Source organism: Colius striatus, chromosome 3 (genome assembly GCF_028858725.1).
Source record: "Colius striatus isolate bColStr4 chromosome 3, bColStr4.1.hap1, whole genome shotgun sequence".
In the NCBI taxonomy this organism is placed as follows: domain Eukaryota; kingdom Metazoa; phylum Chordata; class Aves; order Coliiformes; family Coliidae; genus Colius; species Colius striatus.
This window is the reverse complement of record NC_084761.1, coordinates 83,491,674-83,769,970: the sequence shown is the minus strand read 5'-3', so window position 1 is coordinate 83,769,970 and position 278,297 is coordinate 83,491,674. Positions and strand designations below refer to the sequence as shown.

Sequence of the window (278,297 nt, the reverse complement as noted above, 5' to 3'; positions counted from 1 at the left end):
ACCATCTCCAGGCTCCAGATCGAACACCTCATTTTCTACTTTATTTCCACTGAAAAGTTTCATCCTGCTATGTTCAACTTGCCAGCAATGATGGGAGATGCAAAATACAGATCATCTGGAATATTGTTTACGTTCTGAGGAGATTCTATGTTGTGGTGGCAATGCTTTAGCAGGAGCAGAGTGCCACACTGTCAAAGGAAGCCGCTTTATCCATGGCCCGGTGAAGGTGTGAGGCTGTACACCAGATGTGAGGATGTGCCCCAGCAAACTGACTGGTTACCCCTGGGTTGGAAAATACGTCAATACATCACTTTGAAAATGTATGGAGATGTTAAGGTTTAAGCAGGGAAAATGCACATCATCTGCTGTGATCAACAAAGTGCAGCCGTAGGTAAGTCACGTGTGACACGTGGCCTGACGTGCGGGGTGGTACGTGGGAGCGATGGCAATGAGCACCATCCATCTCATGCAGCAGGATCCCGCAGACCCCGCAGAGGCTGTTTCCTGTGCAGGGCTTACAGCAGCTGCAATGAGTGTGTGGGCCATCCCATCAGAAGGCAATTTTCACCCTTTAAAGTTAAATCTGGGTTAGCATGACCTTGTCTCTAACATACCCATTGGAACATGAGTTCACGTCTGCTGATGTTTTGGGCTCTGTGTAGAGAGACCCGTGAGAAAAAAGTGACTCTGGGAACTATGGCCGTTTTGTACCAAGTTCTTTAAAGCACACGCATAGTACTTACCTGAAATGTCACTTCCTCATACAAGACAAGAATTTCTTCAAGCAGAATTCAAAATCAAACAGTATTGCAATAAAACTTTCAGGCCACTTCATGTCTATAAATGTATCCCAGTAAAAACTGGAGTCTATGTGAATACCAACAGACAAAGACTGATAAATAGGCTGTCATTCACAATTTTTAAATATTTAACATGCAGTGACAAGAATAATCAGGCAAAATAAGGCCGAAAGTCTGAAAATTCAGAGATAATGTCCAGTGGTAGACTGAGTCATCTCCATTTCTAGTCACAGGTAGATCATGTCCACAATAACAGTTTCATTAAACTCCAGCCTCACCATCCATCCTGCCCTCTGCCTAGCAGAGCTTTGCCATAGCTCCTCTTCCAGTCTGCTCTGGGAACTGAATGCACCCCAGCCTGGGCAGGGACGGGAGTTTTTTGGTAAATCTGGTTGCACTGCCTGCTAACATGGGGCTCACAATCACAGCATCCTGGAAATGAATCAATTGACCTTGAAGACCAACTGGTCTTCCGGTCCCCTGTGTGGGTAAGACCATACAGAACAAGTTGCTCTGGTTCTGCTGTTTTGCTTTGTGGGTGGGACAGGGCCTGGGTCTGGGAGCTGGGTGTAGAGGGCAGAAGGGGAAAGGTTTGGCAGTCTCTTGACTACTGGAACAAATTGAGAAAGACATATTTTTCTTGTGTATACAGTTATAAATTCTGATTTATTCTATGAGTTTATTTCTACAACCATCGGTATAAATGAAAACTTCCCTGTTGTGTTTAAAAGGTGAGTCATATCTACATCCCTGGAAGGCAAATCCCAGTGCCAGCACGATAACATACAGACAAGTTGAACCAGTTTGGTGCAGCTGAACTTCTGAACTGAAGCTGGATCGCATCCGACCACTTTGAAGCACAGAAAGAGGTAGCCACATGACTTTCCCCACTATACCACATAAAAACACCCTCAAAGACACTGTCTGGAGCCTGCTCAGGCCTGAGGGGCTGATTATGACAGAGGAGCTGTTTCCAGAAGAAGCAGATCAGTGACAAGGCAGAGAGGAAAGCCTACAGCCATGGTACATCCATGAGATCACAGCTGGGACGGCCGGAAGCCAGGGAAGTTTGAAGGATCTTTAGGTGCTGGTATCCAGAAGGTCCTCGACAACTGTATCTGGACAGAGAAGAGAGAGACAATGACCATGGCCTTGATACATGGTGTTGATCCCTCCTGGCAAATCTCAGTAAGCCAACAAGAGTGCTTTGTGTGTACTTGCCTAAGAGTGCAAGTGGTGGAGAAGAGGCTGTCTCCAGGAGCCGGTGTGCTTTCTCACCATGTTCCAGCCCCGTCACAGCTGAGGTTTGCATTGCTGTAGCCATAACTAAGAAGAGTATTTGTGACTGCTACCATACAGGCTTGCCCCATTGCCTCTGGTTGGCCAGGGACAGACACAGATGGAGCAATTTACACCATCCTCCCTCTTTGGATAGGACAGAAAGGCCTCTGGCTGGAGAGACACTCGAAGGTCTCGCTTTGAGCCCTCTGTAAAGGCCTTTTTGCAGAATGGTATTTAATGTCTGCTTTCTAGAACAGAAAGCTTCAAAGGCCTCTCCAGCTTCCCATAGTGAAGATGTTGTTTAGGCTGTTTAGTGGCAAAGATTAGATTTGGGATGTTCTCTGATAACCTACTGCATCATCATTTAGTCTCATTACTAATACTCCAGCAGATTTCGATGACCTTTGCAAAAATAAAATCCAACTAGATTGACATATTTGCTTCAGAAGATGCTAATCAATATCTATTTTGTTAGCCAATATGGTTATGTCTCCTGTTATTGTGATTTATTTCATTTTTGTTGACCAAAGGTAGCTGAATGGGTGATAACAGTACTGAAAGTGCCAAGGGTTAATAAATTCAGATGAGGTTGTCATCTTATTACCAGAGTGCAGGAAGTGAAGCACAGCCATTTAATTAACCTAGTCGCAATGAATTTCATGCAACATGCAGTTAACACTTCATCTATTAAAACTGGGAAGCAGATGGTAGCGAGCAGTCTTGTCTGCCGTAAATAGGGTACCAATTTAAATTACTTCCTACATAGGATTTTATAGGATGAAATTATCTAAATATTAAATGGTGAGATATCTAATAATCTCTTTCTTGTAAGCCATGCATATATCAAACTCCTGGTCCAATAGTAGGAAACTCCCTGAAATGAAGAGCTCAAAGAAAAAAAAGACAAAACTTTGATGACTTGGCATTTCTTCAAACTGCAGGGCCTTTAGTCATCGTCTCTGCTGGAGGATATATACCCCATTATCAAGTTTTTCACACAAATGGATAATCCTAGTTGGCTGTTCAAAGGCCACACTTCTCAATAGACTGGTAGCTTTTCTCTTGCTCTTGAAAAAGGATTGTGATAAATATTGCCAAATTTAACGTTTTCCTTTCTGTTTCCCACACGTGACTGCACATGCTGGCAAGACGGCTGTATATCAAAGGCGCTGAGGGCAGCTCAGTGCGGGAAGCTGAGCAGCCACTTTGCTTCCCTGTCTCTTACCCTAGGGAGGGGAATGTAAACTTTATACAAGAAAGAAACCGCTAGAGCATGATATGGTTTCACATATGCACAGAGTGATTTAGACACTTCTGGAACTTGCAGGCTTTCGAAATTATTTCATCTGCAAAATTGCTGCCTTCATATATAATACAAGGCAGAGACGCCAGGGAGAAGCAAAGAGGCTCTCCTAAAAACCCGATTGCCTCAGGACTGCATAAAACCAATTTTTCAGCAGAGAAGCAAATGTTTGTTTGAAATCAGAGCAGAATGCCAGAAAGAAAAGGAGAGCCTGAGCCAGTAGAGCAAGTAGGACACTGCACCCCCAGGAGTGCATGGCTCCCACAGTCCCAGGCAAGGGCAGAAAATTCTCTTTCCACTCCCTCAGAGAAAACAAATCTGATGGACCAACCTCCTTCAGCATTCTCTTTCTCGCTCCAAAGACAGAGGGTTGACAACAAGGGTCTGCTTCTGGTGAATAAGGTTCATTAAGCCCACAGAAAGCTAGAGGGTGTGCATTCATTTATTTGAATGACTCTCGGAGACTCCTTTATTTGAATGACTTTTCCTTTAGAGAGGCAGAAGGCAAGTGTGTCCTTTGTCACCTCCTCTGATTGCTCTGTCCACTGAACCACTAGCAATTGCTATCAGAAAGTCTCCAGAGATTTGAGGCATCACAATCCATGACAAAGGACATAAATTGCTCTTTTCACAGATGACATCCCGCTTTATCTCAGTAAAACACAAATCTCGGCTCAGTGCCTGAAGAAGTCCTGCAGCATTACTTCACTGGAGCAAGGCTTCATGTAGATACGACTAAATCAGAGGTGATCCTTACACACAATAATCCAGTGAGATTCCTGTTGTTATTGTTCTCTATGCATTTGACTCCTGGGTGAATCCAACTCTTTCAACAGAACTAGCCCCACCCTACTCAAGCAAACTGCCACAATCCTTTTTTAGCCCTACATATCAAGAAGGGCTTTATTTGTCACTGTACCTACTAGCACAGGTTTGATTTGGCTGTATCAAAAATGAGTCATATATACTTTCCCAAGCAATAAGGACCATGCAAAAGAGATACAGAATCAACTTTCTGAGTCTTGGAAAAAATAAGAGCAAAATGAAGGCTTCCCCTCAGCAGGGAAATTTTGTTAGCAGGCAGTTTTACCTCCTCTCTTGGGAAGGCTGTGCAGAGCTCCCAGCAGCAGACCCCTTGCCTGAGGAGCTGTGGGAGCACCTGGCTACACCTTGTCCTCCATGGGTGGTTTGTGACAAAGTCTTATGGAATTCTTGAGGAGTACATGCAGATCTAGAGATCACCCCATTGCTTCTGGGAAAAGGCCAAGCACGTTATCTTTGTGCAGCCACTCTCACCTCCAGGCTTCCACAGATTGCCATGGCAGCAACGCTGCAGCAACGATTGCCACGCTGTTGGAAGGAGAGAACTGAGGAGCAGAACATAAGCTGTGTTCAAGACCATAAGCAAATAAACTTTGAACAGTTCAAAACCAAATTTTATTCCATTTCCTTTCAAATATACTATGAGCTATTTCCTTCCTAACCATTGCTGCTGAGGACAAACGAACAGCCAGCCAGGTAGAGGAGACAGTGTCCTAAGCCACAGGAGATACCACTGCTGCAAATGGGATCTCTGCCCTTCTTATTCACTCAGAAGGAAAAAAAAACACTAAACAGGCATGTTAATAGCACAAGTTTGATTTACTGTCACTCCATGGATATCAAAGCATACCAATATCCACATCCTGACAATTTCTCCCTTTCAGCATCATTAAAAGGATTTCCTATGAAAATAAACACTTGGAAACCTGGAAGACACTACTGAAAGACTGTGGAACAGATTCAGATATTGCTAGAATATTGATGGATAGTGGTTGATATTGATAGGATGTTTATATTGACCGTAACTGGATATTGATGGATTTGTTAAGATGGGTCAATATTATTGGTCAGTCTGAGATGCTGAGGCATTTCAAGGCAAAGCAATCAGCCTGAGCCAACTCAAGAGGTCAAAGGCCTAGAAACAAACGCTCTCTCCTGACTGCCAAGTAAGTGCTTTAACAACAAAGTGCATTGCTCTTTAGTATATTCATTTATAATGCAGATTGGGTGGATGAGAGGGAAACTTAATCATTTAGAATGACTAATAACTATGCTAATGTGTTCAGATAAAATAAGCATTCACATATGCTGAAAGCCTTTATAGTGTAATAAACTTCTGTTATCTTTTGAGGCGTGCAGTACTTTGATTTTCAAATACCAACTCCTCTTAATTTCAAGTGCAATAAAAACATATTTTTTAAAAGGATTGCAAAGCTCAAGACTGCTGAACCTCCTGTCGCTAGTGCTTGTGTGAAGTGCTGACAAACTACCCCAAATAGTGGGCTGAGGCACTTGGGGTGTCTCTGGTCATTTGGGGTTTTTTTTTTACTCTCTGCTGATCTGTCTCAAATCAATTTAAGGACTGGAACTTCAGAGATGGCAAAGAGCTTTGAGGATATTGATTTTGATAGGTCTGAGACCTTGTGTGTACGGCAACACTCATCGCCTTGGAAGTTATTTTGCCTGCCCGTGGCCAAGCACTTGCTTTGATCACTAGTCTAAATTCCTATTGTTCCTCACAACACAGACACATTTACGCAATTTTTTAACAGTTCTTTTCATCTGCTGTTGCCCACACCATTGCTAATCACACGTCAGTGACCTCTGCCATCCTATGTGACTCTTGCAGCCTTACCTCTGGCTGCACTTCCTTTGCTATATCTTTCCCACTACAGCCACAGACCTCAAAGTCACGGCTGCAGATCAGGCTGAATGCTGTGGGAAGTGGGTCGCTTTTGGCTGAGCACATCTCCAAGTGCCAGTGCCACTGGCGTGTGAGGCCCTGGAGCCCAGCAGCCTGCTCCGTTGTGGCAGAGCCTTGCCCTCTGCGCTGAAGGGCATGATGCTGTTCTTTGCTCTTGTGCTCTCGTTGCTGCACCGTGTGGTGGTTCTCCTGCATGGAACACAGAAAAGTAAGTGAGAAGTCAAGGGAGCAAATAGTCTCAGAGAGATATATAAAAAAAAGAGGCTGGCATTTGCTATTGATTTTAACCCGTGCTGACAAAGATCCAAGTCAGTTTTCAGAATAGCAACTCTTTAGAAAAAATGAGGAAGTATTACAAATGCAGTAAGATTACTTACTTAATCCTCTTCCTTGAAGAAGAATGAAATACCAAAATTACCCAGGCTGTGAAAGGAAAGAATCACCTGACAGGTGGCAATAAATGACCAGATATTAAAAACATAACCAACAGCAATATAAAGTCTGGGACTTGGTTTTCCCTTTCAATAAGACAACAAAGGATAACTAACATAAAAAACCAGAAAGCAATGGTGTCTCATTCTGGATGAAAGCACGAGCCTCACCAAAAGCATTACACCAGGAACATGTCTTAAAATAGGAAATGGGGCCTCTCTACCCAGTCAACTCTTGTGAATGAGCACAGAGAGCTCTATAAAGGGAAGGCTGCCAGCACAGGAAAGGCACAGATACTGTGGAGGACATCTTCAGGGAAAAATTAGAAGACGAGTCTACTGAAGCTGAGGTAGAAAATAGGAGGCTGACTGGAAAGGTGCAGATCTTAGGCAGTTTGTCAGGCAAAATTGCCTACCTGTTCCCATCTCCGTGGTGATGCACGGGTTATATTTGGTGCTTGCAATTTTGTCATTCACACTCCACTAAGTATTTGCCTGTGAGAACCTGTATTTAAATTGCAAGGTTAATCAGTCATGCTGGAAAATGGTGCTACAGAACAGCAATGAAGTGACTGACATGTTCAAACCCTCCTTTAAATACTCACTGTTGACATTTTCTACGCTAACCTTAAAATCCAGACTCCAGTGGCTGTATTCTTTACAGAGAAGAGCTATGAAAAATAAAGGGCAATGGGAGGGTTTTCGATTCTTAACGTTTTCCTGCAATCATGAGAGCAGACAGGAGAGAAGGCAGTACTCCCAGGCAGAGCTGGGGCTGCTGCAGCCTGGCCCAGGACACCACACTGGATGCCCTGGGAGTGGTTTACCTTTACAGCGGACAACTGGGTCACATTCCTCATCCTGGCAGAGGCTCACTGGACCAGCGTAGATAACAACCCTCACATACTTTTCTCAGCACCTTAGCAAAAATATCATAAATAAGTGCAAGGTGTGAGTACTTAGGAGGAACATTTCCTTATCTTTTAATTAGAAATGTTACAAAAGTGGGTTATTTTTTTCTTTTTGCAGGGTAGGTAGAGGAGTAGATTTTTCCAGTCTAACCTTTTATAGGCCAGCCATGTGATGTGTGGTGAGAGCCATGAGAGGCATTTAAATTATCTCTTTTGGGGCCTTTTTATGCTTATTTTAGTTTCAATAGAGTAGAGTCTGTTCCATATGTCCTGATTCACTACAGGATGCTTTTCTTGTTGGAGGAGTGGCTCTGTTTGATCAAGATGGTACTGACCTCATTTGTGAAATCACGGTATCAACTCAGTGTATGGGGAAGTGTCTGCCTAGCACGGCTTCTAAAATAAAAAACACAAACCCTTAAAAAGAACAGTTCTATACAGATTCTTTTAACAATAAGCCAGCAAAAAAAAAACAAAACAAAACCCAAACCTTATGTAATGTCCTATCACATAGACTTTTACTCTTCCATGCACTTGATTAAAATTTTAATCAGAAAAAAACCCACCCTAATCTGAAATAAGATCTCTACCATATTTTTAACAGTCTTAGGCTTCTGTTGGTGTGAGAATAGAAGGTTCTGAAATGGTAATAGTAAGACTGGGTAGCTGTTGTTTTTATCTCTGTGAGCAATGGGGGGGAAAAAAGGATGTTTCTATTATCTGTGTGCTACTATTCCCTGTCACAGACAGGAAAACAGAAGGAGGTTTGTTCCATCATAAGTGACTAGGCATTTTCAAGATGCCTATGCTCTGTGAACAACTCAGCCCTTCTTTATTCTAACAGCTGTGATGTTTGCAAAGCTATGGTAATATTTTTACCTACGATAAGAAGGGGAAAAAAAAAAGGTGAAAGATATATCTGAGGTATCCTGAATAAAGAGCTGTAAAACTGTTGTTTGGACTACAGTTGATGACTCTATTTAGATATATGTCTCCCTGAAGAATGCAGTCACCAGGGTAAAATATTACCACTTGGTTTATGGTGTTGGTATTTCCCTTTTACTTCCTCATTCATGTGCATGCAGCATAAAGGAACAAAGCACCTGAGAAAGGAGGGTTGGGGACAGGCTGAGGAGGGGACTAAGTGTCCAAGTAGGGACCGGGGTGGAGGCTCAGTGAGGGGCTGTAACACACCCTCCCTGCTCAAGGAAATGGTGGGGGAAGTCACTCAGCCCCTTTGGCCCAAGGTCAGCCTGCACCAGTGGTACAGAGACACACAGATTAAACTAGGTCTTCAGTAGGAGGGTGGGACTGGATGACTTCTAGAGGTCCCTTTCAAGCCCTACCATTCTATGGGACTTTTTCACCTGGAGAAATTGCAGTGGAAGCCAACTGGTACTTGCCTGAGAAAGCTCTTTGGAGGGATGCACAGATTTATCTGTATCTCTGCCCAGACCTGATGGGCAAACAATGCCTGCATCTCCACTGCCTGAAATAAAATCAACCTCCAAAGAATCACCAGAGCTTCAGCCAAAGCACAGCCATCAGCAAAGCACGCCAGAGTAGATGCACTTGAGCAAGGCAGCAGCCTGGGCAGCTGTGGGCCACGGGCTGCTGCCCGCAGCTCCTGCCAGCGCCTGGTCCCAGTGCCGCCGAACAGACATGTGCCCGGGGCGCACGGCATTGCAGCAGCTGTGATCCAGCAAAAAGTCCAAGGGAAAATCTTTCTGGCACAGGCAGGCAAACTGTCTAGCCTGCAGCAATGAACATGGGAGTTAGCTGGTAGGAAAAAGTGAGCAGCAGTGTTTTTTTGGATGAGCAGCTGGAAACAGAGAAGCCGTGTGGGCAACCTCGCAGACTGAGCATCCTATCCGGACTCTGCCTTGAAACAAGGAAAATACAAAGCATGCCTATAATCTGACAAATGGTGCAGAAGACTTCCCAAAAAGAGTACACAGGGAGGAGATACTCACAGAGTCATCCATTTTCATGCTTTGGGAGGCTGTGTGCTTGCTGAGTGGGACTAGGAAGGATTTTTCATGGTGCAGCATGGCATATACACTAAAGATCAAGGAGGCATTTACATTGGCATGCAAAGCATCCGGGTTTGACCATTGTAAAGAGGCAATATAATACCCTACTATGGCTGGATCCATGGCACACTCTGCTGTGGTAATTTCTGCTATGATGAATTTCCAGGAGTATGGGGAGATGTGTTAATTTTGTAGCTATAGCAGTAATAGCCATAGCAATAGCTCCTCTGAGTTTCTTGTCCCAGCTGTTAAAGAGAGGAACTACAGATACTTTCTGCTATGTTTTCTGTTGCTGCTTTTAAGTGTAGGAGATGCACATAAGTGTCTAGATCTAGAGATCATATTTTAACCTCCAGGAGCGTGTGTGAGAGACAGAGGGGCCAAATGGATCCATTTCTGAATTAGTGCTTGTAACAGTTCTGTAAACACTTGGACAAATTCATGGTCAAAATGATAGCCTCAACGTGTTATTTACAAGCCTCTTTAAGGAGTATCATTGCTGTATGTTGAAAATCTAGTCCTTAAAAGAGACAACATCTAAAAGCTTGGCTTACATCTCAAATGTGTCAACTGGTATTTTCCTTCATTTGACCTATTTATCTTAAAACATTTATGATCTGTTAGGGGGACATCCATAGCTAAATGTCCAATTTGGTTTGTTTGTTTTTTAAATCTGTGGTTCTGCTGCCAAGAAATTAAACAAACAGATGCCACTCTTTTTGAGGGGCTCCATTAAATACAATGTCTTACAGACCATCTGCTGGATCTGCAGCAGCAATTAACAGCTACACACTATTCCCAGAGCAGAGCTGACAGCAACTGATGGTGCCGGCATACTGGCAATTTCTCCTTCCCACTCCACACCCTCTTTCTTCCAAATACCTATAGCACAATATTCTTGCATAAAGGACTAGATCTGCTGAGAAATAAAAAAACAAACCACCAAACCAGGAACGAGGTATTCCTTATTCTTCAGATGGTGATGGATGAAAGTCCTTTCTAGGTGTGACACTTTTTAAACAAAGAGCACGCTCAAGGATAGTGGCTGTGCTGATGGCTGCAAAGGCAGCGTGAGCAAAGGTTGTCCTGGCTCTCGTGGGACTGGTCTCTCCCATTGCAGCATGCAACTGCTCTGAGGATCTGGGGGCAGGGGCTGCACACAGGCTCTTCCCTTCTGCATTGCTGGTTTGAACCCATTTGGGTGGGAAGCCACAGAAAATTGCTACCTCTGTTTGATACTGAGCTGGAAATGTGTGGGGGGGCTCAGCTTAGTGAGCAATCATGAGTCACGGGCACTGGGCGTGATTCATGACTGTGGTCTGACAGCCAGGTAAGTGGCCTCCCACCTGCCAGAACTCTAGCAGATTTGAGTCTTTAGTTGGCAAGTGGCTCTCTTCTTCACTGGATAACACGGAGAGCACGAGTTCACTTTATTGACTGGAGCGTCAGCCTTCAGCCTACAAGCCAGCCCTCTGTTAGCTGAACAGATTGATCACTTATCCTGGCAAACAAGAGCTTGCCCAGCCTTTCTTACAGTGTTTTTGTGGTGATGACTTCTCCTGAACAATTGGGCCTGGCTGTTAGTCATGCTGTGCCTGGCAGAAGTGGGGTCTTCAGGGGTTTCTCAGGACACCAGAGCACTCTGTAATGCACTAAAATGTTATTTTAATAAATTGTGTACCTGAAGCTTAAGGTTTCCTTGCTAACTGACACAGCAAGTCTGCTTGCAAATACACTAGCCTGCCTCCTCCCACACCTTGTGACAACCCTCCACACATCTTCATGGTTCCCCAGCCTCAAGGCCCTCCTTTAGAGACGTGAGCTTCCTCCCAAGGGGTTATTTATACAGCACTATCTGAAAAAAATGCTTGATGTTTCAACAGTGTATCGGTTTATTTTTCAATGAATTGTTTGCATTGCTGCATGGGCAGAAGGAATTCTTTGCCTCAGTTTGGCAGGCTCATCATAGCCTGTCCTCAGTATAACTGATTTCTTCTCTGAGGTGTGTAAGAAATAAAGGCATCTGAGGGTTCAGTGTTTCAGATGACCAGCCTGGCCACAGTGTCAGGATGGACAGGTGTACGTTATGTTGGAAATGAAAATTTCCATCCTGACAATAAATCTGTATAGCAGTTATCCCTATTGCCCTGTACGGTGACCATCTGTAAAGGCAATCTGAACTTTAACAGGGTGGCTCATAAATCAGTTGCAATTTAAAATCTTCCAATAGTTTGCAAATCTGCCCAGGATTTAGGGATTAATTGAAGAGCAGACAGCTTAATACATTAACCTTTCACCCCTGTGGGCCTAGGTTCAAAAGCTGACTTAGGTCACGAAGTAAAAAATTAGATTGGTGAGTCTGTCTTAGTCCTTAGGGGTTCAGGAGAGCCTGGTTAGTATTGCTTGCAGTGCCCAGTTCTCTGAGTGAGGGTTTGCTTTGAGAGCTGCACGTGTCTTTTCTGCTGCTGATACTCTATTAGAGGTTACTAATTTAAGAATAAAGTCAGGTGTCTGAGGAGACCTGTTAGTATGATGTGGTGGCTGTAAGAGGTCAGGAAGCATCACAGCTAGTCCTAAGTAGTTTCTCTCCTAAAACTGAGCAGATGCATTGAAGGGATTGCAGAGATGCTGGCACAAATGAGGAGGGGAGGGAACATCCCTGTTAGGCTTTCTGGAGCCCTGCTCAGTCTGGTGGATGGCCTCACTCTTTGTCGCCCTCCATGCTCTCACCCCACCACTCACTGAGCCCTCTTCCCAGGGCTTGCCAAGAAAGCAGAGGAGGCCAGTACGAGAAGCTGGGATTAGCAGTCGTTCTTTAATTTCTTTGTCTGTATCTGAACACAATAAAATGCAGCAGCATGCAGCAGCATGGACCGTCCCTCTCCTGGTTTCCTTTGGCTTGTGGAAGATGGGGATTCTGCAGAGGTCCTTGCCGAACCCTCAGCTTCGTGATGCAGGGTATTTTGTCACTTGGCAGTGACCCTGGGCAGCCTCAGCTGACAGGGAGCCAAAGTCTAATCGACAGGGATGCTCCATTGCTGAAGATGACAATGTAGCCATCATCCGTAAAGGTGGTGGAGTGGCCCCTTTGTGCCTGGCAGGGGGCGGTTGCCCCTTACCCACGGCTATGGCTCATCAACAGCTCATTTATGGTTGCAAAACGCAGGGTAATCTGCACTCACATTGAGACTGGGGAAAGGGATCCAACAATGCAAATGTCAGCAGCAGGTATCTCTCCAGGGAGCTAAACACACTCTGCCTGCCTGTTACATAGCACTGCATTGGGAAGTCACTTGATGGGACCTTCCCTCTCCATCAGTACACAAATATCCCCCCACAGATTTATGTTCCTCACACCCTTCAGACCACCCTTGAGAAATACCCATGCAAAAATAAAATTACCCGTGACCCTCGTCTTTGACATTTTGACCTCTCTCTTTCCCCTGCACATGCCCTGTCTGCTCGGGATTTGCCAGCTGACTAACGAGATGGGGTGTAATCTCTGCTCTGAATGCACATTTGAAAATAATGGGATTTTCTGGAACCCACAAACACGCACACAAAATCTACATTTCCCATGTTGGGTTGGTCTGCTGGGAACAAATGTCATCCTGGGGGTTTTTAACCTTACAAAAATGCATTCATTACTGATGCAGGTCAGAGGTGAGATGAAAAACACACTGTGAAATCCAGTGATAGAAAGCTTAATCATTTATTTTCTTGCCTGGGATCTTTTCACTTGTTCCAGCTGGTTCAAAAGTACTTGAAACATATCAACAAGGATTACACGACTGAAAACAAACCTTTGCCAGCAGCAGAACCAGACCAACAGAAACAGGACAATAGTCTTTTTCATGCCACAAAAATGCTACTAAGCAGCATATAGTTTCATATGTGCTTCCATTCCCCCCCCCCCCCCCGATTAAATGTTGAAATACTATTTACTAGCAAACATTATAGTCTGCTTTTTAAGGGAATTAATATGATTAAAGGGTTGGTTGTGAAGTGATAATTGAAGTTCCAACTATTAAAATGCACATCAGTGTGCAGGGAAAATAAAAAGGCACTGAAATTCTTTTCAAACGCAAGCACCAGGTGCATTAATTACATTTCATTGCATGTTGGTTTATTACTGCGGTCACTTGTGCCTTATGATCTGCATTAACACCTGCGTTCTATGGATATCTTGGTATTTCACTAAACAAGATGAATATTGGCCAGATGGTGACTCCAGTAGGAAGCATTTCACATAGATTTTCCTGCTCCACACAGTTGCCTGTAAAGGAATCCTGAATGTCATACTACACCAAAGCAGACCCAAAAGGCACAGCACTAAATTTGAGATCAAGTGCCACGACAGTGTATTCACAAAGGACCAGATGATGGACAGATCCAGGCCCTGTAATGTGGCTCTTGCTAATCAATCTCCCACACGCAGCATAACGGCTTCATCCGTACCCACGTTTCACCCCGTGGGGTGACCCTGCCCAGTGCAGAAACACAATTCCACAGAAAACTAGGTCAGCTCAGGTCTGAAACATGTAGCACAGATGAGTCAGTGTTTTTTTGGTGGTGGTGTGGTTTTTTTTTCCCTCCAGGTTGCATACATGACCTTTCTTCCATAGTACAGGTTAGTTAATGTACAACAAGCATCCAGCCCTGGGGAACAGCCATGGCGAGTCAGGACCTAAGCACAGCCACACCTGGCACCATACCCTTTGACCAAGGCATGGGGCACTTCAGGAGAGGTGGGGTCAGATGGGATGGGACACAGCCCTCTCCGTCCTCTTACTGGCACTGACTGGCCCTTCTCTAACACATCACAAGTTACTTGCTGTTCTGCACAAGAGCAACCAATCTCAACCTTCATGCTGACAGGTTATTACACTGTTACAAACTCAGACAAACCTTCTAATCATGCAATTAACAACTATCTCAAACCCATATCAACTAGAAAACACAGCATCATTCCAGGGCACTTCTCAGTGACACCCATGAGCTGTGCTGCCCTTATATGCTCTTGTTGCAGGTCAAGGAGAAGGTTTTGCCCACGTGAGTGAGATTTTTATTGGGTACATCCATGTTCAGGGCTTTTTTTTTTGTAGTCTTCCATTTGCAAATGTGTGTCAAGCACAATGTGGCCATTCAAGTGTCAATACAAATTGTCATGCCATCAGAAGCATAGAGTTTTTACAGTCTTCATGGGTTTACTATGTTCTTACCTCTCGCTCAATGTGCTGGGAGGTGCAGCCAGTGCCTGCCAGCTCTCTCCTCTGCCTGCTCTGCCAGGACTAAGCCATGCCATCTGCCAGCACCAACAGCTCTGTCTTCCTTTGCGGGGCTGGCAAACACCTTTTCCCACCTCAGGGTAGGTAAAGGTGGGGTGCTCTAAGCATACTTCTCGCAGAGCTTGGTCCCTGGGCTGTTCCTGCCACATCTCTGAGAGAGGCCAAGCTGGCAACAGGAGACTAAGAGGAAACAATGCAGGAGGATGTCTGTAGGATGTAGGATGGCTGACAGACTGGGACATGGAGCAGGCACATCATTTTGGAAATCAGGGGCTTGCCCTGAAGGCAGAACATCATCAGCTCCCCACAGTTGGCTTTCTGAGCACTGCCCTTGATGAAGTGAGTACAGGCTCAGAAAAAAACCCCAAACCCAAAGCAGACACAGTCTCCAAGTCAACTCACTGCATACAAGCAGAGACAGAGAGGGGAGCAGGGGGTTGGTCATTCCCATAGCTCATGCCAGTCACGGGCCAACATCTCCTCACCGCAGGGCATGCAGGGATGGCCCTGGGGCCAGCGGCTGACATCGTCTCTGACAGTCAAACTCCTCAGGTCGATGACCCCAGCCCCATTGCTCCCCACAGAGGCACAGAGTATCAGATGCAATCTGTGAAAACAAGAAGTCAAAAATAACATGAATTAACTCTCTCACCTTTCCCCCAGGCATGCTTTCCCCCAAGAAGCTGTTTTCGAGAAGACCAATATCTCACTCTTGGAGGAGTGTAGGAAAATCCTATTACAAGATGAGATTAACCATCAGTCAGATAACTCGCCAGTACAGAGATCAAATATAAAAGATGCATGTTCTGTGTCATCTGTTTAGCAACCTTAAATTAGCTCACACGGGTGGATGGTGCTGGCCAAATGGCAGAACATGTGCTGCAAATGGAAATCAGAGTCAAAGCAGAATCCTGTGGGAGACCCCCAGCAATTCCAAAGCAGCTATCTTATTACCTAAGCAATTTCCAGGGACAAGCAGAATTCAGACCCAGCTGACAATGGTCTCCAGTCCCACCTTGGTGAAACTACTTCATTATTATTTCAGTAGTGCCTGGAGAGCTCTATCCACTGCTCCAGTTTCCCTGCAAAACCCCTCCTAACAACCTACAATAAAAGACATCTGCGAGGACAGGCTTACAGTTTAATTTAAGACCAGGCACAGCAAGTGGAAGTAACAAACAACCAGAGGGACTAGAAGGGAGAAGGTTGATGGAAATGGTGGAAAGCAGTTCTCCCTGGAGTCCCTGTATGTTGTACACATACATACTACATACAGGTTAACGTGTGCACAGAGATTCCAGAAGCCCCTTAACCCGAATGCAAGACAGCCAAAAATAATGGATAAAAGAAAGGCACTAATGGGCTGGAGGATGGAAGAGACCTGCCTTGATCTCTGCTGAGAAAGCAACATCCACAGGAGGATTTGACTCAGTTATTTTTCATATCATAAGCAGCTTCAGGTCTGTAGGCAATTCTCTTACCAAGTCACATACCTGATTGAAATCTCTCTTGATTCTCATTATGCGTAGTATAGACATTTGACCACACAGCCTTGGCTGGGGAGCAGGAGTGGCCTTGAAGGGGGCCTTGAAGGTGAGCAGCACACAAAAGCCAGAGACTGCACTGACTGCGATGCCACCAAGCGCATCATCCTGCCCTGCCAGCCACACAGCAGGTCCTCATGCCCTTGGCAAACCCTCATGGGTAGAGTCTGGTGAGGAGAGCCTTTGGGAGGAGAGGCAAGCCATTAAGGAGATACATGGGCTTCCAGCTGGAACCCGACAGGAGGAGATTGTCTCACAGCCATGTGCTCTTGGGGGCATGACTGCAACCAAGCTAGGAAGCAAACAGGATGACAGCAAAATTCACCCTAAAGGAATGTGTTTATATGTTATTAAAAGAGTTAATGTGTCTCTCAAGTCTTGCAGAGCAACTACTGTATGGCCTCATTTCTTATTGAGCCCCCAGCCAGTTCCTGGCTCCTGCAAGCCTTACCCTTGGGTATACACAAGGATGTTCAGCCTGGCAAACCCACAGGGCAATCAGCACCTCCCAGATCTCTCCTGGAGATGGAAGGAAGTGTGTGTGGCGTGGTTTAAAGCCCATTTTTTCCCTCTTCCTAAGGGAAACTAGGTGTGCTGAGCCTATCTCTCATCTTTCTGCCGCCTGGCATCCCAGTTGCAGTAGGAAACAGATTGTTCAGTCACACGTAACTCACGAAGAATGTTCTAAAAACGAAAAACAATTTGCAGAGGAACTGACGGCAGCAGGATGCTTTCAACATTCCCAGGTTTGTGTTTGCTTAGGGCTTGGGGATTCTCAGAGGAGACACAGTAATGCCATTGAAGTGCAAACCGCTATGAAGGTGACTGCTGTAATCAAAACCCAGTGCTTGTTTGGAAGCAACATCTTTAGAAGCAAGGGAATAGTTTTCAAGAGGTCACTTCCAAAAAGAATAATAAAAATTTGTCTGGATCAACAGAAGCATGTGCATTGCGCTCAGATGAGGAGATCCTTCCTTATCCTCCAGCCCCTAGGAGCACAATATGTGAGAGTTTCTCCTGCAACCCTGACAATGTGTAATAAAAATTCACTTTGAAAAAACAGCATCTCCGGTGATGTCTACAGGCTTTTTGACTTTGCTCTTTCCTTCAAACACCACTCGTGATGCTGAGCACTCATTCTCTTGGCCTATTTGTTTCTGGCAAACAAAGAGCAAATTCCCCTGGGTACAGCAATCCATTTTTAACATTCTCTAATTATTTAGAAGAAAAAAAAATGTTTTGATGGGAGTAATGAAAAACTGGGGCATTTCATGTGTCCCTGAGAAAGTTCTTGGAGCACTATGTGCAATGGGGACAGTATTTGTCTCTGTATTTGTGGCACAGCCTGAAAAAAGAAAAAAAATAAAGAAAAAGTCCATGTTTTCAGCTGTGGCATTTGAATCTCTTTGCAATTCATCAAACAACCCCATCTGCCCATCATCTCCAAGTGCGGAAGGCATGAAACTCCTGAGGGTTCACTCCAAATCGGAGAGGGAAGGGAGAACAAAGATTGCTCCACAAGCTCTGCCAACAGGGCAGGTTCAGAAACCTGTCCCTTCCTGAGCTACTGTGTCCTTCCGTCCTCCAAAAATGTGTGGGACTTTGTATGTTAATGTACCCTTTTGGGAAGCCTCTGATGGAAGACACTGTGGCAGGAAATGTCAAGAGTCCTTAGCAGGAGACACACAGCGCTATGAGTTATACGGCCTAAAGGCACAGGAGCTTGATAAAGACACGGAGATGTGTCTCCTGCCATCCTCTGGCCAGCCGAGAACATCAAGGATGAAATCTAGAAGCTAAATGTCAGCTCAATTTTGCCACAAGGGCGTATTTTCCTTTGAAGCAAGCAATAGCAAAAAACTGACCCAGATCATCGCTGTGTGCTCAGTGCAGCAGCCTGCACACACGCTGCCCGACAGCTCCAAAACGCCTCACTCCCCTCTTCTTTTCCGTCCCCAAGTATAGTTGCTGAGTGTCTGTGGTGCTGCTTTGTGCCTGCCTGCCCGAATGAGCCTCTGGCGTTGGCGAGGTAAGTGGTAGATGTCGGGTGCAGGGGGCACGGTGCTGAGGAAGGAGGTGTGGGAAGGATGGAAATGCCAGCAACGGAAAAAAGACAATTAATCGGAACTGAAAGCAGTGTAGCTCAGTTGTCCTCAAAGGACCCCCTATCTTTCAGGAAGTACGTGGAAGAGAAATAATGAGGGGGGGAAGAAACCAAACCCATACTCAGCATATTCACTGCCATCTCCTGGTGGACAGAGAAATAGCCCTTCCCGCCCTGCCCCGCCGGCTGCCTCTGTCTTCGTACAGCATTCCTGTTCCTCCAGTCACTGTAGAAACACAGACTCCTACGGCAAAAGGCATCATGTATATTTTGGAAGCGGACTGTATGCCAGAAATAGAAGAGCATCAGGCCAGCTGGGGTTTGCTGAAATCAAGGACAAGGTCCCTCATCCTGTAGTGGGAACAGGGTCCATCCCGGTGTTGGCCATCTGCATTTATTACACCTCTGCTGCAGCTTCTCTGTGGCAGGAGTGATATATCAGCCAGTCAGTAAGTTTTTTCAGCCTTTACACATAATTTGTTGCTTAGAAAAATCCTCAAGTGCAATCAAAGCCTGAGGAAGTGTTATAACAGAAAATGAAATGGGACAAGACGGATAAATTGTGGTACCTGCGAATTGACCATTGTGCCACCATTCCCAGGAAAACAGCTGGATCTGTGGGTTCCTATTTATCCAGATTAATCATTCTTTTTCACATTACAATTCATGTCAGAAGAAAAAAGATTTTATAGAAGCAGAAAGCAACGTATGCAGGAAAGCAGTGCAGGGCTGCAGGGCAGCAGCCCAGGAGAAGGGCCCAATTGTCCCAGTACTCCCCTCTAACTTTGCTTCTGCTTCCCAGTTAATGCTCCACAAATGCAGTGTCAGGAGCTGAGATCAAAGACAGGGAGGGAAGATTTTACTTTGCCCTCAAGAAAGGGATTAAAATAAGGAAAAGTGTTTGAAAATAGAGCTCGACCAAGACACTGGTGATTTGACACAGTTTTTGAAAGAGGAGCTTTTGGCCTCTTCCCTTGCCCTGTGGAGGAGGCAGGCTGCAGGCAGCATTCTCTGCTTGGCTCCTGAAAGCATCACTCAGCAGTTCTAAGTATGTCAGCACCAGGATCAGTCTCTGCTTTGAAAAGTGAGCCTTTGAAGGGACACCTCTTCAGCGCCGCAGCATGGCAGAGCAGGCCCGTGGCACTCAGAGTCACGTTAAAGCTGCCGCCTTCGCCTGCATCTGAAGGAGCTGATGTTTTGTACACCTGTCAGGAGCTGCATCTTAACACACCCTGGCACTTGGAGAGGAAATATTGTGACAGCTTTTATTTCTGGTGAAATAACACCAAAGAGAGACTGAGTAAGGAGACCAAGTGCTGAAGCAAAAGGGCAGGGAGGAAAAAAAACAAAGCAAATTTGAGCTGAGGAAAAGCTCTTGTAGCACTTTTCTGGAATTGCCTTTTCTCTCTCTTACTGTTTTCAATGTTTCCCTCCTGCCTACTTTAGCCCCCGGATAAAAATAGAGAGACCTTTTAAAGGAGAAGATAAATCCTTTCTTTAGTGAGATGTAGGTTACTGATATCTGCCTGGTTATAAAACCAAACCGACATCTCTAGCTTAGGAAAATTCCAGTACAGAGAGAAGCAGATTTCCTTTGGTTTGCTGCTGTAGGTTGGGTTGCACCTCCATATCTGGTCAGGACAGTATCATCCATCAGGAATCCTGGTATTTTGGCCTCTCCTTTTTGGAGCAGAAGGGTCATCCCTAGTGCTGGGCAGTGACAGCCCACCGCCTCCCAAGGATGTTTTTGGCAGGCAGGGCTGGCAGGGTCCTACCACCCAGCAGCTGGGGAGCAGCTGTGCCTCCAGAGCTGGGGCATAGGGCACAGGCTGGAGCCTAGGCTGACTGGGGGGATGGCTGCTCATCCTCTCATGTTCCAGCCCACTGAGCTGCTCCCAGCAAGAGGATGTGAGTGGGTGACCTTTAGCACTGCAGCTTTTCTAATGCATGTCATTTTGAGATCAGGCTGGCATGTGTGATTGTGTGGGCAGGCCAGAGAAGATGATGAATTTTAGGAAGGAGAAACGAAAGAAAGAGAAGAGCCAGGAATCAGAACTGCAGTGGCATCACTGGACTCTAAAGAGACTTTGGTTCAGCCCTGCAGCTACAGCTCTGTTGCTCTGCAGTTCTAACCTGCTTTGTGTTATCCATCTCTTTTGCTTATTTTACACAATTACAATGGCTTTTGTAAGCACTGGGCAGAGATTAAGATATCAGAGATCTTAAAAGAACAAATGATGTATTGCTACTTTCTGAGCATTAAAAGAGAGAGGACACATCTGAATTATGAGGTTAATTCCTGAGCCCTCTGTTCATATCATAAAGCTACTTCAATTAATTTAGCTACAACACAAGTACGGGCACTACAAATATACTAACTGGCATAGTTCATCATGTAATTCATCTTACAGTTCCTGGGTTACTTACCCTTGCAAAGAAAATACTTTCTGGCACTCATTTGTTTAGCTATTCATAAATATTTCAGAAGTCTAGGCTCATTTCTGTGGTCTGTGCTGTAGTTTGTTGCTCCTTCTGTTTTACAGAAGGCTTTCATCTTGAGTTCAGCCAGAGACAGACATCTTGTAGGTGATTGAGAGAAAGACGTCTCAGGGTTATGTTACAGATATGCCAGAGCAGTCAATCTATTGAAGAAATATGGATTTTTCAACCAAGTTTTCCTCTGAAGACTGGAATGGGGTCAGAACAAGAAAGTATCATGCCAGTGCAGCACGAGTGCTCAGGCATCTTGTTTAGACAAGCAGCCAAGATGAGGTGCCCCAGAAGGCAACACCAGCTATTTCATTGCGGGAAGAATGGTATTTGTTGCATACAGAGCGAATATTTTTTTCTCTCCAGTCAGCTAACAGGATGCATATGCACAACTAAGAATGTCAGTAGTCTCAGTCCTTACTCCTATAGTGATGCATCCATGCCTATAATTTCTGTCTATGTTAATGTGGGTTCAGTAAACTCTGGTTTCCCAAGCTTTTGTCCTCGGTGATATCTTGTGATCATAAACTCCGCAGGAAAGTGTTATTAGAGCTCCCTCTCTCTGGTTATGGTGGCTGAGTAAAATGAAAGAGCTACTTTACATGGTCCATTATTTTGTGTATACCAGCTCTTCTGTTTGTTGCCATTTTTTCCCCTCAGTGGTTGCTGTTTCATAATTTTCAACAGGGGCAGAAGTGAAGCTGTTAAACTGGGCAGGAAAGAACACTCCTTGCTTTACATTTCAGGAGATGCTCTATAAACCCAGGGGGATGGAGAGTTGGGGAAAGACAGGAGGAAAATTTGGGAGTCCAGGTGTATGGAAAATAGTGATGAACGACCTGGGAGGGTGATGGTGTGAGGAACCCCTGTCCCAGCAGCTACAGATGATGGTCTCTCTCCTTGAGGACTTTGGATGAAGGTGAAGGCTCCATATCAGCACACAGACCCAGAATCGGGGTGCAACCGAGCACAACACTGCCTCATCGATCACTCACACATTCAAGTGCAGGTCCAGGACATTCTGCCTCCAGGCAGTTTTACAGGACAGTATAAGTAGGAGTCCTTCACTTGGAGATAAATCAGGCAAATCTGCCCCTCTAGAGCAGCAGGAAAGGCCTCAGAGGGCCCTTGCTTCCCTTGCAGTGAAGCGAGCCCCAGGCATTCGGGCAATGCCCTCCTGCCAGTGCTGCGCACAGCCATTGGTCCTGCAGCGCTGCTCACTTTCCTTACTGTTTGTTAACTTTTCTCTCTCAAACACCTTCTTATGTTCTCCTGGCAGCTTCTCCTATTCAGGAAGGAAAGCAGGAACAGCTCCCTGTCATAACTGAGCAGCTGATCCTTTGCTTTCTCCACAAAACCTTGATGCTGCTGCAGTGATACCTGAGAAGTGCCAGGTGTCCAGATACAAGCCAAGAGTCTTGCTTCCTGCAGAGAGCCCTTACTTTAGTGTTATTCTGTGCTATACACAGACACACACTTTCCCCAATAGATTTTTTTAATCTACAGATTACAGCCACTCTGACTTACTGCTGAGCATGCTGTTGCCTGGTCCTTCCCTTGTTCGAGCTGCAGACAGGCCAGTTTTTGGCACAAGGAGAGCTCCAGCCATGCCTGCAACTCTGGAAGGCACCCGTTGAGCCATGCACACAGAGCATCAGCTTTCCACTCTAGAGGATATTACTCTCTATTTTTTTGCAGGGCAGCTAGCTCAAAGACAACTCAATCACCAATCTGAACTCCTAGACATTGGTACAATACTGCTGCTGAACAAAGGCAGGCTTTGATTTATGCCATGAAAACAGAGTGGGTGGAAATGTCTCAGGATTCAACAGCCTGTCTCTTTTAAAGCTCATCTTCAGTCTCCATAAATTATGTTCATATTAAAACCCAGCTTGGAGCAGCAAGAATAAATAGGGGTATTTTGTGTGTGTGTCCCCCATCCCCATGCCATCTTCCAGTCCGACACTGTGCTCCATCTTTCAGTGGGATGCAGCATTTCCAAGCCTTTATGTTAAGAATATATCGTGCTTCCATTTTGGGTTTCAGAGACAATGTTTTTTGTGCTCCCATTTTGGGTTTGTGAGAAAGCAACAGAAACCTCTGCAGTTCCTGTTTTTGCAGAATGAATTTGCTTTAACCCGATTGTTTGTTTCATTTACTGGAGCTTTAGCTGTAACACCTGCAAGGCACATCCTCATATCATTTTCCAAGAAGTGGGAAAGAATCCAGTAGGGAAATTAGTTTCCTTTTTTGGCTCTTTTTTTTTTTTTTTTGTGTAGCAAAGCTGATTTTCAATAAAGATGCCAAAAATTTCTGTTCCCAAACATTGAGTTTAGTGTGTTTAGCTTTGGGTTGTGAATATTTTTACACAGCTTCTAATCTGCTGTTAAATAGTAACAGTTTTTGTAGGGTTATTTTCTTGCACAACTTGGAAAATGCAGACGATTTGCAAAGGGTTTTAGCAACTTTTTGACTGGCCTATTCTTAACCATGTGCATTTCTGCTTGAAAATCCGAGGACAAAGTGGGCTGGGGGATAGAGAGCTTTTAACTTCTGGCTGCACAGAAAAGCTTGAAAATATGGGTTAATTTCATCCAAAGGAAAATCAAGACTCCTATATGTACTGTATTTAACATATTATCATTTGGGGTTAGGAATAGATGAATTAATGAATTTTGAATGTTTGGAAATGCTCTCGTTCTAATCATAGCCTAAATCAAATGCAAGTAGCAATAGTCAGATCAGGTTTGGGGGGCTTGTAGACAAGGGGAAAAAAAATCCTTAAATTACTTGTAAATGTGCAAATGAAAGCTTTCCAAATGACCACATGAGTGAGAGAGACAAAAGAGTGATGCAAAATGCATTTAAACTGGGACTGCAAACGGTTTGATCACATATTCTGGGCATGTCTGACCAAAGCAGTTGCTATAAACCCTCGACACAAAAAGGAAACGTTCAGTGCAGGATTGCACATCCACTGCAGAAAAACAGACACCCTTTTTTGACAAATGTCTGCCTTTTTGCTGGAGTAATGTTCACTTTGAAGGCTAAACAAAGGAATGATTCACAACAAAAACAACATCTTTACATTTTCTGAGGCTCAGAGCTGTGTTTAGCTCTGCAGATGCAGGGTGTCTGCAATCATGACACTCAGCTCGAGCTACTGTTGGAGAATCTGAGCTCTCTCTGCTGCACAACACTTATAGTTTTGGTTTACTTATTTTGAACATAAAATAGCCTGTCAGATGCAGAAATTAAAGATATTGGAACACTGATTTCGTGATAATTAAAACATCCTTCAGGGATACATACAGAATATGTTTGGAGTGTATTTTTAATATCTTCTAACTGAACGTGCAGATTAATTCCACCACTATTTCAGTCTGAATGCAAAAATAGCTATGTTTTCACCCATTTTACATCTTTCACCATTGTCTCAAATAAAAACCATACAATAGTTCCTTCCACAACTAATGTATTTTTCACACATTGTGCTAGCATGAACCTGCCAAATCCACCAGAAAACTGTCTCCACTGCTTTCTCTAGGGTATCCTCAAGGACTTGTGACCTCCAGCTCTTCATCTGGCTTGGAAGTGATAAGCCATGACTGAGACTCTAATGAACCAGTCTCTAATGAACAACAGGGAGTGCTTTGGAAAGCCACATTGCCAGGACAAAGTAAAGCAAGGAAGAAACTGGTGTAAACCTGTACCATCATGGCCAAGAAGGCCAATGGCATCCTGGGATGAATCAAGAAGAGTGTGGCTGGCAGGTCAAGGGGTGTTTTTCTCACTCTCTACTCTGCCCTAGTGAGGCCTCATCTGGAGTCTTGTGTCCAGTTCTGGGCTCCCCAGCTCAAGAGGGACAGGGAACTCCTGGAGACAGTCCAGCACAGGGCCACCAAGATTATCGAGGTACTAGAGAGTCTCTCTGATGAGGAAAGGCTGCAGGATCTGGGAAAGGAAAGGATCTGGAGCTGGTTAGGCTGGAGAAGACTGAGAAGGGACCTCATCAACACTTCTAAATACCTAAATGTTGAGTGTCAAGCAGACAGGATGAGTTTTTTCTTGTCTGCCCAGTGACAGACAAGGAGTAAGAGGCACAAGCTGGAACACTGGAAGTTCCACTTGAACTTGGAGAAAAACTTCTTTCCTGTTCAGGTGAGGGAGCCCTGACACAGGCTGCCCAGGGCGGGTGTGGAGGCTCCTTCTCTGGAGATTTTCAAAACCCACCTGAATGAGTTTAATTTGCTTTAGCAGGGACTTGCAGCAAATGATCTTTAGAGGTCCCGTCCAACCCCAACCATTCTGATTCTGTGATTCTGCAGATATAATGCCAGCTCAGGCCAAGTGCTGAGAGATTCATGCCGCTCCTTGGTGGTCCTAGAGGTCTCCCAGTGCCTCAACACCTCAGAAGAATCATAGTCCTACTAAATACCAAAATGTTGGCTGTTAGTAGGCTGCTGTGCACACCAGGTCATGTGCTCAGCCCCCTTCATCTCAGACCTGCAGCCAAGGGGCTGTGGGGGGGAGGGATGGGGAGCAGCTGGCTCTGCAGGTAGAACCTTCTTCAGCTGCTGGTTTGTAAGATAAGAGTCAGTGCTGGGTCCCCACAGGAGATGTCCTGAGGAAAAACAGATTCGTGGCCTTTCAGTGTTTGGCTGCTGCAATGGGCACGTCAGCACCCAATTACCAGCCTGCTCATGGCTGCTTTAATCCCACACGCCAGTAAAACTCTTTTGCATCTGCTGCCTGTCTCCTTCTTCTGCAGCTCAACCCTGGCTTCACTCCCCAAGCCTTTGTGTCGTCTCTCCCCGTGCCTGCCCATGAGCTATTTCTAAATAGAAATAACCTCAGCAGCACCTGATTTACTCCATTTATAGCATGAGGAAAGTGCTACCTAGTGTTTACAACAGTGGCATTTTGTAACTTAAAAATGGTTTTTCAGTTATTGCAAATGGGCAGTAAACTGATAGGCACGTTGCCTCTTCTGTCTTACTGCTTTCATCCCAAAACACAGATAACATTCTTATTCTGCATTTAAAGAGGTTTTTTTTTTTTTTCAAATTATGTATCTTTAGGTCAAATTGCTGGGGTTTTTTCAGTTATTAGTAATAATAGTAACCTGAAATTCCACATCCACAAATAAGTTTATTATTGAATTTTCTGTGTTATGTTTTTAATTCAAATTTTTTGTAAAAAGAAACTGAAATAGGGTGCTGGGAGCTTGAAATTGCTGATGTAAAATGTGTATTTGATCCCACTCCGGAGACTTTCAGGTGCTGGCAGGGAGCTGGAACAGGTACTGAATTCACATAACCATATATTCAAAAATAAAGAGAAAACTGTGTGATACACTAAGACCATTCTTGGAGTGAAGTGACAAACCAAATTTCATTTTAGCCTTCATCAGCAGGAGAGAGGTGTGTCAAACAGCTGCTATTGAAAATACCAGGAGGGATTAACACCTCAGATCTCCAAAAAATAAATTGGAGGTGTTAACAAAAGGAGAGAAGAATGTACTCCTTTGAGCAGGAGGGCTTTGAAATCAGGCAGAAGACCCTGTCTTTCCCCTTTGCCTTGTCTTTCTGAAAAAGAAAGGCATCTTCTAGATGACGCTGTATAAAATTTCCGAGTTCCAAACTTTGAACCCAGTCCTATGGTTCATCAGATAAAACTGCCATCAAAGCCTCAGGCAGATGCCCAAAGGCTCAAGCCCTTGTTGTCGTACCTGCCTGCAAGGCACGGTGAGACAGGGCAATGCGCATCCTGCAGCACCTCAGCTCTGTCCTTCAGCTGCCGCACTCTCCCTAAGAACAATTCTTTATCCCTATTAGTTAAAGCTCATTCTGTTGGTGTATTCATCACCATAACGAGGAATTAATTTCCCAGACAAGTTTGCAATGTTAAGGACTATGGATGAATATACTTTCTGGCTTCTTACTGCAGCAGAGGATTCAGCCTCTGGGTTAAGCTTTACTGCATTCTCTGCACATTAAATCCCTTTTAAGGTCTCGCTTTTCCTTCCTGTGCCATTTCACTTTGCTTCCTTCTCCCAGCCCAGCCTCTTTCTCCTTGCAGGCATTTGTGAGCTCATAAAATCCTGTCCACTGGGATATGCTACTTAGAGAATCCTATAAATTGTGTGCAAAATCAAGCAAGGCAGATCCAGAGATGGTACAATTTGATGTAACCATCAGTACCAAAATCCCTACTGATGCAGAAGGAGCCTTTCGATGAGCTTGGTAAGCACACAATTATGTTTTAGCATCACCAGTCTGAGGTTGCTCAAATTGTCGATGCAGTCAAACACATCAGAGGCAAACTGTAGAAGAATAATGTAAAGAATAAAAGCAATGGGGGATAAATGTCAGTCCCAGTAATAAAATAATGATGGTATGTTCAAAAGTGCCACCAGAGGGCAATAATAGGCAGAAAACGAGTTAACCTTGGGCTTCCTGGGACTGGATGCTTCGTGCATTTCAGCTCCAGGTGATATAAAGGTCTTTGACTTGTCCTGGGGAAGAAAAAAAATCCCTCTGATTTGTCTGGCTCACCCTGAATGAGAATGCAAGAGGACTTTATATGTCAAATATTTGTAAAGACTTGTTTGTATCTGGACAGCAAACTGAGCATATTCTTTCCCAAGGCTTTCAAAGCTCCCCTCTAAACCTGTGGCCAGGCCTGGCTGGATCTGGCCACCCTGGGCTCGGCAGCCAGCACTGTTTCATTAGGGATGGATCCCAGGCATGTTCCTAAACCCTTCTCCTCTGGGACAGCAAACAAGCTGCTACAAGCACAAGCCAGTTTTCTGCTGTGGGTTTGTTTAGTGGGGTTTTTTTTTCTTCTAATGGTGTTGGCTTTAATTCACTCGAAGGAAAATTTAGTTGGATGACTGTTGTGGAGACTGGAGCTGCAAAGGGAGCTGGACTCTTCCTCAGACACACAGGGCAGATGTGTCTGTGGAGTTGTGGGGACTTCTCAACTCACATCCCTGCATCTCTACATCTGCAGATCTCTGCAGCCCTACTTCTCCCTACTCCTGCATTCCTTCTTCTCCACATCCCACGAACCCCACATCCCTTCTTCCTCACATACCCACAGCCTTGTATCCCCACAGCCCCCCTTGCCCTGAGCATGGCAGCCCAGATCTTCCTACTCTGGTGCAACACATCCATGGAAGGAGGGACTTTCCTTCATTGCTCAGCAACGCACTCCCCTCAGTGAGTCTTGAGAGTGCTTATCCCATCATTCTTGCCCATGGAATTCAACTCTGATGATAGTAAATGTTTTTATGTCACTTTTTTTTCCCCTAAAGTATTAAAAGTAGCCGTTAAGCTGAGAGACAGATTATCTGGAATACAGAGCATTCTGTTCCATTTACCTTTTCTTTGGGGAGGGGCCAGGGACAAAAATAACTTTTGAAATCAAGTAATTTTAAAGCAGCAGATGAGAATTTGTGAGCTCATGCTGAGATTTTGGTTTGAATCACAGGCAGAGTAACTGGGACTCCTCCATCACTGGGGAGTGCCCTACCCTCTCAATGATAAAATAATCTTCTCTTGAGTGTGGAAAACATTTACCTATCCTGTGTAAAGCCAAACTTATGTCAGCAAAACTCAGAGGACCCACCCAGCCATACTCTTACAGCTGGATGTAGGATATTTTCCTGGAGTAGAGGATGGATTCAGATCCCCTGAAGCAGATGAAGGACTTGCTTCCTACACTTCAAGACAGTAAATTGTTGTTTCATTGTCTTTAATATCAGTGTTCAAAAAATTCAGTAGTTCTTTCCAACTCACAGCAGCTCTTCCATCTTCCTCCATTGTTTTGGGGTTCTTTTTTCATGAAAAAAAAAAAAAACAAAGGAAGAAAAGAAAAGCAAATGAAGTCTTTCAAAGCAGCTTAGCCCAGTTGTTCTCCCAATGGGCAGCTGAATCAAAGAACCCACGAGCTGCAAAACCACTATCTAGTTTTCTTAACCTAGTACTGAAAGGTGTCAAATGTGGATATTTGAAAAGAGCAGGTTCCTTGTTTGTGGGTAAAAACCGTACACACACACACACACAAAGAAACTGTAATATAAAGAGGGAAAGAGTAGTTTAGCTCATGTGGAAAATAGACAGAAGAGCTCAGATAGAGAGTTATCGCCTTGTGTACATGCCAATACACACAGGTCATGACACACTCCCTTTCTTGGTGAGACTAGCAAAGTGTATGGAGTTCCTTTGTGCATTAAGCTGTAATCATGGTCCTGTGTCATGTTGGAGGGAAAAATACTAATTTCAAAAAAAAAGAAGTTATGAGAAAGAAAAAAACCCTCTCTTTCTTAGCAAGTGATGTTCAAATTGCTTTGACACCTCATCTCATCTAAAAGTTGCCATTTCTCCTTGCACGTGATGCTGACATCAGGAGGGGACTTGGAGTGGGGCCTGTGCCCCAGAGTGATGGTCTTTGGTTTTGGGAAGGTGGTGCCAAGTGCCACAGTCTGAAGTGCTGGCTCTGGAGCACTGAACAAGTCTGGGAGAGGGCAGAGCTGTGCACAGACAGATGCCCTTCTCCCCTCATCCCAGCTCACAGCTCCTAATGTTCCTGCTGGCATCAGTGGTGGCTGGACACAGGCAGGGAGATGCTGCTTCTGCTCACAGAATCACAGAATGGTTGGTGTTGGAAGGGACCTGTAGAGATCATTCAGTCCAACCTCCTGCTAAAGCAGGTTAACTTCATTCAGCTCACACAGGAATGTGTCCCACCAGGTTGTGAAAGCCTCCTGAAAACGAGACTCCACACCCTCCCTGGGCAGCCTGTGCCAGGCCTCCCTTAACTGAACAGGAAAGTTTTTCATCATGTTCAAATGGAACTTGCAGTGTTCCAGCTTGTGCCTCTTACTCCTTGTCTGTCACTGGGCACTACAGAAAAAAAGACTCATTTATAAGAATTAAGGTATTCATTCATTGATCAGATTAATTAATTGATTAATTGATCAGATCACCCCCTCAGTCTTCTCCTGGCTAAACAGCCCCAGGTCCTGCAGCCTTTCCTCATTGGAAAGGTGCTCCAGTCCCCTGATCATCTTGGTGGCCCTCCACTGGACTCTCTCCAGAAGTTCTCTGTCACTCTGAGCTGAGGAGCCCAGAACTGGACACAGGACTCCAGATGAGGCCTCACCAGGGCAGAGTAGAGGGGAAGAAGGACCTCGACCTACTGACCACACTGCTCCTTCCCTGGTTCTTGTTTTCACACCAAGGACTCTGCAGGGAAAAAGCAACTCCAACAAATGTGGATCTCTCCTGCTTCCCTCAGATAATTTGGATGTCTCTCTACAGTCCTGTGAGTTTTGCGAGACCGTGTGTCTCATTCACAGTATCTGAGAGGCTGGCAGGGATAGCTTTTGGTGATCAGGAGGGGAGTTTCCCTAAAATCCCAAAAGTGTCACACCTCTCGAGGTTTAGCCCACAGATGAGAAACGCATTTTACCCTCACTTCTTGGGAAATGTGATTTTTTAAAGGCTCTTCAAAAGAGATTTAGACAGCAGAGAGAAATATCTGCTTAAAAATCACAAAAATACCCTATAAGAATGGTTCCCATTTTTCAGTTGCTCCATCCTCATTCTAAGGACAGGCTTTTGGCAGCAGAGAGGGTATCAAAGTATGGTAATTAAAGCCATGGTTGAGCTCTCTGCATTTGAGGCCACTTGATAATCAAAGTACTTCTGTCTCTCAAAGATGAGCCTCATATGTGTGAGTCCACTCAAGTACTTCTGCCCTGGCAGAGCAACTCCTAATGAGCCCTTTTAAGTGCCACAAAAAGGTGCAAAGAGACTAGATGATCACTAAAGGTCCCTTCCAACCCTACCATTCTATGATTCGCACTATGATTAGTGCAAGAGGACACTGAGTCCATGATTTCTCAGCTATCCCTAATGATGTAATTCTTTTGCCTTGCAGTGCGATTACTCCTGGGTTGTTTGTCTGGAGTCACTTGGGAAGCTTCAAGAAACTTTGGAAAACAGCACTGCAGAAATCAGAGGTCTCTCTTGTATCTGCAAGAATACATACATTCACAGCATAATTAGTTACTGTGGAGTTAAAATGCTGTCCAGGAAATACAAGGGTGGAGAATAGGGATGAGTTTTGGAACAAGAAAAGAAAGATATTTGGAAATATTTTAAATAGAAACCCTATAGAAGTGAGGTCACATGGGACAGAGAAAGGATATCCTCATTTTTCTTCATTAAAAAGAAACAACACTGTAATTATAAGCAGATTCCAGAATACTCATCTGTTTATTTACTATAGACAGATCGAATTATCAATTGGTTAGGAAACACATGCACACACAGGAGAGAAAAATAAGGGTATGTGAGACTATATTTTTCCTTTTAGACTTTCATATCCTAATACAGACACATTTTTTTCACGTAGGGCTGCACTCTGTCTTTGCTGTGGTGAGCTACTAAACCAGCCCTGCCTGCACCGGGGCGGGGCATGGCCCCGATGGCCTTTGCAGCTCTCTGGGCTGTTACCTTTCCACTGCTGCCGCTGTGCACAATTGTCCAAATTCCTTCCTACTCTTCTTACTGCATTTGTACCTTGACTATAAGGAGTGCAGGCTGAGCCAGGGGCTGGGTGAGGATGGAGCAGGTCCCAGCCTCTGGCAGGGCTGCCTCCTGTCCCCAGGCACGGGAGCTGCAGAGGCCCTTGTTGCTGGCAGCAGTGAGGAAAGCATTAGCACTCTTCCCCTTCCCACTCCTTTTTCCACTAACACCACTTGGCCAAGTGTGTGGGCTGTCATCCCCATGGCCTGGCCCAAACCACACTGTCTGACCAGGCAGTTCTGGGCTGCTGCTTCAGCACTTTTTCCCCATCTGCACATACCACCACCCTTTGCTGTGTGTTTGCCAACCTGAAAAGAGGAGGGTTGTGATGCCAGTGAAGAAGATGATAATGCAGGGAGTCCCACCATCTCTGCTCTCTGCTGTGGTCCTTTGCACCATCTTGGATGTAGTCTAGGTCCTCCAGTGACTCTTTCATCTTGTTAATTTGGCAGAAGAAAGATGGAAATTCTTGCTGTGCGAGTTTCTGCCAGGTAAATGAGCTGAATCTGCCCACGGAGATCTCCAGTGAGTAGGAGGACAAGGAGCTTATCAGGGAAGGGTGCTAAGGGGCAGTACACCCCACTTTGGATACAGCAAACTGCTAGAGAAGCTCAGCCTGTCTTGTGGATTTCACCCTGCAATAACTGGCTCCTCAATACCTTTATATTTGAAAACCAAGTACTCATGGGCCCTGATGATCTATCTCCACTCCTCTGTTAGTAGCAGTACTCAGTTGCACAAAGGTAGCTGTAGCTCTCCACCATGCCAGCATACTTTGGAGATTTAGGATGAACATTAAAACCTTCAGCTGTACCTGCTGAAGCCTCTAACTTAAACTTTTGGCCTTTCCAATACATCTCTGAATGCATGAAAGAAAGGCTTTTCTGCTAATGAAAATAAATGTTCCGGCTTTTTCAGACAAATTGCTCGTTCCAGTCAGTGCTGTTATACTACCTCAGCAGGTTTAAGTTGTCAAGCTAATTGTGACAGCAGTGATTTGTTTGTTCTGAATCAGATGTGTGATTTCAGAAAGTTAACAGTGATATTTTGTTACCATTAGTGTCTGAGAATTTGTACAGGTCAGGAAATGTCTATAGCCAGCAGCCTACTCACTTGGAAATGCATCCATAAACAATAAAGTTTTATGAAGAGAAATGCAATGCCATGGATCTTTACAGACTTTCCAAAAAGGCTGAGCCTGAGTGATTATTTTTTATGCCGAGTCCTTGTAGCTAGGTATTTTTGGGTAAGACAGGCCTTATCTTGACCCACTGCCGTACAATTATGGTGTCACCTGTAATGAACTGAACCTTAACCTCCCTGCACTAGTTTTGTCTTAGCTTTGGAGAATGATGTCAATTAACAGCTAAAAGAATCCTCTTTCCATTAAATTAAAGAGCATTTAAAAAGAGAAATTCTACCCTTTGGCAGCAGTTTAGCAGCTGGAAGGACAGTCTATCAGACAGCCAGAGAAGGAACAGCAAGAAACGAATATACATGCCTATCCATATGTAATGTTGGGTTTTCTTGAGAAACTACCATTTTCTGGAGTGCGAGGCTGGTGTTTGCTGGATTCTGAAGATAGCTCTAAAGACTGTCTGACTGACCCCTGAGCTGCATTTGGCAGCTGCCCTCACTGCCAGAGAGATGCATGGATGAAGGCACACAGTGGGTAGGTTGGAAGGTGAGATGTTTTCTGAATTATGTAGCAAAACCATTCCCTTTCAGGTACAGGACTTTTCCAGTTTCTCCATTCATATAAACCACTCTCATCAAATACATCAATTTTGTAATTTTTTAAATGTTTTTGTCTTCCTTTGGTTATGCTTTGCAAGAATTCAGTACAACTCCCATCCTTATTGGAGGTCTTCAGCCTATTCTTATCCAATTCTCTTTTTCTATAACTAACTGCAAGAACTTAGTCATGAGTTTTGAGACTGAGTAATTAGGCTCATCCAAACATCATATTTCTGTCTGGACAGGACCACCAAAATTTCAACAGAAGTTGTTGTGTGTGTGTACAACTAAAAAAACCACCTTTTTGATGTTTGAATCTTTTACAGTGAGTTCTTTCACCTATGCTCAAGGCCAATAGTGAAACACTTCCATAAATCCCACTTTTGATGTTCTCTGCATCTCTTATTTTGAAGAACTCTCTCCTTGTAAAATATGATCAGAATAGATGCAACCCTCCATACTCAAGGGCTCAATAGCTGTTTATAAATAACATTTGTCTAGAGGAGTTTTACATGTAGATTGAGAGATATCCTCAGGGAGTTCGAGATCTGGAGGCTGCCCCAACCTCCAGGCCATGGACTCCTTTGCCCAAAGGACAACTTTTACCCCCTGTTGAAGCTATGCCATGCTGCAGAGGAGAAGTTGTGAATCCAAGGTCATAGAGCAAATGTAAGCTTTATTTGCTCTTTAACTCTGTGATAAGGATACTTTATTTGGAAAGGGTAGACTTTATTTCCCACCTGTGTTTCTAGGGCTGCCTTGGTACCCATTTCTACCACTAGCAATGTGATGGTGATAGGAAAGGCTGCGGGACCTGTGACTGTTCAGCCTAGAGGAGAGAAGACTGAGGAGGGATTTCATTAACACTTACAGCATTTAAAAGGTGTATGTCAAGAGGATGGGGTGGCACCTTTTTCCGTAGTGCCCAGTGATAGGACAAGGGATAATAGGCACAAGCTGGAACACAACAAGTCTCACTTGAATATAAAGAAAAACTCTTTACTGTGAGGGTGAGGGAGCCCTGGCACAGGCTGCCCAGGGAGAGTGTAGTCTCCTTCTCTGGAGGTTTTTAACACCTGCCTGGACATTTTCCTGTGTGACCTGTTCTAGGTGGACTTGCTTTAGCAGGGGGGTTGGACTAGGTGGTCTCTAGAGATCCTTTCAACCCCTACCATTCTGTGATTCTGTGAATGTCAGTGTTAAAATGAACATATCATTCCCTCTTATGTTTGTTCAGGAGTTGGGACTGGAAATGCAGCACATCCTGAACAGTCATGGTGAAGAGCATTTCATGGGAGGCGGGCAGAGAGATGATTTTTTTAATTTACTTAGTAGGAAGGCAAATCTGACTGTGTTCCTGGGCACAGAACACTTGGGAGAACCTTGCCTGAAAGCTGAACCCATAACTCTGTATAAGCTCATTAGTGTCTATCTCTTTTTTTCCCTCTTCACATTCCTGGGCAAAAGGATGGAATAGTCAAAAATAACAGGTTACAGGGAACTGGAAAAGGAAAATACGAAGTTGTGGTTTAGCTAGGTTGTCAAGATAGTCAGAAAGAAACTGGAGAGACTAACAGTAGATATTAACTGCTTTGTACTGAGGTGATGAGATCAAATAAAATTATTATTTTTCATGAAAAGATTTATAAAAATACTGTAATATAGTCACAGTTCATTAGCAGTTGTGAAGTCCAGGCACATCAGGCAACTTTTCAAATTCTGCATAACCTTCAATGTCTATGGGAAATACAATGGCCTGAATTGATTCCTTTTGCACAACATTTTTCACACAGTCTTGGCTGGTAGCCTTTCTTTGCTAAAGGAGGGTTTCAACAAATGTAGAAGATGGATGGCCAAACGAATCAAGTACAGAATATGCAAAAGGTCAAAGCACTCAGCTAGAACATTGCGGACTGCTTCCAGATAAACCAAGTGTAATGAATGGGATAGCATTCCCTTTGAACAAACAAAATAAGGAAACTAGAAAGTAGTTCAAGCTGCTAATGTTTCCTCTGTCACTTGAAGTAACACACACACATCCCTGTGGTATATGAAACAGGATAAAAGTCCTTTTCTGCCCTATCCTGTTGAAATAGAAGAGAGCAAAAATAAGTAGTTTGCATCTGTGATATTGAACAGATTTCACAAAATCACAGAAGGGTAGGAGTTGTAAGGGACCTCTAGGGATCATCTAGTCCAACCTCATGCTAAAGCAGGTTCACCTTGATCAGGTTGCAAAGGAATGTGTTCAGGAGGGTTTTGAAAACCTCCAGAGAAGGAGACTCCACACCCTCCCTGGGCAGCCTGTTGAAGTGCTCAATTTGTGTCAACATCTAGAGTGAATTAAGATTGATGTGTGCAAGCAGAAAAATGTTGTTAAGCTTTGTGCATGGCTACAACTTTCTTCTTCAAAAGGGTTTTGAAGGAGGCTTGTAGATACATGACCTCTCTAATTTACGCTTTAGTCGTAGGCGATGGAGATAGCAAAGCTGAATGAGTGCAAGAGTGCTCATGTACTGCTACTGCCATGATTCCTCTTCATGGTCTCCAATGACAACATCTACAGTGTAGTAACTGAATTAAAGCCTGGGATTTAATGTTTGGATGGGTAGTGTTGGGGGGTTGCTGCCCATGGCATGGCAGTAACAGTAGGATTGTCAGAAAATCAGCAGAGCACCAGTGAGGAAAGTGTGCACTGTGAGAGTAAAGGCAGAAGTGCCTGGCACGGGCAGCCCAGGACCTTCTCACCTGGGAAAGCTCCAAGTACCAGGGAGGCAAAACTGCTCAGAGTGCCCTGAGGAAGGATTTGGTTTCCCAGTCCTCCCAAATCAGTATGAGTGCCAATCATAAATGGGTCTCTCTTACTTTCAGACTTATCTTTAGTTGCTGCTTGAATGTGCTTGGCAGAAGAGAAATAAATACAAGCCATTATTATTATGCTATCTTGAATACCAGGCATGTTTTCATTCCATCTAGCTAATATGAGTAGAGATAAACTGTCAGCTTATTTCCTCTTTCTTTTCCAAAATAAAGCAGAGTGATAAGCTGAGACCTCATGCAGAGAAAGCTGTACTGTCTCTGGAGGGTACCTCTGCACAGCCACCTACAAGATGAAGACAATAATCCTGCTCTGAAAGGGATGTGAACTGACAAGTACGGATATTATTTCTATTTCCATCACAGACCATTTGAGTGGATTTGGAAGAAATGAAAACCTGGGCATATAGTGAAAAGTCTCTGTAACCTGTGAAGGGGCTTCACTTCAGCCCATGTGAGGTCCTAACTCCTACTCAAGGTAATGAGGAGGTAGACCTTTTTTTGTTAACTTTGAGGAAGGATCTGTCTGATTATATTAACTTGACACTTTCTGAGAAACACAATGTCCAGCTTTTGAAGAACAGATACTTTGGTATGCATTTGATACAATGGTCACTCTCTCTGCTTTATGAAAACAGACTAACCAAGAGAAAATGAGATAGAAGATTTAGACAGAGTGCTGCTTTTTGCAGACATTGTCAGCTTACAATATCCCTCACTCATTTCAGAAGCCCTGTAAATCTCACTAAGTTCCCAGTGGTGGTCTGAGGCATTAAAACATCTTTGCAATCTGGGGCCTGTTGTTTGAGACTCCTGCTGGAAAAGTGTGCTACTGAAAAAGGAAAAAGGGGGAAATAAAACATCAGGAAAGAAGCACCTCTCATCAGGTGGAGGCCTGGGCAGATGAAGTGGAACTCCAACTAAAATTTTAATTGCAGATGAACAGTGGAGGCAAGGGAGCTGCAATGTTCTGTCCCATTAAGACTCCAAGCCCTAACACTGTGATGATCTGATTCATTGGAGAATGAGAAATGTTAAGTGTTGTGCTATTTGCCCCAAATAGTATTCAATTTCAAAACAGTAAACATAGCAGAGTTGTTCCAAGCTATTCCAAGCAGATAGGATCTAAACCCTGCATACTAGTTTTACATCAACTAATAATTGAATGGAAATGTGGAACAGAGGTGACTTTAGCTAGGTAATCTCATTGGGTAAATGAGATTTGGACTCATTTTCTAGCAAATTCAGTCTTAGAATAAATAGTATGGATTTGAAAAGTCACAGACCCTGTTGGAATAACACTTTGCATCTCAAGTGGATAAAAAAATGCATATGGAGTTCATTGGTACCCAGAGGCCTCCCTGAGATGTGTGTCCCTAGCATCTGCACAGTCACCTGGACACAAGCTGTTCATCATTGATATGTCCCCATCCTGCAGCAACTCACTTGAACATCTCCAGATGAGTGCACCAACTGGGTGGGAATTGTGAAAGCAGCATCCCTTAACAGCAGATTGCCCATCTCCCCCTCTTCTGTTTCCTTCATAGCAAAACCTGAGCTTACTGAAGTTTTCACATTAGTCTCTTTTTCAGCAATTTCTGTGTTATCTTCCAGGGAAGATCTTATGAGCTCTCTCCTATGGACCAAGCTATAAATACCAAGGCCTAGCTATTAAAAAAAACAAATAAACCCACAATAAAAAACCAAACCAAACCAAATCAAACCAAACCAAACCAAACTATCAAGCTAAGCAAAAACTTCCATTTGTTTTGACATAATTTTTCCATATAACAAGTGATTTTTTTTTCTCATTCAGGGCCATTGGACAACAACGTTTGTTTATCTGGATGAAGCCAGCCTTCATTCGCACCACTCTGCATGAGGGGACAATTAGGCTTCTGGCTTTTAGCAGCTTGGTGACCTCCTAGAGTACACTGTGCCATATAAACCTGGTCATTCTCTCAGTACTGAAGCAAGATGAATCTAGAGCAGTAATGGTCATATCTTGGCAACTGAACTGAGTGTTAGCTGGATGCAAATGCATTCAGTCACAACATACGAAAATCCCAAATCCCAGTATCAAAGGATACTTCTCTTTTTAATGCCACAAAGTCACAATTCCTTCCTGACAGTAAATCAACTTCTTAGTGGTTCACTGCAGATGAAAGATTTTGTTTGATTCCTGGTTCAGGTACTTGTGTCAGAAACATCCCTGATAATTATTAGAACATGCTAAATCTCAAAACATTTTGGTCAGAGAAAAGACTTAAAGATGCCACCAGGAGAAAGTCTCGATTGCTTGCCAGATTAGAGGATTAAAGATCACAATTTGTTAAGGGTGTGACAATTACGTTCTTTAGAGCACATTTCTGCATCTATTATACGGATTCATGTTTTTTGTCTTTAAGATGCAACAATCTGCTATACTACAAATGTAGACAAATATGGGACCATAGGACTGCACTCACAGGTGAGGCAAGAGGCATTTGGTTCCTCTTTGAAATTTCTCAGAGATGGATGATTCCTTTTTTTTTTCTGTTAACTCTGATGTTAGTTGCTGTGTTGTGCCTGTGATGACATGAATGCCAAACAGCAGTTAACAGTTCAGCTGCTGTGGCTAGCAGCTCAATCCTACCACACCTGTGTCTAGACAAAGCCAAAAGCAAGAAAATCAATGTTCTGGTGAAGTGCTAAAATGTGAAAGAGTTGCCTAGAATTTTGACTTTACAGAGATTAGAAATGAGCCTGTCACAGGTATCAGTAAACAACTCGGTAACAATATTATTTTTCTCCCAAAAAACCTGAAACTGTGTTTTCTGTGGTTCACTTAAACCTCCAAGGCTTGCAAAATGCTTTGCAGTTTCTCCTCCACCTTTACTCCTCTTTCCCACCTCTGACCTGGAGAGCCCAGTAAGCAAATTAAATCGGTTCAATGCCTTCTTTTAAGACTCATGTTATGTTAGTACTCACATCCCTTTCAAAGGGACAAAGATTTAACTGCATCTTCCTCCTCAAGTCTCTTTCCCTAAAACATAAGAACCAAGTTGCCAGAAGGTGTTAACAGCTTAGAAGAAATATTAGGTTTTAATTATTGCTGCTGTAAGATAACTGTGATTAATACTATTTACTACTTCCCCAATGGCTATTCAGGCTTTAATCTCATGTCTATGAGGCAGTTAAGTAAACAGAAGTGTGGAAAACTCAGTCCAGAGCCAGGTAGGAATCAGAGGCAGAGACTACGTTCATAATTCCTGATAGTCTTCTCCACAGACCATTAGAAAACACCTTTTTTTCCCCCCCATGTGATAGAGCAACATCGCTGGCTTCTCTAAGAATGACTGATCCAGAAGAGGAAGCATCATCTCATGCTTCCCAAAAGAGGAGCAGAAGGAGAACAACTGAGAGAATAAGGACAACACTCTCTGGATGATCTTTAAAAGTTCTTAATTCCTACAAGCATGCAGATACAGGTTTCCAGAGGTGCTAGTGTGTAAAAGGATATGCCTAATATCTGATCACTGAGTGACAATTAAGACACAAAAATCATTTAGGTACATTTAAGTGCCATGATAGGATGCTATTTGTACTTTCACTGTTACCCACCAAGTTCAACCAAGTTAGCAGATCCACAGAACTGATCACGGATCTGATAGCTACACCTTGGGGAAAAGTTGCAACATGTAAAATCATGTACTGAAATTTCACAATACCATATGATTTTGTAAGAGAGTGTTCTATATCCTCGTTATCACCATTTGGTACTGGAATGAAACTGCATTAGGACAAATAAAACAGTAAAATATTTCCTTTAAACCCTTTCTCCCATCATTGGCAGCAGCATTTTATCTATATTTATTGAATGCACAGGATTCTGGTTTTTAACTCACAATTTAAAGTATTAATTACTTAGTATTTCAGTGTCACGTGAATTAGAACATTCAAATGAACAAGATCTTTTGTAGCCACTTCGTAAGTGGGATTTCGACATTGACTTGTTTTGCCACAGGAGATGCATTTCCTCTTTTAGAGGCATCAAACACCTTTGAAAACTTCAGACTAATGGTTCCACCTTCATTTGCGTTAGTTTTGCAAGAAAATATGCGTGACAAAATCCAAGTCACTTAATAACCACCATAATAACCCTAATGTCACCTCAGCATCAGCAGGTCAGTTGGATGCATTTCTGAAAGTGATGACTTATTTGGTGTCTAGTCTGAGGCAGACTCTTCAGAACCCTCATTTTTGAACAAGATTTTGTTACAGTACTCATGTGGAAGCTCAGAGACTGAAATTTCCCACATCACAATGGTGTTTGGTTTTTTTGCTTTTAGCTACCCTGCAGAGGAAACTCGTATGTGCAAAAGGGAACCTTTCCTGCCTATTCATAAGTGAACATCACAAGTGTCAACCATAACTGCTTGAAACAAATTCCTTGCAAAAAGGAGGAATTTATTGTTCTCCTGTGTGAACAACATTTCACATGCTTCACTATCTTAATTTGAGCAAAGCAGAACAGAGCCATCCCAAGTGGATGAAGTCTTTGAAAACCATGCCTCTGCTGTTTGGAATCATAGAATTATTTTAGTTGGTAAAGACCTTTAAGGTTATGGAGTCCAACCAATTACCTCACACTACCAAGCCCACCACTAAACCACGTCTCTCAGCACCTCATCTATGTGCCTTTTAAATATCTCCAGGGATGGCGACTCCACCACCTCCCTGGGCAGCCTGTGCCAATGTCTAACAACTCTCAGCAAAAAAGTTCTCCCTAATCTCCAATCTAAAACTCCCCTGTCACAACTCGAGGCCATTTCCTCTTGTGCTATTTAAAGCTTGACAGTATCTCAGAAGATAGGATTGTTGCCATGAATGTCTTTTGAAACTCTCCAAAATCAAGAAGTTTGGGGTTGCACCCAGCCATAAACCACAGCTTGGTTGTCCCAGCCACTCCATGAGAGGGATACCTCACATTACATTAATGGAAGAAGCCCAGGCAAAAGCTCCTGGATCAGTCCCCAGAGCCTTAGATCAAGGCCTAACACCTCTAAAAATACAGGCAGCCTTTTGGGAATCAGGCTCCTTTGAGAACTTTGAGTATTTTATGTATTTGAGGCTGTTGCTTCTTCCTTCACTTTGAGGCAGATGCTGCTCCTCCCAAATCCCACGCTGAGGGAACTACATGCCAGAAGAAGAATGTTTTTTTCCTCTTCTCTGTATCTTTACCAAGAAGGAGACAACTTAGCCTGTCATGCTTTCCAGAGATGATATAACATTACCTCAGGGAGGCTATGTCCCACGTCCCATTAGGACTCTGTCATACTGCTTCAGTCTGGAGCACATGCTTGCTCCTTGCTCCGTAATATACATCGAGCTCCTTCCAGCCGGAGTTTTACAGCAAGCTCGCAGTTGCTTTAAATTAGAAAAGTTGGCAAGTGGCCGAGGAAAGGAGTGGGAGCTTATTTAGCTGAGACAGTTCCAAAACTCGATACAAGAGCATTGAGCTTCAAATAACTTTTCACGAAGTACGTTATTTGTCATCTCTGCATTCAAATTTGTTTTAAAGGATTTTGCATCACCAGCAATTGATGCTGATTCTTGTTGGCTTGAATTTACAACTCTTACATTACCCAAACAGGACATGTTGCTTTTCCTGAAGAACCTGATGTCATCTACTCAAGGATGAAGGTAAGTTGTAACTGAATCTATTTTCCTGTTCTGCCTTCTCTAAAATGTATTTCAAGAAGGGAATGTAACAGAGACACTTTCTCAGAAAAATGCAGACTTTTGCTGGGATGCATGTGATTCCGTCAGAATCTAGTACCTTAGATCTGTAGTAGGGCTTCAGTGAAATCTGTGTATGTATCCTGTTTCGTAAAAGAAGAGCAACAAACTTGGATGTTTATGCACATATTCCTATCAGAAAGCTCCCAGAAAGACATTTTAATTTTTTAATCAAGGAAACAATTTTCTGGGGAAAAAAAATAGTTTTAAATGTCTACCTTTAACAGCAATTTAGGGTGATTAAATTCCCTAAAGTCTTTCAAAGTATTTCTCCTATTTAGCTTTAATCTTGCATTCCATCAACCAGAAACAGAGACTATTGTTTTTTTCCCTCGTGAATGATTCCAACATCATTCCAAATCTCTGCTTTAGCCTTTGTTGCTATGGTTTCATAGAAACTTGTTTTGCAAAAAAAAATCTGTAAATACCAAATAAATCATTTTGCATCAGGGTTGTGCCCCTGCAAACTAGAAGTTCCTGCATTTAACTTATTAAATTCTTACAAATAGATTCAAATGTGGTTTTGTTGGAGTGTTTTTTTCTGTTTGGTTGTGTTTTTTCAAGCTTATTTAACTCTTTGTGTTTCTGCTGCTACCAGCAGTGTGCTTTGTGCCTGTGGGGAGAGAACGTGTGTTTTTAGAGATAAAATGCTGAGTATAAGTGATTAAACACAACTTTGATCTGCATAGGTGATATTGTAAATGGATTAGTGGTTTCTTGCTCTCTTTTTTCCCCCTGGGTCTCTGGTTCCCATTAGCCAGGCGAGGCTGAGGCAAGGCTTGCCTGCATGCCAGCTGCCCAAAACCTGATACTCACATGGTGGCTAATTTCTCTAACACACTCACTTTCAAGGAAATGATGAAGCTTTTCAGGCTGAAGTTTTAGGAAAATATGGGTGTGAGCACAGCATTACCCATAGCTCTTGGAGCTGTGCAAGCTATGGAAATTGGCTAACAGCAACCTGCTTCAGAAATCACACAACTATCATGTTATAAAGCACACTGCATTAAAGGGGTGAAAAATCTCCTCTTCCTCTAGTGCCTGCTCCTTGTTTTCTTTGGCTTGGGACAATTTCAGCTCTGCTACTGGAGCAGACTTTTTCTGGTGGGAACACAGGGCTGTCGGCCCCCTTGATGCTGTGTCTCAGTGGACCATGCTCTGCCTAAGAAATTCATTCAAGTGTTGAGAATTACAGAGCAGAAAGGGCAGGGCAAAGGGTGTGGAAAAGGAAAACTGGAAGTGGAGGAGCTGATATGCCTGCTCACTGCCATGGAGGAAAGCCTGAAAGTCTGGTTCCCTTTGAGACTGCACCTGGGTTAAGATTTATGTCAAGTATGAAGCCCACCATCACCAACCTCACTGAGCTCTGGAAAGGCAGTTAAGGATACCTCCATCAGGTGTCACCAGGGTAAGGATAACATAGTGTGGGAATTGGGAAGTGTATTATCCTCTCTTAGTGGTTGCCTGTTCCTTGTCCTTCCTCCACAATACCCCACTCATCTGACAGGGAGGTGAGAGTGAAGGTGATGAGGACACAGGTTTCTGAAATTGTCTCAACCACAGGGACTGCTTCTGACTCAGCAGCAATTATGGGGAGTGATGCAGACAAAGAAGGTAATGTTTCTAATATTTCATGCCCTCTGTCATCTTCACACTTCACTGTTGCGCTTATTTAGAATTCAGTCACAGTGGCAGGGTGAGAAGGTAGATGGAAATGCACATATGATCAGTGTCCTGAGGACTGGATTTGAGTGACTGCAGATGATCCTCTGTCCCATTCACTGTGATGGAGCTGACATAGCCTCAGTTGTTCATTGACAAGTTTGTCCCATGCACTGGTAATTTCCAGGGTCCTTAAACAGATGTTACAGCAACATCATGCATACTGTCCCTCTGTCACCAAATAACATCCATGTTACCAAAGAGACACATTGCAGATGATAAAATGACAATTTAGATTGACCAGAAAAGCTTAACCTCACAGAGGAATGAAAACCTTAAGACTGCAACCTTTTATACAAATAAGGGGCTTTAAAAAAATACAGTATTTCTGACTCCTAGAGGGTTGCTTGTCACAGATACAAGACAGCTCAAACTCCATTTTATCTGCTTAAGTGGATTCTTTGTTAGCTGAAAAGACAGCAAAGCAATTATGTGATTGCCTTGACCAAGAAATCTAGAGGCTTAGTAGGCTTGTTTACCTGGAAAATAAAGGCTGCAAGTGAGAAAATTACTAGCCACCTTTACATTTTAGTTACAGGCATTGGGCTGAAACTGTCAGCAAACGCATTCATTTTTGCACACAATGTCTCTAAGGAGGTGCAGATGAGCAGAGTCTTTTCTCTGTTGGGTTGAAGAAGAAATTGAGATTACTCAATTACTGATTTTCCAATGCTGAAATAAATTGTTTGGGTTCTTCATAAATTAGATTTCAGTTTTCATTTGGGAAAAGCAGCTTGTATCTATTCCTAAAGCTTCACCTGATGTAAAATGCAGATGGGATAGCTCAAAGCATTGAAGTCAGAACTGCAAAGGACCTGACTCAAGTCCTTCAGAGATAGGACTAAACCCTACACATTTCTGTGAGGAATATGCATTGCAGAGTGCAGAACTTTTTTGATATAAAACCAATCACAGAGGATAATGGAGACTGTTTTTTTAGGGGAAGAATAGTCTGTGCATAGCGGTGAAAAAGATCCTGGTGATGAGAGGTGTATGGTTATAAAATAATCCAGAGGGAAAGAGGGGAAAAGTCTCCCTGGCTGGGATTTGCATTTGGTCTGGGTAAACCTAGAATAAATCTGTAGGGACCAATCTTTCCTAGGCTGAGAGATGTGAGAGTCCATATGTCATGCTGGCTTAAATGTATTGGCTCGTCTTCAGTCTATCTATTGGATTTGTCTTCCTCATCTGTGTATCGTGTCTCTCAGACCCAAATGGGGTGCAGGCTACAGAAGTGGAGGCCAAATCTCAAACAATATTTAATGGAGATAGTTGACTGCGTTTGGACACCATCAGGCCACCCATCCTGTTCTCATCTTGCGGCTACCCTTCCCCCTTTGGAGAGACCCCAAACCCAAAATCAGATACCCTGCAACAAACAGGAACATCTGTCAAGAGCCTGAGATTAAAGCTGGGAAAGGAGAGGAACTGTTCTGTAAGGGGATGGGTTTTTTGCATGTACTGTTAATTCACATGATCTGTTTTATTTCTCTCAGTCTTTGCTGTGTTTTTTCAAGAAGATTTTTTTCTTTCAGGAAAAAACAAGAGTGGAGAAGGTATGAATAACTGAGGAGGGGCCTGAAATGTAGTTTAAAAAATGTGCAATAAAAACAGGGAGTGAGAATGCTGCAAAAACAAGGAAGGCTCAAAGGACTGAACTGTATCAGCATGTCCTGCTTGCCCCTCCTCTTTCCAGTGGTCTGATGGGCCTCATGGCTGAGTCTAGGCCAGCCTGGGAGCCCCATCACTGCAGCACAGGGGGATCTGATCTGTGAGCTGCTGAGAGAGTAACGTCTCTTTTTTTCTTTTGGTTTTTTTTTTTACCCTTTGGTAGAAAAGAAATCTGAAGTTTTTCTGGATTTGTGCAGAAAAACTCTCCCTTTTCTTGGAGGGAGATGCTCCCCACACTGGAACACGCGTCTGCTATTCTCACTAGCAGTTACAACTCAGGATCAAAAAGTCTTTTCCCTTTTCAGCAGTCTATAAAAACTTGATGTTACGCCAGCCTTGCTAGCCCTGCACTGATGTTCCTGCAGAGCACCGGGCTGTTGTGTTGCAATGTACCTGGGGGACTCAGCCTATCCCCCCAACACATCCCAGACCACTGTTCCCACTCCTTTTTCACAGTCACTAAATGGTGGAAGTGACTCTTTTGGGACAGAGCAGAGAAACACCTAGGCTTTCATTACTTGTTCTAGACACTATGCCGGCATTTATTTTAGGAACAATTGGCTCCTTTTAGTCTTTATGAGCTCCAGCTTTTCACAGATGTGCTCTGAATGTTGTCTTCCAGAGCCTGTTCCTTTTTGGTCCCCAAACCTGAGAACAGTCTTTGATCACAGCCCAGCATTAGTAACCCTCCCAGTCCCACACATCTCTACTTGTCTCCAACTGCTCTTCAGTTCCTCTACCCATCTTCTCCTGTAAATAACCGATCTAGTATTCTCCTTCTCATAGCCTTTCCATTCTCCTGTTGTCTGTGTGTTTACCCAAGGTCTCCACCTTTCTGACTTCTTCATTGGAGGTTTCTAGGGGGCCCTTGCTGGCACTCATTCCCCTTTGAAGTGGCAGTGGTCAATGAGCCATCCTGTAACCCCTGAAATTATGTGGGAAGTCATTCTCCAGCTTCCTGAGAGCTGATTTCCCAGTAGCTGATGGAAGACCAAGGCTGCTTCATCCTCTCTTGAATTACTGTTTCTGTTATTCAGTACAGACATCCCTGCTGGGAAGTGGTGATACACGTCTGCAGATGACCTTTGAGCACTAGCTTTGAGGTAGGGCAGTGAGAAATTATTCCAGGGAGAAGTGGTGATTTTGAGTGTGTGAACAGAATGATCTACTCTCCAGCAAAGCAGTTTGTGTGAAGGTCTGATGTCCAGGACACAGCTCCTGCTCCTCTCCTAGAAGTAAAATAAAACCAAAAAAGTTCCTTTTCCTGATTCAGCTTCATCATCATCAGCTTCATCATGTAGCTGAACGTCCCTCATAGGAATGCAAAGATCAAGTAACCTGGGCAGTCAGGCGGAAGGAAACAGCTTAGGCAGGACAAGCAGGATCAGTGGTCGTGGCTAACTGCAATAGGATGTCCTGCTACCTCTCCTCTCCCCCACTACACCCCCAGAGAAAGCAGGTCGTCTCTGTCAAGGGCTGGCCCCTGGGTCTTGAGGTGGGGCTCTGCTGTACACTCAGGGTGTGCAGTGGGTATTTTTTGGTTTCTCTAGAGGAGAGGCTCCATTTCACTGTATTTTAAGGTTTACAATTGGATTATGCTGCATTACATTGGAAGGGAGTTTTGGAGGATGCATTGGAGATTACCTTCAGCTTTTTATGTACAGAGAATCGAGTTTCCTCTGCAGGACTGACTAGGATGGTTCCCTGCAAGCTGACAGGCCATTCACCTCAGTCCTGATTTTGTAGCCTGCATCAGGCAGAACTACAATACAACATTTCTGTGCCTGGAATTTCTCCGACAGAAATTCATGTACTTTGCACTGCATCACACGAGAACAGTATTTCCTGTGCTGACAGGAGATGTCCAACTTGTAGGACCTGTACTGTACAGCCAGTCTCAGAGCGTGCACTAAACCTGACTGGGGTTTCTTTCTTTGACAGGTCTAATATATTATTGAAAAATCTTGCTTAAATGCACATAAATCCTCAACCTCACTTGGAGGAAACATCCAGGCAGATAAAGAGTGCATCTTCGGAACAGGAGCTGTTAGAAACCACCCAGCATCTTGGTTCCTCGCCTTCTGCCAGCATGCTCTGTCCTTGCAGACCAGGGTTGCTGTCTAAGAGTTTCAATTGCTAAAGCTTAAAAAAATAATAATAATCTGACTGGTGTGTGTAAAACATCTGTTTCTGTAGCCCAAGAGGGCATGTATTAAAACCCTGCAGTGAAATCCAAGCCACATCAAAGCCAAAACAGCCCTCGTGGTGGTTCCCTGTAAAGAATCATAGAATGGTAGGGGTTGGAAGGGACCTTTAGAGATCATCTAGTCCAATCACCATAGAGGGTGCCATAAGGGATGCACAGACCAGGGCTGTTGTGGGTGCAGCTCTATAGATGCTCAGGGTCTATTTGCATTGCTGCCTCTGCCAGGGTTTAGCCTCAGCTTTCCACTCCTGCAGATAACAGCTTGTAGCCAGGATTGTTTTCATACCTCCTGAATGAGGTGAAAGCCCGTGTGAAGTGTTTTGATGTGGTGTGCCTCTTGGCCCTTTCCAACCTGCCTCAGCATTCAGGAAGTTGTATCAGCTCTGCAGGGAAATGCCAAGGTTGTAAAACCTCTCCATTCCCTCAGTTAGCATCATTGTTTTCATCAGAAGAGCTGGCTGGGATACTTACTGCCATCATTGCTCACACTCGAGCCACCTCTGCAGTGACTCTGGCACAAGGTTTGGATTCCTTGACATTGAGACTTGATGATTCCATAGCAGAAACAGACTTACTTGCACATAACTGCCAAGAGACCCTTAAAAGGAAAGCTTCCCTAAAAGGCAGGCTCTGCCAAGTGCACGCTGCTGGAGATGCTCACCACTGCTCTGGCCTCCGCTGAAACCATCCCAAGCAAGCCCAGGAACAGCCATACACCCCCCCTGCCCTGCTGAGGCCTAGTGCAGAGGGGAGAGGACCTGATCCTTTCAGACCCTCTGGCCAGAGGTCAGCAGAACTGTGCCCTGGTACCAGTCCTTCCCAGCACTGTAGCAGCCCAGCCAGCCGCTTTGCTGTGTGTGCCTCCTCTTCGGCATGTCAGCGGAAGCAGATGTTTCTAATTTATCACTAAAAACAGACAACTTAATCCACCAAATATGCAGCAGTGGGGGGTGAGGAGGGGCTCTTCAACTTAAAGCTGATTTATAAATTGGATAATTAAGGTTAATTTGCCCATGGGTGAAGCAAATATGTGTCAGATATCATTACCAGTGTGTCCTCCCTTGATTTTTTTCAAACTCTAAGCATCTAAAGCCTTTTCAACCTGAGGCAACAGGACATGTTCCTGTTCCACTGGCCAAAATCAGCTGGCACTGCTTCCTTTCGTCAACAACTCTAACATTTATACTTTTAGACCTCAGAACATTATTTCTATGTAATAGATGCAGCTCTCCATGGCACAGGTGCCAAAGGAGGCCTCGGCTGCAGCTCCAGTGCACCCATTCTTGCTTTTGCAAATGTTATTTCAGAATGTTTTTTCAGCATGGGTTTTGTCTATGTTGTGTCATGGCTGGAGGCTGCAGCTAACCTCAGAACATCTGTATTTCAGCACATGCACATATATCGAGCCATCCAGCCTACAAACAATAAATGTATCCCTCTTTTCCTGACACCTACTTCAGATCACCAGACCCTACTGCTTACAATTTGTGTTACTGTTCATGAAAAAGGTTCTTCTCCAGGCAGTTTGGCACCCAGCCACAGCACGTATGCCATGCACAGACAACACTGAAGTAACAGCAGTGCAGTAGCCTTAAAAAGATCTTAATAGCTCCTGGAGACATAGCAATGTTGGCTCATTTCTGCAGAAGGGCAGAGTTTGGAGGCTGCAGATGGTCTCTGAGCTCCGGATGTCTGTAAAAAGGTATGGGAAAAGGCAAGCCCTACCAAGCAGTAGAATGGTTGATACGTTTGGACATCCACAAAGCAGAAAGTATCCGGCGTGGGAATGGGAAAAAGTCCTTGTGCAGGGCCTCGGCAGCCTGCAGACACCTGCCCATGTGGGTGAGGGGACTGGGCTCAGTCCTGCTGCCATGGGATGCTGTTCTGTCAGGAATAGGGAGTTTGAGGAGGCAGGAAGAGGGAGGTGAGGGTCATTACCTGAACCCCAGGGCTCTACAGGCTTATTAACCAAGAGGTAAACCAGGAAGAATATGGAGCTCAATCTACAAATCGGTGTGCTAAACCTGGCCCTGTTTCGTAGGACACAGATTGCTGTACCCATTTCTTCAATTAGGCGTCTTCTCCTAGCAGATGCTTCGATGCTCCCTACTCCTCACATGCTGGTGCCCCTACAGCAGAAGGGGACCCAACAACAGAGGCTATGCTTCCCTGGGGTTCCCATACACAAAAATAAGCCCCTGCAATCCCAGGTGTGTGGGTGTACGTACTGCAGCCAAGGCATAGCATGCTGCTTTCGGAAGTTTGTGCTTCAGGTTTAATTGCAGGAGCTGAGAGGTTTGTAAGAAAATGTAAAATAGCCTTGCATGCAGCTTTTTGGTAGGAACATGGGGAAATACATCTTACACAGGAGTGGCAGTAAGGCTGTGGGGTGCTGCAGCGATGACCAGCACTCCTCACCTCAGCAGTCTCTTCTGCTGTCAGCAGCATCTCCTGGGGCTAGAGCAGTTCAGAAACCCTTCTCTGTTATTTCTATTAAATTGTAGGATTAGTCAATGTACCAGGATTGCAAATAACTTCTTGCTAAGCTTGACTATCAAGTAGGCTGAAGCAAAGAGTGAGAAGGAGGATGGAAGAATAGAAGGAAAGTAGAGTTAGAGTCAACAGCAGGACTAAGAGCAGGAATCAGAGCTCTCAGAGCTCTGCTTCAGCTACTGCACTCTAGTCCCTCCCACAGACAATATCCATTAAACTATCTGGGTAAACACTGGGTTTGAGAAGACTACTGAAGACAAGTGGAACAACAGTGAGCTTGAACAGAGGTGAACTTATTCCATTTCTGGACTAAAGAAAAAAAACTCCAAAATTCAATCCAGACAAGCCTGTATTGCTTAAGCAGCTTTAAGCTAAATGCATTGAAAACACAAGTTTATTCTGCAAAGTTGCAATCTGCTTTTCAGTTTTGAAGAATTTAAAAATATACACTGTAATTGGCTTCTCCTCTACCTAGTTAAAGAGGTGCTTTCCCTCATTCTGTACTCATGAGTGATGGTCAGGGCTACCCTTGTGTCAGAAAGCCTTATGCTTGTAGGAAGGAGAATAGTTGCAGCTCAGTGCAAGAAAGGAACATTTCTCTTTGATGTTTTTGATAGCTTCATCTGAAATAGCCTCAACATCGCTCCAGACCTGATGAAAAAAGATTGATTAATTTGAAGGAGGAAAGCTATCTCAAATTTCCATGTTTGTCTTGAACGTGCTATTTGGGGGCACTGTTTTTTTGTTTCTGACTATTTTTTCCAAGACTATGAAGAAGAAAGAGCTACAGATGTAAGTTTGGGGTGCTGCAATCTGTTGCAAAAAGGACAATTTTCCTAAACTGACCAAAAAAAAATGTTTACCATAAATGTTTTATCATCACATTGAAGGAAAGAAGGCAGAGAGTTGTGATCAATGAGGCAGGGTGTAGTTGGAGGCTTGTATCTCGTGGAGTCCCTCAGGGGTTGGTGCTGGGACCGATACTGTTCCATATATTCATTAATGACCTTGATGAGGGAACAGAGGCACTGTCAGCAAGTTTGCTAAACTGAGAGAAGTGGCTGACACACCAGAAGACCATTCAGTACCATTCAGTGAGACCTGGACAGGCTGGAGGACTGGATGGGGAGAAATCTAATGAAATTCAACTAGGGTAAGTGTAGAGTCTTGCATCTGGGAAAGGATAACCCCGTGTACCAGTACAGGCTGGGGAATGAACTCTTAAGAGAATAGTGTAGGGGAAAGGGACCTGGGGGTGCTGGTGGACAGCAGGATGAGCATGAGCCAGCAATGTGCCTTCGTGGCCAAGAAGGCCAATGGCATCCTGGGGTGTATGAGAAGGGCTGTGGGCAGTAGGTCAAGAGAGGTTCTCCTCCCCCTCTGCTCTGCCTTCGTGAGACCACATCTGGAATATTGTGTCCAGTTCTGGGCCCCTCAGTTCAAGAAGGACAGGGAGCTGCTGGAGAGAGTTCAGCGCAGGGCCACAAAGATGATGGAGTGGAGCATCTCCCTTCTGATGAAAGGCTGAGGGAGCTGGGACTCTTTAGCTTGGAGGAAACTGAGGGGTGATCTCGTTAATGTTTACAAATACATAAAGGGCTGATGTCAGGAGGATGGAGCCAGGCTCTTCTCAATGATGTCCAATGATAGGACAAGGGGCAATGGATACAAGCAGGAACATAAGAGGTTCCAAAGAAAAAATTCTTCCCTGTGAGGGTGACAGAGCACTGGAACAGGCTGCCCAGATGGACTGTGGAGTCTCCTTCTCTGGAGACATTCAAAACCCACCTGGATCAGTTCCTGTGTGACCTACTCTAGGTGGTCCTGCTCTGGCAGGGGTATTGGACTAGATAATCTTTAGAGGTCCCTTTGAACCCTTAAGATTCTGTGATGTTGAAAGTAGATGAGCATCAGATTTTTGATGGGAAGTGACACAAGCTACTGAGAGAAAGCATGCTTTCTATTTCCGAGGGAGTTTATTTTGCCTTCTTATCTCTGATGAAGTAGCAGTAGTTGAACCGAGTTTTGCTTTTGGCTGAAGATACACACCACAATGGAAGACAGAATGTTCTGCCTTAAAGCATTTCCAGGCTTCATCTATGCTGTCTGACCTCTAAGAGGCAAGGCAGTTTATTAAAAAATCCTTCCTGACCCTTAAATGAAAGATCCTGCAGCTCCTCAAGTGCAGGTTCAGGACACTTTTCTCTGAGCTTGAGATTTGCTTTTGATGGGTTTTAATGGTATGTGTTGTTGCTGTTCCTAAATTATATAACTCAGTGAAGCATTCAAAAGCAAATGTTCAGCCCCAGCAAGTTATGGTAAAAGGCCTAAGGACAAGCTTTGATGTGGATATAAAGCCATGGTAGCTGTCAGGTCCTGAGTTATCTTCCAGTGTCACTTACATGACCAGAAAGGGAATGTATATGTTCTGCACATTTTTGAGACAGAACTTCAGCTGGTGTAAATTAATTATGTTGCCTTTGCAATGAATGCAGCAGTACCAATTTATACCAGCTCAAGATCTGGTCACTCAGATTTCAGTTCTGAGAGTTATATGGACGAGATATTGCACACTATGGATTTAAAAAGGAGATTTGCTCTTTACATATTAATGACATATTAAAATTAAAATAAATTAGACAGTAAAAAGCCAGGATTCTTCAATGTGAAATTTGAAGCATCAACATGAATTTGCAGCTCTCAAGTTCTTCCTCATTAATCACTAGCTCATATACTAGCTGAAACCACATGAACAAGTGCCATTAGCATCTCACCTTCAGTGAGATGTTGCTGCAATCCTGCTTTTGCTGGCTTGGCATGCCCGAGCATGTATGAAGCACAATGTCCAGGATGGGGGCTGGCAGTATGGGATATCCACATACAGATTGCAAAGAAGCTTAACTGGCTTACTCTAGGAAGAAGAACAAGTCTAGCATAGATCTGTGACTCGTACTATTTTCTTTTTGTTTTTCCCAGAATTAACACAGTGTTTCCTAGCTACTTGTCTTTTATATTTCTATTAGTGGGACCATGCATAAAACAACATTACTCACCAAAAGACAAATGTGAGTTCCAAGTGTGAGGACCATGCATAAAAGGCACCTATCTAACCATTTTCATTTTCATTCTCATTCTTGTTTTCAAGACAAGGTTATCTTGTCTTTAAATTCTCCCCAAGCACTGATCATGAACTGAATTTCAAGACAAAAATGTATTCCAGATGTCTCTAGTATATTTTTTCAGAGTTGTAATTTAAACAAGTTACAGCAACACTCACCTTCATGAAGGTTTTGATCACTATAATATGAATTATCACTGACAGCAGTGGGGATCATGAGGACCTTCCCTTGTTTCCAAAATCAGCTTTTATTAATTTGGATCCCATTCCAAATTGTCAGAAGAGTTGTGTTTTAAGGAGAGTCTTTCATTTGATGATCCCTGGTACAGCTGCCTGCCATATGTGCAGCAGCAGCATTGGCACTTTTTAACTTTTTCCCCCACTCTCATATTCAACACTGGAACCTATCACATAGCTGATGTCTTATAACTGCTGTATTATTTTGCCCCTTGTCTCAAAAAATCATCTGTAATAGCAGGGTGGCTTTTAATAACTAATAACTAACTAATAGCAGGAATGCACAAAGGGGTGACAGCAGGTAGAATGCCAGCCCTGAGAGAGGGCCACTCAACTTCTTACTCTGAAAAGCCTAGGCAAACTCTGACAAATAATGTCATCCTTGTGTCCTAGGTCCACATTTGTAAAATGAGCTATTACGTTTTGTCTTCCATGCCAAATAAATATAACAAAATGATTGGGTGATCAGGTATTGCGGTAACCAACAGTTTGTAATTAGTTGGGATTAGGGATACAAAATCCCTCAGGATCATAATCATTGAGTTAACTCCTTGCTCTTGGGGTAATGGAGGTCAGGTCTACTGTACGGGATAAACCTGAATAACTGAGTCATTGTGGTACATACTGCAGACAGCTGCCAGATGATTAGATCTGCTTTGAGCAGTCATTGAACAAAATGAACTCCAAAGGTCCCTTCCAACACAAATCACTCCTGCTATTCTCTTCTAATGTTGCACCTCCACAAATACTTCCTCTTGGAGCACCGGAGACCGTGGTGCACACCCTCAAGGCAGCACAGCGGGAGACAGCTTGCCTCCATCAAGGACAGAGCAACTAAGTCAATGATGGATTGAACTGGTTTGAGGCAGCTCGATGCCTACAGGGCCTACAACTCTATCAGGGAAAAAAAATAAAGGAAAAAGTATTTTAAAGGTTTTTATGTGGTAGATAGTGATATAGACTTCACCTGACAAGTCTCATACATTTCTGTTTGTGTTACAGCTTCTGGGGGCTCAGCCAAGTTCCTAGTTTCAGATACACAACTGCCATTGTAACTGTGACCCTTAGTTTGTGAACTGTTTTCTTAACTCATGGAAAGTCAGATCCCCAAGGCAGAAATAGAAGCAGCCTGTGGGTAATTAGCTGGTGCTCAAATTAGTGGCATGTTTCAAATGTCCCTACTGGAAACAAGAAGATTGGGTTTTCAGAAGTAAAGCCTGCATTCTACTTGCCTCAAAACACTTCACAAAGAAGCAAGTAATTGGTTCCAAGCAGTTTTTGAGGTTTAGTCTCTTGTAATTATGGAGAGCAAGCTAGATAGGATCCCAATACGCCTCACTCACAAAACTGCTGTCTGAAACCTGGGCATGTGCCAGCAGTCTTGTGTGCCAAGCCTTGCTCCTACAAACCAGGTCACAAGACCTCTGCATCATAAAGCAAGATTAAAATCAAAAAAATCCCAGCTATTTTCCAAAAATAGAAAAGTTGAACTGGGATAGAGGGAGAAAACATGTGCCTGCTGATGGCTTAGCAGAGAGGAGAAGGGCTGACAGGGCAGGTAACAAGAGGCTCACCCCAGAGCAGGACACGGTGCTGGGGAGTTCTGCACCCACCTACATAAATAAGCCCTGGGTATGAGACCTGAGCCCACTGGGGAGAAAGGTTTTTCAGTATCTGAAGAAAAATACTTGCATCCACACTATTTTTAAAACAGTAGATTTCAAATATGAACTTTAATTTTAATGGGAAAAAAACCCAGTGACAATACCTTGAAATTCAAGATACATATATATATGGTTTGATAGTGCCTCATACTTTGAAAATGTTAGTAGAGAAAGGAAAGGGAAAGACAGTATGACGAGATGAAAAGAGTCAAAATTACTTTATTGTAGTTAAAGTTTCAGTATTTGACAAAGGAAGTGGATCTAAATGGAATCTAAATCGAAACCGAGACTTCTCTCATTCAACACAGTGTTTCACTGTTACCAGTCAGCTACAACTGGGAGACACAATTGAATTACCAATACACAATTGTGAGGTCTTACATGTGTTTTATTGTCTTAATAAAATTGAAAATTAAAAAAAAAAGCATCAACAAAAGCTGAGCCAAAGTCTGAGGTTCAAGAAAAAGCTTGATAACACACATATAAAATGTGCAGGGGATTTTTGAAGTCCACTGTCACACAAGGGGAATAACACATTAGATATGAGATTATTTGATCATTCTTCACTAAAAAATATTATTTCCTTAAGCTAGAAATGCTTGTTAAAAGTTTTAAGGGCTTTTTTGTAAATGTTTCATAAAGCCAGGAATATTGCATTTACATTATTTACAAGATTTTAAAGTTTAATTTTATACTATAAGTTTGAGTCTCTTCTCTTTTGCAACTGAATATAAAGGAATGAATGAGGACTTTGATTTCTTTTCTTATCTCTTTGCTACTCCTTTTATTATGCTTAGAATATGGTATTTTTTTCATCCTTTCCATAAGATCTCTGTCCTCATTGTCTGGGAATCAAATAACTATATTTAAATTACTTTATTCTTGTAAACAGAATTTTATAGTGGAGGAGACAGCTGCTTTTTTTTTTTTTGGCTAAAACCTTCTATTTACCTATTTTATGATATCTCATTATCTTGCTTTTTCTATTTGTCACACTCTTTGTTCTGAGTGCTTGTTCCAAATGCTATGCTTCTTTTTCTGAAGTTTAGTAAGAAAGGAAAGAAAGAGAGCAAAAAAAAAGTAAACACAAAGATCTTTTGAAGGAAAAGCAAAAAAAAAAAAAAGGAATATCTGAAATCTATTTATTCTGCTTGCAGGCAATTCATTGCATTTCTGATATCCGAGATTCTAAACTTCAGTCTGGGTTACATTTCCTGGCTGAGATTCTCAGAAAACTGAGGTTTGAAATAGAAAGTCAGCAGTAACCTCATCTGGAACGCGAGGAACCTCAGCAGAGGGGACAGAGCTCAGAGTGCTGCCACTCGGGAGCTGTGAACTGAACTAGAGAAGCCCGACATCTTGTTTTATTTTTAAAGCACAAGAGCAAAATCAAAGCTGCGAACACCCATTGTGTTCCCACGTTGCTGTGCCTGTGCTAGAAGCACTGCTCGTGTACCCCACTGGTGTGGAGCAAGACATGCCACAGTTTCTGCGCTCCGATCGCTTACTCTTATGTTACTGCTCAAGTATGCATTCAGGAAAGAGCCAGCAGATATTGCAGATTTATTCTGGTTGTCGAGGTCAAGGTCTCCTTTTTTTTTTTTCTTTTTGATTCAGCTGAAAGAGAACTCTCCCCTCATAACAGCAGACAGGCTTTCTGCTTTGTAGTCTACTGTCAGTGAGCACCACTGACAAAAACACATGTGAGAGTGTTTTTAAAGGAAATCAATCTAGAGCACCGGTGAGCTATGTGCTGTCTCCAGTGCCAAAGTTAGGGAGCTTTCAGTAAAGCACAATATCTGCGTGCACTGTAATTCAGAGACTCCAGCTGCTGGAAGCTCTTGCAGGACATGTAAGTAAAGGGTTTATTTCATTGAAGCAAACTCTGTATATTCTCTTGCCTCATAAAAACTCTGAGATTATCTAAACTTGAGAATAACTTCCTAATACTAGTAAGATTGTTATCTTGTTGTTGCTTTCAATAATACATGTGTGTGTCAGTACAATAAATAAATAACTTACCTTTCTAGAGATGTTTTTTGGTCGTGAGCAGTGTAAGGAGCAGAAGCTATACACAGCTTGGGCAGGCTCCATTCACTTTTCCAATCACTGACTACTTCTGTTCTCCCTCTGTGATCAGCACAGAGGACTCTTTCATGTCTTCAGTTTCTTGTTACTCTGATTTCAAGCACAATGGGAAGCTGGCAGGAAAGTGCAAAACCTGTGCAAAGGAAATCCAAGAGCAAAAGGATAGTTTATAAAGCGGTGTCAGCAAACCCAAAAGCGGTGTGTTGCTCTGCGTTGAACTTGTGGTCTTGTAGGATTTTATACGCTTCATAGTGAGGTTTAAGAGCTCACAGATTATATAACTAAGAGCAACATTAAATGAAAGAATAAGTATTTAGATTACTTTATAAAATGCATCTTGATATTCATGCCCAGGTTAAGTTAATTACACTCTATATGGTTATTTAGAGTTTATTGCAGGGGAATCAGAGAATCGACTTTCTCTGAGCTTCACAATGTAATATAAGGTCATGAAATATTTCCGTGTTCTTTATGCAGTTCATGTATGTATTGGCATCAACAGCCCTAGCAAACAGACATTGAAATCACAAATTTGTCTTCTTTTCTGTGAGATGTTACCTGTGTTTTTGATAGCTGCCTATATGTAGATAGAGTGATACACAAACGGAAACTGGCTGTTGTGCCAGTAAGGTTGATTAGTACCACTGAATGAGTACCACAAGTGACATTAATCTGAGTTAGAAATTTCACGTTCTCAAGGTTTCCAGTATCTTCCTGCTCAGGGAGTCTCTAGCCCCCTTGCATTCCTTGCAGTTTTTCTGAAAGCATTTAATCTCTCTGACTTTGCATCTTCTACTTTTCTCACACTTTTTCCCAGTTCCAAATAACTTTTAGCAGGTCCTTCTCTCCAGATCCACATGTCTGAGAGGTGCAAACTCTGCCCTCTAAACTTCAGTGCCAGTAGAAATCTGGCATGACATACCCACAGGGCAATATCAACTTTGTTTATTACAGATACATCTCCACGTCTGATAACTGCCCCAAGGAGCTTACTACTTTTCCTAGTTCTCCTGTCGACCTTCATTTCAGTGACAAAGCAAGATCCACATGGGGAAAAGGGCATTGTGCACTAAGGGAGATGCCCACAGTTCACCTGTGTCCAGGGGATAGCCCTCAGGCTGTCAGACCCGGGTGCCAAAATACTCAGGAAGTTAATAGATATGTGGGGCTGTGGACCTGCAGCATGCTGTTCCCAGTGAAGCTGGGGTGTCACTTTCCTGAGTGAGAATGAGGAAAGGTTTTGTAGAAAGAAATTTGTAAAGTGGTAACAAGCATATTTTTAAATTGCATTGGAAGGAGCAAGTCAGAAATGTAGGGAATTGGTGCGAAAGTCAGATTCCTCTGCTGACGGAGGAAGGTGATGTTGCTTTTCAAGGGTGCTTGGAGAACGACAAAACATTTAGTTTTTCGGTACTGAAATGGGTAAGAGCTGAGGTAACTCTGCTTTTTCTCATTGCAACTCAACTTTCACATACCTAGCTGTTGTAACTGCACTCCAGGGAGAAAACAACAGTTTGTTATGTTTTTGGAATTTATGTATATTCATGTGTTCCATTAGTGTCTTGGCAATTGCTCTTCTGAGCTCTAAAGCTTTCTAAACCTTTCACATAGTCCTTCACTTTGAAGCAACAGATGTCTGTGATAAGCAGATGGTTATGGCTTTGAATTTGAACATCTTTAAATACTTTGTTGTGTATATTTCAAGGGGAGGAATGTACTCTGTCTTACTAGGAAGAGCTGATGCATTAAATGAAGAGTATCAATGTCTGGATGCTTGATGTCACTTCCTACTTTGCAAAGCAACAAAGCACACGTTTTTCAGGATTATTTGTTGTGGGATATTTTCACCCCATTACTCAATTTGTGTTTCCAAGTTAAAAACTACGAAATACACTAGCCTGGTGTGAGTTCAGTGAAAGCGAACAAGCAACAAAAAGAGTCAAAGGAGGTACTTGGTCTGTGAGTTGTGTTCTCACTCTAATATACACTGTGAGCAGGCAGAAATCTTCTTGCAGAATTTCCCAGAGGAAATAATGCAGTGCTGATGGAAATAACTGAGAAAAAAACCCACCCTTTTGATCTTTCTTATTCTAAAATTTATTTTTTTCAGGAGGTACAGCTATGAAATTCTATGAGCAAGGAATCTGAGAACATAAGATCTTAGAGCAGGAATAAATTTGGGAACACAAATGGAGAGAATAAATCTCAAAGAAGAAGATAACTCTCATTTTCTTCCAAGGAAAAGAAACCAGATAAACAGATTTCATATCGATGTTTTGCTATTTTATATTCATTTACTGTGCTGAAAACTATAGTTCTTTTCTCCCCCTCCACCTGACTTTCAGATTTGAAGAGTTTGCTTTTTTAAAAAAACATCTCTCAGCACAGCCTGTGACATGTCTGAACTGTTTAAGCTTGAATTAGTTAATCTTAAGAATGAATTATTGCACAAATTGTGAAAGGCTTTGTTAATTATAATGATATAAGATGTGTTATTGTGTGGACTCGGTGCTTACACAAGGCATTGGCCTGACTAGAAAGAAGAGAAACATTTCACTTCAAACAAGCTTTGGAGTTTTGCCTCCACCTTTGCAAGGAACTGGGCTGTTGAAGGATTTGTGATGCTGGAAAATTGCTAGAAGAGTACAGTGGTGATGCCAGAGATGCTCATTCCCTCGCTATTTCCCTCTCTCTCCATTCCCTATGGGAGCCTTTTCCTTTCACATTTCTTCAAGACAGAGAAACTCCTAATGTTAGCCTGTCCCAGAATACAGGTTTCCCTCTTTTTTTCCCTTCTAATCAGCCTCCCTGGTGTTCAGCCTTTCTGGAGAAGATGCAGCTTAGGGAAAGATCTTGATGGGGCTCGCACATCCCAGCATACTTGGTGGGCCAAACTACCTGCTCTTTTGACTTCAGTGGCTAATTACCATCTCTGTAGGTACCAGCAAAGTTGCCCACCTGTAAGCAAAGCAGGCAGGATGCTGACCCCTGTAGTCTGTTGCCCAAGGCTAATGACTGTTTTAATTACTTCCTATACATTTCATAGTGGCTTTCTGTCCCAGATGTCTTCTGGGAATAGTCATTATTCAAGACTACAACGGACTAAAAGAACAATTAGTTTGAACAAAGAGAGCAGATTCTTCAATTCCACTTTGAAATTCTGAAGATCTCTTATGTATCCAGTACTGTAGGGTTTAAAAGAAAAAGGGGAAAAAAAAGAAAAAAGGAAAATACCAAAAATTGTTGAAGGCTTCTATTTAATAATCTATTATTTGACAATATCAGATTTAGAAATCTACATACAAATGAGAAAGAGTTGTGAAAACTTATGATTGATGGGCTGTCTTTCTGACAATTCTAATTGTTTAAAAGCTGCAAACGTTCAAATACTTTGAAAACTACAGGTGGTACTCTGCTACCTGACAGTGAAGTAACTGAGAGAGGCACTCCTAAACAAATCTTTCAATGATATGAAGAGATTATATTCTGATGCATGCCAGACTTCACTTATATATATCTCAAGATCTGCCTCTCTCTGTGGAGCCCTACTGTCCATTACTGGTTATATATATATATATATATATTTCCTTGAATACCATTTCTTGGGCTCACAGATGTGAGGACTGAAGCAAGATTTGATGACTGCTGAACTGAGACCACATTATAAGTCTGAGAAGACACAGAAAACTGAAGGCTTTCTTTCAGAAAACTGAATTCTGGAAATATATGTTCATCCATGACTACCTGTGAATAAATGTGGGGTTTTTTTATCTGTAGGAAAATGAGCCTGCTGGAACAGGTATTGTTACCCTTAGTTATCAATAGGTGCTAGGTAATGCAACCCATCTTTTAATGACTGCCCATTTCTGAAGTTCAGTGAAGTAACTAACACATTTGATATCTCAAATGTAGTAGCAGGGCAGGAGGGGAGGGGGAAGAATGCAGTGTGGGAGTGGGTGTGGAATCTGCATATGTTCATATTCCAGAGGGAAATACTTCTGTTATACTTTTAAGGTTTCCTCTGTGGCTTTTAAGACGTTTCCTGAAATCTACAATTACATTTCTGTGACATCTGCATCCAGCTTTTTCTAAAATAACAGCAAAGCGGGTTTTGTGGTAATTAAAACAATTATTTCTTTGAACTTCATCTCCCACTTGCTGTAGCAAGTAGTTTCTGCCTTCAGAGGCTGTTGATTGATAGTTCACTGAGATGGCTCAGTATCTCAGCTATCTTGTCCCTTCGAGATCCTTGATAACAATGAGTAAAAATTCAATGCTCACCACAAACTGACTTTGGCAGTTTTGGCTAGTTCACATCCTTGGCAGCACTGAAAGCCTTTGGTGGAGCATGTGGGAAAAGGTGACAGGGCAGGGAGTCACATGAAAGCATTGGGAGAGATTGGGGGGGTTTTGTGGAAATGAGGAACCAAGTTCAGCATCATACAGTTGAAATAGCAAGGGCTCTGTCAGCACACCCTGATCACTGCCTCAGTGCATGAACAACTTCTCCCCTACCTGCACAGTGTTCCTTGCATCTACTCCCTCATGAGAAAAAGTCCAGACTAGGGAATCGTAGAGGATTACAAAAAGACTTCAAGGTTCAAGAGAGCAATAACACAAGTGTCTGAGCATTCCAAATGGGCGGGATGATTCACAGCTAGAAAGCTGAAGATTTGGACACTATGTGACCACGTTGGGTTGACCATATCATGGCTACTGTGTTCTACTCCCCAAAGAAAGTTCATGGCCATTCCTTGTTCAGGTAGGAAAATGTTCAGATTCCCTAGTCAGATTAAGCACTAATGGTCATAGAACAAGAGAGTCCATATACACTGGAAATTAAGGTATTATATCATTACAAATATTGACAGACACCACATTCTCATAGATTTTTGTTATCTCCAAATGAAGAGTCATTCTTATTTTATCTATACCTGCTTTTGAACATTATTTAAACTCCTATAGCTCAGAAGTCAGAGAGTCAGAGAAAAAACTTTTGGAGTTGCTGCTTGAATCAAAGTAGCAAGGAGACATAAAAGAACACAGTACCTGTAGGGTTTGACAGATGGCTTAAATACTCTGGGTTTTAAGAATAGGCATAGACTTAGCACCTGAGGGAAAGAGTCTTCCTCACGTTGGTCTCCCTGGCTGAAGAGAATGATAGCTTCAGGCAGACAGCATGCAGAGATGCTTGGATGAAGGTGTTGCCAAAGACCATCCAAGTAGTGAATCTATGCTGTGAATATCACACTTGAAATTAGTTGGCAACAGCTATGTCATCTTGATTTGCACGCTAATACAGATGATGCAATAAGGCTCTGGGGAGATGAATCCACAGATAGCTGGCAATAAAGTTTTTGGCTTTTATGAATCACTGAAATGTCAAAATTCTCAGGGGTATATTTCTCTAACTTTGCACCTTGCCTCTTAAATGACGAAACATCTCGCTGTGGCTGCATCTGTGATATCATCTCTTCAAGGAGAAAAGAATGTCACATTATTTCTTTCTGAAAACAGCAGGTGCAGAAACAGAGTTTGGGCCATTTTTCATACACATGAGCTACAACAAAAGTTTGCTCATTAACAGCCTTCTTTTTGAGAATAAGCCTGTGCCGTGGTTGAGAACAAGCTGTTTCAGGGCTTACTGGACCATTCCAGAAGAAAACAGTTCAAGGAGAAATGTGAAATGCTTTCTCATGAGATGAATGTTTTTTACAAGACAATCTCATGATAGAAGGTCTTAGAGCTCTGTGGCTGTTGCCAAGTGTGAAAGGACCCTGGGTTCTTGTAGACAAGGAATGAACACGAAGACGCAGAGGGTGGTGGTCACTGGTGGTCTCCCACCCTATAGCAGATAGTGCCATGTAGGTCTTTTGACATCTTTGTCCTTCTCAGTGCAGCCCTTTCTCACTCTGGTTTCTTCTCACAGAAGGAGATAAAAAATTTCATCCAGCATCTCCTCACTAACAGAATGCTTCAATGTAGGATTATATAAATTGTGTTGTGCTAACATTTATGGAAGTTATGACCACAATTCTGTGGTCAGGGTTGTGTGTATTTTGCACATATTGCTTTCACTGCAATGCTAACTTGTTGGACCTTCTTGTAATGGGATCTAAAGTTTTGTCTTTTTGGCCTGTGGTATTTTCCACATTATGAGTGCATTTCCCCTAAACTGACATGTGTGTTACATGTTGTTGCACTCCATCACTTTGCTAAGTCTTTGAGGGCTAAGTTTTCGTGCAGGTGCCTAATGTTCTTGAAGTTCATGCTCTAATGCAGACGGGATGGCTGGCTAATTTCTGCTTCAGATTACTTCTACCATCTTTTTTTCATCGCTGCCAGTGTTTTCTCTTACTTCCCTGGGGACACCAGATGCATCTAATGAGTCAGTTCCAGCTTCCAAGCTGAAACAGATCATGGACAGCAGCCATGTGTTGTTCAGATGCTTGCATGGGAGGGAGAGATCTTTTTCCGTTTTCTCTTGATGAACCAATTCGCTCAATAGGAACTTGGTTTAGATAAAATTGGCATTGCTTCCAGCCTTTGCTAACTTTCTTCGTAACTACAAGCTTTTACTACATTGTAAAAGTCGAGAGTTGCCTCAAAAGAAAATTGCTGCCTGGGACAGTGTATCTTGCTCCCAGCTTAAAAGATAGGACAGGAAAAGTGTTTAAACCTAGAATTCACTGGCTGTAGTTGGTGAAAAATAAGACAACAGCCAGAAACGTGCTTCTCTCCAATGTTGCATAAGTAGATATAATGTATAATGTACTGCAACATCACAGCAGGTCTCCCAAATTGAAAACAAAGAGGAATAAAAACTACCCTACCTTGGCTCTTAAATCCCTGAATGTGTTGTCTGTGTTGATTAGTTACTTTGATTTGTGCTTCCCTGCACAGCTCGTTTTTCGCTTTAATAAGAGTTCAGCTTGTAAATTGTCACTTGGATAGATAGTATTTGCACCAAACATTGTAATTAGGCTGGAGTGACGGAATATATTACATTGTTTGTTTTCCATTATGTTTATTCCAGATGGTTTTTGTCACTGACTCTTTTTCTGAGCCAGGCTGTTAATAAACATAGGATAAATCTAATGAATAAATTTGTTGCGCTCAGTATAGATGTGTGGTGGTAGCTGAGATGGGGTTATGGCACTAAGTAATAGGGTCTCATTAGAACTACAAAAATGTCAGTTCTTGCTCACATGAGAGGGAAACAGAGCTCATGCTATCCATGAGGGATTGAAGAAGGCATTTATGTGGAGGTTTTTCCTTTGAGACTTCCACACCAAAATTAAACAGAGGTTATGATGAGTTCACAGTTGTGGTGCTTTATTGCTTCTCTGGACAGGGGAAGTGTTTTACAATGAAGCTACAGAGTGAGTACCTGGGTCCAAGCTTTTCATCGCTGGAAAGCTCCTCTGTGCCCTTGAACAATCTGTTTTGGTCTTTGTCTCGGTTCCTGAATGAACACTTCTTTTCTTCTACATTATAACTGTGTTGTCTCTTCAAATAAAAGTTGGTCAAAGTCCCTGCCTAGGATGGAGATGAAAAAAAATATTTTGGAAAGAGAGCTGGAACATTTTGGAGAAAAGCATCCTATAGGGGATGGAGACACAAATTGTCCATCTGGCTCACATGGGTCCCCTAACAGCAGGTTGAGAAGCCCAGTGGGTGCTGTGAGCTGGGCAGCAGTGGGCCTCAGTCATGGTAGATTTGAGCATCTTTTCCTCTGCCAGCTTGGCTGCAATCCCCTCCTGCCCTCACCTGTTGCACTGGTGTCATCAGTTTGGAGGGGAGAAGGGAAGAGCTTTTCCCCTTATGAAATGGCAGAGCATTTTCTTCTATGTGTTGTTTCTAGCCAAGTCCTGAAACTGGTAGCGAAGGATCTTCCTCTTCAGCATGGCGTTACTTTCAAACCAGCAAGCTGGGCTGACAAAGAAGGCACAATGACTGGTATTAGCAATCATGACACATATTACCAACCATGTACCTCTTATGTGCTCCTTTCAGAGATATACCACCTAAGCTGCAGCTCGAGAAGTAAGATGAAACACTTCTGTTGGCTGGCATTTGTAAAGCTTTCTTGAAACAGAAGTGGAAAAGGAAGGGAGAGGACAAGTAAGAGATGTGAAAGCAATCATTCAAGAAGGCCCCAAAGGAATGATGAGCTGAGAAGGGCAGAGAGGGCACAGCTGTTTTGGTGACTGAGGTATATGACAATGAGCGTGCAGGCAGTACCCATAGCCCTGGCTATTGTGCCTGGCCAGGCTGTGAGCATGAAAGTGTTAACCCTTCTGGAACTGGTACAGGACATTCCAGTGCTTGGATTCATGCAGTAAAAATAAACCTCGTGCAAGGCACATTGCCTATGGGGTTTATGCTCTGCTTTTTTGATTCAATCATTTAGGAATGCAAAGCCCTTCTATCAGGTCTGGGCTGAACTGTCACTGAAGGTGGAGCAGATCTGTGGTAATGAAGTTACACAGGTCCATGTCTGCCTGCAGCTATTGTTATAGGGCCTGATTCACCTCTGGACTGTGCTGTAGCATCATTTTTGGAAGACTGAGGACAAAATGCTTACCCTCCTGGGAGTCTTAGCCACCATACTCCTCCTAGGCAACATCACGTGTCCACTCGCATGGCAGGGCAATGATGAGTCTCTCCCACAGAGGCTGAGTGTTTGCTGGGAAACAATATAAGTGAACAGCATGTACATCAAATTCCTGTGTGCTTATTTTGGAGGGTAGAGGAAGAGTTTAGTCATTCCCAGCCAGTTCACTCTGTAAAGTGCAGCAAGGTGCAAGCTGGACAAAGCACTCCCAAGAAGGAAGCTGCTCTGGGTTTTTATCCTGTAGTGGCCAGGATAGCACTTGGTCTTTGTATTTTTGAACCATAGTTCCTGCCTCTGCCACTTTAATCTTTTTTTACCCCAGCTGCCCACACCTGTGGGCCTCTAGTGGGAGTTTTCAGTCATTTCACATCTTTATCATCCTCTTTACTTTCCAGCAGCCAGTGATCAGATACTCTTATGTCATATTCCTCATCCTCAGGTGTTCCTTTGGGTGATAAGTGGTTCCTGACTTCACAGTTTTGCCTGCTCTGCTTCCCAGACCCCTGAGCTTGACTTTTCTTGGAACACGGGATCCTCTGGCTGGCAGTACTTTGCAATTCTCTTAGGCAGAGGGAAAAACCATTGTGGTGTTATTTTTCCTCCTATTAACAAGTGGAGAACATGTGGTCAGCATGATTGATTTATTTATCAGTAGTTCCTAAACAAGGGAATGGAAGAGAGAGTCAAGGAACATTGGACCAATTTCTATTTGGTTACTCACTGGAAAACTGGAAATGACCATAGTGTAGTCTGATCACTTACTCTGGATTTACTTAAGTGCAAAAAAGAACATAATTTAGTTCCCTGATTTGATATCACACTCCAATGGACATGGACAATACATGCAGTGCATTAAAACCTATCTGAGCTTATTAGACTCTCTTATTGACACTCTCTTATTGAGAGTCTGATAATAATGATATTTACTGGGGATTACTTAAAAAGGCATTTTCTTTCTTCCCTTCTTACTTCCACCCTCCATCTTTTGGTCTTCTGCTATTGTCACTATAGTCACTGAGCACTTCAGCTATAAAAATTAGCAGCAATTACAGTCTTTGGTGAACTTTGTGAAGTACTTGTCACTTCTCATTGTATGTGTCATAATATTTAGTTGTCAGCCTAGATTTTCTTAGTCTTGTCTTTTTAACTCCAGAATTCACTACTATGTTTGAAAATATTTCATGCAGTCTTTTGAAGGAAAAATATATAACACCCAATAATTATGTTGTGAACCAAAATTTGGTTTATCTTCCGTATCCAAAAAATTCTGGCCTGTTATAAGATATCTTGACAATAATTATTTGTTCTCTGCATTGGCTTTGTTAACACCATTCAGGGTGATAGTTAACAATTGCTAATGAACTGTTTTATGTAAAGATCAGTTGCATAGTAACTTTTGCAGCAAACTCAAATAGAAAAAATGTTCTAGTTCTATTATTAGGCTTTACCCAATTCTACTCATGCCATTAAAGATGCTTCTGAAAATAACGCACGTCTGATCCAAGTCAGCTTCTCTGCTTATAGCTTGTGTAATCCTATAAAGCCAGTGCACAGGCCTGACTTGATTCATGCCACTGCTCCCACAAACGATGCGCTCCAACACAGGCAACATACTTGAAGCTGACAACCCTTTCACAAAAACACAAATTAGAAGGAGAGGAAAAATGCCTGTGCATTCAGTCAGAAGTAGAAAGCAGAAGAATGACACTAGAGCAGGAGTCCACAGAACTAAAGGTAACAGGAGCTGTACCTTGCACTGATAATTTCTTGAGCCTTCTCCATTTATCTTCATCTCTGTGGCATGCTAATGTGTTAGCCTTACAGGGTAGCACACTGCCAGAGCATTGCAATGTTACACTCAATGCCAGATGCTAAAAAAGCTTCTTGAAATACTACTAAATAAGGTATTGTGCATGTTCTACATGGGGAAAAATAAGTAAATTCCCTGAGCAGTAAGAATAAGGGAATCTCTTAAATCTATTGGCCATTTGTTAAATGCTTGTACTTCTTTATGGTGTTTTTCTTCCCTTTCATTTAATTCTCCAACTTTCAATCTCAGTCTGATCCTTTTTGTAAAAACTGAAATAATCTTTAATTTGCTATTGCTTTATTATGGTTCAAGATTCATGTCAATCCATCTAAAGGAGTAACAGTATACCAAGCTGTTGTTACAAAAAAGATACTAGGTGCTAAAAGTTAGGACTCTTACTGGGCATATTATTATATTGCCTACATAAGGGGTTTATTTTCAGGATCATAAAACACTTTCTGCAGGTTGCCATGATGATTCTGCCTTACACAGTCTCTGGCCAGGACAACAGTACTGTACTCAGTGATGTGGGTAAGCCCTGGCTGTGTGGGAGGACTCATCATGAGTCCCAAAGGATTATGATCACAACACTAGCGTTCAAAGCTGAAACACAAGTGACTTTTTTCCATAGCAGCATATTCAACACTAGGGATAACTATATGGCTGCACGCCCATATCACATCATCTCACAGCCCATGCCTGAGGTGACAGTGCAATAGCCCTCAGAGTAGCATCAGTCTGCTCTTCACAGAATCACAGAATGGTGGGAATTAAAAGCGACATCTAGAGATCATCTAGTCCAATCCCCTGCTAAGGCAGGTTAACCTCATTCAGGTCACACAGGAACTTGTCCAGGTGGGTTTTGAAAACCTCCAGAGAAGATTCCAAACACCTCCCTGGGCAGCCTGTGCCAGGGCTCCCTCACCCTCACAGGAAAGATTTTCCTTTTATTCAAGAGTTCAATTCATAACTGCCTGTGTTCCAGCTTGTGCCCATTACTCCTTGTCTGTCACTGGGCACTACAGAAAAAAGACTGGTCCCATCATCTCGACATCTGGTCTTTAAGTATTTATAAGCATTGATAAGGTGCCCCCTCCATCTTCTCTTATTGAGGCTAAACAGCCCCAGGTCTCACAGTCTTCCCTTGTAAACCTTTCCTTTCTGCCTTCCGTCCATCTCCTCCATCACAGCAGTCTCCAAGAGAAGAGCCAAGGGCCTTCTCACCACTCACATGGTGTATGAATGCAGTAGAGCTGGCCCTGCTGGGATTTACAGGTTCTACAGCACATGCTGGGACTACTCATCCTGCACGTACACAGCAGGTACATGGCTATGTGGGACAGGCACTGTCACACAGCCTCTCCCCTGTGAGGGTGATGCATCACAGCAGTGATGCCCAAGCACAGGGACGGCACAGCCACAGCAGAATGAGGAATCAAGCCCATCAAACATCTCAGTGAGTTTCTGGTCCATGTGAAGGACTCCTGGGCACTGCCGAGTTTGTGCAATGCTTGCTGCCACCTGGAAGCAGCAAGACTTCCGAGAGAGTAGTTGAACCTGAACTCAACCTTTGTACAAACCATTTTCTACGCATCTTCTATCTACTACATTAGCTCTCCCATAGGCTGCCAAGATCACTTTATTTTCTGTTTAAAATCTTAAATGGAAACTGAAAACTGTCCAACATCATCACTGAAATGTGAAGTGGAGACAAGCGGAAAACCTAAATTTATTGCTGGAAAAACAAAGCTGATACTCTTGTGAGTGGCTGGAAATCAGTTTGGCACTGCATTTACAGTACTTCAGTGTCTTATTTTTGTGATAAAAATTGTTTTTCTCAACTTTCTTCAAGGCCAATCAGTGATCATTTGTTTTGTTGGGTGTGTTTTGGTCTGACAGTTTTCATGTCTCTCTCATTCAGAGTCTGATCCCTCGATTTGCTAAAAGACAGCTGATAATACTCAGTTTCAGATAAACCAAAAATTATGTTTATGCCATAAATACCCTCTGTGATTATGGGAAGACATACAGTCAGTCTCTTTTTATTGGCAGTGAAAACAGAGCATAAAGCACGCTTGAATATCATTGTTCATTGTTGCAATATTGTTTTCTCAGAGACATCATGCCAAATTTTTTCAGCACTGTCCTTATCTGAACCTTTAAACTCTTTCCTCCTAAATGATGAAACATAGTTCCCGATATACCCTGTAAAATCCTCTGTCTCTCCTTGGGGTATTCATATCTGCCATGCTCCATAAAGAGTAAAAAGAAATGCGTCATCTCGTGACCACAGTAGTCATACCAATTGCTGTGATGAGACTTTCCTAGTCACTAATAGTTCACCATGGTTTCCTTATCCATTTCACTTAGCAGCTAACAACGATTAGAAAAATCTTCTTTTATGGTCTGGCAATATCAGAAGCCATTATAATCAGGTTGCATATTTCAGTGGTAAAATCACCAAAGATCTTGATCCTGAGGATGGACAGAGACGTCACTCTGCACAGCAGCTGCAAAGCACTCCAAGGAACTTGGAGGTTTAATTACAAATAAGTGATTGAACCAAAGACTGTACCAAAGCATCAGATTTGAACTGAAAGTTGTCCTCAGCCGAGGGAAGCTGGACTGCGGGTGGGGGTCAGGCCACACAAGCCACCATCCATCAGGCTGTTTCTGTAATTCAGAAGGGTTTTGCAGAGCAGCAGGCAGGCTGTTTTCACTCACCATGAAATTTCCATAACGAATTACACTGCAAATGGAACAAAAAAAATGTTACTACATTTTTTCCAGTGGTTTTATTATTTTTTTTTCAGCACCATTCAGCAACATTTCCTTCAGTATGGTCTGAATTTATCCACACTCCATCATCTTATTCTAACCACCACAGTGGCAAGCAACAGATGGATAGTGCAGGATGGACAGAGCAGAAGAGCTCTTCCTTACAAGTAGCTTTTGTGAGTCATTACTATTTTTCTTCTCACATTTGTGTTTTGTATTAATTAACTCCTCTGACACCACTACAAGGCAGGAAATCGGCCTTCATGTGGAAACAGAGGAATGAAGCAGATTATGGAATTTGCCCAAAGCTGCAAGAGACCAAGGATCATTATCAGAAACAAGATGAGAGTTGATGACTTGTCTTAGCTCCTGGTCCTGCAACACAATTAGTAGGGCATCCTCCCTTCCCCTCATCTGCTGTGCTATCCTCCACCTGAGAATGGCACTGACTTCCACAGTGCTTGCTCTTGGAAGCTGAATTTTGCTGCTAAGGTTAATTTCCACTCAATAAGATGACTCCTGCTGATACATTTTTTCATCTAAGACAAACATTAAAATATGCCTTTGCTTAAAAGCGACGTATGAATCCCTTTTAACTGCATCACCATCCCGACACTTTCCCGGGAACAAGCTGGTGCCTGCAACAGCATTTTTTGTGCCATCTAGTGGTCATAGAAAATGGAATGCCAAGCTCAAACCCAGCGTGCCACCCAGCAAAACTGCCACAGCAAATCTCTCTCCTACTCTGATTAGAGCTGGCTGTGTCTCTTTTTGTTTTGCTGCTCCTCTTGCCAGTCTTTCTCTTGGATGACTGAGCCATGCTGCTAAAACTCTGGAAAGCTGCAGTGAGAAGTGGCCCGAAACCAGAGTCAAGTAAATGGACATTGTCAGGAGCACCCTCAGCTTACATAAATGCTGTGTTTCTGTGGAATAGGGAACACAGTTTCTTCCCTGCTTGGAGAGCATGGAGGAAACTGTGGGGAATGATGGAACAACTGATAAATAATAATAGCTTATATACACAAAAGATGAGTCATTTGTTTCCTGAGGAGATGGACACACTGGACACACTCGGGTGCCATGTGGAATGGAGCTGGCTGCTCTGCTGGGCTGACCACCTGGACAAGGAATGCATGGGCAGGACCTTGGGCATGGAGCTTGAACCTGGGGTTATTTGCAACCACAGTTCTAATTTACTTCTCAAAAAATACAGATGGGAACTATCCTCTGCTTGTAACCGTGATCGTTAGAAGTGCAATCAAAAGGAAAGGGCAGGAAGAAAGGACTGCCTTAGGTATGCTTAATTAAAAACTGGCTTGGAGAGCTAAGAAAAGCCAGATAGCACCATCAGCAACAGTGGCATTCTTCCTGCTCTTCAGTGGAAATAGCATGGTTTGCCTTCTTTATTAATAAGCAACTGTTGAACAATGGGAAGAAATCATAAATTTAGCATGCTTGAAAAAATGTCAGTACAATAGCTAAGCTCATGGCTACATAGATGTTTTTGTAAAGCATTTAAAGTGCTTTTAAGCTAAGACATTTTAACTGGGAATGTTCCTAAGAATGAATATGAGAGTTCCTAGTACAAGCAGAGTTTAAAATACAAAAGACATGTTAATTTTTCACAGTTGACCTTAATGTTACATAGAGAGTTTAATACTGTCTGCTGAGAAAGTTTTGGCCAAGTGAAGCTAGCAGGTCACCAGACTTGGTCAACATTGTGTCACACTTTGTCTGTACACACACTAACACATTTGGTTAAAATATAATAGCTTGACAAGAAAAGCTTCTTTGTTTGGACTGGACTGCCTTTGATAATTCTTTGCCAGCCCCTGTGGCTCTAGCTCAAGCTGATGCCAGGGCCTTGGTAAATGAGCAGCCCAAAGAGGTTGAGTCCCTCACCACTCTCCAGCTCCATGCCCAGATGTCACCCCTCATGGTTTCAGCATCAGGACAGGTTTCAGCTCTCACTCCAGAACAGGAGAGCTGCAAACTATTGTGTTTGCAGGATAACTGGCCTCCTTCAGATCCAGTCGTCCCAATCCAAGCTTGTTCCCAGTTCTCCCACTGCCCCTTGGGCAATTAGGGCCCCCATTCCTCTTCAGACACAAGACAGAGCAAACAAGAGCCCTCTTATTCTCACTGTATAGTCTAACTTCATTTATTTTTAATGAAAGGAGCCAGGAGACACACTTTGGAGCACTCACCAGAGCTGATGCTGTGCCAGGCTGGCCAGAGTGGACATACAGGCGGTGACCTCTGTCACCACCTGAGATGCATGTCTGCCCCCTGTTTAAGCTAACGAGGATCTGGGATGACTGTGCCAGCAGAGCTGTGAGGGCAAAAACCTCCAGCGGTGTGTCTTGTAATCTTCATCTGGCACAGCTCTCTACAAAATGAACATCTGTCCGCAGCCTAAAGATATGTTTCAAAATGGATTTAATTAGCATAGTGCAAGCACCCATCTGGACACTTTTAGTGCTTTGGCTCCCATTCACCTAGCAAACAACAGCAGTGGAGAAAGAATGTTTTCACCTGCCTCAAGTGCAAAGTGGTCAGAAGGAAAGGAGTATGTATCAACCACGTTTACATCTTAAACCCTCAATATATATAGCTGGTGAATTCTGATGAAGTGCATTACAAATCTGCCACTCACTGAGATCTTCTGTTCAAGGCGACTACAGCCACAAACAGACAACAGAAGGAATATGTGCCTGCAGACATGCAAAGCTCAGAGTTACAGCTGAAATGGCTGATTTCAGTGGGTCTGGAGTGTAGAAACAGTTTACACTGCACTGTGCCTCGGTCAGCCATTTACTATATGGGAACCTTTCCCTTTTGGCTCGTTATGTTCCCTTACACCATGGTATGGGACAGCAAGTATGTAGATGCTCCCCATATGATTTAATGCGGTGTTGGATGGGTTAAACAGCCTATGGAAGTGGCTAATCAGTGGAGAAAGGGAGCCACAGCAAAAGAGCAGTAATAAACTGCAGAGGGATAGTCACATTTTAAATTGGTGCACGCATTTCTGCAGCAAGAGCATGACTATATCCTTAGTTTATATAAGTCCTTCTTGCAGCTTGGGCCAAATAAAAATAAAATGGTTGATTCTAGATCAATTAAGGCATCCACTGAGGATCTGGCATTTATTTAACTGAATTATTTGAAGATAAACCAATGCAGGTTTGAGCATGAATGTCAGTATATAATACAGCTTAAAAGAAAAAAAATCACCTATGACAACTGCAAGCATCATCACTTTTTCAGCACCATTTGGAGGCTGCAGATAAGCCAGATCTCTAATAGATTTTTTTCTAAATTCTTAATAAAAACCTACAATTTAAATTACTTTTAATCTACCTTGTGCTTACTATCTATTGTTAAAGTCCTTTTTAAGAAAAGCAATTGGAATTTTAACTAGTTACAGATGGTAGAGATAAAATTGGTCTTTACAAACCTGTGTTCAAAATAGGACTTTCAGGGAAAGTACTGTTTATGTTTGCTAATGCTATCCAGGCTGCTTATTTGTAAACAGAAGTCAAAGGTTTATAAGCTCTAGCCTGCAGTAAAAGTAAATCAGAATGAGAGAAGATGATGAGTGTTACAATCCTCCAATACGCTGGAGCTGCTTTATCCTACAGAGACAGGCCACAGCAAGGGGCAAGCAATGAGCAGAAGGGAACAGATGCTCTTCACAAAATCTCTGTTGTCATTATGGAGAGAATAGTATTGGTAACTCATCATTCAGATTGGACTTCACATTCCCTTGGCCTTTTTCTGGCATTCAGAGTAATCAGGATGGTAAACAAGAATGTACATGGGCAGACAGGGAGAGACCTTAGGGCTCCTCCGACATCTGCTGTTTCTGGGAGGTGTTACAAGTTCATGGGAGAGACATCCAACAAAGCCTCCATCTGCCTTCTCCTGCTGTGGGTTTTAGCTGCTGTTGTAGGTGAGAAGGTTGAGGAGCCTTGGCCACACCCTGCTGCTCCTTGAACAAACCTGTCCTTTACCTGCTCTTGGAACGCAGATGTTCTTCCAGATGAGAGCACAAACCATTTTGCTTATCACAGAGAGACTCACACAACTTCCTGCTTTATTCGCTGCCTAGATTCCTTTTCCTTCAGAGATGGGAAAACGAAGCCGCACAAAACCCAAGAGCTACCGACCATTTGTCATTTGGAAAAGGCAGCAGCATTTCCATGTGATTGCTACACACAGCAGGTCTCAGCTGCCTGTCTGCCTCCAGGTCTCTGTGCTTTTGGGCTCAGAAAGAGTTGCAGAAGGCCTGTCTCTCCCTGGGCGTCCCTGTGGCACCTGCTGACAAGGCAGAATTAAGAAAACTTTAAAAAAAAGCATAAAAAAAAGAGAAATCCCACAGCTTAGAGACGAAACTCCAAAACAGAACAATCTCTTCACTTAATGGGATCCTTTTTTTTGCCAAAGCCACAATGTGTGCTGGTAGACAATGACTCATAGGGGGGTTGGACTAGATGATCTTTAAAGGTCTCTTCCAACCCCTACCATTCTATGATTCTATTATTCTATGATTATTGTCCTTTCTCCACAGCTGAGAGAGGAGGCTGTTTTGGCTGTGATTACTTCTGCACAGTGGCACCACCTGCACAGCATCTCTGTTTCTGGGGTTTGAAAGAGAGGACTTGTCTTTGGACACCTCCAAATGAGGTGGGCAGCAGCAGTTCATGGGGGCTTAGGGCTATATCCTACACTCCTTGACCTTCCAACAGGTCTTTCTTCTGCAACTAGGCATAGTGCATCTTTGTCGTGGTTTCAAGATAGGCCTCAAACAGAGAGAAGTGCCTCTGATATTCAGGCTCACCACAGCTTGACCATTAACTTCTGATAGGAAAAACAAGTTCCACATCTGAGATTTCAATTTAAGGACTTTTCTCACTCATCTTTCAACTCAACTAGCTGCAGCATCATGCAGGGGAGACAAGCCTTGGCACTGCCACCTCCCTGCCATCACGCTGCTCTCCGGACAGACGCTCCTTTCTCTCTGTCCTATACAGACACAGTAGTAATCTGTAGGGATGTACAGAGGTACACCAGGATGGCCCTGGCTGCCCCCAGGCTTCACATGCTGCTGCATCTCTCCTTCCCCCTCATCTCCAGCCTCAGTGTCTGGCAGCTAAGGGAAAACACAAAGGAATCCATATCCCAATAGACAGGGAACAAAGGGGGAAAGGGTCTTTTCCCCATATGCCTGTTGGGAGCAGGACAGATTTTGACCTTTGAGCTCCCAGTGCTGGGAGGAGAGTTCAGTGCTGTCAGGAGCACAGCAAGGAGAGAGGAGCTCTGTGATGGCAGGCACAGGAGGAGGAGGAGGAGAAGGAGGAAGAAAAGGGGAAGGAGGAGGAAGAGCAGAGCCACTTGAACAAGGAATGGCAAATGTCATCACTCCACAACCCAGTCAGCATTGTGGCCATGAGGACATGCAGTGGCAGTGACTCTGCTGTGTTCAGCTGGCTACTCATGGAGAGCAAAGCAAGAGTCTGTATAATCTGACATTCTGTGGTTAGGTAAATAAACAGACTTGATTTTGAATAATAATGAGACACATCTGTATTAAGGAACCATGATTGTTTTGTTAAAAGTGTGCCAACAAAAGCAGTATTTCATAGAGTATCTGGAAGACTGTCAGCTGTTTGTAGCAAATACATGAGAATTTATGCAGCTCTGAGAAATTCAAACTGTTTGGGGTTTTTTCTATAAAAGCCACTGATGTCTCCTGGAAAATATTATATTAACTTTTTACTACCATTCCTGGCTTTCAAGTCTAGCAGGATAATGACTGCTACAGTGTCCCATGTTGTACACCTTTCACAGAGGTGAGATAACACAATCTCAGGCAATTGCATTTCTGTTAGAGATTATAGGATTGTGCTGATTTGAGAACAAAACATAAAAACTACTTGTGTGTCATTCAGAATCTTGCTTACTAATGTTAACACACCAAAGGAAAAGGGTAGATGGTGCTTACAATTTGGTGGACCACACAACCACTAAAATATTTAATTGAAAATTAAAAATATTCAACAAAGAAATATTTGTGGCAATCACAAGAAGTCCAAAGTTACTGCTTTTCTGAGAAAGATAGCATACTAAGGAGTAGATTAATCACTCTCTCTTATAATGCAAGAAAGAGGAGGAATCAAATGAAATTATTTGAGGTTTAAGAGAGGCAAATGTTTTTTGGGCATAATTAATCCCATAAATGTACCAATGTAGAAAGTTGTGGAAAGACTGAGTTTAAGCTCTTTCCAAGTTTGTAAGTAAGGAGTCCAACAAGGCTGACAACAAAGCATAGACTCCTATTTCCAGTTCAGAAGACCTCAGTTTCAGAGCACAGGAAGAAGGAAGATAACCTCCTAATGACTATTGCTGCACACTTCTCACATCTTCAGGAAAACAGCAAGAGCCTGATACAGGACACAGCCAGGGAGTGAGAGTACAGGGCTAGAAGGGCTTTGGATCATGTTTACCACAGTCATTCATCTCAAAACAAAGACATAATGAAATGAATGTTATGGATGATTTCATAATTGCCCCAAGAGAACAGACTGGGACACCAATTAATTTTGTGGAGAAGGAACAGCAGTGGTTTATGAACTTCCACAGTTTCTTGCATTAACAAAATAAGCAGAATAGATAAAAAATATGAGAGAAGCTGTGATAATAAAATTGTCTCCAAATGAAGTGTTTTGATAGTCTCTCCCATGAGCTGTTAAATTTAGAAAACTTTTAACTTTGCATTGTGTTTACATATCTAATGCACATACAAGACATTTAAACTTTCCCAAAGAGTGAGGGAAAACAGAAGTCTCATAAGAAAACACAGCAACTGACAAACAGAAAAGGAGAATTCTAAGCAGGAAAGATGTGACATTTGAACATAGGAGAGTTTTCAATTGCAATTATCTTGTTCAAGACATAATGTGTATTTTCAGCAATATCAAACATCAAAATAGAACTTTCTTCACTGCCTCATGAATATACTTATCACAATGACAAAAACAACACCACAGCTTATTACATGCCAGCTTACTGTTTATCAACTAGAAGCAAATCTAAGTACATCGTTAATTCAGGTCATCAGAGAATAAATCTGTATTAAAGAAAATTAACTCCATCGGTCAATGTCAAATAGAGCAAAACTCTTTAATAGTATCTTTCACATAAAATGCATCCACCACTGTGAAGAAGAAAAGCTAAGTGAGGATAAGATCCCTTTGACTGGTAAAGGTACAGATGTATATGGATATCCATGCACATGCATATGCAAACAAAGAATTCTTGTCTGCAATAAAATTATGCCCTGGCTGGGGGAAAAGCAACTACCTGACCTGATCTGAGAGACTTGAAATGATAAGAAACTTTTTCAGTTTTATATCTTGATTCCATGACATAAATAGCTTTATCCCTGAAAGTAAAAGTCATAGAATCATCGAATCATAGAATCATAGAATCATAGAATGGTAGGGGTTGGAAGGGACTTTTAAAGATCATCTAGTCCAACTCCCCTGTCAAAGCAGGTCCACCTAGATCAGGTCGCACAGGAACATGTCCAGGAGGGTCAAGACCTCCAAGGAAGGAGACTCCACAATCCGCTGGGAAGTCTGTTCCAGTGTCCCCCTTGAGCTGGAGAGCCCAGAACTGGACACAGGTTTCCAGATGAGGCTTCACCACCGCAGAGTAGAGGGGGAGCAGAACCTCCCTTAACCTACTGGTCACACTCTTCTTGATACATCCCAGGATGCCATTGGCCTTCTTGGCCACAAGGGCACACTGCTGGCTCATGATCGGTTTGTTATCAACCAGGGCTCCCAGGTCTCTCTCCACAGAGCTGCTCTCCAGCAGGTCAGTCCCCAGCCTGTACTGGTGCATGAGGTTGTTCTTCCCCAAGCGCAGGACTCTGCACTTGTGCTTGTTGAACCTCATGAGGTTCCTCTTTGTCCACCTCTCAAGCCAGTCAAGATCCTACTGAATGGCAGCACAGCCTTCTAGTAAATCAGTCAGTCCTCCCAGTTCAGTGTCATCAGCCAACTTGCTGAGGGTACACTCTGTCCCCTCATCCACGTCTTTGATGAAGATAAGAGAAAACTTCTCCATGTGTTATATAGTTTCAACTTCATTTGCAAGTCAAAATAGTCTAAATCTCTGTAGGTTTCCATGAAAGTGGAAATCACAAGACCCTTTACTCTGATGGAAACTTAAAGTTAATATTTTCTAAGCCTTGTATGACTCCTCTTTTTTCATATATTTTATTTGAATTAACAATTACATAAGGAAATTTCTAGGGGACAGATCATTAAAAGTGATTCTGGCAAACTATTTGTCTTAGACTAGCCATAATTTATTAGAAATAAATTTAAATCAAGGTTACTGTTTAAAATGCAAAAGGTCATGGCAGACAGCTGCCATGGAGTCGCAACAGTAGAATAACACTGAGTTCATTGTCGTCATCGTAAATTATATCAGTAGGTACTTGAACGAGAAATCTGAGCAAAACTTCACATACTACAATGAGGTAAATTCATATTCACTGATTATGGAATTGAAAAGAGAGCTGTCTATAATTCCTTTTCTTTTTAAGAAATATGCATGCTTTGATATAACCCTACATTGGGCTGTGTTTGCACTGAGGATGCACCCCAAGACTGTGTCATCTGTGGATATGACTCTGTGCTACTTACGTGTCCTGTTTATGCTTTTCCCAAAGGAACCCCTCTGGTGCTGTGTCTGGGCAACCCAACCAGTAGCCTGAGGGTACAGTGCACCATATAGTTTAAAGTGCATCCAAAGGTACATTTACTGACTATGTGAACTGACCTCAGCATGTTGCATTTGGGTCAATCATCTCCATCTATGCTATTTGCTACACAGTGGTGTCTTAATGGGGGGAAGACCAGCTGGACTGCGGGCCTCCTAGGGTGACTCTAACACCCCATGATTCTACATTTGGTGAGATTTGTTGGCAGACTGAGATCAGGGCAAATTCAAATGAAAATGAAATTAAATCAGTTGATAAACACTCTGTGACCTTCAAACCATCCAGGAATGCCCATTTATGTCCCATGGAGATGTTACTGAGATCACCCTGAAGAACACATGCAGAACAAAGTCCTAAGGTAAAGCCCACTCCTTACAAAGACTCTCCTACTGAAGAGTGGCAAGTTGATGGACAGTTGCTCCTTCCCTGGAAGAACCCAAAGCAAAAACGCTACCCAGATAGGATGGATTTTAAAAAACAGTCAAATCATTGTTGCAAGTACTTTAACAAGAAAACACTTTCAAGGCCAGATATAAATACGAAGGATGTGGTTTCAATAGAGCTATGCTCAACTACATGAGGCTCAAATTTTGTTCTTAATGATAAACAGGAGTATGGCTGATGCTCTGGTACAAAGTCCCAAATGACCAGTTATCAGATATTAGATCTCATTTGCACTGTATTGAAAAAAATGCAGGGATTATGCTGACTTCATCCATTTTAATCTCCCATGAGAGAACTGATTTAAAGTACGAAATGGCAGATCACAATTACTTAAGAAATGCAGAATTTGAAAATAAGCAGGTTCTCAAAATAACCTGCTTTTACATCAGCAGAGTAGTATTATCCCTGATATTGATGTTGTTTTGATGATGAAGAAATGGAAGCATGTATGATTAAAAAATTGCCATGGAATAGACATTTCTGGTCAAAGAACAGAAATCAGATCTCTGGAAAGAAAACTCTGTGCTCTGTTTTCTCTCTTCCTCTCTCTGAATCTGATCAAACACTTCTAGTAAGAGAGATTTGGATTCGATTTTGGTATGTACAGAATCAGGCTGACAAATTATTATGTCTATCAAATTGAAGTTATCACATCACAGGAAAACTGTGATACATCTAACTAAATGTGTGTCAGAGAAATTCAGTCAAACAAAAGAAGACAAAGCTCTTGCTAAACTCTTTTTGAAAAACTTGTTAGGAAATATTGCAATTAGTATATACAGCTGGCTATAGTAGCTACCAAAATACTTTGATAGACTCTTCAAGCCTCCATACAACAGCAGGAGTATTTCACTTTCAAGGTTTGTACAAGTTAGAAACAAACAAGATGATAATACTTTTCCTTTTTTTAATCTTCATAAGCTTTTTTCCTTGCAGGCTTAGATCTACCTGTCTGAAATGTTCAAGTCAGAAGTACAGAGGAAAAAAGATTAGTGTCAATGTTCCATCAATAAGAAAAAGCTCTTATAATAGATTTTAGATTTTTCAATGTGTTGTAAGGACAATGCAAATATTTCTTCTAGTAAGCAAGGCTGGCACTTAAATCTTCACAATACATAATGGTTTAGGTCTTAGAAAGCCCCAAAGAACTCAGACTGAGCCTGCAAATCCAAACAGTCCACGATAGACATGGTTCTCATCAGGACACTGATGAAAGCAAGAGCAAATCCTGAAGGACATAAGTGGATAATGCAGCTCAGCGAATGCTGCAGTGGAGAGAGGAGTAAGGATCCATGTGGAATTAAACAGACTGTTGAATGCTTTGTGCTGAAAAGTGTTATTTCTGCATGCACAGAGTGGGCTCATGCTGCCTCACTGGGGTCACAACGGTTTTTCCCTCTCTACATAAGTACAAACTGTGAGAGTCATGAGGGCACTGGCATTTCTGACTGTCTCTGCCATCGTTTCATTGGGCATCCCACCACCTTGCCCATGACCCATGACCCCATTTCAGTCCAGATGACCACCACCCACAGGCTGACATTCTGGTCTGACCTCAGATTCTGGGGGTGTCCAGAGCTGCCTCCAGGTTGCCCTGGTCCCTACTCAGGTGATGGCACAGGCCCTGTCTGTGAGAATCTGTCCTGACATCCTATGGGGATCTCCATTGCTCCCAAGGCCAGGAAGCAGTCAGACTTTGCTCAACACAAACACCTCCACAAGATGTGAAATTGTAGAATGTCAGGCCCATCAACTAGTCCTGTGTCAGTGCTTGCTGGGTACCAATGGGGCTGCCAGAAGGTTGGCCTGGATGGAGCTGTTGTTCCTGTGAAGCCTAATGGGAGGCAGGATGCATTGCCCTTTCTGCTCTTCTATGGAAACATAAGTCTTGGTTTTAATAATCAAATAGCATATTACACAGAATTTAAATGGAGTTTTATTTTACAGCTCTAAAGTGGTTAAAGCTGTCTTTCTAATGTGCATGTCCGTAAGTCTCACAAAGAACTCAATCTCACTGAAAATTAAGTTGTTACTTAAAGGTTTGGTTTAATTAGGAATAATCATATTTAAAAAAAAAAACCATGTTATAACCCAAAATCAGACATTACATAAATTTTGTTGTATTTTTATATCCTCCTGGCTCCAACATCCTGAATCCGACATTAACCATCACAATCATACATGTGGCTAAACCAGGCCAAATTCTCCTTTTTCTATTCCCGTATAAATATAGAAGTAATATTGTTGAAGTAATAGCTTTGTAGACTCGCTCCAGAAGAACTGGATTTTTCAGAAAACAGCCAGGAAAACATGCAGATTTTGAGGCCACATTTTCATCTCCTGCACTGACAAGTTAGAGCACCAGCATGGAGGAGATCACTGGGGCTGACATGACAGCCTGGCAGTCCCAGAAGATGGGGACATATGTTGACATGGGTTGCATTTTGAAAGGCACATAAGGCTTCAAAGCTCCCATGCCATTTTGAAAATGGCTTAGGTTTTCAGAAGTTCAAGCCCCACTGATTTACAGGAAGGCTTAAACTACCAAAATGCATTTATCGTTCGTGCTGATGAGACAAGGCTACCTAAGATTCACACCTCTGTGAGATTCAGCTTCACAGCCACCATCTCTCCCTTGACTCTTCAGTTCCATGTTGAGGCCAGCAGAGTGCCAAGGGTCAGAAAATTGAGATCTTGCAGCTAACTCTGGGCAGTGGATAGTGCAGTGCCCTGCGGATATAATCCTGTGGGAAAGCTGGTAGTATTTACATGGCTACAAGTTGCTTGGCCACCGAGCCATGCCATGTGTGCACAGTCTGGGTCTCACATTGCTGTCCTGAGTATGTGTTGCACATCTCTGCTCCTGCAGATGTGCCTGAAGAGATCCTCTTCAGAAACTCTAGGCTAAGGCAGCCAATCATGCTCCAGTTGGTACGTCACAGGTTTTATTGTTCATTCATTTGGACTTCAGTACACAATTCCCCCCACGATGCATTTTCTATGTCTGAACGCCATATATAAAAGTTGGAACTTATAGGATCTTTTGTACATTCAGCCCACAGATTTTGGTACCACAAAGTTATTTCTTAACCAGGAATATTTAATTCCAGAATGTTGATTTTCTGTTTTCAAATGCATCATTGTGCAGTTCTCTTTTGAAGGTTCTCAAGCAGGAATCTGGGAGCTGTAGCAAGTGTTTTTTTGGGACTGGTGTTATCTGAGATTTGTTGTGCAGTTCTGCCATTCCTGGAAGCACAGCTTGTCTAGCACAGGGCACTTCAGAAATTCTTGCATTTATGCTGCAATATATAAACTCTCAGTAATAAAATGGAGTAGTTTAAGATGATTAAATTCATACTACAGGGCTTTTACAATGTCTTCCATCTTCTAAATGTGGTAATTATTCCTCCAGAGTCTTGTCACACATGCATACTTGTCCAAATTCTGAAGTTAGAAAATTTATCCTACCTTTGCACTCTCCACTATGTTAGGACTTTTTACAATATCACCTGGTTTGAAGGAATCACAGTTTTTAGCAAGCCATTTCTAGCTGGAGATTTTACCATGTAGGCAAAATTGCCATTTCCCCTCTTGGAAAAGCTGATGGCTTGCTGTGTTGCAACAGCAGTGCACAGAGACTCATTGTACAGTTAAAAATATTGCTAACTTAACTAAGACCATTTGCAGTGTGAAAATATTTACTCATATCAAGCCCCGAATAGATGTGCTCTTTCATGTACAGCATAACAGTGACAAGAAGTTTTCACTCAGCAGAATATGGCTGCTCCCTGCCTCAGGTCACAGCCTCCACTGTTCCTGTAGCAGGGAAGTTCATGGGAGCCTTCCCACTCGCTTCAGGGGAAATCAACCAGCATAGTCCTGCCCAAGCCTTTAAATTGCTCTGTTGGTCTTTGCCTAGTTTGGTGTAGAATGCAGTCTCTGGCTGGAGGCCTACTGTTCCACAGGGTTCCCAGAAAGGCAAAGTGCCTGGGTGATATCATTTGATGAAGTTCCAGAAGAAAACAATAAGCTGGGGGAGGAGTGTCTCTCTCAGAGTCTGGACACTTTCTCTGCATGATTATATTTTTAATGGTGAACATTGTTCTTTGGTACAATATGCTGTGACCAAGGGAGCAACTGGATGAAGAGGAATCCGTCTTCAGAAATGTCCATGATCTAATAAATGACATTTACCTTGAGGGGATATGAATTAAGTCATAACCAGGGACTAGAACCTACTCAGCCAGAAATCCACTGAAGTTCCCAGAGTTGTGCTTGCTCTGTGTGTCCTGAGCCTGCTTTGCTGGCTAGACCCCATAATTCACTGCTGTGCAAAATGATTGTTTTCACAATGGGAGCTCTTTATGGATTTTACTTCCAAAGCCCAGGTGTGAATACAAGTGAGCACACGGCATAAGGTAGTGAAAGTCCACCGCCTATGACTCGTGACAATAATCTTTGACTTTTGTTCTTGTTTGTTCTCATGTGCCTTGCAGTCTGACACCCTTTTGCACCGTTTTTCCTCTTTCCATGACATCTGAAATTGTTTTCCCAGTCTATTCTCCATTTCTCTTCTATCATCGCAAGGTTGGTAAAGCAGAATGATCTAAGACAGGAGATGGAAATTCTCCTGGCATGAGTTGGAGAGGAACCAAGAAGAGGAAGCCTGCCTGAACTGAAAGGCAATCCACTGGAGATGGGCACACTGCTCCAGGCATCTGCCCATATCTTTAGCTGCCTGAAATTTCCACGTGCATGACTCCAGATTCATAACTGACTCTGCAAATTGCAGGTTATTCCTGAAAACAGATTGTGATTTATGGCTCTTGTTTCTTTTGTTTTTCTAATTATTTTAAGAAAGAAAACATTTTAAAGAAGCCTGTACCTGAGGTGTAGGGACACATATCCTGAGTCTTCCAGTGTTAAGTTCTGGCCATTTTTCACTACATTGCAAGCAAACGTTATTATCTCAATGTCAATTACCATCTGTAAGCAACTGGCCTAACTTTCCAGCTCTCTGTCAACACAAACTTGGTCAAGTTTCACTTATTTGTGTATTCTGGTACAGCTGGCAGTGAAACTGCTTTGTGTGCCAGCCCTCATGAAAATTCTCCCCAGCTGAGTCAGACTATCTCAATGATACATGCCTTGACCATCTTCTAGGACATTTTTAGTAAGAACAAGCTTCCAAATAATGGGAATGGCTGGAACTAGAAAGACTATATTTCCAGTCAAACGCTGAGAAATAAAATTACTCTCACTCCTTTGATATTCTGAAAATCAATTGCATTGAACTTCTGGTCTTGATTATAAGCCCTCTATTTTTGGTGAATGCTTGCAGAATCTGACTGTATCCAATGTAGTTATAAAGAAGACTGTTCAAACATGACTGAGTACAAACTTAAGCAGGTGAGTGTTAAATGTCAGCATTGCTAGTAAGACCTTTAAGGACATTTTTCTCAGAAATATTCAGCTAATGTTCCTGCCCACTGGCTGATTGATCCCTTTGGGCTTCATCAGCCATTCTAGGACTAGGAATCAAAAGTTCAGACTGCTCAAAAAATGTCAGGTCACTCTCCCCTTCTTTTACAAGGGAAGTAAAGACAATGTACAGTGATGTGAAGACTGCTGGGTTGTGTAGCTGACACAAGTAGTGTGGTGATGCCAGCTGTGGGCTTGTTTCCTTGGAGTAAGGAGTTCTGGAAGTCCAGCATAGTCCCCATAACACAAAACAATCTAGGAGATGAATAAACTTGTGCCCAACTGAAGGCGAATGACCAATGTAAAATACCCAGGGAAAAAAAATCCATAATTAAGACTTGTATTTTAAACAGCACAAAAATCATACAGTGTAAAGAAACTGCAGAGCATGCATTGTTTTGAGGCTTGTAGAAAGATTCAGAGGTGGTGGCAAACTGAATGGCAGGTCTGGACCCTTCAAGTATGTAGCACAATTGATTTTTGTGGATCATGATTTGAGAGGGAAAAGAGAAGCATAACTTGTGAGATTTCAACCTAATTGTTGAGAGTGTGTCTCTGCCTCTCATTCTGTCTTATTACCTCCTCTCACGTTGTTTCTCCTACCACAGTTCTCCTGGATGGGAGAGCTGGGGAAGGTCTGTACATACCACAGTGGGGTACAAGGTATCAATGTGAGGTAGTATGAGCCTTTGCTATTGGTGAGCCAGAGGATGTATAGACTGTGTTATTCTGCACCACTAAGCCACTGTCATGCTGCAGAGAGAAAAGGTCCATAAGCATCGCTATATCTTGTCTACATCATTTTGCACAAGGAACTTAACACACATCTTCTCCTCCTACTCAAATAGTTGTGCATATATATTGGAAGTTAAATCAAAGCTAACAAAGAAAGACAAAAGCACGAACACAGCCAGGATAATTTGTGACTAATAACTGCTGGCTTTTGACCCAGCTTTCATTTATAACAGATTTGTGCTAAGTCTTTCAGGATTGCTTCAAAATAATGCCAATTAGTAAATTTTACAATTAAGGCTTGAAGAGCTGCACAAGGGACAAAGATTAGATCATATCCCAGGAAGTCTCAAATATGGGAATTTGCTACAATCCTTTAATTGCTAATCTTGAAAAAATGTTAATGACATTGTCTGAATCTATTAGTAATGAAGTGAGATCTCCTAAAGATTTGATGTTTAAGACCCTCTGCTCAGCACCCAGCTTCAACAGGAAAGTAAGATAGAGTATCTTCTCAAGGTAGACATGGAATCATAGAATAGTTTTGGTTGAAAGAGACCTTTTTAAGGTCGTCTAGTCCAAGCTCTTCAGCAATGAGCAGGAACACCTTCTACTAGATCATATTGCTCAGAGCCTCATCCAAACTGACCTTGAATGTTTCCAGGGATGGGGCATCTACAACATCTCTGGGCAACCTGCTCTAGTGTTTCACCACCCTCATTGTAAAAAATGCCTTCCTTATGTATAGTCTGAATCTCCACTCTTTTTTACTTTAAAACCATTGCTTCTTGCTCTATTGCAACAGGCCCTACTAAAGTCTGTCCCCACTTTCCCACGTCACCTGTAAGTATTGGAAGGCTGCAAAAAGGTCTCCCTGGAGCCTTATCTTCTACAGGCTGAACAATCCCAAGTCTCGCAGTCTTCCCTCGTAAGAGAGGTGTTCCAGCCCTCTGATCATTTTTGTAGCCCTCCTTTGGACCTGCTCCAACAGCTTCATGTCTTTCCTCTGCTGAGGGCTCCAGAGCTGGATGCAGTATTACAGGTGGGGTCTCACCAGAGCAGAGTAGAGGGGCTGAATCTGCTTTGACCTACTAGCCATGTTTTTTTTGGTGTTTCTTTTGATTCATTAGATCTGTCACCTTAACAGACCACAATAAGGTATAAGATGCAGAATAGACTTTAAAATAGTTTTCCAATATCAAATGAATCAGATTATCTTTTTGGTTTATGCACAAGGGCAGTGATTATGATGCTTGTGCAATTTGAACAGTGATAAAACAAATAAATCTGCCACTCTCACTTAGAAAAGCTATTCCAAAAATAACTACACATTAAAACTGATCAGCATATCCAATGTCTTCCAATGAATGCTTTGGCATGCACTCTCACACTACCTAGTAGATTTGGAATCCATTGAAATGCCATTTTCTAAACTTGGAATAACATTATTCTAATCCTGTGTTCATATCATTGTCATTATTATTTTTGGTGATGGCTATGATGAAGATCATTGTTATTGTTGTGAACAAGAATACCATATGCTTGTTCTGGCTCTCAATATTTGGAAAAAAGAATGAACTCCTCAAATATTGTTTTTCCCTGAAGAAAAATGATTTGGCATATATAAATGACATTGTTTCTTATCCCAATTTATTGACAAAATTTTTTGAAAAGGATAAACAGAAGCCAGGACCAAAGTATAATTTATGAGTCACTTTTTATCTACCAGTCAACTCTCTGTGATCAAGCATTTCACTGCAGCATAGGTGACTACTAAGAAATTGATCTGAGAGGGCTATTTCATCCTCTAATTTAGTAATCCAAAGTGTACTGAAATCTCTTATTTGGGTCTCTTAATTCAGCCTAAAATTTCAAAAGCACGGCCATGTGTTATCATTTACCTGTAATATTACAATTTAGCTTTTAGAACATTCTCCAGGGTTCAATGTACAAAGGGCAAGAGAAATCCTCATTCTGTGGCCTTGCACATGGTTTCCCAAATGTCATTTGTTGGGTATCACTGTTGGACACATGCTTCTGTATGCTCCTCAAGCCTAAAATGGGGACTATAAACATCATCACCTGAATATTATCGCCATTGCCTCCAAATCTCAGCTCTGTCCCCCTTTCTGCCATCCCACCATTCTGCTTTAAAAACCCATGACTCCTTAGGGCCTCCAACCCATAGCTGAAAGTCTCATGTATTCTTCCCTACTTCCTATGTCTTCCTGGTTCTCCATCCATACTACCCCAGCCATATGAAACACCCTGTTCCCTCACATTCCCCAAATTACTTTTGTTCCATGGCTTTAGAAGAAAGACATGTCCCAGACTAATTAATTTCCTGTGGGCGCATGAGAAGAACAGCAGGGGAGGTCTGAGAGCTGCAGACAGCTTCATGCATCAATAAACTACTGGCCAGCAAGTGACGGGAGCAGCTGTGTGAAGGCTTTTACTCTGATTTATAAAAGATTCTCGACATAGGCAAAACCAGCAGTTGTTGAGATTGTTTTTGCTTGGCTTATGTGCAACACAGTGTGGGAACATCTAGCCTAGTGATTCAGACTTTCATCTGGCAAAGGGCAGTTTTTGTTCCAGTCCTTGATCGTTAGGTCACGTCTGCTTCTTATCCATCAGCTTTGTGTAAAATGTATATGCAGCCTTAGGCATGGACTCCCTTCTGGCTAAGTGCTTCAAGTTGTTCTTCTCTGCAAAAGCTTTGTTATCCCTGATTTAAGTCCTAGGAAAATCCATGAGCTTTATTTGGGTGCACTCAGTAGTACAGCAGAGCGAATGTTGCTGTGAAGTTTGCGCTTACAGCTAACAACTGCCTTGGAGTTTTCATTGGCTGCTCTGCTGTAATGTTAAGCATTCATAAGCTAATCTACCCTTGGAGGCTGTTGTGCCTAACTGTACTGTAAGGTGTTATCAAAAGGTAGCAAAATTAATAGTTTGGTTTCTGCTAATTTGATACAAGATGTTTAATATGAAAAGTAGAATATACATAAGTGAACAGAACTTTGGAGCACTGCTTATTTCTCTTCAACTACAATATTTTCATGCTTTTTTAAATGCGTTGTCATTGATAACAAGACAGTTTCTAATTTTCCATTCTGTAAAACAGAAAAAATTCTTCATGAAGACCATGTATGTATATATGCTGGTCTTTTTTAACCTGCAGAATAGATTTGACCATGCCATATACCAGTTGAAATATCATAAACTGCAAACAAATGTTACAATTTGGGGTTTAAAATCAATTAGTCAATGTCAATCAGTAACATAGAGATGATAATGGGTATCATGATTCCTAGATTAATTTACCTTGCACCTTCTTTAACTCTGAGTTTCAGAATTAACCTGAGTTTCATTGCAAAAAAAAAAAAAAGGGTATCTGTTCTTCCATACAGATCTTTTTCTGAATCCCCCGCTCCATTTCTTCTTTTCCCCACAGAAACCAGTGAACTCTGATTTCCTTGAATACTGTAAATTAGCTCTGAAGGAATGGACAACTTCAACAAAATCCCTCACACAAGTCTTCTGAGAAGCCAGCGAGAGAACTAGAGAAAACAATTTGACTTGCAAAATCTCACCCAACCCATGACTCTCTACTAATGCAACACTAATTTAAGACACCTTTGTGCATCAGGTACGGCAGCTCCTCAGCATGTTACTGTTTGTGTGTTTGTGTAGTGTGTTTTCTTTAGTCTTCCAGTATATACTGGAATAGATAAATTCAATTTACATTCAGTTGTTCATGAAAATGCCCAAATACTATATATAAAGCTTTAAACTATTTTCTTGTAAGATATTGCAACACATTTAATTTCAAATGACAGTCCAAGCCAGCCTTAAAAATCACAACCTGTTAGCAGCCCAGTCACACTCCATGTGTTCCCTTCAGGGCAGCTGCCTGATCCCACCTGACCTTTAAGGTCAATTAGTGTGAAGTGGTCATCATGGTTTCCAACAAGACACTGGACCAGTAGCTCTCTTACTGGCATCCTTTCAGCGGGCTCTGCAAATTTCTGCTGTTGTTCTTCAGGTTGAACCATAAGGGCAAATTTCAAAATGAAATTAAGGTGTAACTTTGTCCTTACTGTAAGATGCTGTTCCTATGAGCACATCCTCCTAGCATAGATGTAACCAGGAAGAGGGTTTTTCTCCATAAAGCTTATACAAGTCCTAAAGACAAAACAAGTCATGCAAGTAAAGGTCTTTGCATTGGAAAATCTGGGTTCTTTTTATAACATATCAAAATTTGGTAAAAAAAACCCCCAAAACTGGCAGTTGCCATTTATACCATGTCGGTTTACAGGCTTCTTGAAAGACATACAGTAATATATGGTGACCAGAAAAAGGTATAACATGCCAGACTTATGTCCTTGCCACCTATGTGGACACTGGTAATGCAGAACTCCCATGCTGACCTCTGCACATGTACCTGTGCATGAAGCACTGCAGTGTCACACTTACTAGCATATTCAGTCATCTCCATGTGACCAGAGTGCCATCATATACATAAATAGTCTCATTTCTATGTATTTTTTCCAGATCCAAGGATGTTTGTGTTGCTGTACATTACGAGTTTTGCCATCTACACAAGTGAACAACCTCTTCAAGGCCAATTCAAAGGAGAAAATTACTACACCAGATATATATGTAGTATCCCTGGTTTGCCAGGCCCTGCAGGTCCCCCTGGAGCTGCTGGATCCCCAGGGCCACACGGACGCATTGGTCTTCCAGGAAGAGATGGTAGAGATGGCAGGAAGGGAGAAAAAGGTGAAAAGGGGAGTGCAGGTATTGAATATTTGTGTACCCTAACACAGTAGTACAACAAAGTAGGATCTTTCATTATCACTGTTATACATATATGTATATATATATACACACACACACTCATATGTGTATATATATGACTAATGTGTGTATCTGCCTGTGTGAGCTTAAGTGTGATGCATGTATATATACTGAAAGAAAATATGCAGATATACTTTAGATATGTCTAATATGTGTATACTGAAATCTGTGTAAATAAATGTAAACACATAGCCTTCCTCTGCATAGATGCTACAAAAACGTTTGGGAAAAATTAAGCATGTGTGGTGTCAAATAGCCTAATTTCTGCCATTGGCCAGGAATAAAAGATAAGCAGGTATTTAAGACACACTATAAATGCCTAAATAATAGCAGATATTTAGGACATGAGCCCTTCCCATCAGCAGTGTCCATAGATCAATCAGCAATTAACTGATTATGCATAAAATTCTTCAATGTGTAATGAAGAAAAGTAGGAATACAGAAACAAAAGGCCCTCGAGCTATGGAGCCTGATCCTCTGTTCCAACCTGCCATTCCTTTCACAAACTTACTAGAAGATTTTGAAAGTATTTTGAAATTCTGATTATGTTTTTCTTGTTTGTTCAGGCACACATAGTAGTCCACACAATTCTTTACTGAAATGATATGTGCAACGATTAACTAACTTAAAATGTTTTTGAAGGTTTGAGAGGAAAGACTGGGCCGTTAGGACCAGCTGGAGAGAAAGGAGACGAAGGTCAGTCTGGTAAAAAAGGACCTGGAGGATTGACTGGTGCCAAAGGTGAAGTAGGTCCAGCTGGACCACCTGGACCCAAGGGAGATAAAGGAGACCGAGGAGAACCAGGTGCACCAGGGGTCTGTAAGTGTGGAAAGATAGTGCTGAAGTCGGCCTTTTCCGTTGGCATCACCACCAGCTACCCACAAGAAAGATTACCAATTGTATTCAATAAAGTCCTCTTCAATGAGGGGGAGCATTACAACCCTTCCACGGGGAAGTTTATTTGTGCCATCCCAGGGATTTATTATTTTTCTTACGATATCACCTTAGCAAACAAGCATCTTGCAATCGGGCTGGTTCACAATGGGAAGTACCGGATAAAGACATTTGATGCAAACACAGGTAACCATGATGTAGCTTCTGGGTCCACAGTCATCTACCTTCAGCCAGAAGATGAAGTATGGCTTGAGATCTTCTACACTGACCAAAACGGTCTTTTTTCTGATCCAACATGGGCAGACAGTTTGTTTTCTGGATTTCTCCTATATGTTGATACAGATTACCTTGATGCTTTATCAGATGAAGATGAGCTCTGAAGGAGGTGATGTCAAATGACATTCAAACTGGAAACAGCACAGGATTTAATCTAGTTGTGTAGGGCACACAAAGTTGAAAAATAAACATCTGGGAGTTTATTTTTGCTTTGAAAGGAACCAAATCTGAGCTCACAGGAATCTTTCTAGATTCTACGCTGGATTTTTTGCCGAATAGCAGGGATAGCAAAAGGAACTGCAATTAACAAAAGACTGTATCACTCCAGGACTGACTCCGCCTGAAAGATATGTTTATAATACTATTTAAACAAATTTAAGATACTGTACATTGGATTTTATATAAAATACATTCACTTTAATGTAGAATGGATATTTTGTATATGACATTAAAGTAAAATTAAACTATTAATGGAAATATCATCTTTGGTCATTTTAAGACAGGAAATACATTAATAAAGAGAAAATATTGATAATTTTTTTTAAGGAGAGGAATAAAATAGGAATGTCTGCTTCAAGATGCAGGTTATATTCATAATTAACTAACTTCCTAATAAACTCATGAAGACTTCTAATGGCTGAAGGCTGCCCAAATACGGTCATAATAGAACAGAACAAAGGTACTAAAAGTATAAAGTCATTAAAAACTGGGAGATCTGAAAACTGGGAAATAGATAATCAGTATTCAATGCATTTCTAGTGTAATTCCAAGTAGGTTTGCTATTCTTTCAATTCTATTCAGTACTTTTATGAGAACACTGGAAAAAAAACCATACACTTTTTTTGTGAAGAAAATTATGTATGCCAAAAAACTGACAGGACAGTAACTAGTAATGAGAATAAATTATATGGAACAAATTGAGTCACATCATTAAAGTAAACTTGTATTCCAATACGGCCAAATACAATGAAATAAATGTAAATCTCAGAAAAGATGAAAAACTGCATTCAGGAAATCAGTGAACTTGCAAGAGGTACACTGGATCTCATGGACAATCAGCTAAATATACCATCACAGTAGGCTGTTTCGATAGCCCTTTGGATATATGACAAATGGAATTACCAGTAAAGAGTAGTTACTTATGAAGCTGCTACTTCTGTTGATGTTTCAAAAACTGACTCAAAAGTTTAAAATTGGAAAAAAAAAAGGTATTAATTCTACCCAAGCAGATTACACAAGAGATGCAACAAGGTCAATTTATTTTTTATGCCAATGAAGTTGAGGTGATTTGATCACAGTCTCCAAGTACCTGTCTGGAGATAAAATTTCCTGTAGTTGCAGGCACTTCCCTTCTTCAGGTAGGAGCACTGGTGAAAAGTTCTACCAATTCCCACAGGAAACGAGGGAGCCATTTGACCAGTGGCAGTAATCAACCACTGTAAAAAGACAAAGAGACACCATGAGTTCTCCATCATCCATGGAAATCTTTAATTGGGTGTTCTTACTTTCCAAGAATTTACAACATCCCTTTTTTCTATAGTAGCTAGCAACAGAACAAGGGGTAACGGGATGAAGCTGGAACACAAAAAGTTACACTTAAACATAAGAAAAAACTATTTCACTATGCAGGTGACGGAGCAGTGGCACAGGCTGCCCAGAGGGGTTGTGGAGTCTCCTTCCTTGGAGGTCTTCAAGACCTGCCTGGACATGTTCCTATGTGACCTGGTCTAGGTGAACCTCCTTCTGCAGGAGGGTTGGACTAAATGATCTCCAAATGTCCTTTCCAACCCCTACCATTCTATGATTCTCTGATTCTATGAGTCTCATTTTATTCACAGCAGAGTTACAGAACCCTGTTATTTCTAAGAGTTATTCAGACAGTTTAAAATGCAAGTGACTTGATCCCACTTTATTCATTACCAAGGCAGAGGAAAATTTCTGGGTTTTTTTTCCATGTATATGCCTGAATTAAGAAAATTCCAGACAAATAAATCTATACAAAAATACTGCTGAGATGGTAAAATAAGCACTATAGTTATGTATAGAACATTAATCTATACACCCTGTATCTGTGCCTTCATTTCCTCATGCATTAACATGCATGTCATGAAGTACATGATTGCTGCTTTATGCAGTGAAGAGGTGCACAGTCCTGTCCACAAATCAAACTGGCAGTGCCTGTATACCTTTTATTTTATTTGACAGAGAGATGTGTGGTAGAAGACAAAAGTGGACTATTTTCTAACTAGACATCTAATTTATTAGTGTTATACAAGGGCTACTTCCTGTGAAAAATACAGAAGACTCACCGATTCAGTTTATTACTATGCTGCACAACCATTTGTACATCTGCAAATTAAGCACAACATAAGGGCAAAATACAGCCCCAGAATCATTTACATCAATGATTGATGCCAATGATTCACAGACATCAGTGCCTATACCAGGCACGAAGACTGTCAGCATTGTTCAGTGCTGCCTGCAGTAAAATTCCACAGGACTGAACAGACAATCATATCAGGCCTGTGACTTCCAGGAAGCATAATTCAATGGATGCAGGATTGGACCTATGATATGTATTATGCAGCAAAAGCAACTAGTAGAAGTATTTAGTTACCTGTTTATTTAAAAAAATATGGAAATAGGTTTATGACATTTGAATCAATAGAAAGTTAACATAAGAAGTAACAAGTCAATTTTTATTAGAACTAGAAAGTCTTCTATAAAGCCAAACTTAAGAAAAGATTATAATTGATTTTCTTCAGACTCTATAGAAACATATTTGATAGTTATAATCAACCTGGACATTTTCATACAAAACTAATTTTTCACTGTTGACTAGTGACCATTTCACTATAGACCATTTATAGTGAAATGTTCCTGGTTGCAATTGTAAGCAAAAGCAAATGGTTTCCATGTAATAATCTTGTAAAAATCACTGAAATATAAACTAGATATTTAACCACACCTATGTTGAAAATGACATCATGGGAATAAGTAAATCAAGAGTCATTGCTTTCGTTTACCTAATAATTTCAGATTTATGTTTGTACAATCACAGAACACTCATTTTAGCTTCCCTAAGTTTTCCCATATGGATTGTGTAGTTATTTAAACAGTTTAATATTTTGGCATGAACTGTTAAAAATAAACAATTCTGTTGAATTATTCCTATAGGTTTTAGCAAGAAAAATATTTTTACTACATGTATGGACAACAGATGTATACAAGTAGCATGTATTCCTGCCCTCGTTCAGGTTCTCAAGACATTATCCTAAAGTAAACCATTGCTATTGCTATTATTTTACTTGAAAATAGATCAACTTTGATGACATGATATGTCATTAGGGGTATTCCTCTGTCTAAACTTGAATTTATATGGAAAATATCTTGTGCTGACGTCTTCCCACTATTTGCAACAGTATATAGTGAGATCTGGTTTGGTTTCAAGATATTGTGGGATAACAAAGAGTAAAATCTCTTTGGGATTAAATTTGAAATTAATCAAAGATTTCTACACAATATATATGTCATTCTACACATGCCATAGTGTCATATAAAATTAGGCATCCAGACCAAGTTAGTCATTTAGACTTTGCCTACATTCAGCAGAGAGTAATTACTATCACCACCAGAAACTCCCAGGAACATGTATGTGTCTGCTGCAGTTCCAATTTTTGGGCTTCCTGATCAAGGCTGCAAGAAGTCATACAAACCTGAGACTGCCAGGAAACCTTCAAACAATATTAAGAAGATTAGTGCTCTGGAGATTCATAAGTAAAAAAAACACATATATTTTCTTGGGATACATATATGTAAATATACATAAACAAAAATACAGTTATTTGAAACAAAATAGTTCCCCACAATCTTCTACTCTTTCAGGCTTTCATTTTCCGTTGCTGAACATTTTTAACCTAGATAATTAATTAAACATTAAATTCCATCTTGAAATTTATATGAGTACATTACTGTGAATAAATACCTTCACTTTCTTCACTACTGTCCATATGTTTAGACTGGTTTACATTTTTATCAGGAGCAATGTGTCCTAAAGAATTTTTTACAATGCTCAGACAAAATAGAAGAACTAGTTAAAGGATATCAGTACTTCTATAATTATCTACAGTCTTCAAGTCTTTCTAAATCGAACACCTTTTATGTAATTTTGGAATAGGCAAAAATATATAAAACTGACAAGCAGCTTATTTCATTCCCTACCAAGTTATGCTTTGTTAGACGATGCAGTTCTTACCATATTTTACTTTTTATTTAACTGGCATAGATCATCCACTATGTTCGGTCCCTATTAATTCACTAAGATATTTACTGACTAATTTAGGTTTCACTAATTGGTTTAATTTATCTGATGGCATGTCATTCATACTCAGAATAACTCTACAGATGCTGCACTAGGCAATTTGGTCAGTTTTATGTGGAAATGTGGCTTCTTTTATATATGTATTTTAGTAGGTGATGAATCCCATCCAAGGAATAATATATGAGAAAGTAAACAGGAGAAAAATAGAGGTGATAAAGCAATACACCACAATCTTTCTCAATGAGTAATGTGTTGCTTTCAAGAAGCAATTTATTCCTTTGAGTGTAAACTATTTAGACTTCAGCTCAGAGAGCATTTAGAGGTTATATTCCCTTTGTAACTCCTTAAGTCAACATTCCAAGAGGCATTTCTAAATTTCAGAGGCACGACTCTTCATGAAGAAATTTCCAAGCAGTCTCACAAAATCCCCAGTCTTTGAAACTTGGTTTTGTCCTTACTGCATACATTAGACCAACTAATGAAAGTTACTATCTAACTAAAGAAGAATCAGTTATACACACTATACACATATGTTTCAGTAGTAAATATAGAAAAATATTATTGTCTTGGATTATTTGGCATTTATCTTATAACCCTCAATTCTTAGTATAATTATTTTGGTGTGATCCAGCAGCTACCTGCTGGAAGGCATGTAAGATTTTTCTTCGATGCAGATTGCTCCTGCAGCAGCAAGTATTAGTATAAAATTTATCTTATCTGACTTTAATCTCTAAAAGCTCAAAGATCACTGCCTAGGCCAAAGTGGTTATTAACTCTCCTGTCATCAGTGCAAAGAGATAGGGAGGATAAATCTCTGTTTGGATGACACCGTGTTAGACACCTACTCTAAGAAAGGCAGAATCAGGCGGTACCTGGCTCTTCACATTACCTGTATCTGCATGCCTAACTTAGGTTAACTTTGAGATGGCAAAATTTAAGTAAGATGTCTGCTCTTAGAGAACAATTTGCTAAGTGGAAAAATTGTCATAATTCAATTTGGGAATTTATATCTCACAATTAGAGAGAAGTACCCTTATAATGATGGAAGTGACCCCTTGACAGACCTTTCACAAAGCATTGCTCAATTTCTTCCTAGGAAAACTTCAGCTGCAGTAACTTGGCTGTCCTCCAGAAAATTTCACAGTGGGCTAGATAATACTCTCATGTCTCCAATTCAACACACATATATATAAAGTATTGAAGTTTTTAAGGATACTTAATTTTGGGTGTAGAAAACCTAAATGTATCCTGCAGTGCTTCTACTTAGAACAAAAAACCCATAAATTTGTTTCTTTTCAACTTTAAAGTACATCTCAAAATCTTAAACACAATTAATACCACAGAATTTTTAAGATCATCTCTGAAAGAACAGCTTTCTTCATGTTGTGTCAACAAAAGGACAAAGTCCTCAGTTCCTAAAAAACATAAATGAACTATAATTCCCTGTGGGCTCTAAAGTGAATTTGTAGCAAGAAGCAGATGGAAGTTATAGAAATTAGTGGATTGTACGACAGAAATATACCAGCAGTCTCTTTTCTTTCTCTACTTTTCACAAAGTGTTTTCCCTAGGTTTGAAAGACAGTGGAAAGGATTTGAGTGAGTCTCCTGTGAAGACAGGCTGAGAGACCTGGGACTGTTCAGCCTGGAGCAGGTTCAAGGAAGATTTTACAGCAGCCTTCCAGTGCCTAAAGGAGCCAACAAGAAAGCTGGAGACAGACTTTTTACAAGGAAGCAAGGACAAGAGTTAATATCTTTAAACTGAAAGAGAGCAGATTTATCTTAGATTTTAGGAAGATGTTCTTCCCTGTGGTGAGGCAGTGGCACAGGTTGCCCAGAGAGCTTATGGCTGCCTCATCCCTGGAAGCTGGATGGGACTTTGAGCAACCTGATCTAGCAAAAGGTGAAAGGTGTCCTGAAAGGTGTTTGGAACTAGATGATCTTTATGGTCTTCCAACCCAAACCATTCTCTGGTTCTGTGAGTTGAAGAAAATCTCTTTAGTTATCCGAAAACTTGCCCACCACTGATGCTGGTGTCCCTCTCACACACCACATGCATTCATCCACACTCTGTCAGATATTCTGGTACATGGATTTCTAAACCACGTGTGACACATTTCAGGAAATTTCATTTGTGATTTCTATCAAGTAGGAGTAAGGTGTGATCAGTGTAAAATAATCAAGACAAGCAGAGTTTGTTGTTCCTTGTTTGTAACCTCCCTGAAACTGAGATGTCTGTAGAGTTGCACATAGTACTTGAAATTCCTGTTCTAAGAACACAGCAACACATATGCTTATTCTGTAAATGCTGTCTGTGGCTTATAAGATTTGCAGTTTCATTTCTGTTTTAATTTGGTTTTACAAATTTTGCCTTTGATACAAACAGGTAAAAAGAGACATATATGGCAATGTGAACCTTGTTTTACCCTCAAAGCCTGAGAATAAACTCTATCATTCACTGTCCACTATTCATTCTAAAACTGTTTTGATGCTGGTCTGTGATCCCTTAGCCTGCCTGCTCCTAGGAGTAGTCTGCACCATGGTCATTAAAAGTGGTCATTTACCCAGCGTGTGCTAAAAGCCATCCTTGGCCATCATTGACAAAGCAATGGCTGACACCTAAGTGTGACAGTGTCACGTCTGACAAAGTAGAGCAACTCATGTCATCTTATTTGGAGTTCTAATTCTGTTATCCAATGTAATCAACGACATTGGGCTTGCCTTTGTTTTTATAATGCTGAGGGAGATAAATGAGTTGTTCTCTGCTGCAGGAAACATATGTGGTTTGAATTCTGTATGTCTCCTGTAGCAAAGCCATTGTACTTAAAAGTGTTTCTGAGCTGCTTTCCATCCTGTTAAGCAAAAGTCCCCCACTGCTCCTTCAGGGTATCATAGCAATGTTCCTTTCATAATGCTGTTCATATTTGTCCATCATTTAAACTGTTTGTACAACTGTTTCTGAGTCTGGAATAAATTGTTGAGACACAGACTTACTGGCAAAAGACGATGTTGAACCTGAGTCCTTGCCAAAACTTTGTATAAAAGTTCACCCACCGGGTCATTTCCAGTCCCACTTATAGTGAGACTTAGCAGACAAATTGTGTACTGTGCATGTTACCCTAAGAAACCTGTCTTCTGTTTACATTTCTTTCCCATTCTTCAAAGCTGTTGTCATGTCAGGTGTCTCTAGCTGTGATAATTCCTCTTCCAGTAATTAAAAATGCAAACTTTTTATCTGCTACAACTGTTTACTTCTTCCCATGATCTTCTTACAGCAGTACTCAGCAACTGGAAACAACTTAGGCATATCTTTTCCAGCTACTAAAAATTTGCAGTAACAGATCTTCAGATGTTGTAGGGATTGTTTATACAAAGATAGTTATAAATAGATCTAATAACAACTCCATTTAGTATCAGCAATATTGTTTATTCTGCGCATGCTAAAGACACTAACACAAATTAATATAAAAAATTATTTTGTTAATGATTCAGTGCAGCAGAAAAAAAAAGACTCCTGTGAATTCCTTAGTATCTATGGAAATTAGAAATTGTATATAAGACAATCCACTTTTCTACAAACTATCTGATAGGGCTGACATTTCTGCCATTCCTAGCATCAAAATAAACTTGTTGTGAGTATTCAACAAGCAGATAACCCATCACTTCACTGTTTCTCTAAACAAGACTTTAAGATTTTATTTCCGTGTAAGCAGCCTCAACTGTAATAATGCCTTCAAATCCCTCTCATCTTTGCTCAGAAGTATGCAGGTATATTCATAGAATCATAGAATGGTAAGGTTGGAAGGGAATTTTAGAAATCACCTGGTCCAACCCCCCTGCAGAAGCAGGTTCACCTAGATCAGGTCACATAGGAACATGTCCAGGTGGGTCTTGAAGACCTCCAAGGAAGGAGACTCCACAACCCCACTGGGCAGCCTGGGCCAGGGCTCTCTCATCTGAACAGTAAAATAGTTTTTTTCTTATATTTAAGTGGAACTTTTTGTGTTCCAGCTTCATGCCATTACCCCTTGTCCTGTTGCTAGACACAATAGAAAAAGAGGTACCCCAATCTCCTGACACCCACCATTTAGATATTTGTAAATGTTAGTAAGATCTCCCCTCAGTCTCCTCTTCTCCAGACTAAACAGCCCCAGTTCCCACAGCCTTTCCTTGTATGAAAGATGTTCCAGTCCCCTGATCATCTTGGTGGCCCTGCACTGGACTCTCCAGAAGTTCTCTGTCCCTCTTGAGCTGAGGAGCCCAGAACTGGACACAGTACTCCAGATGATATTGATAACTTTATAAAGGTATGATTTGTCATACTTCTTACTTTGGTTTGAGGATCTGCCTTCCCCTAACTCAGAGTATTTAGTGATTTTTTTTTTAATCCTAGTGTTACAAAATGCCTATGTTTGCAAATTATGGCTGCTGGAAGACTATAACTTTTTAACTCTACGTTTCTCATTATTTATCCCCAAAACAACATTCTAAGAAGCTTGCTGAGGCTTATGCTGATTTGTAAAGGTCATCTGTAAAGAATAGTGCATCATTGTCCTCTTGAGACAGCTTAGGTTAATACTCGGAGTACATTAGTTCATTGGAAAACAAAGACAGCATTCGGAAAACAACTGTCCACTTCAAGGATTTATCCCCTACGTGACTGATGTCAAGGACTTTCTTCAGAGGGAAATCAATCTAAAAAAAAAAAAGAAATTTACTCGCTGGAATGTTGACATATAGTCTGAATTAGAGGTTTAATATCTTCCTTTAGTCAACAGAGTGAGATAGGCTCTTTTGCAAATGATTGATATTGAGGAATCAGTGCTTGGAACTGTACATGTCAGAAGAAATGTCTGTGCCTTTCCTCTACTTACAGAAGTAGTATACAGAAACTAAATCAAGTAATTTAGCAAAGTTAAGGTTAGGAGGAATGTTTACCTTTATTGTGTTTCAGTCTGAAATAACCATCCTTGATCCTGCAAAAATATACTGGGGATATTTTTTTTCTCATGTGACTGCAGTAACTGAAATATGTTGCTGTCTGCAGGAGCTGCAATCACTTCATCTTCCCCATATTTTACTCATGACTTTGCCTTCTACTGTAAAAGAAAATGTTTACAAAGAAGTCTTCCGGAACTATTTCAGTGCTTAAGGAGGAGAAACTGACTCTTTCTCTTTAAAAAGCAAAGCTGAGTTTTTGTTGCTAGGGGGGAGTGTTGTGCTTGGCTCATCTGTACTCTTGAAAGCTGCTGTATAAGAAAATCCAGGTAGGAAACAAACATTTTCCTTTGGATCTGTTTCAGGATCACTGCATTCTGTGTGTTTTCACGAATGAGACAGTTTTAAGAATTCAAAATCCTCAAAATTATTTTCTAGGTACTTTTGATGTAATTTCTTTTATTGAGAGGAGCAGGAAAAACTTCCCTGTGTTTCTGTTGTTAGTTTTAAGTGCTTTGGAAACTGCCTCTAAGCTAATGGAGAGCTTTATAGCTCTTGCACTTAGTTGTTTATTGCATTTTAAAGTGCCTGCTATAGTACTTAACTTCAAGAAATGCTAGAAAATTGTTAAAGAAAATGGCCATAAGGCCTTTTTGCTATGTTGCCAGTGTTCTCCATTTAAATGTGCCTTCAGGAAAGACTGTTTAAATTTGATACATAAAGCTTGATACAAAAAAGGGGTCTATGTGCCAAGCAGTAAAAATGCTGCTGCTCCTTGCAGTGCTGTATTTTTTATGCCATGAAGAGGGTATGTGATGAACATTAGTTGCAGCAAGGAAAGGTTGCCTCTTTTAGATACATCATCACTCTCAGCTCCTATGCAATATTCCTACTGAGGGAATTAATGTAGAGGCAAATGCACAAGTGGTTTGTGAGATAGTCACATTTGTTTAAAAAACTCACTTGTTTAGGCCAAGTTCAGCTCCCTGTGGTAGCTGAGACTCATTTGGAACTATGAAAATCCTTGGGGCTGGTAGTTGGTAAGGGCTAAGCCTCAGGCAGGACTCTGCTCCTTCTCTGCTTCTCTTTATTAGGCATCTACTACGAGATCTGGGCAGGTACATAAAAAACCCTATGCCTTACTCCTATGGGTTGTTTCATGGGGTTTTTGAAATCCAGAATAAAACTATACTTCTGTGTATTTCTTTACCTGTTAGATCACTGGTGCAAGTTACGTTGACTCTGGCTTTGTGTAGGGAACAAGTACTGCTGAGGTCGCTTTCCTGCTCATTAAATATAAAGCAGGACAGGAACCAGCAGTAACAGTAACAATTAATTGAGTTAGATATAATTTTTTTAAAAAAATCCTAAATACTTAAAATAAAATACAGCAACTTTCTAGTGTAAACAAAGCTGAAGTTATTTGGTGGGTTCCAGCTTTCGTAAAATTGAAACCTCAAGCAAATCCAACACTGGAAGTGGGGAGAAAAGGGGACTGAATATGTCTTGGTGATCTGAATCTTGCAGCTGGCGTTATGGACTGTAGGCAGGTTGTTTATTAAACAAAAATGTAATAAGAATGTTCATACAGTGTGTACAGGCCTACATTCACTATTATATGGATTCGTTATATAAATGTGTGTGCTTTTTTTCATAATTACATTATGGAAAAAAGGAGGGGTTAAGTATTAAAATTGTATGATAAATGATACGTCACTTCAGTGTTCAGGGTGCAAAAGTTACACAAAACATATATCTCAAGCACATCTCTCGTGGGTAATTCTGGCATTGCTTATAACAGCCAGGTGTCAGCCACCAGCCAGATGAACCGCAGTGAAGAATCCCAGATGATAATCCATGGGATGTTAGTGTCCAATTGGTTGAGACAAAAGCGGTGTATGATTGCTTTCCACTGAGACCAGTAGGAATACTTTATATATGGAACTGAAAGGAGTGAAGTAAGTGTGTCTTGTACACTTCTGTTAGATTAGTTGGCACTGCTCAAGTTAATGCAGGTTTGCATAAGCAACTTCTGTGCAAATATACTCCAACCATAGACACCATATCCTGTGAAACAGACCTTTAGTATGTATTTTTTATTCCATTTCATACTGATCCAACACGGCTGATTAAAGTCAAAATATTGCTTAAATAAAATTTGCCTTGAGTAGGTTGCAAAAGCATAAAGTTATCCTACTCTCTCATCAGTAGAAATGCTTTTGAATTTATGTTTAAATTGCACCTGGTGCTATGGGGAAGGAAAGAAAACAAACCCACAACCAAAACCTCTATGAGGTATGTGCACATAACAGTGAAGATGAGGTAAAGATACTTTAGAGTTGTCAGCAGACTTCAGTCTTGCTAATAAATGTCAATGTGTTCCAACTTTGGGTGAGACTGCAGACTAAAATGGCATCAGAGGAACACGGACTATAAAGAAATCCAAGCAAATTGGGATTCTGACAGACGAGATTGTTTCCGTGCGTGTGGAGACAAGGCCGGCCTCTACTCCACGCTGCAGCGTATTCCCTCTTTCTGTGAAAGGAGTTCCTGGATGAGGACCCCGTCCAGGTGGAAAGGCTGAGGAAGGCCTCGACAGCTCGCAGGCATAGAAGAAACAAAACGGTGAGTATCTCAGCTCCGCCGCGCGTTTACCTTCCTTCACAGGACCCAGCTGCGGCCCCGGCTGTCCCGTCCGCGGGCCGCCGCGACACCGCGCATGCGCAAACGGCACGGCCATCGGCAGCGCGCACCGCTGCCCGCCCCCTCCCCTCACAGTCGGGGTCCCAACGCGGCGGCGGCGGGCGCCGGGTCCGCTTCGTGTTCCGGCTCGGCTCCCGTCACTCATGTGCTGCCCCTCGCCCCTTCTGCCCCGCTGCAGCTGCCAGACGCCGTCGGTGCCACCGAACCGCGGGCGGAGGAGAGAAGCCGCGCCAGCATGGCGGCCGCCGCCTCCAGCGCTGCGCTTCAGGCTGTGCGCGGTGAGTGACGCTCGGACGGCCGCGGGGCCGCGGGGCGGGGCGGGACCGCGGGCGGGGCCGGCGCGGGGCGCGCTGCAGCCGGGCGCCCGGTCTGCTGAGCCGGCGCCTGCGGAGGTGGGCAGGCGGCCGTTCTCCTCAGCCGCCCCTTGGGGCTGATGTCACGGAGTTAAGGGGGCAGCTTGGCTAGCGGTAGCGAGAGTATTCGGCTTCAGCGTTTCCACTTTGATTGCCCTCGGCTCCCAGGCAGAAAAACTGCGGCGGGATGGTGGTGCGTGCCACTTATTCCGGCCCTTGAAGAGCTTCCTTGAGCTCGTGCTGTTTCCATTCGCAGTATTAGAGTAGGGGTGGAGTGGTGTCTGCCCTGCATTAGATCATCTCGGAACATTATGCGTACGGTTGGAAGACGTACTCCCATGGCATTTAGATATCAGTAACCGATGAAACCGTCTTACATAAAATAGAACAATTTTCAGAAGCGTGGATGTACAGGCTTTATTTACATATTTAAATGTGTACCTCGTGTTTTGTGCTTGAAGCGTTACTCATGCTTCTGATGGTGTATGGATTTATCTGTGAACTAGTTCAGCTGTCACTGATGTGAAAGACAAAGTAGGAGGATGCAGGAAAGTAATGTAGCGGGAAGCTGTCTGATTGCAGGTTTGGAAAGAAGGGAGGTTTTTGAGACTTGAAAAGTAATCTTCAATTTCTTCATCAGAATCTCAACAGTATACTTGTTAAATACTTAGGACAACATTAATGTTCTAAATCTTGCTGCATGGTTTTATGGACTTACCTAAACAGGATGCATAAAAGACCTAATTAAGAACAGAGTATTAAAAAGTCAATAAAACTAGAATGCAGTGAAGTATATACTTGCTTAGTCACCTCCATCAGTGTCAAGGTTTATAAAAATAAAATGTGTGTATTGCCCTTTAACTTGTTTTAGCAAAATATGGTATTTGTTACAGATATCTACAATTCAGAGATGTTTACAGCTTTTTCAAGGTACTTTTTTCTGAATGTTTTTTGAGTCTAGCTATGCCAGCTTGTGCTAGGAAGGGATATGCAGTTGACAGATGGAGTCTAAACAGTTTTCAAAATTGATTGCACTGGGAAATCAAGAGACACCATCTAGTGATGGTGGTTTTCTTTTTACAGAAGCCAATTTTCCAAGAATAAACTGAACAGCACAGCAGCACTCTGGGAAGAAAACTAGTCATTAGTTCCCTCATGTAATATTTTGTTTTCGTAAGTGTTTTGCTCTGTTACTTATTGCTGCTCCAGAAATCCCTGCAATTCTGCTAATTTTGATTGATTTACTTAATTGCAGTATAATTTACCCATCTGGGTTTTTTTTTAATTACATCTTAAATTTTATGAAAGGCTGCACCTTGAGCTGAAGTCTTCATGCATTTATCCAAAACTTATTTCAGAATCTCTTTTTTTTAGTTCTGTAATTCAGATTTGTAAATAAATTCCAGTCTTATAGATACTAAGCTTTTGAATCTGCTGACAGTGGTGTCTGCCATTATGTTACCCAGTCATAAGGTAAAAACAGATTTCTTCTCAGTCCTTCATTGCCTTTGCTAGGCTGTGTATGATTTTCTGCTTATTATTGTCTTGCCAAGTGTTAACTGACCATTTAAAAAACAAAACCAAAAAGAAATGTAACACACACTACAGACCTCTGCCCCCATTTTCCAGATGACATTGAAAAATTCTATACAGACTGTTTCCTCTACTGTCTTATTTTAGGTTTGCTTTAGTTGCTGTGATAATACATTGTCTCTCTTCCTAGGCTTGTTTAGTCCATGATTGTCGCCATGTTTGTTCATTGTTTGTGTTAAATTTCTGATTTAAAAGTATACAAAACACCCCTTTCTGTGGAAAAGGAACTGTGTTTTAACAGAAGTGAGAAGTAGATAATGTTTATGGAATTATCAGTCTATGATATCCCTCAAATACTTGGTTTATTTTATGCTGGCATGGTATGATCATTTTCTCCTTCTGGTCACACTAGTGCAAGCTTATTTTGAAACATACCTATAAACTATTTCTTCACTTAATACTCATTGTAGGGATGATGACAAACCCCTGTTTGTCCCTAGTAGGTTTTTTTTTAATGCTATAGTTTGAACCATTAATACATGTTTTAAAGGTGTTAGATTGAGGCAGAAAATACTCACTATGGAGTGTGAGTTTATTAACTGTTACTTGCTTATCTTTTTAAATGTGGCTTTCCAGTGGCTCGCATGCACATCTGTCCCCCTGTCATGTAATCAAAATATTTCCACTGAGATACGCTTCCTATAAGGCAGGCTCAAAAGCTGAAATGGGTGCTTTTTCCATTACTCACACAAATGGGTAGAATGTATACTGAAGAACATTACGTTGGCTTGGTAGTTCTTGTTCTTTACCAATCTAGACCTTCTGATGCTTTTTTTTTTTTTTTTTACTGTCTCTTAAATATTTACAAATAGGCTGAGTCTTTTTTAGTGAAGTTGAAGTTAGACTGACTTGTGTATGCTTCTGCAGCTTGTGCTTTCTCATTTCTTAAAAAAGACACTTGCCTGGGATTTTGTAACTTGCTTGTTCTGTATCACTTCTCAGAGTCACTTACAGTTCTGATGTTGCTGCAGCCAGCTCATTACTGGATCCTCAGCAATGATGTTGATGAATATTTATGATGAATACTTACCTAGATCTTTTTCTCTGCTTTGTCGTTAATTCTTACCCTGTTATTACTCATACTGCATTCCTTGTTAAAAAAGACAAAGTGAAAATAGGATTTTCTGTGTGTCATCTGTTAGTGTCTCTGCTGAGGACTTGCATATTTCTGTCTGTAGTATTCCTCTTGGTATAGAAATGCCTATAGAATCCTTATTCTTACATATGTCATGCTAGTGGTACTCACTTTGTACCTTATTCTTTCATTTGAAGGTTTCCAAAGATAATGGATGCTTCTTTTTACAAACATGGGCAGTAAATTGTGTAATTTGAAAAGATTAGGATTCTCCCAAACCTTACGATGTTTCTGAGTAGAAATGGTATAAGTAGGGTTTATCTTAATGTGGTTTTCTTTTCTAAATGACAGTGAACTAAAGTCAAAGTAGAAAAGAGATTGTACTCTGACTTTGGTGTGGTAGGTAGCCTTTAAATGTTTAAGTTGTATATTCAACATACAGTATTTTCCACTGCTAGTAAAGCTCTTGGAATAATATTGAATCAGCCATAATGTGATATATGTTGTGTGACATTACCACTCCTAAGCCTTTACCCTTTGCTTTTTTATCTCCTTTTCATGAATTTAATGCCTTGTATAAACCTGAAATCACCCTTTACTTAGACCTTGGCAAACAATGTTCTTTCATAAGGGCAAAGAACTGACAAGTAATGTAATTCTATAAGTAGAGATAACTAGAAAAAAAATATTTACCTAAAAAGTCATGTGTTCACAGATTAAAAATTAAAGAAAAATACCTCCAACCTATGCACTACAAAGCATAGAAAAGAGCTACATTTTTCTCCTGCTAATCATCTTACAATTCCAGTGAAAGGAGCAGTGGGTTCTGTGTGGAACAATGGAGCTCATTCTGGAAATAAAAGCTAATTACAAAAGTTCAGGAGAAAAAAGAACTAAGTACAGGTTGAGAAATGAACTCTTAGAGAGTAGTATAGTGGAAAGGGACATGGGGGTCTTGGTGAGCAGCAGGATGAGCATGAGCCAGCAATGTGCCCTTGTGGTCAAGAAGACCAATGGCATCCTGGAGTGTATGAGAAGGGCTGTGGGCAGTAGGTCGAGAGAGGTTCTCCTCCCTCCTACTCTGCCCTTGTGAGACTGCATCTGGAATACTGTATCCAGTTCTGGGCCCCTCAGTTCAAGAAGGACAGGGAGGTACTGGAAAGAGTTCAGTGCAGGGCCACAAAGATGATGGATCTCCCTTATGATGAAAGGGTGAGGGAGCTGGGGCTCTTTAGCTTGGAGACTGAGGGGTGGTCTTATTAATGTTTACAAATACAGAAAGGGTGGGTGTCAGGAGGATGGAACCAGATTCTTCTTAGTGATGTCAAATGATAGGAAAAGGGGCAACGGGTACAAACTGGAACATAAGAGGTTCTAAAAAGCAAAAGGAAATCTTCTTTCCTGTGAGGATGCTGGAGCACTGGAACAGGCTTCCCAGACGGGTTGTGGAGTCTCCTTCTCTGGAGGCATTCAAAAGCCACCTGTAGGAGTTCCAGCTTGACCTACTCTGATACATGATGAATGATCAGGTGATCCTGCTCTGGCTAGATCATCTTTTGGACTAGATAATCTTTTGAGGTCCCTTCCAACCCTTATGATTCTATGATCTGAGGATTCCATATAAGAAGGGATGTAAAGCATTTCTCTTTAAAAAGTTAATATTGCATATGTCAGTCAAAGTTAAAGTTTTGGTAAGCTCCAGAGAATTTCCAGGTGAACTCCAGGGCTCCAGTGAGACTGAAGAGGTCTGTGCAGATGAGGAGATGATTATGTAGCAGGAATCAGTTTTGTTAATGAAGAAATGAATTGAGTCTTTCAAAAAAAAAGTACACAAGTGATGCCTTCTTAAGCTATTAGAATCATATAATCATAGAATGGTATATAAAACTGTATTTTCAGATACAAAAATATTCTGGAGGCTTTTATAAAGCAGGTAACCTTGACTCTTACGGTGGTAGTGGAATCCAGAAAAGGAGATAGTCACCTTCTCAAAATTCCATGCTTAAGATGACCATAATGATGTTTAATACATAAAGCTACTGGAGTTGTTGCCAGGTGCTTACACATGCAGTCTCATTTGTATTGTACACTTTAAATGTTTTTCATTTGTGTTTATATGAAAGGATAGGTTGTAGTTATCCACTCCTTTGTGTTTCTCACCCCAAGAGTGTAGCTTCTCTGTAAGCCGCTAGATAATTATTTTTTTTATTTAGGTATCAGGAATGCAGTAGGGTACAGGGTCACCCTACTCATATTTACTAAATCTATCTGAAGAAATCATAATCTGAGAGGTTCTGATATGTGGAAGATAAGGGGGAGGTATGGTATCAGTCCTTTAATATCAAAGATATGCTCGAATTCAGTTTTAATTCTGGAAGAAAAGCCTGAGCCTTTTGGGCACATCAGTTCAAAGGCTGCAACAAATAGTAATTATCTGTTTCTGTAATCACATAATTACTCAAGACATTGTGTTTAAACGTGGTATTTACTGTGTATCAAAAAATCTAAATGTATGCCACTGATTTAAAATTCAGATTTGTTTGTTTCACAGGATCAGCAGGTCCTGAAGGGTGCAGAGTTTTGATCAGTTCTTGGGGTTGGAGAGTGGGTTGTGGGATTTTCTTGGTTCGTTGGTTGAAATGAACCTCAGGGGTATAACTCTTGTGATGGCCTCCAGCTGGATTTAACTATACTGATCACACCTCTTTGAGCCCAACAGTTCAGCCAATTTTCATTCCACCTACTTAAGAGTCCATATTTCATCAGTTTCTCTATAAGGGTATTACAGGAAACAGTGATAAGCAGCATCCACTGCTTTCCCTTCATCCACTAACCCAGTTACCTTATCACTGAAGTTGTCTTATTGGTCAGATAGAGGTTTTTCTCCCTTCATAAATCCATTATGATGACTCCCAGTTTTTGTCTTGTCCTTAACATATTTGGCAGTGGTTTCCAGGATTATTTGTTCTGTCACCTTGGGCATCAAGATGAGGCTAAACAGCCTATAGGTCTCCAGATTCTCCTCCTTTAAGACAGGAGTGGTGTTTGCTCACTTCTAGTCCTAAGGAACCTCTCTTGATCGTCACCACATATTTTAAAGGTAACTAAGAGTGGCCTTGAGGTGAGGTTTAACAGCTCCCTTCGCACTCATGGGAGCATCACATTAGGACCCAGGGATTTGCATAGGCACAGTTTATTTAAATGTGGCCTTATTTGATCTTCCTCTATTGAGGACAAGTTTTTGCTGACCCAGGCTCTCCTGACAGTCTCTGGGGCCTGGTATTCCTAATCACAGAATCACAAAATCTCAAGGGCTGGAAAAGACCTCAAAAGATCATCTAGTCCAACCCCCCTGCCAGAGCGAGACCACTTAGAGTAGGTCACACAGGAACTTATCCAGGTGGGTTTTGAATGTCTCCAGAGAAAGGGACTCCACAACCCACCTGGGCAGCCTGTGCCAGGGCTCCATCACCCTCACAGTGAAGAAATTCTTCCTCGTATCTCTTTGGAACCTCTTGTTTTCCAGTTTATACTCATTGCCCCTTATTCTGTCATGGGACGTCATTGAGAACAGCCTGGCTGTTGAACAGCCTGGTTCAGTGAAAGCGGAGATGAAAACACTAAGTACTTGGGTGTTTTTTCTGTCTCCTTTCACCAGGTCCCCTGGCCCATTTAACAGCAGGTAAATGATTTTTCTTAGTCTTTCGTCCTCGTGCTGTTATACATCTGCAATATCCCATCTTGTTGGACATCTTAGCAGTTGCCAGATTCAGGTCCGGGTGAGCTCTGGCTTTCCTAAGCCCATCCATGCATGGTTGGACAGTGCTGTAGTATTCCTGCTAGGTCACCTGTCTCCATTTACATCTCTTGTAATTTTTACTTGCACGTGTAAGTTAAGTTAGTTCATTCATGTAGTCTCTTATGAGTCTTGCTTGACTTCCTGAGTGTGGGGACAGACTGCTCTTGAGCTTAGAGGAGGAGATCTGTTGATAGCAGAGGGATGACAGAAGTCAAGCTGACTGTAGCTTACATTGGGAATGGGAAATTACTTGATGATACTGTCAGCCATACATGGGACAGGTAAAATGTATCGTATTCTCTTGATTGTACTAGAGCTATGGCATAAGAACACTGCTAGTGAAATTAATATGTTGTCACTACAAAAGCAGGAAGCCCTAAGCTGAAACAGAAAGCAAGTCTGTAAATTCTTTACTATTCTAGTCACATCTGTATCAGTATTTAGAGTACTATTCAAAATTAGATCTAGACAGCTCTAACACCTTAAACAATGCCAGGTAATTCTTTATATATTTTTAATAGAAAAAAAAGCATATGTATGCTTTACTTAAGGTGGTTCATAGTGTGTAATTGAAGGTAGCTCCATTTCAGCTGAAGGCATTGAAGTGATAGTCTATAAGGTCTGAATTCTAAAAAAAAAATGTTTCTTTCCTTCACATTTTCTGATGCAAGTTCTTTTTGATGTAATATGGGACTCTGTATGGTATATCTGGTTTTATGTTACTTAACTTTTAAGATTCTTTCACAAATTACTTAATTTAAACATGCTGCCTTATTTTTCTCTGTTTCAGACTTGCCACCTGTTCCTTCTACATCAAGAGCAGGCCTTGCAGAATATTCTGTTAGGGAACGAATGAGAGAGAAACTAAAAGCAGCAAGGGTGAGAATCCTTCAGAAGTCTTGGATGATTAACTTCAGTCTTATAAGTATCACCCACTTCATTTTTCTTGCTTAGAAGGGAATCTGAATTGAGGTACCTGCTTTTTTCTTTCTGATGCTGAAAGAATACTTGGTTCATCAATGCGCTTATTTTCCAGTGTATTTCTATTGCTGTATTTTTTTTTTTTAAGTTTATATAATCACAGAATGATAGGGGTTGGAAGGGACCTTTAGAGATCATCTGGTCCAACCACCCTTCAGAAGCAGGTCCACTTAGATCAGGTCACATAGTAACATGTCCAGGCAAGTCTATGATTAAGTTGTTTGTAATAATATAACAGTTGTCATTGTTCTACAATTTAAATGGTATAATCATTACAGATCTTTCTTCAAAAATAAATCTTACACTATTCTGAAATCAATGGGTTTCCTTCTAAGTTTACTGTGCAGTTTAATAAAAGGTATTAACATTTAGGTCTGTAAAATCACTTAAGCTGATTACACAGTTAAAAGAGTCTGTCCCTAACACAAACATGCATCAGTTGTTGAGTTCCTGGGAATTATTGTAGATTTGGTCTTGTTATATTTATTTTATAGCTAAGGTTTTTGCTTTGTTGTTCATTTATTTGCTTAGTCAAAAGCAGAAAGTACTTTATTGCAAGGAGACCCTAGTCCACGGCCAAGGCGTTTAAAAAGCGTCAGAGAAAGGAAAACAGAAGAGAGGCTGGATAAAGTGGTAAGAAGATGCATTGGGTCTTGCTATTCTGATAACGAGCAAATGAATATGAAACATGAACTAGATCAAAGACTGCACATAGTCTTCAAGATCAATGTAATTTATTTTAATAGGATCAAAATTATACGATTATTTGAATTCATAACCAGGAAGGAACCTTTCTGGTTACTGCATTTAGTATACATGTTTAACAATAGTAGTTTGCTTTCCTTATAGTATAGCCATCATGTGAAACTTCTGTCATTTACAAGTTTATAGTTTCTGTTGCTTAAGAAGCTATGAAGCGTTTAAAACTTGAAGCCTTTAGAAGTTATGAAATGTGAAGCATTTAAAAATTACTGTAACAGAAAAGACCACTGTATTATAGGTTCATATAAATTTGCACAGTGTAATTGCTAAAAGCTGGATGTTAACTTCACGTCATTGTACTGTCATTGTTACTCTTGCATATGCAGCTTTTTTATTACGAGCACATTCTTTGTTAGAAAATGAATTTTGTATTAAAAAAATAACAGAAGCTATGCCTGTGCAGAACTTGCACCAAGATATTCTTCAGAATTCACAAAGTAGATTGCTTGCCAGTAGAAAATGTGTTCCAAAGAATGTGTGTATGCAGGAAATAACAGCATATGGCAGTAACATTTTTATCTGGAATTCCAAACAATAAGAATTAGCCTGGCTAAATTGCTTGTCTAGGGGAGAATCACCTAATCATGTAGGCTGTGGCCAAAGTTTTTTGGCATCGTTTTTTCATAAAAACTGAAGTCATAGCTTTCAGTTATGCAGTATTGTTTTAATAGGTTTGTATTAAGAAAATGTCAAATTGATACTGTTATTGAAGTTGGTTACTAATTTTGTATTAAGTCTGTGTGAAACCTGCTGTGTGTTAGTTTAGTTTCCTGGCCTTATTTACACACATGGGAAGTATTTTTAAATAAGTGGCCAGGGTTTAAATCAGATTGCCAGGGTTTGATATTTTCTTTGTGATGTTATTTTGAAGTTAGTTTGAATAGATGTGAATTTGAGAAATTTCTTCCTTTAATCTAAGAATTCAGGCTACAAAGAGGAAGATCAGATAGACTGTTAAATGTGTTTATGTTGTCTGGGCCTCATGAAAATCAGTCAAAAGCACATAAATGAACTGCCTGAAGCAACCTCAATGATACTTTGATATGATACAATGATATACAACTTTAAGAATACAACTTTAAGTGACCTCTGTGTAGAGACAGAACAGGCAGAGAAGTAGCATCCATGGAGTTTTAGAGAAGCCTATCAATAATATAGAGATAATAAATAATCAAGTTTCATAGAATCATAAAATCATTACGGTTGAAAAAGACCTTTAAGATCATCAAGTCCAACCACTAACCTCACACTGCCAGGCCCATCCCTAAACTAAACCATATCCCTCAGGACCTCATCTATGTGTCTTTTTTTTTAATATTTCCAGGGATGGTGACTCCACCACCTCCCTGGCAGCCCATTCCAGTGCTTGACAACCCTCTTGGTGAAAAGTTTGTATTTAAGGACCCAAGCAATGGGTCTTTTTTGACTAATAGCAGATGTTTCTTCAGACTGAAGCAGGGGCTTTATGAAAAGTTAGCCTTAAGCTCCTCGATTGCCTTCCCTGCTCAGCAGTGTCTGTCAGCAGCACCCTTGCTGCCGCCCGACTTGTGCCGTCTGTTAGTCCCGCGGTTGGGAAAATCTGGCCTTACTATCACGTTTCTCCCCCTTGCGGCGATTAGCGTGTGGTTGCTTGTTTCTGCGGGAGTGCAGAAACAGTGATCTCATCAGCAGTGAAGAGTAACGTTTATGCACTGAATCATTTCTTGATACTCTACAGATGATTTCATGACCCAAAGGAGAAAGAAGTTAAATAATCATTAGATGGTACCCTTTTAAAAGAAATGTAAAATCAGTGTAATTGTTCCAACAGTGACTGTGTTTCTTTTTTTGTTATTTCTTTTGCCGTGAAAATGCAATATCTAATCTCTTTATTCAGCTATTTGGGTCTTTTTTTGTCTATCCGTAAATGTATGCTATAACATGTATATATTTTTATACAGTCTGACAGTGATAACTTCAGGGAGATGCAAGAGGACAAATCCCAATTACCATCAAAAATAAAGTTTCGTGATTCTGTAAAAAAACTTAAGCAAAAATCAAGAGTAGGTATCAATTTCTTCATTTTGGTAACTGATATTGATATTAATAATATCCACATTAGTCATATCAGTAACTTGTATTTAAACTTTATGGTTTTTTACTTTTACTTTTTGAAGAAGTAGACAGAATTCAGTCTCTAACAGTGGAGAAGGCTTTATTTCATTTTAAAATTCATGAACAGTGTATGCCAACTTTGAAGTATAAAAAGGGAGTGTTCATGAAATACAAGGATGGCTTTGAGTCATTTGTTTTTTTAAAAAAAATCAAGCAAATCCATCTGGACACAATTACTGGAGCTTGGAGGAAAAATGTTTTTCTGTTTAAATCCTTTTTATTGAATGCCACCAATTGGCAATTGAAGCAATTAAGATTAGTATATTGATATTTATTAGCCACAAAATACTACTGTTAATTCTTTTTCATAGAGGATTCATTCTAACACTAAAGGGGCCTGGATCTTTCAGAAGTAAAATTCTGTTAGAATTTTACTTCTAACAGATATCCATTCACCTGGATATTTTCATTGTGGCCAGAATTTAAACGTTGGCATATCTTGTTCATGGATTGTTTCTTTAAAGCAAAAAGCTGGTTAAAATGAAACTTTATTTAAATAAACATTGCAAAAAATATTTTATGAAGTAATAGTATAGCAATTAAAACTTTCACGTGTAATTTTAAAATAAGAGAAAGTTTCACGTGTCATTTTAAAATTTCAGTCGGCTTCAGCATTTGCTTGAATTCCCTTTGATATATACTTGTCACAGCATAATAATTTATTCATTCTGTTATTGCTGTTACTCATAGAAGAGATATCTTCACTTGCCTTGAATTTCTTATCAATGTCATATTAATGTACCTTTGTCTTCTCTTCCTAGTTCCAAAATGATTTTCCCTCCGCTGAAGAATCATATAATTTCTTTACCTTAAATTCTGATCCTGAACCAGAAAGTGTGAAGTCTGGAGCCAAAAAAAGGAATGAATTAAATGAAGAGGAGGAGGCTGAAGAGGAATGCGTAGAAGCCCACGAGGATGAGCAAGAGGAGGATGAAACGGTGTGAGCTATAGAATAAATGTTGATATTTTTATTCAGACTTCTTGAATTCATTTCAGTCATCTAATACAAAATGGCAACTTTTGTTTCCTTAAAAATTCTGAAAGTACACTTTCAAGTGCTGTCCATTTTAAGGAACAGGCAAACTAACAGAGCCATTTGCACTTAAACTGTAGGATGACGATGTATGCCTGGTTAAAGATGATGATTTATTTATTATGGGGCAGAGAGATGAAGATTTTCTAGTAATGGAACCTCCTCATTGTGAAAGCTATTCTGAGCAACTGAAAAAGGAAAAAGAATTTCTCTTCATTCCCAGCAAGCTAGCAGGTATGAAGAACCATTTTCTTCCTGGATTTTGCATAGCATGTCAGCCTTTAATCTGCTGAAATATCTTGTATCACACCGGCTCTGGCAGTAGCAAGATATTTAATTGCAGTTCTCTGACACTGATCATCCAGTCAAGTCTGAAAATCTGACAAAATGGATTAACTAGGAACATGCACACCTCAGCAGGTCACCAGCTGGTACAGTAGCAAGTGAACTCAGGGCAGGTCAGTTGCTCTGGGGTAATTACCTTAGTGCCATCTTCAGCTCTCTACACCCTTAGGTGCTCATGCACTGCACATTATAACTTCCACTGTTTATTCACTTAGCCACATCTGCATTTTTTCTTTCCACAAGTCTGTCAAGAGCCATGTAAGTGACATAAGAATACCCTTGGTAATTCAAGGGAACCTTTTCTATGATTTTGTGGATAGGAAACAGTGAACATTGATCATGTGCCTGACCTTATTCCCCTAGGACTGCAAAGTGCTGAGAAATTGCTTTGTAATATCACTTACTATTTAATATTTGAACTGGCAGAAACAGAAATTAATCTCTTGGTGGTCTGTACCAGAGTGGTATTAGCACAGCTTGTGGTGCAGTGGCAGAAGATTTCACAGTGGAGGCCTCTGCTTTTTTGTGTGTAGTAACTTAGTTCTGACTGCTTCCAGGGTGATCTACTGTGTTCTGGTTTATGGGATAGATTCTCTTTTAACCCACAGTATAATCCCTCTCTGTTTTGAGATTACTCCTTGAAAAATAGTGAGCCCATAGACAGCAGTGAAGTAATCCTACAGGCAGGGTTGAAAGAATTCCACGTGCTGTTATTGGTCTTTTTTTTAATATGACTTTTTATGCATGTTCCATGTTTTGTAGTAGAGTAGTTAAGAAAGCTATTAAAAGTAGCTCAGATTAATTTCATTTGAAATGTCATTTTATATGGGAAATGTTTAGAAATGTTTATCTAGTCAGTTATTGCTGCTAAAGCTTTTTTACACAGTTGGGCAGGCAACCATTAAAACTAACCTTCATTTTGTATTTTTGGATGAGGAAATGCCTAGTTGTCTGTTTAGAAGACTTGTGACACTTATGATACATTTAAACTGTGGATCTTTCCTGATAAATGAAGGACCTCTTTTGGTTTTATGTTTATTTTTTTTTTCCTAGGGACATTTTTCTGACACTGCTGAATATGCAGCACTGTTCATTGTAAGAATGACATAGAATTTTGGAAAATTAATTAACTAGGAAAAAAAAAATTAACTAGAACTACATCTGTACGACATTTTACATGCTTTTCTTTTTAATTTCTCATTAGTGCCCATTTCTGAGAAGATTCCTAGAGACATGCAGCCTCGGTACCTTGAAGATGAGGGTCTTTACACAGGAGAGAGGCCCTTTGTATCACAGTCTAATCAAAACATTTTAGAGAACAGAATTCTCAGACAGGAGCAAGTAAGTTACCACTATTTTCTTAGATGTCTTTTTAAAACTCTATACTGGTCAATATTTTGTTTTGTTAAATAGGGAGATGGTCATGGTGATATGAGGCTTTCATCTTTAAAATGTTTAGCAGTATTAGGCATCAGGAAGTGTGGATTTTTGTACGAGTATTTTTAATGTATGCCAATAGTCAGAGCACCAGATTGAGCCTTGGAAAACTGCTCTTTTCCTGGCTGTGCCTGTAGCCTGCTGGGGAACAAATCACTTCACTTGTCTAGGCCAGACTTTTGTTGCCACTGCAATAGGAGTAATGATAAATTACTTTGTTTAAAATGCTGTGAGAGTTAGTGGTATGCATGAAGACTTACGCAAGATCTGGGCACTGTGTTTCTCTGGTAGAAGATGATAACAAAAGGAATCAATACAGAATGGCTGATTTTTGTGTTCACTGAAGATAATGTGAAGTAGTAGACTTGTGGAAATTCACTGATCAGACTGTAAGGATAGTTAAATATTGGCATAGATTATCTGGAGTGGTTTTAGAACGCCCATAGGTTTTGTAAGAATGTCTTATGAAGCACCTGGGAAGGTGGCTTGTATATATTCTTATGTAGTATCCGCCTACACACAGTACGGTTTGTATAATTTAGTCTAGGTTTAAGCTACTCTACAGGAGCTGCCCTTTTATATTTTATTATAAGTCTATTAATTCTTTGTGGGATAGGAGAGGTACTTTTGTGAATCAGATTGGGAATATTTGGATCTAAAATTTTTAACTGACCAACTTAAGCCCAGTTAGTTTTCTGATTTGTTTCACTGTGATACCTCATCAATGTTTGGGTCTAGGGTCAGCTTAAACCAGGTATGGGAATAAGAGGGCAGGCCAGCCCTGGTTTATGCTGTTCTTGAATCAAGGTCATGAGAGCAGAGAAATTAATTAGGATAATGTTTAACATGTGAAGCCATGAATAACAATTGGTGTGTAAGATACCTCATCTGCTTTCATAGATGCTGTTTAATTAGGTCAGGTTGTGGACTAGAAGAGCTGAGAGATGCTTTGATAAATGAGCTCTCTGATCTGCCATTTAGCTCTCATGTAAACATTACAGCTCTTTCTATTTTAGTGATTTCAGGAAACAACATTTAACTGATGTGTTGAATTTTTTCTTTCAAATCCATTACACTGAATGTTGGGGAAAAAAAACCCAAACCAATGAATTTAAAGTCTGAGCAAGCTCTTGGCCTTTTGATTTCAAACTTACCTGTGGCATACTTGAAGATTGCATTTTGGTGTCTGAGAAAGGTTTGGGTTGATTTGGACACAAACAGTTCATAGTAATTTTCTATTCTGTGATTGTTTTTCATAGAAATTAAAAATTTACAAGTGATTTCTATGTAAAGCAAGAAATAAAATCAAATTATGTGTTTTTTTTAAAGGGAAAAGGGTGGTTTGGTGATGATGGTAAAGTCTTGGCGTTGCCTAATCCAATCAAACAGTTTTCTACTAGACCTCTGATATTCTCATTGCAAGAAGACATTGCACCAGAACTTGAAACAGTGTATAGAAAGGTAGGCATGTTTCTTATACATGGTTCCTGACACCCACTATCCCAATTCAGCCCCAGAAGCCTTGGTAAGTTGAAGGCTTATGCGCTAAGAGCCATGAGTACCAACTGCTTTTTGGTGTTCTACAACTGGTCTTTAAATGTGCTCTACTTTTTCAAGTATGTTTTACCTACGTTTTTCTGTAAGCATGATGCGTACAAAAGAATGAAGCATTTACCTGACAGTACTGGTTAAAATAGTAAACTGTCAGTCCATGACAGACTCCTTCAAGTCTGTGAGTCTGCAACATGATCTAGGTGGACCTGCTTCTGCAGGGCAGGTGGACTAGATGATCTCTAAAGGTCCCTCCCAAACCCTACCATTCTGTGATTCTGTGAGTCACTCAGGTCTCTGAGGCACCCTTGGATATTCTCATGCCAGAGTAGGGTAGTTCCTATATTAGTATGTGTATAAAGCTCATTGTGGTAGGAGCTGGTAGACAGACTTGGTGATCAGGAGAGAGCTCTGCAGCTTGAGATAAATAATTGAATGACATGTTCATGATAGTTATTTTAAAGTGATGAAACTCATCCAAAATAAGTCTTTAAGTGTAGTATGTTCATGTAGAAAGTAACTACTTTTGAGTTGTGTTGCATCAGTTCAGAGCTTTTTTGTTTGGCTTGGTTTGATTTTCTCTCAACCACACCATACCTACCCTGTCAAACAGCAGCAGTCTGTACAATTCAAACAAGTTTCAATTAAAACCATCCAGCAATCATTAAGCAAGTTTTAATTGTTCTGCTTGTTAGCACTTTATTACCCCTTTAGGAAAACTGTGACTTTTTAGACTTTAAATTCGAATGCTCTTTTGGGATTCACAAATGTTTGTCTGCTGCTGCTGATACAGATTTGAATGTTGCCTTTTAATTGATGCTGGTTAAAAATATGCAATTCTCAGGATGCATCCAGTATCACAGATCCGAGCAGGGTGTTTCTGCATGCAGGAAAAGAGATTGTTGCTTAGATCTTAGTGAAGTTAGACCAAGAGAGCTTATGTTGCAAGAACACATTGAAATGAAAAGTGACATGTAAAATACCCAAATCGGTGTTCAAAGTAAGACATAAAGATTAGAGTCCTTTATGGGCAAAAAAATTGTTAAAGCATGAGGAATTTAAAGCTGTGATTTTCATGACAGGTTGTCATATTAAACACTCTGATAAGAAACTGAATGTGGAAGGATCAGGTGAATTTGGTGTGTTTTGTGGCCATTATACCAGCCTTGTAAGAGCTATGCAACAGCTGAATTCTCCTCTTGGTCCTCCTTTTCCCAGTTCTTGGGAAGAGATTCCAACAAACGCTACATAAGAAGCAACTTAATCTTTTGGGTTACCAAAATGTCTGTGATGAATCACTTCTGAAGAATTTTAAGAGGGAAGCAGCAGTAGTCAGGCAGAAAGCACTGCTAATTTTCTTCTAATTTCAGTAGCCTGAGGATATAAGCCACAGATAGGCTTTTGGTTGCATTAGGTTGAAACAGACTCTTCAAGCTTTGATCCTGAATGCTTTCCATTTGTTTTGCTGGTGTGATTTTTTTTTTTTCTTTTTTTTTCCCTGACATTGGAATGGGGAAGCAAATGACATATTTCTTCTTCTGCGTAATACAAATGGTCTACAAGGAGAGCTGCCCTCTGAGAGCTGAACTTTTTATCTTATAGCTCAATTCTAAGAGGAAATAAAGCGATACTAAATAAACAGGTAAAAGGAGAACTAGCAGGCTTTTGTTTTTCCAGTTGAGTGTCTTTGCCTTCATTGTTCAACTAGTCCTGCTGTACAGGCAGATGACTTCTTATTTCAGCCTCATTTGGGCTATCAGAATTCTGTTGTGTAGAATACCCAAGGTGGTTTTATGCCACCCACTTGTTAGTATAGCAAAGATGTTACTACAAAAGGCTTTACAGTTTAATACTCAGTACTTAGATGTAGGCAATGTGAAATGGATCATTTTCTGTCACAGAATCTCTTTTCAAGGTAGTTTTTTGGGGGGCTTGTAATTCTATTTTATTCTCTTTTGCTTTCAGGCAATAAAAATGACAGCCGACAATCAATATCTTGTTGGACCTGGAGATTTTCAGGGACCGTTTCAACTGGATATTGATATTTCTGGACTGATATTCACCCATCATCCCTGTTTTAGCCGTGAACATGTGTTAGCAGCAAAATTGGCTCAGTTATATGATCAATATTTAGCAAGAAAACAGAAGAATCTTACCAAACATCTCACAGATAAGGTATTTCTGTTCCGTCATCATAGCTGATTGAGATGGTGCTGTGACAGTTTAAGGTAAAAGCTGAATTTGTTTCTTCAGAGTGGAGTAATGAAATTCTAATTGTATGTAATGAATGGTGTTTTGTTATAAGGTAAGTGTTTCACCTTAGATAGCTGCGTGTTCAGTGTAGAACAGCATTTTTAAGATGGCGAATTTCTTTGATCTTCTGTTTAAAATGAACTCCGTGTAGATTCTGAAGTAAAGGGAATGTAATTGTTAGAACACAATAATATTTAATGTAGTATCCCTTAGAGTATCCAGAATGTTTTCCAGTGAATGACAGGTAAGACTTTACAGGATTGTGTACAGCAGCTCTGACAGGCAAACAGGAAAAGCCAATATTCAAGGATGGAAGGACATCAGGGAAGTTTGGTTTCAGTTATTGATTAAAAGCAAAAGGAAGCAGTTTGACTTCACAAAATGCTACAGAAGTTGATGACTCATTTCTGTGTATATATTTGTGACAGATGCTGTGTTTTAAATGCATAATGTTGACACATTAGCTGTGTTACTCTTATGACATGGCAAAACCCTAGGCTGAACATAGGCTCTTCTGTTCCTGTCTCCATTACTAACTTGGTGAATGGCCTTGGCCAGGCTGCTTACCCTCTGCATACCATCAGTCTTCCTTCATCTCTACAATGGAAGTAATGGTGATGGTCATTTCTGGTGTGAATTTGTACATGCACATTTGACACTTTTTCTACAATTCTAATATCATCAGGGTTATAAATTTTGAGAATATTTTTAAAACATTTTTAAATGCTATTGAAATCTGAAAGGATGACAGTTCATCTGATGTGAGGCAAATACTACATAGCCCTTTGGAGTAGGACTGGTCTCTTGAATTTGATTAAGTACCTATAAATTCAGATTTCCATAAATTAAAGATAATGATTTTTCTACCTTAAAGTGCTACTATAAGGAAGAAAAAACCATTGTATGCAAAGTTATTTTTATGTTAGTGTGAATAGGATCAGTAGGTGCTATACAGACACTTTTGGTACAAAGTATTAGGTTGTAGTTGTAATGCTGGACAGATATGAAATAGTGTGTCTAAATAATTATTTAAAAGTAGATTAAAAATATACTTTTAATCTGTCATTCGTTTTGAAGGATTGGCTTCAGTTTCCTGTTAAATGATGGAATAGTACATTTGGGTCTTCCATGCCTGCATTAAAGAAACCTGTGTGTGGAAAGGGGTTTCCTGAGTCAGTCCACAATACGTTGCCAGTACTGTAGACAACTACGTAATGTATTTTTCATAAATAGATTTTAACAATCAGGTATTTTAGCCAACACTCTGCTGCTGAGAGGAAGTTCTAAAACCTGTCTTCTCTAAGAGTTGTTCTTTCAATGACAGTGTTGCAGCCAACTTGTGCTTAAGCCTTAAACAACTCTTTCTCCCTTTTCCCTTCCTTTGTATCTTAAAACGTGTCACTTTCCAGTCGTCTTTTTGACAGGCTAAACAAATTACACTTTCTGTCTCCTTTTATAAAACATGTTCTCTGTGCCCCAGATGGTACTAGCAGCTTTCCATGTGTTCAGTTACTCTTTTTTTCAAAATTTATTTAGTTGTCTTTTTTTATATGGCTGAGTTTCATTTTGTGGCTGCCCACGTAGGTTTTCAGCTGTATACTTCCTGCTTTCCAGTTATATTGTCTCACTAGTTTGATAGATTTGTTGAAAATTAATCTTTGCTGCTTGATTTGTAATTTAATTGCTTCCACTTTGGATGTAGTTGCTCTCATTTCCTGCAGTGCCATTAGCAATTCTGGTTTTACATTCAGTGCTGTCCTTAAGGAAAGCTACAGCAATCTAATAACTAAAATTGTAGTTCTTATCATATTGCTCTTGCTTATTTTTCTCTCTTCTCCTAGCCAGTCCTTGACATTCTGTTGTCTTCAAAGCCAAAGATATTTTTGTGTTCTCCTGAACTAGGTGTTCATCTTCCCTGGAATCTTTTGATGCCAATCATCAAATGTTAGTTCAAGGTGTGGCCTCTTTTCTCAACAGTAAGTTGAGAAAAGTGTGTTTGAGCCATACCATTGTTCCCAGTTCTGTTTTGTCATTAGACATTGCTTAAATGCTTTGTTGCAAGGTTCCCAGCTTCTCTAAGGGACTCATCAAATCCACAGTCCACTCATTTTTGTTGTTTATTGATTTTTCTAGAGTTACCTTTAGTGGCCCTTCCTCAACACAAATATAACTTTTTTAGAAGGTATTTTTTGGCAGACTCACTTTTTTGCCCTAATTCTTTGAGTCCTGAGCTTTCAGAATACTCCCTAGATCAATCTTTCCCCCTCGTTTAGATGTTTCACATTGATCAAAGTCGGTAAATCTCCCTTGTGTGTCCAGGGATCCTAATTAGAATTTCGTCTTGGAAGAGTCAACACCTCAAAGATGTGGCAAAACCCTGTAAATACAGAACCAAGACAATTCAGAGTCTTCTGTCGTGTAGTAATTGGCTTTTTCATGTTGAGATGCCTTATACTGTGTGTTTCATAACTGTCAAACCCTCTGTTAATTGTTTGTTTGTTTGTTTAAGCTGAATGCTTTCAGGAATGCTGTGAAATGTAGCATAGATGGTGGTGCTGGTGTTCCAAGACCTGTATCACAACAGAGGATCCCTGAATACAAAGTTGAGATCAGGTAAGTACGGATTCCTGAAATCATTGGTTTCTAAAACTATATTCCGTTTTTCATTTCCATGCTGATACAGAAAATGATTCATGTCAGGCTTTTAAATTCTGTTCTAAATGACTCTAGAAGAATTTTGAGGGCTTAAGAGTTCTTACTGATAAGCTGAGTAAAGAACATTATGAACAAAATACAGCTTAGGCTAAAATCCTGATTCAAAAGTTGTCTAAGTTGATTATCTTTTAATAATGATTTAGTAACTGTTTACTGGTGTGTTTTGCACAATTACCATTTAATTAAAATAAGGTTTCAGTAGACCTCAGCTGGATGTGTGAAGCTCTCACAACAATGCAAGTGATGTAATTTTTTGAGCAGCCAATACCCCTAGTTTTTTCCATCTTCTTCTTCATTACTCAAGTATTTGTGATTCATTTCCCATTCTTAGGTATTTTGGATGTTTTTCTGCCAATGGGTTAATAAACATGAAATGGTAGAGTTTTCTTTTACAAGATTACAGTTATTGTTCTTGGCCAGTAATGGGGTAGTAAAAATATATTACAGTTTTTGGCTTGGTAATGAAAGTTAGTGTTCTTGGCAGATGGACAATGGTGAGCTGTAAATGTAAGCAGTATGATAAAAATTAGGTTATTTTGGAGATCCATGCTGAACAGCCTTTTAACTAGTGGATGATAAAAATCAGAAAGTTTTCCACAATCTGAAATTAATCAATAATGTCTTAATTTAAATAGGCAGAACTTTAGACTGATGTAATGAGTCACCTGGTAATACAGTAATGTTTATAATACAACTCTGTTTTCAGCTTTCATATCTATTCTGCTTACACTTACACATCCACTCACTGCTCTTAGTTTGAAAATTGCTTCTTCAGATTTTCATAATACATTGGTATCTGTGCAGGACATAGACACAGAAGTCTAGAATGTAGTATTTTATACTGAAGGACAAAATCTTCCTTCTGTTAAAAAAGGAGTAGTTTTTATTGATATTTTCTTAAGACATCTGCTGGAGGACTAGGAGCAGGAGATGTGCAGTTACCATTCAGTACCTTCAAACAGGAGCTCTCACCAGAAAAACATGAGAGTAGTAATAAGAAAGTTCACTGCGAGAATGAGATTCTTGGATTTTGGCATCAGGCCTGAGGCTTGTTTGATGATTAATTCTAATTAGAATATTCCTTCTGGGTATCTTAAGTATTTTTCTAGGCCTGGAGTACTGTAGTTCAGTGTCACACTAGTATTATAAATCAAGAGAAACTCAGCTGAAATCAATGAGATCTGTGTTGAATAAGCTCTATTGGTGGAAGCTGTTCCACATATTAGACTTAGATGGATTCAGGAATTTTTACTGTTGTGGTATTTAACACTAACTTGGACCACATATGTTGGTCAAAAAATCTGACTTGCCTTGTTTCTCTTTTAACATTCCACTTCTATGATGGTCAGTGTAGTAAACTCATGAGAAATTATGGATGAGGGAGAATATAGTGTGGAGAATAATCAGTTTCCTCCACTCTTCAGTAAGATAACTGATTCTTTCCTGTTTGAAGATCAAGGCTGTAGGTTTCCATCACTTTGAGGAAGAAATGTCATCTGAACACAGAAAACTGCAAATTAGCAATTTCAGCCCTATTGTCTTCATTTGCTGAGGAAGAAGCCAACATATGTTCATATGTTATGGGAAGGAACAACCCCATGCACCAGTACAGGCTGGGGGTCGAACTGCTGAAGAGCAGCTCTGCAGAGAGAGACCTGGGAGTCCTGATTGATAATAAACTAACCATGAGCCAGCAATGTGCCCTCGTGGCCAAGGCCAGTGGCATCCTGGGATGCATCAAGAAGAGTGTGGCCAGCAGGTCAAGGGAGGTTCTGCTCCCCCTCTATTCTGCCCTGGTGAGGCCTCATCTGGAGTCCTGTGTCCAGTTCTGGGCTCGTCAGCTCAAGAGGGACAGAGAACTTCTGGAGAGAGTCCAGTGCAGGGCCACCAAGATGATCAGGGGACTGGAACATCTTTCATATGAGGAAAGGCTGCAGCAACTGGGGCTGTTTAGTCTGGAGAAGAGGAGACTGAGGGGGCAACTCATTAATATTTACAAATATCTAAAGGATGTGTGTCAGGAGGCTGGGACATCTGTTTTTTTCTATTGTGTCTAGCAACAGGATAAGGGGTAATGGGATAAAGCTGGATCACAAAAAGTTCCATTTAAACATAAGGAAAAATTGTTTCACTGTTCAGGTGAGGGAGCCCTGGCACAGGCTGCCCAGGGAGGGTGTGATATCTCCTTCCTTGGAGATCTTCAAGACCTACCTGGACATGTTCTGGTTCGACTTGATCTAGGTGAACCTGCTTCTGCAGGGGAGTTGGACTAGATGATCTCTAAAGGTCCCTTCCAACCCCTACTGTTCTAGGATTCTATGATATGCTATGGATTTGTTTTCAGATTTCAGGCTCTGCTGGCTGATGTATTTTATCAGAAGTGATTCGTTACGGAAAGATCAGCTTCCAAAATGAATACATTAGATAAGTGTAATTACTGAGATGTATATTCCACATGTCTTTAGGCTTTATTTTCTAGCATTGTCTGGAAGATGAATGTTGTTAAGCTGCATGCATTTGTAATATTCCAACTTGTATCTAATGAAGTGGAGAAGTTACTCACATTGCTTTCTGGAAAGTCTGTATTTCTTCTTTGTTTATTGTTTTTACCAAATTTACTTATGCCTTTAATGTATGATGAGTTTCTTCTCTCATCTCTGGCTGAACCTCCCTGTCTTTTACATTCTCTGAATACTCCAAGTAGTAATGTGTTAGTTAATATCTGTTTTAAAAAAAACCACCTTATCTTTGCTAGGCACGTTTAGCTACCAAGATAGTATTGGAGTCTGTGCTTGTGATGTGTAGACATTCACATTGAAAGTATGTGTTGGTCATGAAAAGTGCTAATGAATAGCTCTCTTGCAAACAGATTAGTGGTTGGAAATGTGAAATACCAACTCTGAGGAAAAAAAATCTCCAAACTCTTAATTTTGTTTGGATAAAGAATCTTGTAAGGCTGTCAAAGGATTTGGATTACTTCATACATTACTACATTGCTTCATCTGTCCAAGTCATTTTTACTGGACCTAGAAGCATGTTAGGTTTAAAACATATTTTGTAATGCACGATTGTAATGAGTGTTACTTCATAGAAGCAATGCAGATTTCCTGGGCCGTTGTTTACATGAATTGACTTGAAAATGTTTTTAATGATGTACAGCTGTATTAAGCATTTCAGAAAACTTTTGAGATCTCTAGAGAATGAATTGTAATTGAAGTCAGATTCTCTAAAATGCAGGCGACTAGAGTACAGAAGGAAATCAAGTTCTGCCGTCTTCAAGTCTGGGTTTTATGCTCCTTAGATTTAAACCACTGCAGCCATCAATCAAATTGAAACCCACATCACTTGGCTTTTGGTATCACAAGTTTTCACTCTATTGTTCCACAGAGTTATACAGCTCTGATTGATTCTTTGCACATGTATATATATTTCTAGGGAAACCAGAAGACTTCGTGATGCCGAACAAGAGAAAGACAGAATGTTGCTCAAGACCATCATAAAAGTTTGGAAACAAATTAAATCCCTACGTGACTTTCAGAAGTTTACTAACACACCCCTCAAACTTTACTTGAGGAAGTATGTTTTCGTAATACTTTTTGTACTTCATTTGCCAACAGTAGAGTTTTAATAAGATGAGTCAATTTGGGAAGTTAAAATTCTGATATGAAGGATGTGAAAGTAAGAATTTGAGTAGTATATGACACTGGTTGAGCCTGGCACTGTTCTTTTTGAGTTTGGGGAACAAAGAATGTTAACAGTAATTACTATAACAGAAAGTATTTTTTACAGGCTGATGAGTAAAGAAGAAATTCTGGACAGTAACCATCTGCTCTCTACTCTTAGACTATCTATGCTAATATTTTTAAATGCAACACAATTGATATAATTAATTAACAGAGAAGTAGACTTAGGTTATATGTTACAGGCTTAATTTGTAGCCCTTATGTTAATTTATGCAACATATTGATAACTGTTGTTTTGAAGGGAAGAGGTTGATCAGAGATTAGATGAAAAGACATATGAAGAAGAAATTCAGGCTGAGATAAATGAATTACTAGAAGAATGTATGGAAGAATATGAAAAGAAAATGGAAGAGTATAAAATTGAGCTACAAGAGTGGAAATCCTGGAGGAAGGCCCAGGTTTGTTTACATCATTCATTTTCACAAAAAGGAAAAGTATTACTAAATATGTTGAAAATTTGTCTTTGTAATACACAAAAAAATCAATTCCATGCTAGTTAAGCATACGTTTTGTAATGCATTTGGATACATTCTGTCTGCTTAGAATTTATTAGTAAATTATTTTTAATTCAGAAATTAATATCGCAGAGTCTCAAGGACTGGAAGGGACCTCAAAAGATCATTAAGTCCAATCCCCCTGCCAGAGCAGGACCACCTAGAGTAGGTCACACAGGAACTCATCCAGGTGGGTTTTGAATGTGTCCAGAGAAGGAGACTCCACAACCCATCTGGGCAGCCTGTTCCAGTGCTCCATCACCTTCACAGGGGAAAAACTCTTCTTCTTATTTCTTTGGAACCTAAAATGTGCTGGTTTTTTGTTGACTGTTGTCTTCCTGCTATTGATTTTCAGCACTTCAGTACTACTTTATTTAAATTCAATAGTTCTGCAGCATTCCCATGAAATCCATGTCCTTCTAACAAAGAAAAATGGGGTGTGTGTGTGTATATGTGTGCTTGGGTGGTGAAGTAAAATAATTGGCGTGTATCCTGATGTCGCCTGATGTAAATTTATGTTCAGGAATGTACCAAAACTGGAAAAAAAAAATCAATATTCTAGCCTTTTGCCTCCAAAAAGCTTTATTACTAATAATCTGTCAAGGTCTCAGTCATGCTTCAAGGGGATATTGACAAATACAGAAGCTAGAACAATACTCTGCAACAGGTTGATCTTTGAAATAGCCTGTGGCAGTGCCAGCAAAACCAGACTTGCTTTCATAGTTATGTGGCAACATACTGTACAGCTTGAGGTAACAGTGGTTATACTTAAATATAATTACTTCCCACTTTGAACACTTTGTTGTTTTTTTTAATATAACAAAGCAAAATAAACTTTAAGGAAATGTTTCAAATACAATTTTCAGGAATCTAGTGCATCTGCTGATGCTTTCACGGAAAGTCTTTTCACGTACATGCAGCATCTATGGAAGGCACTTAAAATGTCTGAGGGGAAGCTGATCTACAGGTATTCGGAAATCCTGTTATCAGAACACAAGTCAATTCACTTGTAGGATAAGATTAATATATGTAAACTTTAAAGTGAAGGCTAATAGTCTTGGGCATCGATCCTAAAGGGAACCATTCAACTAGCTCTAGCCAGTTATGCCTTCACAAGCACCTTCACTGTGGTTGATGGCTGCAGCCAAAGCTGCTCTCACCAGCCTTTTGTAGTGTTAGTCAGAAACTGTCTTGAGGCTGAGATGATTGTGGTTCTTTCCTTTCAGAGGCAACAGTGCTATACAAACCTTCCTTCATGCCCAGAAGTGTTTTATTTTACTCAATGTACTTTTTTGGTTATCCACTGATGTTGGTCTCTTACTAGCCTAGATCACAAGTATCTAAGGAAGACACTAGAAATAGAACAGACTAGATAAATTTTAAAGGAAATACGGGAACAAAAAGGGTAACAAAGTTGGGCCAAGAAATGAAGACTATTAATAAAAATATGTAAGCAAGTTCTTTGGTTACATACTTCATTTACTGAGTAGAAACTGTTTGCTTTCTTCACTTCCTTTTTTGCTTATGGTGACTTAAAACTTGAAGTGGCTGGTGCTTCCAAGCAAGCTGTACCTCAAAGTAATCCGTAAGTCTGTACTGAAGCATGTTATGGTTTTGATATGTGTGAATGGAATGCATTGCTGAATTCTGCATCTGAAATAGTAGGGAATTCTTATGAGTGGTGATTTGAAAATTATACAGTTGTTTCTTGTACATATTTATCACTTGTTAATCAAGAGAGCAAGAGAAAAACCACTACTGATTGAAACAAGTTCAGGAGGAGCATAAATTATTTTTATATGCAGAAGTCCAAGAAGAAAAAGAAGAAGAGAGGCATTCACGAAGAAGAAGAATCAGAAGAAGATTGTGATCTTGGTGAGGAACGTGTAAAACCCATCCCACCTAAAATGGTCAATAGCCTGGAAATAGAGCAGCAGGTTAGAGAAAAAGCCAACAACTGCAGAAGGAAACCTGGGGAGCCTGCTCTCGTTCCTGAACTGGTCCTGTCAGGAAGCGTAACTCCAACGGAGCTCTGTCCTCGGTAAGAGAAATGTTGGCCTGCAGATTACTTTCTTTGTAACTTTCTGCTGTTATTTATTAATTGATTTATTGTACAGCTTCAGAAGCACGTGCTTACTGTTCCCTTCAGCCTAGTGATAAATCTTCTGAAGCTGATATAACTTCATTTTCAAGTCATTTGTAACCTTGTATATAGTGAGCTTGGAGAATGCTTGTCTTCACGTTCCTTTTAAACCTTCTGACGTTCCCAGAGCATCTGCATAGAACAATGATGTATATATAAAGAAGTTGTTTTCAGTGTAGAGTCTAGGTCACTTCAGGCAGCACCACTCTCACTAGCTAGTCCTTTACATCAGGTCTGTGCTGTAGTCAACAAAGGGAAAAGAAAGAAATCATTGAGTAAACCAGAGATTTCACTGTGGATAAAAGAGATAAACTTATTTGTTTGTGTTGCTTGCCACATTGACACATGCAATTTAACATACATCTAGCATATTTTAGTCATTTCAAAACTACTTTGTTTCACAGTTACTCAGCAAATGGCTTCATCAAGGGATGTTGCTTGGCTGTTCTGCTCCCAGTGACTAAAATCTTCAAAATCTTAACCCAGATTGATATAATTTATTGTGCTTTGGAGGAAGAGAGCAGAAGGCAATTTTATTTCTCTGAATAACTCCTTTTATACAAAAGTTTCTTCAGTGGATTGAAAATTTGACCTGTCCACTTAAAAATATTTTTATATTGAGAACAATAATGTTAAATAATAGTATTCTTCTAAAAAATGTCTGGAAAACTATGTATATTTAGGTGACTTCTCTTTCGTCTTGAGGAATCAGGTTCTCATTAAAAATGACCAAAGAATAAAAATGCCATTAGAAGTTCTATGACAGCTTGTTTGACACATTTACAGAGCAGAAGTTTTGCGACGAGATGATGTGAAGAAACGCTCAGCATTTATGAAAGTCCTTTTCAACTCCAAAGAAGTATCAAGGACTGTTACCCGACCCATAAGTTCAGATTTCAGAGTTCACTTCGGACAGATTTTCAACTTACAAATATTCAATTGGCCAGAGAGTTTGAAACTACAGGTAGATAATGATTTATCATAGTAACTTTTAAAGAGATAATATGAAAAGTCATGCTTGTATGCATAATATGCCGTAATGCTTGTGGTTTTCTCTATGGTAGTGTTGCATCATTGCTAGAAATATCCCTGACTGCTCTTGTTTTGATAAACAATGCAGTTAAGTCAAACCTCCCCAACCCTATTCCAGTATGAATTAATGAATGAGTTGCATGAATAAATTTCAGAGCCAATACAATGTACTTCAGGGTCAGGATCTTACTTCTCCCATTAGATGACTTCTGTTAGGTAACATCACCAGTGGTTCAGGAGAGGGTGTATACACCTTGCCCTCTGCATTTATGTAATGCACAAATTAAAAGGGAAAAGGAATACCATCTTCGTGGATTAAAAACATCTGAATGGAGAAATCAGGGGAAATTAGTGAAGCAGAATCCACTCTGGCATCTTCACCTGACACTAGTGAGTGTCAGAAGTAGTTGCATGTTGTACAGGGATGCTCTTGAAAGCCTAGAGTTTCTCAAGTGCACTGGCAAGGTGAGTAGAATCATAGAATGGTAGGGGTTGGAAGGGAACTTTAGAGATCATCTAGTCCAACCTCCCTGCAGAAGCAGGTTCACCTAGATCAGGTTGCATAGGAACATGTCCAGGCAGGTCTTGAAGACGTCCAAGGAAAGAGACTTCACAACCCCTCTGGGCAGCCTGTGCCACTGTTCTGTCACCCTCACAGTTAAATAGTTTTTTCTTATGTTTAAGTGGAACTTTTTGTGTTCCAGCTTCATCCCATTACCCCTTGTCCTGTTGCTAGCTACTATAGAAAAAAGGGATGTCCCAACCTCCTGACACCCACCTGGTAGATATTTATAAATGTTAATCAGATCACTCCTCAATCTCCTCTTCGCCAAACTAAACAGCCCCAGTTCCTGCTGCATTTCCTCATATGAAAGATGTTCCATTCTCCTGCTCATCATGGTGGCCCTGCGCTGGATTCTCTCCAGCAGTTCCCTGTCCCTCTTGAGCTGAGGAGCCCAGAACTGGACACAGGAGTCAGGATATACTAAGTAGAATATACTAAGTATATATATATAAGTAGGATCTACTAAGAAGAATTCAGACCAAGTTAGCTGCTGGTAGCTGCAATGTCTGCTAATTAAATATTTTACAAAGTAAAAATTGCCTTTAATGATTTCATGCTCAAGTCAGTAAAACCTTTTGTCCAAATACCTTACAACACGTTTTCAGCTTTTCGAGAAATACTTATGTAAATTTTTTACTGTGTCTGTCACCATGTGGGGTTTTTTTCCAGATATATGAAACAATGGGTATAAGCAGTACCACTTTATTGGCTGAAGTGTTCATACCTGTTCCTGAGACTACAGTTCTGACAGGCAGTGCTCCTATAGAAGAAGTAGAGTTCAGCAGCAATCAGCGTGTGATGCTGGACCATGAAGGAGTTGGGAGTGGTAGGGACTTTCAGTCTTTCCCATCTCAATGTTTCTCATCATAGTCATGATTCTCATTATTAAAGCTTGCTGTGGAATTTTTGTCTCTTGTTAATTTTAAGCTGTATGTAATAAAAATATGTTTGTTGTTTGGCCTGTAGTATTAGTGGAGCTCCACTAGCTATAGGCAATTGGGTTATTTTTAGTATTGAACTCATCAGGCCTGTGACACCATGGACCAAGCAGATGGTATTAATCCATATAGCTCCATTGATTTTTTATGTTTTAAGCTGCTGAAGAACTGGCTGTGTAAATGTATAGGCAGAATAAATTTTTGTCTTTCTATTTGCTTGGTTGAAATACTGTAGTACATTTTATCCCTGGTACTTCAGAAAGATAAGAGAGAGAGAGGAAAGGGGGAAACAAGAATAATACATAGTAGAATGTGGAACTTTCAAGTTTATATAATAAGTCTGAGCAGCATCATGACATGATTGACTTTGTCATATATGAAATACTTCTGCTAGAAGAAGTATTGAAAGAGTACTTCTGCTAGAAGAAGTATTGAAAGAGTACTTCTTCTAGCAGTAGAATAGAAGAATAAATTGAAAACTGTGGAGGAAAGAAATGTGGTAAAATAGCATTATGACAACAAGTGTACGTGTACACGCCGTTGACCATGATGGCTGCACATACAATTGTGTGTCACAGAGCTTCAGGACTGACTTTTCAGTCATGCATAGTTCTTTTGACCCTTGAGTTTCTGTTTCACTAATAACAGTATGCTGCATCTAAAAACTACTGGAAATTTTACATAGTGTGCGTCTGTGAAGGGAAAAAAAGCACCTGGCATAGCTTTCAAGGTACAGCCTTTCCTTCCAGCCCAAAATGGAAAGCCTTTCTGTAGGTGGAATGGAATCTTTCGCTCCTTTTGGAGAGCAGAGTCCCTCTCTATAGCATGCAGCACAATTATTTTCACATTATTAATAGAAAGGGACAGGTTATTTGACTAATTATTTCAGAAAGGCTTTTAAAAATGTTTATACATTGTGTTTGAATGCACAAATGTATTGTTTTGGTTTTTTTTCCCCTTGGTAGGTGTGTCCTTTTCCTTTGAAGCTGATGGTAGCAACAAAATTACTTTAATGACCTCTGGGAAAGTATCCAATAGTGTCTCTTGGGCAGTTGGAGAAAAAGGAATCCCCTTAATTCCTCCAGTATCTCAACAAAACACAGGCATTCCAAGGTAATATGATAAGATTTTCAGTGATTCATGGGAAACTTGATTATGCTAGTACCTGAAAATAGACTTTCATAATGAAGAATTTTCATTAACTCTCTCCTTAAGTTTAGGTATTTTACTTTGCTCTGTAACACCCTGCAGATAGCTTAGGGGATGCATTTTTGGTAAACAGATTTCTAGTTAGAAATTTTATCTTTTGGGATATTATTTATAGCCAATATTAAAGTTAAATTCAGGCTGATTCATTCAATTTTATGATATTCTAATAGAAAATAAACACTGGCAGGGAATTTTCCTGTAATGATTTTGCTAAGAACAGAAGCTCCAGCTCTTTTTTTATCCAAAGTGCATTTGGGGAGGCTATTGGAGGACATGCCTTTTCTGTAATTTATGATAAAAATCACCCCGTGAAAGCAGCAGAAATTAGTACGGGGCTTTGACAGCATTAGTGAATGAATCAGAGAAAAATTCTCATCTATTGGATTGTTCCAAGACAATATTCTTCCATCATTTTTTCCTTCAGAGGCCTGTTGATCTGCAGAAATAAGTATATTCTTCCATTCAAAACAAACTAATTGCCTTGTGGCTGCAAGTTGGGTGCAGCAGATAATTTGTCCATTTTGTTGCTTTTGTGTAATTCCAATAGTCAAGGCAACAATACATAAAATCTGCTTTTGTAGTGTCCCCAGGTAACTTCACTGTAAAGCCTGTTCTGTAAGAGAAGTAAAGAGTTCTTCACTGTAAAGAGCTTTCCTATACTTTTTAACTCAGAGCAAGTACCTCTTCCAGCTTCTGTCAGAGACTTTATTTAGAGACTAGATATTGACGTCCAAATTGCTCTGTTACTAGTATTGACTAGTATTGACCCAAGCTGTAGCCATTAGAGTAACTTGCTGATGGATACGTGAGTACACCTACAGACTTCCATGGGACTAGAACAACATGAGATTAAAACATAAGGATTCATTCCCAAAGGCTAACTTTAAACTCAGGAGAGTAATCACTGTAGTCAATGGGAAAATAGAGAATTTCAGAAAGAAGTCGCAGTAAAACACTCTTTCAATCACCCTCTAGAGATGAAAAGCCCTCTCTGACTTTCCATTGTTTGTTGTGAAAGTCAGAGACAAGATTTTCATGCCTAAAGTTAGATTTTGCTACCCATTAGCTTTTTAGCCCAATTGTGATTCAGCGTGCCTTTGTTCAAGACTGATGCCTAAAGATAAAACCTTGATATTACTGCTTTATCTGCTGTTCCAGTAGCTGTTAGATGTTTGACTGATTCTAACCAAACATGAGAAAGATCCATATGTTTTTGAAGTTTTCCTGAATATAGACAGATAAGTAGACAATAAAGACTCAACACTACTAACAAGAGAAGTGATAACATGCACCTTCTGTGGTATTTGGCTAATAACATGCATGTCCTAAACCCCAGCAGGGTTTAGTAGGGTTTAGGTGGCAAGGTTTCAGCAGTGGTAAGGCTTCAGGGATGGCTTGTTGTGAGAAGATGCCAGAAGCCTGGCCAGCAAGTCAGTGTACAAATAGTCTCCAGACTACCAGCTGTATTTTCTTGCCTTTTGTGAACACAAGAAAGTGAGCAGGAGTATCTAAAGGATGAGTAGAGCTAGGACTCGTACCATCAGAGAGGACCAAAAGTGGGGCTGCAGCATAAGAGAGAAGGCTGCAAGGGTGTTCCTCACCAGCCAGCATGCAGTCTTGCAGGAGCTGAACAGGACAAGCAGAGCACAGTGCTGGCAGCAGTCCCAAACACATTAAGAGGATGAATGGAGCCCCAGGGTCAGGGAAGAGGGCAGAGACAGGCTACAATGCAGGTCTAAGAGCCATCTGGGTCAAAGACAGGATTAACTACATAGCACAAGCAAGGACTGTACATTTGAGAAGTTATTTTCGGTATGGATTGTCCAAACTTTCATGCTGTAGGGCAGTTTATCATCTTACTTCCTAGTGATCAGCACCATGGAATACTGAAGTTGTATCATAAACATGTCAATAAGCACCTGATTACCTCATGTAAAAGTTCTCTTCCACCCGCTTCTTCTGATTTCCTCTTTGCTTTGCTTTGTAATTCATTGTTCCCTCCTCTGCACAGCTGAAGAATTGTGTGGTGGAATTTACTGTTCAGGTTGTGGGAGCTTTTTTGTTTGGTTTTTTTTTTTTCCCAAGATCATTTTAAGTACTTATTTTTGTATTGCTGAGTCATATGTGGTTTAGTTACAAGTTCTGTCAATTCTGTCTTTTTAGTGCTTTAAAAAATATTGATGCAATTGCATCCATTGGCACATCAGGCTTAACTGACATGAAGAAACTAGCAAAATGGGCAGCTGAAGCAAAACTTGATCCAAATGACCCGAACAATGCAGCTCTGATGCAGATGATCACAGTAAGTGGCTTTTTCAGAGCTGTAGGGCTCTGAAAATGTGCTGAAAATGGAGCTGTGAAACACCTAGTCACTAATCCCTTCTCAGGTAATCTGTCTGCATGCCAAGAAGGTGGTAGTGTCTCTATATGTGATGGATTTACATGTGTGAGTGAATGTTAAGAAGCAAAATGTCTACTAAAAATTATTTATTAATCCATTTAGTAGTGGATTTATGATTTACTAATGAGTATGATTTATTAATCCATTCAGTTTTATTGTAGTGGTGAAAAGCAGGTACAAGGGAATATGCAAATGGTTCATTTATAATTTCTTTTAAAATACAGGTTTCAGGTTTGTTGTTTCCTTGAAGTGCAGGGGCATCCCAGTGTATTTGTATATTGTTAAAGAGGAAGTTGCTCATTAGTAGCAGTTGCATAAAGAGATGCAGTAAGGAGCTATTTACATAGCTGAAGTTGTGCAAATCAATTTCCTTTACAATACAGCTTCCTAAATTAAACTGCTCAGTTCTAGTTTTTTTTCTACTCTTTAATGTTTTGTTTATCATAGAAACATAAAATCACAGAATGGTAGGGGTTGGAAGAGACCCTCCAGTCCAACTCCCCCAGCTCAAGCAGGTCCATTCAGATCAGGTCACACATAGGAACACATCCAGGCAGGTTTGAAATCCTTCAGAGGAGACTCCACACCCTCCCTGGGCAGCCAGTGCCAGGGCTCCCTCACCTTTACAGTAAAGAAATTTTTCTGTATGTTTAATAGAATTTTTATGTTGGGAGGAAATAGAATTCTATTGTATTCTTAAATGTATAATCTCATCTGCAACAAAAGCCTACTTTAAAAGTGCTTCAGTCAGATCTGTCTCAATTGCTTCCGCTTAAAATGTACATCCTTGCCATATGCATTTAAGACTTGTTCTTTTATAGACCTTTGTCACTTTGTATTAAAAGTGTTTTAATGCTTTGACTGATTTAGGCTGCTACAAGTGGAGAGGCACAGGTTCCTAATTTCTTCAGATTGGAACAGTTGCAGCAAGAGTTTAATTTTGTTTCCGATGAGGAATTGAATAAATCAAAGAGATTCCGACTCTTGCGGCTCAGAAATGAGGGGGTGCCAGAGTTCCGAAACTTTAAGCAAGTCCCTTTACATGAACGAGAAATCAGTGAGAAAATCTTCCAGGTAAAGTGTTACGTGAAGTATTTCTTTTCTAGTTTCAGTGTTGTTAATATTTGACTTGCAATTAAGTCAATTGGTCCCTTAAAGAATGTACAACTACACCGACATGTACAAAATGACAATTTTATTCCTTCAGTCTTTTCTACTGTTATTTTAACCTAATTAGAACACCTTCCTTCCAGGGCAATATTTCCACATACTGTGGGAGAAGAAGAATAAAACAGCAACTACTATAGACACAAGTGTTCTCAGAGAGAAACTTTTTCTTTTTTTAAAGTGATTTCATTGAAAAGGTAATGCAAAGATAATCCAGGCTTAGGCTGACTACCTTTGGAGTCCATTCTGTGGAGACAGCTGGAAGCTATGACTCTAGCGAGAATGAAAACCTTTTTATGTCTTGCTACAGCCTGTGTTGCAGTTATTTCTGGTTTAGTACATCATTCTGATTAGCTTACCTTGTCCTTGCCTGTCTGTTAATTGCCTTACTGAAATACAATGTGTGCAATTTTATTTGGGTCATACTTCAATTATTTTTAATCTGAAGTCCATTATTAGTGTTAAATTGTATGTGCTTTTGTTCTTTAGCAATTCATGTAGCTAAGGAGCATTTTTGTGTTCATTGCCTTAGCAGGATCAAAATCATCTCAGATTCTGGCAACTGCTGCTCTATCCCTACTTCTTACATAAACGTATTTGAAAAGTTATTTTTTTCCATTTTATTTAGATTCATTCAGTCATGTCTGGACCTTTGCAATAAATATTTTTCCTTTTTATGTTTCAAATTAGTTTTGTATCTGTTATTTAAAGACGTGCCAAATCTTTGATATACATTTCTGAAGTGGTTGATTTTACAGACTGTTTTTGTGTATTTCATGTTGTCGTTCAAAATCAAAAGCCATAGCTTAAGAATTGTTTTGTTTTTTTTATATCAAAGGTGAATTGGATAAACACATGATCACCCATTCCAAGTTCATTTTACATGGCATGATCTTCAAAATACATTTAAAGTGATATTGTGCCTAGTTGGTTTACTTAGCTATTTGGCAAAGAAGTCTGAAAATCCATAGAATCGTGGAAATATTGTTTGGGAAGTATTGCCTGCAGGTCACCTAGTCCTGCTTTCACTGAAGTGGTGGGACTGTTGCCAGCACTAGATGAGGTCAGCTGGTGTTTGTCTAGCCAAGTCTTGAAAACCTCTAAATGTGAGAGTGCACAGCCTTTCTGGATAACTTGTTCCTGTACTGCACTGTCCTTTCAGAGATTATTTAAAAAACCCCAAACAAGTAACAACCACCTTTTATGTCCAGTCTCAGCCTTCCAAGTTGTATTTAATGGCTGTTTTCTTTTGTTATATTGTCTGGAACTGCAGAGATGAGTTTGGTACTCTCTTCTTTGTAACTGCCCCTGAAGTAGTTGTGGGCAGATATTGGATTGTTCATTAACCTCTTGCTCACAGGCTATTTAGGTAGATCTTGTCCAGTGCAAGAAAAACATTGAAATACTGGAGCAAGTCCAGCACAGAGCTACCTGAATACCCACAGGACAGGAGCACATGACATACAAGGAGAGGCTGAGCGGACTAAGTTTATTTTGGCTAAGCAGGCAAGACTAAGGGGGTATCTTACTGCTTCCTTTGGGTACCTAGTGAGACGGTGCAGAGAAAACAGAGCAAGACTCATTCTAAGAGGTGAGATGATGATAGACACAAGGCGTTCCAAGAGAAATTCCAGTTAGGCATAATGAAAACGTTTTTCACAAAGTACATATTCAAACTCTAGAACACATTGTCCAGCAGGTTTGTAGAATTGCCATTTCTAGAGATACTGAAAATACAACTGGCAAAGGTCATGAGCATCCTGACTGGAGTTGTTCCGGCTTTCAGTGAGGGTTTGGATCAGATGATCACGTGAAGTCTCCTCTAACCCACGTTATCCTAAGATTCTGACTACTTCTTGTAGCTCAAGTATTCCAGGCCTCTGTCTTATATCATAGGCTTTTAGTGGACCCCATCTAGTTTCTCCCCATGCTGCTTGAACTGGCAACCCCAAATTGACACAGTATTTCACAGATGCCCTCACAAGTGCCCAACTGAAGGTGCTAGTAATTTCCTTTTGTCTGTAGGCCATGCTACTCATAATGAGGCCTTTTGCAAAAAGAACACATAATTTGTTGTCATTAAACCATAAGCCCCAGATTTTTTTCAATATGGTTGTTATTCTGCTGGTTGCATTCTGTGCCAGCACATGCAGTTAGTCTGCCCTCAATACAGAAATTTGCCTTTTCCTAGAGAAGACTTCAGTTGTCACAGTCTCCTCAATTTGAGACACTTTCCTAAACTCATGAATAAAAGTTGCATTTGTCAGTACAGCTTTCCTTGTAGTCCACCAGAATAGTAACCATAACCCTGAGAAATATTATAATACTATAATACCAAGTGTTTCTTGTAAATCTTTCCTTGTTGTAACCAGTATTCATCTTGGCTCCTTGTGTAGGCCACAGACTCTTTACCAAACCTCAGGCAAGGCAAAATTTTCACACTTAGGCTGCTTAAAGAGTTTTCACTTTCTCACAACAAGCAAATGAATACTTTTGTTATAATGTTAAATTTCTTTATTTCCTGAATATGACTTTAAAATAGCTCAAGAGTTGTTTCTAACACAAGTAATGCTTCTTCCAGTGTTAGACACCATGGAAGCTAGTTATGTGTATTCAAGCACGGTTCAGATTTCAGGTTGTCTTCCTTTAATATTGCATAGCTTTTGTTTATAAAGGATTTCCCCTGTTGCAGGTGCAGTAAGAGAAACCATTTCCAGTTCAAATGTTTTTTCAATTTACAGCAGCAGGTCACAGTTCAGCTTTAAAAGAAGAGAGGGAAGCCTTCAACCTATTCATCATAATTTAAATCACATGGATCTTGTACCTTAATGGAATTCTTGTCTCTCTTCATGGAAGTTTCGCAGTGCTATTGCTGTATACATTAGCATTGATAATAGCTTTAGAAACCTCTGACATCTGTTTTGGTTTGTTGTGAACCACACATTAATATTAATGAAATATTTACCAGTTTTCTTGTGTGTAGCAAAGCACTGAATATATATTGAATCACAAACTCTAGTAAATATCTTTAGGACTATGAGAAGAGACTGCAAAAGAGTGATGTGATTGACAGCAAAAATTACCTTGATGCACACAGAACAGCTGTTGCCAACTATCTACAGAAGGTAAGCTGCAAAGAAATATGGATCCACCATATTTCTCTAGGCCATGTGTTGCTTTTATACTTGGATGCTGTATTTCCATGAATACTAAAATCTTATTCATCTCTAATTGTGACCTACAGGCATCTTTAAAATTCCAAGTTAGTTCTCAAACTGGCCTTATTGAACAAGTGGCTGAGGTCTGCAAATGGCTTGTGTAACCTTACTGAAAAAGATGCAATATACAAAATGACCAGTTTCTCTGGTTTTTTTTAGCAGCTTTGTAAATTCTTTTTTGCTCCAGTTTCCCAGAGGTATATACTGCTGCACCCTAGGTGTTCACTGATTTCCCTCTCCTCCCTGATTTCCTTGTAAGCTGTGACACCAAGAACTTAACGATGTCCATGAAACTGGCCGCAACTGCTGTTAAAAATTATGTAGTGCCATACACAGCGTGAGTCCTGCAGCCTGAGGCAAAGGGCAAATCTTCCATCATCTTACCTTCATTGTGCTAATTATTAGACTGACATCTTCTCCCCCTTACTTTGATTTATTTTTCTAGTCTGTTCATTCTCTTAAGATGACATTCTCTTCAATCTTTAGGGGAAAAAAAAAAGATGTATGAAAACGTTGGTCATACAACCAAGAGAAGTTTGCAATTTGAGAGTGTTTTGGCAAAATAGCAAGTACAAATTGTGGCTATGGGTTTCTTACCAGTACTGCAAATATCAAAAGGCATGTGAAATCCTGGCCAGCCAGCAAAATAGCTAATATTATAGTAACAGTCATTTGATGCAGGACAAAACAAATTGTCTGTTAGAGGGAACTGTCCGTAAAACAATTGCAGACAGTGAATAACATTTAAATCATCTGGACAAGTGTCGAAGCCCAGATTGCGTATGATAATGTCAAAAAATTAGTATTTTTAAGAAAGCTGTTGTGTCTCTGTCAGCCCTCCTGTCTGTTTTGCATGGTAGTTAAGTGTGCACTCAAACACATGGTTTATGCAGCATGTTGAAAAATAGTAGTACAGAGTAATGTACGTTACAGTACCTTTATTTGTCACTCTATTAGATTAAATACAAGTAGTCTTTTTTAAAATAACGTTTGAATATTTTACACTTTTATAAATTGTCATATGTGCTTGAAAATCAGATTACTCCCATCAGAACTGAAATTCATTTCACTCTGGTGTGTAGTCTTTCTATGCCTATGGCTTCAACACAAAGATGTAATAAGAATGACTTAAACAAAAACTTCTAAAAATAACAAAGGGAGATGAACGGCAGGAAATTGTTTGTTATTGCTGTTTTGCAACTGATCTTGTAATAGCACAGTATATAAAGGCATTAGTGCCAGAAAAAAGGCCTGCTTCCACGTAGTCGTCGGGAGAAGGCGGCAGACTTTCATCTCCGTCCTTCAGACTGTGACCTCATCATAGAAATGTGATGAACTAAGTCTTTAAAATTCTTATTGGAATGCAGTGTGTTATACAGGCTTCATTGATTGTTCTGCAGTCCAAAGTGTTGCTTTTATTCCACATAACTAATACCATATAGATTTCTCTCCATCCTTTTCTGCAGCTTCATTTAGATATGGAAAAAGAGATGTCTGTTAGTGTTATTTTTGCGATCGTTTCTGATGATGAGCTGTAAGCAGATAAGGCTTCATTTCCTGATTGCATGATTTGATATGTTATCTGGCTAGACGTGTGTTTCTAGAGGATGGTTGGATTTGCAAAATGAGCTTATGTTCTCAACAAGCAGGTAGTGGAAAGAAATTTTTCCTTGGACTTGACTCTTTTAAAAGCAGAGGAAAATAGAGAATGTGTATTTGGACATTTTGTTTAAAGGACAGAGTGCAAGTCTTTGCAAGGGGGTTGGATTAGGAATGTACTTTTACCTCTGATCCCATTCACAGGTTCGAGAATCAGTTATAAACCGTTTCCTCGTAGCAAAACACCATTTCCTTCTCTCTGACCTTGTCAACGAAGAGGAGATTCCCAGCCTGGGGTAAGGGAGCTATCTTTATTTCTTCTAAGTCAAAGTAATTAATGGAAAACCATCTCTGATCATCCAAGCACTGTGTACACCTCTGCCAGTACAGACAGCTTATTGATGCACAAGGTGCATAAAAACATTTTTGAGGACAAGTTTGGTTTTGGCAGAAGTGATGTGACAGCATGTAAATAAGATTGAGCAAGATACAGTGCATCAGGCTTTGCTCTGATGAGCTGAGCAAAGCCCTAGCTGGTGCCAGATTGAGTGATTTCCAAATATCAGACAAGCTTCAGGAGTAGTAACAGTATTACTTGTTGTACAGTGATGCTCACCTAGAGTCAGTGAATATGATCTGCAAAAAATGTGCAGTCGATTTTTTTATTTTTCTTTTTTAGCAGTCATCTTTATTTTTGTCATATATATATATTTCTGTTTGCTGTTGCTGGATACAGCTGTGCTGCTCGCTTTCAGAAATGTTACTGGGCTTGGAAATTACTTTGTTTATTTAAGATAATTTTTTATTACTTTAAGCACCTTCTTTCAATTTTTGTTCCAAATCCCGTATTTGCTGATTTTGACCTGTTCAGTCATCTCAGTATAGATGACTCTTAATTTCTGTTGCTCACTTAAAATCTGTGTAAGTAAAGAGGTTGTGAAAGATAGTCATTTATTCCTTTATGTAGAAGTTACTTGTGTTCACTACAAACCTGTCACACTTAAAGTGCAGACAAAGCTTTTTCAATCAGCAGTATAAATCTAAACAGTCCCATCTACTGGACACACAAAGACTTGCTGTCTTACAAAAGAGTTGATCCTATTTTTTTGTTTGTGTTTTCACATCACAGAATGGAAAAATCTGAATGAGACTACAATTAGCTTTTGGAGTTGTTTCAAATCAAATGCTTCATCAGTATTTTCTTATGATAAATACGAATTGATATTGGAATCTATTTGCTAGTTTATATGGTTAATAAATTCAAAATACACTATGATTTGTTTAAAGCATCTACTCAGTGAGATAGTTCAGTAACTCATGGTTTTCATTTATTTCAACAGTAATAACTGTGATTTTTGTTATGTATAAGGAAATCATGCTATTGGCTGTCAGTTTTTAAAGTAGATTTTGGAATGTCTGCAGTTGATATCAATGATGTGTAAAAAATATACATCTGCTTTTTATTCTTTTCCCGTTTTTTCTTTTCCTTTGGTTCTGCTTTGCCTTGGGTTCTAAGTTCTGAGGGTCCAGGGTATGTTGTGGCATATTCATGTTTCTTTTCTGTAGCAACTTGTTTGTTGTATGTAGCTGTGTAGTTAGATTTTTTTTTTGCCTATTCCATACAGTGATTGTCATGATCTGGTAGATGCTTTGTTCATAGCACAGTAGATCTGTCTTCAAGCTGTGTAATTGTCTTCTATCTTAAATGCTTTTGGAAAAAAACAATTTTCACATTGAAGTTATAATTTCAGAAATGTAAGACAGAAGTGGGTTGTGTCATACTAAACAAAACATTTTGGCACTTCAAAGAGCTTTTTGTGGCACTGACAGGAGCATTATTCTTTTCCTGTTAGTGCATAATTCACTTGTGTGTCATGGAAACATCAGAATGCTGGTTTCTATGAAAAAAAAGACTAAATATCTGTTTTATGATTATTAGTATTCTGGGACTCAGCCTCTTTAAACTGGCAGAACCGAAACGACCGTTAAAGCCAAGAAGGAAGGAAAGGAAGAAGGTCACAGCGCAGAATTTATCGGATGGAGATGTAAAGCTCTTAGTGAACATCGTTAGAGCTTATAATATTCCAGTGAGAAAGCCAGTGATGAGGTACGTGTAAATGGCTGCTTCCACCACAGAGTCATTTTCTAGTCACAGCTGTTTTGAGGACATCTAAAGCAGCTAATGTTGAAATTCAGCTGTGAGTGGTTTTGATCCTCACAATAAAAACATACATACATTTGTCTTTCTATTAATAATGATAAGGAACTGCTGGTTTCTAAGTTTGCAAAATAACATGATTGTGTATCTGCACCTGCTAAATTCAAGAAATGCTTAAATGTTTTACCAAAAACTATATTCATCTCCTTGAGGAAAAAAAACCCAACTGTCTGGAAGATCACTGACAGCTTTGATAACATTATAACTCTGGTAACACCAGAGGAATATACCTTCAGCAAGCCCACTAGGTATACTTTGGGCAATTTGAATTCATAGTATCTTAATACTAAAAATAAGTATTACAAAAAATCCAGTTCTTCCTTATAGGATTTTGTATTTGCCCTCTGACTGTAGCTGGTTGGTCTTCTTCATGAACTGTTTGTTGAAGTTAATGAACTGAGCCTAACTTGGCTCTGACTGCTTTTAGAGGTGACTGTTACTTTCAGGCATATTAAGGCAATGGCTGCACTGTGTGATGCTGTGCCATGTAGAGATACTTGAGTTCTGAACACTGTGGTTCAGTTCCAGAAGCAATGTGTTAGTGCAGTGTTCTCTCTCTCTCTGGGATGTTTTCAGGCTGACCAATTACTGTGCAAACAGAATTTAGCATCTTCTATTGTTTCATATCTCTACTATAACAAAGGTTCTGGGGGATTTCTGTAAACAAGTTCACGGTGAGAAAAGAATGCAATCATATTAAAAACATGTTGACAGCACAAGTTAAAGATTTTGGTTCATTATCACTATTACAAAAGAAATTAAAAAACCCTCCCAGTCTTTTTGCGTTATATGTTATCTTATTTTGAACTGCATTCTCCATGAATCATAGAATCATAGAATGGTAGGGGTTGGAAGGGACCTTTAGAGATCATCTAGTCCAACACCCCTGCAGAAGCAGGTTCACCTAGATCAGGTCACATAGGAACATGTCCAGGCGGGTCTTGAAGACCTCCAAGGAAGGAGACTCCACAACCCCTCTGGGCAGCCTGTGCCAGGGCTTCCTCACCTGAACAGTGAAATCATTTTTTCTTATATTGAAGTGGAACTTTTTGTGTTCCCTTACCCCTTGTCCTGTTGCTAGCTACTATAGAAAAAAGGGATATCCCAACCTCCTGACACCCAATAGTAATTCCTTTATAATGTCTACTGATGTCATTACAAAAAATGTTACATGGAAACACTATAAAAATAAACATATTAACATTAATTGTATTTCAGCTAAGTTGCTAATTGTGTGATATTCACATGGGTTTACTTTTGAATTCTGTGGAGATTAATCTCCTTAATCTGAAAAAACTTGAGATAAAGGAGACTGTGCAGGGAGGCCAAAACAAAACAAAAAAAGTCTGGAGTTGATAAGGTCATCAGAAAAGAAAGCCTCGAGGCACAAAGCACTTGTTTGCAATGAGGCTTACAAGAGCTATGCACTCACTACCCCCTTCTGGCATTCTTTTTTGTTATTTGATCAAATAAATGTCTTTCCAAGGTTAGTGTCATAACACAAGAATGTTGGAAGTATGTCCAGAATTCTGTATGGTTACTACAGAATGTGAAGGATTCATATTTTGTAACGTGTTCTCTGTCTTGTCTTCTTCTTGTTGTCTATTTCCTCTCATAGCAAACTTCAACAACCATCCAAATCTTCAAGGTCCTTTAATGAGATGTTTGCAGCTTCTCCATCAGCTCAGAGCCCCGCTGATAGCCGGGATTGGGCATTCAACCAGGTATGTTACAAAACTAACATTTTCTTACATGAAGTTGTGAGCATTCCTCTTTTTCACAGACAGTAACTTATGCCAGCAGAAAGATACTTTTAGTGGGGTTGGCTTGCCCACTCCTTGATCCCCAAAAAGATAGTAAAACTGCAAAGGGTTCAGAGAAGGGTGACAAGGGTGTCAGAAATGTAGAATGGCTACTGTTCAGTGAAAAAATCTAGGACTTTTCAGCCAGAATAACAGTAACTGCAAGTAGAGGAGGAGGAATATGGTAGAGGCACAAAATCATGAATGACAGTAAGGCTATGGATAAGGATTGAGTGTTTATGTTAGGGTGAGGGATTGTCAAATGAAGCTGGTTGGAGTTAGACAGAAGGTTGTGGTTCTTCATGCAGCAGTTAGTAGGTGCCCAGAGAAGCTGCTACATATTTTATGGACTAAAGAGGTTTCCTTGCTTTGAAGCAGGTATTGGACAGGTATTCATAAAGAGTAATCTGTTGAGAGTTAATAGAAAAATCATTACAGGCTTAGGAAAGTCCTTGGCTGAAAAGGACTGTAGCCTGGAAGAGTAAGTGGAGAAAATATAACAATATATGCCTGCACTGGTCTTTCTCTTTTGTGTGTGTTGTCTGATGGCCATTTTCACGCCTAAACTTTGGGCCTGGTGCACTCTCAGTCTAAACCAGCACAGCATTCTTCTGGCTGATACTGAAACTACATTTGCTTGCTATCGAGAACTAAATTCAGCATCCTTCTGAGTGAAGATGAAAGACCTTCAGGGTTTGGGGTTTTTTTCCTGGTTTTCTTATTATTATTTCCCTTCAAAATTAGAGCTTTTTGAAGTGTAGAAAAGCTTCTGCCATATACATTTGAATGTTAAGGAAATGCTCCATCAAGGTGTTTTCAATCACATTAGGGATTTGTTGTGTCTAGTGCAAGTTGCTTATCTGTGGTAGGAGCCAGTTCCAGAGGCAACCAGGATGGCAGCAGCAGATTTCTTGGATTACAGATAAGAGCAGACAAATGCACTTTTTTTCCACTGGTGTCTGGGCCACATGTTCTCTTTTAGTTCCTTCCTTTGATTAACTAGCCAGGAGCTTTCCCACCGTCTGGAGAAAATGTGGTTTTTGCCAGTGTGTATAAATACGTCAGGTATTCTGAAAACATGATCTTTTGGAAATGCTAACATACAAAATAGTATTAAAAGCTTCAGAAGTCCTTAACAGCCTGGGAAGTGCAATATTTGAGATGTATTAAAGCTTTATCTGGGCTGGACCAGCCTGATCACCACAAAGTATTTGCTTATTTTTCTGAGTATGTAAAAATGTAGCATTTAAGATGTTCCAATGAATTTTTCTAGAGGTCTGTCTCCTTTGTTTTGGCCTCTCTTTATAGGTTTTAGTCCGTCCTTTTGTAGAAGTTTCTTTTCAGCGAACAGTCTGCCGGACAACAACGGCAGAGGGTCCAAACCCCAACTGGAATGAGGAGCTTGAGCTTCCATTTAGGTATGGCAAAATGAAACCAAATTGTTCCTGAGTGATAGTAATTTAATTTGAGCATGCAGATTTATTCTTCTCCCATTCTGTTCAAATCACTTCTTTGGGTATTTCACCTTTTCAGAGCTCCTAATGGTGACTACAGCAGCCACAGCTTGCAGTCAGTGAAGGATGAAGTCTTCATTAACGTTTTTGATGAAGTGCTTCATGATGCTGTAGAGGTGAGCTCATAAGTGAAGGACAGTGGCCATTAGGGAACACTACAAACTTGTTGAAGTTGGCAGAGTAAGACTTAGGTGTAACAGCTTTCACCTTAATGTGCCTCCTTCCTCTATTTTGTCATTCCTTATGATTTTATATCTAGTCAATACCACAAGATTTTTGAGGGATAAATCTTCATAGTGTTAACCTTTGTCTGCACAAATTAAGCCTGAACCATATCATCTGCTGCTGTTGTTGAGCATATGTAATCTGTTTTACTGATATTTAATTAAATTGGAGGTACTAAAATAAGAGGCAACATATGAATTGTAATCTGAATTCTTTTCCATCAGAATTTATTACTGAATTCCAGATGAATGATCCTAGTTTCAGTATTTTTTATTAACTATCTTCTTATGCTGTCTCATCCTCTTCTACAAGCTGTAAAAAAAACCAAAAAAACCACAACATCTTTTGGTTATATGCCTTAATTTTTGGAGTGAGATAAAAATTGCAAGTACTACTAACAAGAAAATTTTGTAAGCTGTCAATGTTGGCATCACTCCTCCTCCTGTGGAAACCAGTGAAAGCTTTCCCAGTCAATTCAGCATGCACAAAAATAGCTGCACTCGGCCTCCTTGAAAATATAACCTAAAAATACACAACGCACACATTTCACTGAGAACAGAACTCTGTCCTCAAAACTGAAATGGTATTTTATGAATCAGAAAGAAGACAGTCTTGAAACTCTGCTGTCACTCTAGCCTTTGGGAAGTAAGGGTTTTTTAAGTAACTTGTAGGCTGATGAAACTAGATTGGAACATCCCTGATAGGCAACACACGTGAAAACAGTGCTTTTGTTCCACGGGGTTTAGTTAAGACTTTCACACAAGTTTTTTTACTTTCAAAAAGTTTAGTGAAATAACTCATTAGAAGGCCAGAGCTTAGTTTACTTTGAGAAAGACTCCTGTGGACTTCTTGTCAGAGTTTTGAGTTCTCCATTGCAGGTCATAGAGGATTCGAACCCTGAAGTGTGATCGTGTTGTGTCACAGACCGTGACGTTCTGGTATTTGTTCAGCGTCCGGCGTGCTTGAAAGGCACGTAGAGCAATCTCTGCCATACTAGTAACTGAACTGATACCTATTCAAGCAATAGAGAATTTTTATTAATGCCTTGATTAAACTGTTGGTGGAATTAAACGAAATGAAGCTGTCTGAAGTGTTATGTTGGGCAACTTTCTAATAGGATGGTTGTGAAGGAGGAAGTGGAATCCACACTCGTGTTGAGAGGCGCTGGCTGGGATCTGTTAAGATTCCCTTTACTACCATATATTTTCAAGCAAGGGTAAGTCAGTAACTTGGGGTAAATCTCTTACAATACAAAACTGCAGAATGGAAAGGGGCTGGTAATGGAATGTCAGAATTAATGATGTTCTCTGTACTTGATAGTTTATTTTTATTGAATTATTTGAAGATGTCTGAAACCTCCATTTTTTTGTCAGCTTTGCTGAGTTTTTGTCACTGAGCTCAACAATTTGATGGGAGAAGAGATAAACGTACTTCTACACTGACAATGCAGCCTGGTTCCCTTCAGTAATAAGGTTCAAAGTGCAGATTCTTTAGGTGATTGTCTCAGTGGCTTTTGAGACCTTTGGTATTGCACAGACTAAGAATATCACCTAGAGAGATGATAGGAAGCTTGACATATCTTCTTTTTTCACACTTTTCATGAATCAGAAGATTTTCACCTTTGCCTCTCTCAGTACCTTCTTTCTTCCATTTTTAGAACTTTTCAAGAGAAGCTTTCTTCAAGAGATACCAACAGTTAGTCATGGGAGTACTTGTAAGACATGCAGTTCTTCATGGGGAGAAGGCATTTTTTTGTCCAGCCACTCCTCTTGCACTTAGGTTAAGGAAACTAATTTTTCACATCAAATAGTAACCTTGCTGTAGGGTCTTATTTGTTCTGTAAGGCAGTTGCCTTCGTGGGTAGATCCAGTCATTGTTTCACAAAAGTCTCAGTTTCTTATTTCATGAAAATTCTGACATCAGTTGCATACCTAATGACACATTAATTTGTTCAGCTCTGGCTCTGTGGGGCACTTCTGAGAACCTTAAGGACTTTAGGACTGTGAGCTTCCTGGATTCCTTGGGTGGAGAATAAGACTATAAAAGTCTTATTTAATTGAAGTGCAGTGCTTGGAGTTCAAAGTGGTTTTCTTGGGCTCTCTGTTTGCAAGGGCTGTCTGTTATCAGAACATAAATGTCATGGCATTCAAGAAAGCCTGTGATTCTTTCCATGGGTGAGAAATTTTGGACAGCGTATATCTAACCAGAGCTAGGGCACTTGCTCTGCTAGATCGTTAATTATAACCCATCCTCAGCTCCAGAGGTTAATCAATCCAGGTGTTTGAGGGCTGTAGTGGTCTACAGAAGGAAGCTTTTGTTGACTTCAGAGAAGATGTAAATAGTGAGGAGGTCGAACCTTCTTTTCATGAGTCTTTGTCTGCACAGGGTGGCCAATGTCACATAATGTGACTGCCATTGTTGTAGACCAAAAAACAAGAAAGAAGGAGATCCTTTACTTGTTTCAGGGAAGTGTTCCACTCTGAAGGCATGAAATTCACCTCAGGAGTGTGTCTCTTCACAGTCCTGAGAGGCTTAATGGGCAGACCTAGACATTTTAACAGACTGCTTACCAATACATAGTGAAGGACAGAGTCTGTATCCCATCTTCGAGGATTCCGAATACCAATGTCAGCTTCTACTCTTCATATCTCTTGCTGGTGTATCAGACTTTCAGTTGTTAGAACCAGAGTAGCTCCAGGATTCCTGTCAAATGCACTCCTGAGTTTCTTTGAGGAGGTGTTGGAGTTTGTGCCTCCCTAAGCATAGTGTAACTGTGAGTGCCTGCACAGATCTCTCCAGCATTAGAGAGTCTTTTCATTTGAACAGCATTTCTTTCTGAATTTTAACTCCCCTGTGGTTATATCAAGGTGCAATTAAATTTCAGTAGCAAATGGAACATTTCTGTATCCCGTTCTACTATACTGCAGCAGAAATTTCCCAGTGATTTATTTAGGGTTTTCTCCTCATCAGAACTTTATTTTGTTCCTAAATGTTTGATGATCCATCTGAGTGAGTCATCTGTTCATCATCCACATCCACTGAAGATACCCTTCCTGACAGCACCCATCTGAGTTTGGTCCAAATCAGGAAGTTAATCTTGCTTTCCTCTTCAAGCTTTGCCCAGGCATGGGGCATGTTGTCTCCTGTCTGACACAACCTTTCTGAAAGCCCTTATCCTGTGTTTGTGGCGGCAGAGGGCTGGTGGGTCTCTCAGAGCACCCTTCTGTGGGGAAGCTGTCTGAGTTGGCCCAGTTCCAGTTACACCTGAGAAGCATCAGCAGCTTCCATGTGGAAGGAATGATGCTGGAGCATGATCTCCACATCACTCAAACATGAGGCAAAGGCCTGTTGGTGTGATGCTGTGTTTGGAAGCACAGCCCTGCAACCCATGTTTTGCCATTTTGTCATTTCTTTCCAGGTAAATAGTGCCACAAGGAGAAAAACAGTGAAAGGCTGGCTCTCTTTCTTTCTGTAAGAACCAGTGTGTATGATTTCCATCACATTAAATATTAGCATCCATAATATGCAAGAGAGGCTGAAATCCAGTTGTAATTATGCATTGAAGAATGAGATGTCTCGTTTCCCCACAGTTAATCAGTATATCTGTCACGTTCTCTCATTTGATTGTTCTGTAATTCAGAGTAATAAAGGAATAAAATATTTCAACACAAATAGTAAATGTATTTGAGAAAGAAGTTTTTGAGAAAGGGTTTTTTTGTTTTCCATCTAATGAGAAGTATTCCTATTTGTGTGTTGTAGATTGATGGTACGTTTAAGGTCGCTATTCCTCCAGTCCTCCTTGGCTACAGCAAAGAAAAGAACGTGGGAATGGAGAGAGGTTACGACTCGGTGCGGAATCTGAGCGAGGGCTCCTATCTGACACTGTTTATCACCATTGAGCCACAGCTCATTCCTGGAGAGTCAGTCAGAGAGAAGGTAACTAACTGGTCAGCAAGTCATCGCAGTCTTGCTTTTTGTTTCCAGTGGTGCAGTTCTTGAGATGCATAAAAACAGGGAAGCTCAGTGTACTGAAGGACATGAATACTCAGAGCACAGAAGGACAAATCCTGAGTGTTCTACTTAAAATTTCCTAGCTCAGTTCGATGTAATTGGATGCACCATTGGGTTAGATGGACACTTAATGCAGGAGGAATCATTTCCACCCAGTATCTAGTTCAAATGTTAAAAGAAAGCAAACTTTTACTTCTGTAAACAATACCCTTGTGAACAGTGGATGAAAAGGAGGTGGCATGTGAAAACCTGGTATTTTCTTGCTTCCGTGTTCGTACTGTTCAAATATGGGATTTATTATTTGTGGCTTTATGCATGCCTCCAGATCTTGAAGATAATTATTTCTAAACAGCAGCTGTTGGGGTTTTTTGCAGTTAATTTTACTAACAGCAATGTGTTGAAGTGCACACACTGCTTGCCAGTTTCTGTAACGTTGTGCAATGATTTTGAGATCATTCAGCAAGGATGGATGTGTTTCATGCAAAAACAGCAGAGTTCATTCTTTGGCAATTCAGTGCTACGCTGGTCATTGTGAGAGGCAAAGGGGAACAGGAGAGAAAGGGTGTATCTTTATGTCATTTCTTTTCCAGAATAAATATAAAATTGTATGACGAGTTCTAAAACCCCGTTTTGTTGTTAATTTACAGTCTTGGAAACTGTCCAGTTCTGTGTTTTCTTGCTCTCTTGTAGTACTGGGGAAATTGTTACAATTTAGTACTGTTGAAAATTAATAGAGTGCATTCATGGATGACTTTTTAAGGTTAATTAGTTTGAATGACAAGATTATTACTAGGAGTAAAAATCCTTAAACATAAACTTGGCAGCCTCGAAGCACCTTTAACAGATGAGACCTAATTCGAGAATCTCATAGTCTTAATCTTCACATACAGTAATTAGTTGCAAGGAAAGAAGTGTCCTGAGTGGGTAAGGAAACACAACTCTGTTACAGAAAGACTTGTCTCCAGTACTGTTTCAAAAGAAAACTCACAGAAGTTCAAACAAGGGGTAAAATATTATGGACTATATGTTGTGAATCTCGACCTCTTTAAGTAATGAACAAATGTTCAGGATTTCTTGCATAGATGCTATTTGATGCTTGGTTACCAAAAAGTTATGTATTGTGTCAATGCTTAGTAAAAGGGTGCAGTTTGGTAGCTTTATATATATACAATTGATTTGATCCCTTCAGAGGGGAAAAATCAGGTCAGACTTTAATAAAAGATGCTAAGTTCTCTTTCATTTTAAATATGATGGTGGGAGCTAACTGCCTCTTGCCAAAACTCAGAACTAGAAGCTGAAGTACCTTCCACTCTGAAGATGTAGGGAGGAGTCATAGCACAGTAAATCCTCACTCAGGAAGTCCTGTTCTAAGTAGCAGGAGGTAGTGCACGTCAGAGCTTCTCACAAGGAGCCACACTGAGAAGACAAGGGGCAGTGGGTCCAAGTTACACCATGAGAGGTTCTATCTCAGTCTAAGAAAGAAATTTTTTACAGTGAGAACAATAATTGAGGCAATTTGTCCAGGGACATGGTAGAGTCCCCATCACTGGAAGCTTCTAAGAGGCCACTGCATAGGGTGCTAGATCATCTCACCTGGGCTCCCTTTCCCACTAAAGGCTGGTCCAGATGGTCTTTCGAGGTCCCTTCCAAGCTGGGCTGCTCTAGTAGTCCATAAAAGCCAAACCATACCAAAAAGTATGTATTGTCACTGAAGTGCATTAGAGTCAAACCAGGAGTAAGGAAAATGTCACAGAGGTAAGAAAACTATTAGTACAGAAGATCTGCTCTCTAAAATTTGAAGAACAGTGGAAAAAACAGTTGTAATTTAGGCATCAGTAGGACTTTTGGCAGTTCTTTGTTCACTCTTTGCATTAGAGATTTTTTAAAACCTTATGAAGGTTTTACTTAGCAGCAGGTGATTTGTTTACTTTGGGTAATAAGCCAAACCAAAGGATGTATTGTAGCAAATATCATTACAGGGCTTTCAAGTCATTCCTTTTTTTTCTCAAAGTAATAGGAAACAATGAAACTTTTACATTAGAGGAAACTCGATAACGCAGGACCAAAGGCATTCAGAGACTTTTCTAGTTTAGGTGGTATGTATCTGAGGAAACCTGTACATAAAACCAGTACTCAAGTGCCACGTGCAGGGTGTATTCTGTGACTGAAAAAGTTACCATTCTGTGCTGCAGCTCCCCAAATGTAACACACAGGCATATTACAGAAAGTATTTGGCATAAAATGACAAAAACTAACTGGTTTTGCTGTCCTTTGTTCCTATTCCTAGCCATTCCTGCTGTGACTGAGTCATTTGGAATACCTGTGTACTGTTTCAGGGCACTAAGCTGCATTTTGGTTTAATTTTATGGTACCCTTTTTTGTTTCTTTACCTATCTTCTTTCCTCTTTCCTGCTGTCCTTCCTGAATCTCTGTATAGATGAATGAAATGCTTAAAAAGGTACAATACTGATAAATTAAATAAGCTGAAAGATTCCTGTTGTTCCCCGTTGAAGCTCTGGCTTGGTTTTGTGCCATTCAGCAGCATTTTTGTGTGCTGTGTTACTTGACTCAGACACCACAGTTGTGTATTTGTCAGTAATATTTGCAGTGAGTTACTACATTTCCATTACAAAGTGGCAAAGGCTGTATGTTTCAGGTCTTAATTATGATTGAGAAGAATCAGTACTGAGTGCTTTCTCTGCTGACTTGGAGGTCCAGCTACAGGACAGTGCCCAGCTGTTCCACCTCTGGATAGACAAAATGACACAAGTGGTTTCTTTTGAACAAAAAATATTGTGAAGGGTGAGCTTTAATTCTCAGCACCACTAGAAATATACAAGAGATTCCAAGGAGATTTAAAAAACCCTATTTTGATTGATCCTAATACCTTTTAACAGATGACATTTTAGGTGACAGGAGCAAATTAAATATCATTATTAATAATTAATTCTGATCAATTCTGTAATGTTCCAGTCCTCAGTTTGCTTCTGGAAAAGTTCATCTAAAAGCTTTAAAATTTTAGACAAGTCTGAATTAGAAGGATTCATCTAAAGATTACTTGACCTTCTCTGCAAATACTCTGGCATTGCACAGGCTTGCTGCAGTGTTGCTGATTCCTGGGATCTTGAGCATAACCTCATTTGTGGTTTTCATGCAGTGTTATGTGACTAGCATGTAGGATTAGTACCTAAGCAGAACTGTTTACCTTTGAGTTAATATGTGGTGTTAGATATGTCCCTGCAGCTTTACTTGGCCATAATTTTCACTACATTTTTCAGTGCTTTCATAAGTGCAGTTTATAGGGAACAGGTCATGATGTGCATTCGTAAGTAAATGCAAATTGCCCGATTTTTCCATTTCCTTAACCTTTCTTACACGTCTGTGAGTCAAAGGGTATACTACAAGAAGAGTTTGAAATGCTATTAGGAAATAATTTTACCTCCTTTTATCACAGAGTCACAGAATCATTACGGTTGGAAAAGACCTTTAAGGTCATCAGGTCCAACCACTAACCTCACGCTCCTGTAAATGTTGAAATAAGGCTGAATATAGTAAAGGCTTCAGCCCAAACTATAAATAAAACTATTTTTGTAAAAATTCTTTTATCTTTTGAAGTTTGATACCCAAGAAGATGAGAAGTTGCTGCAGGCAGCAGCAAAGTATGAAGCTGAATGTACATCAAAGTTTCCAAGCCGCCAATGCCTAACAACTGTAATTGACCTCAGCGGGAAAACAGTTTTTATTACCAGATATATCAAACCTCTGAATCCACCACAGGAGCTCCTTGATGCCGTCCCAAATAGTTGTCAAACAACAGCAGTAAGTACTGAGAGAAGACAGTGAAGTTTCTGGGCTGTGGGTTTTGGAATGCCCGTTGTTGGCAAGGGCACAGAGGCACATCCCGTTTCTGTGGGCCTGATGCACAGCCACACTTTTGGGAAAGGGAAAACTACAGATAGGAAATGAAGTAGTAATGACAATGTGTGATACACAGCAAGTCTGTCCATAACCATGCTGGAAAAGGGGCTTTGTCCCCTCTGGGGAAAAACATAGATGTATTTGTGAGTATTGGCCTTTAAAAGACAAAGAATTATGCCAAACCTCAATGGGAATAAATCATCTAGGTTCTGAAATGAGCCAGCTACTCGTGTCATGAAGGCAGGCAGTGTGTTGTCACTGCCAGCTGTGGGGCAGCACTGCGCCTCACGCCTGGTGTGACAACAGCAGTGGTTGGTGTTGTGAATCGAAGGGCTGACTTGTTCTGGTTTGCTTTCTTGCAGGAGCTGGTGGCCAGATACGTTGCTTTGATTCCTTTTTTGCCAGATAGCGTGTCGTTTGCTGGGATTTGTGATTTATGGAGTACATCAGACGTAAGCAGTGCATTAAACAGAAGTTCTTTATCCTCTTGAATGTGAAGTAACACCCCAACAGGCCCTGCTTTTGAGTACTAAATGAGTTCTTGAGGTCCTGTCACACCTGAAGTATTCTGTGATTCTATTACTGTGAGGATGACTTTTCTTTATGAGCTGTTTATTTGGAAGGATGAGGACCAAAGCTTGAGAAAAGTTGCTCATCTTGTTATGAGTCAAAAGTTTTATCTTTGTTAGTCTGCTGTTGATTGACCCTCCAAATGCTTAAGGCTTTAAGCTTTTTCTGGATTTTTTTTCAGTTAGAAAACAATCCAAAATGGCTCATCATGCACAAGTGAAAGGAGACTGACTGATGGAGAATTCAAAACTAGACTTGAAATTGTTGCTGCAAGGAACTACAGAAAAAACCATTGCATGTCATGTCAGCAGTAATGGGATAGATATTTAGCCTTCTCTGTCACATAGAGAAATCTGTCCCCTATAGCACAGCAGCAGACATTAAGTTAATCATAAATGATGCTTTTAGCAGAACTTGTCTGCAAAATTCAGAGTAACTCAAAAGACAAAGGCTCTGCTTCCCACGGTAGAAACCTCAGATGAGCATCCTGGATTTTCCCAGTATTCAGTCTTCATCCTGTGTGTTGCATCGGTGCTCAATAAAGCTCAGTTGCAGAGATCAGAGGAGACACTTTTGCTTCAGAAGTGTTAAGAAGTATTATTAAATGTTCTAAGTTGAAAGCTCAGTGGATAACTGCATAGAAACTGCATAGAAAGCCCTCTTTTTTATTTACTTGGATTAGCAATTTCTTTACCTTCTGGCGGGAGATGAGGAGGAACACGCCGTGCTCCTGTGCAATTATTTTCTGGGAATGGGGAAAAAAGCCTGGCTTATCATTGGAAATGCTATTCCCGAGGTAAGAGGAATCTTTCATTTCCTCTGAATAGTAACTTGTGTTCAGTGAAGTCCTCAGTTCCTACCAGTGAATAGAATTGGTTCTTGTTGGCCTGTTTTTCCAAGAAGTTATCTAAACACTGCTGAATAGAATTTGGTAAAAATCCCTGTCCAAACCAGTTTCTTCAGGCACAATCCTTCCAGCTAACGCCTGATGGAGATCATAGTCCTTACTAAAGCATTCAGCTTATGCCTGCTGGAAGGAGAGGGATTGATTGTTCCAGGTGTTTCAGGGTACATGGAAGATGTGGGAGAGAGATAACAAAAAACCAGAAGAGCAGTTTAGGGATTCCTGATAAGAAATGTTCCAGCTCTCATTTAAGTTCTCTGTGTGCCTGTGGGAGTAGGCTGATGGATGAGACAGTAAGTATGCTGCCCTGGCAGTGGTCCCTCAGCCCTGGGCCTGCCTGTGGGTGAGGGCTGTGGCAGGGGGATGTGCTCACCTGCTGACATGGTACGCACTAAACATTCTGGGTATGTAATTTCACATCAGTTCCTAACTGAACCAACACAGCTTTCGGAGTCTGTACTTCAGGAATGGCTCAGGGCTCTGTGTAGCTGACATTTCTCTGCCATGTAAGAGACAGGGAACATGTTCTTGCATGTCGGTTGAATTGCCCCAAAAAGCACGATTAACCTCAACAGTAAACGTTTCCCATTCCACACGATACACAGCTCCTGTCTCTGCTGCCACTTTTAAAACATCTTTACTTTCTTTCTTCCTAGGGACCAACTGCATATGTATTAACTTTGGAGCAAAGTCAGTACGTAATTTGGAATGCCAGTACTGGATGTTTTTATGGGCAGTATGATACTTTCTGCCCCCTACAAAACGTGTACTGTCTGATCAGCTGTGACAATGTAAGTGGACCCAGGCTTATTAATTCTTGTATGTATAGAATGTGACAGCTTGATGTTTTTCCTGACCTTCTGCATCATTTCTTCATCAGGGTAATGACGTTGCTCCTGTCATTAGTGATTTTATTCAAGCTTTTCAGCTAATTTAAATAGTTAACAAGGAAGCAGCTACTTGTTTACTTATCTTTAGCATCGAGGTGGATGATGAGAGCTACTTGTGTCATTTTCATTACTGAGGTTTATGTAACACATTTCCCAACTTGGGTGGCCTAAATTTGCCACTGCTTAGCTGAATTCTGCAAAAATTGTGGGTGAAATGTAACTGAAAAATGAAAAAATTAAGCATAGTGGAAGAAGTGACGGGGGCAGGCAGAGCCCTGAGCTGTCTCCATGTGCAAAGCACAGAGCTGCCACTCCAGGGAACAGACACTGCATTGAGTTTGTGCCTGGCCTCATCCTCCTTTTTACTTGCAATAAAATACAAGTAATACTAATGCATGTTCACCATACATAATTCATTGTGGGGCTGGAAAGCCTCTGAGAGATGGCAGCGTGGGAGGAGAGGTGGTAAGAGCAGCACAGCTCAGGGCAGGCAAAGTAAAGGCCTGAGAGCAGTGCCCAGGGCAGGTTCCTGCCCGCAGCAGTCCTCACAGCTCCTGGGGACAAGGGAAGGAGGGAGAGGTGTGAAAAGCTGAGTTTAAAAAAAAAAAAAAAAAAACTGGGTTTTATGGGAATGACAAGTGGAAGTTGAGCTTAGAAGTTTGTTCCTCAGATTCTTGGAAACACCAAGAAAACAATGAGTCAGGCTGCCCTTGGGAGCCCAAGCACAGCACACATCTGCTTTTAGTTTCTGTATTGAAAACATACCTGGAGAAGGCAGTGGAGCATTATGCATTATGTTTTGGCTTTTTAATTCCCTGAGGTTTTATTCTAAACACAGATCCTGACTTTGGATGATATTTAATATTCTAAAGCATATTTAAAGTGTCAGTCACTGTTCACTGAGAGTGTTCTGGGCAAAGCTCGAGTTGGTTGGGAGTCATTTTTTTTAAGTAGTGCTAAACCTACAGCTTGAAAAATGTAAGAAATATAAACAAGAAATGATTCGTTTCTTAATTGTGTAATTAATATATGCACATATATGCATAATATACACAACATGCATATACAATACAGAAATAGTAACATGTATTATTAATATAACAAGAAAACTTAATTGCTGGAGGAAGCACTTGAGCACTGACAACCCCATCAGCTAACCTTGAACTACAGAGCTTAACAACCCCATTCAAGGCAACAAATTCCAGCCTGTGTGTAACTGTGAGCTGCCACAGACAGAAAACCAGCTCTGTCCTTTCCGTTAGGCTGGACACAGAGCCATCGGTGACAAAAGGTTACTTAGGGCTGAGCCCTGATTATTTGCTGAAAGTTAAAACAAACTTGCTTTCTTTTAGATTTGGTTTAATATGCAAGAATATGATGCTCCAGGAAGGATAAACTTTGATATCAGCAAACCAAGATACTGGAAGTCATTCTTTTCCAGAAGCTTGCCATACCCGGGTCTCCGCAGCGTTCAGGTATCACAGATCTGTTAGCAGCAGGATTTGAGGGGTTGATGGATCACAGACTCAGTATAAAGAAACAGAGAGTAACTGCAGAGTGAACTGCTGTAGTTGAGTAAATTAAGGTGGTAACAGTAGGTTTGAAAAAGATTTTCTCAAGCCCTCCTTAAAGAAAAAAAAACATAAAACCAAACCCCAACAGCAGGAATAGTGCAAAGGCTTTGGTTTTATACAGAAGGAAGACCCAACTGTTGGCCTCTGACCAGGTAAAGTCTCAGGACAACAGTCAAGTAAGGAAGAAAAATCTTTAACACAAATATATCTGAAGTAGTAATTAAAGGCTGACTAATTTTTCTAATAGTTGTCTTAGGGGGAGGAAGGCATTGTTTCAAGCTGTACACAACTCCTGAGTAAACTGTAGAGAAATTCGTTTATCAAAGGTAGGAGCAGTTGCAGGTTACAGGAGACAAAAAACCCCCAACAAGCCAGCCTTACACACAAACATCTAGTTCATGTTTCTGCCATGTCTCTACTAAATAATGGATTATTTTAGCATCACAGTGAACATGTGTGAGTACCCTTGAGGCAGTAAGTCCTGAGGTTAGTGGGGTAGAGGTGGAAGAGACTGCACATTTTAACATTTGTTTTATGTGTTACTAGCCTGAAGAATTAGTTTATCAGCATTCGGACAAGGCTGCTGCAGTGGAGCTACAGGGCAGGTAATTCTACCTCCAGAACCTCCTACCCTGCTGCTACTGAGCTGCTTGGAAGGCCAGCAGCGGAGAATGGCCTAAAAGAAAGAATCAGAAACTGTCCTTCACCGGGCTCCTTCAGTTCTTTCTGTGTAATAGAGATTTCTGGGGAAATCACTGCTGCACCATTTCCTAATGAACACAATGCTGAAGAGGGAGGGGAGGGTGTCACTGAAGGGCTCCAAGCCCCAGCCTTGCGCTCACCCCAGGCATGGCACTGCTGCAGCGCTGTGTCCAACCCAGGACAGGCTGGGGCAACACACAGGGCCTACGTGGGGCAAGGGAGATCCCTTCAGAGGCCCAGTAACTACCACAAGTGCCATGATCAGTCTGTGCTATTGCAGGATTGAAAAGATACTGAAAGAGAAGATTATGGAGTGGAGACCCAGGCACCTGACGCGATGGAACAGATATTGCACAGCCGTTCTCCGGAACTTTCTGCCACTGCTGGAACAGAACCAAGGCAAAGATGTAGAAGAAGACCATCAGGCTGAGCTGCAAAAGCAGCTGGGAGATTACAGGGTACAGTTGTGAACAGACGTGGTGTGGGCATAGCACTAGGTTTCTGAATCCCTCAGATTTAGCATTGCTGATGAGCATCCTAGGCTGTTTGTTTCCTCTACTCCCAAAAACCACTTGAGCTTTTATGCCAGAGGTAAACCGAGACATTGACAGAGTGAGGGAGCGGTGATCTACTGCATTGCAGTGGTAGATGCTGAAGGTAGAAACTTTCTCTTGAATGTAAAGAAGAGAGGAAGTGGCTGCCCTGCTCTGGTGTTGCTGGTGTTCCACAACAGTCACTACCCAGCCCAGGGCAGGCTCCCATCACAGGAGGCTTATGAGCTAGTTCTGGGCTAGCTGGTGCATTAGCCCTCACATCTGACACTGAGTAGTAGTACATAAAATCTGCTTACAGGTGCAGAGGTCAACCCCCCCCCCCCAACATGCTTTTACTTCTGTTTTCTGCTCTTTGCTGCACTCTTTAAAGACAGAACACTTACTGTAGTATTGGCTTCAGCCATTGCTATACACAGGCATCCTTCCTCCAGGCTGTTCCGAAGGCCGAGTCCTTCTGCTCTGTGTGTCACATACAGCAGCCCTTCTGTACGCAGCCAGGCCCAGTTTCAAAAGGAGCTGAGTTTTCAGTTCCTGTGGGGCCTGAAACATATGATGGGCAGGCGGCGTTTGCCACCTCAGACCCCCAGCCAGCGCAGACAGGAGAACACAGTGAACTGAACCCAGCAAAGAGGCAGAAAAGCAGCAATGTTCTGCTGTGTCCATTAATGTAACTTTATTCTAGTGGATTTCTAAACATCTTCACTTCAACTTGACCCAGACAAGAGGCAAGCTTCTGCCCTTCTGCCTGGAGTGAGGCATTACAAACCAGGCTGGTTGATTGCCTCTCCTCAGGCCAGCAGTAGAAAAAGATAAAGTCAGAGGCACAGTAAAGCAGGTGTTTGTGTTTCCCTTCTGTTCTTACATCAGGTGTGTGTCCCTGGTTGTGTCCCACAGGTGTCTGGCTTCCCCCTGCACATGGCGTTCTGGGAGGTGAGGGCGCTGGTGGAGGCTGTGCACAGCACCGGGGTGCACACGGCCCCTGCCCACAGCTGCGAGTTTGCTCTGGCTGTCTACGTTCATGCTTATCCCCAGAACGTGCTCTCAGTGTGGATCTACGTGGCTTCACTCGTTCGAAACAAGTAGTACAGAGCAGTCAGAATACCTCAAGAGATTTGCCTACGGAGGGGTAAATCTAACAGAGTGCTGCACTGCTCCTTGGAGCTACCCACGTATTTCGAAAGTCAAATGAGGACCTGATTGTGAGCAGCTCCAAACACCTAAGCTTCACCTACAGCCACTGAAGATACATACTACATAGCATGGCTGAGGAAGAGACTGGCAGCTTAAAATCCCACTCTGAAGAGCTGGGACTTAGAGCTCCCTGCAGGACACCACACTCCTGAGAAGCGGCCCGTGTGCCCATAGACAGAGACACAACAGAAGAAAGCTTAGCCACCTCATTTGCAGGTAAAACTTGGTTCCTGGAAGCATGCCTTGAAAACTATGTTTTTAGCTGGTGAAGTTTATCTATCTCCAGACCTTGTTCCTCTGCAGAAACACTGGCAACTACAGTTACAGTTTCCAGTACCTGAGTTTCTGAAGGAAGAGCAAGACTGTTCGCTCAGGAATAAACTTCATGCACCAAAGAGCCATCAGCAAAGGCCACACTTCAAGAGGCTGCTTCATCTGTTACTTCATACTTAGTATCTGTATACTGCCAGCACCTTTACAGGTGTAAGATGAGATTTTATTTAGCAGTTAAATGATTTAATAAATATTTACACCAAAACCTCAGTGGAAGCTCATTCATTTAAATCAAATTCTTGTGTAAGTTTCCTTTGGAGTATGAGATCCTTACCTGCAAGTTACCCTAGTAAGAGATGACTAAAAACCAAATTTGCTTATCAGTATGTAAGTAAGTAGTGGTGTTAACTGCTCATACTGATACATTTATGAAGATCTATAAAGATATATCTTTTTCCTGGAGTTATCTTTTTGAACTCTTCCAAGTGAAAATGCTGTTGGGTTGAGCTTAGGAAAATCATTCATCAGAACATACCAAAGCTCAGGTTGTTCTTGAGCTTAACTCCAAACTGGATTTGGTCTAACAGACACAAAACCTTTGGTTCAGAGGCTGGGGCTCCCACCCCAGGTTTCCCTCTACAACGCTCCAGCAGAAAGGAGCAGCTACACTCACCACAGGATGCTTTGCTGAACAGCACTGATGCCACCTACCACGTTTAGGCTGACTCCCTTCAGAAAAGGGTGAAGAAACATGCCCAAGTCAGGGAACAGAAGTTTCTGCAGCTGCCCAAGTCCTTAGCTGAGTCTGTATCCACCTGCACAGAAAGCAGTACCCCGCCTCTGCCTGCACCCTCCCAGCTCCCTGAGCAAGGGCAGCTGCAAGGGAGCCCACCATGCACTTTGGTACTGCTCCTGGCTGCCTCAGTCAGCTCTGGCCCAAAGGCCACAGATCTACTGTGACCTGTAGGCAACAAAGTACATTTAACACAGCTTGTCTGGGGCAGCAGTTGCTGAGAACTGTGTCCTTTTCTGCCGCTCCTGTGGCCACCTAACTGGGCACTCTGCCTTCAGCTGTTAACCAGCAACAGCCAACTCTGCACCACCTGTACTGTCACTGGTACTTTCATACCTTGCTGCTCCAGTACTTACTTGTTAGTGGGAGCAAGATGGTATCAGCGCTTGCAGTTGGTTGTAATCTCCAGCTGCGCCTGCAGCTGACTTCCCAGCCGCTGAGACCCCTGCGAGCAATGTCATGGCACCAGCAGCGCTCCTACAGAAATACTTCTTGAATAAATAACTATCCCATTAGTAAAACAGCTTTAAAAAAACCACTGGCTTGATGTTGCCAGCCTTCAAAATTCAGCAGGATGGCGGGAAGAAACCCGTCTGCCTTGCCCAAAGGTTGGCACCCACCTCTGCCTGAGAGAAACAACCTGCAGCTCTGCACTCGCCTGCGGGTGGCTGCTGAACTCTGGGTACTGCCCTTCCCCAGCCACTTCCACACACTTGGGCACGTTTCACTGGGCCAGCACCAGCTCCTCTGCCTGCCTGCTCAACTGTCCTGTTCAAGCAGGCGTCAAAGCAGTAGGGAAAATGTGTTGTCATCTTCCACAGACCTACTAATGAAAACTGACTTCCTTGGAAGCCGCTTCAAATGCGCATCTTTAACCCAGACATGGGAAGAAACAAACCCACACCCCCCCCCACACAGTGCCAGGGTCCCATCTCTGCAACCACTCCCCCCCACCTTGTCCCTGCTCCCAGGTACTGCTCAGCAGCAGCAACATTCAACTGCTACACAACCATGTTTTTATTGGTGGGAATGTTTTATTTGAGTACGTCTTTCAAGCCCAAATACAAAACCAAATGCAAAAGGAAGGTGGGAATTCCCCTAACTTTGCAATATAAAGAACATGAGGAAATGAGAGGAAAAAGGGAAGAAACAAGGCTCCTAAAGATGGATAACTGATACCAAATGCAAACAATACATTGCAGACTCTGCAGAGCTTTATACTGTACTTATGGATTCAAAAATCAAGAAAAAAACAAAACAAAAACATTCACTTAACACAAAATAATCCAGTAAAGTATATTTAAGTGCCAAATTTGGAAGAAAGTGGCATAAACAAAAAAGGTGAGTGTTTTCCCATCTTCCCCAAATTAAGTAAAACGAAACCCAACACCCTCCAAGCCAAATGAGACTGTGAGATTGTTACAACACGGTACAGTACACTCATCGTTAAGATTCTGAAGTTGTGGGCAGGGTCAGGCTAGTATCACAACTCTCACTCCAAGGACTGTTAACACAAGATGCGAACTGTAAGTAAAGTGCATGAAGGGAAGCCTGCTCAGCTAAATGAAGTAGCCTGAAAGGGCAGAAGTCAGCGATCATTCGCCAGAGCGGCAGCAGGCCCGAAAACCACACTGCAAGTTCTGGCATCCACTGGCGGTTTCAGCGTGAGGACCTGCACAAAAACAGAGCACACGTGAAAAGAAGAAAAGGCCGTTTATTCAGATGCAGACTTCTCGTAACCTGGGAATTCAGAAAACATCCCTTTTGTGCATTCGGTGAACCTCAATCAGCACTGTAAAGCCTGAAACACTGCCAGTACCACAACGGTACAGAGACCTCCACTGGAACAGTTATTCTGAGAGATTTCTGCTCAGACAGCTTAGTCCCATGAAAGTAACACGTTCAAAATGCCACATATGTACGATGAGCTCTCTCGGCTTCCAGAGCTGAGGTGTATTTTCACAATGCCTATTGAACTCCCGGGTTTCCAATTGAGACGCCGCCTCCACGGCATTACCAAAGAAGCCACCATCTCCAAAACCACCCCTGGTCTGACAAAAAGAGTTTTTCAGTCTGGAAGGTGTCATGGTTGGCTAGGCCTCATGCACTCTGACTGGCAATTTGAAAACTAAAGAGAAAATCACTTTTAGTGTAACTGCAGTTACCTACCAGAAGCTGTAAAGCAAAAAACAGACACTCAGAGAAAAAAAATTGTGGGCACAGAAAGTACAAACCAACACTGTCATTCTACCCCCCTACAGTTACTTTTGCTGTTATCTCTTTGTTAAACTGATCATGAGATAGGGAACTATTCAATTTATAAGTACAGGATTTTGTTTCCTGCATGCCCAGGCCTGCTGTAGAGAGATAAACATTTGCATTCAGGTTGGCTGAACTCAGGCACCCAACAGAAACTGGAAGTGGGTGGGTTGACTGAAACAAGCTGGCAGAGACCTAACCAGGTCAACCCAAGTTTCCCACCTTTGTGTTTGAGACAAGTCACAGAATATTAAAAATGCTTGCAACACAGTTCAAAAAGACTAGCAAAATCAAGTCAAGAAGTAGGGCACCATGCTATGCCTGGCTTGTTTTTTCCCCTTGAACTGTAATTTAAAGTCATAATTCAATGAACTTCCAAGAACCTGGTGTCTAGAAATCAGCTTTCTGCTTCAAGCCACGCACCAATGAGCAATGTTCCACAAGATAATTAAGTTAACGTTCATGAGACTGAATAAAACAAACCTGAAGCTCTAATGAAGGGCAACAGTCACAGTATGCAAAGCAATAAACTGGTCATTTGTCAACAAACTCATTTTCCTTTTCACATTTTTTATTCACCTGAAATGCATTTTGTTCCTCCATGTCACTTACAAGCTAGAGTCTGAAAGCTTCTTGGTTAAGTCCTTTAGAAAGGAGCCTGGCTGGCTGTGAAGGGCTAGTTCAGCCCAGCACGTCCTGAGCAGCAGCTGAGCCCCATGCTGAGGTGAGCAGTGCCGCAGGCAGCTGCAGCCGCTCTCACGCGGCCCATGGAACAGACAGACCCACAACAGCCAGAGCAAGGGAATAAATATAACACTTTAGCATTCTTTTCTGTCCTTTTCTTGCTCATTTTAAGAATGTCCTTCCTTCTCATGCTCATGACTGGAACATACAAAGTGCCCTGTAGGTTTGGCCAATGGTCCACCTCACACCTTCACCACTGCCAGTAGCAGATGTTACCAATGGCCCCAGGCACCTCTGCTGCCTGCCTGGCATCCTGGCAGCTGTGGTGGGCACACTGAGGACCATCCCTTCAGTACTGGGTTGTGGCTCAGCTGGGCATGCCTTTGTTTAACCTCTTTCTAAACCTGCAGATCCTATCTGCTTTCGCAATTGCCCACAGCACCGAGTTCCAGCAGGTCACTACACAGTGCATCTGACCATCACTGACCTTCACCTGCTGTTGCTGAGCTCAAATGCTGCACAACATGGGGAGTCTCCATTGCACATTCACCTCCTCTACTGCTTTCCCAGTTCTGTAAGCACTCATCCCCCTTTCAGCCTCCTCTTCCCCAGACAAACATTCCCAGCCTTTTCAGCATCCCTGTACAAATCATCTCTTAACTTTTTGATAGATCTCTTCTGCATCTTCTGTAACTGGGTCACACAAGCTCCTCAGGATGAGGAGCCAACGCTGCAGGCAGAGCTCCAGCTGCAAGTGCCCCAGGGCCCCGCAGCAACACCCTCTGTCACGTTCTGAACATCCTGGCAATGCATAACATTGGTGGCTTAGGCTGCTGCTGCAAACAGAAAAGGTCTCAGGATTAGCACCAACAGCTCTCTGAAATCATTGTCTCCACACTGCAACTGCCATTTCTGAATTCAGTGCCAGTCGCAGTTTGGTTAGTCCCAATCACCCAGACAGCCAGCCAGGCACACGAGGCCCTTCTGGAAAGCTTCAGCACCAGTATCATTACTCAAGGCAGCTCAGTGGCACTCAAAAACTCGGAAGTTACTGTGTGCATCTCTTACCCACAACAGCAATAGAAAGAAATGCTGAATAAGGCTGACTGTGGCACAGAACTCTTGAGGGGAAAGGGGGAAGAGATGTCACCTCCCCACCTCCTGTCCATCCAAAATAGTGACCATTAAGCCCTGCCCTTTCTTCTTATCTTTTAATTAGCTTTCAGTTTTTACACTTAAACCAGTCTCATGGCAACTTAAAATCTCAAAAACTTAGAAACTTCTCAGTAAACTGTATCATCTGAAAAGTTTATAGGTTCATTTCCCAGTTTATTAGGCACTGAATTACAAATGACATTAACCACACCACAGTGAGAATTCACCCTTCTTCCCACACTGCATTTCTTGTTCCATGCCCAGTCCTCATACCATCACTAACTTTCCTTTACAGCCTCTGATAAAGACTGATGAAATTAAATACTTGGTTCAAACCACACCTCCTGAAGTCTACCACCCCGTTTTCTTTCTTAGTGTACATAGGCAATTCCCTTCATTTGAAGAGTATTTCATGCCCATATTACAACAAGTTAGTAAGTGTCATTGCTGGTTGTTTTTTAACAATAAGGCTACTTGGTTAGGACTCCCTTCCTTGATGTTTTTCCATCTCAACTGACCTCCTCCACCACAGGCCATTTACCTGCTCTGTAAAGGCCCTGCACCTCCTTAGCTGCTGCTTTTTACATTTGCTACAGGTAGCAAAATTCCAATGCCTTTGGCTTTTGATAGCCACAGAGACACTTTTTCTTTCCCTAGCTTCATTTGCAACAACTGACCTTTTTCTACATCTCTTTGGCTTCCTATTCTCCTTTTTCCCCAGCCTTCACTCTTGACTTTATCTGGACCTGACTTTGTTTTCAACCTGTCTCTCTTCAAGTTCAAATGGCCTCTTGAATCTCACCAGGTAACACTCTCTCCTGTTCCCTTTGGACTCCCTACTCAAGGTCTCCAGTTCACCACACCAAGACACTAGCTGCAGCAATACAATTCCTTTTATATTGTCCAAGGAGTGAGACAGTCACTTCAGACCTTAGAGTGGCGCTGAAGTGCTTTCGGAAGGGTCCCTCTCCTTCTGCTGACTGTCAAGACTGAGCAAGTACCAGCAATGATGTGCCTAAATTAAAGGTGGTTTGGGCTGTTTCACCTGGGAAATCAAAGTTAATCAGATTCTCATCTAACCTCCTGCTGTCCGAATTACCAGTTTAATGACCTTTACACTGAATCACTCTAATGCCTTTTACATGCGCATCTGGTTACTGAGATGAACAGAGGAGGTCTGTTTACTCAGCTGAACAGCTCTGTTTTCTAATGAAGTACAAGACAACACCTCTTTGCAGTGTAAGAAAAGGAGCACAGCTGTTTGATGACTCCACTTTGTTACACAAACTAGTGAAACAAAAATTAGTCAAGATTTCCTAGGAGGGAGTCAGGCATTTCACCAGGAAAACACCACCACTCAGATCAAGGCCACAACTGGCTGCCACCAACACATGCCTTGAGCCACTTGTTCTAGCTCTCGCCTGTAGCAGCAGAAACACTCATGTGGTCTGCAGGCAGATGTATCCCTGACCCATCTAGGTAGAGAGAAAAACAAAAGGGAAGTAACAAAATAAATTAATAAAGAGGTTTTGGGCTACCTCAGTTCTTGATTGTGTTTACCAACTAGCCAGGCAGCAAGAATGAGCAAAGGGGGGAAGGCCAGATGGCTCTCCCACTGCCACCACCAACACTCCATACCAGATTCAATGGTCATGTAGCAAAAGTAGTATTTTACAAAGGAATTACCAAAAAGTGATCAAATTAAGCATTAGCTTAAAAAACACCCATGAAGGCAATATTAAATTCAAGTTTACTGAGTGCTACTCTCTAGCAGCCTTTGGTGAAGTTACCCTTACAGACCTTTATGAGAACACCCTGATTATCTGTAGATCAAACCAACAATGCATTCTCATACACGTCTGTCACAAGAGCCCATCAGTCTTAACAGACATTGCTATGTCTTGGATCCATTGCTGGAAGACAGAATAAACTACAGCCAATGCATTTCTAAATGCCAGGAGAAAAGAGTGAATCACTGTAATCACCACAACTTTATTTCATTAACGCTCTATTTCTTTAATTACAGCACCCGAGGACTACATCATTAAAAAGCTCTAGAAATTGAATCATACTTGAAAGCTGGAAAGAACTACTGCTTGCTGAAATCAGAGAGATCCATTTTTCTAATCCTGAAGCTGACAGCTCTCCAGGCTTTAAAATTAAGAATATAGTAAGGAGATTGAACACAGATGGACAAAATAGTCTGTGGGGAAATATAAACTTCTAAGTGGCAAGAGGTAACTCAAACATTAAACTCTTCTGAGTTCAGTGTGATCTACAACAAAAGGTGTGCTAGACATTAGATAAAGTCAGCAGTTAGCAAGGGTGTTAATGACAGATTTGCTTTTGGCTGCCACTTAGGGTTCTGAGTCACCAGTGTTGAGCAAAACACAAGGAGAAATCCTAAACATCATCAGAACACCAACCAAGAACTTAAGTCACACTGACAGCAAACAAACAGAGAATAAATGCAGATCTGCACACAAATTCATGGTCTCTGCTCACAAAAGCTGCATCACGTTCCTGCCTGTGCCTCAGAGCCCAGGCCTGGCTGTCGCCACCACTCTGCCCTGCCAGCTTCACTCTGCCACAAAGCACCCATGGCCAGGCCTACAAAGGCCAATGCACATCTCAAAACTACAACCAAACCTGCCTACCAAATAAGCCCAGCAAGGCCTCCAAAAAGAAAATCCAGTGAAGCTGTGTGTAAGGACCCCTGCTGGGCTCAGTGTTTATAGAAAAAACATCTGGAAATAAGCTGCAGGTGAAAGTAAAGCCCTTATTTATCAACAGACGACAAAGTGACATCATTATTGCTCAAAGATGACTAAATTCCATGCTGTTGGCTCCATTTTTGTTCCGCAAGACTGATGAGTCTTCCAACATGATCCCAGAACATTTCTCCTTCCCTGAAAACAATCCCTGATAAGCTGGTGGGCAAAGAAAACGATGACATCATTCTCTACATGCTTATAGATCAGCAATCTTTGTGCAGCAGTTAATAATAAAATCTATGTGCAAAGAAACAAAACTGTTCAGATACCGATTGCTTTAAATAAACCAGCTACTGCTGTCTCTACAACTCTTTCAGAAATACCGAATGATACACAAATACTTCAAGCTGTCACAGAAATCTTGCTGCCCACGGAGTGGAACAAGGTATTAGTTTCACACTGAATAGTGCTATCGCAATGAAGTTTGAACAAAAATACAGTACCCAGATAAAACTGCAGGGGATTCAGTCATAAGGGGTTATTTCCCATTTCAGAATTCAGCTTAGGACACCCCTATAAGTTTTTAATCGGCTTTCTTCTTACAAAAAACACAGTCAAACTTTTGAGGTGCTGCTGTTTCTCAACAGATATGGGCAGTCAGATCATTACTGCCTCACTCTGCTGATTTCTCTCTAGAGCAGTAACTGTTCATCCCCAGGCATGCACCATGTGTTACAGAGCCAAGCAGAGTGTATAGGCTCACAGCTTCCAGCAGGCAGTAAAAAGGGAGGAAACAAACAGGAAAAGAATCAGGACAACTTTAAAGAGTTAATTCCAAAAAGTATTCTGTTGAAATGTAAATAACGTCTTGAGGCTATTATAGAACAGCCAAGCTATAAAGTGCCAGACTGGAGAGATTTGGGCTTTGTAAACTAACACCAAGACAACGGAGTGTATTTTAGGGATAAGGACAGAAACAGAAATGTCTGAAAACAAACCAGAACATCAAGCCTGATATTACTGACAGAAATGAAAAGAGAGGAAAAAAGAGCAAGGAACCAGATATAAAAAGAAAAGGTTTTTAACTGGTCTTTGAAAACACCTTTAAATGTAATATAACATGGGAAGGAGAGTCAGTGAAGGGGTGTTAAAAAAAAAAAACCCTTAAAATGTTTAGGTTCGAATGCTAGAGATGGTGAAAAGCTGTAGTCTAGACAGGATGGAAGTAAAAAAAAGCAACTGCATCAAAAGAAAAAAACCCACACAAACCAACCAGCAGTCAGTGTCAAAAAAGTGCGTGGAGAAGTGTAAAAATTATGGAAGCAAAATATGATATAATATTTTCACTTCTAACATTAGGATCCAATCCAAGTGCCTCATCTTACATCAGTTTCAATGAGCTGAATTGAATACCCGCTCGTCAGTACAGATTCACTTGCAGCACCAAAGCTCTGGCATCCTGTACCCATGCTGTGGCTGCAGCTAAACAGAGAGGCAAATTATTGAGCTCAACACCATCAATTACTAGGGAGTATAATTTTCTTTTACACACAGTTAGCAATTAGAATCCCACAAACTCGGTTGCTATCCTCCTTCTCCCTTCCCCTTCGTTGCACTTACCTGTTTTAAATTTACACCTGGAATACAAGTCACACCATGGGTCCCATCTCTAATGCCATGAATGCTTACCAGACCCAACGTAACAGACTGAGTTCCAGTGTGGTAAACAAGTGAAAGATTTGCACCATAAATGTACTTTATGCATTTATGCAGGTCCTTCCCCAGGTTAGATCCATCCCTAAGTCACTGACTCAAGCAAAACCAAGAAAACTAAATGACATTTTCCATAAGGACACACAATCGAATCATCAAAAACATCCTATACAAAAACTACTGCAATACAAGAGCTTTTGCATGGCAAAACCAGGCCATTCCTTTCCTAAAAATCACCACTTTGGTACCAATCCAATGAAGCCTTTGTTTGAAGTTAGGAACATAAAGAAAACACACAACTATACAATTCACATGGAAGAGGTAGAGGAAGCAAGTGTGTATTAGCTACATGGAGACTTTCTTTCTAGCCCCTATTGCTTACACTCAATTATGAGACACATGGACTAAACACGCTTTCCTAGGTAACACAGAACTATACCAGTGTCAAGCTGCAAACCCCAACAGAATAAATGAAGACAAACTGACTTAACAGTTAAAATCTCTTACTGATCTGTGAAGCTCAGTGCTACACAGACAAGAAAAACAGTGGGGTTTTGGTGGTTCTTTTTGTTTTCTTTTAAAAAACGTCCTTAACCCAACCGTCCTTCCCCAGAAGAGCATCACATCTTCATAAAAAGACATTACCGTTAATGTTGTCACAGTAGTAAAAGTGTTCATCGTTCAGCGACGGGCAGGCAGAAACCAGCTCCTGCAGGCCTGCGCCAGTGACCGTGAGGCAGCCCGAGAGGTTGAGGTGTTCCAGATGCGGCAGGCCTCCTCCCAGCGTCAGCGCCCTGCCAACACACCCGCCACAGCCGTTAGAGCCGCACAGCACACACCCACGCGCTCCCTCCGCCACGCCGCTGAGTCACCGCCGTAACAGCATCTCCTAACAAGAAGCACACCTCCAATAAAGCACGTAGTTCTAAAGCTGGCAGTTTCATGCCCTACAGAGAGTACAGGGTATGAATACTACAATCATGACAGATCTATGAATACTGATTCTTTAGGATCACTCCCGAAGCTGCAGCACAGGCCTGAAAAATGAACAGATTTCTACAGAAGCTAACGATTCCTTCTGACAAAATTCAACGCTGAATCGCTTTATGAATGACTCCAGAGCTGACAATGGATTTCAACAAACTGCCAAGACATTCTTCTCCAAAACACCAATGATTCTGTCACCTCTTTCAAGGTGAAACATATTACTCAACCCACCTGAAAACGTGACACTCCCAGGTTTGGTGCATTCCATTCCCGAAAGTTTGACTGTCTTACTTTTTTTTGGTTAAAATTATTTTAGAATCCAGATTTGCATTTCCCTGGGACTGACAGCAGCCCCTTTCTCTGCCAACACACTACCTTACTGTTCGAGTGGAATTCTCCAGTTTTCCTCTGGGTGCAAGAGGGTTTTGGCTGCTGATGCAACAGCCTCATGGATGTATCACTCTTGAGCAATCACTCTGTGTTAGCCTGCTTGCCTCTCTGTGAGCTCACGGGGCAGTCAGCCCAAGTTCCATCTCAAACAAGCTCACATATCTGAAAAAAGCACCAGGCTTCAGTCACCAAGCCGCAGATTCAAGCCAGGGCATAAAGCTGACAGCACCTTCAGAGCATCCCTGCACAACTCTCCAGTCAGTAGGCAGCAGGAGAACTGCTGACCACAAACCCAGATACCAGTTAACAGCTTTTCTGTGAAATGAACTGGCGAGTGGTTCTATTGGGAGGTTTCATTCTCTTTCCTCAGCGAATGGTGAGCACAAGTGGCACATGCTGCAGCACACTCTCAGCTCTTATATACTGTCTTTTATCCAAAAAGCACCAATGGGACACCATCAGGACAACTAAATCCTTCCCATAACTCAATGACCAAACCTCCCTTTGGTCTTAGATTACCAAGTCATGAAAAAACAGACCAGTAATGTGAACGACACACAGCATGACCTCATCAGCCAAGCTCAAACACAAAGCATGACTATCTGAAGCTTCCTTTGAGCAAGATGAACACTGAAGAGTAAAAGTGGCAGAAAAAACACTACAGTAGACACTTGATCACCTGGTACATCCAAACATAAAATCAGGATGAAGTTTCCGGAGGGACAAATCAATGCCAGCAGCACTCGCACTATTTCTCACTGACTACAACAACATACAGGTAGGTATGAAGTCTTCCCATTCCAAGAAGCTTTCATCAGCAGCATACCTGACCAGGTAATTCCAAGTACTTCAACCTCATCTCATTTTCATCATAAAGCAGTAACTACGTTCTTCTGACTTAACAGAAAATATCAATAGCAAGTATTCCACATAAGAAATTTCGTAACTCTTGAAGCCATTTCCATGTTTGAGTCAACTATTTTTTCCCCCCCTTTAATTGTTATATGAAGTCATACTTAATGTTCTGCACATACAAAATTACCATAGGATCATTTAGGTTTGAAAAGATCCTTATCACATCCAACCATAGACCTAACACTGTCACATGCACCACTAAACCATGTCCCTAAGCACCACTGCTACATGTTTTCCAAATATCAACAAGGATGGTGACTCAACCATCTCCTTGGGCAGCCTGTGAGAGAGCTCGACAACCCTTTTGGTGAAGTTTTTTTTTCATAATATCCAATCTAAACCTTCCCTGGTGCAACTGAATCTGTTTCCTCTCGTCATACCATTTGTTACTGGGGACAAGTGACTGACTCTCACCTCGCTGCAGCTTCCTTTCAGGTAGCTGTAGAGAGTGATCATATCTCCCCTCAGCCTCCTCTTCTCCAGGCTAAACACCCTCAGCTGCTCCTCATCAGACTTGTGCTCCAGACCCTTCACCAGCTTCCTTGCCCATCTCTGGACATGCTCCAGCACCTCAATGTCCTTCTTGTTGTGAGGGGCCCAGAACTGGACACAGTATTCAAAGTGCGGCCTCACCGTCACCGAGTACAGGGGACAATCACTTCCCTGGTCCTGCTGGTCACACTATTTCTGATACAAGCCAGGATGCCACTGGCCTTCTTGGCCACCTGGGCACACTACTGGCTCATGTTCCTGCCAGGACTTCATCCCACTGTTCAGTTTTCCAGCCACTCTGCCCCAAGCCTGTAGCACTGCTGGGGGTTGTTGTGGCCCAGGTGCAGGACCTGGCACTTGGCCCTGTTGAACCTCATACAATTGGCCTTGGGCCCTTGATCCAGCCTGTCCATAAATTGTGTCATGATCTAGACAGGTTAAATAAGATGTTACTCCAGTTTTATAAAGTTCAAAGCATTTTCACCAGCACAATGAAAAAATTAGTGAGCCAACACAATTTCCTAACAAGAATCATGAAAGATTAAACCTGAAGGTATTCATACTGCCTAGAACAAACTGTGGAAAGTCTGGTACTACAAATACTTTAAAATGCAAAGACCAGTTAAACTCACCAGAGTTTCTTAATAGACATATTTCTAATGAAACTAGGCAGATTCAGCCCAGAATAAGCCCATAAACACATTGCAGCAAAATAGCTCAAAAACATCTCCGCACCTGAGAGCACGGTCTGTGACCTGGTAACATCCTGACAGACTGAGAAACTGAAGAACTCGTGCAGTCTCTTCATCTGTTTTGTCACTCCCAGAGTATGCTGAGTCTTTTTTCTCTGACTGCTTAGTCCTTGTTGGTTTTTTGCACAGTGCAGAGGACTCTGGAAGGGCTCGAATAGTTCTTAGTGCTGTCCCAGCACAGCAAAACGAGTGACTGCAGTAAATCAAGTCAGTAGAAGCACAGTGCTGCTGCCACCCTCTAGTCCTTAACCCATAAATGTCTCTACCATAGCACGATGCAGAACAATTAATGTGGGATGTTGGTTCCATGAGACAAAACCCTTCAACATTTCTGTGTCTCCACTCTGCAGCATCTTCGATGTCAGCCAAATCATCTGCATCCAGCATCCACACGTAAGTTGAACTGAAGCTTTCTGAGCTGTCGGGTTTAGTCCAATGCTGCTCGCTATCTCCTCTCTCAATGAGGTTTTCGTTGCTGATTTTATGCAAACCATTATACTTCCCATTGGACTGCAGAGTAATCTCTCTGTTTTTCCACAAAGTCTTAGCATTCCTGTTTCTGCAGCTTTTCAGAATACCTCTGGTGGTGTGAGTTGATATGATACCCAGTGCTCTGGAAATCCTCTCTACAGCCACATCTGTGATTTTTTCACATCCAGACAGATCAAGGTGCCGTAGGTTCTGACAATAACCGACTGAAGACCAACTGAAAACAGGCAAAAAGTAAGTTGGTTGGTGGATTTTGGAATTTAGTTTTTGTTCAGAACAGGTGTTAAGCCTAAATATGTTTAAAAAGCATTTCACAAGTAAAACAGTTATATTATTTCACAGAATAGTTAAAACAAAACCACCTCACACAGATTAGATTCTATACTTCAAGTGCTATATATGTGCCTTGAAATATTTGGGCTAAAAAGCTGTGAGATGAATCACGAATCAGTAACAATCTGCATTTCTTCCAGAAACTGACACTTAAGTCCACATTGCCATGCAATGAACAAGTTTTAAGTAGCAGATCGGAATGAAAACATCAGATACAACAATTTCAAAAAAGCAGCTTCTGTTGTGTATAATGCAGTTACCGAGAACCACATAAGTTACTCAGCATCAGTTATCAGAAGCTGAAAAACCTGTACTGATTGCAAATTTTACCACTCACCCACCCCCAAAAATACACATCTGAGATGTAATAATCAGTTCAAATACTAGAAATTACAACTATTAAAATACTTTGAGGTTTCTCAAGCTTGACTGTTTACATGTATTGAAATATCAATGAAATATCCTCCTGCCACTTCCCATTTCTTTCAGAGAGAACAGCTGGATTCCTGAAACACATTCATTGTACCATATTAATATTTCTATAAAAGTGATTAAGATCAGAGATAATGAAATTAGACTTTTTCACATTAACAAAACCTCATCCCTTCAGCCTTACCTTTTCCAATTGCAACAGAATTTTTATCTACGGTAATATTATTACACTATTAGCTATAAAGGTGTCTATATAGAGCGTACTTGGGTGACCTTTACCTACTCATTGTTGACTATCATTTACTTTCCATAACTATAAATAAGTTTCACTGCAGTGACAAAAGCTCACAAAGATTGGTTTCTGACGTACAGAAATGCCATAAAGCTTTTATTTCAACTAAAGCTTCTTGCACAAGCTGCAGAGTGCTACCAGTCTCCATCCTGGTAAAATTTTCTGTGTTGCTGCCACACAAAACTTGAGAGCAGTATATGATGAAAGCATTGAACACCAAGTTTCAGTATCAGTGAGACTCAGTGGTGCTGGCTCTGCATCCACACACCATTCCACTGACATCAATGACATTTCTGCAGGCTTCAGTAAAAGTCAAGAAATCCAGTTACTACACCTAAGCTTTGCCTGCCATTTGATCAGCATCTTAAACAGCAGCATTCCAAATCCCACCAGAGAACTGCCATATCTCAGTGACTCCGCAACGTCTATGGACAACTTCAAGTTGTTAATACTAGAACAAAACACAAGTATTGTTAAGGATAGCTACAAACTAAAAGGCAATGCATAGCCAATAGTGAAGACACAGCCTTTTAAATGGCCATCACGAAGTTAGAAGCTTTATTTGCTATTTCATTGATTTGTTACTCTAGCTTAGTTCTTAGTTACATGTCAATCCCATTCTTCTGTTTCTCTTTTTGTTGGGAATGGACTAAAACATGTTTGAATGGTTTTTTCTCCCCTCAATAAGCTGGATTTTTAATTTTTTTTTTAAGGAAACAACAATTATCTAACCTCTCAAATGCAGAATCTGAAATATCAGTTTGAGTGAGATCCAAATATTCCAAGTTGGGGCAAAGCTCCAAGATCTGTCTAACCTGGAAAATGAAAGGAATACAATCAGTAAAGACAGAAGCCATTAAGGCTGCACACAGTGTCAAGCAACATATGAATTAACATGAACTGAAACTCATTTTCACGACTCAAGCGTTTTAAACTCAAGCACATCAGTTATTAGAGGATGCACAGTCACAGCTATTAAATGCCAGTTTCAAATTACATACCATTTTGCTAGATGCTGCAGAACTGTAGGCCAATACTAATGTCTTCACTGAGGAGCCTACATGCGGGAGGACATTATGAACTAAGCCATGAAGTAAACGCTTTTCCATTTGTGCTATATTAATAGCAAGTGAATCTTCAGCTGCTTCTTCTGCAAAATAAAACCAAAGAGAAAGACTTAAAATAGGCTTTGAGTCATTTGGAATTCACACAGCCATCTTATATCAAACAACCTACCAGGGAACTAAAGAAAGCTTAGCATGGCGTCCGTTTCAGAAAGTACCTTCCATGAAGCTTTTGCTGAATCCTAGCTCAAAGTACTACTTAGACTCCATCTTAAAAAAAAACCTGCTTACCTGCTTGTCTTCCCAACAGTCCTGAAGAGATTAACTCCAGTGGCAAGTAAAAACAGCAAGTTTTAACAAGAAATTATCATGAAAGGACTTGGAGAAACATTTACTATGGATCGTGTGAGGCACAGCTGGGGCAGCTGTTTCTACTGACATGTTTTATCCATTGCAATACTATCTCACAGAACATTTAATATCCTGTGATATAACAGCTTAAGACAAATTTTAAATTAAGCCCAGAATGCAAAATGATTCATCCAAATTTCCTGAAGAGATGAAGCCCAGCTTTTACCTCCTTCTTAACTCCAGACACAACCCTGTAACTCTTCCTCCTGCATTCATGTCTGCTCTCTCCCAGATTTATTCATTCAGCTCATTACAACCAGCTGCTTGCTTCTCTTCCCCCTCCCAAGTCCATTCCTTTTTTTTCTGTGCAGCTAAGAGTCAGGATGAGATGAAAACAAGGAAAAAAATAAATCCTTTCAGGAACCTTAAGTGGTTGCTAGACAGAACTTCCCAAGCTCATTCTTTCTGTATAGGTCTACTTGGCTTACCAAGCATCTCAGTTATACAGATTGCACTTGCCATTATTTTTATGTACTGGTATCAAGTATGACAAAACCTGACTTTAAACTGATTCTACAGAAAAGATTTCATCTGTACATTTATTTCTTATAGTTATATCATCTTCAGGAAAAAAAGAACCTCACCCAAAAAACCACAATTTACCCACCAGACTCATCTATGTCAGCATCTTCATCCCATTCCTGGAATGCACGACTTTCATCTTTTCTGTTTTTCACCCACTCCTCATCAGGTTCCGTCTCCAGATCTGCTGCAGGACCACTATACCAGTCACCTACTCATCCCCCCAATCCCCCCAAAAAAAGAAGGAAAGGGTGGGGAAAAAAAAAAAGTTAAGACAAACTTCTCATGACTGCAGAAAACAGCAACGGTAACTTCTCAGTATACTGTGACATGACCTGAAGATATAAATTAATATTGCATTCATCTGAACTGAAGTGAGACTGAACCTCAAGGCAATTCTTGTTTGATCTACATTTTTAAGCTTCAGAAGATTCTCTGAACAGTTTCAGTACCATTACAGAACTCACAGCCTATTAGGTTATTCTGGGACATGTCTGTTGTCCTCTTTCTTTTAGTAATGACCAATATAAATAACAGAATAAGTGGAATAAATAACAATTACTGAATATTTGGACTCTGAAGGTGCTGGAGTTCTTTCTGGTATATAAATTGTCAACTTTCAGTATAACACTTGATTACAGATATTTCCATTCTCCTCTGAATCTCACAAATAAAGAGTCAACCAGGATGTATTTCATTAGCCTGTTTTCAGGCACTGCACATGACAACTCCAGGACCAAGAAACCCAAGCAGCTATATAATACCTGTCTTTAACATATACGTGACTCAAATCAACAGAAAATCTTTTTTTAGAACATCTGGATGAACATGAGTATCAGCAACAGCTCCATTGTTTTAGCTGGTAGGGGATCCCCTCTCTCCAAGGGATAGTACACAGGCATTCATTTACTTCTAGCTAGGGTATATTTTACTGTTGGGCTTGGTATAAGCAGGCCTGCTGCCTCTCTCAAGTCTAGACATGCTTAAAACAGAAGCATCTAACTCTCCCACATACGGGGGATCCTACTACTCTCAAAGCAAGAGCAACCCCTGTTGAGTGCTACCTAAAAGGAACAATATAGCACCAATGAAATCCAAATTGGTTGTCAATCAGCTGCCAAGCAAAAAACTTTGAGCAGCATTTCTCATCTTTGCTAATCCATCTTTAAAATACATAAAAAGCCTCAGAAGCCCCTACTCTATTGGGGATGGGCAGTTAAAAATTTAACTAAGCCTGTAGCTTTACATTGGGTTCTTTTTCCCCCTCTAGTAGTAAATCCCATTTGATAAGTTTCCACCCACTTTAGAGCACTTCTACACAAACAACTGTAGTGGTAGAGGGTATGTCATGAGACTAACTTCCTGTTTTGCCCAAAACAGGTTTTGGAGTAAGTTATTTTAGGCAGCTGCCAATTATTTTTTCTACATAGCACTGAATTAGAGTAAAACACATTTTGGATGAAAATTTAACAATTTGAACTCTGAAACCTCTCCTCTCCGCTTGCAGCTCAGGGACCAAACTACTCCTTTGAATAAGATTTATCCAACCAAAAAAAAATATTCAGACTCAAAAGTCATTTAACTCCTCTCTGCCTTGTGCAGGTTTTAGAAGCCACAGAGGTCTGGCGAGAAAAAAGGTTTTAGTTTTTAAGTATATCAAAATTTCAATTACATATCCTTAGCTTTCTCTCTTAAAATCTTAAAGGCACATAAAACATAGCTTATTTAACAGCACAGATCATCTCCTTTTTTGTGTGACTACACTGACAAGGCAGCAGCATGAAGCCATGCCATAATCCTGTGATTGTTGAATGCCCACATGAATAGGAACAAAGAGAAATATTTAAAGCTGCAGATACACTCTGATGACTTGTAACTGGCCCTGTTGGAATACTGAGTATTTTGTCTATATGAACACAGAATCATAGGATGGTAGGGGTTGGAAGGGACCTTTAGAGATCATCTAGTCCAACTTCCCTACAGAAGCAGGTTCACCCAGATCAGGTCGCATAGGAACATGTCCAGGCGGGTCTTGAAGACCTCCAAGGAAGGAGACTCCACAGCCCCCCTGGGCAGCCTGTGCCAGGGCTCCCTCACCCTCCTAATGAAAAAGTTTTTTTCTTATGTTTAAGTGGAACTTTTTGTGTTCCAGCTTCATCCCATTACCCCTTGTCCTGTTACCAGCTACTATAGAAAAAAGAGGGATGTCCCAACCTCCTGACACCCACCCTTTAGATATTTATAAATGTTAATAAGATCTCCCCCCAGTCTCCTCTTCTCCAGACTAAACAGCCCCAGTTCCTGCAGCCTTTCCTCATAAGGAAGATGTTCCATTCCCCTGATCATCTTGGTGGCCCTGCGCTGTACTCTCTCCAGAAGTTCCCTGTCCCTCTGTTAGAACTCCATTTGATTTAAACTTCCATTCTGCAGTTATGTGTTTTACTTCTACCCGCTAACCTGATGAAATAAAAATTTTACTCATAGAAGTGTAACAGCAGCGTTTATAATTCAAAAGCCCTTGGATTCTTAAACTATAATTAAGATGGTATATTGGTGAATATACTTGTTGGCATTCATACACACAAACACACCTCAGTAAAACTAATCAACACTCTGTATACAAGAACTACTCATGAGCTACAACCAAAACAGAGAATCTCAAAAACAACTTATAATTTATCCAAGACAGAAGTATGTTTGGGGGACTTTTAACATTTAACCTAGTTGCAGGGCACTGTCCATGCCAGAAGGGGACACTCTTCCAGCACGCTCAGCTGTCAGGTTCAATGTGCATGACAGCCTATACTAAAGCCTTCTCTTCTACAAACTCACAACTACTGATAACTGATATGCTTTCAAAGGAAGAAGTAAATTTCACTTACCTCTGGCCCAGCGAACAGGATAAAGATGCTTCCAGAGAGATCCAGTTTTAGCCAACTGTGACCATTCAGTGCTTACTTGACTACACTGACATAACTCTTGGGGGTTAAGGTAACTGAAAATGGTCAGCATTACTTCAGGAGGAAGATTAGTAATATTTGTGCTGTGCCCTGTTACTTCGGTTTCTGAAATACAGAAAGTGTGTGTTAAGTGAAGTCCAGTCTCCCAGCTTTAAATAATAGTAGTGGAGCTCACATTTTGACAAGGGCAACGAAAAAATAGCATCTGAAAAAACTTTAAATCATTGTTTAGCAAAAATGTTGAAAAAAAAATAGGTATTCCTTTGGCTTTAAAAAGCTTTCACTGTAATAACACCTTCAACAAAAAACAAACAGACAAAAAAAATCAGCCCAATTTTCTGTTTGCCATTTTCTCAACTGGTCTGTTTTTTCCAATCCTGGCCTGCCCCAAGGCTCTGAAAAAGCCCTGGACACAGAAGTAAACTGTTGCCACTCAACCACAGCAAGATGAGCACAGTATTTGCTAAAAATTAAATGCTTTGAAGAAATGCCTTCTGTCACAGATGATATACATATACCTGCTTTGCCACATTCCCAGGAAACAGTACTAGCACACAGCATCTACCAGCTGGGGCCACTCTCATGAAAGCGCTCAGCCTCTTCTTGACTGGGGCACAGCAAGAAGTCCATGCTTAACTCTTTGCAGATGTCTCTTATTTTATTTCTGGCTTTAACTACTAGTATAGACAATTTTAACTTCTGAATGGAAATGAGTCATTCAGGTTATAAAGTAACACTAAATATTAGAGACTAAAATTTAACCACGGTAATGAACATTTCAATGTACAGCAGTAGGAACTATCTCCAATACCTCTCCCTTAATTGACAAAGACAGCCGCAAACTACACAGAATAACAAATTCAATGCTTTGCTCCAGTGGGGGTTTTGTTGTTTACAGAGAACTTTTAATGTCTAGTGAAAAAAACACTGACTTTTCTCAAACTGTTCAGAAATAGCAGGTTTCACAAATTGGTAGGGATTTACTTTTAAAGTTAGGATACAAAGTACAAAAGACAAGCATCAGGTTTCTTTTTTGCAAAGAAGCTTCAGTAGTGAGCATAATGCAAACTTCACCCTGTGATAATCTATTGCTACTTGATGAATCAATATATTTATTTGTACACTTGGCAAGTCACTGCAGGTAAACTACAGAGAACTTCACACTAAAATGTAGTGAAAGCTGCACAGAACTGCAAGCTGTGTTACTGTCTTCCGTTCTTTAAAAATGGATGCAGGACATATACTTCCCCCTCCCTGAAGTCTAGAACCCAACCATTGCAGAATTGCTACTCTCCCAAAGTCACTAATCCAGCTAGATTTAACAGCAAGTAATGCCATAAGGCTAGTTCTCCCACATTCATCTGTTCAGACTCGAAGGTTTCACCTGGAGGGCAGAAAATGACCAGTTCAGTAGTTCAAAGAAGTTAAATTTCATCAAAAAAAATACAATTACATAGTAGTTTTTGAAGTTTTTATAATGAGAGCATCACATCTTTTCAACACCACAAAGCCAGTTCATGAGGGCTTGCTCTGCTTATCAGTCTCACACCCCACTATTACAGTTTCGGTACATTAATTTCCCTTCTTTGGGGCATCAACTATTCTTTGTTAGCGAGGAGTGAAAACTGTAAACAGATACCTTAAGCTGTTTCAACAGCTGTGAAACAAGCCTGAAGTGCAATTTAGTAGTTATCCATTCATAATTAAGTTTCATCAGGAAATGCAGGTACAGAGGAATGCAAATAAAGAGCTGTTTTCAGAACTCAGGTTTCATCTGACCTACTCACACGCTGCATGGGTTCATTCCCTTGCATTACCTCCACACACACAGTTTCGTCCTTTCCGATTCCTGAGAGGCCCAGGAAAGTTAGGTAGTGCAGCTGAGGAAGGCAAGTTGCTTTTAATTTCAAATATCTCTGTTGGGTAACTATTCTGTGTTATTAAACCACAAACAGAAAAGCTTACATAGTGCTCCTGAAAATCAAGAATTAAATGCAGGGTCTGCAAACAGAAAATACAGTTTCAATGGAAGCATGAAATTGCAAGTTAATATCGTTTCTGCCTCTATTAGATCAAATATTATTCAAATAATATAATGGGAGGGAAGGGAGAAGAAGGTTGAGAACAGGTAAACAGTGAAGTACTGTCTACACTACAAACTGCCAAGAAGCCTGTTGCAAACAGTAAAGTTCTGAAGTTTCAAAACTGCTTTGAAGAAATTCCCATTTGATAAAAGCTATTTTATCTGCCCCTACATAACTTTAGGTATATCGCTGGCGTGGCTTTTTAGATTAAAAATTGCAGTTCAAAAACTACTTCAACTTTAATTAGATGCTTCACCTTGATCTGCCTTCTCATCCACAGAATACTTGAAGACCTTCTGAAGCTCTTCTGCTTGATTCCACTTACTAAGACCTCTGAATTCCACAGCCTCCTTCTGTGAGCGGTGTTGTGCAATCACTTTCTTCTTAATATCTTTCAGTTCTTCGTAAGTAAAGTATTCCATCAACATTGGCTGAAAAACCTAAAGCAAAGGAAAAAGTTATAAAAAAAGCTTGGTGCTGATGGGAATAGTTGATAATGGTACACAGACCTACCAACACAGGACTTCCTGTTCCAAATTCTCTCCAAGTAAAACATGTCATACGTGAAGTGAAGCTAAGGACAGGACCATGGAAGTTTTGAGTTCCAACCCTCTGCCTGCGAATGGATCGCTGCCTAGTCTCAGGCAAGCTGTTTAACTGTCTTCCCCAGGAGAAAAGGGAAGTGACTGAAGTTGCTTAAACTATGTAAGTTATCAAGGTACTCACACAGAAGGTGAAGTGGCAAGGAAGAAAAACATACAGAAAAAATTTCTCTAGGACAGACGTCAGAAGATTTCCTCTCTCCAGAAGATTCTTCCCAGTTTTTAGATACCCATAAATCATCAGACTGGCAGTACTAGTCTATGCTTCAAATATAGGTCAGAGGCTGCTTGGGAGTGTCAGTTTGAGTCATGAAGCACTGGTTTACAGGACTTGTCTTCTTCCTTTAAAGTTTTTCTAGAAATCTCCTTAAATAACTGTAAACAAATCCCAGCCCCGGTGGACTTTTGTTATCAATTTTTTGAAGGACTAGAATTTCATCATAAATTTTCAGTATCTCCAGTTTTGCAGAATGTCTCACTTTGCAGCCATAGAACAACAACGCTACAGTACTGAATGCAAACTGGCATAGCAATAAATCCAGAGAATTGTAGGGAAAAAATAAGGCCTCCAAGACCTTTGTCACTACTCAGTCATTCCAAACTCCAAGGAATCCGAGGAAAATATTTACCTACCTCCTCTTCCTCTTTCATATGAGGAAGGAAATCCCTGGTAAAGGCTTCCAATCTCTCTTTCAGCTGTTTCGCATAGTTTAGCTGTTCATATTCATTCTGGCAAGAAAGTAAAGATTTAACTATTAGCTAATCTTGTCCCTTAATTCAAGGACTGAATAAACCAGTGTTTTTAAGTAAAGCCCATTATGTCTTCCCTGTGCAAGCAGCATGTTTGCTTTACTGCATGGTAATAATGTGTTCACTTATAAAGTTTCATGACAAGCTGACAGTCTGTACTGGCCTGTTACGGGGCAGAACAAAGTACTCCCTTCCTGCCTGAAGCCAATTTATTTTATTATCAGATATTAAATTGTATAAACCCATTTTTACTTTGGAACAAAGAGTGAAGTCTGACAATCCACACTCGCACCCAAAGTTCAAAGCAGTTTCAGACTGATCTACGTATTTGCATGTTTGGCATAAGAATTATTCTAGGATACAGCAGGTCTACACCTTTTAACTGCATACATTTTCCATTAGTTATTCTACAATACTAGCTTCCAAATTATAATCAGAATTTGTAGTCAACATGCTCTATAGGTATTTACTTTGGAAATGGAACAAATAAAGATGAAAATTACTTGTAAATGTTAAAGTTAGAACAACTTCATCTACCAATGTGTTAGTTTGTTCTCTGTGCCAGTAACAAGAAGCTTGTTCTGAAAGCTGAACAGTAATTGCAACATGCTGAAGTTCCTCAGAGCTCTTACAGTAAATGATGTAAGTTTTTCAAACTTCCACAACATCAAGAAACCCTATTACAGGAAAAAAAAAAAAGCTACTACTTTAATTTAAACTAACCATACACTCCATAGAAGTGAAAGTTATCGTGTTGGGTGGAAAACTGTCTGGATGGCTGGGCCCAGAGAGTGGTGGGGAAACGGAGGTAAATTCAGATGGTGGCTAGTCACCATTGGTGTTCTCCAGGGACCAGTGCTGGGGCCTGTTCTGCTTAATGTCTTTATCCATGATCTGGATGAGGGGCTTGAGTGCATCCTCAGTAAATTTGCTGATGAGACCAAGCTGGGTGGGAGTGCAGACCTGCTTGAGGCCAGGAAGGCCCTTCAGAGGGACGTGGACAGACTGGAGTGATGGGCTGAGGCCAATTGTATGAGGTTCAACAAGGCCAAGCGCCAGGTCCTGCACTTGTGCCACAACAACCCCAGGCAACGCTACAGGCTTGGGGCAGAGTGGCTGGAAAGCTGCCAGGTAGAAGAGGACCTGGGGTTATTAATCAACAGTCAGCTGAACATGAGCCAGCAGTGGGCCCAGGTGGCCAAGGAGGCCAATGGCATCCTGACTTGTATCAGAAACAGTGTGACCAACAGGACCAGGGAAGTGATTGTCCCCCTGTACTTGGTGCTGGTGAGGCCATGCCTTGAATACCGTGTCCAGTTCTGGGCCCTGCACTACAAGAAGGACATTGAGGTGCTGGAGCATGTCCAGAGATGGGCAAGGAAGCTGGTGAAGGGTCTGGAGAACAAGTCTGATGAGGAGCAGCTGAGGGAGCTGGGGATGTTTAGCCTGGAGAAGAGGAGGCTGAGGGGAGACATGATCACTCTCTACAGCTACCTAAAAGGAGGCTGTAGCGAGGTGGGGCTCAGTCTCTTCTCCCAATTGACATGACAAGAGGAAATGGGCTCAAGTTGTGCCAGAGAAGTTTTAGATCAGATATTGGGAAGAACTTCTTCACTGAGAGAGTTGTAGACACTGGCACAGGCTGCTCAGGGAGGTGGTAGAGTCACCATCTCTGGAGGTATTTAAAAGAGGCATAGATGAGGTGCTAAGGGACATGGTTTAGTGATGGGCTTGGCAGTGTGAGGTTAGTGGTTGGATTCACTCTTAAAGTTCTTTTCCAACCAAAATGATTCTGTGATCTAAAGAGAGCTACAGAAGTCTGGTCTTCCACACTTGTGATACTACCATCCTATCAGATAAGATATATCTCAAGGCTAAATATTAAGTTTCCCCTCTCCTTCCCCTTCCTTAATTTTCCAATTCATTAATGGAAACAAGACACAATTTTAAGGTTTTATATGCACAGAGAAAAAATATATTTGCAGGATTCCCTGAAAATTCTGTCAAAAAACAATCTTACATAGTAAAATGGAATGAATCAACTGTATATTATTTTGTTTACTGAAAACATAGCCACGTATATTAGAGATGGAATATGGCTTTTCAAATTATTACTGGAGACTACAGTTCTCAAGAGTGCAGGAAGGGCGAATCAATTTGATACCACGAAGACACAGCAGAATTCAAGTCAGGTTCTACTGGAGTAGAATTTAACAACTTTAAGTCAAGAAAAAGCCAGCTGGAGAAATAACATTTAGAGTTTCTTGAGGGCTGGAACATTAACAGCATTACTGAGCAACAAATTACTGGAAGGAGACATGACTCACCACTAGAGGAAAACAATGGGTTTTTTTTCCCCCCTCTTTTAAAGTCCCACAATCATCTGCATTTGTGACAATACAACAGTGCTATGTGCCACAAAAAAAAAAGACACTCAGAGTTTCCTAACAAATTAATAAAAAACATTCTATTTTGATCAATTAGCAGAGCAGTCTTCATATTCGAAACTTCCACTTTGTCTTTTCAAAACACCTCCAATTATGCACTGCTGGAAATTCAGTGACTCTGATGAATGGCAAAATCATTTGTGTTTTGGACTGCAAAGTTTTCATTACTGTATCAAGAAAGCACAAACATTTCTTCTTCCTCCTTAGTCTATTTGTAGAAAGCATTAACAAAAGTTGAGGCAAACTAATAGGTAATCACTGCACATTTTCCTTCGTACACAAGTCCTTCCTATAGTCTACTTACCTTTACATTCTTTAACCCTTTCTCAAAGAGGCTAAGCATCTCTGAGAGTTTGTTGTCCGAGTGGACATTGTACACTGTCCGGCTACGTTGCTGAAGTAAACCAATGATACACTCATTTTCAATCTGCTCATGCATTTTAAATTCCTTGAACGTGGCATAAAGAGATTGCAGAAGAGCCCGAAAATCATTGTTGTTGGAGAAGTTGGTCTTGGAAAGCTAGAAGAAAGAAAAGTTCATTAAAAAAATAAAGGTCAAGTTAAATTCTTAGAACAGATATCAGCTCTGGTTACTTGTTGTTTCAATTACTTGCAATGTAAGAGCCAAAACCTTCAGTTTTATACAGAAAACTAGCAGAAATTAAAATTGAATTTGCAATCTGAGGAACTTGTTTCAAAGATATAAAGAATTAGAGTAATGAATGCTCTTAATTTCAATCTTCATGCACAAGAGCTAAAAATCAAAGATCCAAGTGCATAGACAGGAATACACAAACCAGTCTTCTATTTGAATAGTAACTTTCCCATAATTTATCTGATGCATTCAAATATAATTTAATAAAACTTCTTCCAGAAGTGGGCAGAATTAATTTTGGCACTTGAATATTACAGATTAACAAACATTCGTATAATATCCCTATTAATATCAGTTTTGAAATGACTAACAAACTTCACAGTTGTTTTAACTTCCATCACTGACTCGCCCTTTAATTTTTATTTGTAACAGGAACTGACACAATTTCTGTATAAACCCCTCAAACTTGTTTTAAAACTTTCAAAAAGTCATTATGCATGGTCATTTCACGTAGACGTCTGCTCTCACAGCTCACTGAAACAGCCATTCACGCTCGGATTCTGTCAGCTCCCCAAACTAACTTAACAGAGCAGTTTTACTTCAGTGCTGTGCTTTGTGAATGAGGTTTAAGTAAACTAAGGGATTTAATGGCACAGTTCTCCCATTTCCAGTGATAACTACGTAACTGCATTTCCCATTACAGGCTCTCAAGAAAAAAACAAATAGAGCTATGGATTTTAGAAATATTTCAAAGAACTAACTATAAATACACTAGTTTAACAAAGCATAATATATGCAACAATGCACACCTTAAAAGAAGCATGTTACATCCAATCAGAGGAGTTCTGAAGGCAACTGCCTCATCCCACATGAATAGGCAGAGCTCAAGAAAACAGGAAAGTACTATGATATCAAAGTAAGATCGTCCTTGAGAGAGCAATATGGTTCTAGCATTAGCTGTAAGAAGCTATTAAAATCAAAGTTGTATTTAAGCAACATAAACCAACCTTGTGAAACACCAAGATAAACAAATGCAGAAAGATTTCCTGGCTGAAACCTATGCAATCTCTTCAGTCAAGCAGGCAGGAAAGGCTTAGCCACTTTCCCAGACCTACATTTTAGTTCATTCTAAGAAGCCACTATGCCAGGCTCCCGAGCCTACCTTTAGGGATGTATTATCCACATAGAATGCTGAGTTCTATCAAGTGAATACAAATGATACTAGCTGTTCAAAAAGGTTTCCAACAGACCAAGAAATTAAGACAGCACATTCTAAGTAGCTCAGTTGCACCATTTTTACATATATACAGTCACCATTAGCAACAATAAGTTTTAAAACTGCATTTTCCTGGTGAACATAGACAAACAGTATTTATTTCCGTTCCTAAGTTTTGTTTCACGTGCAGCTTCAAGAACCATGGCCTACAGCAGTGTGCAAGAGCAGGCATTCTAAAAATAAAAATACTATAATTTAATTAAGAAAAGAAGCCAGTGGAAATAGTCACAAGTGGTTTAGTTTACAAAGATTCTGGAATTTAAAGGCTTTACTAGGAAGAGAAACCTGTGATGTATGTTCATCTGTAATATTTGCGTACATCAAAAACAAACAGAAACTGAGATATCTAAAACTTTTATCATTTAAAAAGACCCGTATGTACTTATTCATTCTGACACTGCATTGCCACTTCCCGGCAACCACTAGCAATGCAATGAAACACACTGGATGTCTGCCAGGTACTTACGCAACTCCAAGCCAGTTGTGCGCACTGTACCTTACATGCTGGACATATGAGCAAAATGACTGCCATTACAAGAAAACAAATTTTCTTAGCTTCAGCAGAGCTAGAAAATCAGGCAAAGTTAAGAATTAAGGGTTTTTTTTCCCCCCAGTATCTTTTAAACCAACTACTGACAGGTCAGAAAAAAAATCCATATGTTTGTGATGCACTGTGTCAGGATCTGAGGCATGCATTGTTACATACATATCTCAAACAGGAAAGATCTTGGCTCCAAGGATCATTTTTATCCTAAGCTAAGCTCAGAGAATGCAATATACAGAGAGCATGGTACTGGAAGAAACTAAAGGCTAGACACTTTTCACACTGAAAAGCGTAAGCGTGAACAAATGCAGGAGATGAGTGCAGAAATACTTCTTCAGAATAGCCTCCTTACTTCTCTGGCCATTTGTGATTCAATCATGGTGAAGTTCAGTTTCTAATGTAGCATTTATCTTCACTAAGGACTGTCTCAAAATTGTTCATTCTATCTGTAAGGATCCACAATACCTGAAGTTGGTCCCCAAAGACCCTTTCCCCCAAAATGCCTGGCACTTCGATTGATGTAAAAAAGTAAACAAGGCTGTAGTGTGCAACAGGAAAGTTAGACAGAACTACTGAATTTTGCTGTTGGGCTTTTTTTTAAAGTTACAAAATTAGTTTTGATACAAAATATCGTCTTCTCATCCTCCTGACTCCTCTTTTCAGGACTCAAAACTTTCTGTTGCACCTACCTGTAACCCACAAATAAAAAAACCCTTTTGTGCATGCAATTTCAGAATTCCCGCCACAAATGTATTGTTACAGAAGCCACTGTTACATGAAACACATCCATATTCACCTCAGCTATTGAGGCTTCCAGCAGATATCCAAGAGATTAGGAATTACAGAGAGGATATTGAAGTTTAATGACTGTACTTGAATCAGAAATTAGTACATTAAAAAGGTCAGCCAAAACTGAGAAAAACTGGCCTTTTTGAGGACAGGTAGCCTAGCAACAAAGTCACTCAGTCAGATCTGTAATTTCATTACCAGCACCAATGAAGTCTTATGACAGGGGACCAAGACAGCAGCTGCTCCATTCCCAGGTCCACTTCTCACATGCTCTACACAAGGAAAACTAGTGCAGGAGTTCAGCAGTGCAAAAAAGAAAACCTCAGCCGCCCCAGAACTGGGGCAGAGAAAACCAGGAGAATGGAAGGGGGAGGAAATGGATTGTATTAAAAGGTACTTGCTGACTGATCAAAAATATACAAAGCAGGGTGCATGTGTGATCCCCAAGCAGGTTCAAAACACACCACACTAAACACCTGTAGCTGTGACAATCAGTTAAGAGATACCTGGGAGATTTCTGGACTTTTGAGGACATTACATTTAAACAATTGTAAGTTACAGCAAAACTCTCTGTGTGTTTGGAATGTAAACTCTAATTGAGGAGCAGTACCACAACAGAAACAGTCCTGGTGCTTCCTGAAGCCTCAAGAAATTTAAGAATTAATAAAAACCAAAAAGCATGAGCAACAGGCTAAACAAAAGTTGCATTGCAAATTCAGTCTGAAATACTCCAGAGGCTTTTGGCTGATGCAATACTTTAGAAGCAGCCAGGAGCTGTGAAATTCAGTATTAAACCCTTATTTAAGAAAAAACAAACAAAAAAAACCCAGTTAATATGTTGGGGTGGTTTCTTACTTCATGTAAGCTTGGGAAGACACATCAATAATCTAGGGGCCAGCAGTGAATTAGAGCATGAGGTGACAAAATGTATCAAATCTATTCCAAGTAACAGCATGACAAGGACTGCTGTGCTGTTCTGAAGTTCTTTGTACTTTATTGTTCAAATTAAGGGAGTTGCAGCAGACAATATTCAAAATCAAGACTGAAATAAAAAGCAGAAATACTCATTTTTCATCAGTGTTGAAAGCAACGTGTTAACTAGCATTAAGATTATTAAGAAGGGATGGAAGGACGATTACAGGCCTGTCAGTTTGACTTCAGAGCCTGGGAAGCTGATGGAATGATCATCCTAAGTTCTATTATGAAGCACGTGCAGGACAACCAGATGACCAGGCACAGTCAGCATGGGTTTATGAAGGGCAAGTCCTGTTTAACAAACCTGATCTCCTTCTATAACAGGGTGACTCTTGTTGAATGAAGGAAAGGCTGTGGATGTTGTCTACCTTGACTTTAGTGAGGCATTTGACACTGTTTCCCACAGCATTGTCTTAGGGAAATTGTCTGTTCTTGGCTTGGATGGGCACACACTTTCCTGGGTGAAAAAATGGTTAGATGGTCTAGTCCAAAGAGTCATGGTTAATGGACTTAAATCCAGTTGGTGGCCGGTCACTAGTGGTGTCCCCCGAGGGCTCAGTACTGGGGCCACTCCTGTTTAACGTCTTTATTCTAGATTAAGGGATCGAGTGCACCCTTAGTAAGTTTACAGATGACACCAAGCTGGGTGAACGTGTCGATCTGCTTCAGGGCAGGGAAGCTTTACAGAGAGATCTAGACAGGCTAGATGGCTGGGCCAAGGCCAATGCCATGAGCTTCAATAAGGCCAAGGGCTGGGTCCTGCACTTGGGCCACAGCAACCCCCAGCAGCGCTACTGGCTTGGGGAGGAGTGGCTGGAAACCTGCCAGGCAGAGAGGGACCTGGCAGTGTTGGTCGACAACCAGCGAGGCAGGAGTCGGTCTGTTCTCCCTAGTCACACACAACAGAACAAGAGAAAATGGCCTCAAATTGCACTACGGGAGGTTCAGGCTGGATAGGAGGAGGCATTTCTTCACTGAAAGGGTTATCAGGCATTGGAACGGGCTGCCCAGGAAGGTGATGGAGTCACTGTCCCTGGAGGTGTTTAAGAGACAGATGGATGTTGCACTTAGGGAAAAGATCTAGTGGTTGACAGGGCTGGGACAAAGGCTGGACTTGAGGATATTAAAGGTCTCTTCCAGCTGAAATGATTCTATGATTTTAAGAAGCAGATCTTGCAATTTTTCTGCCATTAGTTCAAGAACAGGCAATACCTTCCTTTGCAGAAAAAAAACTCTGAATTAAGAAATCACCTGATGGACATAATTTCTTAAATCTCAAATTATGCAACTACAGAAGAGTTATGCTTGAAAAAAAAAAAATCTCTGTAGCGCAGACAATAATATAGCAGAGTTTCAGGCAACTGCCCAACTCCACAGAGCCATTAACAAAGTTAAGATGAACGAAGAGAAATGTAGCGAACAAACATCCTCAAACATCCTTCCTTACTGTAAGCTATTATTTAATTTTTGTGCTTCAAGAACAAGTGACAATACTGGCAAGATAAACAGTAACTGCTATTTATACTGTTTCATGTTCATGACATTCAACTGAAGGTAACTAACTCTACATTCAACTCTTACATCTTTTGTGGCTTTAGTGCTTTCATTAAAACATTAAACTTTGTCAGAGGTACACAGATATTTTTATCCACAATGTTGTAGATAAATAAGAAAACTCGAAGAGTGTTAATTAAACCACCAATCTAAACACAGTATTTATTTGGTTTCTGGAAGTGTTTTACGTATGTGCCAATACAGAAAGTTGTCTTCTTAGAAGAAGAAAATTAATGTTCCAGACATGTTAGTTATAATGAGCAAACTGAAAGTTATTTCCTATTATCTATGCCAAAAATATATTTAATGAGTGGAAAAAGTTTGCTTCTTCCATAAAAATATCCAAGAATACTATTAACTGGCAAGGAGAAAGTAGCAAAGAGAAATAAAGAAAATAAGAGAACAAAAACTTGTTTTTCTATTCTGCACAAAGATTTCACAAACTTAAAACTAAATACTTACTCAAGCTCAAAGAAGTTAAAAGTGGCTACAAATTCACAATCTGATTTCAAACAAAGCGCCCACAAGTGCTGAGAGAGCTGTCTGATGTTACTAAGCCACTCTCCGTTATTTTCAAATGATCATGGAGAACTGGTGAGGTGCCTGAGAACTGGAGAAAGCCCAATGTCAGTGCAGTTTTCAAAAAAGCAAGGACAACACAGGAAACTACAGGCCGGTCAGTCTCACTTCCATCCCTGGAAAGGTGATGGAACAACACATCCTGGATGTCATCTCTAAACACATAAAGGAAAATATGGTTATCAGGGAGGGTGAACATGGATTCACCAAGGGAAAATCTCACTTGACCAACCTGATAGCCTTCTATGAGTGCATAACTGGCTGGCTAGATAAGGGAAGAGCAGTGGATGTCATCTATCTTGACTTCAGCAAGGCTTTTGACACTGTCTCCCGTAACATCCTCATCAGAAAGCTCAGGCAGCGTAGCCTGGATGAGTGGACAGTGAGGTGGATCGAGAGCTGGCTGAATGACAGAGTCCACAGGGTGGTGAACAATGGCACAGAATCGAGTTGGAGGCCTGTGGCCAGTGGAGTTCCACAGGGATCGGTTCTGGGACCAGTCTTGTTCAATATTTTCATCAACAACCTGGATGAGGGGACAGAGTGTACACTCAACAAGCTGGCTGATGACACCAAACTGGGAGGACTGGCTGACTCCCCAGAAGGCTGTGCTGCCATTCAGCAGGTTCTCGACTGGCTTGAGAGTTGGGCAGAGAGGAATCTCATGAGGTTCAACAAGGACAAGTGCAGAGTCCTGCATCTGGGAAGGAACAATCCCATGCACCAGTACAGGCTGGGATGGACCTGCTGGAGAGCAGCTCTGCAGAGAGAGACCTGGAAGTGCTGGTTGATAATAAACTGAACATGACCCAGCAATGTGCCCTTGTGGCCAAGAAGTCCAATGCCATTCTGCCATACATCAAGAGAAGTGTCGCCAGCAGGTCAAGGGAAGTTCTCCTGCCCTGATGAGGCCTCATCTGCAGCACTGTGTCCAGTTTTGGCCTCCCCAGCTCAGAGGGACAGGGAATTTCTGGAGAGTCCAGCATAGGGCCACCAAAATGATCAGGGGCATCTTCCTTATGAGGAAAGGCTGTGGGAACTGGGACTTTTCAGCCTGTATAAGACTGAACAGGGATCTAATTAATACTTAAAAGTATTTAAAAGGTGTATGACAAGAGGATGAGGCAACACTTTTTTCTGTAGTGTCCAGTGACAGAACAAGGTGTAATGGAAAGAAGCTGGAACATAAAAAGTTCCACTTAAAGATAGGAAAAACTTCATTGTACAAGAGGGTGGAGTCCTGGCACAGGCTGCCCAGGGAGGGTGTGGAGTCTCCTTCTCTGGAGGTTTTCAAAACTGGCCTGCACACGTTCCTGTGTGACCTGATCTAGGTGGACCTCCTTTAGCAGGGGGGGTAGGACTAGATGGTCCCTTCCAATCCCTACCATTCTGTGATGGTGTGATTCTCCCCCATCAGCACCTGTAACTTCTGAAAAACCATTATTGCTAAAAATTTAATCTGGAATCTAAACAAAAATGAAGGTAATTTTTCTTTTATATAAAAACTACAATTTTTGACAGGTGATTCCTATATGTTCTGATTTACTTGTGCAACCACTGTGCTCACTAAGACCTATATAAGTAGTTGATTGCCACTGGAGGAGAAATACAGTATTCCTGAAGATCAGTGCAAACTAGATCCCTATCACTAGTTAACTCAGAATTGAAACTCACTTAAAACCAGTTAAATATTCTTCACTATGGAGTTGACAAATCACTTTTATTAAAAAAAAATCCAAACAATTTTAGAAGTGAATAGCACCAGGGGAAAAAAAAAGCAGCAGCATAGCATTACTAGTTGGCTGCAACTTTTCACTCTTACATTTTTAGGTATTATCACCTCACATAGGCAATAGCACTAAAAAGGAAAGGAATCTGCACTCTGCAGAGATATTATCTCAGTTTTATGAGCAAGAAAATGGAGTGACAAAGACCACAACAAGGTGTGCCTGTGCCAATACCATGAGCATGTGGTTTCATGTTATACTTAATCTGCTGTAAATTATAGGGTAGGTATGAAGGAGGAAACACCCAGAAGCAGAAGCCTTACTCCTGCTCCCAGCCATACATTCCTACTGCTTCCCTGGATTACGCTCTATAGCTATTATACAGCTGCAAGATGAACCCATTTAGTGTACTGACCAGTAAGAAGTTGTGCCTTCTTAGTGGGTTCATTTTTCGCTCCGTCATTGCTCTAGTCAGACAGCTAGCCTGCAGTGACACCCAGTTACATGTAACGTCTTAGGAATCCAGAACGTTTGGTTCATATTGGAAGAACTATAGTGCTGAGATAGCCTAGCAAAAAGGATGACTGTCCTCAGTGCCACCTGCTCCTTGGCTCATTCTTTATGCAGAGGTATGCGAGGTGAACAGTAAGAGAATTAGCTAAACTACTTCACACTCCAGCTGTTCAGATGTATGAAGCCTTAAATCAGAAGAGCAATACAGGTTTTCTACCCTGCGTGCTTTTCTTGGCTGTGGGTCAACCCAAAATAATGATACGTAAAGGTGGGCAGGATAGGATCTGGCATTAACTCAAAAAGAAATCCAAAACTTTCAAATGCCTATCTGTTATTTTTTCCTATGTAATCTCATCAGTTGTTTTTCAGCTTGTCTAAAAAAGTTGAAATAGCCTTTCAAGGAAAAAAATCAAACAACAAAAAAATCCACAAACACCAAATCCCAAGCAATAAATGCTATATTAAATCAAAGATCAAGGCAGAAAAAATTATTTTGTTTTTCAAAGAGTGCAGGCAACTGAGCAGGTAAAATCTTGTACTCTCTGTATTTTGAAAGGCTAAGGTCAAGCTGATAAATGCCAACTCTAAGAGAATAGTGTGGGTGGAAACAAAGACCTGTATTTTCATTTTTATTGAGGTCTCTCGTGTCATTCACATGCACTACATATACAGTCAGTTTTGTCTAATGAAACCTGCAGATCAGTGTTTGGATCACGACAGGCTTTTCACAAAGAGATAGAAGTAAAAATATTGAGTGACTGCACCAAGTTTTTCAGTGATGCGACTACTACAAGCGTTCAGATCCTTTTGGGAAGCAGCAGAAAAGTACAGCTCAAGAAGCACTGGTATATTTAGCTAAGCCTCCTTCATAAGTCTAGCAGGGGTGAAGAGACAGAGGCTGCAGAGGGAGTCAGGTCTCACCAGGTCTGCAGAGATGAAGCCTCCAAAAAAATTGAAGAAAAATCTAGTAAGGATATGAAATACAAAAGCCTTAAATCAGAGCACGATGAACATCTGCAGTGGTGCTGTTACGAAGATATCTGTGTCAAACCATCTCTCATACGTGTTCCAGACACCAAAGAAGACTTCTTTGCTGTGTTTCCTTGCAGAGACAGGTCCTGTTAAGATGTAGCTTTTTGGCCTTCTGTCAGGACATATCTGAATTAACAGCAGCCTCAAGGCTCCTCTCCACTCCCCCACTGCAGTAACTCACAAACTACAAACATCACCAAAAAATGCCTTTGTCCCTCAGCATCAGTCTCACTGCAATTTCCCCACTCCAGCTTAACCCATCGTGGGCACTAACTGCAAAAACAAATAGAAAGTCAAGTCTCTCAAGAATTACAACTTATACTCTATTTAATCAGTTAAAGAACATCCTAAGATAGCTGTATAAACCCTGTATAAACACTGATACACACTTCCTAGCTTTTTACAAGGCAGCCATCTTTTTTTTTTTTGTGCCACAGAGTAGGAGAGAATAAATTGTTGTTGCTTAAAGCAGAGAAGGGCAAAGGTGGGTTATTATTGCTCTCCAGAACAGGCTGGAAGACAGGACAAAAGATCAGAGCAACAGGGAAAGGGTGAAGAGAACACTTTATTTCCTACAATTCAAGGACAAAAATAGGTGCTAAGCAACTACTTGGGGAAAAAAAAAAAAAAGCTGCTACTGTGTCTGGCATAAGAAAGCACCCTCGGGTTTTCTTATGCAAAAATGAGAGACAAAAGGGTGAAGCATCCAGTACGTAAGAAAAAATAGGTCTTTCACTAGACAAAAAAAAAATTATATATATATATATATATATATATATATAAATGGTAAGAGGGTTGCAACAAGAGCTGAAAGTGACCTGAAAAAAAGGTGAGAAATTGCTGTGCAGGTCTGAAGAGCCTCATTTAAGCACAAAAAGTGTTTTATCACTGTTGTTCCCCATTTCAGACTTCCTTTGGCATTTTTAATGCATTTGCTTTAAAATGCAGATATATAAAACCCACTGTCATTTCCAGATTCACCTCCAGAATATTCTTCTGCATGAAAAATTAATTCAATGCTGTCATTTCCCAATAGGTATAGCACGAAGTTACTGAAGCAAGAAGTTCAGCATCCAGAAGCTAAGATGGAAGGACAAGTGGTAGAATCTCTGAGGAAACAGCCAAAAGCATGGACAGTAAATTGCTCACCTATCTCTGGATGTTAACAAGGTTTCATTTCCATCTATTGAGAAGGATGGAAATTCCTCCCATAGTCTGCCTGCAGTGTAGCCCATCCTTTGTAGATTTATTAACTCTAAGTATCCTAAATAGCTGTTTATTCATTCTAAACATAGGCAAAGGCAAGTGCACAATGCTACAGAATGTTCATTGGTAATAATGAAATACTATGAATTTCTAAATCAACACACACATATTTGAAGCAGTAGTAGAAAACTGACGGCAGTGTACCAAAATATTGAAAAGGGATTTCAAACGTAGAATGAAAGTCTTACCAATATGTATTAACTAGAAACAAAAAGGGATTTATCTTCCTTAAACACTCATATTCTGTTCTTAAGGGCATCAAGCACAAATATACTTGACTTTGAAATAGAAAGTCAGAATGCTGATAGCCTGGTTAGTCTTTCAGATTTCAGCCCTACCACAACGCCCCCCCCCCCCCCCCCCCCCCCCCCCGTGCTGCCACAAAAAATGTATTCATAAGGTGGTCCTGTAACTACCTGCCCAATGCTTTACAACATCAGTTCAACTTCATTCACTCCTAAAACGGTTCAACTGCAATACTCTTATTGTAGGAACATCATAAATTTAACACAAGAAAACAATTTATTTTCATAATCAGAGGCCAGAGCTTGAAAAGAGGAGAAACAACTGAAGAGCAATAAAAGGCTATTGAAATAGACACAAAGGTTAGAGAGAAATTAAGTTATCAGGAGAGGATCTATTTGGCTATATGGAAGTTTTGAAAAGGATCCTACAAAATAGCCAAGAACTTACCACTGCAAGTAAGAAGAACAGAACAGCATTAGAGTTCAAACAAGGAGGGAAGAGGACAGAAAACTCGAAAAAATTTATCTACGTATACTTAGATAAAAGAGGAATTAGGATACATTAACTCATCTATTTAACATGAAAGGCAGAGATGATCAGCAAAATTAAATGTCTTCTTTGTTCAAATCTTCATAAGAAAATTAATTAGCAAAATATTTAGGGCAATTAATTTTTAACAAGTAGTCAGAAAGTGTAGGCTAGAAAAGTAAAATACTAGTTAAATATTTATACAAGTTGGGTGCATTCAAGTCTGCAGAACATGACAAAATTGATCCACATTTCCTGGAAGAACTAGCCAAAGTAATTATTGAATCATGTGAAATAACTGCAGAGATATTTTGTTGAAAGGTGAGATCGCAGAAGACTGAAGTCAGGCAAGCAGGAGGACCTTAAATGTTTCCAATAAACACCCAAAGGTTTCACAACAAAGCTGAGCTATTAAAGCAGCCATTTACTTCTGCAATGGTTAGTGCTGTTCCCTCCTCCCATACTATCAGCCTGGTTCTGGAGCTTGTTTGACCTCTTAGTGAGACAGTTTTACTGAATCACCTTTTGTTTCAGTGCACTAGATTAACTAGCTGCTCATCAAGGGGCCAGACAAGCACAGAGGGTGTCGTTGACGGTTAACTCTTTCAGGTTAACACCATTCAGTCACAGTATGAAATCTCAAGTTTTTTTTGAGAGGCAGAAAGATAGATATGAGAACAAATCGTCTACCACTAGTAACTGCATTACAGCATTTAGAGCAGGACTGTTTTTTCCCATTCCTTCTCCTAAATTAGACTAAATTTGCATCTATAACATGGATTTGAATACACATTCTTCAGCTACAGTAACTCCACAAGACAGCAGGAAGTTTAAAATCCCATACAGCAATACCAGGTATCTTGTGTCTGCCCAGACAAAATTTAAATACAGTATATATCTCGATGGGAGTTTGCTACTTGAGGAGCCCTGATCTTGACTCTAATGAGCTAACAAATTGGTCAGCACAGATTTCCTTAGAAAAAAAAAAAGGGGATCTGATTTCCTTCTCTTAAGATAACAAAACTGCATAAGAGGAAGACAATATATATTACACATTGCTTTACAGCAAACTAATAGAGTCTAAAAGAAATCGCAGGGTAGCTCAAGAACGTGCAAAGAGTGCTCTGGAGCTGTAGTCCACAATGTTTTCAATACATCATCAGTTGAAATCTGTGCTGCCTCACAACAGATAGGATACTTTTGGCCATGGCTGGGAATGCAGGAAAGCTGGTAATACACGAGTGGCATGTTCATGGCATCACAGAATGATAAGGGTTGGAAGGGATCTCTAGAGATCATCTAGTATAACTCCCCTGCTAAAGAAGGTCCACCTAGATCAGGTCACATAGGAACACGTTCAGGTGGGTTCTAAAAACCTCCAGAGAACAAAACTCCCCAACCTCCCTGGGCAGTCTGTGCCAGGGCTCCCTCACCCTCACAGTAAAGAAGTTCTTTCTTATGTTTAAATGGAACTTCTTGTGTTCCAGCTTATGCCTGTTACCCCTTATTCTGCCACTGAAGGCAACAACAACAAAAAAAAGCTTCCCCTTCCTCTTGACTTACATCTTTTAAATACTTTGTTATTGAGATCCCTCCTTAGTCTTCTCTAGGCTAAACATCCCCAGTTCCCATTGCCTTTGGTCATAGGAAAGATGTTCCAGTCCCCTGATCATTTTGGTGGCCCTGCGCTGGATTCTCTCCAGAAGTTCCCTGTCCCTCTGAGCTGGGGTGCCCAGAAAGTCCAGTTCTCGAGTGGATGAAACACAAAATCATATGCGACAATGGAAATGGTCTCCAGTGGACATCAACATGAGGATTGGGATGAGGGCACACTTCTACAGGATAACTCATTCAAAACACATCTGCTCTCCTCAACACAGTGTCCCATTTCACAAAACAGGTTTCAGGAAAAGAGACAATTTGACTGAGGTTTCACAGCAGCTTAAGCCAATCTAGTTGCTGGCTGTCGTGGTCCCATGCTCTGCCTCATATTAGCTTCAGTACTCATCTGACCAGTGCTTGCTGGCAGCACTAGATCATCAGACAAACTAACTCATTTAAGAAAAAAAATAAAATGTTTTCTGTCAGCTTAGAGCCTTTGTGAGTCCCTTCAAATGCTGATGGAAGCAAGAATGGCACACAGGCATACTAGCAGCAGTCAGCTTAAACCATCAAAGACTGGCAGCCTAGAAAAGCAACAAGTAGGATGAGGTATAGAAAGTGTGACCCATGTGATGAAGTAGAAAGAATCAGTTTGCTTAGGCTAGAAAAGAGATAACCAAATGAAGGGGACAGCTATGGCTAGAGTTTGCAAATCAGCACAAGATCTATCTCCAAACAAAGAACAGCTCACTAGAGCGAGGAAAACAGAATCTGCTCTATTTGTTGCAAAGATGACATCAGGCATTAGGAAAAGCATTTTAACTTTATGAAGACTGCTTGCTGTAGCACTCCACTATCTATGAGGGGGTACATCCTCTGAGGACTTAATCTACTTTACCACTTGAGTAGCAATAGATTTGTTAACTATGTAGGTTTTTTGACTACACAGTACTTTAGTTATTATCCAAGTCCAGAGCACTGTGTATAAGTCAGGTAAAAATCCCACTTAAGAATGAAGCATACGGTGAAATCTCTGCTAACAACAATTTTAAAAGTGAGATAACTTTCCTAATGCACCAAACAAACATCTTAAATGTCTGATTCATTTTTCTGTCTCACATCAAGTTCTGGAAGAACAAAATAAACTGTGTCTCTCCGTTCTAAAGTACCTGTATACTCTACTCATCAGTAACATTACTGTTGTTCCCCTGAAAAGCCAAGCACAGATGCACACATTTGGTGGAATTCAGTAAATTCAGCTGCTACAGACAGTGAGCTTATTACAGTGTACAGAGAACATGAGGAACAGCAGGTAACAAGTAACTCATAAAATTAAAGACCCCTCAAGGATGAACTAAATTTATAAAGAGCACAAGGCTTTAGAGATTATAATTGCCATGTAAGCAGAACTGCAGTCTTATCTAATTACAGCACCTCAATCACACACAGGAAAGCCAAACACAGTTCAGAGAATTTTTTGTGATGCAGAACTAAGTGTTACTTTAACACAAAGGTTACAGGTTAGGCACAGTCTCCAAGTTCTGGAAAAGGGTTAAAGAATGCAAGATAGAATGCTTTTTTTAAAGAGTGCTGTTCATTCATGCTTGTACTTCTTCAAAGAGAAAGGAAGCAAGCAAACTGCATAAACATTTTTTTGAAAATGAGAGATTATGATCAAAGCAAAGAGTTAGTTTTAGTCAAGTTTGACACTATTTAGGAAAACCAGTCACTCCTGACCGACTGGTTTTACTTTTATCATGTCACAGTAAATTTGGTCAAAACTTTGTGGGAGGCTCAAGAGAAGTGACAGAAATGCCACTCTAGGAAGAAAATCCAAATGACTATGGTATCTAAAGGTTCGAATAAAACCTGTTAATCTGCTGTCAACAAGATGCTAATACTGCTGTAGAGGGCCAGGGCAGAACAGTCTCAGGTGTTTGATTCCCTTCATGTAAGCTCCACTCTGCTAGGAGGGCACAAATTTTCTGTTGCCATAGATTAGAAATAAACAGCAAACATACTAAACGATAAAAGGCAAAGTGAAATTACACCAGTTTTCACCTTCTCCCTCCCCTAGGCTCTCTACTCAGCCTGTTTGCTTTGCTAACCTAGCAAAAAATAATTCACATTTTCTTTTCCCGATTAGCTCACACGAAGGGATCTGGTGAGCCCCAGAGCAGGACAAGGTGGTATGCAGAAAACATGGGAAAGAAGCAAGACCCTTCCCCATCTTGTTGGCAGCAGCAAGCTATTACAGTCTCTCATGTAAACTCACTTTCCTTTTAAAGATCAGTTGGCCAATCTGCTTCTCCACACAGACATTTATGCCCAGAGGTGGGAAGCAGTACCTCGTTCAGTATAGTGCTTGCTTCTAAGTACTGGCCTGAAACCCTTACATTACACTCAAGGCTGCTGTAGCAAAGTTTGCCTTTCAGGTAACACATCAGCCTCGGTTACCAACTACTCTGATGGAAGAATAAAGATTACTTTTTGTCCGCACGTAAAATTATACCTATTTAAAGTAGAAAAACCTACCTAGAGTATCGTTTAAGCTACTCACTAATTAAACACAAACGCAGCCGCCTGCAGCTTGTTCTTGAGCACTGGGCACGACACCAGTTAACTAACAAAAAGAGGCGGGGGTAGCTGCCTGCCTCCCCTCAGAGCTACGGTCCCTCCGAGGCCCAAGGACACCCACTCGCAGCCCCAAGTCGTAACGGGGACGGCTGCTCCCGGCTATCCCACTACAGGGCCCCAGGGTGGCAGTTCAGGGGCCTGAGGGCCGGAGCCTCCCTTCCCACGGCTCCGCGAGGCGCTGACGGGCGCGGGACACTCCGCCGGAGGTCGGCGCAAAGAGCCCTAGCCCCGCTCCGAAGGTGTAGAGCGGGACGTGGGGCGTGGCGGGGAAGGCAGCACCAACAGCCCAGCTGCCCTCGAATCGATGGGCCGGAGCGCCCGGGAGCCCCCGCCGCAGCGGCGGCGAGAAGTTACCGGCGGGGCCGGGGCCGGGGCGGTGCGGCACTGACAGCTGCGCACTCCGAAAACTCTCCTCCCCGCCTCAGGGGAGCGCGGCAGAGGCCGTCCCCTTCCGTTACCTTGTCGCAGTAGAGCCCCACGAGCTGCTTCATCCGCCAGTGCGGAGCCGAGAAGACATCCACCTCCTCGGGGAAAGGAGCCATGTTGTCCCCATAGAGCCCCGGCGCTAACGGCGGCGGCAACATCCGCCTCGCGCATGCGCGGCGCGCCGCCGAGCGCGCCCCGCCGGCCCCGGTACCACGTGACCATGGCCACCCCCGCCAGCGCCGCCGCGCGCATGCGCATTGGGCAATCTCCCCCCACACACACATACCCGTTCCCGCTAGCAGCAGCCGGGGTGTGGGGGGCATGGCCGGCGTGCGCTGTGGGCAGTACCTGGGCTTCATCCCCCCAAAATGTGTGGCGGGAACGGGCTGGCCGGAGCTGCGGAGCGGTCGTGGCGCAGGCGCCGGCATCGGCACCCGCGCTGCGCTGAGGGCACGGGCGCTGCCCCGTGGTGCCGGGTCTCAGGGTCGCCAGGGCACAGCAGGTTTTGTGCTTTTAATTAAATCGGAAGTAATTTAAAATGGCATCGTGTGTTTGCACGAAGTAAAGAACAGTCGCTTCACACAAATAAGCTGAAATGACATCAAGTGAAGAACAGAGAGCTTGCCTGCAGATAAATCGGTGTTGGAGAGGGATGACGTGTGATGTGTCCCAGACTGGGCTGCAGCGGGGAGTTTGCGCACAACTTTTGTTGTTGCCAGATAAAGAGTTAAAACACTGCATTTGCTTAATGTCCAGGGCAGAAGGAGAGGGAACACCAGCCTTTTCTTTTATTCCACCCGTGCAACTTTCCCGATAAAGCAAGAAGACTCAGCAGAGCTGAGATTACGCATCAGTTTGACAAATGTGTATTAAATGTCCCAAAAATGCATTGCAAAACACCAAAAATGCAGCAGACCCTTCTGACTGAAAATTATTACTGCACAAAATCAGTTGCAGACATTAAATAATTTAAAGGTTAGCTAATTAGTAGATGTAACCATTTAAGTGTGAACAGATTCAAATATTTTGAACAAAGGCACACAAATTTTTAGTCCAGTATTCCTCAATGGAGCAATACTTGTAAGTAAACTGTGAAATTATTGCTGGTAAAAGCAGCAGATAGTGAATTGAGAGGGAGAGATCATGTGATGAGGGTTATCTTGATCACGCTGTGCACAATAATCCTTTTATCTCTTTATCTAAGGAAATTAGGCTTAAGCAATTGCAGAGTTGGGTGTTTCCTTTTCTATTCATCCTTTCCACCTCCAAGGACTTTTGAACATCCTGGCCTATTTAGTCATGTTTTCAAATATATACGAATCTTGGAAGGTTAAATTCATACAGCTTTGGTGAAAAAAAGCAATAACATGTGAGAGAAGGAAGGCAAAGCCTGGATGTATTTTTCTGGTTGACAAGTAAGCACAACTCTGGCTTTGGGCTTGTGCATTTCTTGTACAGAGTGTATCACAGCATACAGCAGAGTGGATGAGACCTTGGGTTGCTGCTGTAGACAAACCCTCAAGAGACAGTGTTTGGTAAAGTTCACTGCTTGCAGAGGAACTTGTTAATATGAGCAGTTCCTGGGTCATATTTCAAGGCCTAAAGCATGAAGTTGTACAGAATCAGGTTCTTCTGACAGAAATTCATGCCTGAGTAATAATAGGGGATTAATGTTCCCACTTGTTACATCTTCCTTCTGCTGGAAGTTACCACTCCCATCTGATCCAAATAACAAGAGAGAACATGTCCATTACTTGTCTTCCAGGGCTTCAGAATATATCAACGTATGCTGAGTTTCATGGTCATTTGAGTTAATATTCAGTTTCTGAACTGGAGTACCTGTAGAGTAGGTATGCTGCCAATTTTGCAGATTCTGCTTGATGGGCAATATCCCCTTCTAGGAGAGATGGGCAAAGAGAGACAGTGATCAGCATCCAGCATGAGTTGCCAGAGCCTGGAAGGCAACATGGCCAGCCAGTTCGTGGCAGTGAAGTACAATACTACAAGAGAAAGTGCCCTATAATGGGATTAAAATACTGAATTTTTCATGGACAAGTTTAAGGGGAGACTTGGTCACATTCTACAAGAACTTACATGGAGAGAGGATTTCTGAGAGTAGGTTCTTCATTAATGTAACAGAAAAAAACATAATGAAATCCAATGACCAGAAGCTGAAGGCAGACAAGTTTGGGCCAGATCTAAGGTTTGACTCTCAAGGCTGTCAAACCATTAAAACTATTTCCCTGGAGGTATGTTAGTTTAGCCTTCACATGAAGTATTTAAATCAAAGCTAAAAGCATAAATTAAAACTGTCTGTGCTGAGTCAGATCAGAGGTCCATTTGGCCTGAAGTTGTGTTTCTAGAAGTGGTTGGTAAGGAAAGGGAGCTCTATAGGGTTTGACATAGGAATCCCAGCAGTTGCTGGAGTCATTTCCATGCCCTCTGGTATGTTATGACAGATCCTCCCTGTTTTTGGAGAACACCACTGAGCAGCATAGAATCATAGAATGGTAGGGATTGGAAGGGACCTTTAGAGATCATCCAGTCCATCCCCCTGCAGAAGTAGGTCCACCTAGATCAGGTCACACAGGAATGTGTACAGGCGGGTTTTGAAGACCTCCAGAAAAGGAAACTCCACAACCCCTCTGGGCAGCTTGTGCCACTGCTCCCTCACCCTCCCAGTAAATTAAGTTTTTAGCATCCACATTTTCTTCCTGAAGCTGATAAATCCTAATTAGGCGTGTCCTTGGCAAAAAAACATTCCAACTCAGTAACCATCTTTATGTCTTTTTTAACTTAGTCTTTATACTTTAAGCAGAAGTTTTAGTCTCAATGTGAAAATTGGTGACAATTTCTACCCTATTCTGAGTAACTGAAGTACAGCATTTCCTGTGCCCTGCCATATCAGATACAACATTGCACATCATTTTTTTGGCTAAATCAGGCTTTCCTGAAGACTGCTGCAGGTAACAAACCAGATGTTTATCTTTCTATCACATCTATAGGAGAAATCCATCATCAGCAATTTACTCAATGATTAGCAAGATTTTGCCTTCAGCAAAATCCATCAGCTGAGTACCAGTGCATCAATGTAAGCATGAAACTATATAAATAAGTACATAAATAAAAAAGATATATATATTCACTGAGTCACAGAGACTGTTTAATAGAAAGAGGAAAAAGAAGCAGCATGATCCTCAGAAATGTAAGTCCATGGGCAAGTTACTCTAAGGGAAAGACTACTATGGTAGCATTTGCAGCACTATATATATTTACTCTGAAGATTGCATTACCTGACGCTATTTGATGACCTAACAAAATACTTAGGGAAAAGAAGCTAGAGGGAGAATAAGAGAAGATAGAAGTTGAAGAGATTTATTCAGTCCACAGGAATTATGTCTTAATCCTTTTGATTCTCGTTACGATAGATTCCTTCCTGCAAGATGGTTTTGTTCAAGAAGAACTCTTTAAAGCACATACCCTCGCAAAATGGTGGTGTTGGTATCCAGGGGAGATGTGAATAAAGAGCTGAGCAATGTAACTCCTCTGTGTGATACAAGATCACCTGAGAATGTGGCTATTGATGCAATCATTGCTTTGCTTGCATATTGCAGATTTTTGTTTTGTTCTTGATACGTACTTCAGCATTTTGTCATCCATTCACTAAATATATGCAAAAAAAGTATAGCCGTTTTAAAAGGAAAAGAAACTGGTTTAAAACATGTTGCTTGCAAGCACTTACCATGTTTTAAGAAGGTGTAGCATACTAGTGCGTGCTAAGTGAACCTAAGGCATCGTAAATGCTGAAGTGGTTAACGGCTTTTTTCTCCTTTTACTGAAACATGCTGTAATTCTTGTCAGTTATCACCAGGTGGCAATATAATAACCTTTAAAGTCTCGTTTTTCTGAAATGGGGAACAGTTAGACATGAGGAAGTGATGTATCCTTGTGCTGCAGTCATTCCAGGAAACAGTTAGATTACAGTCCCCAGCAAGATTCAGATTTCCGTCTAACTTTGTCTTTTGTGTACAGAGCTATAGTCAGTATTGAAAATATTAAGTGTTAAGCCTCCAGAGTTCCACTGAAATTGTATCATTTGACTTTCCTTTTTCCCCCCCCCACTCATTTTTTTAAAGAACTTGGACTGTTAAGAATTCATGATGAAGAGCTTTTTTTTGTACCTCTTAGTTGTCTCTGTTCTGTTTATGAACAGCTTCTCAGATGTGCAGGGAAGGAAATGGAAAGGTGAAGGTACAACACAAAACCTGGAAACTATTGCTGTTGGAAGATGCTATGACTATATTAGAACTGTGAATCCAGCTGTTGGGTGAGTTCTGCTTGCTTCTGGATTAGTTTTTTATGTTCTGTTCAAAGTAGTTATTAATGAGAAACTTTATGTTTTGCTGCTAGCCATGTGAGTGATCCTGTTGAAGCCAATATGCTTGTAGAAGTGTGGAAGCAAGGACCTAATTTTGGCAGATGTATTAATAACAGCAGTACAAGATTTTTAATCCTTTGGTCTTTTCATTTCACATTTCCCCTGCCAAGTGCCACAGTGTTCTGTAAGGAGAACACTGCACACAAACAGTGAGGATGGCATTTCTGAAGTACCAAAATTTGACAGTGCTCCTGGGAAGACCAGCCTTACTTTGCATGCCTTGTGTATCAGGTCATGTAAGAAGGAAAGCATCACACTTCATAGCTATCCTGTAGTACTGAAAGAGACCATTTAGATCATCCACCTGAAAACTCAAGTAGTAATCAATTGCTGATGACTGATGAGCTTTCATAGTCTGTGTTAATTACACAGAACTGGAGGCAAGTCACATAGTTTGCTAAAATGACTTTTTCTGTCTTCCTTGCGTTGTTTGGGCATCAGTAAAAAAGAAAAAAACTAAGAAGGACAGTCTCCTGGAGTTCAGTCTTTTATTCTGCCACTAAAATGTTTACTGCCAGTTTGAAGAGGTATTTGCAGAGAGGGCTTGGCTGGATTCCTGCAGCACTGAATCCTGGTCTTAAACAGGCTTACATTGTGTTGCAAAAATATCAGCAAACATTACCTGCTTCCCTCAACCTCTCATTTTCAGTTCCCTCTGCAAAAGGGGAAGATACCAAACTGCAAACAGGTTCGTGGCTTTAAAAAAAGGCAAAACAACATGTTTCTACATAGTAACACTCTTAAACTTACCGGAAGCGCTTTAGTTTGAATTCCCCAGGAAAGAAAAATTCACCCAAACGCTAACAACATAGTACTGAAATTTCAGCTGAACAATTCAAGTTTAGTAAAGTTATAAACATGTCACAGCAGAAGGTGCCAGGAACCTTTAACTATAGATTTCTAAACACCTACAATATAATAGATAATATAAAACGGAAATCAGCAATCAGTTGTATAGGTATGTGAAGTCTGGTCATGCAGTGGGCTCTAGATAGTTAGAGCTCCTGCTGGAATTAACAGATGTCACTTATATCTAAAGCAGGTCATGACTAATAATACAGAATACTCTAAAGTGAGCAACATACGGGATTGTTACTGTGGAAATGTTAACTTTATCATTCATGGATTTGGGCTTTTAGAAATGTAAATACAATATTCTAGAGAGTATCTCTACACATCTCATGTTTATGACATTTTTGTGGTCTAGTTAATTCCTTTGACATTTTGACAATAGAATTTTTAAATTGAGAAGTCTGAACACATTCATCAAAGTATCCTTGCTCAGAACAGCATGAAGCCAGGCTGAACATTAGGATTGCTTTCCTGAATTAAGGCCCAAAATGACATTATAAAAAGAGCTGTACAATTAATATCATATCATGTGAGGTTTTTTTCCCCTTTCCCTTAGGTCTATAAGCAAATAATCTAAACAAAATGGAAGTTTCATATTTCACAGCTGCAAAACATCTTCTAATTATTTGTAACCCTTTCTGTTCAATGTCTGTTTTTAAAATACCCCTCAGGCTAGATTTCATAGAGGCATAGCCACCTGGATAGGTTTTGCTTCTGAATGTATAAGCAAATAGAATAATATTTAATAATAATTTGCTAACATAAAATAAGCTAGCAAAGCATGTCTTTATACTGCAATACAGTTAAAACATAAAGGTGTTTATAGAAACATAAGAAAAACTTTCCCTTACATTAAAACAGAACATGCAGAATGGCAGTTAAATGAGGCATTTTACAAAATGTTATGGTCATGTAGAAGTGAGAGATTTGAGTGAAAATAATATCTGAAGTTTTCTAATAGAAGTATGCTATATCAGACAAATGTTTCTGTAATGTATTTCCCTCATATTATTTTATTTGTGGTATATAATTGAAGTTTTGAAAACTCCATTTGGAGGAATTGTCCTGCTACTGGATCCTTCTCCACCCAGTAGTTTGAAATAGTGTTTCTGCCAGCTATGAATTTGGAAGTAACAGACCAGAAAAATCCTTTTGATTTAGAAGCTGTTAAAACCTAGAGAAGATGACAGCAAGACAAAAAAAAATGCAATATGTGAATTAACCAGAAAATTGCAGCTGGATTCAACTGCCAAGAAATATGTTGAGTTCAGTTGTTCATAATTTACAAGTACTAGCATGAAAGAGTGAGTGCTTATGGTAGACAGCTCTTCAGCAGAATGAGACCTAAGTATTTGCAGTTGTCAGAAGCTAAAGTTTAACAGCTTGAAATCAGAAACAGCATGCAAATAAATCCTTTTATCAAGGAACGTTATTTAAGCTTTGGAACTACTGATCAACAGTCATATTGCATCACTGGAGGCTTTTAGATCATAGAATCATAGAATGGTAAGGAGTGGAAGGGACCTTTAGAGGTCATTCAGTCCAACCCCACTGCCAAAGCAGGTCCACCTATATCAGGTCACACAGGAATGCATCCCAGCAGGTTTTGAAGACCTCCAGAGGAGGAGACTCCACACCCTCCGTGGGCAGCCTATTACAGTGCTCTGTCACCCTTACAGTGAAGAAGTTTGTCCTTATGTTTAAATGGAACCTTTTGTGTTCCAGCATCTTTCCATTACCCCTTGTCCTGTCACTAGATACAACAGAAAAAAGGGATGTCCCAACTTCCTGCCATCCAAAATTTAGATATTTGTAAATATTAATGAGATCCTCCCTCAGTCTCCTCTTCTCCATGCCAAATAGCCCCAGTTCCCACAGCCTTTCCTCATAAGGAAGATGCTCCAGTCCCCTGATCATTTTGGTGGCCCTGTGCTGGACTCTTTCCAGGAGTTCTCTGTCCCTCTTGAGCTGAGGAGCCCAGAACTGGACACAGGACTCCAGATGAGGCCTCGCCAGGGCACAGTCGAGGGGAGCAGAACCTTCCTCCTGCTGGCCACACTCTTCTTTATGCATCCCAGGATGCCATTGGCCTTCTTGGCCACGAGGGCACATTGCTGGCTCATGGTTAGTTTATTATCAGCCAGCACGCCCAGGTCTCTCTCTGCAGAGCTGCTCTTCAGCAGGTCAAATCCCAGCCTGTACTGGTGCATGGGGTTGTTCCTTCCTAGATGCAGCACTGGTTGAACCTCATGAGGTTCCTCTCTGCCCAACTCTCAAGCCAGTCAAGATCCCTCTGAATGGCAGCACAGCCTTCTGGGGAATCAGCCAGTCCTCCCAGTTTGGTGTCATCAGCCAGCTTGCTGAGGGTACGCTCTGTCCCCTCATCCAGGTTGCTGAAGAAAATATTGAACAAGACTGGCCCCAGAACCGATCCCTGTGGAACTCCACTGGTCACAGGCCTCCAACTCGATTCTGTGCCGTTGTTCACCACCCTATGGGTTCTGTCATTCAAACAGTTCTTGATCCACCTCACTGTCCACTCATCCAAGCCACACTGCCTGAGCTTTCTGATGAGGATGTTACGGGAGACAGTGTCAAAAGCCTTGCTGAAGTCAAGATAGATGACATCCACTGCTCTTCCCTTATCTAACAAGCCAGTTACGCCCTTGTAGAAAGCTATCAGGTTAGTCAAACAGGGTTTCCCCTGGGTGACTCCCACTGATAACCATCTTTTCCTTCATATGTTTAGTAACAACACTGAGGATGAGTTGTTCTGTCACCTTTCCAGGGATGGAGGTGAGGTTGACCGGCCTATGGTCTCACGGGTCGTCCTTCTTGCCCTTTTTAAAGACTGCCCTGACACTGGCCTTTCTCCAGTTCTCAGGCACCTCGCCTGTCCTGTATGATTGTTTGAAAATTATGGAGAGTGCCTTAGCAACCACATCAGCCAGTTCCCTCAGAGCAAGATGTCATAATTGCTTATGATATATTGGGGTTTTTACAGTCACTGGAAACATGACCAGAGAGTACTGTAAGAGAATCTGTGCTCTGTTTTCCTGCATGGGACCTGCATAGCTCATCACAAGGGTCCTTTAACTTTATAATATCTGTGACATTCAGCATTGCAAAGCAGCTCCTGAAAGAATCTCGCAAGGAGAAGGTCAAGCAGAAACCCTGCTGTCTATGGATGACATTAAATGAGGAAAACTCTCTAATGGCAAAGTTTGGTGTACTTAGAGGGACTACTGTTGTTCAAGATACAACTTTGCAATTACAGCATATTACAGGTGTTTTGGGAAAGTAGTGAAAGTAGCAATTCCGGTTTTATTTACTGCAGGTAGGCTCAGAACTGTGACAGAGGAGATCCTGCAAATTCAGAGAGAAAGCACACTTTGTCTCTAGATGGCCTGTCCTGTCCTGTCTGCAGATTATCATCCTGAAGCAGAGCTGGCAGAAGGGAACTGTTGAAATGCACATCCTAGCATCTTATTTCAGGCCTCCTTTCTTGAGCAGTTTAAATGTTGAATCCTAATAGAATTCTTGTAGCTACCACATAGTGATACTATGTCCCCCACATGTCACTGTAGTTATTGCAGCCTATATATACAGAAGCCATCTCTTTGTTAAGACTATTATGGCACTATCCAAACTTTTTAGTAACTCCTCCTGCCCGTGAGTTTGACAACTTAAGAGTAATTTACATTCCAGTAGCTTCACACATTTAGCTTTAATTGAAATGGCTTTCTGAAACCCTGGAGAATTCCAAAGAAAGCTTTTTTTTATTTAGTATTTCAACAATACTGGATAGCATGTTTGTTGTGATGCCATACTTTCTAAGATTTTTGTTGAATTACCATGTGTTTCTAATTCCACACTGTAAGTCCTAATATTTGCATTACTACTTCCTTATCTGCTGCTGTTAGGAGTCAGGAAAACATAAGATCTGTGTGCTATTCTTGGGTTGCAAGTTTTCTACCACCCTGACTTCAGTTTTCTTTCTTAACCTTGAAGAGGTTTTAATTTGGGAATCTGAAGGAGTTTGGAAAAAATCACTTTTTTGCTCTGCTTTGAAAAAACAATTCTGCTATTTGTTTCTTTCAACGATTACAGCGAGAAGAATTGTTCAGCGATATGGGAAGCATTTAAAAATGCATTTATTAATAAGGATCCTTGCAACATTCTACCTAAGGACTATGAATTATTTATCAACTTATCAGTGCACACAATTCCACCTAGCAAGGTAATGATTACTACTGTTATGTTAATGGTCCTTTTATATCCAGCAGATTTTCCATGACACAGTTCAAAATTGACCAAGAGTCATTCTGTGGCTGACTCATGATTCATTATTTTTGTCCTGTCTGTAGTTTACAAACTGGGCTCAGGCTTGATGGCATTTTTCAATGCATTTGGCTGCATGTATTTTATGCAGTAACTTCTCAGCAACTTCTCTATTTTCTTACTACAAAGATCCCCTATTTTTCCTGCTGTGCTGGGAGCTCTGTCATAGTCCTTGGACTTCCAAATCTACTTCTCCTCAAGTTAGGCGCTCTGCCTACTATCATATTTTCATTTGAAAAAGCACTCCTCACAGCCAAGTCTCAGGGCAATGATATGTTAAACATTGACATGTTAGACAAGGGTAAACATAAATGAGATAGGACACTGTTGTATGCTGGAAAACGTTAAAGGTTTGTGCTGGCAATTGCTGAGAACTGTGAAAGTGCAAAATCTACGTCTCTTCATGCAGTTTTCCTTCTTGCACAATTATTCCTTATCTCTAAATGATACATGCTAAACCAACAAATACTCCTGTCAACATATCTTAATTCACTAGAGTTTTGCAAACACAGAAATAACAGCTAAATGTGTGATTTCTTCACATCATAAGCCAATATAGCAGGGTGTGAGAATTCTGGTAAGATATTCCTGGCTTATAAATATATGTCTTCATTTATTTTCTCCCTTTTCCTAAATCTGTCTGTTGAGAAAGGCAAAGCTAGGCTTTACTATATTTAATATAGGTCTGTATTGATTCCCTTTATAGTATGAATGCCCCTCAGACCTCTAGTGAGATTTACATCACTGTAAAAATGTATCTCTGCTCCTCTAAAGAGACAGCTAACATATCTGGTTATGAGCTTGATTTTGAAATAAGTGCCAAAACATGTTTTAAACTGTTTTCAACACCCAGTAATCCCATTATGTCCACACCCGAGTGATGGTTTATTTCTTCTCTTCTTTTTTTTTTTTTCTCTTTTTTATATAGTCTCTCTTCTGGGAAAACAATCAGCTGCTAGTCAACAGCTTTGCTAGCAGAGGCCGTCGCTACATGGCTCTGGGCGATACTCTGTTTGGCTTCTTTGTAGATTTTCTCAACTGGTGTGGGAAGGCAGACAGCGCTGGTAAGACGAGTGCTACATTAAACGTTTGTTTGTAAAACCATAATGGAGACTGACTGCTGTGTTCTGGAGGAGTTAATTTTGCTCTTACCCCATGAAAAAACAAGGCTGGCTTCACTGTCGCATTCCCTTCTGTTTTGTGTGAATATTTAACATTGCAGTCAGGGGAGCACACGGTGAAAGCTAACAGTGCTGCACAGGAGATACACTTCCTTTTACAGTCCTATGAGTGTGGAGCTCTCTGTGTCTCAGATACAGTTAGAGCCACTTCAACTAAACTACTGAATCCACACAACGTCACTGTTTGTGTAAACTGCAAAGTATGGAAAATGATAGAAAAGACCCAAACTGTCAGCTTTCAGTGTTATGTCAGACCACTGTGTATGTTCAGCAGGTAATGCGCTCAATTTTTTATTTAGTGTTTAATTTTACTTAATATTTAACTGTTTTATGAGGTCACTTTCTACAGTTGTTATTGTTTCTCTAATAGTACAAATCACATGCCTTCCTACAGAACTGGACTATGAATCCTGCCCTACCACGGAGGAATGTGAAAACAACGCGGTGGAGTCCTTCTGGAGGATGGCCTCGATCACTGTAAATAGTGCTGCTTTGCTGCTGACTTTGTACTTTTGTGAGTGTGTCCCAGGTGCTTCAGGAAAACATGGTCAGATCAAAACAGATTTAAACCCATAACTGTGCTAGATTATTTCCTCTGATATGAATGCAGCATTTTAGTCTGGATACTCTGTTTTAGTAAGAGGAGCCTAGCTTTCACCTTAGCTAGATAATGTGTTAAAATGCTGTGTTAGCTTCGTTAACATATATTAAGCATATACTAAGCACAATAAGCACACTAGCTGTCTACTGAATATAGGTCCTAATTTCACAGTCTTGGTGGAAAAAAGTCACAGATTCACAAATCAAACCCAACACAGAGTGTCAAAATGCTTGCTTCCGATGCTGAAGAAACTATTTATGGGTGCGAGAAAACAGTTTGAGAAAATACGTTGAATTAATGCACTGGCTGTTTTAGTTCTTGTCCTCTCTACTGCAATGATCTGCTGGAGTGCTAGGTTATCTATTTTCTGATTCTGATGTGCTTTCTGGTAAAATTATTTGCTTGGCCGTTGTTGCTCACAACACAAGTCACATGACAAACCTATAATATGAGATCTGAAAACAAAATGAAACTATATACTCTGTATTGCAGTACGCACAGCAGAGCTCTGGGGTGATACACGTCTTGTTGAATGGTTCTTCAGTTGGAGGAGCTTATCCAGAACCAGGGTAAGAAAACTGAGTGATTTATATATATAAAGTCTGATGCCTCAAAAAAAAGTCAACCAGTCTTTTGGGTCTTCTGCCATACAAAGCATGGGAAGTGCTGTTGAAAGAGCTCATCACATCAAAGCCTGCTGAGTTGTAGGGGCAAGTGTTGATTGTCTCCAGCTGTAGGAATTAACATGAAATGGACTGAAACAATCCTTTTGACTCCTGCATTTTACAAACTGCTGTGGCAAGCAGGGTAAATGCTGTTTGAAAGCAGCCTTCAAGTCAGCCAACATACCCTGGCAAAATGTGTATATCTTCAAAAAGATGAGCATTACAAAATTTCTGTTCAGGGACATCTCCAAGACATTGTTACAAGGAGGACAGCTGATGAGGTACAGAAAAATACGTCTTTCTGTACCTCATCAACTGTCCTCTCCAAGGCAGATCAAAAAGACCTCTTTTAAAAACCTGTAGCATAAATCTTCCTCCTCCTGTGAGCTCCCTGAGGACTAAGAATGGTAACTGAAAAGTAAATTTTATCTCTGAACAGAAGAGAAACAAGAAACTACTACCTACTTACCTTTGCCCCACTAAAGGTCTATCTCTGTACACAGCTTTCCCCTAGTCAAGACGACATGGTTTCTTTGGGTTGGTCAAGTGGTCAGTGATCAGGTCTTTTGCAGATGATAATACCTGGCAGCAGGTATTGACCTGAATCCAGTATAGATTCCTTATTTCTGTTAATTTAGAGATTCCTTATGTCAGAAACCTTTTAACACATGAGCTGATTTCAACGGTTGCCTGGGCTGCAGGTCTGGAGTTACAGTGACCACTGGAACACAGCCTGCCAAGAAAAAACCAAAGCAAGCTACCCCATCTATTTGCTGTGTATCTGTTGGTCCATTTATTTAAGAGATCTTGTTTGAATGAGGCTTAGAGTTGAATAATAACAGAAGGTAATCTGAAATATCTGCCTGTCTTCCAAGAAGTTTCTCCTTTGCAGTCTTATATATCCTAGACAAATACTTCATGTTAATGTTGCTATGATTTTGTACCTAAAAAGATATTTGTCCTGTGGCTGTTTTTGCGTTTCTTAAGTTCTCTTCATTCTGGTTCACCTTTAAATTGAAACTTTTTTTTTTCAGTTGAGCCCTTCTAATATGAAGAATATAAAAAAACCACCTCTGATTACATGCCTTTGACCTTTGAGGACATTCAGAATGTAACTCAGATTTTTTCTACTCTATGTTGACTCTGATTGTAATCAGGAGATATAAATGTAAAATCAAACAACCCCGTATCCTACAGCAGGATCACAGCTTTCATTAATGCAAAAGGAAAAAAAGGGCTATTGATTTTTTTATGTTCTTTATAGTTCTAAACATTTTTTCTTGAATCAGTTTTTTTGCAGATTATGAAATACCTAATCTCCAGAAAGACAAAATCTCACAAGTTGTCATCTGGGTTGTGGATGACATTGAAGGACCAGATAGGTAAGTAACATCTTAAAAAAACAAATGTTTCCTTTTTGTACCTGGCTTTTAAGTTTCACCTTAGCTTTCTGTTTTGTTATATTTGCATGGCAATTAATATTTTTAGGTGCTTTCCCTAACACAGAAGGCACGTTTTGCCATTCCAAAGAGAAATAGCAGAATTTGACAAAATATAAATAATATTAAGTCTGGAGTCCACTCTTAGATGTGTTTGTCAATCTCAGATCTTGAGTGAAGATATAGCACGTACAGAATCAACCTGCGTTTCAGATTAAATGCTGATGTGAAATGTTTCTTTCACCTTGCCATGTGTATTCTTTCCATTTTCACCTATCTTAACTGTTTGAAAATAAGGAGAAGCAGAGAAGTACCACCAGGAGGCTTGTTTTCTCTCACTACTTAATCCAGTCATAAAATGTAGCCTTTAAAAGGTCTAATTTTGCTGTTTATTGAATTTAAAAGAAGACAAACCAAACCAAACAACCCACAAACAAATAAACAATCTAAAATCCATCACTCCAAGCAGAATAGCATTTTGGTAAATAGCCAAAGACCAACTGACAACTCTTGACAGAAGGATACTGGGAAATGGACTATGAATTAAACAAACAAACAAAATAATTAGGCCAGAAATTAGGCCTCCCGTGGGATTGATTAAAGAAATAATTGCATAGTCTATTTGTTGTAGCTTTTATGGAGGTCCATACATATGTTCGTAGATGAGTCAGGGGTAGAGGAGCAGAGGAAGTCAGTTTTGCCCCAACCATCTGCACACTCTCTGCAGTTCAGTATAACATGGTGGCACTTAGTCTTAAAACCACCCTGGCTGCAGAAAGCCAGAGGAATGGATGCAGATGTCCCCACAGCTACCACCTGTGGCTGAACCCCTGGTGCCATCTGCATTCTTAGGAGGGTGCAGCTTCTGTTTTTGCTACACAATGTTTTTTTAGTTGTGACTGTTAATTTTGTGTCATTTCTCTTTCACATCTCATCTCTTCTCTTTCCTGTCTCCTTTTGCTTCTCTTTCCCTCAATTTTGGCATGGCCAGCCCAGACCACGTATTTTACCATAGTGCTGTAGAGTGTAAGAAGGATAATTCAGATTAGCATTTCTCACCCTTTCTGTTTAAATGAAAGAATCATACCCTTTTGGAAAAAAAAAGCCCATACAACTCACCTTTGCAAAAGTTGCCTTTATCAGATACAAAGAAAAATTAAGAGGAGCCCAAAATGTTAATTTATCTTTCAGTTAATGGATGCTTGGGAATATTTGTATATATTTTTAATTGCTTTCTACAATTATTTTATTGGTCTCCATATGGGTTCTTTAAGAGTCGTGAGTATTTGCTGACTAACAGGTAAGTAGCACTGCACTTAGTACTTGATGTTGGTGCAAGTTTTAGAGGTTTCAGTAGGTTGTGTACTGTGACAAACTTTGTTTTGTTAATTGAGCCACAAATTGAAAAATTGGTGCTAGACACAGAAGCTGCATTTAGGATTGTTTCTGTTTTTTTCTCTCTCCTTTTATTTCCTGTTGTTCTGTATACAATAGAGAAGACAAGCTTCTAAGAACAAGAAGAATTCTAATTTATTATAAGCAACTTATTCTGTAAAGACAGCTGGCATAACCTTTAGCACCACCTAAACAGCTGCCAAAGAATATTACAAATGAAACACTCTTTTACAACCTTATTTAGCTCTTTTTACCTAGTGAAATATTAAATCTACAAATGCTACACTGTCTGAAGCCAAGCTTCCAGTCTCTTTAAACTGAATATAAAATGTTAAACAACTGCAAGCAAGTGAAGCATTATAAAGACAAACAGTTGTCTGTAGGTGTTACGGAATATATAGAAGAGGCAAAGTAATGAGTGTTTACTTTACGAATTCCATCAAGTTCAGTGCAAGAAAATGAGATAATAAAAGACTTGCAATAATATTAAAATCCTTTCTCACAGAGAGTCCTGTGGAACTCTTACTGTAAAGAAACTAGAAGACAGGCTGGAAACCCTTGGTTATGATGTCACCTGCACTGACAATTACAAGTAGGTGAAAATCTGTCATTAATAAGGTGTATTTACAGAAGCATCTAATCTATCTTAAATGATTTCTTACCTTGTAATATTTAAGTGCCATTAATGCTGTTTTCTTCAGTAAAAGAGCAATATGTTGAAGAGATGATGTCACAGTTTTCAGACTTAGCGTTTTTGAGCTGTGAATTGAGCAAAACACTACACTGTATTGTATAACTAAGTGAAACATTGTACTTAATATCAGAGACAGAAAAAGGCCTCATGCGTTCCACTTCACTGTAAGATTTTGATTTGGATTGAAAATCTAAACAGCAGTTTAAAAAATACTGTCAAGTTTCTTTCATTTTTTCATTTGTTTTCCTCAGTTGTCTGCCTGAAAGATGCTAAATAAAATCGTATCTTGACAGGTCTGTAATGCTCCTACTCTGCCTGGATTATCCTGATGTTTCTAAGTGTACCCTTTCATCGTAAGTAAAAGCAGCTCAATCCATCCTCGGTGTGATTACAATGAAATAAATAATGCAGAAGACAACAGTTCAACAGACTGCAGCTCTGTCATCTATTATATATCGCTCATATGCACCATAAAGTATTCTTGAATGTATTACTTGCTGTGTATTGAGTAAGCATTTTCTATCTACAAATTGTACACAATTGTACAAATTGTGAACACCTGCTATTCAAAATCAGGCGTTAATCAGTTCTCATCAATCACACAATCACACTGTTTATCACTGATGGTATGAATTAAGCTTGTAAATGTCAGTGTTGTGATGCAAAAGCTGTTACAAATTTGAAATTGCTTTCATTGGTATTCTTCCTTGAACAATGAAATTCAGGTCAAATGGCCACAGATCTAAAGGACATTTCACCAGCTACTGGAACTTTCAGTTCCAAATTTTGATGAAGTTTAGTTTTTTGATATTCCATTTTATGTGCAAACCCAGTTTCTGTATTTTTACGTATTTACCTTGGGCTAGTAGGTTATCTGCAGAGAATTTGGATCATATCCCAGATACAACTTTCTTAAGTAGCCAGCTTCACTCCCAAACCGGGTTTTAATAGTTTCCTTTCCTATCTATATTTTTCTTTATTATGTAAAGAAGATTAAATTAAGTGATTATGTGTTTCAGTTAATTTACAGTAAAGATGACTGTTTTCAGTTGTGGCTAAATGTCTTAATCTATGTGCTGTTTGCATGTATAAGCACATATTAGGGTACCTGAAGACCTGATTTTGAAAACTTCCTCACAGTTTGGAAAGTTGCAGGATACACAGAAGCATAAAAGTTATTATATTATTTTATTTTATGCATTTTATATTATAAATGGTTATATTATTTTTCTGCATAATACATACATTTGACCATATTCTATCTCCTCCTGTCCTTTCTGCCCTAATTCAAGCACCTGCAAATCCTTTGTATGTTAATACTTATGTAATACTGAAATGATAACATCTGCTATGAAAAACCTGATTTGCTGTCCCTAGTCGTGGCAGCAGAGAGGTGTGAGTCCTGTTTGCCTGCCTCTGGTTGGGTGGCAGAAAAGGAGATGTCTGTCACTTTCTGTAGCCTATGTTCAGTTGTTCGTTCTCCCCTATAGAGAAAGTGAGTATTCTCTGTCCCTGCTGGTCACTGAAAACTTATACTCGTCTTTTCATGTGACAACATTTATTCTTACATCCAAATTATACTCCCAGCACTAATCTGTAGATGTGTGATGAAAACAGTGTAATTTTACATACCACTGATAGCTTGACTCCTTCTGGGCGGTAGATCATAGAACAGGCTTCCAGTCCTGTTACACCATTTATTTGTTACTAGATATCACTTGCATGATGGATTAAAATAGGGTTTTCTTGTTCTGCCAGTGAATGCTATGGCTTTGTTCATGTGTCAAAGAGAAATACAATTGTCCCATGTAAAATTGCAGCTGTAAACATGGTGACAATGTTGATAAATTGGAGGAAAAAGCATTTCACAGGACTTCAAAAAAAATATCATGTTTTGAACACTTAACAGAAGATTTTTTTTCTTCTCCCAGGATTTAAACTGTTTCCCTCAGAGTTTTGTGATGTGGGTACATTCCTCAGCTGAGGAAACCTGGATGAGAAGGCTTTTCCATTAATGTCTTTTTCCTTTCACCTAAGGGATGAGCATTCCAGTTCTCCAGTATTACCACATAGCACTTGCCATATGTAAGCAAGGGAGCAGTCACCCTTTCCTTCCATCCATGTCAATACTTAACACAATCACTAGTGTATTGAAAACACCAGTCTCATACTCTCCCAGAGTAACTACTAAGCAACTCAGCTGCTACCATCCTCCTTAGGAAGAGTTCCCCGGCTTCTTTCCTTCCCGACCTTTCTATTCCCTCCCGTGTGCACGGCAATGTAATAGGCTTCATTCACTTCATTTTACATTATCCTTGATCAAGACAGAGCTTCCCAATCTGAATGCTGACTATCATTGCCTCTCCCTGAAATTGAAGTTGCTAAAATACTTCAAGCCGATGGACACTTACACTCTTCCCCAAGTCACTCACTTCTCAGCAATAAATAACATCTCTGTTGAAGTCAGATGCCCTTTCAGAAAGAGCCTTAAGCAGACGTATATAAATGATTTGATAATTATCTTCTAGATCTGTTTTCTCTGTGGATGGATCCCTGCTCTCAGATGGTCCATAAACTGACATGGGAACAGTTTGGTCAGTAGTGGTATCACTATTAAGAGTGTTTATCTGTGAGGAAAAGGTTTCCCATGCAGAGTATGTCTGCTTGATGTCCACTCAGTGTTCACACTCCCGTGATAAATTTTGAGACTAGGCATTCAGGTTATGATCTCCTTTACAATGGCTGTTTGTTGTGGCAAGACCGAGAGCTGCCTTCTCAGCCTCCTGGGAATAATGTCCTGAGCCAAAAAAAGTCAGAGTTGTTCAAGTAACATTTTTTGTCACTGCAACTCCTGTTACATTGACATACCAAAGGAGAAGGCTATGTCAGGGTAGCAGAGGGATAGGCTAGAAGTTGCCTTAATGTACTTGGAACTTCTTGGGTAGTGATGCCTTTAACTCCTCGCTAGACTTGAACTATGTTCCTTATGAGTCTAAATTTCGACTTGGACTTGTTGACACCCTCCTTGAAGAAAACTTGTAAGTAAAAAAATACCCACTAGATGGCACAGACAGCTCACAAACATGAGCAGAAAGGACGCCAGATGCAGCCTCTTGGCGGTGGTATTTACTGCTTGCATTGTTGCAATGTCAGGGAGTCTTAGAAATGGATCTAGGTACTGACATTTCAAGTGTTGTAAAAATTTAGACCTCTAGGACCACTGATGTTTAGAAGAGCTCTGTACAGTCTCGAGCATAAGGCCAGAGACAGTAAATGGATGTGGAGAAACAAGGAAGCTTAGGTATTAAGGTAGAAAGGAGTGTTCTCAGGGTTTTACACGGACGGTCTGTTCGTGACATCCAAATGGAATCCCGAGATGAGCTCTTATAAAGAAGCTTCTAGCTTAGCTCTTGGACTGCAAACTTCACCCTTGGCAACAAACCCCTGATATTTAAAAGAATCCCAACTCAGCTCTGTGCTGTGAACATCCTGTTTGTTTTCTTTTCTTTAGATCTGCACCAGCAGCACAAAGAGGACCTATATCTTCAGACAGAGGAGGCAGCTGGAACAAGCTCACGTTTGTTTCTTTTTCAGGCTTGTTGTTCAGATTTGCTTTACTGTACTAAGTTAATCAGCAGAATCCATACCCTCTGTTTGCCTTAGCTGGCTATAAATTTGGCTCCAGCTAATTTCTAACTGCAGTTTCATCCCACTTCTCCAACTGGCAAACCTGCATATTAAACCCTGCATACTTATATCTAAATACCAACTACTTTTAGTATCAATTTTTTTTCTACTGCTTCTAGAAAGACTCACCCTTCATTTCCTTTTCTTGAATAGAAGAAATCCATTGCTATTTCCTCTCATCTTTATTGTCCATGATTAAACTGAGAATAATGCTTCCTGTTCATGTATTTCAGAAAGAAAAGTGAAACTATGCCTCTCATATATCTCCCACACAGCTTACTTGTTCATAAAAACAATCCTAACATTTGGTCTTGAAAACTGTCTGATTATTGTGCTTTGGGAAGGGGAAATATTAATTCAGATGGGATAGAGCTTAGATTTCTCATTTGGTACAAGATACAATAGGTGGGACAGTAGAAAAATTAAACTCATTTTCATAAATGATCCAGAACTTGGGCCAAACTTACCTGAAACTGTCATACAGCAAGATCCTACCTTGCATACTTGCATGCAATATTTTACCATGTAATAGCAATGGCTTCATCATCCACATAGATCTTCTTCAGTTGACTCTTTCTTGTTCAGGAAAGTCACTATATGTCTATACTATAAATCACTACAGCAAATAGTCAGGAATCCTGGGTCTAGGAAGTTCCGCAGGTTTTCCTCTGTGATGTGATGGATCACCATGATGTGATTTATGGCATATCAAATTCAGGGGAGAACCTGCCAAGGCAGACATCTGCCTGCTTGCAGTGAACTCAGCTAGCATGCTTCAGAATGTATTGAGATGAGAGCAGCTGCCATCTTGAAAGTTTCTTGAGCTGCTTCTGAATTCCAGCTAGATGCTCATCTAAAACCACAATGACATCCAGCTACAAATACAAATAAAGATGACACATAAATTTGGGGGGAAAAATAGTTGTTCTTCTAGGAAATAAAGTAGAATTTTGTTGCACATTTTCTGTTAGCTTCTGATTTATTGATTTGTTTGTGTTAGCTGGTTGTCAGGAAACTGGGATAGGACCTTCCTCTTATCTCAGTGCTTCTGATTTAGGACTCCACAGCAGAGTTATATCCTTTCAGTCCTTGGTACAACTATATCGTGTGGTATGTTTGAAAGATATCTAAAGATACCTAACTATGTTGTTGTTACTTATTTGTCTGGCTTCCATTCCTGTAATAATCTTTCATTTGGTTGTAATGTGAATCCCTTTATATTATACACATAGTTGCCTTTGCCTGTGTCACAGCTGGGTTTAGGCTCCAGCTGGAGGTTTCTTGCTTCTGTTTCAGACACTTGGAAAAGTACTGAAATCAAAAGTTACAAAATCAAAACCAAAAGTTTGAAAATCTGGGCTGTATTATGCCTCAAAATTGTTCCCTACTTATGCTGAAACCTTAGTCCTTTGATTAATTCCTTCAACATCCTCCTAATTTTTATTGCTTGTTTGATGCTGTCCTTAACAGCAGCTGCCAGAATAAGAAGAGAGGTATTTGTAACATGGACACATCTCACATAACCAACCCAGGCCGTTTTCATCAGTCTTTTATTTGTCCATAGCAGATCCCATCACGACACATTTTGGATTGCAGGCTATGGAGGTAGTGCATATGAGGCTCACAGATTCATGTCCAAGTCATCATTTGGTCTAGACTTGTATATTTTAGTGTGTGCAAGATCCAGTTTAATCCTATTAACAAGTCATGTGCCTCTTGGGCAACTTCCGTCCACAAGCCAATCTTCCCAGCTGGCCAACTTTTGCTTTCCAGCCTATGAAAGCTTTCCAGCCTCTGGATACAATCCACTCCAGCACTGCAGTCAGTACTGGCCCTTATGTAGGATTCCAAACACAGGGGAGGGGGGGTATTGGGGGGAGGGAGGCGGAGAAGTAAACTATAAATCCACATAGACATGATTCACATAATTGGAGGTTATTTACTGCAAAATCTTGTATCATGAACAACACAATCAGAAACCTCCTGTTTTCTTGTTTCTAATGTTCTTGCCTCTTTTCCCGTTCAAGTTGTCGACAAAGACAGCAGTTTTTCCCCCATATCTTTTTAATAAAGTATCTCAAACTTGCTGGAAAATCTTGGGGACATCTATAAAGATTTTTAGCTAAGCAATACAGCTGGGAAAAAAAACCCCAACCAACCAACCAAAGGCAAAGTTTTAGATACATAGGCTCCCTGGGATCTTAAAGGCAGCAAATTTCAAACTAAGTATGGATCAGTTGTTCTGAGTTTAATATAATGGTTTTAGACCGTGTGAAAGAACAGTGTGGCTGTCATCTTGGAAGCAGAGGGGCAAAAGAAGTGTCAGCAAAGTGAGAAATAATATGGTCATTTGTTACTCCTAGAGGGAGGGAGAGACAAGAACAAGAAGTTGTGAGCAAGAGAGTCTCTTATATCTCTCTTTTTTTATTCCCATATCTACAAACTGTGTGAATAGTGCTACTTACACATATATTTTACACTGATGTGGTGAGAATCAGCTAGGTATGCCTGTGTTCTATGTCTTGAACACTCAATAAATGCTCTGATTAGCAATGTCTTGTGTAACAGCAGTGGCAAATTTGGACAAATCATCATGTCCAAAAGTCTCTTTCCCTTCTATGTATACTCATGCAAGCCTGGTAATGTTCAGTAAAGTACTTCAAGTATGGATTTGGAGTGTTCCACTCATTCATACTTGTACTAGCAGTGCTGCAAAACATCTGCCTCCAGACCTGAATGCAAGGGGGGAAATGTTTTGTATGAAAACAATGTGTATATCACTTAATTTTGAATACAGTTGAATACCACCACCCTGTGTAGGTTTGTTAATATCCAGCTACTCGTGGTAAATGAAAGCATTGTGCACAGGAGCATGAGAAGGTGCTCTGCCTTTCTGCAGACAGATCTGTGGAAGCCACTGATACTAAGGTAGTATTTCCCGTCTTTGCCTGTTTTGTGGACATAACTCTGTTATGTCATGCTTGTTATTCCTGTGTATAAATAAATATCATCTTCCCTTCTGCCAACCTACTTTTGTTTTTTCTTTGTCTGCTGCATCTGTTATGGTCATTGTACCCGACAAAAGTCAAATTCTAATTCTGAATAGTTCCTTTTTTCAGCATGTATGTGCATGCACATATATACATCTGCCCATACCTATTCTGCCTATTTTTTAGTGCAAACTTTTGAGTGGTCTAGAGTAAGAAGTTATGAGAATAAAGCAAGGACAACTTGTTCACCTCTCTGCCTTTTTTATACTGCTGGTGTTTATTTTTGTCGTGTTGGCCTTGATATGATATTCAGCTGACATGACTGTGTTTCTGACCAGCAATCTCAAATGTAGTGAAACTCAAACTGAAACTTCAAAAAGTTGTGTAATACTTATTCTTTGAAGAAAGGTGAGTTTATTGAGAGTTTTCAACTGGACTAGCTAGAAATAATTCTGATGTGATCTGCTTCAACAACAGAGAGTATAAAATGCTTTTTGCAGAGCCAAGAAGTTTGGTTTAAAATAACTCAGTATGAGGAGGCATGGCATCTTAATTTAAGCAAATGTTAGGGTGGCTCAAGCACTTCACAAGTGTTTTGCTGATTTTCAGGTTTGTCATAATTCCACCTTCTGCCCATGCTAAATTTACTTGACATTTTATTTAAAAGGTGAAGAATATAATCTGCCAGATTTTGTTTATAATCTGCAGGCATTTGATTTCCTACAGCTCCCTGTGAATTACACAGGCAAGCTCAGAGGAGACCTCAGTTCAAGTGCTGGCTGGCAGGGAGCGAGGTGCAGGAAACTGGAGCCTGGGAGCAAGGCACCCTCACATCATGCCAGAGTATCCACCCTCCCTGGGCAGCCCCTCTTTGCCTACTTTCTCCTCTCTTTCCTGCCACTTGCAGCAGAGGTGAACTTGATCTCGGTTCAGATGAGTTACTGTGTATTTTTAGCAGAGCGTGTGAGTGGAAACTTAGGATGCTGGAAGTTTTATAGAAGGAAAGTGAAGACGGAAATAATATATAATAATAAAAATTGCCTTTAAGTAGTAGGCACTGAAGCCCTCAACTTGTGACCCTTTTACTAAGAATACCTCTACACTATCTAATCAATAAGTGTGGTGAGATTCTAAAGTGCAGGCAGAGAGAATATTCCAGAACTGTATGTCTGGAGTAACTTGAGTAATACCATTAGTCTCAATCATTAAAAAAGAAATAATGTTCTTTAATATGGTATCTGTGTTAGCCTGGGCATTTCTTAGTGATTACACCTGATACAGTCTGATAACAGGTGCTAATGAGTGTCTTGATAAATAATGAACAAGGAATGTCAGGTATTGCAGGCATAAACTGGGATGACATGTCAAGAAGTTGGCAAACACTGGATCACCAAACTGCAGGAGGACTCTTTTTTTTTCCCAATTGCAATGGATAAAGTCAGGAGACCAGCACTAAGAAAATTACAAGTATTCTATTAGTTATGCTAAGTCAGGGTGCAGGTGTGAAAAAGCTCCAAGATCACACTACATTGTTCTGAAGAGCAGCAAGTGAAGAAGCAAATAAGCAGAAATAAATATTTGCTCAAAATCTTAAAATCTTAAATCACAACTGTAGCACATACTCGCTTGTTTTGGGCTTTAATCTTACTTTTCCTTTTGTTTTAATGAAAGATGCCAGCAAATCTAGCACTGGTATTTCCAAAAGAGCAGAATGAATGCTCCGGGCTTTCACCTTGAATTTTTGGTCACCACTGCCCATTAGCATGGGGTTAAATAAACAAAGAGCTGCTATGATAATATGAAAAAGGACTGATGACGAGCAAAATATATGTCATGCAATAAGAAGTTAAGGACAGTAAGAAGAACCAATAAACTTTGAAGTCACTGCATTAAATTCTGGACAAATATTTATATGCTTGTATACAAAAGCTTATTTTACATAACTGGCGAGCAGGAAAGATCTTGTTTTTCAGTTTTCTTGAGTTTTGACCTTTGAACCATCACATGGATCTTTTCCAAGTAGCAGATCTATCCCATATAGTTCTTATAGGAGAATTTACTCACTCCTGTGCTTGCAGAGCATACTTTGCTTCCCTGGCTGCCTCAGGCAACTTCCCGTCTTTCCCTTCAGAATGTGTGAGCAGCATAATAATCGGTGCTGGCCAGAAAACAGGCACTTTTGTGAAACTTCACAAAAGTCAGTGAGGTTTCTGCATTTGCCTTTTCTCTCTCATGTTTTACACAAAAGAAGTACATCAGCATTATCAAAAATCATGGTAAGATCTCTCACTGCTAGATTATCACTTTGGTAGAGCTCTCGCTCTCTTGCAAACTATTGCAGCTGTTCTGTGTTGTATAAATTAAACATGTCTTGAGTAGAAAAATGTTTTCTTCATAGCCTGATTCACATTGAATGCATGACTCATTAAACATGGGACCTGCACTCTGCAGATCAATGCTTTAAACACTATACCCTTGAATACTTTTGGGGATTTTTTAATTTGCCTAGGACATCATTTTCTGACATGTCTAAATAGGCATATCCAAAATAAAAGTGAAAGTGATATAGAAGAATGAAGCAACCTGTTTCCTCAAACTGTTCTGGAGCTGCTCCAAAGCTTGTGTCCCCACCTCACCTCCTTCCCCACCAGCAGGGTGTTCGTATGAAGGGGATCTCTCAACACGTTGCCTTGCTCAGTGAGAATATCAATGCACAAAACCCAGCTATGAGTTTATTCTGTTACAAACCTACCAGTCTGGCCAAGAAAGCAACTGAGAGCTGCAAAATGCATAAAGCAGCACTGATAACAGCAGGAGATTCTTCAGGCAGCAGCAAAACTTTGGAAGCACCTGTACAAGCAGCAGGCTCTCCAAGTGACAGGGAAGGAGCAGATGGCCTGACACTCAAGAGAGCCAACAAGGGAAACAAGCACAGAAATGGGAGGAAGAAGCTTGGTCCAAAGATGGAGAATGTTTTGGACCCTTTGGGATCTTTGTTTGCAATAAACAAAGAAAAAAATCAACCATTAGCATCTGTTACTGTCTGTAACTGAACTGCACAGTCAGTGCTGTTGTGGCTCCAACTGGCTACAAGTGAGCTTGCACAGCAAGTGGCTATGTCAGCACTGATCAGATAGACAAGGGAAAAGGAACAAGACTGTGCCTATCTGTGTGGAGAATAATTAAGGCATAGCTGCTCCCAAACACCCTCTCCCTGGACATGAGCTTTAAATGCACATCCCATCATAATGTTGTTGACTTGTTAGGCAGTCAAAACTGCAGCATGGTTTGAAACATCTGAGCTGAAGGACAGATGTCACCACTTCTGAAAAGGCTCAGGGTACATCTATACACTTGTCAGTGTATCTCGCCAGATACTTGATCCAACTGAAATAATTTGGCTGTCCATAAGTCATGTTCTAGAAACAAGTAGCTTAAAATCTAGTCATTCCAGTGCCATTGCAGAAGAGCACAATGCGAATGGAAAAAGCAGGCCACTGATTTAGGCATCTTAATCTCTGTTGTGGGCCCCCCAAAAACTCTCATCCCTTATGCTGTCTCTCTGGTCTGCTGTGAAACAGTAACTTGTAAAAGATTGGAGCTAGTTTTCTATGCAGTTTGGTAGGAGTTTCCTGCTCAGAAAAGGGATTTAGAAAAAATAACATGTCCACAACTAAAAAAGCCTTTCAAATCATCCTTGAATCATTACTTTAAAAGAATTTCACGGGAAAATAGGCACACGGGAATAATTATCCATAAAAAAAGACAAACAAATCTTATTGACCCAGACAATTAGAAAGGTTTGGACAGCTAACTGACTGATCAGGAAAATTCAGCACTTACTGATAAAAAATGTCTCTTCCGTACTAAATCACAATGCTTGGTGAGAGGAAAAGACACCTTGCATCCTTTATTTCTCCAGTTGTGATCTCGTAGTTCAAAGTAAGAGCATTTGGCAGGACAGAACAGGATGAGACAGAGATTGTGTTCTAGCACTCAAAGGAACTGAATCCACAACTGTTTCTGCTTTACCAAATCCTAAATGCAAATCCTTTGGGAGGGTGGGCGGGGAAGGTTGTGATGCATACTGTAACTTTCTGCCACAGCTTCCCTTAATCTCATCTATTTATTCCAAAAGTATTCATTTAAGAGGAAGCACTTTGTAAAATCTTGTTGAAATTGCTGTTGGATAGGTGTCAGAAATCTTGTTATAAAAACCTGAGCATCACGACTCTCCATGATATCCTTCTGTATGCTATAGCTAAGTCTTCCAAAAGAAGATCCAGAAAGGTGTCCAGAAAGGATATTTTATTCTGCTCTCTATAGAGCATTGTAGGGAAATGAAGCCATTGCACAGTGAAAAGACTAAGGGCAATGGTAAAAAATTGCAGCAAGGGAAATTTTATTTAAACATTTAAAAATAAAAAAAATCGCTGTGAGAGTGGCTGCACAGAGAGGTGCTGGATTCTCCATCCAGGGAGGTTTTCAGAACACCACCTGGAGAACACCCTGGGGAACCTAATCTCACCTTGAAATTGTCCATGATTTGAGCAAGTGGTGAGACCAGAAAATCTGCAGAGGTCCCTTACAACCTACATTGTTCAATAACGCTGTGAGTTTTCCAAAAATGGCAGTTACTGAATGTTTTATTTCTGGAAGGTCTTGTCATACATAGTACTGCTCCTTTTTAAATTTCATAATGCTAATGCATGACTGGAAAGACAGCTTTATTTTTATAATGTCTTTAGCTCTCCATAGAATTTTAGCAGTCAGTCATAGTGGGTGTGTTTGTTTTAAAACCTTATGGCTAACACCTTTCATCAAGGACATTAAAATTCTAATTTAGGCAGCTAAATTTCTACCACATGTTGCATTCACAGTCAACCTTCAGCTACCTGGAGATTTGCTCTTGCACATAATTGATAAATTTCAGCTATTGTCTTCAAGGACAGATTAGCCAGATTTCCATCTGTCTTCAATTCCTCGAATCTCAATATCTTTGGAGATCAGTCTGATAAAGTTCTTCAGTTCCACTAGTTTTTCATTAGAAAGCATAGATATCTGTCTGCATTCTGGAAATCATTAGCACAAAATCATAGCACCAGAGAATCATATAGGCTGTAAGGAACCTCTCAAGACAAGGGTAGCTTTAAGTGACATAAGCCAGCTTGTCCTTACTACCCTCAGATGCACCTCACCTGGACACAGGGACTTATATTCAACAAGAGTGCTTAAATGGTCCATAACTCAATCTTTTTCTAGTATGGGTAGTAGTTTTCTCCCTAAAATGCCTGCCTGGGCTCTGTAGGCACAAAGACCCTAGGAGGCCTGCGAACAATGCTTGCCAATGATGTATGAGTTAAGGCATTGAGTCACCTCTGCTTTTTCACTGTTCTTTGAGACTAGGTCACCTACCTCATTGTGCAGCAGCTCCGTCTTCCCCTTGATGCTCAGCCTGCTGTGGATGTGTCTGTGGAAGCCATTCTTCCACACCTCACGAGTTTAACTTCAGGTTTGTTCTTCTTAATTCCTTCCCTGTGTGTTCCACACACAGAGCCAGCCAGTACTCCCCTTGTGCTATAGCTCACCTCCATTCCGAGCTCTTGGCTTTAGAGCCACCCAGAAGCTTCCATGGCCAGAGCTGGCCCTCAGAGACCTGCTCACCCCCTTACTCACAAGTCAGATCACCTGTTCCTCTGGCTGATTGCTGCTGGTGTTCATGCAGTCACATACACCTGCACTCATCATAGAAAGGTAGGGATTGGAAGGGGCCTTTAGAGATCATCTAGTCCAACCCCCCTGCAGAAGCAGGTTCACCTAGATCAGGTCACATAGGAACATGTCCAGGTGGTTCTTGAAGACCTCCAAGGAAGGTCCACAACCCCTCTGGGCAGCCTGTGCCAGGGCTTCCTCACCCTCACAGTGAAATAGTTTTTTCTTATGTTTAAGTGGAACTTTTTGTGTTCCAGCTTCATCCCATTACCCCTTGTCCTGTTACTAGCTACTATAGAAAAAAGGGATGTCCCAACCTCCTGACACCCACCCTTTAGATATTTATAAATGTTAATAAGATCTCCCCTCAATCTCCTCTTCTCCAGACTAAACAGCCCCAGTTCCTGCAGCCTTTCCTCGTATGCAAGATGTTCCAGTCCCCTGATTGTCTTGGTGGCCCTGTGCTGGACTCTCTCCAGCAGTTCCCTGTCCCTCTTGAGCTGAGGAGCCCTGAACTGGACACAGGACTCCAGATGAGGCCTCACCAGGGCAGAGGAGAGGGGGAGAAGAACCTCCCTTGACCTACTGGCCACACTCTTCTTGATGCATCCCAACATGCCATTGGCCTTCTTGGCCACGAGGGCACATTGCTGGCTCAGGTTTAGTTTATTATCAATCAGGACTCCCAGGTCTCACTCTGCAGAGCTGCTCTTCAACAGTTTGACCCCCAGCCTGTACTGGTGCATGGGGTTGTTCCTTCTCAGATGCAGGACTCTGCACTTGTCCTTGTCGAACCTCATGAGGTTCCTCTCTGCCCAACTCTCAACCCAGTCGAGATCCCGCTGAATGGCAGCACAGCCTTCAGTGACTCATGCCAGTCACTGGCACCAGAGACACACTCCAAACCATAGTGTGACCCATTGCACACACAGCATGGAGAGCCATCACCCAGGAAAGAACTGGAGGGGAGTTGAAGAAGACAACCATATAGACTATCCTGGTCAGGCACAGGGCACAGCCAACCAAGAGAACTGACCAGCCAATTATTTATGTTCAGTTGCCCTTTTTGTTCCCTTGGCCTTCTATTTTACTACTCTTATTCCTTCCAAATTACCTAAACCCTTCTTGTCCCACCCTTTCTTCTCATCCTAAACATCTTACAATAAATCCTGTGTGATCATGAACTGCTTTTCCACTGCATCCCACAATATATCCCACATCTAGGCAGAAAGCTTCTTAGTCCAAGACGTGATCTGGAGAGCTGCTCATGGTGACGGGTGTTACATCTGGGTGTTGGGGCTAAGGATCTGCTGGGACAGCCCTGGAGAGACCCAGACAGGTGATTATTCCTCAAGAGTCTTTGATTTTGTTTCTTGCCCTACCTTTGTGCCCCTGTACTTCTCTGGCAGATGGCCACTGTGATGGGCCAGGGAGGAGCCAGGCAGGATGTGATTTGGTTTCCCCATCCTGCCGTTGTCTGTACGACCTCCTTTGTGGATGTGCAGATGAGCTTTATCACATAAGGACAGTCTGGACATGCTTTTACATTCCTCCCAGACAAGTCCATCCCTGCTTTGACTCTCCTCCTACATTTTCCTCCAAAATTTAAGCTTGGTTAAGAATTCATGATTTCGCTAAGCTGGCCTCCTGCCATAGCTTTGAGTTTGACTTCCTTCCCATCAGGATAGACCACTCTTGTGCACTGAGGAGACTGAGGTTGAATCAACTTGCTCTCTTGGGCTCCTTTGATGTTCTGTGTCCCCTGGGGTCACACGTGCCAGGTCTCGAATGTTTCTGTCACACTGAACTGAGTGTATCTACAGTTATTTCTGTTTTCTTCAATAAGGCCGCTTTTTAACATTTCTCAAGTGGTAATTTCTAACTAATTATTCAATCATAAAATTCCCCATCCTGCTGATTAACATCTAGAAATGGGTCACTGACTCTATGGGTTCTCAGAAAACTATTGCTAGATCGATTCGTCCTCAAAGCTGGTGAAGCACCACTCCTCTACTGCAGCAGGTCACTGAAAGATAAACCAGGCAGTGCTGGTGCTCAGCGCTGGAGCATTGGACTGATCTGTCCTGGGAGGTCAATTTTGCATGGACAAAGCCAAACCTCAGAAGTGAGGCTGAAACAGAGAGCTGTGGAAGCTAGCTAGAGCTAGCTGTGTGGAGGCAGGATGTCCCTGAACAACCCAAGCAGAACCACTGGGCACTGTCTCATGCCTGTCTAAACTTAATCCCAATTGCAGATCTGACAGGTGATAGACAGATGGACCAAAACATCCAGTGACTCACACAGGAATGAAACTGATTTGTGCTGGTGGCCTTGAGACACAATCCACCCTGCCCTTCAGCAGTGCACAAGTATTGCAGTTGAGAAACAGGAGGGAAAAGTGATGGGGAAGGGAGAAACAGCTGTCATAAACCTTTGCAGGTACAGGAAGGTTTTGTCTTGAATTAAGACTTCTCATTTTAGATATCATGTGCTGCTGTGCTGGGTCTTTCTGGCTCTACAGTGTAAAACTGGTGCCTTGGCCTTGGGATGCAGTCCAGCATTAAGCCCTTCACATTACTTACACAAACAGCAGAAACACTGTCAGATTTTACCTGTTCTGTTTTTTCTTTCTTTCCTTACACCCTCAACTTCCTGCACAAGCCTTGAGATGAGAAGCAGCCACACCACATGCTGTGGGATAATAAAAAGATCACAGACAGAATTCCAAGGCACAGTGGTGACATTTGGTCCTCCCACACTCTCCTCATGTGCAAGAATGCAGAAGAGAAAAGTAGTACATTCTGGTTGAGAGAGCAGGATGGGTTATTGAGAGGAGACAGGCATCGCGCTTGTCAGCATGGGCTGATCCAGCATTCTCCTTTCCCCAGCTAAACCCCTCAGCAGCATGTGAAACGAGTAACTTCCACATGGGAAAACAGGCTGCTTACAAATGATATGGATGAAAGAGATGGAAGGGCCCAGCAGCCTGCAGTGTGCAAACTGCACATAATGACTCGTGGGTGTCACTTTACAGGACCATTTCCCATACTCCAGGTCCAGCTGCTTGAGCCCGTTGCCCTGCAGTTGGGTGGGCCTGCTCTCGCCTGCAGTACTCAGAGGAGAACCTGTGTTTGAAGCAACCCAGGTGGAATCATAGAATCATGGAATCATAGAATGGTAAGGATTAGAAGGGACTCGGATCATCCAGTCCAACCCTCCTGCTATAGTAGTTCTGCCTAGATCAGGTCACACAGGAGCGTATCCAGGAGGGTCTTGAAAACCTCCAGAGAAGGAGACTCCACACCCTCCCTGGGCAGCCTGTGCCAGGGCTTCCTCAGTCTTACAGAAAAAAAAAATATATAAAAAAGTTGTCCTTGCATTTAAGTGGAACTTTTTGTGTTCCAGCTTTTGCCCATTACCCCTTGTCCTGTCACTGCACACTACAGAAAAAGGATCTGCCCCATCCTCTTGACATACACTTTTTAAATACTTAGTCCCCCAGGATAAGCAGTCCCAGGTATCACAGCCTTTCCTCACAGGAGAGGTGTTCCAATCCCCTGATCACCTTAGTGGCCCTGTGCTGGACTCTCTCCAGAAGTGTCCTGTCTCTTATGTGCTAGGAAGCCCAGAACTGGACACAGGACTCCAGATGAGGCCTCACAAGGGCAGAGTAGAGGGGGAGAAGAACTCCCTTGACCTGCTCATCACACTCTTCTTATCCATCTCAGAATGCCATTGACCTTCCTAGTCACAAGAGCACATTGCTGGCTCATCGTCAGTTTCTGTCCACCTCCCAGGTCTCTTTTCACAGAACTGCTCTCCAGTAAGTCAACTTCGCAGGGTGACTTTGCAGTTTCAAAGCCATATGCTGCAAATGGGGAGGTTATCCCCAAAACATGCCATCAGCATGGCACGCATCCACAGCTAGATGCAGCAGTAACAGTGATGGGACATGGTGTGTCTCCTACCCAACTGACAATGTGTACAGCAGCAGGTAATGGAAATGATCCCTTTGCATACCTCTTTTCCTTTCTAGGAAAGGGTAGTACAGATTAGGAAACTCTTCCTTACAACAAAAATAAGATTAAAGTGGCTGTATTCAGAGCAGCCACAGAACACAAAGTCCCTTTCATGAGAAATATGGGTATCTGGACCCCTCTCTATCCTATAATTGTTAAATATAAGGAAGCCTAAGATCTAATGGTATTTCCATTCGGACTGAAAAGTCCTGAGTACATAAACATGGGTATATTAAGAAGATCAGAGGTGTCCATTAGTGACTCACAGGCAGGTAGCAACTGAGACATTACCAAATTTTCCAACAAATTAGTTCAGGAGTATTTCCTCACACAAAATTTCATAGCAATGAATTAACACACACACATACACACAGAGAGCATTTTTACTTTTCAGTACTACCACACAACTAATTCTCTAAGATTTTTTTCAGGATAACTAGAAGAAGTATTCAAGTCTGAAATCTTACAGATTCTAAAAGCTACAAGTGTGCAGAATAAAGCAGTGAAAATGCAGATACGTGCATCTTTAAACTCAGCAGTCAGTTACACACCTACATTAATTCTTTCTTCAGTGAACCATTTAGACATAGGTGAGGTACAAACTAGACCACCATTCAATGGAGACAAGGATTTAATGCAATAGATCAAATGCACCAATCCCTCAGGTTTAGTTGCTCAGAGGAAGCAAAGACTATCTCTGGGCTTGCCACATGATTTGACACGGGGCAGCACTGTTGGCATGTGCCAGCAGAGCCCTGCACTGTATAGACAAACCACATGGGAAAAGCAGAGAAGGGAAATGAACTTTAAAATGGCCTCTACATGCACTGAGGCAGAGAGAGAAAAACATGTGACATCCTTTCAAAGAAATAAGAAGATGCTGAAGATGATATTAAACAAATTTTAAAAAATATTCTGAAACATTGCATTATCAGATTAGCTGACAAAGGTCTGAAAGCCACTTACCCAGTTAAACCCCTAGATTTGATATTGCATCTGCAGTAAGTGATGTCAGTTGTTTACCACAACACAGCGCTTTGCATCATTACTGTTACAGGGTCATTTGCACCTTTGTAAGTGGGAAGATAATTTATCTGGAGCCTGGTTTACAAAGACTTGTGAATTAATAGTCCATTTTCAACTAAAGTCTAAGGGACTGGGCTACAGAACTGATGTTACCTCTATGAATGGAAGCCACACAGGTCTGTTCAGAAGACATTAACCCTCCCTAATATCTGATACTCAGACTTGAACACATAACGAAGCATTTTGTCATCAGAAGAAATCTTCAAGAATTTGTAGGAGAAGAAAATGCAATCAAAGTAGAAATTTGTGTCAAGTGACAACAAAGTAAGTAAAACAATGCCACCATGCTGAGGAAGACATATGGGTCACAGCAACTAGCTGAGAAAAAAGGATGCAGCGTTGGGAAAGGAATGCTCAAACTATCTCCAGACCGCTCATCTGGTAAACGGTAGCTTATGCTACACACAGTCCATGTTTCCAGCAGTGGATGTGGCTTTGCAGAAGACACAAATGGGATGGTTTTCACGTTCTTTAGATGGCCACCAATGCAGACTCAGTGAAGGCACTCTGTTGGTGTCTGTCCACCTATAGCTCTAGGGTAGGTGCAGTGGGGACTGCCACCAGGAAAACAACTTTCAGGTTAAGTAGCCATCCTGTAACCTGCAAGCACTCATGCACCTGGCCCAGAGCATGGCTCTCCAGGAAAGTTCACGTCGTTGCAGGCAGAGGAGTTGAAAGGAAGGAGAGCTGAATGGGATGCTCAGACAGCTGGAGTTACAGATGCATTTTTCGTAGGAGCTAGTGTGTGGGGCTGGACAGCATACAGTTCCTCACAACTGTCACATAGTACTAGCTGGTTTCCTTATCCCTGCACATTTATCATTTTATTCTCAGCATTCATCTTTAACCTTTTCTAAATATTTTGACAGCATTTACCCTATGAAACTGAGAAGCAATGAAAAGACAAGAATCACTCCTATTCCAACAAAAGCCAGGAAACACTGTTTAATTTCTTTAGTTGTTGTTTTATTATTTAGTTATATATTCCTTTAGTTATTAGTCCTGATTGATAATAAACTAACCATGAGCCAGCAATGTGCCCTCGTGGCCAAGAAGGCCAATGGCATCCTGAGATGCATCAAGAAGAGTGTGGCCAGCAGGTCAAGGGATGTTCTTCTCCCTCTCTACTGTGCCCTGATGAAGCCTCATCTGGAGTCCTGTGTCCAGTTCAGGGCTCCTCAGCTCAAGAGGGACAGGGAACTGCTGGAGAGAGTCCAGCACAGGGCCACCAAGATGATCAGGGGACTGGAGCACCTTTCATACGAGGAAAGGCTGCAGGAACTGGGGCTGTTTAGTCTGGAGAAGAGGAGATTGAGGGGAGATCTTATTAACATTTATAAATATCTAAAGGGTGAGTGTCAGGAGGTTGGGACATCCCTTTTTTCTATAGTAGCTAGTAACAGGACAAGGGGTAATGGGATGAAACTGGAACACAAAAAGTTCCACTTAAATATAAGAAGAAACTGTTTCACTGTGAGGATGAGGGAGCAGTGGCATAGGCTGCCCAGAGGAGTTGTGGAGTCTCCTTCCTTGGGTGTCTTCAAGACCCGCCTGGACATGTTCCTATGTGACCTGATCTGGGTGAACCTGCTTCTGCAGGGAGGCTGGACTAGATGATCTCTAAAAGTCCCTTCCAACCCCTACCATTCTATGATTCTATGATTATAACAGCTTCTGCTCTTAGTTCAAAATCTCTCAGTCATGAGTTCTCCTGAGAAGTGACAGCCAGTAATTACAGATGTCCATCAGACTGGGAACGATTAGTGACACTGTGAATACTGTGGTATTGTTGTATTACATTACATTAAGATGAGTCTTCATGACTCCTCAACAGTGTAGTGTTTGAAACAGGTTGGTTTGGGTTTTTTTCTATTGTATGGACAAATTCACTGCTCCTGTAAATGAGTTCACTTCCATTAAGGCCAGGGGCATGTTTCCATCTCTACTGAAGCACTGGCCACATAGCACACCTGGGTGAGAAACAGAGGTCAGTGAGGAATGACCAGGCCAAGCAAACCACACAATCATAAAATATTTCTAACACATTTTAGCAACAGAATGATCTGTAACAGATGTTACAGGGTGGTCTGTTACTCCTTGCTGCCTCAAAAATACCCTCCACAAGAGCAGCATGCAGCGGTGGGAGCTAGCTGCTTTTCTCTGGCAATACATGCAGTATGCAGGCTGATAAATTATACATAATAAAGGTTCATTCTTTTAGAAGTCCCCCATTGCAACATATGAAAGCAGAGGCTGGTAATTATGTGTCTGAAGTATTTCTATCCTCTGATCTTTTACACCCAGTTTCTAATCACCCCACCCAAAGAGTTAGTGGTAATGCTGTCAGAAGGGTGGACACACCTTGATAAATCCAGGATTAGTTTAGATTTGCTATCTCATCAATTCCCATGGCTCAGAGGGCTCCAGATGCTGGTCATCAGTTTCTGCAAGATTGTGTTCTTAAAAACTGTAATTTTCCTTATAGAAGGCAGAAACAATCTGTAGCAAACCAGTTCAAGGACACAAATCCATGAAGCTTCCCTGCAACCTCAGGGGAAATCCTAAATTTGCATTTCTGTAAAGTCCTGTTGAGGGCACTGAATTCCTCTGGAATGAAGACAGTCATCTTAAGGTCGCCTGCTTGGGAAAACTGGTTATGAAAAAGTGAAATGCAGCTCACTCCACAGGCCTAAGGGGATGCCAGAGCCTTGTAAAACACACTGCTTTTCATTGGTTTTTTCCTTCCTCCTTCCACTTTCTCTTCTGTACTCTCCTTCCACCTTCATATTCAGGGAATACAGTTTCTTCCCTTCTTCCCTAAGGCCCTATTAACGGCTCTTAGGCCAGAACATTTGCAAGGAGTGAGCACATGCTCACATTCACACTGGGGAAGAAACTACTACTACCTTCTGAACCACAGGCAGTATGTGTTTTCACTGCCTTTTCTGCTGCCCCCTCAACTCTACTTGTCCTATTTATTCATCCTGATTAGGCTGCCAAGGCTTCCTGAAAGGAAGAGTGACATTTACTTCTTTTTGACATTCCTTACGTAGTTGGAGGGGGTTACCAAATCAGCAGCATGGAAACCTTCCAGAGCCACTGAGGCTGCACTCATTTGTTCTTGATGAATCAATGTAGTATCTGAACAGAAGAAAAAAGTTTTCACACATCAGGTTGCTGAAAAATAGTGTTGTTTAAAAGTTTTAAACTATTCCATTATTCCAGTCCAAAAGTGACTCAGACTTACTGAAGATAACCTATCTTTAATACCTAGAGCAAACAGAGATTGCAGTTTTACTGCAGAAATTGCTCAGGATAACTAGTTGTTGGTGTTTTTTATCAACATGGTATTTGCTTAGTTAATGAAACTAAAGAGCAGCAAGTTGAAACACACATGCAAACAAACATTAATGGAAAAATAAACCCAATCCAATAATTCTCTTGTGTATAATAAAAGATAACAAGGTTCAGCTGTGAATACCTTGCATTTATATTTACAGGATGAGGAAAACAGTGAACAATTAAAGAACAATCACCCGAGTCTGCCAAGGCAAAACCCACATGCTTACTGAAAGGATTATGGGGAAAAACGTCCTTTATGAGCCAATTCTTACTGAATTGTCTCCTGCAGAGCTTCCTGTGCTTTTTGCAGAACCTGCAATGGGAATCCCTGAGGTGACACAAGCAGTGCAACTAAGAATACTGTTGTCTCTGTTATGAAGAGGTGACACTGTTAGGAAGAGATATAGAATATTTCAATTGGAAGGGACCTATAATAACCATCCAATCCAACTGTCTGATCACTTCAGGGCTGACAGCCTGATATGTCCTTCCAAAACTGAGGCTTCAGAGTAAAACACTGAAAAATTTGTATAATTTATTGTAAAACAGACTCAGAAAAAAACCCAAACCAAAACAAAACAAAAAACCAAAACCAGGTTATGTGCTTACCAGTGTAGGTTTCAGTCAGACAGAGCACAGCATTTCTCAGGTCTTTCAGAACTGCCTGGTCCTGAGTCCTGTCACAAATGCCCTTTCTGGCAGTTAATCTGTTAGAGACAGATTGGAAAGCAATTATTAGCAATTTATAAATAATTTATAGTTAACGTTATTCTGACATGTCATATTTTGTTTAGATTTGCCCTATTTGGTGGGGATAATAAGGAACTAACTAAATTGTACTTGTAGAGAACACAATGCTTCATCAAGTGATTTCGCACAGCCTCATGTACCCACAATTTGCATACTAGTCTTAGAAACTCATGTTTCTAATCCAGGCCTATCTGCAAGGGACAGAAATAGCACAGCACTGTACATTGAACCCTATTTTTATAACTGCTACAAAGTTGCTAATTGCCTTCGGTAAAATCGGATTCAACACCTACCATTTAAAACCTGGTTAGTTTAGAAAACGCAGGCTGGGGTTATTTGAATTCAGCTTTTACTCACACATTAGCTGGAGCATGTCAGTGCAGTGGGGTCTTTATTCGAACAAAGCCTTCGGGAGTTTCACGAGTAATTTCCTGCCATTTGCGAGTTTGCAAAGTTTAACTCGGGGAGGTCACGACAAAGCGAGAAACAGAAGGCAAGCAGAAGCGAGGCTGTCGTCTTCCCGCGTCCAGCCCCGAAAAGCCATTGTTTAGCTTTAAAAGGGCTGAGGGTGGGCGGTGGGAAGCGGCCTCTGGCTCTGGGCCGGCTGCAGCGTCCACCCGCGCTCTGCCCGGCTCGCTCCCGCGGGACGGCGGCCGCGGGCAGCCGGTGACCCGGGGAGGACGGGGGGTCAGTGGGGGATCAGCCCAGCCTCCCGGCCAGCCGGCGGGGCCGAGCCGGGGCTCTGACGGGGGTGCGGAGTGACAGACTGGAAAGCTACTTTCCCGTGGCGCTGGTAGAGCGGTTGCTGCTGCTCCCCGCCGAGGCCTCGCGGGATGCCCACGCGGCAGCGCACTGTCATGCTGGTGGGCATCGTGGTCCTGCTGGCCGCCCTCATCCTCGCCGTCGTGCTGGCCTCCCTCCTGACTCACGGGAAGCAAGAGGACAGTCCGAAAACGCTGAAGTGGAAGGACAGAGGGACCACTAGGAATCTGCAAGAAGTCATCCTAGGAAGATGCTACAATTACGTCATGGCGCGGTTCTCTGAGCTGGGGTGAGTAGTGGTCCTGGTCCCACATCAGGTGTGCACAGTGAACAGAACAGAGCCACCTCACACCCCCACCCAGCTGGTTCCCAGAGGCTGGCAGTGACAGAGAGAAGTGCAGGCTGTGAGACTGAGACCTCTGTGTTGTAGCAGAATGTACAAACCCGGGCAGCAACTGTCAGTGCCCGAGTCGGGACTTTTAAAGAAACCACCTGCAGAACCAGTGTGGGGAATACTAACCCTAATAAATGGATTTTGACAGGTCCTTAAAGCCAGATAAAATAAAGTCTGGGTTCTAACAGCTCTGAGGACGTGAAGGTGAAGCAATGTGCTGCAAAACTGATCTGCCAAAAATCCTGTAAGGTGACACTGCATTCCTGTAACCCATACCACACAGGAGGGAGGAAAAGGGGAGAGTTCAGCACAGATTTGGAGGACAAAGATGTTAGAAAAGGCTTGAGAAATATCTTGGTGTGTTTTTAGGGTAAGTCTTTATGATGAGCACAGACAACTCGCATAGAGGGCTACGAGTGGCTCGCAGTTCCAGCACAGCAGTCCCAGGCAAAACTTTCACCCAGCAGTGGTCGCTGCATAGCCTGTGGCTCTGCAGCACCCTGAGCAGCCCACTGACCTCTGCTGAGGAAGAGGATTCCCAGAGTCCGGGGAAAGGCAGAATGTGAAACAAAGGGTACCCGATGCCCCTCTGCAGGCCTTGGGGATACCTGGCCCCCAGGATGGAATGCAGAGCAGCCAGGGTCTTGCAGCAGTGACCAGTGCCACCAGCCACTCTACTTTGTGTGGGCAGAGATTTCCACCACTTGGGACTGCGTGCCATAGGTCTGGCCCACATCTCAGCTGGGTGACAGGACCACTCCAGCCTTTGTCTTGAAAAAGGCAACTGCCACCTCTTGTTTTCTTAACATTGAGCTGCTAAGAAAGCTGTACAAAGTTTGCTTGCATTTGGATTTCTCTCAGCCTTGGGTGTCTGGTGTTATATGAAAAAAGCTGATTTGCAGCATTTGAAGGGAAATGAGAACATGGGAAATCATGGCCTCAGCATGCAAAGACTAAGTTTACACTTCACATTAAACATCTACATGGGTGTAGTGAAGGGAAAGGAGATTGTTTTAGAATCAAATTTAAAAGATCCTGAAGTTTTTGCAGTCATGTACATATTTATAAAAGCACATGTGGATTTATTAAAGAAGTATACATCCAATATTTAAATCTGAAGCTATTTTGAAGCCTAAAAGCCTTTTTTACTTGTACTTGTTGAATTCAAATTGAGGAGCTGAAGATGTAAAAAACACTTTTGTGTGAATGTTTTTAACCAATGTCACGTATGTTTTCATTCACAACACAGTCTGAATCACAAATCTCACTGGGAATAACTTGTTTAAGCAATTATTTCAAGGACACTCTTTAAAAGATCACAAACCTATGATCATAAGTTTTCTTAGAAAGTTTTTTTTAACAAGGATAACATTTTGAGCTATTCGTAATCTGACAGCGTTTAATAGCTTCATGGCTGTGAACTCACTTTCAGGTGAAATGTCTTTGCATAGTAAGAGCCTTTTTTGGTTTATTTTAAGAGACAAATTGATGAGAAACAGTGCAGAAACAGGAAAAATATGGTGGTTTATGTACACCTGAAATGTTCAGGAGGTTCATGAACAGAGAATAAAATGTAGGCCGTTTTCTGGGAATCCAACCTGAGCTTCCTCGTCTCTGATCCTGCTGAGCCTGGTGCAGTGTAACCAACTGCTGCTGTTGCTGGCACTTTCTGATCATGAGTCAAGTGCCTTTAGGATACATTAGAGATTCCTTTATCTTTCATCTCACATTCTTTCATCATTAATGTAGGCCTTGGATCTTGTGTCATGTGAGATCTTCAGTGTACTTAATCAAAGAAACAGGAACTGCAGAAGCTCAGGCAGGCTTATGAGCTGAGTGACCTGTGTCCTGTACTCAGTTAGAACTTTTGTTGCCACTACTCCCATCATGTGAATCTCTCTGCCTTGCTTGGAAATCTTATTTCCTCATAACTTTGTCCACAGGATGTTCTTGCCCTTTTAATCTTATGCCAACATGAACATTTGTTTAGAAAGCTCTGCTTTTAGTAAATTCATGAACATTTCCTCATATTTTTACTTTTGTGTATCAGAGTCACTCAGTTCCATATCTGATTATATTTTCTTTTGTTTTTTTCTTTTTTTTTTAAATAGCAATCTGTTCTACTAAAGAAGTTACTGTGACTATATACTACATTTTGGAGTGCCATATTTCAAATGGGCATTTTTGGGAAAAGAAGGGGGATTGCTGACATATGAATATGGACTTTATAATGTTTCTAGATAACACAGATGGATTTAACAAGAGCCACATATCTACAGCCCCCATTTAGCTCTGTGCAACTTCATGCTATAAATCACATGAGAAGGCCACTGATGTGCTAAGGTACACCTTCACCATCACAACCGATTTAATGCTAGAGGATACCTCCTTGCACTCTCCCTCATCTCACTGGAGCCTCAGACAGACACCGCTGACAGCCAGTATGCTCTGGTTGTGTCCTTCCCTTTTCTGATAAGATCCATGGGCTGAACCCGGGCCCAATGAAGCCACTAGAAAGATTGGTGCTGTCTGCCGTATAGAAGCACTTGTTGGTAATAATTTTGTTTAACTGCCTGTGTGCAATGCAATCCTTGTTTTTACATCTGCTGCTGGCTGGATGGCTTTTATCGTTTGTACACATATGGTTTCCTAAGTTAGTCTTCCTGCACAGAGCTGTTTTCGTGACAAAGTTCAGGAGAAAAAGGCAGATAATACCAAATACTTCAATAATACATTTTCAATATTAACCTTGTTTTTTAGGGAAAAACATGAGTGGTATAGCAGCAAACTTTAGGGATTTAATTCCCTGCACACATGGTTGCACATCTAGATGCACATATTAAAGAGTAGTATTTCTTTTTGGCTTCCCTGGAAAATACTGGCAGCTGCCAGAAGACAGAGCTAAAGCAACAGTGTGTCAGCTCAATAGCCTGATCTTTTTTTCAGCATTAACCTAAGCTGCAAGTTCACCTTTCACTAGTCTTGCAAAAATCTCGTACTCATCAAACACGGTCAATGGTATATGTTGTAGCTTTTTCTGAATAAAGGCCAAGGGCAGTTTGGTCTGAGAGAAGGTTTTGATCTCAAAATTACGTTGTCTCCTCTTTCCCCGTAGTAGGGACTCCCTCTCGTGGCTAACGTAACACTTGCAGGTGTCATATGCCAGGTCTCTGGCAACACAAATGTAAGTTCACAAGAATTCATCCCTAGTATAATCAGAGGAGCAAAGCATGATGAAGTGCACAGAGCTGCACACCCGTCAGGACCAGGCTTGTTCCAGGCCAGGTCAGTGCCATGTCATTCAGAAAAGCAGTGCTGGTCAAGGCCAGTTGGAACGGCCCAGTAACACTCATCACTCAGAGGATGATGCTTGTGATGAGTTTGCACTGTAATGTCTGCTGAGGTAGTAAAAGATGGAGCATGAAATTTTTTGATACAAAGTTAACTGGTTTAGCTTTGTTCTTTACCATGTTTGACTTGTCAGGCTGAGGTCAGATACGATCAAGATGCTGCGACTTGGGGAAGGAGAGGAGAAGGCACATTAAAAGTTTGTGGTCTTCAAAACACAAACAATATTTTTTTCCTGGTTTGGGGTTGGGTTTTGTTTTGTTTTTTTATCTAGAAATAAACTCTTATATTTGTGGCTCAAGAGGTTTTTCATTCCCAGATAGTGACTACTCCTTCTTCATATGCAGTCACTTCTCAGCCTCTGACTCACTCAAGCTAAGTCAAGCTTGCAAGGCCGTACTATTTAAAAATGTCTGAAATCAAACCACCTTACTTTTTGTCTGATCTCTGCCAGTTGAGAGAGCACTAAGGCTGCAGACAGGGAGCCACTTGAGTAATGTATGTGACTCTCCAGGCCCAGCAATCCTGCTGGCCACACATAGTAAAAACTGTGTCATAAAGACGCAAAGAGTGGAACTTTGACATCTATTTCATACACTGTTGTGGGGCCACACGAGATGTGTTCCCCTCTGAAATACAATTGGATCAGCTAATGTTGTTTTTATATCTAGTGGCAAATTTGTTTTATAACACTTTTTAACAGTCTATAGTTCCATAAAATTTAGTAAAAGTTGGTACACATCCAGAAGAGCTTTGTCTTCTGACTGCATGATCATGAATGCATTTTGCCTTTCCATTCCTTTGCAGCCTGTGGAGATACATTTTATCAAAAAGAACATATGGAACATGATTTTTAGTGAGATATTATTACACTTGCAGCACAGTTCTTTCCAGAAAGAAATCTGGGGTTTGTTGTACATGTAGTTTTGCATTTTGCCTTCATTCTTTGCTAGGCATTCTTAATCTAATTTCCTTGTATTTGTTCACTGGTTGTTAACACTTCCACATCAAGTGTGGCATGATCTGATACAGTGTCACAAAAATCTTAGCTTTACTACATATAACCATGACTATATATAACATGACATTATACTGAAACTTACCTGAGATATGTCTTTTTTATTAAGAAAAGATGCCTTACCTAAGAGAAACCTTTACTGAATCACAGTCTTCTGAAGAATGTGATTAATCATAATGCATTAGCACGCTATCAGAGTGCACTGCAGAATTCTAAAGCTTCTCAGTTTGATATGCAACAAACTGCAAAAGATTTTACTTTTCCCTAACTTTAAAAATACACTTTCTAGAAAAATGGAATAATTACCATTGTTGCATCATCTCTTTTGGTTCTAGAGCAAGCAAATGGCTTTACTTACAATCCCTGTGGAGAAGGAGGTCCAGCAGGAGATCCTGCTGGACAAGGTGAATGTGAGTCCCCATTCACCCTTGTGGCACAGGCCAATGATGTCCTGGGCTGCAGGAGGAGGAGTGTTGGCAGCAGATGGAGGGAGGTGATCCTTCCCTCTGTACATCACTGGTAAGGCACATCTGGAGTGCTGGGTCCAGTTCTAGGCCTCTCAAAATAAGGGAGTTAGGGACATACTTGGAGCATTTCTAGTGAAGGGCGATGGAGATGATTGAAGTATCTGACCTACAAGGAGAAGCTGAGAGAGCTGAGACTGTCCAGCCTGGAGAAGGCTGAGGGAGATCTTATCAGTGTGTATAAATATCTGATGAGTAAAGAGGAGAGAGACAGGCTTTTCTCAAGCCGGTCGAGATACCGCTGAATGGCAGCACAGCCTTCTGGGGAAGCAGCCAGTCCTCCCAGTTTGGTGTCATCAGCCAACTTGCTGAGGGTACACTCTGTCCCCTCATCCAGGTCGTCGATGAAGATGTTGAACAAGACTGGCCCCAGAACCGATCCCTGTGGAACTCCACTGGCCACAGGCCTCCAACTCGATTCTATGCCATTGATCACCACCCTCTGGCCTCTGTCATTCAGCCAGCTCTCGATCCACCTCACTGTCCACTCATCCAAGCCACACTGCCTGAGCTTTCTGATGAGGATGTTATGGGAGACAGTGTCAAAAGCCTTGCTGAAGTCAAGGTAGATGACATCAACTGCTCTTCACTTATCTAGCCAGTCTGTTCTGCCCTCATAGAAGGATATCAGGTTGGACAAACAGGATTTCCCCTTGGTGAATCCATGTTGACTCCCTCTGATAACCATCTCTTCCTTCATGTGTTTAGAGATGGTATCCAGGGTGCGTTGTTCCATCACCTTTCCAGGGATGGAACAACTGAGAATGAGATTGTCATCTTATTCTAGAGGAAGTTGATTATATATAATTTCCTCTTTAGCAATTTCATATGGCATTAGGTAACTATAATTTATTTGTTATTGAGATAATCACCAACATATTTATTTCTGCTGCTTTGGGGTATAAACACTAATGTGAAAGTAAATCCAATTCAGTGCATAGCTCATACTCTGTTCTGCACAGATAATTTACCCTCCCAGCCATAACTCCACTGACAACAACAACCCAAAGTCTGAGAGTGTTCTGCAAATTTAAGGGGCAGATATCAAAAGATGCATTGTCTTTTCTCCATGGCCAGCATCAATGTACTTCCAAGGTACAGAAATGGTGTTGAGATCCGAATTTATCTCACTTCGCAGCTGTATGTCAATGCATCTGTCTGATGTCTATATTGAGTCATAATCATACAAAAATTATTATTAAATGATTATATATTTCTCATGTACTTGAACTCCATATGTTTATTCATTTGACAGTGGTTCAATATTTAATAGTTCTTACTGCAGGACTGTGTATGATTTCAAATAATTTTTCACATTTGGGTTAGTCTACACATGCTGCATAATGCTTACTTCACCATCATATAGTAAAAGTTCCTTTGGTTTTAATCTCAAATACCAGAGAGAATACCATTCTACCTGTATTGGCCTTTTAGACATCAATCAGAAGTATTTGTTGATGAAATATTGTTCAATTTAGTTTTCTACTGCAACCTTATGCAGCTATTTAGTCATGCACAGTAAGTCAGCTGCCTGTTCTTTGCCTTCTCTCTTGTTCTTAAAGAATTGTCTGTCCAGAGCAGTGGCTGGTGGCTATCTACATCACAGCAGCACTGTAGCACTGAAATTATTGACTGTTTGGAGGAGTCAATCTAGGAACTTCTTTTTGCTGAAAGCGGGAATCCTGTTCCATCCTACCTCTCCCTGCTTCAGTTTTCCTGTGACATTTGTAGAGATGTCAGTGAAAATGGTTGTGCTCAGAGGTGATATCATTCAGCTGTCATTGCTAAGATGTGGTTAAAATACAAGAAATGTTTAACACCTCAGGGCACCGTGGTGCCAAATATCACTTTGCACATCCACAGAGATAGAAGGAATAAATTGTTTTTCCCTCTAGGGTCAAATGAAAATCTCCTACAAGTGTCCAAGCGTAAAAACAGATGCTAAAGATGCAATCTGCCTTTCCAGGAGATGACACCAAAAATAAGGCATTAGCAAGGAACTCACTCACAGTCGTGCTAAATCTGTGATCTGTTCCCTTTTCCTTGTCCTACTGACATTTGCCACCCTTGAAGTAGAGACTTCTCCCGAGTTACTCCATTTGTGGCATGTCCTTGTTTCTATAAATAAACTGCAATGTACTGCAAATTCATGTTAGGGGGAAAAAGAAATTCAGCAGCTGCATTAAGTTATTGAGTGTTTCCCTGCTATAACATACTTTCCTTTAAATAATTCTGAGAGAAGTGTTTTTCTGAGTTCGATATTAAAAATAGACCAATACTAAAACATACTTTCTGATCAAGGGGTAAGGTGCCAGCTTAAATTCATTCCCTGTATATCTGTGGAAGATATGTCCCCTGCTGGGAAGCTTAAATTGTACAGCAACTATGACCCTTTGTCAAAATGCAGTCCAGGTGAGACTTCTGCCCTTGTAGAGGCTGCATCCTACATAGAGCATTGCTGAAAACACCATCTGCTTAAGCAGATTGTTTTTTTCACCCAGGTAAGCTGAATTCTAGCCAGAAAAAAATACCTGCTTATCTAGATGAACTCTTTCCTGGTTTATAGCTGCTACATCTTGGCTCAGCCTTTCCCAGAAGTGTGATAAGGTTTAGTGTTGTCCTGAGCACCGATTCTCAACTCACATAAAATATACCAGGAGCTATAAACCAAAGCTCTTAAAACCTTCTCATTCCTGCCAAAGGTGTAGAACCGGTGTGAGGAGGAGCTATCATTTGTTCCAGGTCATTCCTCGTACATGAACATACACAGCCCCGGGGTGAATGTAGCAGAAATCTCACTTTGTACTTCTTGTTCCAGACCTCCAATCTCCCACCTTTGCTGTGGAGAATTTAGTTGTTCTGCCTACAGGCAACCTTTCCAGAAGTTACCTTACTCTGAGAAAGAGTTTTGGATCCCTCTTTCTATTCCAGTCAATTCCTCCAATACTTGCTTTACTGGCTTTTGAACTATTTAATCAACAGACAGCAATACTTACAAAATCAAGCTGCCAAAAAAATCAAATATGTTATTGAAAAAATGTCAGTTACCGTAAATGTTATGGTGGCAGACACTTTGCAGTAATTAAACTAAGTGGGTAGTGAGAGCCTAGTGCTCCTTGCAGATGTTGAGATTGACAGCTCTTACATGATTTTTTCCTTCATCCTTGGTAATTTTTTCCCTGTCTGTTACCCTAATGCTAAAAGCAGCAGATAGTAAATAGTCTCCTCAGATCCTCAGCAATGACAACCTGTTAGTTGACCTCTCTTAAATCACATTTGTCTGACTTTTAGCACAAAGATACCCAATGGGGGATGTTAGGTGCTAGAATAACAGGGGCAAAGCTGATCCGTTGTCTGCATGTACCCATTTTCTGTCTCAGTGGTCTGGAGATGGGTCAGACTGTTGTCCAGCATGAGGAACTGTGCACTTTTGGGGGTGCCCTGAGGTGCTGCCCCGGAGAAGTCCTTCTCCCTCCTGATGGCAGTCTTCTCCTTCTGTTTAGCTCCTCTAAGCTGACTGCAGGGAAGTCCAACCACAACTATTTGGGCTGGACTTGGCAGCAGCTTCAAAAAAGCTGCTCTAAAGCAGCAGTGAGATACAGCAAGACTGGAAGAAGGGAAGGGAGAGCAGAGGAAAAAAATGAAAAATTAAAACTGAAAAATTTAGGGCTAGAAAGGATTCTGGTTACAGAGGGCTTCCTCTCAACACAGGCACAAAGGTTGTTGGTCACTGCATAATTTTGACACAGCTATTTACAAGCTTACATTAAAAAAAACATTTAATATGGATGTATAAATTGCACTGCTCTCTACAGCCATCACAGTTTACCTAAAAGAGGGAGATAAACTGACATATAGGCAAAGATCAGTCTGTTAGATGCAGAAATATTCCTACAGCATTTAGATCCTTTGATATGCAGTCCGCTTCTGAAACGTCTTGGTTTTACAGGTGAAGTCGGTGCCTTAGCTAGAACTTGATCAGCTTGAGAACTGGGCAGAAAAGAAGCTCATGAGTTTCAACAAGGACAAGTGCAGAGTCCTGCACCTGGGAAGGAACAACTCCACGCACCAGTACAGGCTGGGGATGGACCTACGGGAGAGCAGCTCTGCAGAGAGAGACCTGGGAGTGCTGGTTGATAATAAACTGACCATGAGCCAACAATGTGCCCTTGTAGCCAAGAAGGCCAATGGCATCCTGGGATGCATCAAGAAGAGTGTGGCCAGCAGGTCAAGGGAAGTTCTGCTCCCCTCTACTGTGCCCTGATGGGGCCTCATCTGGAGTCCTGTGTCCAGTTCTGGGCTCCTCAGCTCAAGAGGGACAGGAAAGTGCTGGAGAGAGTCCAGCACAGGGCCACCAAGATGATCAGGGGACTGGAGCATCTTCCTTACGAGGAAAGGCTGGGGAATCTAGGGATGTTCATCCTGGAGGAGACTGAGGGGGGACCTCATTAACACTAACAGGTATTTGTAAGGTGCATGTCAAGAAGATGCGGTGATACTTTTTTCTGTAGTCTTCCTCTTAAACATAAGGGAAAACCACTTTACAGTGAGTGTAAGGGAGCCCTGGCACAGGCTGCCCAGGGAGGGTGTGCAGTCTCCTTCCTTGGAGGTCTTCAAGACCTGTCTGGAAAAGTTCCTACGTGACCTGATCTAGGTGGACCTGCTTGAGTAAAGGGATTAGACTAGATAATGTTTGAAAGTCCCTTCCTAACCCTTACCATTTGTGATTCTATGTTTCTTAGGCTCCCAGCAGAGTGTGAATTGGTTGAATGTCTTTAGGGAGCTTTGTGATAACCACAAACTTCTCACCTACTTTTTAGAGACCAGATTTTTGAGTGCATAGTTCACACTTGTCTGCGCTACTGTTTTGGCTAACAGTGGTAGCAAATGAGGAGGATTTTCTTACAGAAATTGCAGCTGCTGATGAGGTTTATCCCTGTATGGCCAGTTACATAAAGGGCTCAGGGGACTGTTTCCAGCTCTAACTTTGGAGACCCACCAGACAACCACGAGTAAAATCTCAGTGTGGCCTGAAGATATTATCGTGTTTTACAGATAAATCTCGGGATCTTGGAAAAGCTGCTATTGATTTCAGGGGAGACTGTGTCTCACCAGGGAAGTGTCTCTGCTTGGTAACATAATTGGAACAATATGAGCAGAGTTGATTAGGTTGTCCAGAGCAAAGCCTGGAAGTAATTTTTCACTTTTAAGTTTAAAATGGATCCCATACTTGAAGTATCTTCCTCAAGTTTTTGAGTATAGCCTAGAGGCAAGACAGTTGAAGAAAACACCGCCCTTCTTAGAGTTTTTAGCACTCGGTGTCAGTCCAGTGTTGAACTCGAAGCAAGACGCTGTTCATGGTGCAACTGAAATCAGCAGTGATGAAACCTATTCTTGATATTATACCAATTAAATTGATTTCAGTTGAAGATGAATTTGCTCCATCACTGTCCAGTTAAAGAAAAAAATAATTACAAAGTAAAAAAAAAAGGATCAGTATTATTAGTGATTTTCCAGGTAGCTCAATGACATCCCATTAAAGTGAAAGAATATTCTTTCAAGGTTAGCCAGACCAGTGTATTGATATGCAAGAAATAATGAGGCAGAAGCTGTCCATTTTTCTAATATGCACATTAAAGCTTGGCTGTCAGAGTAGCTGCTAATGGAAATATTCTTGGCCCCAGCTCTGATAGATTAATGTGATATTCATATAAAAAGTAAATGGACAGAAATTCCTTGGACACAAATTGATTGGAAAATGCAACTTCTATCCAAATGTAAGGACAAAAGCAGGATATGCTTTGCAGTCTATATAACATTTGGGTTTAATAAGGAAATGTAGTTTTAATGGTTATTTGTATCCCAGCCCTTATTTGGCGCTGTACTGAATGCAGTCTCTGTCTCCTAAGGCAAGTTGCAATTCTTACTTTAGAGAGAAAGGGTGGCAGTTTCAGTTCTTGAGTTTACAGCAGGTTTCACAGTATCCCTTCTAAGTCTGTTAGTTATTATTTCACATTTTCCAGCATTTTTCAAACTGTATTCATAAAAAAGAAGTTTGAAAACATTAAACATAAAATTAGAGTATATTTATTTTACATGTCACTGAATTTGGATTAAATATGTTAGATTCTGTAGTAGAATAAAGGGCTTTCAACATTTCAGCATAAGCAAAGTTAGTCTTAAAGAAAGCAAGCCATTATGTGTAAAGATATGATATTTGCAGACAGAATGCAGAGTTATTATGCAACCCAAAACATAGAAACAAAAAACAGAGAAGGAGAGCACATAAGCTTTGCAGCAGTAGGATCCGTAAGTGTGTTCACTATGGACTCCTGAATCTGAATTAGATAAATGTAATTAACTATTAGACTGTTGGTCTCTTTCACATCCTTCCTTTCTTTTCTAAACCAAGAAAGAAAATTATATAAGCTCATTCTGTGACTAAGTACTTCCCAATGAGAAGTCAGTAGCAGCAGAGGACAGTATGTTTCTCAGGCATTTTTTTGCCAAGGTAGATGTGCTTGTTTCAACCTGAAACTGTTCTTACTGGAATTTTTAGCATATCAAGTGCCAGTAAATTTCAGATATTGTGCTCAGGAGGCACAGAGCTGCAGTAGGTCTCTACCCTTACCTCTGCTCATTGTGAGTTAAATGCTACACACCAGAAAAAATATATTCTTGTGGGAAAAGGAGACGGGTGAAACTTTAGTGTCCATCTCAAAAAGGAGACTGGAAAGAGTGGCATAATCCTGGAGCTGTGATTAACAAGTCCTAAAATCTTCTCATTGCTTATTTTTTAATATTTATCCCTCATTTAAAGACTGAGCCCTACCGCTTTTATGACATTAAATGTATAGTTTTGCTCAGCTGTGCAGAGTGGAGATAAAGACTTTTCTCTCAGAAATGAGTGACATCCGTTCACATCATCAGGTGCTGGGCTGAGTGTCTTGAAATGCTAGGAAACAGATGCTTTGCATTTTGACTCAGAAAGCAGTCTTGACAGGATTGCCAGTCACCTGGATGACTGTCTCTTCATGCTTCTTATATGGCCATGACTTGAGCCTAGCAGCAGAAATGCTGTCTAGTATTGTCTCTATCACCTCTCTGCTTTGGAAATAAACCCCCAGGTTTTTCTTATGATTGTTTGAAAAATATGTTGTCTTCTGAGACCAAGCCTAAAAACTTTGCAATATGAAAGGATAAATGATCAGGTAACCAGCTTTCACCTGTGGCTGTTAACACTGTTACATGTAACAAATCTCAGGATCAAGTTAAACAAAGAGGGGACAAATCATTGGATGGATTAGAACAACTTCCTAACTCCTAAATATAGTACCAAAGTTAGGAAGGTGGTCTTTGCAGGTTGCTTACACAGTTTGCAGTCAGAGACAGGCTCCTCCAGGGGAAAATTTAGTACACCCGAAGTAAAACATGTGAACACTCCCTGATATAACAGTGCAACAGCAAAGCAACAACTCTGCTTCCTAGAGCAAATACGCGGTTTGGCTTCTTATTTCTACAGTGGCTGTAACTGAAAATGTATTCTGGATAAGAGACAATAGCTCACTGAAAAATCATCCGTGTTATTAGTGTTTACTTACCTGGAGGTAAATTCAGTTCCTATAAACAAGAGATGTAGTCCCTAAGACAGCTTGGGCTGCCTCTCTAACAGCCTGGCATGGTAAGAAATGAAATCTGGCGTGTGGCTAGCACTGCAGTGGGTGGCCACACAGACAGAGCCCCTCCAGGCTGACCTGCCATGTCCCTGACTCTAGTCTCTGTCCATGTCTCAGACAGCACTGTGCAGTGTCAGTGCCCAAGCTGTTTTTAAGCCAGCAAGGTCAGGCTGTGGAGTATCTGTAGCCTAGCTATAGCTCTGCAGTATCACACACTTAGCTGTCCAACAAGTGAGAGGTGAGGATATATGCAACATAGACCTTTCATGGTTGGAGGACTGGAAGAATCTGGGGCATGGAAACCTGCTGTACTAACCACCTTGGTGATATGAGCTTTCAATAATCAATATCATATATAATGACAGGTTAGATTTGTTACTGCATAAATAAGGCAGAAGGGAAGGAAGGCCAGGGACACCTTACCATGAATTGCTTGGTCCTTCCTGATAAGATTCTGGCCCAGGCCACTGCAATATGTCTAATAGAGGCACTCTCTCTGGCACACAGTGCTGTCAGGTGCTGCTGCTTTATTCTCTGGACATACACAGACAAAGTCTGTCCTCCTCTTTGTGTGATGTTCATTTTCTGTAAGGCTTAGGAAGGAAAGGAGGAGAGTTCATGTCCAGACTGCAAGGAAATGGCCAGGGGCTGACAGGTGATTTTGGGTCCAGCAGTTTAGATGTAATACAAACAGCTCAACTTTCTGTGTTCCACTTTGCCCCCTCTGATGCCCAAATGGGCACTTGCTAGAAACTGTGATCAAGTTCAGTGGTAGGAATGAGATCACACAACCATAGAGATTAACTTTAATATGTTTGGAAATATTCATTCAGTTACTACTGTTTTTCTTAATCACTTTAGGACTATTTTAAAGACTAATCAAATCCCACATCCTACGTGTTACCCAAGTTCCAGCTGATAACAAAGCCTGCAGTTATGTGTCTGTCACAAACTAATTGATCAGTGCTATATCTGTAGTGCTCTGAAGACTTTAGTTTCTTCACACAAGACAAAGTCCTTTTTTCGAATGGCTTTCAGTGGAAACACACTGGGAGGCGATTGCAAACAGTGAAGAGTGGATGAACCAAAGACAATCAGAATAGCTCCATCCAGATAGCAGGATAATGCAGTCAGCATTTTGAATTTATGTAAAAACAGTGAAGGGGAGGATGCAGAATCACTGCATTGCTGTCAGGGCTGTAAGACGAGCAGGCCTTCCGTCTGGGCCTGGAACTGTGGGAGCATGAGGAATCACAGAATGGAAGGGAAGGGCACCCATAGGGGACAGCCTTGAAAACACAAACTAGACAGACAATAATTATGAATTATCTTACTGCAAAGTTTTCATTCATTACCTCAAGTACAAGGAAGCAAATGTTCTGGGCCACGCCAAGTATTATTGTATGCTGCAGCCTCAGGAGGGGAGGATGGCACCGTTTTAGTACAGAGACATGCCTGCGCAACAGATTGCCTCTTGGTAGTAAAAAAGGAGCCCTGCTTCTGTCAGCAGAGAGGTGCTTTATTTCCCAGGCTGATGAAGCAGCATCTTAAGAGAAAAGCGTAGGCTGAAGTGACATGATTGTGTCCTGGCATGAAGCAGTTCCCCTCATGTAAATTTAGTGGAATGCCTCTGACTCATGTCAGTGAGAACAAAAGGGCCAGAACCGGTAACACAGTGGGGGATCAGAAGGGGGATGAAAAAATCCACTGGAGACCAGACATCTGATCTGGATCTTGGTTACATGTGTGCAAATCATCTGTGACTCCAGCAATGTCAAGAACTGAAAATCGGTACATAAATGAAAATAGGTCCAATACAGACAGACTCCTGAATTTTAGATAAAATCACGGACATTGTTTCTGCAGAGGAACACACAGACATGTTTTTGTCTCAGTGTACCTGAGCAGCCATACTTTTAGTATGTACAAGCTATAGACCAACACATTAGCTTCTCATGATTTGGTATGAGTGATGAAGAAATTTGATCATCTGGTAATGTGATATTAACACTGCCCTCTTTAAGGGCCAAAAACATAGAGGACATTCCGATATTGCAATAATCAGTAACGTAAAATGCAGAAGAAAGATGAAGATGTTTTAGAACTGCTTATCCCTCAGGTTGTACTTAACTTACTGAAGATTCTCAGCTTTTGTAATAGATAACGTGTTTTGGTGCCTGAGCATAGTTATAACTCTCTTAAAACCTGATCTATAGTGTTTAACCATAACAGGAGATTCTTTCAAAGTCACAAATACTAATTAACTATGTTTTACTCTTTTGGCAGAGATAAGGATTGCCTAAAAATATGGGAATCATTAAAAAAGGCATTCATGTACAAGCATCCCTGTAATATTACATCAGAAGATTATCAACCTTTAATGGAGTTAGCGAGTGATCCTGTACCCTGTAACAAGGTAACAGTGCAATGCATTGTAGGCTGCTGAAGTGGGATTGCTGTTGGATGGTGTGTCTGTGCAGTGGCTTGAGTGATGGGATCTGATCCGTCATGATCATAAGGGTCTGTAGGTTTACAAAGATGACATTTTGCTCTTGTGCTTACTGCAGCAGTCCTGCAGCTATCACCTTTGGATTCCTGTAACCCTGTTAATTCCCTGTCTCTGGAAATCATCCCTGTGTAAGGCTTTCCTTGAACCTCAGTCCCAGGGTTGTCCTGGTGAAGTGATGGAGATGTCCCTGTTCCCCTAGCACATGGCTCTCTGTAAGGAGCATGCTGTTAAGCTGTTAGACAGACACTGCTTCCAAAAAGCTGCTCTTCCATGTGCAGTTCAAAAGCACTCAACAAATTAGGTATATATCCTATGATAACTAGTCAAAACTTTTCTTTCAAAATGCTTTACAGGCCAAACACATCCATTTAAAAAAAAATTAACCACCCAAAAAGGTTTTGGAAATGAAGGATTGAACTGTGGAAATAAGAACTGACCCACTAAAGTGAACTTGCAGCATTTCAATAAAAACTAAAACTCCTTCATTGTCATGAAAACTTTTTAGTTGTCTCCAGGATAATTTCTGGACCAGCTCTACTATAAGTATCACTTATTAGACATTGTACCTTATTTCACAGTCACTGTTTTGGAGCAAGACAAGTGACCTCGCTCATCGTTTTACAAAATCCAACCAAAATTTCCTTACCTTGGAGGACACCTTCTTGGGTTATATGGCTGATCGTGTTTCATGGTGTGGAGACCCCTCTGCCCCAGGTAATAAGTCCTACTTTTTGCAAAACAAACATGAACACTGGAATTCCAGATTATTCTTTTTTCATGTACGTCTAGATGTAAACACAATCCTTTTCACATATTATTTTATTGTATTTTAGTTTAAAACTTTAACTGAATTTCTATCCTACATTATGGAAGACTGATAATAATACTTAGTTAAAGGTTAATTTAAACCCCACAACTTCGGCTTTTTACTAAACACCAAGTTGCCACTTGGACTAATGGTCATATCGAGCCCTCTCTACCCAGGTTACTCACTCTCTTCCTGTGACTTCTGTGTGACAAATTGCAAAACAAGAATGCCATTCAAAAAGGCCCTGGCTATAGGCCACACTGTGGCAGGGGCAACATGTAGGTACCCTGGGGTTATTGTTGCCCATATGACTCCTGGGTTGATGCTTAAGGCTGGCAACCTCTAAAATGGGATGGAATTGCAGAAAATGTTGGGAAAAGATTAATTTTTTAATACAATTGAATGGTATTTGTCAAGCGTGCCATTTAGGATTGCATGTTTTCCCTTCTCAGCTTGCTGAGAATTATTTGCATGCAAAAACTGCAACTGCCTCCCTGAAACGTATGAGTGAACAGGAAGACCTTTGAATACATGCAAATTCCTTTTCCTCTCAGAGCTTTTTCCTCATGACGCCTTCTTGCTTTGGCAAACTCTTTTTTTGCCACTGTTAATGAACTCTTGAAGCCATATAAACATTGCAACAAGATTCATTCTAACCTTAGCTAGTCTATAAACATATTTCTTCTCAGGAATCAACTATGAATCTTGTCCAAAAAGAAGTGAATGTGAGAGCAACCCTGGCTCTGTATTCTGGAAAATGGCATCCAAGATGGTAAGATCTAGATAAAATCTCCCTGTGTTGAAAGGCACTGAGTTTCTGACATTGAATTTGCAGATTGGGCTTAAAACAGGGAATAGTAGAAGTTCACGTGAGCTTTAGCTTCAAGTGCTAAAAATGAGACTGTGTTCCAGTGTCTAGAACAATGCTTGGCAGATAGCTAGAGCTTTGCAAATAATACTTACAATAAAAATAGTCACTACCTTAATTAAATCACAGGACTGAAATTGCTAAAATAAAATACATTTTAGGATGTTAATGTTGACAGCAGTGCCCAAATTAGCACACAAACTTTCCAAGCAGCTGAGAATCCCCTTGCACCCTCCCAGCTCAAACCTGAAGAGTGCATCCTCCCACCGTGGTACCTGTTAAGGTTCTCATGATATACCCACATCCAACTCCCATCACATGAATGAGACCCTGCTAGTCTGACTTAAGCAGTCAGCCTGGCTTTGTTGAATCAGCACTTTACAGAAAAAAAAGATCTACCAGGAAAAAAAACCAATGCTTGCATGAATCAGTTTAATTTTACGTGTCTCTCATGACTTCACCCTTGGTGTGACCATCAGTAGATAACTGCCCAGGTGGAAAAGAAGCATTCCTGTATGCTTCAGCTACCATAGGGATGAAATAAAAAAATACTCATCATAAAAGAAACCTCAACAGGTTTTTTTTGTAAACTGGTGCACATACAATTTCCAAGCTCAAAATATTTTCTGTGTTCTTATTAATCCACTCAGTTTCAGAGTCTGGAGGGGATAAACCATGATAAAGAGCCAGGCTTGCTTGACTGCAGGCTTTCTAAGTCCAAATAAATTTAAGATCTGCTAAAACTCCGGGTGACTACATCAGAAAGTTACACATGAGATTTTCCTGCAACTTCACAGCTCTTGAGATCTGAGTTTGAGCCACACTGTTTAGATGTAAGAGGACTTGGAAGATTTGACAAGTACAGTCATCTGTGTCAAGCTTTTTAAAAATTCTTTGTCTTAACAATGAATTAGATATCTAGAGCTGTTACTTTATGTTGTAACCTTAACAGTCTTTAAATATTTGGTTCCATAATTTAAAAATCAAATCATACAAAACTTGGTAATGAGATCTGCTAAAACCACTGGAGGGAAAAATCCCGAGCCACAAAAAAACATAGAGCACGAGTAAAGAATAGGTAAAGAATATATGATGGTTTGAGTGCCCTTTAACAGTGGCTCCCCTGTCCTGGCTAATCCTCACCACCTGAGTTAAAGCAGTCTGGGGATTATTCCAAGTTACTATAGCTGTACAGACAGTTGCTGCTGCTGGGACTCTGCAGAGCCCTGCAAAAACTGCACACAGCAGTGACAGCAAAATTGCTGTGCTGATCCCTTGCAACCTCAGACTGCAAATTCATAGCTGGCTAATGCAGCTTTATCATACTTCTGCCATAGCCTTTAGAGGCTTTTTTTCCACACTGACAAGTCCTGCAAAAACGTTGGCTGGATCTTCTACTTGTGTAAGTCAGTTTCGATGACATCAAAGTTACAGTGATTTCTACTAGCCCCGAGTCCGAGGTGGCACTGCATACAACATCAGACTAGAATGTCTATTTCTTTTGTTCAGTTTGCAGAAGCAGCATGTGGTGTGGTTCAAGTGATGCTCAATGGATCAGTAGAAGCTGGTGCTTTCAGAAGCAGCAGGTATTTAGTCAGGACCCATATTTCTTTGGGATCTGCATGCTAGTGAACATGTCTTTGCCAGTGAGTTCCAGTCAGAATGGATTATAGTAAACTCATAGAGGAGCCTAAACCCTTGGCTGTTGTAGAGCTGATTCACTTAACTCCTTCTGTACAGTGGCTGTAATTTAAATCCTTCAGAGTGTGTGGGTGAGGTATCCAGTATGCTCTTACTGAACAAAATACGTTTATTATTACATTTATGTGTTTATTACATATGTATGACATGTTTCTAGCTGTTCATGTAGCTGGCTGGATTTTATCCCTCCAGTCAGTGCTTCCTTGGGTTAGCTGACTGGAAGTGCAGTCTTCAATAATATTGAAAGATGAAGAACATGCTGGCCAGCGGAACAGCTGTGTTCATTTTGTTTTCACCAAACCAAATGAATAACCAATAAACTGAACAGGAGAAAAGATACTAGAGAGGAAAAAAAAAATCATCTTGTTTTAATGTATAGACAGTTTCAAAATTTCTCCTGAAAGTGAAATAAAAAGGAGGAGAAAATATTTTGCCATAAGGCAACTAAATAGTCTATGAAAATCCATCTGCATGGTAATGTTCTTTCACTGAGAATAATAGAAGGGCTAAAAGCATTAGCACTTGAGGAACATACTTTGTACATCTTTCTCAGATAACTAAGGATGTTTTGCTTTTTCGTGTCCTATTCCTCTAGCATCTTTGGAAGTATTGAGATCTTTAACCTAAATCCAGATAAAGTCTCTGCAGTACACATTTGGGTTATGCATGACATTGGTGGACCTCAAAGGTAAGTCGTGCTAGGAGGAAGTGATGAGCTGCATGTAAAAGGCAGAGCCCACAGATCAATCTGATGACTGGCCTCTTAACAGTGACACTATCTTAAACCCACTCACAAAACCTGCTCTACATTCACCCTCCTAGCTGCTTACTTTACTGGAAAAAATAACATTTGTACTGCTATTGTCTTCAATATCTTTTGTAGGCGTTGTTATCATAGAATAGAGTCATATAATCGGATTGGTTGGAAAAGACTTTTAAGGTCAACAAGTCCAACCACTAACCTCACACTACCAAGCCCATCACTAAACCATGTCTCTCAGCACCTCATTTACATGTCTTTTAAATATCTCCAGGGATGATGAATCCACCACCTTCCTTGGCAGTTTATGGCAGTGTTTAATAATCCACTCAGTGAAAAAGTTCTTTCTAATGTCCAATCTAAACCTTCCCTGGTGCAACTTGAACCCATTTCCTCTTGTCCTGTCATTCACTAGTAGGGAGAAGAGACCAGCCCCCATCTCACTGCAACCTCCTTTCAGATAGTTGTAGAGCATGATGCTGTCTCTTCTCAGCCTCCTCCAGAGTAAACATCCCCAGCTCCCTCAGTTGCTCGTCGTGAGACTTGTTCTCCAGGTCCTTCATCAGCTTCGTTGCCCATCTCTGGACACACTCCAGCACCTCAATGTTCTTGTAGTAAGGGGTCCAGAACGGGACACAATGTTGGAGGTGTGGCCTCAGTAAAGCTGAATACAGGAATAATCACCTCTCTGCTCCTGCTGACAACATTGTTCCTGATCCAGGCCAGGATACCATTGGCCTCGCTGGCCACCTGGGCACACTCCTGGCTCATATTCAGCTGTCAATCAGCACCTCCAGGTCCTTTTCTGCTGGACATCTTTCCTGACAGTCGTCCCTAAGCCTGTAGCATCACATGGGGTTGTTGTGGCCCAAGCAGCCTTATTAAATCTCATGTTGAACTGTTGTAGTAGCTAATACACAATGAGATTTTTCCTTGCTTAAAAGAGATCCCATGACCTTTAAATTCCTTCCATCCCCACTGAGCAATAGAGACATTTATGATCGGTGCAACACTGAGATGCCAGAGTAGGCTACATTTGCAAGGATGGAAAATACGTTTGTTCACAGGAATAGCATGCTGAGCACATCCACTGTTGATAAATTAATTTCGTATGCTGGAACTAGCTTCCCAGGGAGGTTGTGGAGTCTTCATCTATGGACATACTCAAAACTTGACTAGGTCCCGGGGAACCTGCTCTAGCTGAGATTGGTTGGACTAGATGATCTCAAGTGGTCCTTTTCAACCTAAACAATTCTGTGATTTTTAGTAACAAATCTGTAGTTTAAATGCTTATGATGGAATTCCTGATACCAGAACGATGATCTCAAACCACATGTGAGCCTTCCTGAGTGATGTTTTTCATCCCAACCAGATTCATTTGCAGATCTATCCCATGTAAAGCACTGAGCATGAGGCTCAGTGCCTTTGATGCCTGTCTTCAGAGCTAGTTCTGTGGTTCACATGATTGTAATACATTACTATGGTTTCTCCTGTCCTGAGGTCCCCCCATGACAGAGGCAGCAGCACTGATGCTATGGGTCTGGAAGCAGGCTGTGATGATGCAGTGCAACAGATGAATGAATGTGGACCCAGCCAAGCCCCTTGCTCAACAGCCTCACTGTCTAACACAGTACCCACTCAGTGTTGCAACCCCTCCCCTAGCCCAGACATCCAAAAGCGTGTCTTTGCCACACAAACTGACACATCTATCACAGCTCACAGGCATGTATCTCCCCTGTGGTCAGCATGCCAGACATACTCTTGTGGCCCATTGCATAGAGGCTTGCTGAATAAAAGGACATTGAGTAATCCACACATTAGTTCCCCCAGGCATGGCATAATTCTTTCTCCCACAATTTCCCAATATGAGAAAAGCCATCATGTTCCTCCTCAACAGCTTGAACAACTCAATGCCCTTTCAGCCTTCTTGACACATCCTCCTCTCGTGCCAAGTCACAGCAGTTTCCTTTTTGTTTTCTACTTACTCAAAGGCAAAGCAGGGATAGTAGCTTCAATAATATCTATTCCTTTTACCTTCCGATATTCCATGTTATGTCACTATTAACATCTGGCAAGTCTAGTAAGCAAAGAAGAGCTGTCTCTGCTTTCTGTAATGCCGTATATTAGGAACCAGATTTGCCCCAGTATTGTATTGTTGCCCTGATGTGTGTCCTATACTGGACCAGGAGATGTTTTTTTATCCCAAGGTAACAAGTCTTTTGTGGTGTCTCTGTGTCTGTGACACTTGTCAATCCTCTTACTACAACTTTGGGGCCCCTAAGGCTATTTCAAGCAAATTAAGCATAGAGGTAAGGGTCTCAAAGATACGACATTGCTACATGCTTGATGAAACCATCGGCTGGATGGGAGAGAATACCCAAGTTAGGGTTCCAACCAATGGAAAAGTGGTTGAAACAGCCGTTTGTCAAAACAGAGTAGCTGCAGCCACAGATGGAATGAAAACAGACAGGAGCCACTCATAGCCTGCTTCCTCCCAGATTTTCTGTCTGTTTCCTCCTGTCTTACACCCTACTTGGGACTCAGCTGCTGATTTTCATGGTTGACCCTTTCTCATCTGTTGTGGTTTAGGCCCATCAGGGAACAAAGGCCACGATTAGTACCGAAGAGGCTGAGGATTGCTCGAGGGCAGGGAGGGCTTAATTGGTGCTTAAGGTTCGGGACAAAACAGACCAGGCTACTCGGTTTGGGGAAGAAAACAGAAAATAATTTAATGCAACATCAACTAAAACATACCCCCAAAAACCCAAAACATAACCAAAATGAAACAACACAGAGTAATACATCAATAAAGAGTCCAAACAGCCTTTTTAAGAACACCTTCTTGCCACACCTCCCCTCTTCCCGGGCTCAGAGCCCTGATCCCGGGGTTTTTACCCTGTCCCCTCCTCAACGGTTCGGGGGGGGGGGGGGGGCAGGTCAGTTAGTCTGTTCCCGATAGCTTCTGCCGTTTGTCCCTCCTCAGGACGGGTGAACTCCACACCAGTCCTCCCTGCAAGTCCGTGGGGTAACTCACACGCATGGCAGCCCTGCACGGGCTGCTCCAATGCGCACTTATTCCAAAGGCTGCAGCTCCTCTCTGCCTCTCGTGTGGGGCTGCTCTGCGGCGTGCAGGCTCTCCAACACGGCCTGGGCCATGGCCGTCTCCCCACACAGTCCCTCGCCCGTCCGGGCTCACTCACATGGAGCTGCTGGTAACTCTCGGTCCTGCCACGGATCTCCATAGATTGCAGGGGCACAGCTTGCATTCTCGCCACGGCTTGCAGAAGGGTCTCCAGTCTATTGCTTCTCCTTCCTTTCTCCTTCTCTGGCTGAAGGGTCTGCGTGGCCGCCTCCATCTTGTATCACTCTTACACCTCCTGACTCGCATTCCAAATTCCCGTCCCCTAAATAGTGATGGCAGAGGCGCCAGATTGACCCAGCCGGGCTGGAGGTGGGTGTGAACCCAGGAGCCGGGGGAGAGTCCGCAAACTCTTTACCGGGTCTTCACTGCAACCCGCTCCCCCTGTTACTAAGCCAAAAGCTGCTTCTTGCTAAACCAGAACATCATCTCATAGAGGACTTCCTTTGTCCTTCTGCAGCTTTGAGGGAGCCTTGTATTGTGCTCAAATGGTCTAGTGGTTGATATGTCTGAGACTTGAGGATCTTAAAGGTGTCTTCCAGCCAAAATAAATCTGTGATTCTATGATTCTTATGGATGGAGGCCACCAGCAGCACTGGAGCAGTTCTAGAGCACATTGAACTGTGAATGGAACCAAGTTATTTCCCACAGATATCTTCCAACACAAAGCTCTTTTGCAAGGTGTGCATCTGAACATCACATAGTTGCTACCAGCAAAGGCCCAAGAGTAGCCAAAACTCCACAAATCCAAAGGTTTTTATTAGCAAACAAGCTTTTAAAGAACCTCATATTAAATAAAGCAAAGTGGCACAGAGTGGAATTTAACTGAGCTTCTTGTACACACAAGAAATACAGCTGACAAAATGCTTTTCTCTCCAGTGAATCCTGTTCAGGTCATTCCATAAAGAGGTTAATAAGCATCTTAGAAGAGCGAAACTTTAAGATCACCTGTGAAGACAATTACAGGTAATTACCTGCTCTCTTTGGTGACAGTTTGCTAACATAGACTAATACTGCATCTCCCTTTTGACTTCATACAGGTTTACAGCAAGCTAGAGCAGACTCCTCAGGGAGCTTCCACTTATGCTGCAGACCTCATGCTGCCTGGGGCTGGGGCTTGTTCCCTGCCCTGCTCTTGCTATTGAGTATATACAGTTGAGTTCAGGGAAGGGGCAATCCAGCCTTCCTCAAGAGATTTTCATCTAACTGGGCTTTCACCTACAATAATCAGAAACAAATAGGCAGCTTTCCTCCTTGCTGAAGGCAGATAACACAGTATGTCAAGGATGGTCCTTGCTTCCTTCCTATAGTTTGAGCTTTCTGTCCAGCTGCTTCATCAGAGTGTGGGGCATGAGACATGATAATCATTATTAATTACCACAATTCACCATTTTCAAGGAGTCCAGGAAACGGCAGCCTAAGTTCTGACTTGCCTGAAATCTCTGCCTGCTGAGGAGATAGAAAAGCCCAAGGCCCTTTATCCCTCTGTGTGGGTTCAGAGACCTTCACACAGAGCAGAAGTGTTCTGTAGTGACATCAGAAAAGCCATAAGGGTTCAATATCACTCATACCTGCCAGGACCAGCTTTTTGGAGTGAAGAACTCATACTTGGACAAGAGCATTTCCAAAGTAAACAAAAAATTCTATAAACTATCAGATTCATGACATTAGTTTTAGATAAGGTCAAGTTGGTCTGCAAAGGAGACAAATGCCTTATCTGGTGATAGACTTTAATCGTGAAGGCAGAGCAATATATTCCAGTTTAGGTATTGCTGAACCTGATTAATGAGTGCTCTGCACTCTTCAGGGTAAAACTCTTCAGGGTAGAGTACATAAGTTAGCTTCACTCCCCTGAAGTCGTTGCAAACAGAACCATGTGGGTCCATACCAGCTGAGCAGCTGATTTTTGATGCCACATTGCAATTGATGCTGATCATTTTGTATTGCTTTTGTCCATGTCAGCAGTGTCTTCCAGAAGTAACTAAAAAAACCCCAGATTCACAGGACATACTTCTAGTAAAAAAAAAACCAGACATTGTTAGCAACAGCTTTACATTGTAGCAGCAGGGGTTACCACCAAGTAGGCAAGGCGGTGAGCTGCCAGTACCCCAGCAACTCAGTAGCCTGTGCAAGAGACCTTACTGCTTCTTTATTCTTACTTTTGTTGTGGCAGCGTAGCTGACATGCTATGAGTTCACACTCTACTCTATTTCGTACTCACTAGCTCTTGTCCCTAGCCCCTAGGAACGCCAAAGTTGCCTTTCTGCAGCAAGATCTAGACAAACATATCCTAAGAACAGATATCCGCTTGATAAGCACAGATGTGATGTGCACTTTGAATGTTGTGTTTAGTAACTTCTGGAGTTATTCTATTGTACTTGCAGAGCAGTTACTAAATATGTTTGGTTTGTATCTTATTGCAGACCAGCTCAGCTCCTTCAGTGTGTGCATAACCCTGACCACGCAGACTGCAGACTTTGCACCGACATCATGGCAACTCCATGAAACTCTGCACTGCTGAAGGCTTTCATTGTTTGTGTGTAAGGCTGGAAAAGGGTGACTACATAGCTTAGAATGATAAGTAGTAGTGTGGTGTGTACAGAGTCCCTAACCAGAAATCCTTGCTATGATACTAACAGCCAAATAGCAGGAGATGGTACTTTAGGTGTGATTACTGTACATGCATGCACACAGGCCGTGTCAGATGGGCCAGGGGCATGTTCAGTGGTTGAGGGCATATGCTTTGCCCTAGTTTGCTCCCTCCTGTACAGCTCCCCTTGTGCCCAGAGGCAGGGATTCCCTGGAGTATGTTCAGAGAAGAGACTTTCCAGCAGAGGCAGAACTTGCCTTTGTCAGCACTTGGCTTCCTCTCAGATGGAAGGCTGGATGGGAATGACCAGAGCATGCTACACTTGCCCTGTATCCCAGTGCCACACACCCCAGACTGGCACAGTGGTATAAATCATGTTTCTCCCAGTCTGACCAGTTAAAGTGAGTGACGGAAGATGCAGAGCAGTTCTTATCTTTTAATAGACATCACAGCAAGTGGCTGTTGGGGAAACAGCTGAGCCAAACCAAAAAAAGACCAGAAACCGCTCAGAGGGTTGCCAGCATCTGTAAGAACATGTTGAGTGTGCAGCTGGAGAGAGAAAATAGCAAGACTGACTAAGACAACCCCATTAAAATCCTACTGGAAACATCATTGCAGTTCAGATTACATTTTCTTCTTAATATAGCAGTAAGTGTAAGTCTTCATAAAAGGTCCCCCTCAGGCCACAGCTTGGCCATCCACTGGAATAGAGACAAATATCAAAAGATTGCCACAATAAGGAGTCTTTCTTCCCCTTGGTTTCTGAGGTGAAAGGTGATGCTTTACAGTGTATAATTCACAACCACAGACATGCCACAGTACACTGGACCAGCAAGTTTCACCGATTTCCTTTGATTTCTGTTTTGCTGGTCTCATATGAATATCAAGTGCAGTGTTTGTAACAAAACAAAGAACTGAGGCCAGCTTGTGGCTACAGCTGTGGTGCCATTGGCACAAAGAGAACAGAGCGGCCTTTACTACCTATATACTCCTAGGTGTTGCAGTGCCAGTGTAACCAGCAATTGCCATTTCATTAGGCAGACTGAAATTTCCATTATTATAATGTGATTATAAGGTTATAATGCTGTAAGTTTTAGTGACTACCCAGAGTGCAAAGCATCCTTATGGAATTACACAAGCTGGTGTAATTTTGAGCATCTCTAGGTAAACCTGTTCTCTGTAACATGCAGGCCTGCACTGAGCATAACTGGACCATACACAAGACCTTGCCTATAATGTTTACATTAAGGGAAATGTATTCTCATTTGTATTTTATCTGTTATGTAACTAGTAAGATGCATCAATGCAGACACATACCAATGCTTTCAAATATGTTTGTTCTGACTGCAGGTCAAGAGTTTGTTGTCATGCTCACGTTTGTATCTCTTCTGTCATCGTATGAAATGTTGGCTGTAAAATCAAGATTTATAATAAAATTGCTGATGGCAAACATTCTACTCAACCTCAGACTGAACAGGACAATAATCCACTTCCTAAAAATAACTCAGAAATTCTTTCAATATAGGAAAATCCATATATGCCCACTCAGGAAAGCAGAGAAAAGTCACAGTGCCTGTCCTCCTCAGACTGCACTCTCTCTACCTTGCTCTGTCTTGTACAGAGAAGTCATTGTCTTTGCACGTGGTCGGAAGTGAAACATCCTATGTCTTTACATTGAGCACAGACATCCATAAATATATGTGTGTGTATATGTATATGTTCTCAGCTGCATTAGTTGAGAAAGATGACTGTTCCCATTCAAGGTTGTGTAGTAAAATATGAAGCAAATCTGTGTTTTTGAAAACTCAGGTGCACACTTGATACAGGCAACTGTGCTGCAGTAAACAGCAGCTTTGTAACATGGGTGGTTGGCATGAGTGTTGTCACAACAAAAGGTCTTTTAAAAGGCTGTGAAATGACATACACTTACAGGGAGCCTTGGCAATAAACATGGCTAATGTTAGGGAAATAACTGAACTTGTGATTGCCTGGTTTCATTCTGGCTGATTATTCTGCTGCCAAGAGGGGTTGCAAATGTTGTGGATTTGCAGGCGGATGTATGGGAAAGTGGGTGCAGGATACGAATGGCTCACCTGCTCTTCCTCTCATTGGCATTTACTAAAGGGAGAAGAGTCAGCCTGAGCACAGTGACTATGGCACACTCTGGTTATGCCTCAGCCCCTTCCCCAACTTCATTCCCAAGGCCCACAGAGTATTGTGTCATCTACCATGTCCTACTGCTCACCCTTAAGGAGGGAGCAGTAATGCTGTTACACTTTATTTATTAGTATAGGTGCACCATAGCTGTACACCTTGCCCACTAACACATACGCAGGGCTCTGCTGCTCAGATTATACACATGGCAAATCATGAGAGAGCTCATTTCCAACAAGCATTTTTTGGTATCCATAACCACACATTTGAAGTGCCGTGCAGACATGCCCTACCAGACAAGTATCATTCCAAATCCTGTCACTCTGAGGAAAATTTCTAAAGGTCCCTTCCAATCCCCACCATTCTATGATTCTATGAAGAAACCTCCCAAATCTATACAAAGTGTCTCAGGTTCACAGAAAACTGCATAAAAGGAAAAATAGTCTATGCTTTTTTCCACTACATGGAAGAAATATTTCTTAATATAGTTTGAAACGTGTTGGGTTTTGAAAATATGCTTTCAATCTGATGAAGCTAACCTCTGTCACAACTTGTTCCAGATAAATGGGCTAGCTTGTGCTCCAGGCCCATAACAAACACTGCCAAAGAGCACTGCCCAGAAACCCAAGGGGGATATGAATTATTGCACGATAAGGTGATACCGACATTGTACACTCCCATAACCACACAGCACTAGGAAAGCTGCTTCTATGATCTTATTACCACAGCATTTCTGCTCCCCCAGGCTTTGATGTACTTAACCTGACAAGAGCCTGCAGTTATGAAACTTATTTTGAGATTAGGGAACAAATGAAATACACAAAGATTTGTTCTCCTTACTAGCAGTTGCTTGGTCTTGTGTTTGATTTGGAATGTCAGTCTCTCTGAGGGCCAGGAATCTCAGCAGAATGGCAGGCAAGGAGCCTGAATCCCACTCTGGCCCGTGTGCCTGGTGTTTCCTCTTGGCTGGCTGCAGGTGGCTGCTCCCACATACCACTCCAGTCTCCTGCATCTCCCTGCGGTCTCTTGTCAGAGAACACTACCTCTCTCTCTTGCTTATGCATAGGCATATGAGTGAATTTAAAGACTATGCCTATAGGCTTTCATTTAAAATAACAAACCTTATGAGTCTAGAGGGATATTTTAACACTGGAAATAAAGGTTTAAACATGTGAAGGACAATAAATCTTACTCTCAGAATTTATTTATTTATTTAAGCTATTGTGTTGCTTTTTAGGAGTCTCAAATTCTTAGTGCAGTGCCTGGAACACAATTTATCGGTAAAAAATCTGTGGAGAGGATGTTCTAGGTGTGTATTGGCAACAGTGGATCTGAGTCCCCCTCGACACTGGTGGTAGGAAAGTGGTTTTGGGTGAGACTTGCCATAGCTACAGCACTGCTGGGTCTATCAGGCAAAGGCTGAAGTTTCTCCTTGCTTGATTTGGGCTAGAAAACCTCCTAATACTCAGAACAGTGACTGCCAGATGTTATCTTACATCAGAGACCCGTAGAAAGGATAGGAGAATGAGAAGAACAAACCCTCAGGTAGGGAACCCTGCAAACAGTCTACTCCTCAGAGACTCTTAATAACAGTATAATTTACAGGCTTAAGACAATAATTAAATGTGCAAAGAGGCTGATCCTTCCCTTTGAATAGTTTGAAAGGAGTGATACACTGACTAATCCAAAGAAAACACTTTACATGTAAAAGTTGAAGGTTGGTGAAAAGATAAAGAAACAACAGTGCAGTTGAATGGCAGAAGCAAAACGACAGAAAGCTAAACTGGAGCTGCAGTAGCAAAACCAAAAGATATGTAAAAGATTTAGCTATGCAGTTGAATCATAACAGCCATACTGACCACATACCTATGACCATGAGGTGACCTGTCAAAGAGCTGGGTTTGGCATTTGACTAAGCCACAGAGGGCTATGCAAGCTTCAGTAGTCTGCAGGCAGCCTTTGCAGCTCCCTCCTTTATCTTGCAGCAGCATCATCCCTCTGTTCTGTCAACACAAACATTTCATGAAACAACCAAAGAATCAGGACAGGCAAATGGTCTGGGATATTTTCTCTTTTTTTCACTGCTTGGGAAAAACAAACAAACCCCAAGCTTGTATCTAGATGGAAAAAATATGACCCGATAAGGAGGAGTTTTCTTTCAAACTGTTCCTTTTGTTCTCATTACTGCTTTGTGCAGCAGGAGAGGACAAGCTGCCTGCTCACTATATCTCCTTTCTTGTGTGGCACTGCTTGCCCAGAGCAGAGGCTAGAGTGGAGAGACTTTAAATCCATACTAAATAACAGAATTCAGAACATTGAAGGTTTGTCACCTGGTTATATAGACTTTCTTCACAGTCAAAAGGGCAAACCAGGTGCCTCCTGAAAGCAACTATTCTGCTCTGCACTGAGAGAGGTAAGACAACAGGGATGATGTGCACTGCAACAGAAGCTGATTATCTCTCTCCACTAGCTCAGATTTATAAAATTGACTTTCAGTTGGCTAAAGATGCATAAAATGAATAATAAACTTTAGATGTTTTCCTGTAAGAAATATTTACAGACAGAAAAAGACATGTAAGCATCCTCTTATATAGAGCAGACAAAATTTTTTGCAAAATATTTAAAATCATAATTTCACAATTAATTTCCTGAGTGGACCCACAGCTCTAAAATTTGCTGACTATTTCAGGAGCTGACTGTGTGATAATGCAGCCTTTCAAGCATATAAAATGCAGTCAGCTAGAAAATCCAGTACAGTGCTAGAAAAAAAAAAGAACAAAAGAAAAAAAAGCTGTTACTAAATTGTTATTTTTGTTTCATAGGTTGTGTTCTGTTACCTGCCTTCATTTTCAAGACTGAGGCCACATATACTTGCTTTAGGATTTTCCTTTCCTGCACGTCATACGCCTCTAGATTTGTTTTGCCAACTTAGTTACAAAAGCACAGCCAGATTTTCCTGATGCCATCATTTTGGAACTCTTCCCGTTTCTTTCCTATTTCCTAATGGAGTAAAAATGCAACAATGCAAAAAAATTGAAAACAACTGAAAGAGTAGCTTTAATAAGATTTATTTTTCTCTTACTGATATAAAAAAATCCAGAAATCAGTCAATACAGGAGAGCTACAGTAATGGTTTGGGCAAGACTGAGTCAAACTGCAGGGAATTTTTTTTTACTATTCCTCCCCTTCTTGAATTATTAATCAATCAATAGCACTGCATTGCAATTCAACAGATGAGGCCTGAACCTTAGGAAACAGTCTCTGAAAAATCTCCTGTCTGAAATTATTGTCAAAACTACATTGTCGGTAGGTGAGACACAGAGGAGATTTATAATATGCTCAACTATCAGTTGGAGCTGCACTGGGATGGTGGGGAAGGGAACTTCTCCTGAAAGGAATTCTTAATCCAGACACTATTCATGCTCTGGTCATTTACAGAGATCAATCTTTGTAAATATCTCAGGATGATACATTTGCTAAAAGCTGTGACTTTTTACCTTGCCCTATCCCATTTTCTTATTATTCTTGTGCAAGGAAACACCTTGTGTTCCCACTGGCATGGTAACTGTTGGATTAAATTCACATGGTGAGGCTGAAATTCAGATTGTGCTTTTGCTATGTTTATTGCTGATGAATTGTAGGAAAATGATTGCAGAAAGTGCTCACAGGCTGGTTGGAGCAAAGTCAAGAGGTAGATTCTCTGCTACTGAAAACAAACCCAGTTTTTACTGTAATAAACAGAAGTGGGTGGACATGCTGATCAAAATATTCAGCTGCAGGAAAGTTTCAGGGAAACTCTCTTTTAAGTATATCTCTCATTTAATCTATTTCACACACTATTTTTCACAGTGTTTCACAATTATTTTTCACAGCAAGTTTATGGAATCAATTAACACTTTAAGGTAGGCAAGATTTTTTTCAAACTTACACCAGAATACTTTCTTATCATTCTACCATGGTTAATTGATTACAAAATAACTGTTCCCCTTCATTATTAGCCCAAACATTCTATCTTAACAAAACTATAACAAGTTCCTTTTTTTCTTTTCTAATCCAGGTATTATATCACTCCATCCTTTTACAGAAAAACAATTTCTACATAGCAATATACCTGCAAACAGAAATGATGTGTAGCAAGCTTTTCTGAAAATCAAAAAGCCCTCACCAGCATCAGCATATCACTATCTGAATTTATCAAGAGAAAAACAACAACTGTGGCAAGTTAAGAACTCTTTAACAAGATCTGAGATCTTTCCTAAACTAAATACCAAATTGAAGCACCAAAAGTCAAGGAAACATGGCTGTAGACCTGCTGATATGTTCCTCTTAAATGCTCCAACCTGGCTCAAGTGCCACATATGTTCCCTCTGACCATAATTTTGCTCGTTTTTCCTGTTTATGCCTCATTTGTACCCCACAGGAAAGCAAAATGCCCATAAGTAAACCAGATCTTAAGCACAAGCATGTGTGCTGCAGGATATAACTGAGCCCTGGCACAGGTTGCCCAGGGAGGGTGTGGAGTCTCCTTCTCTGGAGGTTTTCAAAGCCCACCTGAATGCATTCCCATGTAACCTGATCTAGGTGGACCTGCTTGAGCAGGGGCATTGGACTAGATGATCTCTAGAGATTCTTTCCAAGCCCTACCATTCTGTGAGTCTGTGACTGAAACAAAAAAAAAAAGTATGATCAACATTTCAAAGAAGTGGAGAAAAATCGTTTCATATTCCCCATAGTTTTGGTTTGAATTGCTTGTGTTCACAGTCTCACCATATTACCTTAACATCAGTGACACAGAGATGATGTATTGGGAGATGATTGATTTTGATCTGGGGATGTACAGTATGACAAATTGTGTCAGTGAAAAAGTAATTGCTTTTTAATTAAAGTGTCAAAAACTATACAGTCCCACAGCAGAATTATACCATTCTGCAGTTCTAAAATTGGCACTTTTTTCATTGACGTTATGTTCAATTAGCTCAGGCTCAGTCATTTTAGCCAAGAACTGGCATGATGAAACTTGATGCAATAAATTAAAAATGGATGGGAAATTATTTATATATCTCTTTCAGCAGTGAGTGAGTTGTACTGAATATTAATGGCAGTAAAAGCAGAAAATGCCTGGGCTGCTCCGTGAGATCTTAGGCCTATACTGGCCCATAAACCCACAGTGGCCCAGCCCATGGTGTACCACAATTCCTGATGGACACCATTTCAAAGAGCAGTGCTGGCAGTGGAAGGCTACCCAGACATGGAGAGTATCAGCTACTCCCTGGATCTGCTTGAGCATCTGAGACCTGAGGAAGGGAAAACAGGAACCACTACAGGAAAAAAATCCCCTAGGGCCTGGTTAGGAGCTCTGTCACCAGAGAGCCAACATTTCCCTGAAATAAAAAGGTGAAGCAGGAGTGAAGCAATATGACACAGTGACAGTGGTGAATTTTTCTTTCTGGTATGATTGTCAGAATTTTTTGGTTACCCCTAAGAAAATGTAAGCCTTAGAAAACCTGTGGTGGTTTGACCCTGGCTGCATGCCAGGTGCCCACCACACCGCTCCATCATCCACTCCTCAGCAAGCCAGGGCGGGGAGAAAATAGGATGGGAGTCTTGTGAGTTGAGATAAAAGCAGTTTAATAAGGAGAAAGGAAAGCCACACACGTGAGAAGAGAAGCAAAGCAAAATAAGCTGTTACTCTCTACTTCCCATCAGCAGCAATGTCCAGCCACCTCCCAAGAAGCAGGGCTGTGATACACGTAACGGCTGCTTTGGAAGGCCAAAATGAATCTTGCCCTCCTTTCCTGCTCCTCTCTCCGAGTTTAGATTGCTGAGCTGATCTCATAGGGTATGGAATATATCCTTGGTCAGCTTGGGTCAACTGTTCTGGCCGTGATCCCTCCCACTGCTATTGTTGAAGGTGGGGGAAAGAATGCTGGAGGGACAGCCCTGATGCTGTGCGAGCAGTAGCCACAACATTGATGTGCTATGAATATCAACAGAAAGCACAGCACTGCCAGAGCTGCTGTGGAAAATCACCACCACCCTAGACCCACTACAAAAGATTAATACTTGGAAAAAAGTATGTAATCTCCGGAAGGTTTCACCAGGCATGCTGCAGTTGTAACTGCAGTCAGAAGAGAGTGGGATCAGCCAGATTCTTTGGATTCTTTCTCATTTAGCACCCAGCAATACCCTTCAAACACCTCCATTTTTGTGATGGTCAGCATACTGGCAGATGCAGGGAACTTAAATCCAAATTCAGTGCTTGGATGAAATGTTACAGATTTATTAATAATATGCATGCATTAGCAATTACAATGACAGAAAGAACTTTTATTGTCGTAATTATAGTTTTCCTTTTCATGTATATAGTATCTCAACACAGGTCTCAACAAAACTACAGCTGTTGTTACCAAGTGCAACAGAACAAACTGTTCACTACAGAAAACATTGTTTCTTGGGATGTTTCCACCTGTAAAATTCACAAGATAGCCCCAGGTAAAGGCTCTTTTCTTCCTGTAAATACTACTGACAATTTTCTGGCAATAGTACTAAGCAATTAAAGGCTGAGTAAAGTTGGATTTTCACCTGTCTGATTCAGAGTTTACTTTTTAATTTTCAGCAGACAAGATCAACATCAGCAGGTTCTGTGGACAGCATACTGCTCGTAAGCTGTGGGGTTATTATATGAGTTTTGAGTAGGTCTTTTGTGGAAGTACCACAGGAATAACAGAAACTCAATCTGTGACCTATAGGACTTTGGACAACAGTACACATCAAAAGAACATGTCTAGGTTGCAAGTAGCACAGATAAGATTAGCGCTGGCACTGCAGATTCCTAAAGCTGTTGCAAGCCTGTCACTGTTCTCTGTGTTACCTCTAATAAAACTACTGTACCTGACTGGTTGCAGAGAGTATGCAAAATAACGCTAGCATGCCCAGAAATTAACAATATACTACGCACGTGCTGTTTTCCTTTGGCTCTATTTAAACTTCTGGATGTCCAGGATCCTAGGTAAATGCCTGAAGTCTTCAAAGAAATCCAGGATAAAGCTTCTTGGTGGACAAAGAGATGAAGTTCAAGCAAGGTTGTGCACATTGTGCTTCTAGCTTATCTCTCTAAAGGAAAATCAAGCTGCTACACATTTCTCTTTTCCTATATTTCCATTGTATTTATTATAACAGGTTTCTGCTCTATTGCTAGAAAAAGCAGTTTTCACCATTGTAATATAACCCTTGTGGCTGAGAATGATTGTTCAGGGTTGCTGGTGAGTTGAACTCACACGTTCTGTAACATTGGTCAACACGAGCACTGCTGTCGTTCTGTTGCTGATCATTATTCCCCATCTCATTCCCATTGCAGCTTTTGCCACTGCTGCTCTAAAATACCAATAGCTTTCTTCATCAGGGCAATTTGTACTGCTGCTTGGAACTGAGCACCACAAAGATTTGATTAGCATGTTATATGCAGTCAAACACATCCCTCATATATCCTGAGGCTCTTCATCTTTCTTCATTAGCAGATGATATTTAATGAATGAATAATGAATAATAGTGGGGTTTTGTCTAAACTGTAATCTTAGGTATGACTGTTTGACTATTTTATTCCACATTTGATCTATCGCTTCATATGGATGGCTATTAAATAAAATATCTAGCAGCAGAACCATTGCTTGAACTTATTTTTATCACTGCTCTTTGATTTTGTTTTTTAATATTTTGGGCAAAGGCTGATTTGGTTTTTTTTAAGTACATCTTTGTAATAACTGTGGGGTTATTGCAACAACATTTAACTTGAATTCATGTCTTCCTTACAGTGGCCAGCATCAGTCAAATTCAGCTACAAGGCATATGAAAGGGACTATGTCAGTAGGTTGCTGACATAGTGTGAAAGTCTAAAGTAATGGTGGGGCCATATGTCTTTAGCAAAACATATAGGTTTGCAGTGATTAAAATGTTGATGTAGAAGACAATAAACTTTTGGAATTGTGCAGAAAATTGAAGTCACTGCACATATATTTTGAAAGTCTGCACGTAATAGGGGCCAGGGTTGCTAGTGTGCTTCATTTGCTGCATCCATTGCTCATGGATGCTGACCACAAAAGAGACACATTAATTTCTTTCTGGGTGAAAAAAAGATATTTTTTCATACTCTTTTTCCAAGCTGGAGCTTGGCATATCACCAGCAATGATGCCTTCATCAGACAGATTTCACTGCATGCTAGCATCTCAGTGGGAGGTCTCCACAAATCTCAGTGAAGCAAGACAGTTTCCCAAAAGAGCAAATAAAGCATGGTTCATATATGCTGTGTGTTGCCAGACAGAAGCATGTCCAAAGTACAATAATCAGCTTTGTTCAAGAGGAGCACTGGCTATTGCTTTTCTACAATGCTTTTTCAAAGTAGATTTCTTTTATAACTCCAGTCTGAAGCCCCGGTGACCCTGAATGGTCTGCACTATAACACACTGCTCCAGTTGTGCCCCTTATTTGTAGTTTCCTGTGCACCAGCAGTATGTGTGTTTGACAATTTATTACTGTATGATGAAATGGCAGACAATTGAAGGAGTGCTATACATTCTTCATCAGAGCTCTGAATCATAATTCAGCTACCTCTAACTCAGCTGATAGCTCGAATCTGAAGACTCCCAAATTCCATGAGAATACCTTTTCTTATGACACTCAGAGCTCAAAGATCAAGAGTCACACTCTGTTG

General features: G+C 41.1%; 4 protein-coding genes across 11 annotated transcripts; 3 read left to right on the top strand and 1 right to left on the bottom strand.

Annotated features, from left to right (window-relative positions):
* Nucleotides 1-41,348: 41,348 nt before the first annotated feature.
* On the top strand, nucleotides 41,349-162,854 carry LOC104552306 (C1q and TNF related 7). 7 transcript variants are annotated; one of them, XR_009818482.1, is made up of 35 exons: nucleotides 103,682-103,989; nucleotides 111,322-111,410; nucleotides 112,044-112,145; nucleotides 114,215-114,316; nucleotides 115,190-115,366; nucleotides 115,542-115,695; nucleotides 117,011-117,147; nucleotides 118,573-118,704; nucleotides 120,760-120,969; nucleotides 123,557-123,660; nucleotides 127,198-127,338; nucleotides 127,747-127,903; nucleotides 129,805-130,040; nucleotides 130,929-131,106; nucleotides 132,409-132,565; nucleotides 133,643-133,790; nucleotides 136,050-136,188; nucleotides 137,158-137,361; nucleotides 140,487-140,579; nucleotides 142,476-142,567; nucleotides 144,211-144,378; nucleotides 146,108-146,213; nucleotides 147,600-147,709; nucleotides 147,825-147,921; nucleotides 149,148-149,246; nucleotides 151,790-151,966; nucleotides 155,657-155,860; nucleotides 156,322-156,411; nucleotides 157,212-157,325; nucleotides 158,090-158,224; nucleotides 159,676-159,798; nucleotides 160,444-160,502; nucleotides 160,880-161,057; nucleotides 162,048-162,560; nucleotides 162,648-162,854. XR_009818482.1 is itself a non-coding variant. In XM_061993402.1 (34 exons), exons 1-34 carry the CDS (start codon nucleotides 103,728-103,730, stop codon nucleotides 162,234-162,236), a joined length of 4,863 nt encoding a protein of 1,620 aa, XP_061849386.1. In that variant the 5' UTR covers nucleotides 103,682-103,727; the 3' UTR covers nucleotides 162,237-162,854. The 7 variants fall into 7 exon arrangements, 6 of the variants coding, with proteins under 6 accessions (XP_061849390.1, XP_061849391.1, XP_061849386.1 ...); XM_061993402.1 differs by having other exon boundaries at nucleotides 162,048-162,854; XM_061993403.1 differs by lacking the exon at nucleotides 149,148-149,246 and having other exon boundaries at nucleotides 162,048-162,854.
* A 1,570-nt stretch (nucleotides 162,855-164,424) lies between these two features.
* Nucleotides 164,425-204,316, bottom strand: FBXL5 (F-box and leucine rich repeat protein 5). 2 transcript variants are annotated; one of them, XM_061991812.1, is made up of 11 exons: nucleotides 204,179-204,316; nucleotides 188,162-188,377; nucleotides 185,294-185,389; nucleotides 184,315-184,498; nucleotides 181,897-182,079; nucleotides 179,100-179,225; nucleotides 178,019-178,167; nucleotides 177,750-177,832; nucleotides 175,455-176,177; nucleotides 172,581-172,729; nucleotides 164,425-165,082 (listed from the first exon to the last, which is right to left on the bottom strand). In XM_061991812.1, the coding sequence occupies exons 1-11, from the start codon at nucleotides 204,302-204,304 to the stop codon at nucleotides 165,006-165,008; spliced, it is 2,112 nt and encodes a 703-aa protein (XP_061847796.1). In that variant the 5' UTR covers nucleotides 204,305-204,316; the 3' UTR covers nucleotides 164,425-165,005. The 2 variants fall into 2 exon arrangements, with proteins under 2 accessions (XP_061847796.1, XP_061847797.1); XM_061991813.1 differs by lacking the exons at nucleotides 185,294-185,389; nucleotides 188,162-188,377; nucleotides 204,179-204,316 and adding an exon at nucleotides 184,572-184,661.
* A 3,792-nt stretch (nucleotides 204,317-208,108) lies between these two features.
* BST1 (bone marrow stromal cell antigen 1) lies at nucleotides 208,109-225,286 on the top strand. The gene is made up of 9 exons (XM_061994024.1): nucleotides 208,109-208,473; nucleotides 213,547-213,676; nucleotides 214,706-214,841; nucleotides 215,353-215,435; nucleotides 216,052-216,128; nucleotides 217,514-217,606; nucleotides 219,564-219,650; nucleotides 220,046-220,105; nucleotides 223,264-225,286. Exons 1-9 carry the CDS (start codon nucleotides 208,304-208,306, stop codon nucleotides 223,376-223,378), a joined length of 951 nt encoding a protein of 316 aa, XP_061850008.1. The 5' UTR covers nucleotides 208,109-208,303; the 3' UTR covers nucleotides 223,379-225,286.
* A 16,885-nt stretch (nucleotides 225,287-242,171) lies between these two features.
* Nucleotides 242,172-267,350, top strand: CD38 (CD38 molecule). Its single transcript, XM_061993214.1, has 8 exons — nucleotides 242,172-242,389; nucleotides 257,347-257,476; nucleotides 258,148-258,283; nucleotides 259,067-259,149; nucleotides 260,755-260,831; nucleotides 261,542-261,634; nucleotides 265,725-265,811; nucleotides 267,269-267,350. The coding sequence occupies exons 1-8, from the start codon at nucleotides 242,172-242,174 to the stop codon at nucleotides 267,348-267,350; spliced, it is 906 nt and encodes a 301-aa protein (XP_061849198.1).
* Nucleotides 267,351-278,297: the final 10,947 nt, after the last annotated feature.

What these genes read in the sequence shown, in the direction of transcription:
- FBXL5 (XM_061991812.1), bottom strand. Translation starts at nt 204,304, where the DNA reads ATGTTGCCGCCGCCGTTAGCGCCGGGGCTCTATGGGGACAACATGGCT. An exon ending in TGCTGACATAGATGAGTCTG is followed by an intron (nt 178,168 to 179,099) that starts GTGGGTAAATTG and finishes TTTATTTTGCAG; the next exon opens with AAGAAGCAGCTGAAGATTCA. An exon ending in CTGCAGCATCTAGCAAAATG is followed by an intron (nt 177,833 to 178,018) that starts GTATGTAATTTG and finishes TTCATTTTCCAG; the next exon opens with GTTAGACAGATCTTGGAGCT.
- BST1 (XM_061994024.1), top strand. Translation starts at nt 208,304, where the DNA reads ATGATGAAGAGCTTTTTTTTGTACCTCTTAGTTGTCTCTGTTCTGTTT. An exon ending in TGGGAAGGCAGACAGCGCTG is followed by an intron (nt 214,842 to 215,352) that starts GTAAGACGAGTG and finishes GCCTTCCTACAG; the next exon opens with AACTGGACTATGAATCCTGC. An exon ending in GGAGGATGGCCTCGATCACT is followed by an intron (nt 215,436 to 216,051) that starts GTAAATAGTGCT and finishes TCTGTATTGCAG; the next exon opens with TACGCACAGCAGAGCTCTGG.
- CD38 (XM_061993214.1), top strand. Translation starts at nt 242,172, where the DNA reads ATGCCCACGCGGCAGCGCACTGTCATGCTGGTGGGCATCGTGGTCCTG. An exon ending in ATCCTGTACCCTGTAACAAG is followed by an intron (nt 257,477 to 258,147) that starts GTAACAGTGCAA and finishes CTTATTTCACAG; the next exon opens with TCACTGTTTTGGAGCAAGAC. An exon ending in TGGAGACCCCTCTGCCCCAG is followed by an intron (nt 258,284 to 259,066) that starts GTAATAAGTCCT and finishes ATTTCTTCTCAG; the next exon opens with GAATCAACTATGAATCTTGT.
- LOC104552306 (XM_061993402.1), top strand. Translation starts at nt 103,728, where the DNA reads ATGCGCAAACGGCACGGCCATCGGCAGCGCGCACCGCTGCCCGCCCCC. An exon ending in CCAACGGAGCTCTGTCCTCG is followed by an intron (nt 130,041 to 130,928) that starts GTAAGAGAAATG and finishes ACACATTTACAG; the next exon opens with AGCAGAAGTTTTGCGACGAG. An exon ending in ATAGTTGTCAAACAACAGCA is followed by an intron (nt 155,861 to 156,321) that starts GTAAGTACTGAG and finishes GCTTTCTTGCAG; the next exon opens with GAGCTGGTGGCCAGATACGT.